Consider the following 273891-nt stretch of genomic DNA (forward strand, 5'->3'; position numbering starts at 1 on the left):
ATTATATGCATCCTTGTCTTCCACTCTCAGACTGCTCTAATGCTCCTCCACTCCACATCATTGCTTGATAAATTTTTATTTGAAATCATTCACACATACAGTGAGTGAGCGAGAGAATTACCTCCAATTTGGACACCAATGCCTCTAAGTTCTTTTACTTTTATTTTTCTGTTATCTCCAGCATATTTGAGTTTTCTACTTCATGTTTTGAGAATTACAACTTGCAGGAACTCTAAGATGAGAGAATATAGTATTTGAATACAAAGGGCAAAAATGGAACAACCAAATTAAGAGCCTTCTCTCTTGCCTTTCTTCGCTAGTGTGAGGAGAAATAAAAAGGTGGTGGGTCCCACTACTTTTAAATCTCTCTTCCATGTTTCTCTTCATTCCAAACTAGAGAAAGTTGCTTTCTCTTCTCACTTTCTCTCTTCTCTCTTTCTCCCTTCCTTATTTCTTTTCAACCAAACAGACTGTAAGAGACAAAACTCCCAAATAATTTGATTTCACCACTTTGAGGTGGCTCCAATATTTCCCTCCATCTAATTTTCAACTATTTCATATGGCTCCAACATTCTCCCCATCTCATTTACACCAAAGCCCCAAATTAAAATTAAAAAAATACTTGATTACTCTATTTTTTTTCCCAAATCTAAAACTATACATTCTCTCATTAGATCATTCTTCTCTCTTTACCCCAAATCAAAATCTGAAATTTTGTCTCTTTCTCTCCTTAGATCCGAAACCTTTTCTCTCTTACTGCACCTTCTCTTGGTTCTGTTTTGTAGATGGGCAGCCTATTTTTGTTTCATCCAACTGTCTTCCAGTTAAGGCGTTGAAATATGACCCAGCATGTCACACTTTTCATGTTGCTGCACTTAAACTTCTTGGTGTTATAAAAGAAGATAGTAACAAAGATGCTGATACTAAGAAAGTGGTTGAAGATATCCCATTTTTTGTTTGAAAGAGAACTTTGCTTTTTTAAATCCGTGTTATCTCAAGAGAACATAATCAAGAACCAAATAAAAAATTTCTTATAATTTCAAGCAATTTTATGATCTTTAAACGATAAAAGTGTGAAATCAAAAGTTTTAATTTCAACAAAAAATAACTAAAATTCGAGAAAAATAGTATGAAAGTAGGTCAATGATGTTCTTAAATACCTTTATCTTGTTCTCTTTGTATCTTCATCTTCAGCCTCAAAAAATATGCGTTTTGAGTTTCTAGCAACACCATCTTTTTATTAATTTTTTATTATTATATTGAATAACCAAAGATATCTAAAATCAACATGCTCAAGGACAATCTGAAATTAAATAACCAAAGATATTTAAAATCAAATCTTCTAATGACAGTTCAATGCAAATAAGGAACATCAAATCAAATCTGGAAACAGAAGATATTTCTCATTTTTAGAAGAACATGAAGAACATGATATTTCTTGTTCAATGCAATTAATGAGTAAAAATTTCTGGAAATATGCAATAGCTATTAACATTGATGGGTCTTTGGCAGTTCATAGATCCAGATCAGAACAATCCAAATAGGCAATAGCTATTATAGTTTTTTTTTTCTCTCTCTTTGATTTTTTTTTTTTTTTTTGAACAAGCTCTTTGATTTTATCTATTTTTGTTTGTTTTAGTTTTGTAGATGATGCTTTTGTTTGTCATCAAGAAAGCGATTACAATTTCGTAAAACTAGAAAAAAACGAATACTGAGATTCAAAATGGGGGTTGATGGTTAGTAAGTTTGAATTGTTACTCTGCATTTTTCAGATTTGGGGGGTGTCTTCAGCAAAAACAATAAAACCAATATTTTCTATTATAATATGTTTCCTTTTATTAATGATTTATTTTTAGCAGGTAATCAACCCCACCAAAACCGCCACCTGTCCAGAAAATTGTGGTGCACAAATCTTTTGCTTGTGCATGCTAAATGCCACCGGATACACATAGGCCATAACTTTAAATATTGTCCATAAACAGCAGCAAAAATATGTATAATACTGACGACAAGGGATTCAAACTCTTGGATTTCAAGTCACTTAGTACCACGTATGAACTGTAAAATAAGGGGAAAACAGAGAATCAATTGCAATTGTGGCAGCGGTAGTCAAATCATCGTTGATAGTGGTGGGATGTTAGTCAGAGTTCTCTTCATCCATGAGAGAGTAAAGATAATACGAAAAACATGGAAAAAAAGAAAAGAGGAAACACGATAAGGAGGAAACATCGGCACAATGTGATTATATATCTTGATTCTTGAACCAATCATTTTGATTTGATGGATGAAAATTGCTCCTCTCACTTTCGTATAAAATATGTTTTCTCATTTAATTTGCCCCCTATATCAGATTAGGGATTATGTAGAGCAAAGTGACTCAACAAATTATTACATCAGACTATTCAACAATCAATCCAAAGATGATAGAATGCACAATTTACCTACAAGCGTTAAAGTTACAACATTGATAATCCGAGACGATAACACAGTTGAAAGAGGTAGAAGAAGCAGACCAACATTAGTTCAGCTCTACAAAAAAGACAATTTGTCGATCTCTCCCCCAAAACTGTCGGGGGTTTGCCGGAAGTGTGCTTCCGATAGTGTATTTTGACCGACTTAAACATATAGGAGTGAATTAAGAAACAGTCTCAAAAAATAGTATTAGGGAACGGAAAGGGCTGATCAAAAGGGATATTGGGCCTTCTAACTTGTCAACGTCTATCCATTACGAAGCCCATGCAAGACCAGGTAATATAGAATATATTGATAAATGTCTGCCACTTTGTACACCCCTCAATTCAACAAAACTCCAAAGGGATTTTTTCTTCGAAATTTATTCATGTCCGGAATTTTACTGTTCAATTTTGTTTAACTGATTTTTCTTCCAAAATTTCCAAGGGGCTTCTTCTTTCAAATTCATTTTGTTTACTTGTTCTTCAAATCTAAATAGTCCATTCCGACTTCACCATATATCACTAAGTTAAAATCTAAATAGTTCATTTCACTTTGTAAAAGTTCTTGTTATGAAAGCTTGGCAATGCATTATGGTATACCACTGCTAAGTCTAGCGCAAGTAATTGGTAGCAAGATGTGAGAGTGTTGTAAACCATAAGGAACCAAATTTCTAATGATCTGAAACACATTATGGGATCGATGATGAGTACCGGGCACCCCAATCCGTTGTTTAGGTTTGGAAGTGGGAAATGCGATAGATGTGTAGCAATTTTTACATAAGACCTATCCGATTATTGATCACGAACATTCAAACTTTCATCCCCAATACACACAAATTGGCATAAATGTAAGTATTGATTTTTATACTAAGTACTAACAGTAAGTTGTACCAAAAAAAAAAAAAAAAGTACTAACAGTAAGAATAATAACATAACTATTGCTTTTTTCATGTATTAAAAATATTTTGATCATGAGCTATATTATCATTCTTTAAAGAAACTACTTCTGCGAGGTTACCAAAATTACACTTGCATTGAAATATACCACTTTAGTTAACATAGAAAGATTACACATAGATGAATTTGAGATTACACATAAAACATATAATTGTATTGGTGTACAATATTTGAAATATCATGAAATTGAAACAGTAGAAAAAGGTAATAAAATTACAATATTTGAGATATCAACGAGAAACAGGAAGAACCTTGTTAACAATATCTTGGCTAAGAGCAGCAATCTGAGAATCAAGAGCTTTAACAGTTTCTTCCTTTTGCTTTTCCAAATTTGCAAGAGCTTCTTGCAATTCAGCATCAACCTTCTTCCTACCTTCCGCAATCTTCGCTTCAACTTCAGCTTGAGTCTCTTTCTTCATCTGATTCAGCGCCACCGCAATTTCAGCACGCGCAGCTCTCAAAACTGCATTGGCTTGTTCTTCCAACTCCTTCACTTCTTCGGATGTGTTGGTGACGCTGTTGAGTTTGCCTCTGATTTCCGCGTCACGATTGTCCATGAAGGTTCCGAGAGGGGTGAAGTAGAGTTTGTCGAGAGCGAACATGAGGAAGAGAAATTCAACGACTATGATTGGGAGAGTGAGGTTGAAATCGAAGAGTGCGGCTTTTTCGAAAGCGAGGGAAGGTGGTGCGAAGGCGAAAGAGAGGGAAGTTGCCGCTAGGGTCATGGATTTGAGTTTTGAGAGTTGGAGTTTGAGGTTTGGGGTGATGGTTGGGAGGGAGATTTGGAGGTTGGGGAGTTTGGGGGTGGAGGAGGGTAGGGAATTTGTGGGGACTCGGATTATGGGTTTTGAAGAAGCCATGATCATTGAGGCCATTGCAATGGTGATTTTTGGAGGATCTCTCCCTCGATCTGCGTGTGTGTGTTTGTGTTGTTTTGGCTTAGTGGTGAGGGGAGTGATTGGAGTAGACGAAAAGAGGATTTGGGAAATGGAGGTCTATCTGAATTCTTTGCCACACGATTTCATGAGGTTGGAGTGATACACTGATAATGGTTGGAGTTGGACGTTCACAAACAATGTTCTCATTGGGCTGGGCCTTTTTCCATTAGATGTCCAAAAATATTTTAATCTTCGATGGTTGCTCAATAGGCATCCCGAATTGCTCGCATTGCTGAAAAAAGTCAAGGGGAAGTAAGACCCCGATTGAATTTTACACACAATAATTGTCGACTAAGAGTAACAATCCGATCGGCTGCAAAATTGAGGTGTCTATTAACAACCATCTTAATCTTGTTCAATTCCAAAGCCTAGTTGAAACTTCAGTCTACTTTTGATTTCTTTTAGTCTAGCGAATTACTCATGTTTAACAATGAGTGTCATTTAAAGTTTTTACACACATAGTAATCAATAAAAATGCCAAAAGTCATCAATTTGACTAACTAACTTTATTATTGATGTGTTTCTCACCATAAAAAATGCAAGGCGGGGCATAGTCACATAATTCGTGCAATCAAGGGAGAATTGCGAATTGGTACGTGAGTACCGAATTCGGGTACTTCGGCGTATTGGTACGCACAAACCAGCGAACCAAGCGTACCAAAGCATGGTTACCGCGGATTGGTTGAAAAAAAGGTTTAGACTACAAAGTAAATATAAAATGAATCACCATGAGTTGAGGACTGAGTGAGAAGAACATGAACAAAGAGTGGAGAGTGAGAAACTTGGTAGAAGAAATTAGGTAAAAAAAATACTTTTTTTTATAGCTCACTATATTTATTTAGGTATTATTACTACTACGAACCGGAGCGTACCGAAGCTGTTTACCCCTATACGTACCGAATTCTTCTCCTGTCGCGTACCGCGAACCCGTACCGCGTACCGGAACGAACCGCGAATTATGTGACTATGAGGCGGGGTTTAATGTTCTGGGAGTAGTGTTTACAGTACTCATTAGAAGGTAATATGGAGAAAGAAAAAAAATAAGTTTACAAGTAAAAATGACATAATTTTGAAATAAATTTTCTTTTGCCAAAGTAACATTCTTTCTAAAACAAAGGGGGTAGTTTTCACTGGTGCTTACATCAAGTAACATTCTTTCTACTTGTTTTTTTTTAAATAATCGCCGAATTATCAATTCTCATTGGACGTCAATGTAAAACCAATTTACATTGACAATGCATGACCCCTTTTCTATTCTTCCGACGATGCATACAAGTTAAACTTATTTATATTTATATTTTTATTTAAAATTTAATTTTTACACTCAAAGCAAGTTTGGTGTAAAACCAACCAATTTGCAGAAGACAAAACCAATTCTTATTCTTATCTGTACATGAAGAGAAAAAAAAAAGCACAGTAATAATAATATTGACAATGACAATGACAACGCCAATTAGCCACAACAATGCCAATTAGCCACAGTATTTGAGGCAGAATAAAACCCCTTAACAGTGCTGCATTTACAAGAGAATAAAACCATCAACCTGGAGACTCTGTCCATGTGTGTCTTCGATGCGGCTTTCTGCAATGGCCTACGATCCCTTTAACCTTCCTAAAACTGCTGGCTATACCTCTGGAAATCCCACCTTCCAATCTAGCTTTTCTCACAACTGCCATCCGGGCCTCTGAGAACATCCCTCCCAAATATCCAGTTAACCTGCTGCTTACTCCAAGGCGATTTTCTTCTGCATTGCAATCCTGGATATTCCCACTTTCTATGACTATATTATCTAAACCAATGTTGTCTTCATCGCCATTTTCTGTCAGTAGACATCTATTCGCTTGTGACGATGACCTGCACCTTCCAACTAGCTAGCATAAGCACTCAATTGATACAATATAGCAACGTCCATAGACACTTTTCATCGAAGACATATAACATGAATTACACTTAATTAATTCATTTCCTTAAATAATTAATAGTCCCGACGTGTCAATGTGTCCGTGTCCTTGTCAGTGATTCATACGATTGCAACATACACAAAGTCCAACTTAAGTACATTCGCTTATTATCCATCAATATTTCTACAAGCTGGTCCCTTATTTGAATATTTCCACAGCTACGGTATCTTATCATATTTTCAGTGATTTCAAGACGTTACTAATATTGAAGCGATTCAGTATAATTAAAACGAGATAACAATCACAAGGTATTATAACTAGACAATAGCCAATTTTCAACGTGGTAAGCAAAGTACTGCTAAACCTGAATATTATGCATAGTTAGATTGCAACATACACAAAGTACAACTTAAGTACATTCGCATATTATCCATCGATATTTCTACAAGCTGGTCACTTGTTTGAATATTTCTACAGCTGTGGTATCTTATCATATTTTCAGTGATTTCAAGACGTTACTGATATTGAAGCGATTCAGCATAGTTAAAACGAGATAAAAATCACAAGGTATTATAACTAGACTATAGCCAATTTTTAATGTGGTAAGCACAGTACTGCTAAACCTGAATATCATGCATAGTTAGATTGAAAACTTCGTACCTCCCATGTTTCGAATTGACAGTTCGTTTCTTCGGTTTTCTTTGAAAATTACAGACATTGGATACATGACGAATGAATCGAAGCTGCACCACAGCAGGCACAGATCAAAACACATCATAATGATTGATGAGAATCAAAACTATGTCAACCCTGCTTAAGCACTGTTTTCAACAGGGATCTGATTTGTGAATGACTAATTGCTTTAATGATCTCTCAATGAAAAATTCCAATGACAGGAGGAAGCCTCCAGTTAAAAAATTAACCACAAAAATTAACCACAAAACACTATAAGAATTAAACTATAACATTAATCAAAGTAAATAATTGGTGCAGACTTAATTTTCCTTTGTTATATTAGTACTATAGGCACATCAAAATCATACGATTCATGTTATATTAGTGCTATAGCCACATCAAAATCATATGATTCATATAGTCATAATCAACTTTCCATTCTATGATCCCTGACTATAGATTATAAATTAACTATTTATTTGGAAACTTTAGAGAAATAAGGATTACAGGAATGCCAGGAACAGAGAAATTTAAGTGTGATGAATTGACACAATAATCACGAACCTGATCACCGTCCTTGATACCATAATCTCTCAGATAATCCGTTTCTGTAACTAACTTCTGTCCTTCATAGCATAAACAAAATTGCCCCCAAACAAGTGGCCTACACAATCAAACCATGGAAAAAATAAAATTTAGGTAATTAATCAACAGATTATGCTAATTTTGTAATTAGAAACTTAATAATAACAATAATCTTACTAAAAATATAATTATAATTATTAAAATAATAATTAAGAAACATTATTATATACATTGTTCCATGAGATTAAACAAAATCATAATGTAAACACGAATTGAATAAAAAATTGAAGCATAATAAGATACTCTAATTAACATTCTCCATCATGTAGATCTACACAAGATTATCAAAATTAACAACGAAAAAACTTTCTAAAATGAAAATTGGTAAGATTAACAAACGCACCAGGATATTTTCTCCGGTTTGTGTCTAAAAGCAGCTTCCACTGCCTGCTTCAGTACTGCAACAGTTGCGGTTTTCACAACTTCAACCTCTGAAACAATTAAAATCTTGCATATGAATTCAAGATCAAAGAAATGCAACAGTACAGTGTAGGAATTTGAAGAAAAATCGGCGAGTAGAAGCAATTACGGAAGGAAGAAGAATCCAATTTGAGGATGGTGAGAGTGAGATTTTGGGAAGGAAGTTTGTCGTAGGGTAAAGTGGTATCGACGATCATCATGGAAGAAAGTTGAATGGTCAGAGATCGCCGAGGAGATCGCCGAGGACTCTCGTTAGATACTGAAATCAATTCACTCATGATTTCACTCGTAGCGTCCTCAATTGCGCGAAGAAGAAGAAGAAGAAGAGACTCGTTCTGGAAATGCAACTTGGATCTGAATTCTGATTTCTGAAAGACGTTGATGACGGTTACGCGAACGGCTCTAATCTTTATAACGGTTTTCTTTTCACCCGCTTCCCTTCCCTCTGTTTTTCGTATATGAATCTTGGATGACTATTTTTCTACAAATTATAATTATATTTTCGATTGCAAAATTAGTTTATATTTAAAAAATAAATAAATAGCACAAGTATTTTTTTTTTGTTACAAGAGAAAAAGTCAAAGCAAAGCAAAAAAAATAAAATAAAAGAGACTAATGGCCACGAGGATAAGCAACACCCATACTATCTGCCGTAAGCAATAAACGAAGCTCAGCTAGAGGATTAAGCACGATCAATAGATCACTCGTAGACCTTGTTCCAAGCTTGGCTAAGAAGTCAGCACACATATTACCTTCTCTGAGAGTGTGACATAATTGAAAAGTCCAATCTTTAGCCATGTACTTTCTAATAATAGCTATCTCATTTCCATAATAGTGAGCGGAAACATCAGCATACCGCACTAGGTGAATAGTATGCATGGAATCAGTGTAGCAAATAATGTCTCTCAGGCCTTCATCCCAACAAATTTGAATCCCATGCATTAATGCCAAGATTTCGGCATGAAGAATATTTGAGTAGCCAATATTTCCATGAAAGCCACACATAAATTGTCCATCGAAGTCTCTAATTAAGCCACTGAATCCTGCCATCCCCGGGTTGGTTTGAGCACTACCATCCACATTAAGAATATATGAGTTATGATGTCCTTTTTGCCAAGAAATAAGTTGAGGCCGGATGTGAGTAATCTCCTTATGCATATTGTTGAAAGCTTGAGTAACATTATGAGTCATAACCTCGATCTTTGACAGAGTAGCCATTAGAGGCATGTTTATATCATCAAAAACCTTTGCATTTCTAGCACACCAAATACTCCACATGGTAATAGGAATCACAATGCAAAGCTTGTCAACACTATCATGGGACCACATGAATATCGAGCTATCCTCCACAGGTAAACCGAGACTAGGACCCACCATCAAGTTCCATATAGCTTTTGCTCGGTTGCAATTAAACAAACAATGAGTTAAGGTCTCGGGTTCATTATCACAAATAGGACAAATGGAGTCTAATGGGATACCTCGATGATTCAATATAGTTCGTGTTGGGATCGCAAGATGCATCATTTGCCAAAGGAAAATTGAATGTTGGCTGGGATTTTAAGTTTCCATACCCAATTCCAAGAATCTCTAGGTTAGAGAGGAACTGTCTCTTCATCATTCAACCAACTATATGCAGATTTTGCCGAGTAGGCACCAGAGGTACAACTATTCCAAATCCAGTTATTAGTGACATCATCCACTAGGTGAGCCGTCGTTTCCAAAATCTTACTTCTGACATCTTGAGGCAACATGGTATAAACATTTTGTAGGTTACCTCCATCCCTGGTAATAATATCTCGAATTTGAATATCAATATCTTGAATTTGAACAAACGGCATAAGATGACATAAGGGATCTTTTAGCAACCAAGGTTCGTACCACATACTAGTGGTACCATTTCCAATTTTGAAATGAAATCCATCCTCCAATACTTTAAGTGCTTTTACAATGGCATTCCGAATAGAAGAGCCTTTGCTATTTCTTATAAGAAAAATATTAGATCCCTGAAGATACCTTGCTGAAAGAATTTGAGACCACAAATGATTACTAGGTTTAAACATATCCCACACAAGTTTACCAAGTAACGCAATGTTTTGTTTCCTCGCAATTCTCACTCCAAGACCCCCGTTCTTCTTAGATTTAGTAATTTTTTCCCAACCAACCATATGCATACCTTTATTTGTGGATCCTTTCCATATAAAGTTGCGAACCGTTTTGTCAAGATGGTCACACACATACTACGGAAGCCACTGAATTTGCATACTATAAGCGGGGATTGCAGTCAAAACAGAGTTAGCAAGAGTCACACGACCTGGTTTGTTGATAAGCCTCCCTTTACAAGATGCTAGCTTATTGGAGACTCTATCCATAATAGTAGAGAAATCTTCTTTCTTAATTCTTCCATGGTGCATTTGGAAGCCAAGATATTTCCCTAAGTTGGTTGTGAACTGGATGTGAGTAATGCTAGTGATGCTTTCTTTTCTTCTTCTAGTAACGCCCGCCGAAGCAAACACTCGTGACTTATCCAAGCTAACTTTAAGCCCTGAAATAGAACAAAAGTCGTCTAGAATCTTGTTAATTACTCTTGCTAGAGATGGTTTGGATTTGGCAAATAACAACACATCATCTGTAAAAAAGAGATGAGAGACGGTAGGACCATTGGCCGAAACTTGAAGGGGGAGCCATCTACCCGCCCTAACCTCTTCCTGAATCATTTCCCCAAGCCTCTCCATGCAAAGCACAAAAAGATATGGGGAGAGAGGGTCACCCTGCCTAAGGCCACGAGAAGGCTTAAAGCTTTCAGTTTTGCTACCATTCCATAACAGAGAAATCGAAGTGGAAGCAAGACATTGCATAATTAGAGAAATAATGGAAGTAGGAAAACCGACCACGATCAAAGTTTGTTTAAGAAAACCCCAATCCACTCTGTCGTACGCTTTTTCCAAGTCAAGCTTGAACACCATGTCTCCTTTTTTCTTCTTTTTCTTATTCATATGATAGATAATCTCTTGCAAAATGATGGCGTTATCTTTGGTACTCCTTCCCGGAATGAAACTACTTTGGAGAGGTGAGATAATATCATTAAGGAATGGTCTCAATCTAGTGACTAGAACCTTAGAAATAATTTTATATGTGACATTACACAGACTTATGGGTCTGAAGTTCGTAAAGGAGGTTGGGTGGTCCCCTTTAGGAATCAAAACCAATAAAGTGTCAGTTGTGGCAGCATCAAAGGATCCCATCTCAAAAGCATTCTTAACAAAATGCCAAAGATCATCTCCTACATCATTCTAAAACATTTTGAAGAAAATGGGCTGAAATCCATCAAGTCCTGGGGCTTTGTAGGATTTCATGGACTCAAGGGCCTCATAAACCTCAATTTTGGAAACCGGTTTAGTAAGCACCCTACGAGCATCATCAGACAAACGGTTTTGACATTCACCATCAGACCCCACCCTCGCTTCACCATCTCTACTAAGCAATTCTTTAAAGTACTTGACAACTTCATCTTTCAAAATATTATCATCATTGCACCAAATACCAGATGGCAGGTTTAACCCATGAACTTTATTCCTCTTTCTTCGAATAATTGTTTGTGCATGAAAGAAGGAAGTGTTTCTACTACCAAGCTTTATCCACTTCTCTCTAGATTTTTGGAACCAAAATGTTTCTTCTTGGAATAAAATCTGCTCATACTCATGTAAAAGCTTACCATGCAAAACCATTAAACTAGCTGAATCAATATTCTTCAATGTACGTTGGATCCCTTTGAGCCTAGCCTCTAACTCACGCTTACGAGCAAAGATATTTTCGAAGACTTCTTTATTAAATTTTTGTGAATCTTCAGAAACATTATAAAGAGATTTAGCCACATTACCTTTATCACGATCCCATGCTTGCTTTACTAAAGGAGGATAATCAACATAAGTGCACCAAGCTGCTTGAAATCGGAATGGCATGCGTGTGAGAAATATTCACAAGTATGTTACATTTAGTCAATTAAAGTTCAAATATTCGTTGTGAGAGAAATTTATATTAACGTTTAATAATTTCTCGAATAATATTGTATCCAATGAAGAGAATTTGTGAAAAGTTAAAAGTTTGGTTAAAAAATGACAAATGGAATTTTACCGAAACTAAATTTGAAAACCATAATTTATGTTAGACATTTTTTTCTTCTAGTTGAGTGTGTTTAACGATCGAACAATTGGTCAAAGAGTGCAAAGATGAGTTTTGTTTTAAATGTTTTGGGTTGAAATCTCGTCAGTCTTTTTAAACTGAGGTAAATGTAGTTTTCTTTTCAAGTCTCCGTAAATTTAAAGGTATTTTCCACCTTATACAGAAATATCATCCTAAATTTTATACTAATAAAGAAAGGGTCTTACTACAAGTGCACTTAGAGCACTTGTTAAGAAAACAAAAAATAGTAGTTTTACATTTAACAATTTTTTAACTTTCAAAAAGTTGAATTTATCATTTTTCATCACTTCCCAACATGTTGCTTCTATTTTTATTTCTTTAACCAATGCCCCAACGACGCTATTTAGCATTTCCCATAAAAAAGTGTGTTTAAAGACAACTTTTGAAAATGTTTTTTTTTACATAAAAAAAGGTTGAAAAGATGCAATCAATTGCAACTTACTCGTAACTTGGCTATTTTTTTAGATGATATGTTGCATGATGAAGAATATATGTTCCTTTTAAGATGATTAGTTAGATTAGTGAAGGAACACGCCTATACAAATTTTAAATGTCTGTTTGTTTTGAGTATTATAATAGCATATACTTGTGCCCTATTTGTGTTGCACTCTGTTTTAGTTTTATTTGGATATGGATCATGGATGACTATTTTTCTACAAATTAAAATTTCGATTGAAGAATATATTTTAAAAAATAAACAAATAGTACTACAAATTAAGCTTGCTCGAAGAAAGAAAAACAATAGGCTTAGATGGAACATAAGTAGAGATGTAAATGGATATCCATAGATGCAAATTGTATGATATACATGTCCGCTCCAATGGATAAAAATGATAAAAATGATATTTGTACCCACTCATTATCCACATGGATATTCGTTATGCAGGTTATCCATGGATTTTGAAATATACATTGGTATATATAAATATTCATGGATAACATTTTAAAAAAAATGTTTTTTGTAATATGTTTTTATAATTACCTAAAATTTAACAACAAATATTCATCACATTCATTTTCTTCTTTTTACCAAATTATATTTAACAATTAATATTCATCACACTAAATTATATTAGAGGAGGAAAGGTTTGATGCCAAAGGTTAAACACCAGCACTACTAGAAATAAGACCTTTGGCAAGACTTTTTCTCGGCGACAATAAACATGTTGGCAAAAACATTCATGTAGCAACAACTAATTAAAATTGTTGTATTAAATTTTGTTTTTCAACAATATTATTATCGCTGGGAAAAAAGGTTTGTCCCAACAGTAATTATTGTCGTTGAAAATAATACAACTTTTTTATATGCATATAACATCGACTAATCAAAGTTGTTGTAATATGTTATTATTTTTTACCAACAATATCACTATCGTTGGAGAAAGTGACTTGTTCCAACTGCGCTGATTTTGTCGTTGAAAATAATATAACTTTTTGATAAACATATAACAATGACTAATTTAAGTCCTTGTAATATGTCATTATTTTTCTCAACAATATCATTATTCTTGAGAAAAATAATATTTCCCAACAACAACTATTGTCGTTGGAAAAAATAAATTTTTTTTATTCGCAAACTTTAAATATATCTAAAACATGATTATCCCTACGAGGGTGTACATATATACCCAAACTTTGGAAAGAAACCCTTACTCTTTAAATTATATAATAAATTATAAAACCTATCATTATTATTATTTATTTATTTTTGTTTAATTTATCTAACATAATACTTATTATAGTACGGAAGGCGGCGTATCCATATGAAATGTATGAGTTAAGCTGAGCAAAAGTGGAAATATAACAACATGTTTCCGTCTACTAGAGTGAAGACAACGGATATGAGGAGTTTGAGAATGTTAGATATGTTATTTTACTTCTTTTTTTGTTGCCAAAATATGCATTTTGTCATTGTAAATATTGCGATGCATTTTGTCTTTACAAAATCGCTTTGTTAGATTCCTTGTTGATTTGACACATTTTAATCAAGAGCTTATAATTAAGGATATGAGAAGTAATGATAACAATAAAATAATCACTGTTTTTTACAGGGTGATATTAACAATGCAAATGTATGTCACATATTTTTTAAATATCTACTTCAATGTCTAATGGTTCTAGCTTGTTGAAATCATTTCCCATTATTGAATGGTTGAGGATCCATGAACGAAGATCACTGGGTCTTACAAAACTCATGGGATGTTGATTTGAGTGATGAATGTACTTCTTGTTGAGAAAGAACAAAGAAACTACATAGAGACAGTGTAACATTTCAAAAAAAATCTGGTATCCGGTTATCAATTAGGCCACAATAACTAACTAGGTTATTTGCAATCCCATTATCATATATTGCGAATTTATGGTTGCATCTCTAAATGTTTCGAAGACTTAATTTTGGTGATATTTATCCCTTGTTTACTATCCGTAAACAATAAAACTATAATATTGAACTTCTACATACAAATAGTTTTTGTTGCGATCTAAAGCGTTTGAGTTGGACTCTATTTTTTAAATGAGATTTTTAATCTAAATCTAAGTATTATGATACAAAAGTATCATATCTCTAAGCAATTTTTTTTTTTGTCTGGATCATATTTATGATAGACTTTTGGTTCGTATTGTATTATTAATTTTTAATTTTCTCATTTTCTTTCAATTTTTTAAAGAATGTACCACTGTAAGATCGTGCCTTCAGTGGTTTCGTGAGAATGCGGCTCCAAAGTGATGCCATGGTGATGCTGAAAATATACAAATAGAAGGTGAGAGAGAAGAACACCAAATGATTCATATTATTTCTTTCCATTTACACTAGATTTAAAGATCGTGCCTTCAGTGGTGCCTTCAGTGGTTTCGTGAGAATGCGGCTCCAAAGTGATGTCATAGTGATGCTGAAAATATACAAATAGAAGGTAAGAGAGAAGGACACCACATGATTCATATTATTTCTTTCCATTTACACTAGATTTAAACTTTAATTTATGTGTGAATCAATTGATTTTGCAAGACTTGAGACAATTAGAATATTTCCTATGCATGTTAACAACAATTCAAGATTGTTGAGTCGACATACACATTTAAGGACAATTTCCTGGATGTGTGTTTCATGTGGTCTTGAAATTTCTTTTTACTTTTCGCTGTGTGTCCACAAACATGATAGTTATAGTTGTAGTAATTTCTAATGTAGTCACGAAATCTTGAAGCCATACATACAAAGAAATTGCCCATACTTTACTTTGAAATTATGAGACGGCGAAGAAAAATGAAGTTTAATGAAGGTGTATTGAAATTATGAGAACGAGAAGAATATTAAAACACGGAATGAAAATATGAAGAAAAATGAAGTTGCATGAATCATATATATATATATATATATATATATATATATATATATATATATATATATATATATATATATATATATATATATATATACTCACACAAAAGCAGACAGATTCGTGGACCAATACATAAGTAAAATAATTTTTCAAGTTTTTACTCCTATGACTATACACCATCATATAGATATAAAAATAAAATTCATTTTTCTCAGAGAAATTTTTCTTTTTGAATAAAAAATAATCAATTATATTTGAAAAAAAAAGTCTCATCACTAACACCATCTCTTAAATTTTCAGGAATCAACAGTTATACCATCATACAGTTAAAGTTTAATAGTAATAATAAAAAATAAATAAATTAATTATGTTATATTGTTCTACTAAGTTAAATCCAGTAAAGGGTAATATGAAAAAAAGTTGGTGATGTGGATAATCATTATTAGTGTGTTAGTGGAGTGTGTTTAGAGGGTGTAACCCTATAGAAAGAAAAAAAATGTTATATCAAAATTAGTAAAATGTATTGTTGTGTTGATTTATGTATAAAGTTGGAAAGTCACACTTAATTGATGTTAAAAGAATGTTTAAAAAATGTTCAATGGATAAAGAATGTTTGTTCAGGGCGCTTAGAAAGCATGGACCAATTGCAGTGTGTTTGAGTTTGTGCGCAGATTTTACATCAACTAATATTTTATTACAATACGAAAAGTAATAAAATATCAAAAATAATTATTGATTTTGGTTTCAGGGACATTTTTGACAAAATGTTTGTCATGAACTTATAGGAAATGTACCTAGATTAACTAGAAAAAACAATATTTTGTCATGATAACCATTGTGGAATACTTAAAATATGGAGTACGTGGTGAATAATACTTGAAAGGTTATAAACAATATTTGCAACAAAGTTCAAAATAGATAAACAATACTTGCAAAACACCATTAAGTATTTGCACTTCGTCCGTTGTGGATTTTATAGGTTTATATCTACGGAATCAATTTTTTTTTTTATCGATATGAGAAACACTTTAAAATTTATGTATATTTATAAAATATAAACACTATTTGTAGTGTTTCTATTAAATATTTTTTGTTTTATATGTAAAACACTGGTAAAAATTTGATTGTATTCATTGTAATTTTATGTGTTTATATTTGTTTAAGCAAATTTTTATATATCGATAAGAAAAAGTTGGTATGACAAAATTTGGAAACTCATGATATTTGCAAAATATCAAAATTAATGTAATATATTTTTTTACAGAAATTAATGTAATTTTCTATTAAATAGTTTTTCATTTTATATAATATACAAAACACCATTAAATATATGTACTGCATCAATTGTAGATTTTATGTGTTTATATATGCGGAATCAATTTTATTTTATAGATACGAGAAAATTTTCAAAACTCATAAATATTTATAACATATAAGCATTACCGTTGTGTTTTTATTAAATATGTTTTGTTTTATATATAAAACACCGTTAAATATTTGACCATACTCGTTGTGGATTTTCTGTGTTTATATTTGTCGTGAAGGAAAATAAACATATATATATATATATATATATATATATATATATATGAAGGGGTAATATTAAAATACATTAACTCTTATGATCACATCATATTTCTCATAAAAAATTCTTCTTGACGAGTTCTTCAAACACAATAAACAATTTGGATATTCAGGAACGATAAGTCAAATAAAGAGATCAAGAGAAAAAAAATACAAAAGAATGTAAAAAAAAATAACGGTCGTTAGTTTAAGATTTTTACATAGATATAAAAAAAACAATATACTGGAAATTGCAATTTTACTAAATGAACCCTATTTATTAATAAATGCATGATCATAGCTAATTTGTTCAACAAATGTTTCTTGAACAATAGCATGAATATTAACCAAAATTGCTTTATCAAGGCGAGATTTCGTTGCATTTCAGAAATTCTCTTATTATAAATGCTTGTTTGGTCAAGTTATTACTAAACCCTAAATTTTTTACCTCCAAAGCACATAAAACATGGTGATTGGTGCATATTCGGAGATTGTGAAGTGGTAGCTGATCTTGGATCCGCCGTGCTTAGTGAAGATTTATTTTCAGGCCAAGTTATTCAGTTTGGGACTACATAGCTAGCTTGAGCTCGATTTAAGGATCCCTAGGAGAACAACAATGACCAGTACATCAATGTCATCAAAGCAAAGTAAAGCTTTCCCAAGGAACACAAACCATAATGCTTTCTATGATGCATATTGCTTCTTTTTAAGTGGTTCATCCATCAAACTCACGAACAAAACCTTGCCATGCTTTGCTTTGATTTCTTTAATTAGTAGATTCAAAAGTGACATCTTATCTATATGGGCCTTCATCTTGCCTGGCCAAACTTAGATACTTAACCAAGTTAGTTGTAGGGGTGTGGGTGAAGTAATGGATGATAGGTAAATGGCAAGCAATGAATTAGACCCATAATATTTTAGGGGTCCTACTAGTTGAGTTTGTACCCTTCACCGCATGGGAACTATATAGAACAACTGGATTCCAACTTTCAATCCTTTGTTCGTGCGGAGTTTAGTGAATAGTATAATTTGCCATGCACCATCACGTGGGATTCACAAGCAAGGGCGGAGCCAACCCAGTGTGAGAGTGTGCATGTGCACACCCTGGATTTTGAATTTTTCTCTCGGTAATCATAGTTTATATGTATTTTGCATACCCTGACATTTTAATTTTGCACCTGCTTTGCACCCTGTTTCAAGACTCTCTCACATCAAAGTTGTTGCTGACCTGCACCCCTCTAGACTCTTTAGATATTGACACTTGTAATTTTTTAGATGCACATTGTTTTTCAGTTTTAACATTATAAAGACTGATTGTATCTGACTATTGCTTTTTATATTCATCCTTATTTTTTACTTTGTTTAATTGATTTGATTATATCTCTTACTTTTGCTTTTTTTATTTAATGTTTGTGTTTCATTGGTTTTTTTCCCCCCAACTAACGAGCTTATTTCCAAATCCCAACTGATTCAGCCCCTACACCATTAACGTTTCATGTGAAATTCCATCGGAAGTGATATATAATATATTGGACGTGGACAACATCTTTAAGTTTTACTTTTTGCATTTTATGTTGTTTCGTTTTCAATTTCTTTGGTCTACGAGGACTATGATTCTAAAAAAAAAGAAAAAAAAGACTATGACCATGTTAAACATTTAAATTACTTCACCAAAATTTGAATGCTACATAATTTAATAACGTTTTTTTTCCCAAAACAAAACGATATTCATTCATTCAAATCGATAGAGTACATCATTCAACACTGCTAAAAACGTAAAGGATGAATCTGCGAACAAACTCACAACATCTAAGTTAATAGCATATAACGGCATAATGCCTACAAAAATATATGATAAAATTAAAGTGACTGGAATACCCATGTCTCCGGATCTGCAACATTGACGCCAAAATCTTTGATTGAATAATCGATTTTTCAATATGAATCAAATGAACAACGCATCAAGACGGGAAATCAAACAACACCGCACAAGACGACGAACAACACACCCTCACACTCAGATGACGGAATCACGAAGAAAAAACCTAGATCTATGTGAAAAAACACTTATTTAGATTGAAATAGAGAGAGAAAGATGAAGAGGGGTGATTTCAGGTCAAAAATTGATCCAAAACCACCCCTCAATGAAGAAACGGAAAGTGAAAACCTAGAGAGAAAAAATTAGGGCTAATTTAATAACGTTTTTAAAAGTACAAATTTTACTAAATTTATTATAATGAGATTTTACTAAAATAAATACAAATATTTTTTTTACCATTGAATAAAAAAAACACATTATAACCAACCAAAAAAAAAAACACATTATAAGTCATTTAATTTAATTGTGAGATATATTAATACAATGATAGAAACTAACTTGTTTATGGTGCAATAAGAGACGACTCTTTGAAGCGAAAATTGTTTAGGTAAAATAGTCTGCACCCCCTGGTCCAGGGTCCTGGATACGCCACTGTTCACAAGTTTACGTACACTTTGTCAAGCACTATATTGTGCTGTATTGGTAACCCTACACTTGTATTTTGGACCACATACATACCTAATATAGTAATATACGATATGAGTAACTCCTCCATACAATAGTGTATTAAGAAGATTAATTATGTGTGATAACTATATTAAGTATCCATTAATAAAAATAAGTTAAGGTTATCCGTGCTAAATTGACATCAATCAAAATCATTTATTTGCATTCTATTTTTTTTGTTTATTAGTTGTCAACTCAAGGTGAATAACTTTACCAAACTTTTGTTGACGAGTAAATAAGAAATCGCCTTAAATTATGATTGTCATTGCAAACAAATCACCATTAATGATCTTGAAGCAAATGTTTTATATAGTACATAGTGCATAAGTAGATTAAACAGGCAATTTGGGTGAGTTCTAAAATCATGATATATTTGACGGGCATTAGCCGACATATTGGACATATTAACAAACAAATATCAACGTGTTCATGAGCTACCGATTCCTTTCATTTTTCTTATATATCAAATATCAATTTTTCTTTGGAAGTTAGGTCTTTCATAATAATAAAGAACAAAATGTTAGTGCTCCCGCAACACTCATGAATACTCGTAAAATCGTAATCTCCATAGAAACTTCCTTATTTTGATAAGTTTTTCCCCCAAATAATAAATTGAAACGAAATATTAAGGACTTCATTGGCTTAAGAAAATTATTTATGTTCTTATTTTCTATTCTTTTGATTGCAAAAATGTCTCTATTTTTTTTTAATAATTTTTTTTTTGTTTTAAAATATCTGTACAAAAAGAAGTAAAAAAAAATTCTTTTACTAATTCTTATACATTTCTTTGAAATAGAAACAAATTGTAAATTTTACAATTTGAAGTAAAAATAGCGAATGAAAATAAAAAAAACGTTTTTCTCAAACTAAACAGACTCTTGCCAATTTGTGTGGAGTTTTTTTTTTTAATTTTTTTTCACAGCTACATAGGAGCTTGTTTTCTACAAGAAAGTCTTGCATAGTCACAAGCTTTTGAGCACACCACTTAGGCACACACACATAAAAATACATTTTGTTTCATTATTTAAAAAAATAAATATTATTTAATTATTTTCTCTTTCTACCTTTTTTCAATTGTGTATGTATGTCTGAATTTAGTGTCCAAACCCTTATGTCCAAGTAAGTATTTTCCATTTTCTACAGGTTTATGGTCACAGGTAACTGAGGGCAATAAACAATTTTGCCACTAATGTTTTGGTAGGAAAGGGGTAATATTATATTTAAAAAAAAACATAATGTTCAATCATGTCCTGCACAAAATACCCAAGTCATTCGTTCTATGATCAATAGTCAATACCATTAATATCTCTGCATCTGCTTATCTGCCCGTGTCTTGTTTTATATCTATTCATAAATCAACATATTGTTTTAAATATTATATCCTCCTTACAATTAATGAACCAAATCCCAAAAGTCTTTTCAGAGTAATGATCTTCACCAAATTTTGGTGAATATGAATATGACACTTCCTTATAGCATTATACTACTATTAGGTATGGATTTGGATTTGGAATTCGTGCAATCACACCGTAGACGTTGGTGATGGTTGGATCAAAATCTGACCGTGGAGGTTTTAATGCATATTTAAATGTACTTTTTAAAACTGAAATTCCACTCTTACAATTTAAACCGTCCGAATTGGATTAAGTGACTACCAATTGTGTGAATGCGCGAATTGCTGACTATAAGAAATTGAAATTCGAATATGTATATGTGGGGACACATTGAGTGGACAATTGAGACCAATAAAAGAGAGTAAAGTGGTCATAGCACATTGGTGCTCTCATTTCTCAACATGCTTATAATGCTGCTACTCTTTTTGCCGACCTAAATTCCTTGTTGTCTGTAACAATCCTTGTTCTACAAGACAATAGTCCTTTTCATTCCCCTCCTTCACTCACAAACACACACACACACACACACACATATATATATATATATATATATATATATATATATATATACACTCACAAGTCCCATAAGTCAAGTAATCTCAATTACTCTTAGAAAGCTAGCAAGTACCTATCTCTAACCTATTAGCCTAGCTTCTTATGCTTCATGGAACTTCAGTTAGGTCTGGCTCTACCCACTCATAGTTCCATTGAAGGATTTGATCCCTGCAACTCTGATTTAAATAATCACATTCGCTGTTCCAAAAATAAAAAGTATTTCAAAAACAAACGTAGCTTTGAAGAGTCTTTTGGAGATTTTTCAAAACCTTTGCCTCTATTAGTATGGAGTGTGGGCAACCAAATGAGGAAGATGGCCGCAGTGAAAAGAAGAACAGAAACATTCACACATCAAACAAGTAAGTTCATGCATATTTGGATTAACAATGAGTTTGACAAAGTCACATTGTGTCACCATAATTTAGACAAAAAGTTACACTTTGTAGCTTCAACAAAATCACGGTGCTGCCTTGATTTTGTAAAATTTATCGTGATTATGAATATGCACTAAAACTAGCTGGTAATGTGATAATTTCTTTTTATTATGAATATCATCATACTTTTATATTTGATGTACATGTATGAATAGTGAAGGAGAAAACCATTTGGTGGGGTGGCCACCGATTAAATCATGGAGGAAGAAAGAACTTCATGATCACGAACTTCCTGAACATAGAAGGATTGATAGGATTAACCAAGCTAATGAAAATCAAAGTAGAAGATCAAAACCTTTGTATGTTAAGGTTAACATGGAAGGGGTTAGCATTGGAAGACAAATCAATTTGAGGCTTTACAACTCTTATCAAACTCTCAAAGATTCGTTGATTAGCATGTTTGTTAAATGTAAGTGTCTAGTGATATATTCATACTTCATAGTACCACTACTTTTTAGCTTTTGGTATATTTAGTGGATTTGTTTTTTACTATTTTGAACAGGCCAAAATTTTGAGGAAACTGGAGCAAACTATACGCTCACATTTCAGAATAAACTAGCTACAAACCCGTGCTTCGCACGGGGTGGATTGCTTTTTTTTTTCTTCGAATAATTTTGTTGGCAAACACATATTTGTTAATACAGTTAAAAGTAAACTGATTCGAAATTTAGATATTACATGCATATAAATATAAAAAACCGTGATCCATAACATATCAAATCTTAGATAGGTCTACCATAAACGAAACCATTGCAAAAAAATTGTTCCAAAGAAAAAATGAGCAAATGAACGAATATTGCACAAATATTATAAATCTTTATCAAAATATTAATGAAATTTGGTTTTCATTGGAACTATTTGAGAACGGGTTGAATAATGTATTTTTCAAAAAAAAAGTAACATAATAACTATTCAAGGTTGATTACAAAAAAAGGGGGGGTTGGATAATTAAATCCAGACCACATTTCAAACACATTGTCATTAAAATATTATACAAAATATACATTGCCATTATCATTGATGGTTTTTCCTTTTCTTCCTTTATAAGAGATTCATTATTGATGAAGGGTTTATGTGTAGCTGGATCAATCCCTTGTTTCATTAGTTTCTTCTTCAAACTTGAATTCCAAAAGTTTTTTTTCTCATTATTTAATGTTCTCCCTCGTAATTGTGCTGCAATTTGAGCCCACCTGAAACATTTGAAATTATTAATCATTTTTTAAGCATTATGACTTAACATATATATAACCATAACATGCTTGAACATATATATTAAAACTTTGTTCTTCAATGTACATAATATATGTTACCTATTTCCAAGTGCTTCATGAAGATTGATGATAAGATCTTTCTCTCTTCAAATGAGGCCTCAAATAGTTTATCCATCTTAATCTACAACTCTTTCCATACCTTTGCAACCCTGCAATACATAAAAAAGTGAGTTTCTTTTCTCTGTCAATAATTCTGATTAATTGTAAAGTAAAAAAAGATAAGGAATTTTTTCTTTCATAACTTGATATGTATGTTAATATTACCAGCTAGTTTAGGAACTGAACTCCAATACCCAACACCAAACATGGTTATGTAAAGCTTCTCATCTTCTTCAGGGGACCATAAACATTTTCTTAGTTTTTGCTTTAAACAACAAAAATGGCGACCCATGTTTGTAAGGACAATAGAAAAAAGGACACAAAGGATACTGTTTCTTAATTATGGAGAAAGGTTCTGAACAATGAAGTGGTCACTGGCTATATATAGTGAAATTACCCTTGTGGTTTTGTCATTGACACTCTTAATTATGAGTTGAAAATATACTAAAGATTGGGTAAAAAAAGGTATATAATATGCGCTAAAATAAACCATCAATAACAGACCAATCTCCCCCTTTTTCCACATAAAGATTGTCTTGCATTAAATACCTTAATTTTTCTAAAACATGCCCCAAATTTCTTAGATTTCATTGAATGAATCACCCTTATATAAATACCAACCAAGATGTGTACAATGATATGTACTAATTTGCAGCATAGCTATATACTCAGATTAAAAAATGTAAACATTGACCAGAAAATAAATGTGCCATTTATGTGATTGTCTAACTTAAATCTAACAGAAGGGAGTGACGTAGTGTACCTTTGATTGGTGGAAGATGTTTTAGAATTAATTGCCTCCTTTTTCTACATAGAGAAACAAATGGAACAGTTGATGAAATTTAACTCATAATGCCAAATGTCAAATGCTAGCAATGTAACACACTAATTATAGTTGAGAATACTCACCGCCGATCGCTCCATACATTCTGCATGTCTACTAATATCTCGAAGAGGTAATGTTCGATGATCAAGATAATCATCTTCCAGCAGAGCCTTATCCACTATGAAAATGAAAATACTTTCAGAATAAGTATGTAAAATATAATAATCATGGACAACAATTAAAAAATTGTCTGATAAGTTTACCACATCTTTTTCTTCGCCGAGATCAATGCGAAACTTTTATAATTGTGTTCTCCTATTTACACACATACCCTCTAACTAATCCGAATAACTGACTGATAACTACATTAACTACTCTAATTAGCCATTAGACAAATGAATTTTTATAAGCACATTCCCAAAAATACAGTGAAAGTGGATATCAATTGTCTGCAAAACTAAGTGTCATTCTAATTTCAATTGTCTGCTAGCACCGATGAAGGGTATTGTAGAAACAATAGCAACAAATACAGTGCAGGTGATTGAAGATTGCTTATATTTAAGAGTAAAAAAAGTCAAGTAAAACAACAAAAACAAAGCAATTTGCATCGGTCAACAAAATGGTAAAGTAAATAAATTTATTTATCTTGGTTGTTGGCTGGGGTAGAGAACATGCTATTATGAATTCTGATGCAGCTGAGCCACATATTACAGTAAGGACACTGAACTGTATGTAAAATTATAAACAACCTGCAGAAGAGGTAGCTACAGAAAAAGGTTGATATATATTCTAAGACAGCAATGAAGTCAACCACTTTTGAGACAACGGAAAGCAAAGCTGCTGCTTTCAAAAAGTTATATGTGCTTATTATATAGGTGCATGGTCTCAAATATTGGTCATGTTTTTCACAAGAGATATACTATACTATCTGCCAAGATATGATTACTTTATGAATACTAATCATGGTAGTTAGAGATGCTATATTTTTTCTATTGAAATGGAGCCTCGTTCTCATATTCAAATCACAATAACAGTGAAAGAAAAATAACCAACAATAAAAGAAAAACTCCTACAGACAAAAAAAATTAAGCACATTCCCAAACTTTAAGCAACTTTGAAAGTTCACCAGTCAGGATAAATAGGCTTTCGAATGTTACACATATAAGGAGAGGTCTGATGCATAAAATAGAATACTTATTCTGATAGTTACAGAAGCTAACAACTATTAGTTCTTCAATTTATCTTAGAACCTCAATTCGTAAACACATAAACCATACTCAGCGGTAGACACTAAAAGACTACCACTTTACATCACATTTCCATTACAACTAACCTTTCCTGGTTCAGGACATGCTTGTGTGACATTTACTAATTGGTTTAGACACACATATATAATATATAATGAATGAGAAGAAGATAATTTGTTTCACTGAAATAACTTCTACATATGATTTCCTTCATGTCTGTTGCATGTGGGTTTGGAAATAACCATTAGTTTTAAGTAAATTTTAATTATAAAACGGCTTGCATTTTATGAAAAAGTAAACACAAAACAAAAGCATAAGAAAATATTAAGATGAACTTTTCAAATCCTACATTACAGTTAGCCAAACTTTCCACATCCCCTTGAACGCCCAGTCTTTTGATCCCACATAACTCTTGCATCTCTAAAACCATCAAAAAGATGAAGTTAGTGAGCCATGCCAAGTCACCAACAAAGTTGTTTAGTATGCAATGCACCATTATCACATATATGGAAGCACAAGACTAAAGACCTGGGACTACCTATCTTAATTTGCATAAACTAATTAAAACTCAATTTTGGATTTAGGTGAATGGTTCAATGCAGATCCTGAGGCAATCATGGCACAAGCCCTCCAAACTGGTGGAGGACCAAATGTCTCAGATGCATACAAATTAATGGACTTCCATGGCCATTGTATAATTGTTCTGCAAAAGGTATCAAGTTCTAATCAATATATCTTCCGTATAACTGTATGAATGATATAAGTTTCAATTTTCACTGTCATCTAAAGTTTTAGGATCCATCAACCAATGTCATTAAAAATCAAAGTTTTGGATAAAGAATCACAAATCTACGTCTCATCGTAAAAAAATTAGATTCATCAACCAAATTCATTAAAAATCAATCAAACTTTCAAGTCTACACAAAGAAAATTCATTTAAGTATCCAACAAACATTTCTACGCAAAGAAAACTTATCATCAACAAACCCAGCAAATCACTAATTTTAAACCTCACCAACAAACACATAAAACTTATCACCTATTCAACCCACAAAGAAAAAACTTTTCATATCATAAATTGGTAACACAAAGTAAATTTCCATACAAAATTATTTATAGCTGAAAATTTGATTTTTTATATGCTTACATAGAAAAAAGTAATTTACCTTCAATTATGTTTCTGCTAGCAGAAACTTTTACCCTTGCCAATTCCCACTCTAGTGTCCTCTCTCCTCCTGAAAATTTATGCTAAAACCATGTTACTGTATAGATAAACCAGTAGATACAAAAGTCATACAAAAGTTAGTCCAAAATGCAAGTGGTCATAACATTATTAACATATGCCTACTTGCAACTCAGAAATCTGTCACTGGATAACACCTCTTTTCTTTTTCACTGTGCATTTCAGCATTTCTTTATCAAGACAATCTATTAATATAAACAATTACAGCATCAATATTTTTAGCCTACAATTTTTACATTCAATTTAAATATAAATTTACATAGAACATACCTTATGGGATGAAATTATCATAGATTAAAATCTAGAAGTGTCCTGAAAAAAAAAAACAAAACAAAAATCAGTAAACAAATCACATGAGGAAATGATTAAAGACAATCAAATTTCTTATAGGTGTATGATTAAAAGTTGTGTTATCCAAGCATTGGTGCAGACCTGCCGTTTCCTACCATCCAGCTTCACCGAACCGTCAATCCTGGAAACTTCGAAACCCTTTTCACTAAAATAATAATCCATTATATCTAGCACTTTGGTTCACTGACTGTAGATCAGAACCTGATAGCAATTAGCAAAGGCAGGTGCAGATGAGTAGCAGCTTGGCCACAAAAAGGAAGCAGAAAGGCACAAGCGCAGAACTCTAAAGCATACAAAAATCTAAAGCAGGAATCAGTCGAGCAATTGAAATTTTCCACATTTTTCAATTATCTTATTCACAGGAGGATAAAAATCTATACAAAAGCAAAATATAGCTCAGTTTAAGTATAACTGATCATGAAATTAGCTAAAATCATTCAATCCGACATTACTTACATGAACCATCAAAGACTGATTCTAAGAGGTCAGGATGGTTACAGACTTTCCTAAGCTGAATTACCAAATTTGGCACACAGAAGGTGCATTTTGTACGCTCTTTCTGATTTCCGATGAGGAGTGGCCCTGCTGTTGTAAAAAGCCAACATAGTTTTGTGCCTTCAATTTTTATGTCATCAAGCAAACTCGATATTACATGTACATAATCAATTTTATGACCCAATTTGGTATAGAAACTACATAAATGGTGCACCAAATCTCTATAAAAGTTGGTTCAAGACAATCCCGTACAAATGATTCATATTAGCCTATAAGTCTCGTAATGTTTAAACAAAAGTAATTACAGAAGTCACACTTATTAAAGTTACAATCTCAAAGATACTGGGCATGCCATGAGAAAGGTTTACAGAAAAAGTACCAATTACATTTACACTTGTACATAAAAAGAATTTAATCCATAGACACCATCACACCTACTGATACCAATTCTTAACCACGATGTTATACTTTCCCACAGATTATACTTTGAGCAATTCTTGTCATTTCAGTCCAACAGAAAACATATAGAAACATAGAAAATAAAATAATAACAATAAAAAATCAATGCATTCATTTGGGGAAATTTCTAATCATGCAAAACAACCTAATTTTTTTATGTCATCTCACTCAATTTCACAAAATCAAATCCAAGGGCAGTATTACACTAACAGGAACTCACATGTTTTGAGTTGATTCCCTTCAAAAGCTCCAAGCTGCTATCAGACCCCAAGCTTCTACTTTGGTTCATAATTCCTTTTCTTGCATCTAACACCAAAATAGAATCAAAACAGCTCCAACTAACACACATGCAATCAGAGGCTAATCAATTAGCATATGATAAAAACCAAATTTTTTACAACAGGGACATCAATTTTCAGCACTTTCCTGCAGTAAAAAACACAATTAAAAAAGACAGTTTTCTACACAAATTTTCAGTACTTTCCCACAAATTATACTTTGAGCAATTTTGGTCATTCCAGTCCAACAAAAAAAATATAGAAACATAGAAAATCAAGTAATAACAATAAAAAGCTCCAATGAGTGTCCTCTCATTAGCACTTTAATGCCAATGGTGTCCTCTCATTTAAGATGAGTTCTCAATAAGTGAAGGTTATTGCTATGTCACTAATCTTATGATCTTGACTTCAATTAAAATACAATATTTAATATTTGCTTATTCTTCAAAACTACACATCATAGTTGATGAATTTCTTTCTCTCAAAAAAAAAAAAAAGTTGATGAATTTCTTAAAGCTAGTTTGAAGAATAACATTATCAGATTTCAAAAGCCAGTCATTAAAAATTGAAATTGCATAAGGAAAATTCATTCTCATCTTTCAATAAAGAATACGCAATCTTGCAAAAAAAAGATTCAAATTCCCTCAATCATCAACAAATTAATTTTCTGATATATAAAAGAGTAACAAAAAATCCATTAGAGAAGAGAAAAAAAATAGTCAAGTATTTATATCGTCCACCCCTGAGATGATCCTAATGATCTGTAGGACTTTTGTGTGTCATCTGATGCTGAGAAATCAAACAAAGCACAAACAAATCAGCAATAGGGAAAATCAAAAGGAAGAGAAGCAATCACACAGACTGATCAAATATAACTACAAACTCATAAAAATCTTTGCAAATACAATCATAATTTCCTAAAATGAAGTGAAAAATAAAAACTTGGAAAGATAGGAACAAAAAAAACCAGTAACATCCCAAATTGAAACTTACCCATATCTGATCCATGCCAAATTGTATTTTCAAATTCAAGGTCATCATCTCAGAACTGCAATCAACCAAAGACATACCAAAAAACCTAAATCGATTAAAAAGAAAAAATGCCTCAATCAATTAGAAGAACAAAATCGCACCAAAAAATGGGACATGCAAGCAGATCAAAGTTAAAAATCCAACCTTTGATTGATGATAGAGACAAACGGAAGAAGAAGCAAAACGAAGAAGACGTCGCACACTGAGAAAGAAGAAAACGGTGGAGATCGGTGTGTTCAACGGCGAGGTCGACGGCGGAGACGGTGAGGTGGCGGTGTGAGGAAGAAGAGAACCCGTTTTTTTGTTTTCTGTGTGAGGAGAAGAGAACCGGACTGAAGAAGAAGGAAGAGAAAAGAAATTGTACCACAACATATATATATATATGAGGGAGATGATTATTTACCAATTTACGAAAATACCCCCAAAGGGGCAAAATAGTCAAAGAAACGGACATTTATCGTCCTAAATATACTAGTTACAAACCCGTGCTTCGCACGGGGGTTCAGTAACGTATTTGACAAAATATTATATTGAAAGGATAGATTGCGAAATGACAGATAATTATAAACCATAATACAATATTTAGAGTACTCTTGCATTACGGATTACAAAATTAAATCTTCAAAATGGCTTGATCACGAGTAACAAATAAAAACATATTTAGTCAGCGGTAGAAACACTTTTGTAGTAATAATTGATATCTATCTATAAACCAATGAAAACCATATTACCAAAGCTACCTGATTTGTATTATTTTGACTTTCAACTTCAACGTATATAAATCCTTTCACATTATCTACAGCAAAGGCAGATATTAACTGCGATTTAGTATCCAGTTCTTTCAGGTGAACAAATTTCTGCATCAGATAGATAGCTGAAAGCTTCTCTACTTGATTTATATCATTTTGTGTTTTAGCTTCAACGTATATAAATCTTTTCACATGATCTACAGGAAAGGATAGGGATGTCAATGGATAGCCATGGGTACGGATAATATGATACTCGTCCCCGCCCCGTTGGATAAATTTGATACCCCTGCCAGCCCCGTATCCTCGTGGGTGCCCACTATACGGGTACCCGTGGGTATTGAATTACGTATTTTTTTAAAAAATTTAATCTAAAGGATAGATGTTTTAAACCACATTTAAAACATATTGTCATTGAAATATTATACAAAATATACATGCCAGCATACAACAACTTCCAAAAGATTAGAACTTTTCTTCAAGCAAGATTATTTCTACGAACCACCTCAACAAATAACATTGTAGGAGGAACACCCAAATCGAATAGCAGCTTGTCGCCCTCTTGTAGGTGATTGTCCCTAACAAACTGGAACCAACCTTCTCCCAAGGATTTTTCAGCCTTGTTACGCTCAACGGTAATGAGGCGGCAATCGTATTCCTGACCGGTAAGCACATCAATCAACTGCATTGTCTTTCTTGTAGTTGTATTTTTCAAAGAAACAATTGCATTTTTCTCATTCTAGCAAATTAAAGGAAAGAGCAGAATATGAGTGAAAATGCAAACTTCATATTCATATATAAAAAAAGGTAAAAAAATAAAAAAAAATCTAAGTTTGAAAAAAATCTAATCTAATATAACAATAAAAAAAGGGTCCTTAAACGCATGGTTATTTGATTTTTTTAAAAAATAATATAAAGGATGGAAAAAATCAAGAATAAAAGAAAATTGTCAAAGAATGGATAATAGTTACTATAGCCATTTTTTAATATCCAAATTTATTTGAATCTTGAAATAAAGGAAAATGGAGAGAAGTTTCTTTGCAACACTCTTTATAGTTCTCACACAATTTTTTTTTTTTTTTTATGGTTCAAGTTAACGTTATAGTTCAAGTATCAGCTAACAAATACTGTTACAAAGTAAGTATCGGATATCTCATATAATCCATTAGATATTAAGTTGTTAAATAATGTGTGGCCTAGGAAAAACTTCTTTTACTCTAATTAAGATTAAGATTGTGATGATGATAAATGAATACGCTTAACACTAATGCAAAACATGCTGGTAGTGCCTGGCATTATAACTGAACTAAGGAACGAATCTCTGTGTGTGTGTGTGTGTATATATATATATATATGTATATATATATATATATGTATGTATATATATATATGTATGTATATATATATATATATGTATGTATATATATATATATATATATATGTATGTATATATATATATATATATATGTATGTATATATATATATATATATATATGTATATATATATATATATATATATATATATGGGCAATGCTACAACACACCCACCCATTTTTGTGAAGGTGTGTTTTAGCATTGAACACCTTCTTTGTTTGGACAAAACACTCCAACTTTCCTTTATCAAAACAAGTCAAGTTGAAGGGCAAATATGTAAAACACAAATTATAATTAACATAAATTTTTTATTCTAGCTCTCCCAGGTAATCACACCGCACTCTTTCAGTTCTATCCCTCCAACTACCACCATCGGATTCTCCATCGCCAGAATCTTCAACTCAGTCCTTCATCAACCGCTGTCAACAATGAAATTTGCGATGTGTTTTTGTTTCAATTCGATGACCACCGTTCCTTATGTTCTATCTTCAAAACATGACCACCACAATTCGTCGTCCAATTACAATCTCCTATGGTGGTGTTTTGTTTGTACCTGTAAATATGATATTAATTTGGTTTTTAACTGTTCAATATTGTTATATTGTTTCTTATGTTTGGTTGGGGTTTGTTCCATATAAACAAAAAAAAGTTGCTTGTTTAAAGGAAATTGTTTAACGAAATCATAGAGACAATTGAAATTGAAATTGAAGAAGAGAACTTTGTGTTAATTAGAAAAGTGGAAATACATTGCTAAAGGGTATGGGTTAGAAACCCCAATTTTCCTCTCCCAGTACCTGCATAATGTCTTTGATTGGGAAGGAAAGGTTTTTTTGTTCTTACGAGAAGGGAAAGAAGAGCTGAAATAAAAAAATATTAATTATAAATTGTGTTTTACATATTTACCCTTTAGTTTGACTTGTTTTAATAAAAGAAAATTGGAGTTTTTTGTCCAAACAAAGAAGGTGTTCAATGCTAAAACACACCTTCACAAAAATGAGTGGGTGTGTTGTAGCATTGCCCTATATATATATATAAATATTCCATTCAAGAAATTCTTTTTTTGGTATTATTGTTAAAAGTAAGAAAGAGAGAGAAAAAAGTTGCAATTTTAAGTCCTTGTTTTATTTTATGTACCTTATTTGTGAAGACATGCAATGAAACACAAGCACTGAGAAAAAATAACTAACTCTGAACATCTATAAATTCTCGTTCCTTGAATCACACGTTCCCTTTTCTTTTTTCACTCCCATTTCTTTGGATTCTGTTCTTTCATTATTCTTGAAACTCAGAAGAAAAAAAATTGGCACAAGAAAATGCAACTCATCATTATCTAATGACATTACTCTTCATCATTATTTTCTTCTTAAGTATGGCTTCATGTGGTTATGGAGTTGGAGTCAAGTGGGGAACCATGGCCACTCACCAACTTCCTCCAAACAACGTCGTTAAAATGCTTCAAGAAAATGGCTTTGATAAACTCAAACTGTTTGATGCTGATGAATGGGTTATGACAGCTTTGTTAGGGACTGATATTGAGGTTATGTTAGCAATTCCTAATAATATGTTGGAAGAAATAAGCAAGGATCCTAAAGTTGCTGATTCTTGGGTTTATGAAAATGTCACCAGCTACTTGTACCCTGGTGGATTAAACATCAAGTTAAGCATTTTTTTTAATCCTATAACCATATTCAACATTCATTCATCACATTACATGCACATTATATCTTGCATTTTCTTTAATTTTTCCTTTACTCACTGTGCTTTTACCATGTCTTTCATTTTTCTTGGTCTAATTCTTGTTCAAAAAAAAAGACATTGTAGATTACCAGTTTGTAGCAATGGTTTTTTGTACCTTTTCTGCTCATATTTCTGAAGGCTGCAGGAGTTGATATTGTACTTTTTCTAATGCCATATTCTGTCTATAATCTTCATCTATTTAGCTTCTTGAACTGACAGTGTTTAGTTGATTATATCTTAACTCTACATTTATGATACAAATATTGCAGATACATTGCACTTGGCAATGAACCTTTCCTCAAGGAATATAATGGAACATATCTAATGTACACTCTACCAGCTCTTAAGAATATACAAACATCTCTCAACAATGCAGGACTTGGTTCAAGCATCAAAGCCACAGTTCCATTCAATGCTGATGTATATTATTCACCAGACTCAAATCTAGAGCATAATCCTAAATCAAATAATAAGTTTAGGTTAATATTAGAAAATGATTTATTGAATAAGATATCTTATTGATCAAAATTTCAAAATGAAACTTCTTAAAATGTAAAGAAACAATCTCATAGAATTAATTATAAAGTAGAGGTCATAAAGAGCAATAAGTAAAATATACAGAACTTGATTCTCAACACCTACAATCATTCTTTCTTCCCATATCTGTCTCGGACTATATGACTAAACTGACTGTGTGAAAATATGAACTTAGGTGGAGGCCCCTCATGGTAAAAGCTTGGCATAGAGCTTGCTTTAAATTTTAAACTTCTCCTCAACTGTTTGATGGCTTCTTATTTCTCATCCTTAATCGTTGAACAAATTAGAGTGAGAAAACTAACATAAATTTATATCTATAAGAAGAAAAGAAGTAACAGAATGACAATGTAATTCATGGTTTTTTTTGAGATAATAAATAAATCCCTTTTTACCTTGCTTCTTTTTTATTCTTCTCAGCTTCCATTGCTTGATTTTGAATAGAACTATGACACAAATAAAAGGGGATGCTCCGATCAATTTGAGATGAAAACCCTATTGAAACAAAACTAATTAATCAACAAATTTTACCTCCTTTCTTCTTTGTGCACGTTCAGCTGACCAAAAGCTTGGAGCAGAAGCAACAGTCGCCCTGGATTTGAACGACCTCACAGAAATTGCAGTTCTTTACATGGTCACGGAGAAAATTATAAGATAAAGTAAAAAAAATATCATTGCTAGAATAAGGAAAACTTGAGATGAGATTTTGACACCCTTTGACTATAAGGTTTATAAGAGCATTACCCAGAAGCAACTGAACATGAATCGTCCTCGTTAAAATGTTTCTTGTTATCAGGTTTCAATGGTTTCCTTGAAACTGAAGGAGACTTCAACTGCAAGGCACAAACAGTCAAAACAAAAGTTTCGAAACTAACTCTGAGTACATAATAATAAATTAACCATAAACATTTCACTATCTGAATATCCTATGCCCATTGCACTATATAACAAAGAAGTGTCAGAACAAAAGAAATTGAATGGTTAAGTGAATGTACAATCTTTCACAAATAAGTTATAAAGTTAAATTGTTTCACAAAATCTTTCTATAGAAAACCAAAATCAATTATCTTACATAGGTATAGATTCAAGGCTGAAATAGAAATTAAAGAATGCTTCCAAAGGGTTTTACCCAAGTGATTTTATGAAATGGACTATATAGGTTCTATTGTTGAAATAATCTTTCACTTATATCTTGGAACATTACATATCTATTTTAACATAGATATATAAGAATACATATATTTTCCCCTATGTTCCAGTTAGAAAAATATTAAATTTAGAAATATAACAGAGTTCATTTTCAGTGTTTGTATAACTCATCTGAAGTGGAAAATTTCCCATCAAATCTGAGGGTTGAATGAACCTATCTATGAAAAACTCTTTGTTGCAAGAACCTTCCATTTCCATTGCATATGCTTTTGGTGAAATTGAAGATGTTCTTTGCTCATAGCTAGAAGCTGCATCTGATTTTGAACTCTCTGATTTCAAAAGGTTCAATTCATTGGATAATAATATCTCTGGTGCTTTCTCTTGACTCTTATTAGCATTTTCCTCTCCATTATTCTCAACCTCAGACAATGGTTTATGAGTCACAGGATCTATACCTTTTTGCCTCAGTCTCTTCTTCAAACATGAGTTCCATAGATTCATTTCATTGTCTGTCCTTCCCGGCAATTGCGCCGCAATTTGAGACCATCTGATAAGAAGAAAATGAACATAATTTTTTAAAACGGACAATATTAGTATTGTTAGTATTATACCGAGAGTGAGATCGAGCCCTCGACCTCCTTATCACTCTTGCTTAACCATAGGAGAAGATAAAAATAGGGACTAAGTTAGTAGTTGAAATTTACCTATTTCCTAGTACTGCATGAAGTTCAACAATGTGATTTTCTTCCTCTTGTGAGAATGTTCCTCTTTTTAAATCAGGTCTTAAGTAATTGATCCACCTAAGCCTGCAGCTCTTACCACATCTTTGCAAACCTGATAATATTAAACAAAAATTCAAAACTAAAAGATGATTAATAACAATTTTGACATTATATTATTATATGCTAATGGAGATAAAATTGGATAATTAATTTACCTGCTTGCTTAGGTACTGAACTCCAACATCCATGACCATACGTTGTTCTATCAGCAACAATATTTATTCTGCAGGTGGACTTTCATTTCATATCTAATATTCTATGGTATCTACGAATTTTGCTAACATGTATCTAATATTCTATTGTAACTATGAATTTTGCTAACATACCTTGTCTAGAATTGTTTCTATCACATCATCCGCCAACTTCATTTCAAACTCGAAAAGAAGTGCAATTAACATTTGCTTGACCTGTCAGACATCACCAAATAAGGGAAAGAAAAGCAAATTCAAATTAAAATGATATCAATGAGAAGAGGATAAATGTCATAGCAGCAAAGAATAATGTCAAAAACCAAGACCAGAAAAAAAGTTTTCACTTGGGAATAAAATCATAAAATTCAGTGGATTAACAAACGTGTCATTTTCATTGAGGGTATATGAACAAATAATAATCATCTCACCTCTGGACGCTCTATAAAGCCAGTAATGTGCAAATCATAGAGCCTAAATGAGACTGCAGGAAAATCCCAAACATAATATATCAGGACAGACAGATCAAAGTGAGGAATTTAAGGTAAACAACAATAAGTGGAGGATTCAATTTTTAACTCACATTCTATATTGTCTTCTAGCGCTGCGTTCGGGTGGAAGACATTGAGAGATCTAACGAAGTCATCAAAATCAACAACACCCTTTCTCTTGACATCAAATAGATCAAAGATCTGCACGTATAAATTTCTGACATCGTATCAATGGATATCCAGTCAATTGAAAAAGTTATTTCACAAGAATGGCTGAGTTTCATCTTGGTAAATGAAAGAAGAGTCATGAGGGGACATTATTAAAAAGTCATCAAAAAGAATATCACTGATATGAATGAAAGGATATCAATGATGCAAGCACAAATTCGCCAGGTAAACAACAATAAGTAGAGGAGATATTAAATTAGTGCAACATGAAAGATTACCCTTTTAAATTAAATTATCTAAGTGCGAGTATAAGATTTTGACCATTCTTTATAAGACCTTCATTAGGATTGATGTTGACACTGAAAAGGATAAAAAAATTAGGTATCAATAAATACTCAATAGATTAGCATTCCATTTACTCATTGCGTTTAAGAAATTGAAAGATACTTACTCTGTCATGTAACACAAATAATCTGACTTATCCCAAGTCTGACTGAGCTGCTCCAAAAGTCCATTTGTTGTCCAGGAATCACCTTCACCGGAGAAGGCAGGTTGAGATGCAACTATCTTTTCTACAATAACAATACTATCATTCCTTTTTTTTTTTTTGAAGAAGCCAATACTATCATTCCTAATTGTATCTCGTCTAGTATTAGCACTCCTCTAGCACAACATTCCGATCTCCGCTACATTGATTTACCTTCGTGTTGATTTTTATGGCTAACACTTCATCTCATACAACATTGCCAATGATATCAAACAATGCGCATGAAGAAATATAAGTTTCAAAGTAAAAAGAGTGTCTCATATTGCAAAGACGGAATTAAACATATTATTGTCATAATATTGTGTTCCAACAAAATGATGGAAATGCTGATACCTTTTTCAGATTCAAAATGCTTCTGAAGTGCAATAGCCCCGTTTGGGTGAAGAACTACCATCCTTGTAATATCAATTACTGCATACAAAAAGCATACATGAAGTAAGAAAACCATTTTCCTTAAGACCAGAGAAGTTTACTGATTAAGAAGCAGGCATACTATAAAACAAATTTGATCCAATGGTTTTACAGAGATAACAGCACAACACAAGAAATAAAATTCAGAAACTTCAACTGACCAGGAAATATAAATTCTCCCAAATAGTCTCACAAATGTTTATGTTAGTAGATAACCTCAAATAAATCAATCCAAACATGCCTCTAGACAATAAATGCTACAACAATGGACTACCATAACACAACTAAGTTATGACAGAAAGTTATTAACAAATATAATGGACAAACGTTCCATGTTTTTGCAGCAAAGATCGACGAATCGACTGAGTAGGATGAACCTTGACCTGACATCCATTAAGCAATTGAAAGTCATGAAAAATCACAATTATTTAAAACAGATGAATTAAAGGTCCATAACCATGAGTCTCTGAGGCGTAGCTCAAGTGGTTGAACTAAACCACCCAAATGATTTTGAGAAGAAAGTCCAGGTTTTAAACTCTGGCTTCTAGCATATACATCCTCCGACCTTATATTTAACCGAAAAAGGTACATGTATTTGTATCAAATAGATGAACCTTTCTACTTATATTTAAGGTCGGAGGGAGTAATATACTAAAAATTAATATTTGCCTATAAAAAAAGTATATAACCATATGAGACCTTTTCATTTCTAATGTCTTCTACATCCAAACTAACAGGGGTTTCCATTGCAAAGAGGGCTAGTATTTGAAGTAGATGATTCTGCATAATATGTCTAATTATACCATAATTGTCAAAGTACCTACACATGGAACAGATATGAAAATATATGAGAATCACCATTTTAAGATCATAAAAAGTGTAAATGCTGCAAAGGAAGAGAAGTTACCTGCCACGTCCTTCAGTACCAAAATCTTCTGAGAATATCAACTGTACATTTTTTATGTATTTCCTCGACCACAAAGGTTCAAAAATTAGATTTGAGAATCGGAGAACAAAAAGATTTTCCACAAGCTCTTTTCCAAGATAGTGATCGATCCTATATAATATTTTCCATTTTAAATAAAGCACTTTACAATCATTAAAATCTACAGATAATTAGACCATGTTTGGATTGGATTGTTTGAGTTTATCCACTGCCATAAACACTTCTAGGATTGTCTGAAGGAGCTCATGGAAACAATTTATGACATGTTTGTAAGTTGTTTTCAGCTTATTTTCATAAGCTCTCCAATATAGCTTATGAAAATAGATTATAGTTTATATAAAAACAATTTGACTTTTTTTTTATCTTGTTATAGAAATAGCTTATATATAAGCACTTATATGATAAGTGTGAATGGTATAAGCGCTTAATATATCCAAACACAGTCAAAGTGTAGTTAGAAAACCTGAAAATTTGATCCTCAGTCAGATACTGCTTGAATGATCTTGTTAAAGCAGCTGAGGACGCAAATGATTATGCCATCGCTCTCTACACTGCTTGCCAACCCTTCCTTCTAACTTCTCAGCTATTTGAGCCCATTTTCTTTCACCATATTGCTTCACCAACCTTATCAGTTTCCTTTAATCATCATACCAAATAAAACATATTAATAAAATAAAAGTTTAGTACAAATCATATAGTTCTAAATTGCAGCACGCAGTTCGCATAGACATGATCAAAGTGTATCCAAAACCACAATCAAACAACAAAACAAACCAATAACCATCTCCTAACCTCAAACCAACATAAACTGCTACCTTAGTAATCAAGAAAATCATTCTTTTGAGGCAGCAAACTCGATATACTTCCTTGACCCCAACCTTTTTCTACACGCTTCAGAATTTTCAATGCGATATTACTGCCAACATCCCTGTCAAGTAACAGAAAACATTTTGTCAAAATAAAAAAAAAAAGCAACAGGGATCATATCATTAGGAAATATTTAGATATTACATGCATATAATTATAAAATAACATGATCCATAACATATCAAATCTTAGATAAATATTTTAGAACCTTTTTATTCACTATGTTGGCATGCTTCTTATGTTTCCTTTATCAACTGCTGCAATAAAAGAAACTTGCAGTTCTGGAGGAACCTGAACATATAATTCACTCAATTAGTAGAAGCAATATATGTGAAACATAAAAAAAAAAAATGAGTTAATCATCTGTCATTCAAAGCCACAAAGACATATAAATTGAAGTTATAAATTTTTGTAAATTTTTCTATACATGACCAATACTCACATGAAGACAATGAATTTGGTCCCATATCCAAATTCAAAGTAATCAATTTCAGAAAAATCTAACACTAAAACTGATCTGTAGAAACCAATTCCAGCACAGCAGTCCATAAAACCTATGATTGAATCATTCATATGAAATCAAACATTTCTGATTATTTTACTGTATGCAGCCAGCTTATAACTGCAACTTATGCAACTGGTCCCGTCTAAAAATTCAAAATCAATAAATTATTAAAAATCCTGCACTGAAGCTATTTTCTGCAGTAATTTTAAGAAAAACCTAGCTCATTTTTATAATCTCCTTTTTCATATACAATAAGAATCACTTCACCATAAAACCCATTCAATCAAATTATTCCAGTGGCTAAATCAATAAACCTTTCAATCATGCTATCATTCACACAAAATCAATTTAGTAAAAATACACAAACAAATCAACGCAATAACTTCAATTCTTAAAATCAAACATGCATAATGAACAGTTTACTTTTCATCAATCAATTTCATGTCTCATAACCCCTAAATTAGTTGATTTAGATTATGCATGAGGGATGAGGGAAAGGAAAACCCACCTTTAATTCTTTATGGTGATGGCAGCAAGCTCTGGTGCTCTTGTTTCCTTAAGTTCCTAGCTTCCATCTCCAATTACTCAGTCTTGAAGAACCCCTAATTTTTCTTTAGTTACTTCTTCTTTCTCAGAACCCTAATTCCATTTCTTCTACTCTTCTCCCTCTGCCTCACTCTCGACCTCAGACCCCTCTTACCCAAACTTAACATTCTTCTCACAAATCCTTCACAAATTTTCAATCAAACCCACATGCAAGATTAGAATTAGATTCAGCACTCAAACCAGAGAATATTACATTGATGAATTTAAGCATAATCACCTATACAATGAAAAAAGAAGCATAATCATGAATTCATGTTTTGGGACATATATTACTTTACTGTTTATTACTCAATTTCATAAAACCATAAAAATTCCCTTTTCCCCCAAATGAAAATCTAACTCTAAATTCATCAAATTTCTACATGCATGAGGGAAAGGAAACCAAAAACAACAAAAACAAAAACATAATCACACCAAAAACAGAATCAACAACAAAAAAAACCCAGAATCACCAAAACACAAAAGCTAAAACAAAAATAAAACAGATTACACACAAAATTCATTCTATCTGAGACATGCATGGCATTAGATTGCTGAAAAACTAAATAAATTAATCAACCCCAGAAATTAACTTTGATGAAGAAGAAAATGAAAATGAAAAACAAAAGAAGAAGGGTTGTTACTACCTTTGATGAAGCAGAAATGAAAACGGAAGAAGGAAGAAGAAGGAAGAACATGAGTTTTAGGGAGAGAAATCGTTTCTCTCTTTCTCTCATCCCCTTTCTTTCTCTGCTTCCCGACCCTCTCTCTCTTTTCCCTTTTTTCTGTTTTTTTTTCTTTCTCTTTACACATATATATAGGGCAAGCAAGACAAATAATTATTTTACCAAAATACCCCCAATAAGGGTAAAATGGTAATTGGCACAGACATTCATTTTCCTAACTAGTTTAGTAGATAAGTAGACAAGGGAAGTGGATGCTTACATTACAGGACATATAACATGGGAGTATGTGCATGTTTTATATAAGTATTAGAGTCACACCTTTTAACACACTCCTATAAGACCATGTCCAATGGCAAAAAATATTCAATAACCTTCAACACCCACTTTTTCAATTCCCAACACTCCACATCATTTTCTCTCTCTTAATTCAACACCCATTCAATTTTTACCACTCCAATAGTTTTCATTCAACACCCTACCCCACCACTTTTTATTTCTTATTCTTATTTAATTTTTGTTTTTATAATTGCATAAAATTATAATTATCGATTATAATTAAATTAAAATAATACAAATAATTTTTTTAAAAAAACAATATTTTTTTAAATAATTTATTTTTATTTTCTTAACTTAAAATGCAATACAACAAACTAAGCACGCGACACACGATTAGCTTAAAATGCAAGACAACAAACAAGCACACAACACACACGTAATTTATTTAGTACGATACAAATGATCTTCAAACTCAAAACATTCCAAACTTTGTCCATATGTGCTTCACTAGATCTGCCTGCAATGCGTGGTGAACATTTGGATCACGCAACTCGGATCTAGCACGCACATGATTTGCAAAAGTGGGTAACACCTCGGTCGAGTATGGTTGCGGTGTACTAGATCCACTTCCCTCAGATTGCTCAAAATCGCTCCAACGTTGAGCATATGTATCTCGTTCATCCTCAACAATCATATTGTGTAATATGATGCATGACCTCATGATGATACCCAAATCGGCTATGTCCCACAAGCGAGCTGGTTCACGGATGATTTTAAATCGAGCTTGAAGCACTCCAAAAGCACGTTCGATGTCCTTCCTACAGCTCTCCTGTTGTTTTGCAAATAACTTATCGGGTTCACTTTGAGGAAGTCTAATTGATTTGACGAAAGTTGGATAAGAAGGGTAGATACCATCAGCTAGATAGTATGTCATATTATAGGGACGTTGATTCACGAAGAAATTCACCCTTGGAGTCTTTCCCTGTTCCACATCATCAAACACTGGTGACCGGTCTAGAACGTTTATATCGTTCAACGTTCCCGGACATCCAAAAAAGGCATGCCAGATCCATAGATCATGAGATGCAACTGCTTCAAGAATAACTGTGGTGGTTCCCTTATCCCCCCTGGTAAATTGACCTTCCCATGCTTTAGGACAATTTTTCCACTCCTAGTGCATGCAGTCAATACTCCCGATCATCCCTGGGAACCCCCGCATTTCACTAACATGTAGTATTCTTTGCAGGTCATCTTGGGTTGGTGCTCTCAAGTACACTTGCTCATACAGTCGTATGATTCCTTTGCAGAATCTAAGCAAGCACTCCAATGTTGTACTACTTCCTATTTTGATGTATTCATCGACCGCATCTGCTGCCACACCATATGCTAACATTCGCATTGCTGTGGTACATTTTGCTAATGGTGATATACCTTCTTTGTTGGTGGCATCAACTCGCTGGGTGAAGTAGTTATCACTACTTGAAAGGTCTCCAACGATTCGAAGGAAAACGTGTTTTTGCATCCGGAACCGACGACGAAACATTGCATCGTCATATGTAGGCTCATTGGCAAAGTAGTCGTCAATGAGTCTTTGGTTAGCTGCTGCATGATCTCTATTTAAATATTTTTTTTTACGAGATCCACTACCTGATCCATTACCTTCCTCTAGTTTTTTTCGACGCTGAATAAATCGGTTGACCATATACGTGTCTTCAGCATCACGTTTTTCGAAGTAGGTTTTCATATCAAAACCAAAAGGATCCATTGATAGTGTTTGGAAGTAGATATTGGAAGTAGATATTGGAATGCAATTTGAGAAAGGAAATAGTTTAAACAATATTCAAGTTGGAAGTAGATATGAATGTTATTCAAGTCCCTATATATATAAGCAAATAGGTGAAGCACGGGGAGTGAAGCAATACCATGTGTTGTGGCATAGTAAAGCAATACCATGGGCTGTGGCATAGTAAAGCAATACCATGTGTTGTGGCATAGTAAAGCAATACCATGGGCTGTGGCATAGTAAAGTATGCATAATTAAAGCAATACCATGGATGTAACACTGACAAAATAGTGAAAAAAGTTTGTGAAATTAAAGCAATACCATGGGCTAGTGAGGAATACCATGGGCTGTGAAATTAAAGTTTGTGAAAAAAGTCACGGGACAAATATTATGCATAATTATTTAAAGCAACATTGAGGACTAGACAACACTGACAATTATTTAAAGCAACATTGAGGACTACACAACACTGACAATTATTTAAAGTAAACATTGGGGACTAGACAACACTGACAATTATTTAAAGCAACATTGAGGACTACACAACACTGACAATTATTTAAAGTAAACATTGGGGACTAGACAACACTGACAATTTTGACCGAATACAAACAAATATTAGTGAATTAATTTCCAAACAGCTCACGCTCCAAGTTTTCCACCATTTTTTTTTCCTGTCATCGAGATGCTCTTGGGAAGTTAACTTTATGTACATGTCCATTTTCTTCAATTTGTTTTTCTCTTGTTGCACTGCGGTGTACTTTTCCATTTTTTCGGTGTACTCTTTAAAGTGTTCCATCTCTTGCACCTTCATTTCTTTGAATTGAACCCACTCCTGTTCCACCTCCTCGAAGCCAGCGTCTTTGCTTTTCTTTTTTCCTTTTCCTTTTTTTTTTAGCTGCCTCCCTACCCATTGGACGAGCACTAGATCCTACAGAGTCATCGTGAGATCTCTTAGATCCACTACTTCCTGAGCCAACACTTCCTCCCACTTGACTGCCATAACGAGGTTGATCACGGAGAGCACGCCATTCTTCCTTTAAAGTAAATTGAACATTCTTCCCACCTGCATATATTTCTTGGGCTTTTGCCAAAACATCATCTTCCGACCAACCGCTTGCTTGCTGACGCTTAGCGGTATCATAAGCACCAACCCATTTATTTATTAATTTGCTCATATAATTAAAACGGTTTCGGCATGCAATGACATCGCGTGGAGAATCGAATGAGCAATGGTCATTACAATACTCAGCAATTTTACCCCAATATGATTCACTTGTCTGGTTTCTCCCGACAACACTGCATGTTCCATATTTTATCCACCCACTAATTAACACCAAATTTTGTTCAGTGTTCCATGCTGGTTGCTGGTTTTTCTTGCTCTTAGGAGTTGTATCCTCTGGAGTGACTTCATTAGCTATTGTCATTCCATCACGATTTATTTGTGATGAAAATTCAGGATATTCACCAACACTCTGAAAACTTTCATTCATCATTGGCATATAACCGTTAAATGGGGGTGTTTGAGATGAATATCCCATCATAGATCTAGAATATGGATGAAAGTTGTTTGGAACAGAGGATGGGTGATTGAAATTTGAGGCATAACCAAAATTAGGCATGTTTTGAGGATTTTGGTTGGGAAATTGATTTGGGTTTTGAGGATGTTGGTTGGGAAATTGATTTGGGTGTTGATAATTGTTGGGATTTTGGTAGCTAAATGGGTAATTAGAAGAATTTTGGGTGTTGAATTGATTGTTGTTGGGATCCATTTCACTAATCAAAGACTAAAATTTCAAAAGAAAGGCTAATAATAAGATTAAGAGAGTGAAAAACTTGATTTTTTTTCTGTGTCCAAATCAAATGATCCAAGTCTCTATTTATAGAGAAAAAAAAATTACGAATTTTGGTAAAAAAATAAAAAAATTATTTGCAATGAAATAATTGAGTCCAAATTATTAAGAAGATAAAAATCCAGGCAGCCAACCATGTTGCACCACGTGTCACTGTTTTTATCCAAACAATCTTCTCTCTCCGCGTTCATTAGCAACTCACGCGCCCTGTCGGGCCGTGTAGTACACGCGCTCGCCTGGTGCAATAAAACGCTGCCACGTGGCCTGGCCGGTGCAGATTAAACAAGGTTGAATGCTTTCATCACTTCCCTCCTCCATCTCATCTTCAATACCCTCTTCTCCAATCATTCAACAAGTCTAAACACCCATTCAATACCCCCATTGGACTTGGTCTAACACACTCCAATAGTAATTGACCATGTCATCAATTTTTTTTATCTATTAACTTGCTACCGTTTCATTTTAAAAGATTGTAAAAAAAATTATATTTATTTTATTATTTAGATTTTAACTATTCATCTTCCTTGCACAACCTATCTGATATCACGTTCTACCTCTCGTTCATGTTCCACATTTTATAAATAACAACACCTAAATTCTCTTCACATTCTGCACCTTCATCAAATTCCTATTGAAATTTAAATCAATCCACCAAAAGGATGTTAATGTTGATATGGAAAGCCCTTCAAAAAATAACATATATATAGATCTGGAAAAACAAAAACTGCAACAAAAAATGGAACTGAGAAAAACAAAACATAAAATCTAAGTCAATGTGTCATAAAAAACGGAATCCTATCTATCAGTTGCAAACATCGACGGCCACAAGAGCTTCGAACGTCAGACACAGATAAGCCGCCGCCGAAGCTTTCGACAAATACGGCGCCGCCGACTTACAATGAGCGATTCATACAATGAAACTTTCCATAAACATGTTTCACAAATAACCGTAAGAAACTTGAGAATTGAGATAAAGATGTTTCAAAATTCGTTGCCAATCGTGTGCGATATGTGCGAGAAGCTTGAGAACACTGCACTTTCATTCTTTTCTCTTTTTTTTTTGTTTAACAAAATGTTTTTCACAACCTGAACAACCGGTCAACAGGTTATAGGAGTTTGACATGGCAAACTATTATTGGAGTGTGTTATAGGAGAGTGTTAAAATGTGTGACCCTAACATTTCTTATATAATAATGAGGGATGCTAGCGTCAATCTCTCAACCACTCTCCCACAAACACTCTCTCAATTTACGGTTCCACGTGTCCAATTTTTTTAGCTTTTACTTGTTTACCTGTTTGTAGAGTTGAGAGAGTTTTTTAATACTTTTTATTTTTGGCATCAATTAAAAAAAAAAAACACTCAAAGGTCATCATCTCCAAGGTTACACGCTGTCAATCTCACAGTACTAGTAATCTCAATCCTCTCATTCATGACTTCCACTAAATTAAGTTTCTTCCTCTCAATCCTACCTACTAAATTCAACTCCCTTACATCCAATTCCCTTTCAATCAGGTGACCTTCACCATACACTGGTGGCTGGACTGTTTCAGTTGAACATCGCTCCCTCCTCCATCGTTCGTCCATGTATACGAAATCTCGAAACCAGTCTGAAATCAGTAGTCGGTCCCTTATCGGTAAGGTCGATTAGTTCCAGCTTAAACATAAACTCTCTTAAAAAATGCCTCGTCTATTCTTGTGTTTTCAAATATCTCTTCACCGGCGTCGAGATTAACTTCCATAATTTCAGTCCATAACGGCGAGGAGGAGAGAAAACAGATCTTCTTCGTTTCGGTTCGCCAGATGCTCGAAAACACCGACTTCAATTTGTAGTGTATGTCGACGGCAGGAATGAGTTTCTGTGGAGGAGGAGACTGTAGACTTCCGATTGAGTGGTGGTCTTTGTTTTGTTTTGTTTTGATTCCCACCGTTGGTAGAAATAATAGAGAATGTTATGTTAATAATAAAATAAAAAAAACATGTTGAATAATGAAATAGTGAATACATATAAATATAAACCGGTTGAGCAGGTTAATAGGTAACTAATTGAAAAAGAGGCTACGTGGCACCATACATTGCAAGAGTGTTTGAGAGAGAGTGTATGAGCAAGTGTTAGTAGCATCCCTCTTATTATATTAACATTATCAGAGAATTTGCGATTTGGATCCTCTACTGCAATGTCTGCTGCTAAATCTGAGCCATTGAATTAAATAATTAATTAATTAAAATAGATAATAATAAAAAATGAAAACTGGCCAATTACGGCGTGTTCTGCGCGCGTTATTTTGTTTTCGAATGGCAAACAAGAACACACGACTCAGTGAGTGTGAATGACAAAATCTTCAGATACACAGTCTCTTTCAACAATCACCTATCGGAACTACCGTCTCTTTCAACAATCACTCACCTATTGGAACCCCTAAATTTCTTTTGGGTGTGGTCCGTGCGGAGACAAGTTGTGAAACGTGATTTGAAGAACCATGGATCAAAATTGTCATCGTTCAGTGATCAATGGTCCTCTATTCAATTCTCATCATCTCACTTCTCATCTTTCTTGCAATTCAAAATCTGGCATATACATGTTATTGTGGTTCTGTGAATTGGGTTAAACAGGGAGATAAGTTTTTCAGGTTTTAACATTGATAAAACTAAAAGAAATTTTGTTGGAAATCACTGCTTGTATCAGTAAAAAATGAAATCACTGCTTAGTGCTTCTTATAAAATGGATAAGTTATTGAGTGTGGCTCTCTGTGTTTTGGTATGTGCTTTGAGGTGGATGGTGAATTGGTGATTAATTTTACTGCGGATTCACAAGTGATTTTAACTAATATTTCTTCTGCAATTTTCTGGTATTGGTGGCTTAACTTTACAATTGTCTCAGTCTCAAATTCAGACAATTATTAGAATTGTTTTTGGAGGATGATCACGGTTTTCATTGAGTTCGAGCTGCACATCCACATCTCAAGCCATGCTCTTGTCATAGGATTATGTTAGTATTTTGCCATATGAGTTGTTGGGTTGCAATTAGATTTATTGGCTGTACTGGATTTTGTATGGCATTTAGAAGGTTTTTTTTTATCAAAGTTTAGTTCTCCTTAAATAGAGATATGGTCATTGGGTGATGGAGCAAGTTGTGTGGACTTATAAATGCCTTGTGGCTTGGTGGAGTTTGGTTTGGTTTGGTTAGTGCATACTAGTTTGTAAGATTTGAAAGTGCAAAAGATATTGTACAAACAAGAAACTCATTTACCGGTTTGGAATTATTATTTTTTTGAACAAGTACTGGTTTGGATTATTATATCATTTTTTTTAAGGAAATATGTTTATATCATTTCATTAGATATCAAATTGTTAATACATGTTGAAACATAATAAAAAATACGGAAGCTAGACTCGGAAAGGGCTGCCTTTGCTAATTCATGGGCAACCCCATTCGCTTGCCTCTTAGAAAACTCAACACGAGAGTTTGGTAAATAAAGAGAACAATAGTGCCTATTACTATCCATAATGACCCCAAATTCCGTGAAATCACCATTGCCTCGATTGAAGTAATCTGCTACACGCTTTGAATCTACCTCAAAATCAACATTTTGGAGCTGTAGTTCATGAACCCAACAAATGATGTGATGCAGCCCCAATGCTTCTCCAATATCAACCGAACATAACGGTGTGTGCCACATTCATTGTTTTTGCACGAACAAAACATCCATCTTCGTCCCTTATACACATACCTACACCCACTTTGTTAGTGGAAGATGAGAACGAAGCGTCCACGTTACATTTCAGCCGTCCACACATTGGTTTTTTCCACCTATTCCCCTCATTACTTCCTGCCGTGACCTGCTGTGTAGTTGGCAGCATGACAACAGCTGCATTTCCTTGCTGAGATGCCTGCACTTCCTGCTTCTTGTTTGCATTTCTCCAGTCTTCAAGGAGATGTTTGGCTCGCTCAATTATACTTCCATTTGACTCTGTTACTTGCTGCCATAACTTATTATTCCTACTCTTCCAAATGCTCCACATAGTTTTGACAAGTAGCTCGGATTGCACCGCTGTACCGTGTTCCAACAGATAAAAAATAATTTCCGGTGCATCATGAAATCTATGCAGAAGTGGTTCTATTACTTGTTATAGACCTGTACTTCTCCAAATACCAACTGCTGTACAGCAGTGGAAAAACAGATGATAACAGTCCTCGTGACGGTCGTTACAAAATACACACAACGACGGACAGTTTACCCCTCTATTATATCATGTTGCTTGGATTTTAAATTAAAAAACTTATTTTAATGACGGTACAAACTCATTTTAGAGAAGCTAAACACATAACAATATATCATTTGATTATTTAAAACAAGAAAAGCAAATGGATGTTTTACTTGCATTGACATTTGACAGTACCTAATCAAACAGCAAAGAAATAGTACAATAATTGTAAAAGGGGCTCATGTAAAGCAACACCTAATTAAAAATTCATGGTAACACATAAATAACTAATCAAAAATAGCAGCTGATAAAAAAAAAACTCATGTCAACACTGAATTTGTATCATAAGCTCTTCAACATCTCAGCACAACTACAGGCCTCCATTCAAGTCTCTGGTACCATCATCAAGTTGCTCCTATAATTTAAAAAATGCAAGTTAATATTATATATATAGATTTGAAAGTGAATCGTATAATTTGAAATTTACCATCAATAAGCTAGTAAAACTAGCGACACCAAATTGACTAGATGTTCCATCGTCTCCCTACATAAAAACCAAAATAATTTAAACACTAAACATAGTTAAGGTCATTCACAAATTCAAATTGTTATTAGCTAACCATAGATGGTTGATTGTATGCATTATTAAGCCATATAGGTGCACTTGTAATTGGCGATGCATATGGCTGTTGACATTGTAAATCACTAATGTTGGACACAACATATTGCTTTTGACTTTGTGAAGCACTTGTGTTTGACACTTCATCCCGCCTCATTACATTTTTGGAAACCTGCTTAGCTTTGTTCTTCTACACGAAAAAAAAGGAATATAAAGGTGAGCTTATGTAGTCAACAAAAACAAAAAATAAAACTAAATATATTAATAATACCATAGGTTCTTGAATTTGTGAAGCAGTGGACTTTGCGCGTTTCTTTCTCTTGGCCAGTTTCGTTTCTACCCAACCTTTCCAACGTTTTGAACCCTTTGGACCTTCTTTGTTCTTAAACCCCTTTACTTGTGTTGCACCATCATTAGTACTTGATATCTCTTTAATATTGTTAGAGGTTCCATTCACTTGTTCACTACTTATTTGCATATTTTGAAACTTCAACATTTGCTCATCCAATTCATCAGCAACTTCCTTACGAAACTCGACAGCTTCTGGACTTCTACATCCTTCTGTGACGATCCTAATAAAGCGGGGACAAATTTCCTTATAACATTGTGCTGGAGATAAATCCAAGTCTTCTACAACATGACTAACACCAATAGTTTGTTAAGCTCTACTTCTTGCTATCTTTGTCCACCTCTTTAAAATATAAGGCTCAGGCACTGAAGTAACGTCCATATGAATGAAGACTTTTAAGCAATGACAACAAAGTATGCCAAAGCTCTCAAATTTACGACAAGAGCAACAAATTGTATTCTTTTCCAAATCGAAGGTCACTTGCCATTCTCCCATATTCCTTTTCTTGGCAATAACATAAGTAGATGATGATGTTTGTATGTCCATGCTTTTCACAAAGCATGCTTCAAACAACTCATACTCACGTTGGAATAAGTCAAAAATAGTAGGAGTATAAAGCTTGGACACTTGTTGCAAAATATCAGAATACGAGTTCTTCAGTCTTGGAATTTTTTGGCGTGCTTCAAATTCACACTTCAATTCTTTATACCGCTTTTCTTCTACAACATCTTCAAAACGCTTAAAAAATTTAATTAAATCCAAGTCCTTACTCATAAAATTTTTAATATCTGCATTCACGCTTTCACTAAGTTGAGTGCTTCGCATCCCTAATGTCAAAGTCTTCTTCATGTAACAAGATGCCCATTTCTCCTTTATATTGTACATTCTTTGCAACCAATCATTTTTCTGAACACCATACTTTATAAGGAGGGATGTCCAACCATCTTCAAATTGTTCTTCATCTTCATAACCATACATGCATTTCTTAAAGTCAGTAAGAAAATAAGATTCCCCCTTCATTAAATTTCCGAAGTGTTTAATTCCATTTTGCATCAAGTGCCACGTACATAAACCATGGTAAGCTCCGGGCATAACCTCAGCTTACGCTTTTGCCATTGATTTGTCTTGATCAGTAAAAACTGTTTGAGGCATTTTCTGCTTATGTGCTTCTAGAAATGTCTCAAAGAGCCACTCGTATGACTCAGCAGTTTCATCATATAATAATACAGCTCCAAAAATTACAGCTCCTCGATGGTGGTTAAATCCTGAGATGATTGCTAGTGGTCTGTGTGAACTATTTGTGCAATATGTTGAATCAAGAGAAACAACATCACCAAAATAACTGTAATCAATCAACATCCTAGCATCTGCCCAAAACACATTGGTGATCTGATCTTCAATATCTAGCTGATAAGCATGGTAGAAAGTTGGATTTTCTACTGACTTTCTTTGAAAGTATTGCAGTAAATAGCCAGCCTCCCCTTGTACCAAACTTCTTTCTCTTTTTTTTCGAAGATAATTCTTTTGATCATGACAAATAAAACCCAAGTTAGTTCTGCCTCCTACTTCTTTACTCAGTAAATCAAACGATTTCCTTTGTTGTACACCGGCACTATCAGCTAGTTCAATTTGTTGACATTGAATTTCAGAAATCTTTCGTTGAGAAGACAACATATGAGTTGTTTCTGGCAAATGTAACTCGTGGTTGTGGTCTTCCACAAAATCATGCACCATCAATTTTCCATCCACATTCTTAAGTCCTAACCTTGCTTCACAATTTGTTCTGGTCTCTAGTCTTGGATTCTTTGTGCTTGTCTGGCTTTCGTATGCCTTCTTTGCAGCAAACAAACCTACAAGAAGAAACTGAACCATCCATTTTTCTGTGTGTATAATCTTTCCTCACCCCGAATCCAACCTTACCACCGTAAGTTTTCCAGAACTCCCAAGCATCTTCAAAGCTACTGAAAACCATATCAACTTTTGGCTTCCAATCTTCATTCATCTTGTATCAAAAGTCTTAAAAATTCCTAAAAAAAATAAATGTATATCTTATTTGCGGTAGCCAAATGTATACCTTATTTAATTATACATTTTTTTTAAACAATCTAAATTATCGTAAAAGAGTATATATAACTCACAAAAGAAACATATATATAATATTAATGTCTCACATTTTAAAATCAATTCTCAACCCTCTTGGTTAGTTTTTTGTAATCGTGAATGAGGACAAACATGTGAAATAATTTGTTTCTTATATAAGTAATAAGGACAAACATGTGAAAAATATTACAAGTAAAAGAAATGGATCAGCATATGAAATTAGTAATGACCATTGGAGAAAAAACAACAAACATACCTAAGATTTGAGACAATCGAAAAAGTAAATAAGGACAAAGAATATTAGTGTTCTTTGTATCTTGGCACAAGCTAGTTAGTTTTTGCAGCATCAATGAATAACTTCCCTGGTAGAAACAAAATAACGCGCGCACTACATGCAGTAATTGGGCAGTTTTCATATTTTTATTATTATCTATTTTAATTAATTAATTATTTAATCCAATGGCTCAGATTTAGCAGCATACATTGCAGTAGAGGATGCTGCAGTTGTGGATCCAAATCGGAGAATTTGACTCCTCGCTAAGTCAATGTATCAAAGTGAGTTTTAAATACTAGAAAGAATAAACTGCTTTAAATTGGAAGATGGTTTTAACACACAACAATCAAATAATTGTGAATTCAGTTATAAAATTTTGTGTATTGATTCTTCAAAAAATAAAATAAAATTGTTTATTGATGTATGCCACCGAAAACAAAAACCTTTCTGTTCGTGTCTTTGTTTAAGAGTTAGGGTTTTGGAAAACGTGCAGCTTCCAGAATGATTCGCGCTAATGGCGTTAGGCTTCTTTCCTCTCATCTCCTCCGTGACACCTGCAAATCTGTATGCAATCTCTCTCTCACGCTCCTTGATCCATCCATTTTATTTTCTGATTATCTTTTCGTTGGTGAATTTCAGATATATGAAGGAGTGTTCCATAGGACATTGGATTCTGGACTCTGGACTCTTTCCAGAGTTATTGGAGGAAGAGGAGGTAACTTCTTATTCACCCTTTTCATTTTCTAAACAAATACTTATACTATCATCTTAAGATTTATTACCTTGCTAGTCTTTTACAATTGCAGTTGGACATGGCGTTAATCTCAATAACCGGGTGCTACCAAACTCATCAATTCGTGGTTCAGGTACTATAATTATAATTATAAAACACAAATGCATTAGAGTTTACTTTCTTTTAGTAACTAACATTTCCCTTATATGCTTGATTATTGACTTTTATTTTCCCCTTTCAGCATCACTGTCAAGAGACAGCAATTATGCCGCCTTTGAAGATTGGTGCAAGCATAGAGGTACAACATTCTCCTCAGAGGAAGATAAACACTGCATGTTCGAACTAGTTTACCGTTACATTTATATCTACAATGGCCGCCAGTATCCTTTTGGTGGTTATAGCTCTGGAAAGTCTCGCGCTCCGAAGTTTGGAAGACATGGAGACCCTGAAGTGATGTACAAAAAACCAAGGTGCACAACTTTTTCTCTTTTATTCAATGTAGAGGATGCACTTAAAAACTTGCATAACGTTGAAGTTTGCTTTCCTAATTTCTTATAGTGCTGGTGACTTTAAGTTAAAGTTCTGTAGTCAAAGCAGTAATTTCTTTGGTATTAAATCAAACCGAAATAGTGTTGGTATTAGAAATTGAAAATGCAGATTGGATCACACTCCCAATCCACCCCAGAGAGATTACTACCCTGTTTGGTATAGAGTTTAGCAACACAAAAGCACGGCTGGCGTGATTTTCAAAGCAAAATTACCGTGATTTTATTAAGCTAGCAATTGTAGCTTTTGTGCCAACGTGATAAATCACCGTGATTTTCCTTAAAACATGGATGACAAACGCACAAGCAAACAGGCTATACAATTCTCTGCCTGAAAAACCGAAAACAAACTTCTGCAGCATAACTTTCCTGCATTATCGGATCACTCCTTAATAACTAAAATCATAACTTAACCACACCCTCTCACACTGACCCTGCTGCCACTTCAGCAGTGCTACTTCCCATTTCTCCTCACGTAGACTTTTCCACACCTTAGGTCCACTTTGCTGGCCTAATATCACTGCGTTCCTATCAATAACTGTGTTTATAAAGCTTGCCATAATTGCACGCCAAAATACTCTGAGCTATAACTTATCACCATTTTGCCTCTTTTACCTTCTACATATACTTTGTCCCTGTATTAAGGTTAATACTAAATATTTTTGTCCTGACTACTAAAATTAAGGTTGCTTCGACGTGGACCTCGGGCTGCCCGATATTGAACCCGGCGGCAAGTTGTTACCTAACAACAGAGGCCCTATAATAACGTAAGACTGAATAATCATTTACAGGTTTTTCTGTTTTATTTCTTTCTGTCCTATCTTCTTATGGCTTTAAGTTAAAGTTATGTAGTAAGATTAGTAATATATGATCTGTGGGATAAAATCATGATTATGGTATCAAAACTCACCTGAGTTGGTTTGATGGTGTTGGCTTGGGACATCGGAGTGTGCTCCTCTCAAGGTCTCGAGTTCAATTCTCTCTATTACTATTTTGGTGGGCTAGTTTGGCTTATTCAAAATAAAATAAAATCAAACTTAGAGTTTGGAATGGTGAATAGGTAATGAGCTGGAATTCTATGGTCTCCTTTAGTAATGCAGGGTTGTATGTCATTGCCACAATTTGTTATGTCTTATCTATATATTTCGTTTTATTCTATGGTCATATAAAGATAGCCATAGGTTAAGAGATAGATTGTTTTTGCTGTATAGTTTTGTTCTCTGTATAAACTGTGTGTGATGATTTTATATTTGTAGATGTTTATCTTCATTTTGGGAGATATATGTATCAGAACACTTGGTTCATATTGGGTTTCATTGCATATTTTTACCTTTTATATGTACTTGGTCACTTAGGTTTTGACGATGCCTCATCTTTGGGGCACATTTAACATTAACTTTGGTTTGAGGCATGATTTGTTTTAGCATATCTTTGGTGCTTGTTCGAAGTTTGAAGGCTGTGTTATTTTAAAACCATTATTTATATCCTCCCCATTGTAATTTCCTTCTCTCTGACAGTATTTGTTTTTTTTATTTTGTATTGTGACTTTCAGGAAGATATAAACCATCTTAGGCAACGACAACATTGCTATCTTGTCAAGGTTATATAGGTTATGCACATTAGCGGATCGAATGAGCTAGCACTGACTTTTAGTTTACGATTTTTTTTTTAGGGAAGTTTACAAATTTATTTGTGTAATGGTAGTTTGGAGAAATATGTCTATGTTTGGCAACCCAAATAAGCTAGCTTATAGCTCAATGTTATTTATTTCTCCATCCGTTTCAAAATGAGGAATAAGCGAGCAAGGGTTAAAATCAGGACAACTTTGTAATAGATATTACTTTGTAATAGATATTTTTCCTTATATCCTGTGACCTGTGACCGTGAAATTTCATAAAACTTTATGTTATTGCATTAAAATTTATGAATGATTATTATATACTTAACACCATTGCTAAACCCATTGGATCTACAATCACCTCAAGAAAAAATTAACTTATACTTCTCTTACGGATTTGGGTTGTATTTGTTCGTCGGTTCATGATTGAACAGTCCAAATTCATAGCGGGTTTAAATAAAAAGAATAAACTGCCTTAATAATGGTAATGTATCAAATAGAACAACGGAGAAGCAGTCCAAGCGCGAAACAACAATAAAAATGATTAAAAATGGAAGCCAACAACAATCAAATAGTTGTGACAAAAAAATTGTGAATTCTGATGGAAGTTATGAGAATTATGACACCTGTATGTTACTACAAAAGACCTTGTTGGGATTAATTCAGCTCATTGGTGACAAGTTTAAATCCCTCTCTACTCGTTCAAATCCATCCTCATTTGTGACAAGTTTAAGCAGCTCAAGAGAAGCTTGCCCTGCTAAAACCAATCCCTCTCTACTCTTCCCTAAGTCTTCAATGAAAACAAAGTTTGCTACTGGTATTTACAACAGCAACTGAAAGAACAAGATTTGTCTCAAGTACAAGTAAGCCACCATTCACCAGAATAAGCAAAGTTAAAGATTAAAAATTATTAAAGCTAGAGTAACTGAGCAACCACACATCAACTGTTTCCAAATAAAATTTTGATAAATAAATAAACAATTAAAACTTCACCTTTTGTAAAGGTGAAGTTTCTCTTAGTTTCATTGCCAAACCCTCTTAATTTTCTGCATAACTCTGTAAGGCTTGTATGCAAAGCTAGGGCAGCTACTATTGGAAGTTCTTATTTTGCTGAACTCGCGAAGAAAACTGGTCTTTACCTTGAATACTGCAAGTCACGACTCACGAAGAAATTCTTATTTATTGGAATTTAAAGATGATATGAATGGTCAATTTGAAAGGACTGATTTGGGAACACCTCAAAAAATGGGGCTTTTAATAGGTACTTGTGATGGCATATTGTTGCTTTCGAATATTTGTAGAGAAATTGTCGTTGTGAACCCCATCTTGAAGTGTTGGCTTATAACATGTGTTCCTCGCACTGAGAAATTCAAGCTTTTCCTTGTAGACGTCCTTTTGGTTTCAGGTGCTTTCTGGTATGTTTTCTATGTGCTAAGAATTGGAATAGATAACTCATGGAAAGAGAGAGGTAGAAAAGAAGCTCCCTTTAATTGGTGTTTGTTATGGAAACCACTTATAGTGGAGGAAATGATCTTTACTAGATAACAAGAGAGGAAGTGATTGTGATGAATGTTGATAAGGAAATTATTGTACAAGAAAATGCACTTCCCCTCAATGCACTTCCCTCACACTAACAGTCTAGTTTCATTGTCCATAATTTCCTTATCAACATTCATTACAATCACTTCCTCTCTTGTTATCGAGTAAAGATTATTTCCTCCACTATAAAGTTGGTTTCCATAACAAACACCAATTAAGGGGAGCTTCTTTTCTACCTATCTCTTTTCATGAGTTATCTATTCCAATTCTTAGCACATAGAAAACATATCAGAAAGCACCTAGAACTAAACGGACGTCTACAAAAGCTTGAATTTCATAGTGCGAGGAACACGTGTTATAGTGCATTAGCTAACTACTATACAATGCTACGAAATGGGAAAAGGAGGAATTCTAAGCCAACACTTCATTATGGGGTTCACAACGACAATTTCTCTACAAATATTGGAAAGTATCAATATGCCATCACAAGTACCTATTAAATGCACCATTTTTTGAGGTGTTCCCAAAGCATTCCTTTCAAATTGGCCATTCAAATCATTTTGAATTCCAAGAAATAAGAACTTCGTGACTTGCAGTTTTCAAAGTAAAGACCGGTTTTCTTCGTGAGTTCAGCAAAATAAAAGCTTCCCGTAGTAGCAGCCCAGCTTTGCATACAAGCCTTAGAGAGTTATACAAAAAATTAAGAGGAACCAAAGTAAAGATACAAAGCAACAAGTCTTGAGAGAGAAGCAGCTATGAAATCACTTTACAACTCTTAGTACTATTTGAGGTTTGGTTCATATTTTTCTTGGCATGATCATGTGACAAAGAGTCTGAATCAGAGCCACAACAAAAATGTTAGTTAAACCATCAATTATATAAGAGTTAAATATGTTTCAATTGTTTTGTTTTTAGTTGTACCCACTTTTTAGTCTTATAAATTGCAAAGTATACAGTTTTAGAGTTTAGACCCTTGAGAATGACGAAAAGCATTAAGAATGCAGATTGTAATTTATAAGGTCTGAAAAAACAGGTTGTGAGAATAAATTAAAAATTAGAGAAAAGGGATTTCAGATAAAGCAAATTGTTTGGTTTTTTATTGTTACCTGAATTACATGATGGTACTACTAGTGATAAATATTAAGAATGATATATGTGATGATATAACTATGAGAGATGATGAATAACAACATTGAAGGAAAGTGAGTGAGTGATACCTAATGAAGAATCGTGTAATGGGGACGGAAGAAGCTTCCCCACGGCCGCCGTCTTAATCTGCGTTTTTCTATTACTGCTTCTAGCACAAGAGACAAGGGAAATTATCCCCTTTGTATTGTTTTTTATCCTATTTTGTTTTGTCTGTTGCTTTGCGGTTGGGCTCAAACGGTCCCATTATGTTTTAGTATTGTTCTTTAGACACGTATCAATTGCTCACATGCACCTAGTGGACGATAATTAACTACCATTTGTTATAAAACGGTAGTTAATTACTGTTCGACACTTTTTAAATGGACTATTCGCATCTTTGACGATATGATTAGGTCATGAGGACCCGTCTTTTCCAAGTTTCGCCTTTGGAGGTTCCAACTATGTTGAGCCGGGCGATATAATCTTGGGATGGATGGGGTTGTAGCCTGAGTTCTTTCAACGCATTCTTATTAGTGAACCATCCATGAGAAAGAGGGAGAGCAGAATCCGCATGTTCAAAGAAGAAGGTCTTTAAAGCCACATCGATTGTGCAAGGGTGAAGGGGTAACATTCTCGCATATAAGATTAAGAGCCCTAAAGAAAGTATCCTTATGATAGCTTTGGGTTTGGGAAAAAAGAAGCCCTCTTTTGAGAAAAGAGAGAAAGGTTTATATTGAGAGTATTCAAAGAAAATCAAGGAAATATAAGCATGATAGAGGAAGACATCGACTGAAACGATGTTTCCATATTTTGGTAGTCTAAAAAAATAAATATTATATCAAGATTGTATCTATATTTGATGATAAAAGCGATGAATTAAGAGATATTTTTGCATGAACTCTTACCTAAAAGATTATTCTTACACACAACCAATAAAAATATGACACATGTTATTAACTTTAAAAAAAAATTTGATTTTAATTAAGGAAATGGAAACATAAATGGTGGTGGGTGGTTTTTGTTGGTTAAAGAAAGTGAAAAAAGGAAAGAAAAATATTAAAAATAATGAGAAAAAATTATGATATTAATTATTTTTATTATTTTAATGAGATGTTTGATTTTAATTGGTTGGGTGTAAGTAGGGGTGTTCGTGGTTCGGTTTGGATCGGTTTTGAGGGGAAAAGTGAACCGATCCAAAATAAAAATCATGTGCGGTTCGGTTCGGTTTGGATGATTATTCTAAACAAAATCCGATCCGATCCGATCCGATCCAAATATATGCGGTTTATTTTGGATCGGTTTTTGGACATCCAAAGTGCAACATTTAATTTTTTTTATTAATATTAATATTAATATTACACATGCATAGAAAAATAATAGGTTTGATACAAAATACAATACAAATGTATTAACAAAGTTTTTTTTGACAAGAAATGTATTAAAAAATTAACATTACACAATGAAAATGATTGATTATATTTGAAATAGATGAAGTAGTAATAATGTAGATTAAATTAATGCAATATATAATGGTAATAAAATAATAAATAAGAATTAAAATCTACTTTTGCGGTTCGGTTCGGTTTGGTTTTGAAAAGGTGATCCGAAATCCGAACCGATCATAGCGGTTTTTCCAAAACAACATCCAAACACATCCAAAAATATTCGGTTTTTTGCGGTTTTCGGTTTTTTTGGATCGGTTTGCGGTTTTATTTTGGATCGGTTTGGATTTGAACACCCCTAGGTGTAAGAATGATCTCTTAGGTAAGAGTTTATGTAAGAATTTCTCATGAATTAATCTATTCTTTTTGTTTGTCTGTTGAAAAGTTTCTACCATGTGGTGAATATAAAAACCAACTTCATTTGTTCGAAAAAAAAAAAAACAATTTCACCTGATAAAGGATAGTCTACAAACAACTATGAAGCCCGGATACGTAGTATGGATACGGGTACGATACGATACGGGTACACGGTAACACAATTTTTTTAAAATTAGGATACAATACGGCTAAGATACGTTAACAAAATATTTATACTAAAATTTATATGCATGTAAAATACTTAAAAAGAACATTGATTACTCTTCAATACTATATAATCATAAAAGACAATTTACAAAAATTAATACATGTGATCAAAATAAAAAATATAAAGTTTTCGTATTAATCAAATATGTTAGGTTATCTTCTCTCGTTACTTTCATCCACCAAAAACATAATTTTTAATTGGTTATCGAAAAACAATTATAGTGATTCATATCTTAAATTGAATCATATACATCTCCATTGAATTTTCACAACACAGTCTCATTTTTTTTACACTTCAATTTTTTTCCAGGATACGTCTCTGTGAAGTATCTTATAAGTATTTATCGAGTATCTTATAAGTATCCGATAAAATATATATTTTAAATTAAAATAATTAATTTCGATACTCCAGAGATACGTATCCCAAAGTATCCGCGGAGTATCGGTATCCGATACGGATAAGTCTCCATTTTAGAGTATTCGGGGTTCATTGGTCTACAACCATGAAAGGGATAAATCCCTTAACATTTGGAATTGATCCTTTTCGATTTACTAGACCATCGACCCGTGCTCCGCACGGGTCCTACCAGCTTACATATGCGCGTTTGAAGTTACGATTATTAGTCTCTTCCTATATTAATTGGTTATAACTGAATCAATATGTAAGTAATATTTTATAAAATTCCAATTACGATAAATATTAGTCGCATAATGGTGACTTTAGTAATATAATTTGTTGCTACCATTGAAATGCAATAAATCAAAATATCGTACAAAAATCATTGATTTTTAGCACAACTTATCTTACATTACGAAATACTTTTGGATATACTACATTTGAAGTCACATTGGCATCTTGAACATTTTCATCCATTGTAAGCATCTTCAATCCATCTCTGGAGGTAACTCTTGATATTGCAACATATAACTGACCATGTGAAAACACATGACTTGGCAAATATATCTCAACTTTCTTCAGAGATTGTTCTTGACTTTTGTTAATAGTCATTGCGAAAGAAACAACTATCGGAAACTATCTCCGTTGAAATTTGAAAGGTATCATGACATCAGAAGGAGTAAGAGATAATCTTGGTATAAAAAATTTTCTTGCATATATTGCTTCGAAATATGACCTTTCCTTCAGGCACAAATTTACCCATTCTAGTTATGATTAGTCTTGTGCTATTGCATAATCCTGATCTTTGATCTGTATTCCTTAACAACATCACTGGAACACCAACCTTTAACCTGAGTTTGTGATTTGGAAGACCAGGTGTATTAATTGTGTTGAGAAATTCAGGAGTGTGGACAACATCAATTGCATCGCCATTCGGGTTTGTTGCTGACGGCGAATCTTAACTCAGATACATTTTTGCTTCGCCTGGAATCAAATCCAATATATAATCGTTTATTTGTTTGACAATTGAATGCTTTGGAGTTAATATGGACTTGTCTTGAAAATAAGCTATATCAGTCATGCTATCTAATATATTTGGATAGGTGATCTTGACAATAGTCGCAATAGAATTCTTTGTGTTCATTATAACTTATAGTATTATTATTGCTTTCCATTAGTGATATCGGCAAAAGGAGTGCGCGAACTTATATTAAGACTTTTTTACCTCATATGAATACAATGATTCTCTTTAGAGGATTCTTGTGAAACTTGTTGCCCATTTCATGCTCAGTTTGGTTTTTTTTCCTTCTATGCTTTAGATAACAAAGTCAATGGTTCATTTTTTGCAATGCCGATTAGTTGTCCATCAGTTACGTATACACGCACACACGTGTGGAGTCCTCCCATACACATGCGGCTCATATCATAAGTACTGCACAATTATAGATGTAAAACCAGTGCATGCTTGCTGATATATACGTGCTTTGTGTATCTCAATACAATAACAACTCTTCGTTTTATGCATGATTGCATTTTGGATCCACCAAAGTTACATAATGGTACAACTCATAACCAATGTCTTTTGTATGGTGTGTACCCAAAAACATATAATCATGCGACACATATTGCATAACAAAAAAATGCAATGTCAATTAAACTTCTCTAAATAGCGGCAAAAAGAGCATTGTAAACAAAGTGCATCAATAAACAATAAGAGCACAGAAACTAACAACAATATCTTATGACCTTAGTTTGTGAATCGATCCAAATAAATTTATTACTTAAAAAAAACACGTCAATTAAACTTTTCTAAACAACGGCAAAAAAGAGCAATGTAAAGGAAGTGCATCAATAAACAAAAACACCACAGAAACTAATGGAGAGCATTAGCATATGACCTTCATATGTGAATCAATCTAAAAGGCCCTAAGCCCCAAAATTTCTACAAATAAATTTTTTTACCGAAAAAAACTATTTTTAAAAAAAAAAAATATTGGAAAAAAATTACCGGGATTTTTTTTTACTTGAAAAAAATATGAAAAAAATTTTTTACCGGGAATTTTTTTTTTACCGAAACTTTTTTACGAAAAAATATTTACTTGAAATCAACATTAAATGATGGTACCAAAGCTTGCATAACACACCAAGGAGACATTAATGATGACATGTCCACACTTGGGAGGGAAATTCAAATTTGAAAACTTGAAATCAACATTAAATGATGGTACCAAAGCTTGCATAACACACCTAGGAGATGTGTTTGGGAGGGAAAACACAAAAGCAATTAGGGTTAAGCATTTGCTTGACCTAACTGGCTTTTATAATAAGTATGACTAGATTTTCCACCCGTGCTACCGCCCGGGTCATACAATTTTAAAAAATATCTTATTGATCTAAATGTTGTACATTATTTTCTTCATAGGGTAGTTTGATCGAGTTAAATATAATCACGTATCGCGTTTAATCGGTTTAAGATAATATAATACTCATGGTCGAATTATGATATAGTTCTTCAAAAAAAAATGGTCGAATTATGATATCGTTATTTTTAAAAATGCAACTTTCAACCAACCACAAATTGATGATATGTAAAATTGTAAATGCATCAACAATCTATGTTGCAGAACTTAACATCAGATAGGAGTAACAATTTTCCCACAAATATCCATTAGTATGCATACACAGTATTCATGAGAGATACAACAATCAAGCAACAATTGAAATGTAACATCACAATGTATCAAATCAGCAAATGACGGTGATGCAGCAGTGCATGCTCATCAAACAACAAAAAGATATCTGCTCACAAACAACCTGTATACAAAATAAAAAGCATGATTTTTTAAATTTTCTGAGTGATGATTTTAACAGACAAAAACTGGGTTAAACATGCAAAGTTCGGCAGGAAGGATAATAAAATGAACCTTCAAATTGGGAAATGTTAATGTAGATCATCGGCTATATAATTGAGTAGCCAAAATAAGTGATAGGAGGCCCCTGAATTGTTGTCAGTATCGCTAACAACAACACATACAAATCTGAAACAATGTAAAAAAAAACTATAAGTCTGAGAATAACTTAAATACTCAACAATACTTAAAAGCTACCATGTGAAAGTAATGGGCTATATCAGATAAGAACTAACCTGCATGGTTTATGGATAATTATGTAAACAAACCCGCAACATGATCTGTGGTTCAGAATTCATTGGTCACAAATTGCGGAAAACTTCATGATATACGACATTTGATGTAGTTGTGATACAGTTGTTGTCTTCATCTGTCAATAAAATTTTCAATCCGTTCCTGGATGTTACTCTTGAAACTGCAACATATAGCTGACCGTGTGAAAAGACCGGTTGAGGAAGGTATACCCCTACCTTTTGCAGCGACTGTCCTTGGCTTTTATTTACCGTCAATCCTACGATTAAAACAATAATATCAACAAACTAAACAACCAATAATAGTTTCTAAACAAAAAACCTTTTATTTATATAATGTCCATACTTAGTACGATATTCTTTGACAACAGGTAAATCATCATCTAAAATAAGCTTTGTTCCAAAAAAAGCATTTGAGATTCCCATAGCACCATAGTATTTTTTTAGTTTGCAAAGGTTCAATATCACGACAACAGGAGGGCTGGGATCGCGTCGTCAAATAGGCATCCATCCTTAAAGCATATTGATCCCACAATGAACAATGTACTCTATTGCCACTGTAAAAATGCATATAACCAACCATTAAAATTAAGGTAAAGATCTAAGACAAAGATAATGAAATATTCGATACATTGTAACCACTGTTATTGAAAAAAAAAATTGCATATTAAATGAATTGGAAACAATCCAATATATTTTTTGGAACAAAATCTGATATACATATTTTGGACCTAAGTTTTAAAGGTTACCCAAAATCAATTGGCAACCTCATCACATTTCAAACATATTAAGCATATATTTATCAAATTATACTATCCAAAAGTCAATTAATCAAAGAAAAATATACTTTGCTTAGATTAACTATTGCAAGATCATAATTTTCAAACATGTCGTTACATAGAATAAATTAACAATATGAGGCCCAATCACTTTACATTCCCCAAAACTTATTATATGTAAAACATGACACACATATTCAGATACCAAGCAATTAGATACATCATATTGCTTAACAAAAAAAAAATCGAAAAACAATAAGAACAAACAATGGATGATACATATTGAAATTAAATAAAAGAACAACATGGTTGCCACCACTAATATAAGCACTTATAAGCAGAAGTGAACACGAAGATTTGAAGGTAAAAAGTGACACTTACTCACTGTCTTCCAAGGTAAGGTCAATGACTTTGCTCTTCTTACCATTCACAACCTTCTCTTTAAGGACATCTCTTTCAACCACATGGCCTATGACATCTGCATTCATAAACAGTGGTTAAAAGTTATCATGTATTAAAAAAACACAAATAAGTTTGATGTAGCAGAAACTATAGCAACAACCCACCAGTATATCTGTCCTCTTTGGTCGAATCAAGCACCTCTCTGAAAGGGATGAAATCATAATGATATTTTGCTATATCACTGCAGTCAATCTTTGTAAATTTGGTTTGGTCAATTAAATTAAGTCTGAACCTATGTCCAGTATAGCGAAACTTAGGCTCACTATGGGTCACCAGTAAATTTTCGATCTCATAACAACCCCCTTCCTCTACTAATGACCTAATCTTAGGTACCAAAGCCTTCTTCCCAGAGGCCTGTATCTTTCCCATCTGCGAATTATAATATAGCAATTAGATATACATTAAGAATAATATCAATCCTTATACTTAGAAGGAAATAAGAACTAAAAAACTAAACCTTGTCATCAAGAAGCATCAAATGAATGGCAGTGATTTCGTTAGGGTTGTTGAATTCAGAAACAGTCCAAAGGTTGATGACACGCACACGAATTTTGAGCTTAATTTTCCCAGCAACGATTGCAGAGACAGGAGTTAGGATGGAAGCAATTCTGATAATTTTAACTCTTTGTTGAAAACTGATTTGAGGTAGTGTAAAAAGGCAACGTACTGAATACAAAGAAGATGCTATTTATAAATAGTTATCTGCTTCAGTTAGAATGATGAGAAATGTGACCTTTGCAATACTCCAAAGTAATCACAATGCAATTAAGGCGCACAACAAACCAACACTTAGGAAAACACAATTTTCAACCTGCAAAATAAGTTCAGTTGTGATCTTTCAAAATACACAAAAAGGCCTCTTTGTGAATTGGTCTGCATTAAATCAGTGAGATATCCAATTAAACCTTTAAACTCTGCATTGGAAACCAACACGTGAGTTAAACATGAAAATGTTATTTACGTGTATTGGAATAAACCCATTTTATAGTTGTGACTATTGCAGTGCCAAATATTACAAATATAATTGTTTTTTTTAGAGAACAAATAAAATTGTTATTTTCAACTATTATAGTAAATGATATTATTTGGCTGCAATATTATAATAAGCATTAATTACTTATAATTTTTTCACATGTGCATACATTGGTTCAAAACATATGCTTAGAAAAGTGAGTGGTTCAAAAATTGCATTAATTTACAAAAAAATTAGTAAATTGCATTCATAATATTTAAAAGCATAAAATGAACATCAAAATATAACATATACATACTTTTTCTCAATGACACCATCTGTTATCTTAAACCTTTTTGTATAAGCTTAGTCATTACATTACGTGTAAGAAGCCAATAAAACCTTCACTTATATGAGTGAATTATTTAAAAAATAGAGTTTAGAATTATCTTGTAAACCTTTTTGTATAAGCTTAGTCATTACATTACGTGTAAGAAGCCAATAAAACCTTCACTTATATGATTGAATTATTTTAAAAATAGAGTTTAGAATTATCTTGTAAAATGTATAAGTATTATACAATTCCATTATTAGTGGACTACTAAATCTATTAGTGCACTACTAAATTTCATACAATTCACAATTTTAAAACCAGTTAAAAATGCTTCTCATTGATAATATTTCATATTGATAGGAATATTTGATTTTGAATTGCACCACTTCCCAATTACTTCGTAAAAAAGACAATCATACAATTCACAATTTTTAAACCAATTAAAAATGCTTCTCATTGAGAATATATCATATTGATAGGAATATTTGATTTTGAATTGAACCACTGGCAATAAACAAAGTTTTCATAACGCAGACAAAGGTTCCATTGATAATAACTGTTACAAAAGTTGCCAATCTTTGAACCAAAATGAACCATTGTTTCTAGGTGATACCATTTAAAATAAACTAAACATCACAAAGCATTCTCAGACATTACATGTGCATAGCAAAGAACTAATGTATCATTCCCTAATTAGCAAATAAGACTGAAATAAACGGTATCGTTGCTTCCAAATTTGGGTGCACCAAGAATGATATGAGAACCCCTCCCAATTCCTCGCGCATCCACCATTCGTTTCCAAGCACCACCGATTTTGAAGTGTGCGTACTTACGCCTGCCATACACCAACGTGCAATACCAAGCATTTCCAAAATCATCCACCAACTTAACTGAAGTTGATCTTTTGTTCAAAGTTAGACGACAAAACCCTCCAGCAGCAAGAATCTGCATCAACACAAAAGTATAACTATTAGAGTAATACTACGTAGAAAACAAATACAATTTCATATACCTCAAAGTATGTTTATATACTCACCAACCAGCCAGAATCAACCTCACAACCGGTCAATTTCTTCTCATAAGAGAATTGAAAATTCATTGGGTCGTGAACATAGGGCCTTGGCACAGCATCAATCATGAGAAAAGGAAGCATATCTTTGTCGATTTCAAACCTCATGGATGGAGTAAACCTAGGAATGGCCATCTTCCTCCGCCACCTATCCTCAAGGGTTATCTCAAACTTGCTTCCACCAACAAAGACCATGGACACCCAACACCCAAGGCTTATCTTGTAGAAATCACGCAAAGCGAGCCATCACCTTGTTAGATAGATCCCAGTGTTGTTTTTCTCTACCAGCACCTCGAACTGGTTATTGTTACCATCAACTAAAGTTGCGTAGCGCCCAATTTGGTCTCCAAAGTCGTGACCAAACATATGTGGGAGGACAGCAACACCCTGTATCACGAACAAACAATCAGTTTTCACCCTCAAATGCACATATACAAAATAAACTATATTAACCCTACATGTTCTCCGGAGTATGGAACAACATATGTTCGATATTTCTTGCGTAGATCATTGACAATACGGTCTAATTCAGAAACGGGGTTGGGATCCAAAGGACCTGCAACATAAAAAGGCATATAAGCTAAGTTGAGAAATAGAAGTGAATGGAACATCATAATATCAACCTTACAGAATTACCAGTCATTGTATGATAAGAAAGCAAGGCATGGACGTCATCATTGGACATGTTGGATCTGATATTTCTTGGAAAGTTTTTCTTGGATAGAGATTGATGGTTATCAACGTGAATATATATGCAACAATAACCTAGATAGCATACCACTATGTACATTGAAAAAAGACCAAATAATAACATAAGCTGCTTTGTTTCCCTAGGCACGTGGAATCAAATTTCAATGAGTAACAATTGATCAATGGCTGATATGAAAACCTCCATAATTATAATCATCCAACGGTGTAGATAGTTTGGAGCCAAAAAAGTAGGGTTAGGGGTTGGGAATTAGGGTTAGCATGTTTGCTAGGATTAGATATAAAGGATGTGGAAAGTTGACAATTGGTTGTGTTCCTTATTTCATTTTCTGCTACAATTGGAAAATTATTTTATTGATTGAATTCAATTCTTATTTTATTGATTGAATTCAATTCAATTCAATCGAATACTTGGAAAGAATCTGTGTTCTTTTTCTTGTTTAAAATTTAAAATGCAAGAGTGATAAAATCATAAAAAGATAAAAGTGCTTCAGAAAAATCACACCGTAACTTTCAGAAAAAGATAAAACCGTGAATTTATTCAGAAAAAGATAAAACCGTGAATTTATTTAAAAAACGATCACGGTGGGACTCGAACCCACAATCTCCCGCTCCGGAGGCGAGCGCCTTATCCATTAGGCCACGCGACCTTTTCTGCTAGCATCTCGTTATATAAACTTTAAGTACCATATGTTATTTTTAAAGTAAACAATTATATACGATAAATACTTTTTTTTTTTTTGAACAATTATATACGATAATACGATAAATACCATATGCTAAATACGATAAATACTTGATTGGGCACAACCTAAACGTATTTGGACACATAAAACTTAAAAGAAAAATAATTGAGCAAATAGTCACTTTAGTCCCTGACTCTGCACCTCGCTGTCACATAGGTCCCTGACTCAGGATTAAATACAAACAAGTCCCTGACTCTACACTTCCGTTATCACTTTAGTCCCTGCCGTTAAAAAAATCTGTTAAGTGATGATGTGGCACGCTGACAAGGAGTATGACGTGTCACAGAGACTAAAGTGAAAGTAAAAAATGGTCACTTTGGTCCCTGAATCGAAAATCAATATCCTCAATTTATTGTTAGATCCCTGATTGTGTATACTTACCGTCAGTTAGGTCCCTGAATCGAAAATCAATATCTTCAACTTACTGTTAGGTCCTTGACTGTGTATACTTACTGTCAGTTAGGTCCCTGACAGTAAACACAATTTTTTACTAAGATCCTTGGCAAGTTGTTAATTTAACGTGCTACTTACCGACAACACCATGGTATCTGTGCTAAATACCAAAATATTATTATAACACTTGTAAAAATGATTCCATAGTTTAATAGCAAATGTTTCCATAACTTAACTATTAAGTCATTAATGTCAACCATAGAGTAATCAAAAGATTGCATCATATTTGGGCATATAATTCAACAAGTCATTACATAATGATTCAGCAAAATATTAAACAAAATATTGCACCACAGTTGTGCTTATAATTTGACAATTTCGGTACATAATAAACTAACAAACATCACATAGTTGGCATCGACCCCTTGGAGTAAATCTTGGAGTTGGCATGAAAGATGTAAGCATTTGTTGTTCATTCAAACGTGCATTTGAATTTTGACCTAAAACAAATTCAAACAAATTCATCGTTATATGATTTGTAAAGCAGTTAACTTAACAAATTCATCATTGTATGAGTCCCTACTGTTTAATTGTTTTTCACACAAAATATAGGTCCTTACTGTTTTATAGAACTTGCCATTTATGTTTGATATTTTTATGAATGATATGCTAAAAAACAAGAACACCAATCTCTGTGTATATTTTTATTAGACTATGAAAACAAACCATAAAGCTCTTCACAAATCATATTGAAAAACTATTTCTGATCCAAGTCTTTGTCTCAGCAATAAAGCTCTTCACAAATTTCCTCCAATAGAATAACACGTGAAATTATTTCTGATTCAAGTCTTTGACACTAAATATGTGTTTCTCTACTTCTGATTCAAGTCTTTGACGTGAAATTATGGACACTAAATAAAACTATTTTTGATTCAAGTCTTTGACACTAAATATGTGTTTCTCTACTTTATATTTCTACTCTTAACTCTTTTTTCACTAAACCTGCACACAAACTCACCACAAACTCACACCAGTAACCTAGCCCTGTACTAAATCCATAACAGAATAACACATGAAATTATGGACATATATTTTTAAAAGAAATATCTCATATCTCATTAATCATATCTCATATCTCATCAATCTCATGATCATGAATCATATCTCATGTTAAACTAACAACTTGCCAAGGATCTTAGTGAAATTTCGTGTTTACTGTCAGGACCTAACTGACAGTAAGTATACACAGTCAGGGACCTAACAGTAAGTAGAGGACATTGATTTTCGATTCAGGGACCTAACTGACAGTAAGTATACACAGTCAGGGATCTAACAGTAAATTGAGGATATTGATTTTCGATTCAGGGACCAAAGTGACCATTTTTTACTTTCACTTTAGTCCCTGTGACACGTCATACTCCTTGTCAGCGTGCCACATCATCACTTAACAAATTTTTTTAACGGCAGGGACTAAAGTGATAACGGAAGTGTAGAGTCAGGGACTTGTTTGTGTTTAATCCTGAGTCAGGGACCTATATGACAGCGAGGTGCAGATTCAGGGACTAAAGTGACTATTTGCTCAAAAATAAGTAGTCATATCACTTAATATTAATTATCTTTTAAACTTTATCATTCATGTGTGTGTGCCAAAATAAATTTCATTTGAGATTGTGTCTATGCAAGAGTTGATCATTATATACTTAGCTCTCATAAGTATTCCTCCTCTCTACTCTATTTTTTTAAGGGTTCTTAACTCTTTTTTTATTAATCACACATTTCTATTTTTTTTTTTTGTCAAGTAGTCTATTGGCTAGTGGATAAGTGCCAAACAATAACATAATCAAATGTTATAATTAATTGTAGGGTTGAAAAAAAGAAGTCAAGAACCAAAGTAAAATACTCTTCATCACAGTATACATAGTGTGGCTGGCTAGTTCTACGGTACAAGGAATTCTCTAAATAGAGGAGAGAAAAACATGAAAGAACAAAAGGTTTTCCATAATTTATGAACAAAAATTTAGTTCTTTATTACCGACTTAATATGTTGATAAATCAACATACCTAAAAATTCATTTCGGACAAGTAAACCTTCTCAAATTGTTTCTTTTTAAGAACTAAAAAGCTTTGTGCCAAAATAATAGATGCCAAAAAGATCAACAAACCTTTGTACTCGTAACAAATTTTGAATAATGATAAAAATATTCATATTGACATTTTTTTTAAACTCATTAATTTATTGGATGAAATGCATATTGCGTGACCCACGTGTATTTTATTCAATAAAAAATAAAATTTATTTGTAATTGACTCTGTGCTAAATATACTCTTGCTCAATCTTATTATATCATATGTTTGGTTTAAAATATTTATCAATCTCAAATTATTTATCATTTTATAATATTAGTATTTATTACTTTTTCCGATGTTACACTTTTTTTTTCATTTTCCAATGCTACACTTGTTATTGTTAAATAATAAATGAAGTAAAAGATATTTTAGTTTTAAAATATGCAAATGTCAAATGAGACATTAATTAAACAAAGGGTCATGTTAACTTGTGCCCTTAGGGCACATGTTAAGCAACCTAAATAGAGCAATTTTGCATTAGAAAACACAATATAACAACTTTTAAGGAGTTGAATGCACGCCTTTTGATATGTGTATTTCTATAATGAGTAGCTTAACATGTGCCTTGAGGGCACAAATTAACATTAGCCATAAACAAATTACGTTGAGCAAGGCTATTTAAATGGAAAGAAATTGTCCCAATAACACTCACTTTTCAACACTCTCTTTAGCACTCATTCTTTTATTGAATGAAATCAAATGTATGTCAACTAAAATGCTTGTTTTTGCACAATACACAAAGGAGAGAGAAATATCAGCATGATAGAGAAATTGAAAATGCACGTTCGACAAATTCCTGATCCTGCTTCTCGCGAGATCCAGCATTACGCAAATATGTTTTAGCAGAAAACTAATTTTGGACGAAATTTTTCGGAAGTTCCATTTTATAAGGACAAAACTATATTTACTCCACAACTTTTTTTGGGTACAATATTTACCCTATAATTTACTTAGTTAAAAAAAAAAAAAACACTCCTATTTTGGTGTCAATGGAGATTTGTTTGACGCAGCTGAATTTTCTTTTTGACTGAGACGACGAAAGAAAACGGTTGGAACCGGTCAATGAAGCATTCCAGAGCATGCGTTGGATAAATGATTCAACAGCTAGTAAACGATTCTGACTTCATAGTCAATTATTCAATTATTCTAGATGCACCTCTTCTCTTCATAATGAGCTGTTTATATAGGAAAAGAAAGCAAAAATAAAAATGTCCTCCCGTGTTTAGAGCTGGCACTCGCAAGTAGACAATGCTGTATCACAATGTATGCAAGGAAATACAGATAAAGTCATCATCGTGCAAAAAATTAAATTAAAAACCAACTATTTTTTTAAGCAAAGAAAAATATAGTATTAAACTAGAACCATGACCCGTGCTGACGCACAGATCTTATTTTCATGTAGAATAAGTCATAATAAATTTAACAATAAGCCGTAAAACATAAAAAGTACAAAATTTATGATACATTCCAAGCCATGAATCATAGGAATAGTAGAACTTTAATTCTGTTAAATAATAGAAAGTACACAATCTAGGGAAAATTGTCAGGCATAAATAGTTAACAATGAAGAATATTAATTTCGGTCAATCCTTCCAAGTACACAATTTAGGATACATTGCGAAAAACTACATTAGAAGTTACATCAGTGTCTTCACCATCATCATCAGATATTAATATCTTCAAACCTTCTCTTGAAGTAACCCTTGACAAAATAATATGTTAACGGGAGTAACATTAGAATGAAAGAAAGAAATCACAACAATATGGACATTTAAATAATGTGTATATCAGTACCTAATAAGCAACATGTTTTGCAAATAGCTCCAATAATTGCATAAGCATGGTGCTTTAATTGTGTTAAACTTAAGTGATGTATCCTGAATCAGATGTAACTATTGTGTTAGTTTAATCCCTTGAGACATGCCTAGTGAATATATGAGTTGTATACTAATCCAGAATTCATGTGTATCAATTCAATATAGACTACTGAACTAAATAGAATATAAGACCTAAAGCAATTGACACATGAATGACATACATTGATTCATATTATAATTACTTTTTTTTAACAATAAGATACAATAAGATTAAAGTGACTTATAAGCTTAAAAGGGCCATCATTGAAACCAACAACGACACTGTCAAGAACGTATGCACATCCTTCTGTCACCATTTTCTGGAATTTGGACACCAAATCTCTTCGTACAGTTGCCTGCATCCGACCACCCTAGAAAAAACGAAAAAAACAAATTAAAGCACAGTTACCAAAAATGCTTATCGCAACAATTCAGGAGCGGTTTCATAACACTTGTAAGGAGACACAAAACCAACCTTGTCATCAACCAAGAGGATGTTCATGAAAGTGATGTTGTTAGGATCCTTCTTAGATGGTATACACCATACATGAGCGACGCACACTTTCATCTTGAGATCTCTTTTCCCACCAGTTACAGCCAAAAGGTTTGTGTTAGCGTTGGCCATAACTGCAGCAGACAAAAGCAATATACTATTTCTTAATCTATGGAATGTTGCAATTGAGAATTCAGAAACAGAAGTTATTACTTATAGGAAATCAGCCACAACAATCACGTAAAAATGAGGAGCAACCAATAAATACAGGTTTCCTGAATTTGTAATGTTGACTTTGCATAATCAACGAAAATTGAAGGTGGCAGCATCAGTGGCGCATCAGAAGGGGAATGTGGAGTGCGTTATTTCAGGAAACAGATTTCGATGCACACAATGAAAATGTGTTATAGTGGCTTACAAAATATCTCTTATGGTGGGAGAATTATTCCAAACGATAAATTAATGAAAAATTAGGTACGTTGGAAATTTCCTCAAGAATTATGTTAGGATTAAATACGTTGAGTTAAACGGTAATTCCATTTAAATCATGGTCCCATCGAAAAAAAAGAAAATTGAGTTACAGTGCGAAGCCAGTAATTCTTACTGTGGTATATTTATTTTTAACGTTAACCATTATGAAAAATTACTTGCTCTTAAATTTGATTTGAACACGGTGCTTTTTTTTTATTATGCAATCTTGTGGCCTTTTTTTTTTCTAAAGAAATTTTCAACCGTGTGGTTTTAATACTATTTAATGTACAATTGATTGGTTCTAATACTAAAGAAATTGTGTTATAATGCTAATAAATATACAATTGATTGTGTGTTATTTTATTGCCATTATACAATTTTGTGTGTTATTTATTTACATTTCAAATTTGGGATGACAATTAATATGCAATCGTGTGTTATTCTATTTTAAAAATTAAATTAATATGCAATCGTCTTATAAATGGAAGTTTTCATTCGTGTGTTTTTATAGCTAATAAATATACAGTTGATTGTGTGTTATTTTATTTCCATTATACAATTTTGTACGTAATTCACAGGTCTAGTTTTCAAGCTCGAGTTTTTTTTTCGTTTTAATGGTATCGTGTGCTATACTATTTTCAATGTACCTAATTCACATTTCAAATTTGGGATGGCAATTAATATGCAATCGTGTGTTATTTTTATAGACTAAAATTAAAATAATATGCTATCATGTTATAAATGGCAGTTAAAATTTCCTACAATGAAATAAAATAATATGCAATCGTGTTATAATGACGTGTATTAAGGGTGAGGAGGTCAAACCTACACATAAATGTGTTATTATGGCCTCTATTAAGGGTGGGGAGGTCAAACCTACACATAAATGCTTGAGAAAGAGCGGGAAAAATCTAGGTTAGTTTTAGGGTTAGGGTTAGCTTGACCTGACAAGCTTTAGTAAGTAAGATAGAATGGAAGTAAAAAAAGCTACGGAATTAACAACCACATATTCAGCCTAAAAAATTGTCTAATAGAATTGAATATTCCTTCTTCCGTTTCATAATAACTTAGTCTTTTGTTCATTACATAATAAGAAAAATGAGTTTGAATATTGTTTATATTGAAAAGTTGACAACTTTACATAATAAAAAATAAAATTAACAACAAAACCGGCTGACAGAGTATTGTTTATATTGTTCTCGTGAACATAACTCAGTCAGCAGGACATGCATTATCATATACAGAGGCCGGGGTTCAAACCCCGGACACCCCACTTATTCACTTAAAAAAAGTAAATTCTAACCATCAGGTTACTTAAAAAAAACAAAAGAATATTGTTTATATTACAAGCTTAATTGTTTGTTTGGTAACAGAGATAAATTATGATCCGTTCCTTTATCGGCAGTAAATTATGTTACTCAACAAAAAAGACGGCAAGCTATTATCTTGAAAATAATAATATTACGTACTTAATTAACTACTAAGTTGAGATATGTGATGTATTGAGTCCAATAATGAGTATAAAAAAGTCGAATAAAAAAGTCCAACAAGGAAGGAAAATGCAACGAAAAAAGCCAACCATATCAAACAAAATCCTTACATTGATTTTTTACCGTAAATACCGAACACTTCATATTTACCCTCCCACCGACGCCCCCACAGGCGGGACCTACCCAACAACCGGAACATCCGGTTCCCGTGTCCGCATCAAAACAGGAAGAATGAAAATGAGCATCATAAATCAGAAACCGAGTCCACATCACCGTGAACCGTACGCGTCGTATTATATACAAACCCACCCTCCTTCCTTATTCTTTTCTTCAGACACCTATCTCTCCGGTAACTATCTTTATTTGTTTCAGCTTTTTTATTTTCTTTTCTCTCTCCCAATTCCCATAGATCTGAAACACTGTTCGCACCCCACCTTTGACCTTTCAACTCTTTTCTTCATTGGTCCTTCTTTTCTTAAATCTAGATCCGGATCAATCTTACCGGAGCTAGCTAGCTCCATACCCGTGCGTGGATCTAGGAAGTAAGAAAGGTAAGCTTTAAGGATCTATTAATATTTGAATTGAAACGGTTATTAGGGTTTTGAATTTCTACTTTTAGAAAATTCACTTCACTTCATTCAATTCTGTTATAACCGTTTCATTCATAATCATAATCGTAATCGTAGCAGCTCAGTCTTCAAAGATGACTTCGAGCACAATCCGAAAAGCGATTGGAGCGGTGAAGGATCAGACGAGTATTGGAATAGCGAAAGTAGCGAGCAACATGGCGCCGGAATTGGAGGTGGCGATTGTGAAAGCGACGAGTCACGACGAAGATCCGGCGAGTGAGAAGTATATAAGAGAGATCTTGAACTTGATGTCTTACTCGCGTGGTTATGTGAACGCGTGTGTTTCAGCTGTGTCCAAGCGATTGGGGAAGACGCGTGATTGGATTGTTGCGTTGAAAGCTCTTATACTTGTTCATCGACTGATGAATGATGGAACACCGATTTTCCAGGAAGAGATTATGTATGCTACGAGGAGAGGGACTAGGTTGTTGAATATGTCTGATTTTAGAGATGAGGCTCATTCAAGTTCTTGGGATCATTCTGCTTTTGTTAGGACTTATGCTTTGTATCTCGATCAGAGGCTTGAGTTGATGTTGTTTGATAGAAAAGCTGGTAGTGTTGGTGGTGGTGGTGGAGGTGGGGATGAGAGGTTCAGTGGGAGAGAAAATAATTTCAGGTCGCCACCGAATGAGTATGAGTATGGAGGTGGACAATTTAGAGGGGAAGGTGGGATGAGGAAGACGAGGTCGTATGGTGATGTGAATGAAGTGTCGGGGAATGATGATAGAAGGATTGTTACTGTGACTCCTTTGAGGGATATGAAGCCGGAGAGGATTTTCGGGAAGATGAGTCATTTGCAGAGGCTTTTGGATCGTTTCTTGGCTTGTAGGCCAACTGGGTTGGCTAAGAACAATAGGATGATTTTGATTGCATTGTATCCGTTGGTTAAGGAGAGTTTTCAGCTGTATGCTGATATATGCGAGGTTTTGGCAGTGTTGCTTGACAAATTCTTTGACATGGAGTATCCTGATTGTGTGAAGGCCTTTGATGCTTATGCAAGTGCTGCTAAACAGATTGATGAACTTGTGGCGTTTTACAATTGGTGTAAAGAAAGTGGTTTGGCGAGATCCTCCGAGTATCCGGAAGTTCAAAGAATTACTAGTAAGTTGTTGGAGACACTGGAGGAGTTTGTGAGGGATAGGGCTAAGAGGCCAAAGAGTCCAGAGAGGAAAGAGGAAGCTCCTAAGCTGGAAGTACAAGAGGAGGAGCCGGTTCAGGATATGAACGAGATCAAGGCACTGCCTGCACCTGAGAATTATACCCCGCCACCTCCACCAGAGCCTGAGCCTGAGCCAAAACCGCAGTTTACGGAGGACTTGGTGAATCTGAGGGAGGATGCAGTCACTGCAGACGATCAGGGTAATAGATTTGCGTTGGCACTCTTTGCTGGTGCACCGGCTAATAATAATGCAAATGGATCGTGGGAAGCCTTTCCATCAAATGGACAGCCGGAAGTAACTTCAGCTTGGCAAACCCCTGCAGCTGAACCTGGGAAAGCGGATTGGGAACTGGCATTGGTTGAGACAGCCAGCAATTTATCTAGGCAGAAGAATGCTTTAGGTGGTGGGCTTGATCCCTTATTGTTGAATGGCATGTATGATCAAGGAATGGTGAGGCAGCATGTGAGCACTTCCCAACTTAGTGGAGGGAGTGCTAGCAGTGTGGCGTTGCCGGGACCGGGAAAGACCACAACACCTGTTTTAGCTCTCCCAGCCCCAGATGGATCTGTGCAGCCAGTTAATCAGGATCCGTTCGCCGCATCATTGAACATTCCACCTCCCTCCTATGTGCAAATGGCCGAAATGGAGAAGAAGCAACAATTACTTGTGCATGAGCAGCAGCTGTGGCATCAGTATGCAAGGGATGGGATGCAAGGCCAGTCTAGCTTGAACAAAATGAACAATGGTACTGGATACTATGCTGGGGGTCCTATGCCTTATGGAATGCCCCCAGTTCATGGAATGGGACCTCCAAACGGGTATTACCATACTCCTATATGATCCCCCTCACCCTTTCTTTTTGCCACATATCTATAGTTTGTTTCATTTATTTTTTTACTATGACATAGTGGTTTCCTTTGTTTTAAATGGTGTCATCTTATTATTGAGATCTGCATTTAGTACGATGGGATGCAAAGGAGACGGTTCGAGGAGACAATTTCTTGTTTGGTTTTTGATGGTGGGAGATGTGTAACTCAATTGTGATGTCTCTGTGTCTTTGTTGTAATAGTAACATTTTCTTCTTGATTTTGTACTTCAAATGATTCTTGCTCAAAAAAACAATCGTTTAACTACTGTAAATTTTATAAAATGCTTGTGCTGACGTTATTGATTGCTTATGCATATTTTCATTTCATCTTATGGTAACTGTAATTAGCTGCTTATTCGTAAAATTTTACTCACTAGAGTAGTACAATAATAGTGAAGTGTTTCCGTAGCTAGTTCTTGCATGAGACTATTGGTATAATTAATCTAATGTTCAAATAATTTCAAAAGAGTAATGATATTTTGACATCCATTTGATGACAACTTTGTTGACAATCTTGTTTTTCTCACTTCTTATTGGTCAAAAACAATGGAGAGAGAAAAAGGAAGAGAGAGGATAACAACATCATGTGAGTATGAGAGAGAAAGTTGTCCAAAAGTTGTCAAAAAGTGGTTGTCAAAATATCAAAAAATTTGTTTAGTTATATATATTTTTTTGCTCTTATTATTGTTGTTCACAATTGTAAGTTATTGTGTAAGAAAATCTTGTGGTTCGTTTTGGTTGGGGTATTGTTGGGGGATGAGGGTAGTAACAGGGGACCGTGATATTCATAAATACATGTCTTAATTTTATAATGTGCATTATTCACATAGTTTATTTTAAACATATTTTTTAACTAATATATAAATATTAATGATAGCATGTAAGCCAATTTGTCTCAATAAATATTTTTAGAATATCAAATTTTTATGATTTTATATTATAGATAGTTAAAAATATTAATGATGCGACATGGATTTAAAAATGGATGTAGTAGGCTCTTAGGGTACAAAATGATTTGATACAAATTGAGTTCAATCAAAGCAGGTTTCTAAAGTGTGCCTATTTTGAACCTCAATTTTATTTGAATTATGATTCATTATGATGAATCTCGATTACTAAAATAATATCAATTCATTCTAATAATAGTAAATCACTGTCTAAAATCCAGTGTTTATAGTTTGCAACTACGTGAAGACAATCACTTTTCTTTTTCATTTGATTTATGACATGAATTTTGAATTATTTATCAATTTTATTTAAATACGTTTAACTTATTTTTACTTTAAAATGTCATAATTTCACTGTTAATATACATTTCTTAGGAATTATTACAAGATTTCATTAACAATTCAAAAAGCAGTTCATCCATTTCTTGATTGAACAAATCATTAATTTAGTTTCTAAACTATTTCTATCTCTTGAATTTAATCTTCTAACTAGTAGTATTATACAAAGAATATAAAATATGTCAATTTAGTCAATCCTGTTAAAATGTTAAAAAACCCATAAAAAAATTAAAATGTTAAAAAGTAAATTTGAACTGCTATTCCTGTCCCTCTTATTAGTAAGTCATGGGCTATGACTTTGACTTGAAGGAGAACGTTTTCAATTGTCATTTTTCAGTTACTTCTTACCTTTGGTCACCAAAGTCTCAACTACATTATCATCAATCTTTCCTTGGATCCTAATTAGATGGCAAATAACATCACTCGTGGCATTAATCTTTTCAGCGCCCATCATACGCACCTAATCTGGATTGAATATTGAAACTATTGTTTTTCGATATGTTTGGTGAAAACTGTCAAATGGGTGATCTGTCAACATATGAAGTAGTTATTACATGTAGCATATGAAGTAGTTATTACATGTACTTTGTAAAAAAAAGTAGTTATTATAGTAGCTGTGTATGACATTGGGATTAATCTTGATTATTGTAATATCATCTGAGAAGAATTCACAGTTGGGTATTGAGTATAAGGCATATAATTTGATTAAAAATAGTTGTTTAAATACAAAAGGTATATAAGAAAGCCTAAACTAATATTTGTTTGGTTGGTTAAGGAAATTTATAACTATAATTTTTTTTTAGATAGACAAAATGACAAAGTCATTATAAACTCTCACACACCCAAGTGGAGGTGTCGGGGTTCAAACCTTGGCCATGACATCCGACCTAACAATTTTGACAATTTTTGCCAATTGGACTAGGACTCGTGGTTTTGTAAAGACTAAAATCGTATTTAACCCTATATTATTTATTAGCTTTGACTTTATTTACCTTCCGGTCGAACTTTGATCACAATGATCCTATTACCCTAAGAACCGAAGAGTTAACAAAAAAATAAGGGTTAAATATGTTTTTGGTCCCTATAAATATACCAACTTTTCATTTTAGTCCCTATAACATTTTCTTCAACTTTTAGTCCCAATAAAATTTTCAATCACTACTTTTGGTCCATATTATTAAATTTTTGTATTTTTTAATGAAATTATGCAGAAATGTGTAGAATATTGTAAAAATCTCCAAAAAAATAGAATTTTTTAACAAAACATAAATTAAATATGAATTTTTAACCACCAAAAATATAAAAATTCATATTTAATTCATGTTTTGTTGAAAAACTCTAAGAAATTTTGGGAGAGATTCTTATATTATTATAAATTTTTCTGAATTCTTTTATTAAAAAAAAATGAATTCTACATATGAGTTTACTTTAAAAGAGAGACTAAAAGTAAAGATGAAAATTTTTAGGAGGACTAAAAGTTAAAAAATATGAATTCTTCATGGACCTTGCATATTCCTACCAATTGAGCTAAGTTCACGAGGACAGTTCCCAATTAATCTAGTAACATAGTAAAAAAACTTTACATCTTTTTGATAAAAAAAATAAACATTTTAATTAGATTAATTAGGGGGACCATGACCATATATATATATATATATTAATTAAATGTGTAGAATATTGTAAAAATCTCCAAAAAAATAGAATTTTTTAACAAAACATAAATTAAATATGAATTTTTAACCACCAAAAATATAAAAATTCATATTTAATTCATGTTTTGTTGAAAAACTCTAAGAAATTTTGGGAGAGATTCTTATATTATTATAAATTTTTCTGAATTCTTTTATTAAAAAAAAATGAATTCTACATATGAGTTTACTTTAAAAGAGGGACTAAAAGTAAAGATGAAAATTTTTAGGAGGACTAAAAGTTAAAAAATATGAATTCTTCATGGACCTTGCATATTCCTACCAACTGAGCTAAGTTCACGAGGACAGTTCCCAATTAATCTAGTAACATAGTAAAAAAACTTTACATCTTTTTGATAAAAAAATAAACATTTTAATTAGATTAATTAGGGGGACCATGACCATATATATATATATATATATATATATATATATATATATATATATATATATATACATATATATTATTTATTTATTTATTTATTTATTTATTTTTTTTTTGTGTGTGTGTGTGTGTGTTGGTATGGCCTCTAAAGGGCCCCAATCCCTCCGCCCCTGTTAATCACAGTAATAGTTGATATTCGTCCTTTTTGGTGATGATTTAATTGATGTTAGTATCTCCATTGTGCATATAAAAGGAGACTGAATATATAGATAGATTGTGCTATATTGTGATGTCTCTGGTAGCATGATCGGTGACTAGGGGGAAAGAAAATCACTTACTCTTAAAGCTTATTAGGTCATGCTATTAGTTAACCTAATTTTTTCCCTCTAAATCCATGTCATTAATTGCTAATCAACTTAACCCTAAAATATTTCCTCCTTTTACATGTTAAATTTGAATTTCAAACTTTGGCTTGACAATTGTTATTTTCCCCATACTCTGTGTGCCTTCCCCATGCAAGCACCTCATTTTCCCATGAATTTATTTGCCTCTTATTCTCTGTCCCAATAGAAACATTTCCCATACTAGATAATTAATTCCTTTGCCATATGGAAACCATTTTCCATTTCCAATGATCATAATCACTGACCCATCTACACTCTCTCACTGCCAGATTATACTTTCCATAGGTTTTTATTCACTTATTCTCCTATTTTTTCTGTTCATTTTTAGTTTTGATTCTATTTTGAATAGCAATTGATTTTTCATGCAGTCAAAGATGACAGACAATGAAGATCTCACAAGTTGGATAAATTGCACTAGATTTCTGCTCCTTTTTATCAAATTCAATAAGGGTTCTATTATAAGGTTCATGTATTTTTTTTAATCTACTTAGATTTTTTTTCATCTGCTTGCAATTCTATGATCATTACTTTAGTTGTGTGTGATTTATAGGGTTACAAGAGAGCAAGGCTCTTTTCATTGGTTCAAAGGAGTCATGAATGAAGTAGCTGAGCTTGATCAAAGGGTACATTGGTTAAGCAGAAGATTTATTTATGTTATAGATATTTGCTACTTAAGAATTATAAGTATTCCTTTTCCCTTCTGCAATAAGGATTACTTGCTATTGGCTAATATTGATCGTCAAATTATGGACTTCAGGGTGTCATTGAGATGCACAACTACTTAACTAGCGAGGAAGGAGATGCTAGATCTGCCCTTATCACCATAGTTCAAGCACTTAACCATGCCAAAAATGGAGTTGATATTGTTTCTGGAACCAGGGTAAACATTCTATTTTTGTTTTATACGATGCATTTGAGTACACTATCCTTGATGCTCTTTTAATTTCTAAGTCCGGATTGAGTAAATTAAAATAGCTTCTTTTGAATTTCTAATTATCAGGTACGGACACATTTTGCTAGGCCTAATAGGAAAAAGGTTTTCTCTAAAATGTGTTCCAAGCACGATAGTGGACGAATAGGTTAGTCTCCATCAAGTATATGTTGGTACTTCATACATGGTAGTATGGTAGACTTTTTTCTGTTTTCCTTGCTCTGACATTATTGCTGTCTTAATTCGTATCAGGTGTATTTTATTGTGGTGCGCCGGTTTTGGCCGAAGAACTTAATAAACTAGGCTTCGAGTTCAATGAAAAGGGTCCAACAAAATTTGAGTTCCACAAGGAGCATTTCTAACTAATTTGGATTGAGCTGAAACCCGTTATAGCAAATTGATGTGGCATGATTATATGATATTGTTCAATAAGCTCAAACTTTTTTTGTATAGAATGTGAAACATCACTGTACATATCAGACAGCAAACATGCTTGGCACTTCATCATACATATAGCTACAAAGAAGATGTAACGGTAGCTTATGCACCATACAGTACGTTACAAACATTGAAGACATTGACTTAATTGGAAGCTACATTGATTATTGCAGATAGATCTGCAGTGAATTGAAAGGGACAGTTCTGAGGATAAAGAAAGATAAAAGGAGGTAAGGGGACAAGGGATTGGTTATTTTTTAAGAGTAACTTCCTCATTTTTCTTTGAGTATAATTCTAGAAACATAGGGCTGAAAATGGTGACTCACGCTGGAATCGTCATGTAAGGGAGAGCGAGCACTTGCTTTTACGACCCTCTCTCCGTCTCTCAACCGAACCCTGATTTTTGTTTGGCTTTTCTACTGAGGAATTTCCCTCAGAGGAAAGGTCTATATGTAAATGAGGCTAATATAGTTTTTTCTTTTTTCTTCCATCAAGGTTACGACTAGAGCTATCCCTTTACCTTTTGTATCATAACACATTACGGATAGATAGTGAAGAATACAAATTAGACAAATAAGTTTTTTTTTGTGATAAAATTAAACAAATGAGTTGATGGACTATTAATGTGCTTATCTGGTCAAATGTTAACTTCAGTACTGTCTGCACTTAGTTTACAAACAGCATCAAAGTATATATACTCCCTCCGATCACATTTATAAGCAAAAAACAAATTTTTAGGTACATTGAACAACTAATGTATTTGACCTATAATTATGACCGGATACATTAGTTATTCAATGAACCTAAAAAGTAGTTTTTTCCTTATAAATGTGACCAGAGAGAGTACTGCTGAAATGCAGAGATAATTTTTCATAATTTTTCTTTGTTAATGTTTACTTACTTTTCTCAAATGATTGAAATGGTGCTTCTTAGATTGTTTAAGGGTAGTGTTAACTTGTGCCCTTAGGGCACATGTTAAGAAACCTAAAATAATAAACATTTTCTAAAAGTTGGTGCATTTAAATGATTAAAAAGTTAAATATTGAATACAATGCACACATTCCAATAAGTGTTTTCTATATTTGAATCATTAATTATTGGCTCCACACATACTCCCTCCGGTCTCAAATATAAGAAAAGATTCTTTTTTTAGGTTAATTGAATAATTAATGTATTTGTTTTACAATGTAGACCAGATACATTAACTACTCAATGAACCTAAAAAAGGAATCTTTTCTTATATTTGAGACCGGAGGGAGTAGCATATCAACCCCATCATGTCCTAAATTTCTAAAATAGGCTCTCTATTGAGCATCCTACTACCACTCTCTTGATCACAATTCTTCTTGCTAATTCTTCATCGTAAACCTAAATATTTGAGTTGGTTGATTTTATGTTTAAAGATGCCAACAATGGTAGAGGTCATAAAAGTCTTCAAAAAGTTCACGTTGTGTTTAATCCTTTGGAGGATTAAATTATTCCCATGGTGAATGGTTTGGAGGACTATACAGTGGTTGTTCTCAGTGGAATTTAACCAGCCGAATGATAGTTTGTATCCTAAGATTTAACTTGCTAATACTTGATGTTGTCATGATTGTAATCATCTTTTGATTGATGTTATGTTAAAGTTAGTTTATTTTTATGAATGTGTAATGATTTACAAACTTCTTATGAATATGGTCTTTTGGAGTAAGTGGTTTTGATCATTTTAACTAAACCAATGTACAATTTTTAACTAAACATGTATGACTTACATGCTGTCTAAATTCAATTTAGTTATCATGCAATTTAATGTGAAATCGTACAGCTTATCAGACCCGTGCGGCGCACGGGTCGGCATACTAGTTAGATAAAATGTTATAATCCATATGGTCCTGTCTAATTTTTACAATTGTGTCTGATTTATGACGTGGAAATTTATCATCTCAATAAATGAATTTGAAGATCAATCAAGGATTCAATTGTGTCTAATTTTTACAATTGTGCCTTCTACTATCTAAAAAAACTTTTTCTACAAGTTTTTTCTAGCATTACAGATGCTGGAGTTCTCTCAAGTGTAACGACTTCTTCAAACTTCTGCACATTTTTGATATGACAATTTATTTTGGGAAGTTATGCAATTTGAATCTCATATGGCATTAAGAATATTTCTTTTTGGAGTTGAGCATGGTAGTCCTCAAAGATGGTCTTTGTATTCTTGCACATGTAGTAGAAGGACTTTGCTTTGAAGGTTGAATTTCAAGGAAAGCTTTAAATGTCCTTTTAATTCTAAAAATAGTTAAAGTTACCATCTCTATATTAGGTACGTTTCTTTAAAGACATGATCAGTTGACTCAAAAAATTTAATCAAAATTTGCACATTACGGCAATAAATGACAATTACTCACTAAGTGCACATTATGATGATGATCATTATTGTTTGCATGTTCAAATAATTTTGTGATGGACAAAAATTATAGATAGAAATGCAATTCCTTTGTTTTTGTTCCTTAAGCCTAAAGTTTCTTTCAGTAAAACTTACACCATCAACGCGTGAGATTGTGCAAGGTTTAAAAATGTTTAATATCTTTAAACAAGAGCAATGACCGAAGATATGTGCTTACTTTCATTTTTGTTTCCAGAGTTAATGTCAACATAATTTCGTTTAGTTTAAGTTGAAATTCTAACAATAAAAGCCCAATAAAGCGCCTACTCTAGAGCTGGACCACCAAAACTAACATCGGCCATGAAATAGAGGAAAAAAACTCGAAGATTATCTGGACCATTTGATTAAAAGATTATCTAAATTACACATCAAGTAAGACAAAACCGCCTAACAACGCCTTGTTAAGGCGACAACTAACCACATATATAAAGAGTCCTCCATTATAAAATAAATAAATAAAATACACTCATTAAAAAAAAAACCCCTCATACCTCCTTGAGTTCTCTCAAACTTGTGTTAGAGTGTTTTTACATATACACCATCTCACTCCGGTAAAGAACACCCATATTCCTCCACGTAGCACCTACTCTAACCTTCGTCATCAAAACAAATCATAGACGGATCATGATTTTTAAATCCGCATAATAATTATGCATCTGAGATGGTCATCACAATACCTTCATAGATAGGATTTGTGCGTGTTAATGAAAATACTTGCATATTAGCAGGCCTAATTTAGACTGTTAAGTGTCCTGAGACCAATAGGAAGACCAAATCAATCTTCAACTATGTAAAGATAAAACTGCTTTAAAATATAGTAATTAAATAAGATATTTTAGATTAATAAAAGTGCAAAAAGTAGGAGATAAATTTAAGAATTATTTGATCTTGCTAACAAGTGATTTAAAAATATTGTTTAAGGAATTCATAAAGGAAAATTTTGTCTTGAAAATAAAAATAAAAATATATAAAAGTCATAACTATACAATTTCTAATATAAAAGTTAATACTTTTAGATGCTTATACGTAAGAGCACTTAAAAATAATTTTTTTAAGTGAAGATGCAATAATTTTTGAAGTGCCTACGCAACTTCCCGTACAATTTATTTTGTTTTCCGTATGATTTTAATGGAGATGCACTTGAAAATAATTTTTACCTTACTGTCAAATTAAAATGCCATATTAGATGACATACGATATAATAAACAACATCATACATCATCGGTGTTGTCAAGTTAAGACTCGATTGTGAAAATTAACATAACCACTAAAAAAGAGAAGATATTTACACTTTCCATTTACCCTCATCCATAACTTTTTTCCTTAAGATCACCTAATTTCTTTATACAAGACTACGACTACAGACAGCACCATACCATAGGGGTCTAATTCCCTTTATTATTGCCAAACCTCTCCAATGGTCCTCCAACCTAAAACACTAGAAAGCCGCCATTGAGATTGCTACTGCCTAGTCCTTAAATATCACGCCGTCAGCTATCTCTATCAACGGTTGTAAACATTCAGCTGAAAATTTCCTCGCAAACAAAAACGGATCACGCCGTCTCCAACCACCGTTACCATCATCATCACCATATCTAGGCCTATCTCTTCTCAAAGACCAAATTAGTTCAGGACAAACTTCATCTGCCACGTAAGTCCGAGGATGTCCATCGTCTCTCCCATTCCAATCCACGTGTGTGAGTGTAGCATGCACACAACCCTTCGGGTCCCACATGTTAATAAGGGTAGAAAAGTAATTCTCCTCCGGATAACACGTATCCAAACGTATGCATGGTTTGTTGAATTTCGACCAAATCTTTCTATCGCTGACAACTAGTCTTGCATGCTTACGTGTCAGCGCCCAAAACTGTGATCCAATGCGGAAATCCTCGAGTTTTACAGTGGGGAGCATTGCTTGTTCTCCACGCGCCGCCCAGCGGTCGTAAGAACTAGGTTCATTGTTGAGGATTTCGATGAAGCTTTTATTTGAGTTAATAAGAGTTTGGTAAGTGAAATTGAAGGAGTGAAGAGGGATGCAAGAAGAGGATAGAAGGACAAAAATGTAATTTGAACGATCGTCGATGAGAGCCCGTGCGAGTAATCGACGCGCCGCTGAGGTGAGAGTGGGGGAGAATCTGGATGTAGGTTTTGAAGGAATGAGACGGTTTGCGAAAACACCAGAAAAAGGAGGGTCGTAAGAGAATGTTGGGTCAGCATGAATGTAGATATTATACAAATCTTTTGGGATTTGGTTGAAGTAAGATTCCCATAATGAAGCAAATGGAAGAGGAGTTGTTGTTAAGAACATGAATGCTATTTTTCTTGGCCATGTTGCTTTTCGCTTTGTATGGTTAGCTACAATGAACAACGTTTCCTCTTCTTTGGATTCGTCTATTGTTGTTGGTTTGTTTGATTTGTTGTGTTGAGTATTTATACTTAAGAAAGTGGTTGTGAGGTTTGGGTTTGATTTTGTAGGGATTTGTATGGTAGAGGAGGAAGTGGTTGTTGTTGTAGTTGTGATAGTGATTGTAGTTGTGGTGGTGAATAAAATGGCTAGGGGTAAGCATAGAAGTAGTGCACATAAAAGAGAAAGTGGGTTTGGTGATAGCATCGTTGGAGATGAGAGATGCTTTTAGAAGGAAGCTAGGGATGATGCAAAGAAACTACATAATGCTATAAATTGATGTTGAAGGAAGATAATTAAAGATATGATATTATTAGCCAAAGCACTCATAATCTTAATTATTTTGTGATTAATTTCTAGCCATTACATTATATGCTTTCGGGTTTGCATGCTTGATTTTTGTGACCCCTTTAATTTCTAAGATTCAGAGGTATATATCACAAATCCTGGCCTCATTAACTCAAACAACAAAGAGTGAAGTTGGAGCTGAAGTTTAAGCACGTAGTAAATATCATGAGTTAAGCCAATTGGACTGTTTAGACACGTGGCACCCAAGCTAATTTGTCAGTCTGCATGCCCCCTGATAGGTTAACACGTCACTTTGGAAGTCAAACTAAGTAGTTTCTTTGCATCATCCCTAGCTTCCTTCTAAAAGAAATCTTTTTTACGAGATAAACCGAAAAAAGAAATCTTTTTCTCTGTGTTTTTGTCTCACTATTCCGACCATGTTTTAACATTGCGTAACTTTGATCAAATCGATGGAACTTCATTTTAGGTTGTGTTCAATTGATTCAACCATAGTTTAATAGACAATTAATAACTTAAAATGTATTTCTTCAAAAAAAAAAAAAAACTTAAAATGTAGTATAAAAATAGCATAAAAAATGATGGTTGAAACAGCAGCCGTTGAATTTGTCAACGTCCTATTCAACTCTAGTTAATCTAATTCAACCTTCAACTCAACTGTAAACTTACCGATTTTCTGTTCGATTCCAGCTGAATTAGTCAGTCCAATCCAATTTTTAAAATACTGATTAGAGCTAAAGTTGTAAAATGGTGTGATTATTATAGATGTTGCAATTTAATCATTTGAAATATCGCATTTATTTAAAATTGATTGACGTAAAAACACAAAAAAATTGAAGGAAATTCTTGTTTCATCGTTTAAGGAAATAAAAACCCAAATCATGTAACATCATGTTCGTTATAATTTAAGGAAATAAAAACCCAAATCATGTAACATCATGTTCGTTATAAATTTACGAACTTTAGTTACATCTATGTACCACAATTTTGAGCCTGGAGTGGACTGCTCTCGCACTCATCCGAATCTTCAAAAAACTTATGGAATTTGTCTCAGCTAATTTTAGCCTCCATCAACAAAGTTTTATACTCAATTTTTAAACGTCTATAATTTTGATAAGTGTCAATAACATATCAAATAGTCGCGGCTAATGTCTTATGATTTAAAATTTCAATCCAACCGTTAAAAATTGACTCAAAATTTGGATGTTGATGTTCAAAAACGTGGCACGTTTGGATGGTTCAAGTTTAGGCTGCCACCGGAAAAAACGTGGCACGTTTGCAGTGCAACGTGGCACATTCAGATGGATAAGGTATAATACAGTACTGTTACCTGCTCCAACGTGGCACGATGGGAGGAAACGTGGCACGTTGCTGCGTATTCCTGAACATTATTTAAGGCTTCATTCTTCAAGTTTTTGAGTGTGACTTAGAGAGAGAAACCTAGGAATACAAAGGAGGTAACTTTAGGATTGAATGTCTCTGTAGTGAGGTTCTCTTCTATTGGGTTGTGAAACATTGTAAACACCTTGGGTGAGTGAAAATCATTGAGTGTCTTGTTCATTGGTGAGATTGGGAAAATAGGTAGAAACTAGGGTTGTTCTTTGTGAGCTTATTGAAGCTAATTTCTTGTAACCCATTTGTATTTCTTTGTAAGAACTCATTAATAGTGGATTGGAGAGATCAATCTCTCCCCCAGAGTAGGTCAAGTTGGACCGAATTGGGTAAACAATCTTTGGTGTGTTTGTTTCTCTTCTCTCTTTATCTTTTGCTTGTGGTTTTGAGCTTTTCACTTTGATTCATAGATTAGATCTAGGTGTTGTTATTGTTGTTGTTGCATGTGTTTACTTTGATTTTGGTTACCACTTTTCTTTGCTCCACACATCATAGTTTTATTGGTGTGAGTTTTGAGTCCGAATTCACAACACCAACTAATATTTTTTTTTTTGAATAAATCCAACTAATATTTTGTAAAATTTAGATTCTAATTTAAATGTTATTAAGTGATATAACATTACCTAAATATTACACCGGTAAACTTTGGTCCTTCATCACACTAGTTGCATATCAATGCAATCCACGAGCGAGTGCTACTATGAAAGAGCATACGAATATGTATTGTTGTTTTAGTAAATATGAATAAGTATATTAAACCATTCAATAGAACACTACCAAAAAAAAAAAAACCATTCAAAAGAAAAAAAAGTAAGTATATTAAATTAAACCATTCAAAAGATAAAAAGTAAGTATATTAAAGTTAGAAAGGCTATTGAATTTACATATTTACGAAACGTAATTTTTTTATGAGGCGGGATCCGTTGACACCAGGTGTAAGTCTAAAGATTTACACCAAATCTAAACCGTTAAAATCAATACATCTTACGGTCATAATAAAACTAGACAAAATTATAATATTGGGAGTTGTACACAACCTTTTCCGAAAACAAACACAGAACAATCGGAATCCCAAATCAAAGGAATCAAAGAAATTGCAAATTGAAAGGGTTGATGATTTCGATCAACTGGATTTGTGATAAAGAAAACAGATCATGATCATGAAAAGAAATGCAAAAAGGGCATATAAAAGAAAAATCTAAAATTAATTTATAAAACTGATTCAATCTCATGATTTTTCTTCCATACAAGCATGTTATCAAATTGGGAGATTTATGAAGACTAAGGCTTTGTTTGGGAGTTTGGAGGGGAAGGAAGGGGAGGACTTTGGGGGGTTGGAAATATATAGAAAAATGGACAAAAAATTCACATTTTTTGAAAGAACAATTTTTTAGAGAATGATAAACTAATACTTATAATTAATATACTTTTAATTTTAAGAATATTATAACAACATAGATTGAATTTGAAAAATTTATATAAACCCTCCATAACCCCCCAAAACCCTCCCCCAATACAATTTTTGAGTTCCCCCAAATGAGGGGGATTTTTTATTATGAGTAAAAAATTAACCTCCAAAGCCCTCTCCTCTCAATGTCTTCTATTTCTTCCTCTTTCTCCTTCCTTTTTTCCAAAACCCTCCCATCCACTCCCCTCCAAACTCCCAAACAAAGCCTAAGAATATTGAACGAATAAAGATGTGGAGGCAACGACAGTCGGTGGAGCTCCTCCACTAGAAGAGAATTTATTCACATCCTTAGCTGTGATTTTGTTTTCTTCTCCCAAATCTAGAAGAACAATCAAAGGTATGATTCATCATGGGAGATTGAACAAAAGGACAAAGCAGGATTAAAGAACATGGAAAAGGACGGCGGTGTAGGGCAATGTGCATTTTCTACCGACGAGGGTGCAGTGGAATGAAGAGTTCCAGTACATTGAGCTAGCATGTGGATTAATTCAGTATAGTATCAGCCGATGGATTAATTTAATTTAACGGTTTAGATTTGGTGTAAGTCTAAAGACTTACACCTGGTGTCAACGGATCCTGCCTCATGTGTGTGTGTGTGTGTGTGTATATATATATATATATATATATATATATATATATATATATATATATATATATTCCATTAAAAAAAACAACACCAAAACAGAACAGAAAATGAAATCCCTATATAATACTCCTTTGGCTTTTCAGCACCACCAACACCATTTTCTTATATTAGTCACACCACTTTCTTATATTAGTCAGTAATGAACCCAAGACACAGACACCAAGCTGGTTGAAAATCCCTCCAGTTTTAGCAAAATACCTATAAATTATCCCACTCCTTTCCTTACACTCATCAAATGTGAACACCCAAGTTCCTTCTCAATCTGCTCCACAAACAAAACCAATCCTGGCAGGAGCACCAATACAAACAGGTTCCAACTAAATTGTCCTACTTATATCACAGATGACAGAAATCAGATAAAGCTTATCAGTTACCTAGTGATTCATAGAAATATGTAAAGATTAGTATTCAAATCAGCTTTTTCTGATATCTTTGATCATGGTGGGGTTACCAATGGTTCTCCCGTATCACTGCCATAAACTAACTCGATGCCAAGAAATTATTTAAAAAATATCAAGACATTTCATATTTGGAAGCACATATTGAGATTGGATTTAAAGCTGCCAGATGCATCAATATTATTCCTAGCAATTGACGATATCGTCAACGTATATACATGATCATCCCTGTGATGTTTAAGCTAAACCTATTCATGATCATTCTCTAAGTTAGATTTAACTCCGACCCAATTACTAATTTAAGCCAACTCTTTTGAGAAATCAACTACTTGTTTAATAACTTTGTCCATGCTTTTGTGTCAAAGAGGTCATGCATCAAATCAGCACATTTGAAACATTAATGCACAACATTAACTCTTCAGCACTATGGTCATGCCCAACAACAACAACAACAACAACCAAGTCTTATCCCACTAAGTGGGTTCGCTACATGCATCAGAATCAAAAGTTAGCATAAACAACTATCAGAAAAATGGACAAACCTGGATTTAGTTGCAGTTATAAACATGTTAAAAATAATAGGTCTACAAGTTTAAGGATAATTTCGAGGAACTGGTACTCAGATATCCTACTTGCATGTTAAAACAACCATCAAGAATTACAATTCAAATAAGCAAACCTAGCAGTTGCAGCACAAATGTTAATTTGAGGAACTGGTACTCAGATATCCTACTTGCATTTAATATAAGTTCACATGTAGGAGATGGCCTTGGCATAAGGACAATTCTCCTTCTATGTTGAGGCCTTTACCACCACATATTATCATGGTTTGCAAAACTCTTGCATTCTTCAAAATATATCTTGCTGACAAAAGCTTGCCTTCCAAAACTCATCACAGAAGTTAATTAGAGGAACTGGTACTCAGATAGCCTGCTTGCATTTAATATAAGTTCACTTGTAAGTTCACATGTAGGAGATGCCCTTGGGCATAAGGATAATTCTCTTTTTATGTTGAGGCCTTGACCACCACAGATTATCATGGTTTGTAAAACTCTTGCATTCTTCAAAATATATCTTGCTGACATAAGCTCGCCTTGTTGGCCTAAGAAGTTCTGAAATTTGCAAGTTTTAAGGTTGGAAAGGCATTGCGGAACTAATTTTGGGTCCACCCAATTTTTCTGCACATCTTCTCTTATTCCGTCGGTTGTGTCCTATTATTATAGATAACATAAATTAAATCACAAAAGCATGTTAAGAAAAAATCAATAAGATATGATCCCTAAACTTAACAAACCTCGTCAAGCTCAAGATTTTGAAGGTTAGGGCAATGATTGAGCACTTGTACTAACAAATCCCAATTAGAGTTGATAGAGTGAAGCTTCAACTTGGTCAAATTACGAAAGGTAGGAATCTCATCAGAACTTTGATACACCTAAGAACAAATGAACAACATAGAAAGATATACTATAAAAAATAAGGTTAAAATTCTCAAAAACAAGATCAACACACTCTTATCTTCTATTTCATCAACATCATTCTATTCATATAGCAATAATAAATTTCAAACCTGATTTATTTCTATGTGCAGTTCCTTCACATTATGAAGTGCTTTCAATGGAAAATGACAAAAAGTGCAAGGCATACACGCTACGGTCAATTTCCTTAAGTCTAAGCTTTCACAGTCTTGATATGACAGAGTTTCCCCGGGAGTATAGAACTGTAAACGAAATGCATATAACTCTTCAAGATTTGGACATCCAACAAGAAGCCGCAGTACATCTCGAGCATTTAGAAATATACAATCTTCTAAACGAAGGATTTTGAGGGAGGGGGGAGTCCAACGGAAGTAAAACACGTTACAAAGAGCCCATATAAGTTGAGAACAACAAGAGTCTTGCAACTAAAAATGCTAACAGGAAAGTCAACTTCGTGTGTGCGTACAGGAAAGTCAGCTAAATCGATAAGTTCATCAAAGTCAAACACACGCATGTGTGCGCGAATTTCAAGGCGCTCAACTCCGCGTTGTACCACAGCCTTGATCCATTTGATGACATTAGGAAAGCCAAGATGGCCAAAATCGGGCTCATCATACCAAATGTCGAGGATGGAACTCTTGATTGGAATATTAATTATGTGCGAGTAAAACAGAGTTCACTAACTGATTAAAGCGAAAATAGGCTTCTTGGTCATCCAACTCCACGTCAATCAAGTTGAGAGTGGGAACTGAGCGCCAGAGATCCGTCCACCTCTTTGAAAGTACGCTGGTGGCAACGGACTCCGTGGTTGGGAGAAACGAGAGAATATGGCAGAGGATAACATCTGGTAAACTGCTAATCACATCATCATTATCCGCAGTTGATGACATTTCTGACTTGAATTTTCTTCAAAATGCATAAATAACAACCAAAATACAAGTAATTCTATAAGGTTTTGTACATAAACACCACAAGTGAAAGCAAGCAGATTACACAATCAAAAGCAACATGCATATAGAGGTGAAAAAAATGCAGATTATATGTACAAGCACTTAGGTAACTCCAAGCACTATTATTCAGACCTAGATTCATTCAACGAGTCTTTTTCCATTTACAGTGCGAAAGCGACGTTGTGTAATTCAGCGAAGAAAACCAATTATTTTTCTTTACTCGGATTCATCGACTGAGACACAGTAGCAGAAGAAGATAAGATAGGATTCCTGAGCCAAAGGAGAGTGACAAGTGGCAAGAAATTTTACTTTTATATATATATATATATATATTATTAATTTAGAGCTGAAAATTAAGTTCGTTAAATAAATTGAGTTGTATATAGTTTGACTCGGTTGGTTTTAATTAACAATAATTATAATAAAAGAGAGAAAAAAAAGAAAAAAAAGAAGAAGTTAATAACTTGTACATGCCATATAATTATAAAGTTCAACTTTTTTTTCTTCTTAAGTAGTCTTAAGACCAGCATGGTCTGTAGTTTAATTTTATTTAATTCAATTTTTATTTTATTTTTTAAATTAATTAAAAGGTTAAGCTATACATTCTGACCAAAAAAAAATTGTCAAATGAGTTGAACCTAACGAGCTGAACCGAGTGGTTCGTGAAATTTAAACGAGCCGAACTCGAACTAAAAAAAAAGGTTTGTATTGAACTCGAGTCGAGTTTCGAGCCAAGCCAATTCTTATCGAATCGAGCTCAGACGAGTTCGGTTCGACTCGACTCATTTCCAGCCCTATACCTCTACCAATGTGTTTGATTTAGAAGGAAGAGAGAGGAAAAAATTTAGGGAAGAGAAAGAGAGTGGACGATGCTCCTTACCTTTGTTTGTTTAGTCAACTTAAAAAGGTTTAAGGAAGGAAAGTTTTAAGTGGGTCCACTCAATATTCTTTCCTCTCTCAATTGGAATGAAAGTAGAGGTGAAAGCGTTAAATGTTTTTTTTTTGAACAAAAAAAAAGCGTTAAATGTGTTTTTGATTTCTATAAATATGTTAATTTTGTTTATTAGTCCTTTTAAAAAATTTCTTTAATTATTAGTCGTAATTCTTTTTTTATATCCACTTTTGCTCCCTCCTTTAAAGTAAACTCATATGTTGAATTAATATTTTTGAATAAAATTTTGCAAAAAAAAATAAAACTCTTTAACAAAACATGAATTTTTCTATTTTTGACGGTTAAAAATTTATATTTAATTTTTTTGAGATAAAAAATTTATATTTAATTTATATTTTGTTAAAAAATTCTAATTTTTTAAGGGATTTTTACAATATTTTACACATTTTTGCACAATTTCATTAAAAAAAAAATACAAAAATTAACTTAAAAATAGGGACCAAAAATAGTGATGAAAATTTTATAAGGACTAAAAGTTGAAGGAAAATTTTAGAGGGACCAAAACAAAAAGTTTGTATATTTATAGGGATCAAAAACATATTTACCCCTTTTAAGAAAAAGGCACAAAAAATTCACACTTAGGCCATCATTTTAAACTCTATATAATTTCTAACAAATAGACTATTTGACAAAAAAATTGATTATTTTAAAAAATTCAATTTTCAATCCGGTTAAGTAAATAAATTATTTTTTAATTGGTAACTGGTTCTAAACTGGTGGGGGAGAGCTTTCGCGCAACGATAAAGTTGTTGTCATGTAACTAAAAGATCATATGTTCAAGTCCTAGAAACAACATCCAGTATAAAAGCAGGGTAAAAGACTGCGTACGATACACCTAATGGTGGGACCCCTTTATGAACCCTGCATATGCGGAAATTGTGTGTACCGGGCTGCCTAACCGATTTTAAACTGAATCCAAACCAAACCTAAAGTGGTTTTGCATATAAATCAGTTTATATCAAATGGTTTTTATAACCAAACTTAGCCATAAATTTGTTTTGGTTTTTGGTTTGGTGCATAAACCATTCAGACCCTTAGTCAGCAACCATTGATAATGGTACCAAAATCCGAGACACTAATTTTCTTTTCAAAAATAATATCAACAATAGTCTTCTCGAGTCCATCTCAAAATCCATGTCAATCAATTGCAAGTCTCTTTCCTTAGTGCATTAGAAGTCCTACAACTTAGTTGGACGGAAACTAAAGAAGAAAAAAAATGAGAGTTAAAGAAAGTGTTTGCTTTTGAAAAAGGGGACAAAATTCATGATATAAAATAAAATTCATGATATATGATTTTTGGTGTTAAATTAAGCCTATTTGATTGAGTAACCAGCTTTGTGATTGGATAGAAAAACCAGCATTGTGATTGGATAAAAAATATCAAAATATAAAAGTGATATGCATAAAAATATATCAATACCAAAAGATACGAAGCATATCACGGGATCTTTCGGAGGTTAAAACTCCATTTCCTCCATTCCTTATGTATACTTTCACAACATATGGACTCATAAATTGGTAGCTTACTTCTTATATAACAAACATTGCACCACAAAAAAATATGAGGGCATCGTCATTTTAGAGCATATAACAACTATGTCCCAAACCATTCACTTCATACACCCCTACTGAATAATACGAGAGAATAAGAAAAAGAGAATTGCTATGTTTTACGAAAGGATTTTAACACAAGGCAAGAAAGCGTTGAATGTACCGAACAAAGAGGGGTAGGTGTAACTAGCAGTTTTTAACACATTCTTCACTTTTTTTGTCAAAAAAAAAACACATTCTTCACTTTCGTGTTTGCTAAAATTTCGTAAAAACTAGCATTTCTCTAAAACACCACTGAAGCGGCCAGGATGAAATCAACTTCCACCGTGAAATTTACTGCATCTAATACAATTTTCTCATTTCTAATACGATGAAAAAGAAATAGAAGCCAGTAAGAGCCAAGTTTTCTCCATCATTTATATTTTGGGTCATCCTTGAATGTTTGTGCGGTGCTGTCATGAATAATCCCTAAATATATCGAAATTGCAAACACATCTTCAAGTGTGCCTTAAGTTAGATAGTCATTGTAGTCATAGAATATGTGTTTTGGTGCTCAAATGTGCTTTTTGTTAGTCAATACAGTTACAAAGAAAAGAGACTTGAGGATGTATTTACAATTTTGATACATTCAAAGAATATAATGACACCACTTCACATTCAGAGACCAAAATGGCTTTCCATCCTTTTAATTTTTGATATGTATTTTGATATATACATTCAAAATGGCTTCCTACAATTACAGTCATGGAACTCATGACAACCACTGATTTTCCAGTTTACAAAGGAAATTAAATCAAATCACAAGCTATAGCTTGGATGCTGCACAAACAGAAAAAATAATGCTGTGGTATTGGTTCAATGTTGCATTAAACTCTTCTCACAAACATGAATAAAGTATACTTCCTTTTCCACAGGATTTATCAATTATCATTTATACAACCAACGAATGTCAACCGTAAGTCAGTACTCTAGCATCTTGCTTGGGAAAACATAATCCTTCCACCAAAATAAATCAACTTCTCCACCAAAGAATATAAGATGTAAGGAATACATCATATGTGTAAGGATATCATAGGGAACGACCATGGTACCGAAGCCTGATATAGAGAAAAAAGGAAGGAAAAAAATAAGTTATATGCATCAATGATGGAAGATAGTAGTATATTTAAGAAACTAAAAAAAAAAAATAACATGTAGCCATAATTGTAATTCCTTTGAAAAATATAAGTGGCAAATCTGTAACAACTTTAGTATTGTACAAGGATTGAAATCATGAAATCAGAGCAGAAAAATATAGGTTCTTTAAAAATAGCCACAACAAGAAAAGCAATTTCAAATTTTATCCTAGCGAAGAACCTTTTCATAAGCTTCACTTAATCACCCCCTATCCTAGTGGTTCTTACTTCATACACACCCTTAAGGTAAGCCAAATCCAAAGTCGTATACTGCACTTAGTAGAGCACTAGAATTTTGACAGCTTAGTGAACTAGTCCTTATAATTGCTGATTCTTTATAAACAAGCAAAAAGAGGTTGATGAGTTTTAAGGATATTTTTTTTCTTAACATGTGCACAAAGACAAGGTTCAGAGTTCAATCTACCAACGCCAGCAGTTGCATGGTAGAAGATAAGGAAACAGAGGTTAGAGGAACTGCTACTTTAAACTCAAAGGGCAAAAAATAAATTGATGAAAATTGTTTTAGAGATCAACTAGTCGTTCAATTTTTGTCCATGCTTTCAATAGATCCATGGATGTTAGTTAAGTTTTTATGAGCTTGGTGTTTGTGGCTTTTATTTTTTATGAAATAATTTGCTATAGTGCATGAAGTTGTGACATGACATTGCAAATATGAATTGGCGAAATCTTAAGAGCATAAGAAATGTTATCCCTAATGTCTTGAAAGTTGAATCCATCAACCATCTCCTGCATTTAGTTTAAGCTGAAGGTTGAACAATTCAATTGAAAAGCTGAACAAGCTTGCCTAAATGACTCATTAAGACAGTTCAAAAGATCCCTTCTCATTCTCATAGCAGTTCAAAACTTATTAGACTTATTAGAAGTGAGTTCTCAGTTCTCACAGGCATACTGGGTATTGAAGGAGCATTTGATTCCTATGTCCAATGGTTAGTAGTTACATACATTCAGTGTAGCAGTTGATACAAACCTATAATTAGTAATCTGGATAATCACTTTGTTCATGAAGCACCATGGAACGGAAGTCACCGTAAGCACCATCCAAACTGCACTGTAGCAATCAGTATTACTAGATCCACTTTTTGAGTTTCAGTTATGTCTATTCATGATTTTTCCCTAATGTTTGGTAGTCTTTAGAATATAACTCCAACTAATGTACATCAATTCCTTTGGGAAAACAACTACTCTATTAATCTATGGCCATTCTTTTGTATCAAATAGGTCATGCATCAAGATTCAAATCATAATTTACAACATGAAAATTACTAATGTACAACCATCACTCTCTTATCATGGGTTCACGCATCGAATCAGAATTTAGCATACAAGTAACCAAAAAATGGATAACATAGATTTAGTTGAAGTCATGAACAAGTTAAAAAGACAGGTCTACAAGTTTAAGAGATAGCTTTTCCTAAACTTGTGCACCGACATAAATTTCAAGACCATCAAGGTTCGCAATTCAAACCATCAAACGTAACAGTTTCAAAGTAGAAGTTAACAGAAGAACTACTACTTACAGAGATTCTTGCGTGCAATCAATCATAACTGTACATTCAGGAGAGGCCCTTGGGAATAATAATAACTCTCTTTGAATTTTGAGGTCTTCATTGCAATTGATTTTCAAGGTTTGCAAAACTCTTGCATTCTTTAGAATATATCTTGCCAATAGAAGCTCACTTTCTTGGCCTAAGAAGTTCAGAATTCGGCATGTTTTAAGTTGTAATGAAAGGCATTGTGGAACAAATATTGGGTCCACCCATTTTTCTAGGATACCTTTTATTTTTTCATTGTAGGTGCCCTATTAATATAGATAAAATAAAATAAATCACAAAGACATTCTAGGAAATAGTAAATCAGTTATGATCCCTAAACTTAACAAACCTGGCTGAGCTCAAGATTTTGAAGGTTAGGACAGTGCTTGAGCACTTGTGCCAACAAATGCCAATTAGAGTTTATAGAGTAAAGTGCAAGGGTTGTCAAATTGTGAAATGTAGGAATCTCATCGTGAAAAATACACCGTGAAAGATAAGGTCAAAATTCCCAAAACAAAATTGCAAATCAAGCAGCATCATGTTCATAATAAAATTCAAACCTTATTTATTTCTATGAACAAAAGCTCCACATTTTGAAGCGCTTTCAATGGAAAGTGACCATAAGTGCGCCACAATTTTGCTTTCGACAACTTGTTTAAGCTTAAGCTTTGAAGCTCTTGATAGGTAAGAGAATTTTCAGAGTAGAACCCTAGATAAGTTGCACGTAAATTCTCAAGATTTGGACATCCTGCCAGAAGCAATATTAAATCTTGATAGTTTAAAAAGTTAGTTTCTTCAAAATGAAGGATCTTGAGGGAGGGGAGTGTAATGGAAGAAAAATCCTTCACAATGAACTTATAGAAATCTAGATGAACAAGGGTCGTGCAACTGAGGATGTTAATAGGGAATATGAAAGGATCATCATCAAGCATGCTGGTGCAAATATCAAGATGCTCGACTCCGCGTTGCACCACATGATTGACCAATTTGATGATATTGGGATAGACAAGTTGGGAAAGATCATCATCACACAAAATGTAAATGATGCAACTCTTGAACTTGGTGGGATTAAGTGAGAGCAAAACAGACTTGACAAACTCATTAAAGTGAACACAAGCTTCTCGGTCATTCAACTCCACGTCCGAGAAGTTGAGAACTGGAACTGAGTGCCAGAGATCAGTCCACCTCTTTGAAAGGACGCTAGTGGAAACGGCATGTTTGGTTGGGAGAAAAGAGAGAATATGACAGATGACTTCGTCTGGTAAACTGCTGATCACATCACCGTCCCTTCTTTTTTTGGTACAACCAGCTGTCGACATTCCTAGTGTTAGAGATATTGAATTTTCTGCATACCATGCAACCTCGACCAAAAAGCCATGATGTAAATACATTAAATTTATGCTACAAATTGTTTTACATGAACACCACAAGTAAAAGAATATTAGACCACAAAGGAAACTGATAATCGTAGGAGTGATAATTCCAATGAAAGAGACAAGCATAAATACTCACACTATTGTAGTGAAATACACCATTCAATATTCAATATTTAATAAGAGCAAGTTAATTATAGTCACTAGGTAAAATAAGGATTCAGCGCGAACACAGCATTGTATAAAATATACGAAGCTTTCTCGTATTTGTTTGAAATTGATACAGATACGAACCACATGACATGTATCAATATAATTGAATCCTAGGCATAAATTATAATCATTCAATAAGCGAAAATATATTATGAATGAAGAGATGGAAAAAGGAGACATACATACCTTGAATTGAATCGTACGAGAATATACCCGCACGATGGGGTCGTTTTCTATTTATATATATAGGTTGTAGCTTCCCTGCTTGGGCTTGACCCAATGACAATCAACAACTGTCAAAATGGGTCAGGCCTACCGGGTTGGTCCACCGGCTCTCTATTTTTGGAATTATGCTTCATCCAACCAAAATGACCAAAATACACATACGTGGGTTAACTAACGCAAGTGTTAATCCTGTTTTAATTAACTCTCGCAGCGTTCCTTAAGTCACGCATATATGCGTTAGTTAACTCACGCAGCAATTAGCACATGCGTGTGTTAAACTGATTTGATTAATACGCAACTTTATTCAAATTTATTTAAGGCTTAATAGCAGTTTTAGACCCCTAACTTTCCCAAAGTTGCGATTTTGGCCCCTTAAGAAAAAAAACTACAAAACCGCCCCCTAAGTTTTGCACCTGTGGCAGTTTTGGCCCCCAAGGCCAATTTTGACTCTGTCTACGCTGACGTGGCACCCTAAGTGAGGTGCCACGTGTTATTTTTTTTTATTTTCTTTTTGTCTTGGGGGGCCAAAACTGCTACAGTTTCAAAACTTAGGGGCGGTTTTGTAGTTTTTTTCTTAGGGAGCCAAAATCGCAACTTCGTGAAAATTAGGGGGCGAAAACTGCTATTAAACCTTTATTTTATTTAATAGCAATTTTTATTCGAATTCACGCTGAATTTAATTAGTTTTTATTCGAATTTATTTATTCAATACACAATCAAAAAATAAATTCAAAAATTAACAAAAATAAAGGAACAAAAATAATAGATATAAAATCTCATTTTATTAATATAATTCTTATTACATTTACAATGGGGTATAACTAAATATGCGGAAAAAAACCTATAAGAAAACCTACCTTCCTGTGGTAAAACTAAAAGAAATCCACAAGAAAACCAACCTTCATGCGGTAAAACGAAAAAAAAAACCGCAAGAAAATCAACCTTCATGGGGTAAAACTAAATCTGCACATTTAGTTTTACCCTTGGAGTAAAACTAAATCTGCTTCTTTTTACCCCGAGAAGGCTGCTCACCAATCATCTTTTTACCCCAGGATTGGCCTCTTTTTACACCAAAATAAAGACCTAAAAAAGAATGAAAAGAAGGAGATTCGTAGGGGGAGAGAGTGAGAAGGAGAGTGAGAATGTGACATGGTGTGAGGAAATGAGGAAGTTTGGAGGGGTATTTATAGGTGGGAATGATAACATATATTATAACTACAATAAATGTAGTAAAAAAACGTGTAGAATCAAGGTTGAAAACCTGACCACCGTCCAAAAAAACGTGTGTTCTTGAGCTCATACCACCGGCCAACCTGCGTGAGTTAACTCGCGCACAGGCCAGTGGTGCGTGACTTAAGTCACGTTGAGCTCTATTAGGTGCGTGAGTTAAGTCACACTGCGTGACTTAACTCACGCAGGGGTATATTTTGAAATTCAGTTGGGCGCGAGTGAATTTTGTTGGGTAAAGAGCAAAATTCATATTTTTGTGTGGATAGGACACTTAAAAAGGTACGAAAAAATGACCATACCTTTTTGGGTCAGCCTATCGGGTCTGTATTTTACATGGGTCGGTCTGGGTTGGACCACTGGACTTGCGGACCGACCCTTTAAGAATACTAAAAAAAATATAGTTTATAAAATAGTTTTATTATGTAAGATTGAATTATTTTATTATTACGAAAACTGAATTTTATAGTCTTCAAAGTTGCACTTTGTGAGTTGTGATAAATACTCTCTACTTTTGCATTGATGTTTTTGTGTCATTTACCCCTTATGAATGTTGATTTAATAGATGTTTTATACATTATTTGACTAAGTTTACGAACACAATGATTTATTTGACGGATAATAATTTATATAATATGTTTCTATTAAAAAAAATGTGATTGCTAGTTGTATTGTTATTTGCATTTTTTTTACATAAAAAAAAAATAAAATAATACATTTTGAAATACGGTCCGGGCTGACCCATCGGGCCAAGCATCTGCTTTCGAGATTCCTCAGGGGCGTTACGTTACGGAATATCTAAGTATTCTTTATACACTTCTTCCCCTTCAGAAGCCGAGGCTCTAAGCCTTCTTGAAGCTTTAACCTTCGCTGACAATCAAGGCATGGAGTATGTCATCTTTGAGTCTGATTGTAAGCTAGTTGTTGAAGCTATTACTTCCACCTCTACTCCTCTTAATGAGTTTGGAGATATAATGTTTACACCTTATTAGCATCCCACAATAAGTATTTTGTGTTTTATGTTAGGAGGCAAACAAATAGGGTAGCTTATAACATAGTTAGAGCTTCCTTATCTCATCCTAACGCCTACCTTTTTTATGATGTACCTAACTATTTACATCCACTTATTACTAATGAAGTGAATTAATTTTGCCTTTGCTAAAAAAAAGATGCAATGAATAATACAACTACCTATCACATTTTTTTAATAGAAACATATCACATAAATTATTATCCATCAAATAGATCATGGTGTTCCTATACCTATAATTTTAATTAAAATCAAAATAAATTTAATCAAAATTTATAAAAACAACATTTTATAATTTATACGCATTTCCGTAATAAAAATAGTGGACAATGGATTGTAAAAAAAACATTTCATAAAATACAGAGCATTACAAGAGAGATAATCTAAAATTAAAGGGAGTTCCCCAACAAGTTTAAAGAGTAAAATACTAGAGAGATAATCTAATAAATCATGATGTAAATTACAGGGACTCTTAAAGATGATGGCTCAATTAAGTCCATCATCGGGGGAGTAGAAAAAATACACCTTAAGATTTAATTGATGGTCAAAATTTATAGAAATAAAAATGACAATAGAAACACATCTCCACACACAATTCAACCCTATTTTCTATCCAGTTACGAATCATTCTTATGGCTTCATCATACACATTTCGACTATAATTGGTCTCAAGTTTGTTCACTTTGTCGCTCTGGATGAAAACCAGTGGATCAAAGGCAAAGGTATTGAAGTCGGGAGCATCCTTAAAAGAACTGCACACCATGTGTGATTCCTCCTAACATCAAAACTCAGTTGAGATTCACCCTTAAAACAAACTAACCTTAAACACAAATAGGAACAATAAATTGAATTTCTTTATTTTATAATCCTTCTAAGAGGTTCTCTTAAGGCCTGTGCTACAAGGTAAGGTGTGGGAAGTAGAAAACCAACACATATGAGTAGGGTGGGAATAATGGGGAACTTAATTGCAGCATAACATAATGCCTACATGGTAGTGATGATTGGAACTGAAATAAATGTTAGAGAAGAATGAGTTGGAGTTATGCAGGATATTCTGTGAAAACGTTAGCACACTAGGGCAGGGGAGGTTAAAAACTCTAAATGGTCTTCAAATGTTTCTATATTTTCAGTTTCAATAGTGAAGTGAGAATTTTAAGTACTTGTTTGGCCTGAAAAGATCTTGTTTATGTCAAATTTTGCTTGAAGTATTTGGTCTTGTTACTGCATTTTAATAGCTCTGCAGTCCATAGTTCTATGCTTAAACAAAATCATAGGTCAATGGTCTCTATAAATATTCAGTTCAACTTCAGTTGGAAAAGTAAAACGTTAATTTTAGGGTCATAGGTCAACCATGGGACTGAAAAACGTTAATTTTAGGGTTAAATAGGAAAACATTAATTTTACTTGGTCGGAAAAGAAAAAAAAGTAAGGATATCATAGGTCAACCATGGGACTGAATTCTGATATAGCCAAAAAAGGATAAAAGTTAATGCCGAGCCAATCAATGATGGAAAATTAGGGTCATATCTGTAACAACTGGGTATAAGGATGAAATCATTCATGGAATCAAAGCAGGAAAATATAGTTTCTTTAAAGATAGCCACATCAAGAAATGTCAGTTCAAATTTTATCAATACTACAAATGTTTAACCAAGATATAAAGTTTGGCAACAGCCTGTAGGAAGAAAGAAACGTTTAGTTCATATTTTTCGGGCATGATATTAAAGTTCATATTTTGAAGAAAAAAAACAGTGAGTTATTGACTGATAGAAGAACTTTCTACCCTTCCTCTTCTTGAACAGCCTTTTCTTAAGCTTCACTTAATCACTCATTATCCTAGTGGTTCTTCCATACCCTTACAGTATCCCAGAGGGACTATTTTAATCACTAGCATCTACCCAATCCTAAGTCATACATCTTCCTGCATTTCGCGGAGCAGTAGAATTTTGAAAGGGAACTACCTCGTATAATTACCGATTGCTTATGGCTTAACTGCCCAGTGACTCACATTTCTCGATTCCTTTTAGAAATCAAATATTTGTTTCATTTTGTCCATTCTTCTGTGCCAAAGAGAAAAGATAGCACGTGACAAAGATGAGAAAAAACTAATATGCAAAGATTACCCTCAAGTCCTGTGGCTATGCATCAAATCATAAATTAGCATATAACTACAAAAAACATGGATTTAGGTAATTGAAATCATAAGGAAGCAAAAAGAGGTTGACAAGTTTTAAGGATAATTTGTTTTCTTAACAAGTACAAGGAGACAAGGTTAGCAGTTCAATCCACCAAACCCAGCAGCTGCATGGTAGAAGAAGTAAAACAGAGGATAGAGGAACCATTATTTAAACTCAGCTGGCAAAAATCAATTGATGGAAATAGTTTGGGAGATCAACTACTCGTTTAATCTTTGTCCATGTTGTAAATCGAGTCATGGCAGTTAGAAAGGCTTCTGTGACCTTGGTGTTTGTGTGTTTGTGGCTTTTATATTTCATGAAATAATTTGCTCGAGTGCATGAAGTTGTAACGTGATATTGCAAATCTGTAATGGCCGAAATTGTACGAGCATAAAAAATGTTATCCCGAATGTCTTGAAAGTTGAATCTATCAACCATCTCCAACTTTAAGTTTAAAATGAAGGTTGAACAATTGAATTAAAACACTGAACAAGCTTCCCCAAATGGCTTGTTAAGACAGTTCAAAAGCTTGATTCTCATTCCATTATTTTTTGAATTTATTAGACCTATAAGACGTGAATTTCTCGGTTCTCCACAGGCATACTAAGTATTCAAGGAGCAGTTGATACAAACCTGTCATTAGGAACAGAAGTCTCCGTAAGCGCCATCCAAGTTGCACCAAAACCACGAGCCTTGCTAGATTCATCTTTTGATTTGAAGTTAGGTCTATTCATGATGATTCCCTTAGTTTATGATTAGTAGTCTTTAAAATATAATTCCAACTAATTTACATAAATTCCTTTGAGAAGTCAACTACTTGATTTAATCTGTCCATGCTTTTGTGTCAAATATGTCATGCATCAAGATTCAAATCATAATTTAGCACATGAAAACACTGATGTACAACTTTCACTCGCCTACCATACAACTAGCAGCTCGTGGTCATGCATTGAATCAGAATTTCACATACAGCTAACCAAAAAATGGATAACATAGATTAGTTATTAACAAGTTAAACCAACAGCTCTACAAGTTTAAGGATAAGTTTACCTAAGCTTGTGTACCGAGGCGATCATCAAGGTTCACAATTCAAACCATCAAATACGCACATCCATTTTAGAGGGAAAAAAAAAATTCAACCACAAAATAACGAGGCAAAAAGTTGAGTGTTTCTGAAAAAGGGTGCCTATAAAAGTATTATTTCTCTTCACTTTTCACCAATTGTATTTCAAATTTATAAAATGAGTGTTGTGCATATACACGATCCACATAAATCCTCAAAATAGAAAGTTCATTGTGAATGTTCTTAACCCCTGCACACGACTAATGTTAAATATAAATTCTCTGTGTCTAGATCGGTTATTTCACACTGGTGACAATTTTAAAATTAAAACTACCCTTTGAGTTTGCACTTATTCTTTGGATAGTTGGTCCTCTATTTGAGGTTGAAAATAACTAAGGATAACAACATACTTGATTTTTTAAAACTAATTTATTTTGCAGTGGTCCAGTGTTTGATTTGATTTTAAAAAAATATCTATTTGGCTTCTAAAACATGAACATCGTCGTCTTTGCTAGTTTTGCCATGGATACACTGCACCTATTGACATTCTCAAACTCTTGAATGTATCATAACAATCTTCAAATACTTTTTGTTTACGAATAAAAACACACATTACTTTCATCAGATTTGTCTTCAATAAAACTAACCGTCCTGCCAGATTCATTCAGAAATGGGGTTAATGTCATTGACGATACAACCACAAATTTTAATAAAAAGAACAGCCCCAAATATTCTCACTCAGGTGGCCCTCAAACAGTAGTATTGGTTCAGTGTTGCATCAAACCAGTTTTCCACAAACAAAAATGCAATATACTTCCTTGTCTACAGCATCTATCATGAGCAAAATCAACAAATGCCAACCGTAAATCAGTGCTCTATCATCTTGCTCGGGAAACCATAATCCTTCCACCAAAATAAATCAGTTCTTACACCAAAGGATATAAGATGTGAGGAACACATCAAAAAACTCACAAAGTGTACAGGAGTTTTCAACTTCAGTTGGAAAAGAAAAAAAAAGGTAAGGATATCATAGGTCAACCATTTGGCGATGAAACCTGATATAGCCAAAAAAGGAAAATATTAGTGCCAAATCTGTAACAACTTCAGCATGGTACAAGGATCAAATCAGAGCAGGAAAATATAGGTTTTTTGAAAATAGTGGTGAGATGTTGAAAGATGTTAGAACTTTATACTCTCCTCTTGAAGAACCTTTTCCTAAGTTCTTAATTACGCCATTTCCTAGTGGTACTTACTTACATACTTAATAAACCAAATCTTCTGGAAAAAACATTTAGTCTCTAAGTCCTTTTGTTATGGAACAATCAAAACATTAAACAATCAAAATAAAGACAAATACAGATTCCTTTGAGAAATCAAATATTTGTTTAATCTTTGTCCATACTTCTGTGTTAAAGAGAAAAGACAACACATGACGAAGATGAAAACATAAGTTAGCAGAGAACTACAAAAAACATGGATCTGGCTTATTGAGGTCATTTGAGAGTCCAAAAAAAGTCATAAACAAGCAAAAAGAGGTTGATGAGTTTTAAGTATAATATTTTCTTAACATGTGTACAAGATAAGGTTCACAGTTCAATCCACCAAACCCAGCAGTTGCATGTTAGAAAATCAATTGATAAACAACTACTCGAATTCAAAGGGCAAAAAAATCAATTGATGAAAAATGTTTGAGAGATCAACTACTCGTTTAATGGAAGTAAGTTAGGTTTTTATGAGCTTGGTGTTTGTGGCTTTTATGTTTTATGAAATAATTTGCTCGAGTACATGAAGTTGTAACATGACATTGCCAATATGAGTTGGCGAAATCTTAAGAGCGTAAGAAATGCTATCCCTAATGTCTTGAAAGTTGAAACTATGAACCATCTCATACATTTAGTTTAAACCAGAGGTTGAACTATTGAATTGAAAAGCTGAAAAAGTTTCCCCAAATGATTCATTAAGACAGTTCAAAAGCTCCCTTCTCATTCTAATAGCAGTATTTTTCAAAACTTATTAGACATTTTAGAAGTCAGTTCTCAGTTCTCACACATTTTACTCTCCTATCATGTGGTCATTCATTGAATCAGAATTTAGCATACAACTAACAAAAAAATGGATAACATAACATAGATTTTGTTTAAGTAAAGAACAAGTAAAAAAAAAAAAAAACAGGTCTTAAAGGATAATTTTTCTTAAACTTGTGAACTGATACAAAATTCAAGAGCATCAAGGTTCACTATTCAAACCATCAAACCTAACAGTTGCAAAGTAGAAGTGAATAGAAGAACTGCTACTTACATAGAACCTCGCTTGCAATCGATCACAACTTCACATATAGGGGAGGCCCTTGCGCATAATAATAACTCTCTATGTGTTTTGAGCTCTTTACCGCAATTGATTTTCATGGTTTGCAAAACTCTTGCATTCTTTAGAATATATTTTGCCAATAAAAGCTCACTTTCTTGGCCCAAGAATTTCAAAATTGAGCAAGTTTGAAGTTTTAATGAAAGACAATGAGGAACAGATATTGGGTCCTCCCAATTTTCTTCGATTCCTTCTATTATCTCATTGTGGGTTCCCTAATAATATAGAAAAATTAAATAAATCAAAAAGGCATTCTAGGAAATGATAAATCAGATATGATCCCTATACCAAACAAACCTGACTGAGTTCAATATTTTGAAGGTTAGGGCAGTGATTGAGCACTTGCGCCAACAAATGCCAGTTCGAGTTTATAGAGTAAAGTGCAAGGGTTGTCAAATTGTGAAAGGTAGGAATCTCATCACAACCTCGATACACCTAAACAAATAAACAACAGGGAAAGATATACCGTGAAAAATAAGGCCAAAATTCCCAAAACAAAACTGCAAATCAAGTAGCATCATGTTCATAATAAAATTCAAACCTTATTTATTTCTATGAACAAAAGCTTCACATTATGAAGTGCTTTCAGTGGAAAGTGGCAATAAGTGCCCCACATTTTTGCTTTCGTCAACTTGTTTAAGCTTAAGCTTTGTAGCTCTTGATAGGTAAGAGAGTCTTCAGAGTGGAACTCTAGAAAAGTTGCACGTAAATTCTCAAGATTCGGACATCCTGCTAGAAGTAATATTAAATCTTGATAATTTAAGAAGTTAGTTTCTTCAAAATGAAGGATCTTGAGGGAGGGGAGTGTAATGGAAGAAAAATCCTTCACAACGAACTTATAGAAATCTAGATGAACAAGGGTCTTGCAAGTGAGGATGCTAATAGGGAATTTGAAAGGATGATCATCGTGCATGTTAGTGGAAATTTCAAGGTGCTCAACTCCACGTTGCACCACATGATTAATCCATTTGATGAAATTTCGAAAGCCACGACGGGAAAGATAATCATTATGATACCAAATGTCCATAATGCAACTCTTGTACTTGACGGAATCACGTGCGAGCAAAACAGAGTAGACGAACTCATTAAAGCAAAAAAGGGCTTCTCGGTGTTTCAAGTCCACATCCAATCTGAGAGTGGGCACAAAGAGCCAGAGACGCGTCCATCTCTTCGAAAGGACACTAGTGGCAACCGCCTGTTCGGTTGGGAGAAAAGAGATAATATGACAGATGAGACGGTCTGGTAAATCGCTGATCACATCAGGAGGATCATCCCCAGTTGATGACATTTCTTCTAGCGTAAGAGAACTTGAATTTTCTACATAACATACAACATACTAACATTAACATTAGACCACAAAGGAAACTGATTATTGTTGAAGTGATAATTCCAAACCAACGAAAGAGACAAGTACACAAAGCAAAATACATCATCCAATATTTAGATCAATTAACGATGCCGTCTAAATATATGAAGCTTTGTCGTCTTTGTTTGAAGTTGATACAAATACTGACCACATGACAGGTACTAATATAATTTAATCAAAGGTATATATTCATATTCATTGAATAAACGAAAATATGTTACGAATCTGTAAAGAGATGGAAAAGGAGACATACATACCCTGATTTGATTCGTACGAATACCAGCAAGAGGGGATCGTATTCGTATTTATATATACTATATATTATATAGGTTGTAGCTTCCCTACTTGGGCTTCGCCCAATGGCAATCAACTGCTTCCGTACCTGGGCATGATTTGGATTAAAACTAATAATATAAATGTTTGTTGCTTTCAAGTTTCAACTTATAGCAAATCAAGCTAATCATGTTTATGTTATAAAATCATGATTATTTGTTTCAATGACACCAACAATATAACAAAAAAAAAAGATAATCTAAATTCTTTTTCTTAATGACACCAACTATCTTTATTGTAGAAAAAGTTGTTTAAGGGTATAATTGGAATAATGAAAAAGTAAGTATAGATATACTCATCTAGTTTGTTACACTTTTTAAATGATATAGAAAAAATAAACCATATATTTATATATATATATCCATATCATATTTGTTACATTTTTTTAATATTTAAATTTATTCTTATCTATTTGTTATATGTTTGTTACTAGTTTAGAGACCCGGCGTTGCCCGGGTTAGATATTAAATAAGTTTTATAAGTTTGTGTGCACGAATACACGTGTCAGTATATTAGATTGAATTTATTTAAATTTACAATTATAATAATATCATAAAAATAAATATAAATATTTCAAAAAAAATTAAAAATAAATATAAATGATGAGATGAATGTCCAATGCAAGAATAAAAAGTGTAACAAAATCAATAATGAATTAGTCCAAGTGGTAATAGTTTTGGGTCCCTTTAAACATGGACTATTACTTTCCCACCCTATTGCCTTCTCCCGCACCCTGTAAAATTTTCAAAAATGCCCTTATGCATTTCAGATTTTAAAATTCGGATTCATGTTTACTATTTCGGATTTTATAATCCGGACAATTTTTATGTTTAATCAGCCATCAGACTCTCTCACATTTCAACAGTTTTGAGTTTTGCTTTTAAAAACAACAAAAAAACTAAGTAAAAAATGCGAAAAACCTGTCAAATAAAATCATAAAAATAGTACCAAAAAATTCTAAAAAACAAATTAAACTAATGGAAATTTTTTCAGATTTTTCTGAGAATATGAAAAATTAATAAAAATAAAACATGGGTCTAAACGATGGAATTTTGGATTTTGAGGGGCGGAGTCCCGTAGGAAGTCCCTTCTAAGGGAGTGATGGTCCTTGAATTTTTTCTGATTTTCTAGGGAAGTTTCGGAGCAATCCGATCAAGTAGCCCGAAAACCCGATTTTTGACTAAGAACAGGTAACAATGACTCAGAAACAGAAGGATGAGAGTTAGAAAGATTAATATTGTACCTAAAATGACTATCCATGTTACAAACATGTTTAGAATTTGGGCTGATACAGTTCGGATTATATATATTGAGAATGAATGTGGAAGTGACACGTGGCATAAAAAACCTTACTTTATATATATACTATTGATTGATTGACTGATTGATGTGTAGTTTGTTGAGATAAAAAATACTGAGTGCATAAGATCAAAAGTTTGTTGAGATATTTATGTTAAATAAAATATTGGTTTTTAAAAATAGAAAAAATAAAAAAAATATTGAGAATGAATGTGGAAGTGACACGTGGCATAAAAAACCTTACTTTATATTGATTGATTGATTGATTGATTGATTGATGTGCAGTTTGTTGAGATAAAAAATACTGAGTGCATAAGATCAAAAGTTTGTTGAGATATTTATGTTAAATAAAATATTGGTTTTTAAAAATAAAAAAATAATAAAAATATTGAGAATGAATGTGGAAGTGACACGTGGCATAAAAAACCTTTTTTTATATATATACTATTGATTGATTGATTGATTGATGTGTAGTTTGTTGAGATAAAAAATACTGAGTGCATAAGATCAAAAGTTTGTTGAGATATTTATGTTAAATAAAATATTGGTTTTTAAAAATAGAAAAAATAATAAAAATATTGAGAATGAATGTATAAGTGACACGTGACATAAAAAACTTTACTTTATATATATACTATTGATTGATTGATTGATGTGTAGTTTGTTGAGATAAAAAATAGTGAGTGCATAAGATCAAAAGTTTGTTGAGATATTTATGTTAAATAAAATATTTGTTTTTAAAATAGAAAAAATAATAAAAATATTGAGAATGAATGTGGAAGTGACACGTGGCATAAAAAACCTTACTTTATATATATACTATTGATATGTATTTAAAATTGTGGGCATTGTTGGAAAGAAAAAACGAACCCAAAAGAGCTGAAAGAGGTTGTTTTCTTTATATATACTAGCGAAAAGACGGGCACTCACGTGCCCGTCTTTTCGCTCTTTTTACTGCGTTAAAATTTGTAAATTATGAATTATGTTTTTTTTATGAAATTTTGATTTTGAGTAAAACTAAAAGTATAAATTTTTGTTGCTTTCTAGTTATAACAAACCAAATTAAACATGTTTATCTATTTCAATAACATCAACAACAATCTTTATTGTAGAAAAAGTTGTTTAATGGTATAATTGAGATAATAAAAAATTAAGTATAAATATACTCATTTAGTTTGTTACACTTTTTTTTTTTGGTCAAGTAGCCTAGTGGCTAGAGCTCACACAATTTAATTGTGGAGAAGTGGAGTGTCCGGGGTTCGAACCCCGGCCCCTGCATATAAAATGCGATATCCCTACCAACTGAGCTAAGCTCACGGGGATTACACTTTTTAAATGATAAAGAAAAAAAATAGACATATATTAATTCATATCGTGTTTGTTACATTTTTTTAATATTTAAATTTATTCTTTTCAATTTGTTACATGTGTTATTTATATTGAAAATTGAGGGCATTTTTGGAAAGAAAAATCCAACTCAAAAGTGCTGAAAGGGGTAGTTTTCTTTATACATAGTATAAATATATATATATAGATATATATATATATATATACATATATATATACATATATATATATATGTATACATATATATATATATATATAAATTTTCGTATAACAGTGTTATATTGTTTGTGTTATTAAAAAAGATAAGAATTTTTGTGATATTTGTTATATTATTGTTGTCATTAAAAAGGATAAATATTTGTTGAGTTTGTTACATTTGAAGGTCACAAATATCTATACTTTTTGTCTGACTAAAGATATCTATACTTATAATTTTAATTTATATAATTTTTTTATATAAAACTAGCAAAAGACAGACACGTTTTAAACTCTTTTTATTGCGCTAATATTTGAAAATTACGAACAGTATTTTTTATAATAATTTTGATTTTGATTAAAAGTAAAAGTATAAATGAGTTTTGCTTTCAAATTATAACAAATCAAACCGACCACGATTGTTTATTTCAACTAGCGAAAAGACGGGCACTCACGTGCTCGTCTTTCCGCTATTTTTATTGCGCTTACGTTTGAAAATTATGAATTGTGTTTTTTTTTATGAATGTTTTTTTCTGAGCATAAAAATATAATTATTTTTTGCTTTCAAATTATAACAAATCAAACTAACCATGATTATCTATTTCAATTAAACCAATAATATAATAAAAAATATAATCTAAATTCTTATTTTTTTTAATGACACCAACAACAATCTTTATTATAGAAAAAGTTGTTATTTAAGGGTATAATTGGGATAATGAAAAATGTAAGTATAAATACACTCATCTAGTTTGTTACATTTTTTAAATGATAAAGGAAAAAAGTGGACATTTATGTTTGTTACACCTTTATTTTAATATTTCAATTTATTCTTATCTATTTATTACATGTGTTATTTATATTGAAAATTGAGAGCATTTTTTGAAAGAGAAAAAGTCAGCCCAAAAGAGCTGAAATAAGTATTTATTACATGTGTTATTTATATTGAAAATTGATAGCATTCTTTGAAAGAGAAAAAGTCAGCCCAAAAGAGCTGAAATAAGTTTTTTTCTTTATATATAGTATAAATATAAATGACACCAACACTATAACAACAAAATATAATCTAAATTCTATTTTTTTTTAATGACACCAACAATCTTTATTATAGAAATAGTTGTTTAAGGGTATAATTGGAATAATGAAAAAGTAAGTATTTTTTTGGTAGTAAAAAGCAAGTATAAATATACTCATCCAGTTTGTTACACTTTTTAAAGGATAAAGGAAAATAATTGGACTCACACACACACACATTCATATCATGTTTGTTACAGTTTTATTTTAATTTTGAATTTACTTTGTCTATTTGTTATATGTATATGTTGACGAAATGTGCTCACTGTATTTTATGCGTAATAATCCCTCAAAAAAAAGAAAGACGACAATACCATGATGTGTAGAGGTGTCAAAATGAATCAAGTCTGTTTAATCCATTATTTTAGGCGGCTCAACTTAAAATTTTAAGCTCGACCGTTAAAGTTGGCTCAACCAGTAAAGTTGGCATGTCACCTTTTGACGGGTTAGTCGCAAGGCGGTCCGAATGGTGCGGGCTGAGTCGTTTTCAATCCCTAATGAACAAGGTGTCAGAAAGTAATATAAATGTTATTACAAGGGAGTGAAAAACCATAATTTTTATTGTCTCGTAATAAACCAAACATATAATTAGGACAACTTAAAAATCAAATTACAATGCAAAATGATACTACCTACTTCTGAGTGATTAATAAAAGAATGGAATCTTAATCTTATCTTAATCTTAATAATATACAAGCATGGAACAACAAATAGCAAATTTTTTTACATCAATCCAATGTGTCACATCCTCAAGCCTCTTCATGTCACATCATCATTAAAAAATAATTTTATTTTTGCCACTTTAAGCATTCACACAATACAAATAATAAAATATCATTATCACATATTTTCCCTCTTCAATTCAAAATTCAAATTTCAAAATTTTTCAAATCCTTCCATCCCTCCTACTTTTTCTCTTATCCCAACAAACACCACTTTCAAGTCACATTATCTCTCTCATTCATTCCAAACTTTTTTTTTTCTCCCTGTTAAAAGTTTATTTCTCTCTCTTTCTTCACTCATTCACTCTTACGACCCCTTTCTCTCTGTTCCTAGAATCACTCATCCTCCACTCTTCTCTCTCCCACCTTCAATCTCTCTTTCACAATTCATATTCAATTCACTCTCTCTTTCTTCTTCTCTTTCTCAACCTTCAGTCTCTCTGATCCTTTCACACCGTCTTTGTTCAATCTAACCTAAATCTGAGAGTTCATCACATTCATTGCCGCAAACGAGAGCTTGAAAGAAGCAGATTACGAAAACACGGATTTATTAAGCAGATTACAGAAACACAGATTTAGGAAGCAGAAAGTTTCACTAAGGTATAATCTCATGAAAAACTTTTATTGTCTTGGGTTTTTTCTTTGATGTTGAAATCATATGCTATATTTTCATGAACATCTTCTTTCTTTCTCCTAATCAGGCATGATTAGAGGTGATTGATGCATTTGCTGAGTTAGCAGGGATTCTTTTCAAAGGTACAACTTTCTGGTATACATTTTAATTCAAATGTTTTATGTTATTAGCCTTTTGATTTGATTTTGTTCAGAAATTTTGTTTAATGTTTTCTGCTTATGAATCTATTTGGTTGGATGTGTTTTGTTTACAAATGAAAACCCTGTTTTTAATGGTTTACATGTATTTTAATTTTTGGATTTCATATGAATTATTTTTGTGAAATTGAACACTCACCAAGTGTTTAAGAAAATGTCTCAACATTGAAACTGATATGCAATTTTTTATTTGATTTATTTATGAAAAAATTTAGTACTCACCAAGTGTTTGAGGAAATGTCTCAATAAAAAAATTTCAGGAATCTTAACAATTGCAACAATTTGTGTTCCATGTCTCTATTTTCCTTGCATTCACTTTACCAGTAACAATAAAAAAATTTAATTTTGATTTCTATGGAAAGATAACCCTATTTCTTCATTTTATTTTGCAGATTCAATGTCTCTATTTGTACAGGAGAGAAAAAAAAAAGGTATTTGCTTTGTACCCTGTTTCTTCCAAGTATTGGAACTGCAGTAGAATTTTGGATAGCTTTGGAATAGCATTAGACAATTTATAAATAAAACACTAATTTCTTAGATTAGTCATTTGTTGATTGTGTAATTTAGTAATTTTTTTAGATTAGCGGTTTGTGGAATCTATAATTTTATAAATTTGAGGAAAACCATATTTAATGTGTACTTGGAGACATAAATGTTTTAAGGACATGAAGTTTTATATTGTTTTGAATCTTATGTGTCACTAACTTCATATTGTGCTATGTTGTTTTTAGATTTTGAGTTTAGTTTATGTTGTTAAGGTCAGTCTTTATATGTGTGATTTATGGTATTACGTTCTGTAAAAGAGATCCACTTATCTCTTAATATGCTTCTTTGAAGGACATTTGTTTTGTACTGTTAATTGTTGGAGATTATCATTTCTATATTTTTATTAGAAATTATAAGATCTATCATCAGAGAAAGATTCTATAAAAGGGGGGTTTTATTGTTGCCTTTTGTTTTATAACTGACATTACCTTTTGTGTTCTGATTCTTCTTTTTCTTTGTTTTGGCAGATTTTAAAGCATGGTATGAGATATTTGTATTTGAAATAAAGACCATGAGGTAATTTTGTTTCCTATTTTTGACTTATTTTGTTGTTGTTACCGGCTTAATTTTAAAGCATGGTATTAGAAGTCTTTTTTTTTTTTTTTTACAGTTTTTTTATCTAATTTATAGTTGGAAATTGACGTAAAAATTGTATTTGATGTGGCTGTCATATATAAGATTTTAGTCCAAATTTATAATTGAATATGGCCATTTTGATGTGTTTATGTTTCGATTTGCTCATGCCACTATTATTGATTAGAGTGAACTTAAAAGATTTGTTTGTTTGGTTGGTGAATTTTCCATAAATATATTTATTCTTGACTGAATTTGTTTTACCATAATTTTGTTTGTTTCAGGTCTTAAGTTCTTTTGGTAATTGGTTGTTGATTATAATGTATTAGCAAAGAATCAAAAGAAATAATAAATTTCAAAACTCAAAGTTCATGCTCTCTCTTCAAACCACCCTTTTTTCAAACTCTCTCTAACCTTTGATAATTCATATGTTTTTTAACCTCATTGAATTCAAGTTGGATACTTTTAAATTTTATTTCATTAATTTTTTTCTATTAATGTTTGGTAGGTGATTCAGACATGTGCTTGCTGAGTTGAACCAACCTGGTAGCTAACATTAGAAATATTCAATAAGGTAAAATATTTAAGTTTTATAATGATTCTAAATTTCTAAATTTAAAAATCAAAAAGCGATTCCTCACTTACATCACAGTAGAGAAGCCTAATAATATTTGTAATGATTAATCTCAGATTTTGATTAGAAATTTGAATTAATGTCATTCTGTAATTATAAGCCTTCTATTGTTGTAATGACAATTAATCAAAAGGGTTATAGTATGAAGCACGGACACCGGACACACCGACACAACTAATAATTTGAAAAAATCACATAATTCAGTGTAATTACAAGCGTCGGTGTCGTGTCGGTGTCGAACACGACACGTGTTTGACACCGGGATACGCCTAATCCGAGGAGTGTCCGTGCTTAATGATTAAGCTTTCTATTGTTCTTTATTTGTTTGATTTTATTCTGCTACCAATCCCATTGATGCTATGTTGCTTTCTACTTTTTCATGTAGCAGACATCAATTCATGTAGCAGACATCAATCAAACCAAAGGTATTTTTCCTTTAATCAGTTTTATGTTGGAGTTTTATAAATTGGGATTGGTCCTTGAATAAATGTGAATATGCTTGAACGATCTTTTATAATATATGAATTATTTGCCTATATGCTTGAACTCCATGTTTGGAATGATAAATTACATGTAAAACTATCTAATAAAATTTCACTATGATAAAAGGCTCATGTGCTCTAGAATGAAACTCTCATGTCTTGGAGATTCTTACTGTCAAATTACTAGGACAAGGAAAGTAGTTCTACATGTTCGCATTAACCCGTATGGCAATTTTGGCAGGTGTCAATCTAACTTGAAACATGAGCCTTTTATCATAGTGACCACATTTTAGTATATAATTTTATGATAATGAATTTATATAAGATAGTTTTACTTTGCCTCATAAAGTATGGTAAATTGTGTATTGGATGATTAGTCTTCATAATATGAATGGCAACAGTTACTTAACCCAAAAGAAATGGATTAAAAAGGAAAAGATTGTTTACTAAGAGGCTCCGATTGCATTTCAATTACAACCCAAATTATATTATACAAGTTAGACTCAATTTGACTTAATTAGAGATCATCTTTTCCATACATCCTGTATTTGAGCTACTACTACTTTTTCATGAATCTTTCTCCATATACACCTCAAAGCTGTACAACAAAAACAGGTTGTATGATTCCTCAACCTCACCTATTTGTCTGTGAAAGATTCCTCACCTCCACAATTCAAATTGGATCAAGTTACCCCCTCTTTCTACTTTTTTTTTTACTAACCACACTCTTCTGTTGACATTTTACTATTGTTTATTAGTTGATATTTAATAAAGACTAATTGAATTTCAAAGACATCATCAATTTATTTACTCATTACTTAATAAGACACATTTCTCATTACGTATTAGAAGGATAGTTGTATGTGCCATAAATTAGATGTAATATACATTGAAGATTTGTGATAAAAATTTGCTGCTTTTGGCTTGAATTTTTGTTAGCGATAACCATATTAAGATTGTTTGAGCTTGCCTTTTTATTAGAATAGATTTGTTTTGGTGTTTTCATGGCTGTGTATACTTCAATCTCACTGTTTTGCTGATGATAAATTATAGCATATGTGGTTCAGCCTGAGTTACTCTCCTTTACCATAATGAGATGATATGAGATGAGATGTGCATTTTTGCTTGGTTGTGTGGTTTCTTTATTGCGTTTGTTAGGTGTTTGATTATGTTATGTGAACTTTCTGTTTGTATGTAGCCACATGTGCACAACTTTTGCTTGGGGGTGTTTTGTTATTATTTCATGTTTTATTTACCTTTGCAATTTTTTCTTTCAGTGGACAAATCTGAGAAAGATTTCAAGACGTTGGACAAGCACATTGTCATTATGTCAATGGAGAGACCTAAGAGGAAGCATTCACTGTATCTTGTGTGTGACAGTTCCATTTTATTCCATTTATTTTCTTCATTTTTCAACAACATTAGTTGAGAGTAACTCCATTATGATATGCTGATATTATTGACATTATTCTGTAGAGCTTCTATATATTGTTCAAGTGCTTTCTTAAGCTTTCCAAATTTTATTCAATCATTATTTTATTTTTTTGTGACCGGAGACTTTCTACGGATTTTACATGTGGTTAGCTCCTCGACAAATTTGAAGACTTTGAATTGACAAGAAAACATGCAAACTAAATCATATGATCAACTAAATCATATAATGAACTTCACAAATAAAACATATGACGAAATTCATGCGTGCTCACACTAAAAACAATTACGAAACATGAGAAGTTCCTTGACATTTTTTGTTCTAATAAAAGTTTCTTGACATGTTAGTAGCTTTCCTTATAAGACTACTAAAACTTATGTCTAATGTAGCAGGAAGATTAACACATGGCCCAAACTCATTTTTTTATCAGAAATAAAATTGTTTTTTTTTTTGACAAGGAAAGGAAATTGTCCTGCTTCCTTTTATATTACCATTGATAGTAAACTAAGGTTTAATAACAAAAAATATATTAGTTTAGATATGCTATGGAATTTTAATGTAAGTGATGCATTCAAAAACACGGGGGCTATAGGATATATTATATGATATCAAAATCAAATATAATTTTTTTTTGTGTTAATGTCGACATTTTGTTATACATTTCTACTAATTCTTATATGTTATTTAATGTAATTATATTTTATATTAGGTATAACAAACTACGTACATAAAAATAATATGTGTGTTTATATTATTTTTCTCCCCCCGTGCATTGCACGGGTGCAAATACTAGTTTTATATATACTTAGAACATGAATACCTTTTAATCAAAAAAAGAATATGAATACCACAAAGTGATGATGAGTTTCTTTCACAAACCAGTTTCATTAATGTGAAAATTCAATCAAAACGAAATAAATTGGTTTAAAGTTCAAATCAAATTGAGCAGCACAAGATTAAGAGCAAGTTAATTATACTTGGCCTTTCTTCTTTTACTGAATTTTGGCATAACATAATGCCTACATGGTAGTGATAATTGGCACTAAAATAAATGTTAGAGAAGGGTGAGTTGGAATTATGTAGGAAGTTCTGTGAAAACTTTAGCACACTAGGGCAGGGGAGGTTGACAAACTCTCAATGGTCTTCAAATGTTACTATATTTTCTGTTTCAATAGTGAAGTCAGAATTTTATAAGTTAGCAGGAAAACTAATATGCAACGTTTACCCTCAAGGCCTATGGTTATGCATCAAGTCATAAATTAGCATATTGACAAGTTTTAAGGATAAATTTTTTCTTAACAAGTACCAGGAGCTGCAATCGATGAAAATTGTTTGAGAGATCAACTACTCGTTTATTTTTTGTCCATGCTTTAAATGAGTCATGGCAGTTAGATAGGATTCTGCAGCTTCGTGTTTGTGGCTTTTAATTTTTAAGAAATAATTTGCTTGATGCATGAAGTTCCAACATGACATTGCAAATTAGTAATGGCCAAATCTTAAGTAAATACATAAAAAATATTATCCCTGATGTCTTGAAAGTTGAATCAATCAACCATCTCCAGCATTTAGTTTAAAATGGAGTATGAACCATTGAATTAAAACGCTGAACAAGATTCCGAAAATGACTCGTTAAGACAGTTCAAAAACATATTTAAGGATAATTAACTGTGAGAACTGAGAACTAACTAAGTTACACGGTTTAAATATGTTATGAACAAGTTAAAAAAACAGCTCTACAAATTTAAGGATAATTTTTCCTGGACTTGTGCACCGATACAAAGTTCAAGAACATCAAGGTTCACAATTCAAACTGTCGAACTTAACAGTTGCAAAGTAGAAGTGAATAGAAGAACTGCTACTTACATAGAACCTCACTTGCAATCGATAACAACTTCACATATAGGGGAGGCCCTTGGGCATAAGAGTAACTCTCTTAATATTTTGAAGACTTTACCACAATGGATTTTCATGGTTTGCAAAACTCTTGCATTCTTTAGAATATATCTTGCCAATAGAAGCTCACTTTCTTGGCCTGAGAAATTAAGAATTTCGCATGTTTTAAGTTGTAATGAAAAGCACTGCGGGACAAACATTGGCTCCACCCAATTTTCCAGGACACCTTTCATCATCCTAGTGCCAGGGCCCTATTAATATATATAAAATAAAACAAATCACAAAGCCATTCTAGGAAATAATAAATCAGATACGATCCCTATACTTCACAAACCTGATTAAGCTCAACATTTTGAAGGTTAGGGCAGTGCACGAGCACTTGCACTAACAAATCCCAATTATATTCGATACAGTGAAGTTTCAACTTGGGCAAATTATGAAAGGTAGGAATCTCATCAAAACTTTGATACACCTAAAAAAAAAAGTATACACTATCAAAAATAAGGTCAAAATTCTCAAAAACAAAGCAGAAACAAAATCAACATGTTCTATTCTTCTATTCCATCACTGTCAGTGTGTTCATATAGCAATAATAAATTCCAAACCTGATTTATTTCTATCTGCAGTTTCTCCACATTATGAAGTGCTTTCAACGGAAAATGACAATAAGTGAAAGGCATTTGTGCTTTGGTCAATTTGCTTAAGCTTAAGCTTTCACACTAGAGAGTCTTCAGAGAGGAACTCTATACCACTTGTATGTAAATCTTCTAGAATTGGACATCCAGCCAGAAGCAATACTAAATCTCTAGCATTTAGAAACGAACAATGTTCTAAACGAAGGATTTTGAGGGAGGGAAGTCTAACAGAGGAAAAACCCTTCACATTAAATGAAAACAAGTGGAGCACAACAAGGGTCTTGCAGTTCAAAATGCTAACAGGCAATTTCATATCAACGCCAGAGAAAAGAGTAAGAAGAATTCTCTCAACACCGCGTTTTACAACATGGTTGAGCCATTTAACTACTCTAGGAAAGCCAAGGTATGCAAGATCAGAACCATTATATCCAACCTTGAGCCGGAAACTCTTGATGGAATCTAGCTCGAGCAAAACAGAGAACACAAACTCGTTAAAGCAAAAAAGGGTATATTGATCATCCAATTCAATAGCATTGGTTTGCTGTACGTCTTGGTCGTCGGTTAAGTCGATATCAGGAACTGAGAGTGCCAGAGATCCGTCCACCTCTTTGATAGGACGCTAGTTGCAACAACCTGTTTGGTTGGGAGAAAAGAGAGAATATGGCAGAGAATGGCATCTGGTAAACTACTGATGACATCATAATTACTTCTTGGTCTTGATGACATTTAGGGTGTATCAAAGATTGAAATTCTACAGAACAAAAATGCTAAGTTTCAACTTAAAAAAAAAAAAAAAAAGCTGCATAATCATGCAAAGCAAAGCACGCAAAACGCATATAAGAGAGAGAACTCAAAAGAGACAGGTGTATACAAATTATTATTGTAGCAAAATTCGTGAGATGAAAAATTGCATATTATGAAGAATGGAAGAGTGATTAAGAGCAATTATTTGTACTCACAACAAGGTTAATTAAGGATGTTGTAACTTTCTTCTTTAAAGAACCGTATACCTCGTATGTCTTTCGTGAATCGTATGTTTTTCTTTGGAATCGCACAGCACAGACACGAAAACACGAGAGAGAAGAGAGAAAAGAAAAGCAAGCTCCTGCGGCTGTTGATTGCCTTTTTCTTTGAGTTAGGGTTTATTTATTTGTTACAAATATTACAAGTGCCATACTGTTAATACTATTAGCCCATACATATTATTTTGCTTGTTTCCCAAGTAATTGTATTTGAAAATTGCTCTTCTCCCAAACCATTTTGCTCATTCGCACACCGGATTTACATAAATAACCTCAATGTGAGTTAAGTCACGCCGTGTTTTGCCATCCTAATAGGACAACATTTAATGCTTCTAACCAAGCCATAAATGACTTGTAATCTATACACACTCATAATTGATCTAAATTACACCAATGCAACAACATAATTCATTTGTAATATTCATCATAACATAATCACTCATAATTGATCCAAATTATACAAATTCGTCATTATACACACAATCCACGAAGGATTGAATTTGATTAAAAGGGCATCATTACGGATTTTTTCAAACATATTACACGTCAATACATATTACAATTCTAGGGAGGAGACACAAAGATGTAAGATATTGTTTTCAACCATCAACCTAAACGTACATGTAATCTACGTCGTCATCATCATGGATAACTTTTGAAAAATAAACGGTATTCCATGTCTTCATCTTTATCTGCCGCTAGATTCACGCATGACACCTATACAAATACATGAGATGTTCTTTGATTTTCACCAAGATGGACAAAATATCTGTTAAGTTGTGCCTTCAACTTATCCAACTTGTCGATGGGGATTAAAAAAACCTTAATTGTCCTCTTAAAGGCAGAGTATCGAACATGAGCTTCAACTTTAACTTGTGCATCTTTAGACATGTTTCACTTCACAAAAGTTTATGGAATAACAAGTATAAGAATAAATCCAAATGAAAGATAAAATAAATAGTTGAATAATTAGATACATATATTTTTATAAAATGCGAGCAATAATAATAACAAATAAAATTGTTGATGCTTTGTCCATCACAAAAAAGTCATATATTTATATAATCTATATAATTTTAGCTGCATGTTAGCCACGAATATCGACGTTACATAATCGACCACAAAAAAAATTGTTGGTGTAATATCGACAGAAAAAAAAGATGAACACCGACACAAAAATGCCATAGCCTATCTAAATAGCTAGTGATAGGATCGCAACGTAAGTTAACTCACGTTAACTTTCAACGTGAGTTAACTCACGTTCGGTAGAACCAACGTGACTTAACTAACGTTGGAGTTATTTTAAGAAATTTGGGGTGGGAATGAGCAAATTTGTTTGGGAGAGAAGAGCAAATTTCCAACCGGTGTTTACTACAAAAGTATCAAGAAAAAATAAACAATAATTTCTTTTTCCATCCTCCGTTACTCTTACGCACTCTCCGAAATCTTAATTTCACTCCTTATAACATCTATAGTCAGGCGGGTTTTGACTTTTTCAGATTATAAAATCCAAAATCATTCCGAACATGAAAAACATGCCATTAAATCACAAGAGAAATTCTAATGTGAAGTTCTTCAATTAACTTTTCTAATGAAGCGACACTAAAGCCAATAAACATGCACCATGTTGTTAAATGATGCCATGTCATCCTCAAAGATGCATGGTATGTACCCAAGCCTGACAAGTGCACTAACACAGACGGGTTCCAACTAAACTTTCCGACCTATATTGCTAATAACATATACTGGATCGAGCTTATTAGTTACATACTGATTCATATAGAAAGCAAAGGATTAGTATTCTGATAAGCTTTACTTGATATTTTTTTATTATGATGAAGGATTATCTTATGGTTCTCTCGTATCAACGAACAATATAGAGTATATTTTTTTGGACCCATGAGCTAACTCAAGGCCAAAAAACTATTTTAAAACATCAAGATCTTTCAAATGGAAGATCTTATGAGATAGAATTCAAAGTTGCAGTTTATATATGATGCTAAGACTATACATGATCATCCCCATTGTTTTACCTCTAACAAATGGATAAACATGGATTTAATTGAAGTCATACACAATTTATAAACACAGGTCAACAAATGTAATTGAAGTATGATAAATGGATTCAACAAATTTATAAACCAAAAAATGGAAAGTTGTAAACTTAATTTCAGCAATATACAAGTTTACGGGAGATAATTTTCCCTTCACTTGTGCACCAACACAAATTTCATGACAATCAAGGTTCACATTACAAACCAACAAACCTAGCAGCTGCATCATAAAAGCAAATTAAAGTGAACTGTCTGGGGAGAACCTATATGCATTTAGTATAACTTCACATATAGGAGAGGCCCTTGGGCATAAGGATAGTTCTCTTTCAACTTCGAGAGCTTTAACACCACAGATTGACATGGTTTGCAAAACTCTTGCATTCTTCAGAATATATATTGTTGACATAAGCTCACCCTGTTGGCCTAAGAAATTCTGAAATATGCAAGTTTTGAGGTGTAGTGAAAGGCATTGCGGAACCAATTTTGGGTCCTCCCAATTTTTCTGGACATGAAGTCTTCTATCAATCGTCGAGCCCTATTAATTAATATAGATAAAATAAATTAAATCATAAAATCATGTAAGATAGAATAAAATAACATAAGATCCCTAAACTTAACAAACCTCATCCAGCTCAAGGTTTTCAAGCTTAGGGCAATGGTTGAGCACTTGCAATAACAAATTCCAATTAGAGTTGATAGAGTGAAGTTTCAACTTAGTCAAATTATGAAAGGTAGGAATCTCATCAAAACTTCGATACATCTAAAAACAAGTAAACAACATAGAAATATATACCATCAGAAATAAGGTCAAAATATTTTCAAAAGAAAAGCAAAAACAAAATGACAACAAGTGTATTCATATAGCAATAATAAATTTCAAACCTTATTTAGTTCTATGTGCAGTTTCTCCACATTATGAAGTGCTTTCAACGGAAAATGACAATAAGTGTAAGGCATTTCTGCTTTAGTCAACTTGCTTAAGCTTAAGCTTTCACCCTCTTGATGGGTAAAAGAGTCCTTAAGCGAGAACTTTAAATGTTCTGTATGCAAATCTTCAAGAATTGGACATCCAGCCAGAAGCAACACTAAATCTCGATCATTTAGAAATGAACAAAGTTCTAAGCGAAGGATTTTGAGGGAGGGGAGTCTAACAGAAGAAAAATCCTTCGCATTAAATGAAAACAAGTCAAGCACAACAAGGGTTTTGCAGTTCAAAATGCTACCGGGCAATTTCATATCACTGTAAGTGAAAGGAAAGAGACGAAGGCTCTCAACACCACATTGTACAACATGGTCAACCCATTTGACCACACTGGGAAAGCCACGGGATCCAAGAGAAGAACTACCATATCCAACCTTGAGGTGAAAACTCTTGATGGAATCTAGCTCGAACAGAATGGAGTTCACAAACTCGTTAAAGCTATCAAGGGCATATTGAGTATCCAATTTTATTTCCTCGCAATACTCTCCATACTCTTTGCATATGCTGTTGGTTAAGTTGATATAAAAAACTGAGCGCCATTGATGCTTCCATCTCTTGGATAGGACGCTAGTGGCAACAGCCTGTTTGGTTGGGAGAAAAGAGAGAATATGGCAGAGATCGGTATCGGGTAAACTGCTGATTACATCATAATTCCTTGTTCTTTCTGACATTTCTACTGTATCAAAACTTGAAATTCTGCACAACAAAAATAAACCAAATGCCAAGTCTCAACTTCAACAAAAAAAATATTGGTAATACACTAAATGGAAAATGTGTTATGCAAGATATCAAACATAAACAAACACCACAAGTAATAGCATACTCCACATTCATGTTTAAACCAGAAAGAAAACTGATGATCGTAAGTGCTGCAAAATTGTTAACATAAACGCATCAACTAAAAGGAGATTAGACCAAGAATAAAACTCAGATTATTGTATTAAAATAAACCATCGATTTAATAAGATGAAAACTTTGTTGTCAATGCGGGAATACGGGAGCGGCCAACCCAAAAATTGGAGCGGAGCGGAAGCGGGGGAGCGGAATGGACACTATTTCAGCCATGCAGACACTAAAACTAAAAATTATAATATTAATTAAGCACAAGGAAAGTATGACACAAATATTTAATATAAATATAAATGAAAAGTTAAAGATTTATTTTTGACAAAAAATAAAAGGTTAAAGATGATTAATTGTTTTAGTATTAAAAATATAATGCGTTTATTTGTTGGTCAAGTAGCCTCGTGGCTACAAATTCATTTTTTGAAGGCGAATGAGCAAAGTGTTAGGAGTTTGAACCCCAACCCCTGCATATATTATGCGTCCCTGCCAACTGAGTTAAGCTCACGACAAAAATAAAATGTATAATATAAATGAAACATATATTATTAATATAATTGAAAAATAAATATTTTATTAGTATTTGGTACTAATACCATTGATAGTTACTTATTTAAATTAATTGATTTCATATAACAAAACAGTAAAAAAAAATGGTAACAACAAGAAGGCCCAATCTGTTAGCTTAGGTCATAAGGCCTAGCCCAATCCAATCATCCACCCTAGTTTCTTTCTCTCTCCCATCGGCCGTCACAAATTCATAATCCATCTTCATCATTCTTCCTTTTTTCACGATTTGCTTTGCCGATTTCTTTATGAATGATTTGCATGTTAGTGACAGAAATAAATCCACACATTGAATCCACCTTCTTCCTTTTTCACGATTTGCTTTCCCGATTTTTTTGCATAATTTCCTTGTCTACGACAGAAACAAATGCATCTAAATCAAAATCATCTTCATCGTACTTATACAGAGATCTTCACCCATTCTTTCACTTCTTCTTCTTCTTCTTCTTCTTCACTTTGAATGGGAAAAATGATCTACAAGTCACTATGACCTACGCCGCTCCCAACCGATCATGGCAATAGCGGCCACTCCCACCACATCACCTGTTTGTGCCGCACTGACGTGATTGGGAGCGGGGGCTTTATTTTTCCGCATTGCACCGCTATATCATCCGAAGCGGGTGCTTTTGACAACAAAGGTTGAAAATTGCTATTTTTTTTACTACAACACTCAAGAGATCAAAACCTAAGCTAGAATAACCAAGGGAACTCTAGATCTGGCTCGTTAAAAATCTTGTCATAAAACCCAAACCCTGAGGGATAAAATCTATCCAAAAAACAGTACAAAGCAAACAAAAACATAAACAACAATGAAGAGAACCCTTGTAAAGGATGAAAAAGGAAGATTATGCAAGAATGAAAGAGTGATTAAGAACAAGTTATTTATACTCACCTTCCTCTTTAATTAAGGATTCTGAGAAAGTGCTCTGTTCATGGAGGATTCGCTGTAATCCATGGAATAAGATTCGTCAATGATAGAACGAAAGGGGTGTACCTGCAAAAGACACTTCAACGCTCAAGTCAGCATGTTAATGAGACGGGTGAGAGGTTTTGTGTGGATGAATAGACATACCTTTATTGTTAGTGGTGTGTTATTATTTATATATATACATAAGAGAGAATATTGGGCTTGAAGCTTTACGGGTCATTACCTTATAAATGAAGTATTATCTTGTGGATTGGGCCTATAGCCAGTCCAGGACAACAATCGAATGAAACATAAATATAAAAGGCTATTATTTTTCCCACCCTATGCATTATTCATGCACCCTATTTTTCTTTTCAAAATTACCCTTTGCTCAGCAAATATAATTTGAACCATATTTCGGATTATATAAGCTGAAATCTTATATTCAAATAATTGCAGGACATCATAACTGATTGATATCAAATGTCTCTGCTAACCATCGTACAATCTCCACATAAACTGCAAAGCAGTTGCAGGGATTGTATGAATGGGCAGTAGTGACCCTGATATCATAAACCACTCAACTAAAAAAATAGAATAGATGATAAGTGAAGAATGAATGAAAAGGTTAAGAGATACAAAGCTATTTATAGCGATAAAATGTCCAAGACTGTAAATTGGTTCAAAGGAAACATGTTTACCATTTTAAACTCATTTAACACACCATAAATCGTCCAAACCTTTGGTGTAATGTTGTCATCCATATTCATATTATATATGCCAAATATCTCTTAAACATTTCAGTTTGTATAATCTGAAATGTCCAAAACTGTGTTTAACCTTCATCTTTGGAGGCTTTTCAAGGTGAATAACACGGAAGAAGAAAAAAAGTAAACGACATAATGCAACAACGTAAAACAACATAATAAGAGAAGTGGTGATGAAAGGGAAGATAATCTAAGAGGTGTTTTTGAGCTTGATCATGATGTCTAGTCAACTACATATTTCTATTGCTAAGGCAACGAGATCAAGTTTAAAATAACCTCTTGGTGTTCAGATCTGCCGGATGATTTTTCATAGTTCTTTGTTGTGTTTTACAGTCAATGAACCAAACACGTTTATTTATACAAGTTTATGTGCATCGTTGACCACATAAACTAATGGTGCAATGTGGACCACAAAAAATCCTGTTTTAAACTAGTTCATATTATATATTCTCAATACCCCTCACCTTATAATGAACAAATTTAACAAGGTCTTGAAACAATTTGGATTATATAAACCGAACAATTTTGTGAATAGTTTGTTCGGATTATATAATCTGAAATAGTTTAGAGTCTGGACGGTTACTTGCTTAGCAAGAGTTACTCATTAAACACGTTTTTTCTTTGGTATTGACTGGTCAGACAACATTTTACCATGTTTTTTTTACCGTAATTAATGGTTGGTTACACTCTATGCATCATCCTTCACAAATTCCACCCTATAAATAACCACCTATCCTTCACAACTTTATTCCATCATCTCACATTCTCTCCTTCTCTTTTCTTCTACAATATGCTTCCACCATTGACCTTTCATACAAAAAGGTTACTCTAGCATTTTAGGGATTGTATGAATGGGAAAAGGCATGGTGCCACTCTACAAATTTACACCATTTGTCTAGATGTAAGGTTGACCTGTTTGGGTGTAAGGTTGACCATCAAAGTCTCCTTCATCCTAGAAAGTAAACATACCTTACCTCAGCCTCATTCCCCCTTCATCTTCTTCTCATTTCCCCTCCATCTTCTTGCACCACAAGTTTAACATGTGTTTAATAATTTTGTGTAATAAGCTTCAATGTTAATGTAAATGTATTCTGAAATATATAATCTATTAATAAAATGAAAATTTTATTAATTTTTTTATCTCTTTTAATTTTTTGGTTATTTTCAACTATGTGTTTTTAATATTACATGTAATGATGCCCTTCAATTATGGGAATATAAGTTTTCGGCTTATATAATCTGAAATATGGTTCGGATTGTATTTGTCGATCAAAGGGTAATTTGAAAGGAAAAAAAAAAGGTGTGTGAGTAACGCATAGAGTTGCAAAGATTTAGAGAGAATAGAGAAAGTAAACAAAACTAAAAAATGTGGAGGAATGCTATCCACGAGAAAATCTTGTGTGGTCCTGGTCCACACAAGTGGTCTTTGGTCACACAAAGAGAAAAAAGAGAAGAGAGAGAAGAGAGAAGAGAGGTGAGAGAAGGAAAAAACTTGTGTGTGTGACCAAACCAAAATTCTTTGGTCCTGGTCCACACAAGTGTTTCTATGCTATCCATAGTCTCTTAAACACTCTCTATTTGTCACTTTCTTTTTCATTGGTCCACGTCAGTCTCCTTTCAAAACCCATTAACCTGTAACCGGCAAATTAAAAATTCATATTCTATACCATTGTTCTTTGTGCCATCTGTAACGTTTCTTCATCAGCTTCGACGAGATGCGCCCCCAGTTGCACCACCATTAATGTTGTGATTGGCATCCATGGATTTAGATTCTATTTAATTTATGGCGGTTTATATGTGAGAAGAAGACAAAAAGAAACTTTTCAGGACTGTAAAATTGAAGCTTCTACTGGGAATATAATAGACTCCTGCGTTTGTTGTAGAACAAAAAAAATCCTTGTAAAATTTTCTTTTTATTCTGCCATTTCATTTGAGGAAGGCCTTAATATCACTGTGTGGAGTTATGTCTTGATAATTGGGGTCCTCCCACTTTCTTTGTTTCCAAAGAGTTTGGGTGTTTCACTTTCAAGTGATTCTTTGAGTGTGAGAAAAATAAAAAAGTCTTGATTTTAAGGTATCGTTGCGCGTGAGAAATTTTTGTTTAACAAGATTTGGCATGTGTTCATCGTTCCAGATCTGAGAGAAAAAAAAAATTAAAAAGGTGTTAAAATTTTCTAAACAAGCCAAATCGGTTACCAGGTAGAGGATTTAAAAAACATGACGTGGGCAAATAGTTGATCGAGTGGTTAAGGGAGAGTGTATGAGAGACTGCTTTCCTCAAAACACGTGTTTAGGAGAGTAATGAATCTTCTTCTTTGAAAAATAAAACAAAAATTGTTAATAAAACAAAAATGGGTTAATACATTTTTACCCCCTGTAATATAGGCGAGTTCCGGTTTTTCCCCTGTAAAAAAGATTCTTTCGATTCTAACCTTGAAATATGAAGATTCCGTCGAAAACACCCCTGGTCAAATCTGGCACACGCCAGGTGCTGATGTGGCGCGCCACGTCATCTTTTTTGATGACGTGGCACGCTGACTGTATAATTATTTTTATTTTTTATTTTTTTAATAAGGACACGTGGCATTTCCTATTTTTTAATAAAAAAAATATTTTTTTAATAATTAAAAAAATATTTTTTTAATAATTAAAAAAATATTTTTTTAATAATTAAAAAAATATTTTTTTTAAGTTTTTTTTAAAATTTTTTTAAAAAAAATAAAAAAAACGAAAAAAATTCTTAACAAATAAAAAAAATGAAAAAAAATTCTGGAAAAAAATAAAAAAATACCGAAAATTTTTTAAAAAAATTGGAAAAATTAATAAAAATGAAAACAAAAATCTGGAAAACATACAAAAACTAAATTTTCGAAAAAAAAAAGATAAAAAAAAATATGGTATTTGAGTCAAACATAATTCATATTTTTTTCGAAAAACATACAAACTGCTCAAAACATTTTTTATGTTAGTGTCTACTAGTTTCAATGGTATTTGAGTCAAACATAATTTATATTTGTTTTACTATTTGAACTTCTACTATTTAAATATTTTTTTCGAAAATTCATATTTTTTTATCTTTTTTTTTCGAAAATTTATTTTTTGTAAATATGATTAATCTTTTTTCAAAAATTTCAAGATTCATCATTTTCAAAAATTTGAAGATTAATCATATTTATAAAAATCATGTCCGAATAACAAGATACAATGTATATTGATTGACACCGGTATATAAATCATGTTATACGGTTGAATGACAAGTACTTTCCGAAAAAAAATATGATTTTTTTTTCATTTTTCCGGAATTGAAAAAATCTGGAAATATGAATTTTTCAAAATTTATTAATTTTTTCCATAATGTTTTCATTTTTTTAATTTTTCCAGATTTTACTTTTTATTTTTAAAATTTTCCAGATTTTTGTTTTCATTTTTATTAATTTTTCCAATTTTTTCAAAAAAATTTTAAAAAAAACTTAAAAAAAATATTTTCTTAATTATTAAAAAAAATATTTTTTTTTATTAAAAAATAGGAAATTCCACGTCTCCCTATTAAAAAAATAAAAAATAAAAATAATTATACAGTCAGCGTGCCGCGTCATCAAAAAAGGTGACATGGCGCGCCACATCAGCACCTGACGTGTGCCAGATTTGACCAGGGGTGTTTTCGACGGAATCTTCATATTTCAGGGTTGGAATCGAAAGAATCTTTTTTACAAGGGGGAAAACCGGAACTCGCCTATATTACAGGGGGGTAAAAATGTATTAACCCAAACAAAAATTGTTATTTATCATTTCGTCTAGCATTCCTCTGTCTATCTACAATAAATATGTAAATTTTGGTTTCCTCACATGGGCTAATAAACCGTTTTTTCTTCTTCAAAAATATAAATTAATTGACAAATCATTTTGTTTAAAGGTCCCTTTCTTAGAATAAAAAAATATTTTCCCATTTAAAAATATAGAGATTATTTTGTAAGGATTTTATAAAAAAAAAATTTAAGAATATAGAGATTATTTTGTAAAGATTTTATAAAAAAGTTAAAGTAAATTAAATTTGTGTTTTTAAATCGTAAAAAAAAAAAAAAAAAAAGGTGTTGCTGTGCAAAATAGGGTGTTTACACAATTAACTCCATTTTCTTAAACTTATTTTCTCTCTCCTGTGTAAAAATATCTTTTGAAACTCCGCCTTTTTATCTATATATTTACATTGTGTTGCAGTTGGTTCATCGTCTGCACCTTTTTTGCTTAAAAAAAATAAAGAACTATTTTTTTTAGAAGTTACTCTTAACATTTTCTCATTTGAAGTTGTTTTACAATTTTGTAACAAACTGATATTTTTTAAGTTGTAACAAATACTCTTTATAGTGACCAATGTCAAGGGAGACACTAACATGACCATCTTTCTGTTTTTACTGACTAAGAAATGATAAAATTGTAAAAACAATTAAGTAAATGATAAAATTGAAAGAAAAAATGTTACATCAAAACACAATATATTTTAATAAAATGTTGAAATAAAGTTTTTTGTCATAGTATTCAATATTGTTCCAATTATCATGGATTGTTCTTATTATTGTTGTGGATTGTACATATTCTAATGAGATTTAGCTAATTTTTAATTGAAATTTAAATAGTATTATAAAAATAATAAAATAGTTTTTATAAGAGGTAAAAATGAAAGAAAAAATCCAACTAAAAAGGATGCATTCCCTTTATATACTGTTATAATTTATCAATACGCACTTCAACTCAACTCAATCAAGTTCGGATCCAACTCAAACCATTAAAACTCAAAAAAGTGTTTGATTTAGGTATTAAATTTGACCTTTTGAACTTGAGAGTCCATGTGTCCATCCGATTACATGTCTTTTTTCAATCAACCAATTTTATTTGTAAAAAAATTATACCATGTGTCAGGATGTACTAGGGCAAGCAGCAAAATAACACCGTATAAAGCACGGACAGTCTTCGGATTACGTGTGTGTGTCCAACACCGACACGACACCTATGATTACACTGAATTATGACATTTTTTTAAATTATTATCCATATCGGTGTCCGTATCATGTCCGACGTCCGTGTCTACGTTCACGCTTCATAAGATTTACACCAAGTTGTGGACATAACCGAACAACCGAAAACACAGAAAACAACACAACAACGCTAAATGCCCCAACCTGTCGGAACATAAAAACGTCCCACACACAAGTCCCATAAACAATACACTCAACAAAGCCACAAAAGACAAAGTAAAATCCACAAAAGACAAAGTAAAATCCCTGTTCAACAATAACAATAACCGTGATACACACACACACCTCTCAAGGAAGCATAAGATCACAACAACAGCCACCACACCGAATGGAAACACACTTAATAAAGACTCAAACCTAAAAGCTACATTATCTATTCAAACAATCTCTCGGATCCTAACACCATTCGTAAAAAAGACACAAAAACAACTTTAATCTTTTAAGGCTCCACTTCCACGACAATACTTTAACAATTTGATCGGAATCCTTTATAATATTCTTGATGATCTTCTCATTCCTAATCTTCCAAATCACCCAAATGGTTCTATGCCACATAAGCCAATATCCCTTTTTTAATTTCTTATTCCTTGAATTCCAATTAATGCATTCCAACTGAACAACTAGGTTCTAAGGAGTTACAACAGCAACACCAAGCCTCAAATGCTACTTTGCAATGGAGGAAAAGAGGTGAGGACGCTTCCTCACAACCATTTCAAAACACACACAATTGGGAGTCTTCCACTGTAAGAAGATTTCACACCGCTAGATTTTTGCCTTGAAGGAATGCGGTCAAGAAGAAGCTTCCACAAGAAAGCAATAGCTTTTGATGTAGCCGAACTTTTCCACAAAAGATCAAACATCATTTCTTCTTCCATCCCCCCATTATCCTCTATAACCAACAGACCTTGAAGCAACAGATACGTCAACCATACTGAGAAACCTCCTTTATTCTCTGGCCGCCAACCCCATTCATCCTCACCTTCCCCTCCCTGAAAGCCTTCCAACAATCCCACAAGATTCGCCACCAAAATCAACTCCCACTCGAACAAATCTCTACACCGCAAAAACCTCTAATTCCACTCTTCCCCTCCCTTACCTGAAAACAAATCACAGAAGTGTCCTTTTGGTTCGAAATAGAAAACAACCTAAGGAATTGTTGTCTTAATGGACTATTACCCAACCAACGATCCTACCCAAAACTTGTTCCATTCCCGTAACCAATTGGTCCCCGCCGGTTCCTCTAAAGTCGTAATATCCTTCCACCATTTCAAAGAGTATGTTTAGCAAATAAGACCTCCTTCAAAAGTGGTCGATCATTATGAAGCAACCGCCACCCTCATTTAGATAAAAGACTCAAATTAGCCGCTCTAACATCTCTCACCCCAAGACTACCCTTCCTTCTTTATTGACGAACCTTTCTCCATTTCACCCAATTTATCTTATGACCTCCTTTCATTCCTCCTCAAAGAAACTCCCTTTGAATAGCCATAATTTTCTTCCACACCAAACCAACATCTTCATAAAAGAAAGGTAAAAAAATAGCTATTGCATTCAACACAATTTATCAAGACCATCTGGCCTTCAAAACTCACCTACTTATTCCCCCAAAAAATATCAATTTTCTTCTAATTTTCTCTATCAACGCCTCCCAGGTCGCCATCTTTCTTGGGTTAGCTACTGCCGGAAGACCCAAATACTCACAAGGCAACACGCCTTCACTAGCATTTAGAAAGTCACACGCCATTTACATAAAATCTCTCGGGACATTTACACCTGTCAAGCAACTTTTCCAAAAGTTAACCTTCAAACCCGATACCATCTCAAAACCCCTCAAAACCCCTTCAAAAGTAAGATCAAAATTCTCCTAAACAAAGTAAAAACAAAATCAACATGTTCTTCTTTTCTATTCTATCACAATCATTGTATTCATATAGTAAGAGTAAATTCCAAACCTTATTTATTTCTTTGTGCAGTTCCTCCACATTCTGAAGCGCTTTCCACATAAAATGACAAGTTAAAGCCATATGTGCTATGGTCAATTTCCTTAAGTATAAGCTTTCACACACACTTGATAGGTAAAAGACTACTAAGAGTCAAAATCTATATGAGATGTAGATAAATCTTCAAGATTTGAACATCCAGCCAGAAGCAACACTAAATCTAGAGCACTTAGAAAGCTAGTTTCTATGAAATGAAGGATTTTGAGGGAGGGGATTCTAACGGAAGATAAACCCTCCACATAAAATTCAAAAAAGTCGAGAACAACAAGGGTCCTACAGGTGAGAATGCTAACAGGAAATTTGAATTTGAAATCATCACTCATAGTGAAAAGAGTAAGATAAAGGCTCTCAACACCACGTCGTACAACATGGTTGACCAAATTGACAACACTAGGGAAGCCAATGCATTCAAGATCAGAATTACCATATATATACAAGCCCGATATGAAAACTCATGATCCAATCTAGCTTGAGCAAAACTGCAAAACAGAGTACACAAACTTGTTAAAGCGAAAAAGGGTATATTCATCGTACAGTTGAATTGTTTCATGATGGTCTTTGCCTTGGTTTTAGTCATAGGTTAAGTCAATATGGAGAACTGAGCGCCAGAGATGAGTCCATCTCTTCGAAAGGACACAATTGGCAACCAACTCTTCAAAACATGAATTTTCTACACAACAAAAATAAACCAGAATGCCAATAGACATGAATGTTTAGAGCAATCGAGACACGTGTGCATGCAGATATATTAGATGAAAATTGCAGATTACAGAAGAGTGATCAAAAGAGCGAGTTTTTTATACTCACAAGGTTAATTACGGATGCCGTGAATCAAGATTTTTTCCTGCTGATTCTCCTCTCTTTCTTTTTGAGAGACATGCACTATAGTTTAGATAGATACAAGCAAGAAAACGAGAGAACAGAAGAAAAATTGAACAAGATATATAGGTGTATAGAACTAAAAGAAAAGTAGCAGCGGCAATAAACGGCTCTGAAATGCAAAAATATGAACTTTGTTTTTAAATATGTTTTAATCTTTCCGATGATCTTTCTTTTCTTTCAGTTTCTGTAAATTTTCTTTTTATTTCTAGTTGCTATAAATTACAGTTTTTTACTTTTGGCCATCATTTTCTATTTTAGTCCATGTAAAGACTGCATAATGTTAGTGATAAGTTAACTGACAGATGAGGAAACAACAAGAATTCAGTGTGTGGGGAAGTGAAACAAATGTTAGAGAAGGGTAAGCAGGAGTTATGCAGGAAATTCTGTGAAAACATTAGCACACTAGGGCATTGGGAGGTTGCCAAAATCTCAATGATCTAGTTTATGTGAAATTCTGGTTGAAATATTGGATCTTGGGTGCCTCATTTCTGAGGTCAGTATCTAACTTGCAATTGGTAATGGTCTAATAGAAATCATAGTGAAAACTGAATTGATTCATAAATGCAAATTGGTCATATGTATGACCAAAATATGACTACAATTACTGGCACCGTAGCCACTTGATTTTTTAGTCATGGTCTATAGATATGAAAATCGACATTTTCTTCTATATATATGGTCTTTCTATTTTAGGAACTTCTCTATCTGAACATAATAGATGTGTAATTTCCAGACTGGTCGGTTGCCACTGTCGTGTCTTCAAAATTAGTTTGTTCTTAATTAACCATATTTGTTGAGTTAAAAGAATGCTATATAAGAAAAGTAGTGTAAAGGTAATGTGAAAATCAATGAGTTATTCACACTGCTGTTAACATAATCAGCAATGTCATCATGCAGTTTTGTTCTCTCTGATAGGTGGCTGATGTCAGTACTTTATTTACTATTTATATTAAGGATTACTGGATATGATCCTGAAATGCAATTCCAGTTTTGATTGTTTTCATTGTATTTCATGGCCTCCATGCTCTTCAAAAACATAGATCATTTTTCTTATAACCACGAGTCTAGGAAACATTAGATCTGCAATGCATAGTTTCTGAACTTCCTTTAGAGATGAAGTCTGAAATAATTGCTTCTCATATGACAATGAGATTGATACACAAACCATGGACTATAAGCGCACTTTTACATTTTTAAGAAAGTCTTTTATTTGTTTCATGCATTTTAAAACATGAAAGTCATTAATGCCACCTTCTTATATTGGTCTTTTATTGGATCCTCAGCAGCCGATTTCTCTACTGCCCCCTCTGCTGCACCAATCTCATCCGAGAGATTAATCCAACGATAAGAAAAATTGGCTGATGATCATCCAAATCCGTGTACTTTCTAGATTACTCTAATGGATGATTTCTCGCCATCATTACATGTCTCCATTCCACGCCCAAGCAATTTGATCACATAATGAATAATCTAGTGTACTTTCCTAGGCACAAAATATGGAAGCACATACTGAGATATGATTTAGAGCTGCAACATTCATTTCTATTATATTCCCAACAATGACGAGATCATCATCATAAATCACTACCACTATATACCATACTTAGGAAATACATCATCATCCCATTTGATTGTGTTAAGTACCATCATGTGCATGACCGTGCATTTTGCTTTCAAGTTTAGGCCTATTCATGATCCATTCCCTAAGTTAACATTTAGTAGTCTGAAAAATTTAACTCTAACTTCTAAATTGAAAATAATAAATTTAACTCCCAATTAATTAATAATTTACACAAATTCCTTTGAGAAATCAACTACTCATATAATCTTTTCCCATGCTTTTGTGTCAATGAGGTCATGCATCAAATCATAATTTAGCATATACAACGACAACCACAACGACAACCGAAAACTGGACAGTCCTAGATGTAATTTTGGACATAAACAAGTTAAAAAAATGTCTACAAATTTAAAGGATAATTTTCCTTTACTTGTTCACCAAGACAAATTTCATGAAGATCAAGGTTCACTTTTCAAACCAACAAACCTAGTAGTTGCGAACTTTGTCTGGGGAGATCTTATCTGCTGTTAGTATAAGTTCACATGCAGGAGAGGCCCTTGGGCATAAGGATAATTCTCTTTCAATTTTGAGACCTTTAGCACCACAGATTATCATGGTTTGCAAAACTCTAGCATTCTTCAGAATATATACTGTTAACATAAGCTCGCCCTGTTGGCCTAAGAAGTTCTGAAATATGCAAGTTTTGAGGTGTAGTGGAAGACATTGCGGAACCAATTTCGGGTCCACCCAGATTTTCTGGACATATTTTCTTGGATCAGCATATGTCAAGCCCTATTAATATAGATAGAATTAATTAAATCTTAAAAGCATGTAAGATAAAATAAAATAATATATGATCCCTAAACTTAACAAACCTCATCCAGCTCAAGGTTTTGAAGCTTAGGGCAATGATTGAGCACTTGCACTAACAAATTCCAATTAGAGTTGATGGAGTGAAGTTTCAACTTGGTCAAATTATGAAAGGTAGGAATCTCATCAACACTTTGATATATCTAAAAACAAGCAAAACAAACATAGAAATATATACTCTCAGAAATAAGGAAAAAATATTCAAACACAAAGCAAAAACAAAATCAACACGTTCTTGTCTTTTATTCCAGCACCATCAGTGTATTCATATAGCAATAATAAATTTCAAACCTGATTTAGTTCTATGTATAGTTTCTCCGCATTGAGAAGTGCTTTCAACGGAAAATGACGATAAAAGTAAAACATTTGTGCTTTGGTCAACTTGCTTAAGCTTAAGCATAAGCTTTCACCCTCTTGATGGGTAAAAGAGTCCTCGGATTGGAACTCTAAATGTTCTATATGCAAATCTTCAAGAATTGAACATCCAACTAGAAGCAACACTAAATCTAGATCATTTAGAAATGAACAAACTTCTAAATAAAGGATTTTGAGAGGGGGGAGTCTAACAGAAGAAAAACCCGTCACAAACATGGAAAACAAGTTGAGAACAACAAGGGTCCTACAACTAAGAATGCTAACAGGCAATTTCATGTCAATGCTAGTGAAAAGAGTGAGACGAAGGCTCTCAATACCATGTTGCACAACATGGTCAACCCATTTGACCACACTGGGAAAGCCACGGTTTTCAAGAGCAGAATCACCATATCCAACCTTGAGGTGGAAACTCTTGATGGAATCTAGCTTGAGCAAAACGGAGAACGCAAACTCGTTAAAGCTAAAAAGGGTATATTCATCATCCAATTCGATTGGGTAGTAATTCCCTCTGTTGTCTTTGCCGTTGGTTAAGTTGATATCGAGAACTGAGCACCATTGATGCCTCCATCTCTTCGATAGGATGCTAGTGGCAACAACCTCTTTGGTTGGGAGAAAAGAGAGAATATGGCCTAGAACGTATCTGGTAAATGTCATACCTCCTTCTTGTTCTTCTTGATGACATTTCTGGTGTATCAAAACTCGAAATACCGCACAACAAAAATAAACCAAAATGCCAAGTTTCAACTTCACCAAAATCAATATTGCTAATACACCAAATACAAACAACAACAACAACAACGCCTTATCCCACTAAGTGGGGTCGGCTACATGGATCAAATTTGTGAAAAATATCAAACAATAACACCACAAGTAAAAGCAGATTACATATTCATGTTTAGACCAAAAGGAAACTTTTCCTCGTATGTGCTGTAAAATTGTTTACATAACGCAACAACTAGGAGATTAGACCACCAAGGAAACTCAGATCATTGTAGCAAAATAAACCATGGATTTAATGAGTTAAAAATTGCTGATTGTTATTTCTAAACAAATAAGAGTGTGCAATGGCAACAAACGAATCCATTCCAACTATGCTTCTACCCCATAATTGCCACCTATCAACTACAGCTCTCAAAGATTGAGAGATATTATTAAAATAAAAGGAAAGATTCAAAGACGCTTCGGTACCAACACATAAGTCCAAATAACCAATGGAACTCTATGTCTGGCTCATTGAAAATCTTGTCACAAAACTCAAACCCAGAGGGATAAAACCTATCAAGAAAAAAAGAGTACAAAGCAAACAAAAACAGAAACCACAAGGAAGAGAACTCTTGAGTAATTAAGAACAAGTTCTTCCTTTTTAATTAAGGATGGAGAATTCCAATTCTAATCTCTATTCTCACCTTCTTCCCGAGCGAGAGCACTATTTATTCCTCTTCTCTTCTAATTTTCGTATTTGTGTTTTCCTCAAGATATAAAAACGACTTTGAAAACATGTGAATTAGGGTTTTCTCACTTGGACAAATAACCGGTTTTTCTTCTTCAAATATATAAATGAACAAATTTGTTGTTTAAGGATCCGTGTCAACTTAGCTCGTTGGTAGGATATATAAGGTCAAGGTCAGAGTTCGACCAAGAAACCCAACTTATCCTCTTTAGAAAGAGAATTTATTTTATTTTTTTTAGGGATGGAGAAAGAATTTCTAATCACTAAAATACACAAAAAAAAAAAAAAAAAAGAATTGACATTTAAGAATTTAGAGATTATTAACAATTTGATTGCTAATGAAATGTTATATTTTTCTATAAAAAGAAAAAAAAAACACTTAGAGATTTATCAAAAAAAAATCTATTGTGTTTTTAACAGGAAAAAATTAGTTTTGTCAACTAAATAAAATGGGATGTTTGATTACAACTAAATAAAATGGGATGTTTTGTTACAAAATTAACTCCATCTTTTGACACTATTTTTTTTTGACAAATTTGACACTTTATTTTTCCTAAAAAATAAATAAATTTTAAGTAGCAACTAGCTTCTCATTTGAAGGTGTTTTTAGATTTTGATTTTTATAAAATAAAGTTGTATTAAGCGGATGCAATACTAAGTGACTAACGTCAAGATGCACGTGTGTCCGTCTTCCGCTTTTATTGATGAAGAACGATAAAATGTGGTAAAAATAATGAAGTAAATGGTGAAATTGAAAGAAAAAACTGACACTCTAGATGTCTATTTTATAGTGTATGTTGTACATCATTAGTACCGGTATCTAATAATAAAAATGATGTATGCAAAAAAGAGATGGAAAACAAATAGCAAGTTCACTTCAACCTCAAACAAACCAGTTACATGATACATTTAAGATAGAAACATTAATCTACTTCCACACACAAGTAAACCGCTCTCTTTTAAAATCAAACAAATCAATATGCTATAAAATCATTAGCACAAAAGCCACGTGATTGTTGATCATGATGAAAAAAAACTGCACAATCCAAACATGAATTTATCATAACACAGGCTCTTCTGATTTGTAATACTAAAACTGTAATACATTACAACTACATCTTATGAATGTCACCAAAGTTAAGTTTTAGTATAGAGTGCACAACTCTTCTAAAATCTACTCCACAAACAAGAAGTACTCATTCAAATATCTTCCAACCAAAAGAAAATATTTAGCAACCTTCAGCTTCTATAGTCTAATATTGAACAAGCACAAACCATTGATCTTATATTTAAATGCCAAATACACATGCTAAACTAACAAGTCCTTTCAAAGAGATTTTCAAAATAAGTCTTCTTGAATAAAACGAAATCTATATTTAAACACCTTTATCAAGAAGCTATCTTCATCATTCACACAAGACATGGGAGGTAAGGTATAAATAATCCCTACACAATACCATGTTATAACACATTTCTGTTAGCCTTCCTCCATAGCAACCATTGAATCAAGACATTGAAAATCAAAGTGGATTTCTTATCACTAGTAAACTGCTAAATACCTAGACATGCAAAGCAAGGTTTGATTCAAACCCAATTCTTCATTCAAAAAGCAAACATGAATAAAACTGAAGTGTGACAAAAAAAAAAATCTAATAACATTAACAAAGATTGCATGCTGAAAATTACAGAAAACAAAACCAATAAAACAGCTTTTGAATAAGTTCAAGTTTGACTCAATGATTAAAGTCAGATCCAATGTTAAGTTAACTAAGTAGAAATCTTAGATATCAAAGAGATAAAGCTCACCTTTAATGAGAAAGAGATAGCATCGAAGAGAGGTTCACTTTTCGCTTTTTATGATCTTAGCTTCATCTTATTTGACAACTAAATGTGATAATAATCTGTCTATCAAGCATAAAGAGGGGGTACATAGTTTCATAACACATAAAACATAACAAACGAGAGTGCAAAGATATCAACGAGATCTAACTCACCTTTAAGGAAAAAGAGATGGCACCAAAAAGAGATTTCATTTTTTGCCTTTTATGATCTTAGCTTCATCATATTTGACAATTATATATGATAATAATCGTTCTATAAATACATATTATAATCTAAACAATTCAATAAGATAAGAATATATTCGTCCAATAATAAAACATATAGTGCATAGTTCTTCCACCCCAATGGAAGTTCACCATCAAGTTAGACAATCCTATGTTCGTTTGTTTGATGAGACAATCCTTTGTCCTTCAAACTACCAAAATCTAGATGTTGTGTATGTAAAAAACTAATGACGACAATAAATATTAAGAAACTAGGTGAAACTAATTGAAAGTTCGCATTTGGGATAAATCTTTGAACGAGGTTAATTCTTCTAAAGCATCCTGGTTTGACAATTCATCATCAACAATGGTGATCTTCATGACCCCTAAAAGTGGCACATTCTTTAAACATATGTTGCAAATCCAAGTTCATCAGTGAAGCCGTCATAGTCTGCAAAAACATATACCAAAATAAGATTTATGAAACACGTGTGGAGAAAAGAAGGAACCAAAACAAATCCACAAACAAAAGAAACCTTAGAACCTGAAAGAATTTGAAGTATGGGACAATTCTGGAGCAGTTCCACTACATTGTCCCAGTGATGAATGATAGGAAAACCTAATTAAAAAAGGATTAAGTTTCAAAGTACAAGAAAATCTTTGTAATAGGAATTATTGATCTCTGGCTCAGGAATCCTCGCTGACATCTACAATTAAAAGTTCCCAAAACAAACATAAGTGGCATTATAAAAATTAAATTGAATGCCAACATCATAGTAAACAAAAAATCGGCAATCTGAGCAAACTGACCGTAATTGTGGCCTCATCATGCGTATTTGACTGTGATTCTCTATAATTTCAAGAATTGTGAAGCAACGACGACCAGAACATTTAAAACCTTGGTTGTAATAATATATAAGAATTGAAGAAGTCATTCATATCAAATCAAATCAAATCGGTAGCTTAGCTTGCTTACCCTTAGGTTTAAAACTTGGACAGTATAAATTGCTCTAAAGGAACAACAAATTCATTGATTCTCTGATCAAATTGGATAAGGTTTTAAGCTCTCTTCGTCGCGAACTGATCCGTCATCGAAGTTGAGATCTGTGAGTAATTGGAAGAATGGGGAGTAAAGAGAGTACGTGACACAGTATTTTGTCAGGTAAGTTGGCTCTTGAAGATGTTTGTTAAATGATAAGGATCACACTAATAGAGTTAAGTTGGTTTTATATACCATTGCATAAGTTATCAATACAGCCACAAATAAACATCATCTTTTTCACTGAAGGCCTCCAGTTGTCAAAGGAAATGGTTTCCCATGCCTATAGTGTGTACCATTGAGTTGTAAAAGAGAGGGATATGTTCCAAGAGTCCTAGTTGCGTAGCAATTTCGGTGATATAATTCACTTGATGTTTTGTTGTCTCTACATGCAGGCTTCAATTCACAAACTAATGTTCGAATCCTGGCTAGAAAAGATACGCACATTTAGTACACAACACACATCGAATAAGATTACCTACAGTGAAAGAAATTTATGAGGAAAAAAAAATGATCAACTACGTAAACTTTGCTACTAAAAAACTCAATCATGTTCTCTATCCGTTCAGATTTTAGAAGTTACGCGAAACAGCCTTGAAGTCTCTATTTCAACATAAGATCGTATACTGAACTATCGTATGGATAAAATCATGTGTAATTAAAACCACATTGTGACAGAATATCCATTTCATACACCAGGACTTCATAATAAGTGCACCATCTCATTTTAACGTCAACAAGTAGGTAATAGGGTTGTTCGTACTTATACAAGATATAATCTTAGAAGACATGAAGAATGCTACAAAATCTTTCTTGAGTTCACCTGCTCATTATACACACTTTCCATTACATTAGTTGGCAGCTTACTTATCATATAACAATCATTGAACTACTGCACTACATACACAGAACATGGGAGAACATCTTCATTTACTTCCATACACACACAATCCCAAACTATTCTCTCTACTAAAAAATAAACATGATTTACTTCCATACTTCCCTGCTGAGTAATAATACGAGAGAAACAAAAAACAAACACTACTGGAATATGGCCTTCCATCAAAACCAAATGAAATCAACTTCCAGTTTGAAATTTACTGCATCTCACCATCATTTTTCACCCTGTTATCTGAAATCATAGAAAATAATAATAAATAAATAAATAAAAAAGAGGTAAGCAAAAAACCAAGCAGAAAATTTAATGTTATTTTCTTTTTGATGCCAAGAACCATAGTAATTTCAGCCATGGAACTCATGGTAAACGACACGACCTTCCGGTTTATCAAGCAGGAACTTAGTAGTGGTTCGATGTTTCATCAAACCATTTTATCACAAACTAGAATACACTATACTTCTACTTTTACAGCATCTATTATGAACACAACCAACCAATAGCAATATTAACAAAGAAGAAATAGCATTGTCAACAGTGTTGGGGAAAAACAAAATCCTATTGGTACCACTAAAACAAATCAATTCCTTCACCAAAATGCTAATTCAATGGCCTTATCTCTTGGGGTTTTAAATTTCTTTCCTGGTTTATTGGCCTCAACAACTCAGTGGTGGGTCAGAGAGAAGCTCATAACATGATTATACCTTGAACAGTCTCATCATCATGTGACATGGTCTTAACTTATGCTTCAATAAAAAAATTCCTTTATCAAGTGGATCAAAGAGTGCAAACTTTCATTTCAAAAGAGTATAAGTTGCGAAGAATAGTACAATTTTGAAAGATCATGCAACACTAGTGCATTTTGTGGAGCAGTAAAATTTTGACAGCTTATCTGCCTAGTGAGCTACATATTATAAATTACTAATTCCTTATAGCTTAACTGCCTAGTGATCAATGTCAAATAAACTAAATACTTTATAAAAGGATCATTTAGATCTAAGTCATCTTCAAGGGCACAATCAAAACATTAATAAAATAAGAAAAATAAGGACTCCTTAGAGAAATCAACTATCAACTAATTTTTTAATCCTTGTCCATAGTTAAGAGTTAAAGAGAAACATTAATTTGCAATTTTCACGCTCAAGCCATGAGGTTATGCATCAGATCAGAGTTTAACATACAACCACCCAGAAAATGAATAAACATGAATCTAACTAATTGAATCCATAAACAAGTAAAGGAAACAAATTTGGCAAGTCTTAAGATCAACTTTCCTCAACTTATGCACCGAGACAGAGTTCATGGCAATCAAGGTTCACAGTTTAAGCCACAAAGCCCACAGATGCATGGTAAAAGTTAACAATGACAGGCATAATACAGGAATTGCCAGTTTCATAACTTACCTATTCTTTATAAACTGAAAGTTGGCATGTAGCAGAGGCCCTTGGGAATGAGAATAATTCTCTTTCAATATACTCAAAGTTGAAATGTGACACAGACACTTGGGCTAAAATATAATCAACAGGCGAAGGTCCCCTAATTGTCATGGTTTGCAAAACTCTTGCATTCTTCAAAATATACTTTGCCATCAAAAGCTCACCTTGTAAGCCTAAGAATCCAAAAAGAGTGCAAGTTCTAAGGTTTGATGAAAGGCATTGTGGAACACATCCAGGGTCAACCCAATTTTCCTAAATCCACCCATGGAGGCCTGTTAATAACAATAAAATAATAAGTCACAAATGTAAAATAAAAATAATTAATGAAATACAATCCCTAAACTTAACAAACCTCACTAAGGTCAAGTTTTTGAAGCTTTGGACAGTTATTGAGCACTTACTGCCAATTCCACTTGAGAGAATGAAGCTCCAAGTGGGTCAAATTGTTAAAGGTGGGAATCTCATCATTAGGACGATGTATCTAAACAACAACATATAAAGACAAACACTCAGAAAAAAGGGAAACATAAAAAGCACAAATAATCAGGTTTTCTATCTCCTTTCCATGAGTGTTACCATGTAGCAACATACTCATGGATCTATTTCTATTAAGAGAAACTCCACATTATGGAGTGCTGTCAATGGAAAATAAAAATGACAAAAATACATTTCTGCTCTGGTCAACTTGCTTTCCTCAAGAATTGGACATCCATCCAGAAGCAACACGAAATCTCGAACATTTAGAAATAACACATTTTCAAAACGAAGGACTTTGAGTGATGGGAGCCTAATGAAAGAAAAATCCGTCAGAAACCGTCTAATTTTGAGAACAACAAGGGTCTTGCAGCTGAGAATGCAAACAGGCAATTTGGCAAGACCAAAACTATTCACTTTGAGATCACAGCCTTGATCCATTTGATGACATTAGGAAAGCCAAGATGGTGAAGGTCGAGGGTGAAACTCTTGATTGGATAAGGATTATTACATGCGAGCAAAACAGAGTACACAAACTCATTAAAGTAAAAACAAGTTTCCAGGTCATTCAGCTCCAAGTCCACGAAGCTGAGAGTGGGAACTGAGCACCAGAGATCCATCCACCTCTTTGAAAGGACGCTACGCTAGTGCCAACTGAGTCTATGGTCGGGAGAAAAGAGAGAATATGGCAGAGAACAGCGTCTGGTAAACTGCTAATCAAATCATCATCAACATCCGCAGTTGATGACATTTTTTTGTTGAATTTTCTGCAGAATCCAAATCAACCAAAATGGTAGGTTTCAGCACAAGAAACATGACAAGTAAAAAAGTAGATAAAGAGAGAAGTAGATAAAGCATACCAACACCAACACCAGAATGAAATGAATGAAGTGATTAAGAAGAACAAGTAATACTGTTGTATGTTAAGGATGCTGTAATTTTTATACTCCAACTCCAATCTCTATGCTTTCCTTCCTTTTTCAGAAAACCCTTTTCATTCCTCTTCTACTTTTCATTTTACTTTTATGACATCCATTGATTAACTTAAACTATGTTTGGTTGGTGAGTTACAATCTTCTTCCATTTAATACCGAGAAGCTTCTCTAAGAATTAAATGTTTAGAAACTTCTCTAATAAGCTTTCCGTCAAAACAAAAGAAACTTCTCTAAGAAGCAGCAGTCAGCAGTCAACTAGCAGAGCAGGACAAAATACTAATTTTTATATTATTTTGTTTTCATGTGGTTTTATAATATTAATAAATTATTAATACTATTTTATTTTATTTGTGCATCAATCCTAGTTTAATTCACAAAATTGTTATATGAGAGATCTCGTGATCAGAGTTTGAACTTGGATCATGTGAGTTTTATTCTCGAGAGCTATGTGACATATATCCATTGATGATTGTTCTCTTTTTAATTTTAATGGCAAAATTGTTAGACCGATTTAGAACTCTGACTCGTCCACTTATGAGTATGAATTTTCAATTGTTATCGTCATTTTGTCTATTATAAAACAAAATTATATATATTTTATGAAAAATGCTAGCTTGTAGTTGTGCCTTTAAGCACAAATTAAGAGCATCTCAAGTATACAAAACAACCATTGTATAATCGAAAACTTTAAACGCATTTTAACTGGAAAAATTCTTACAAGCTACTCCCTCTATCTCAAATTATAAGTTATTTTGACAATTTTACACAAATTAATTAATTAAAAAGCAAATTATATAAGAAAGATAAATTAAAAAGCCCAAAGAAAAAATAAAAAATAGTTAGGCTTATAATCGGAAAAAAATAGCATTAATGATTTATTTATATTTTAAAGTGACTTATAATTTAAGACAGTTTTGTTTTTTCTTAAAACGATTTATAATTTCGATTGAGCAAGTAATAGTCAGTTAAAATTGAGTAATGACTCCCTAGTCTAAACCACTGAAAAATAGTAAATGGTGGGATACATAGTTAAGGATTCTAATTTCCCAACTGTACTGAATTATTATATTATACTCCCTCCGGTCCTTATTATAAGAAACAATTGATTTTTTTTGTTCATAGAATAATTAATGTATTTTATTATAAATATAGACTAGATACATCACTTACACAATGAACCTAAAAAGTCAACTTTTTCTTATAATAAGGACCGGAGGGAGTATTATTCAATGACGATTGAACAATTAGAATTCATAGATAGGCAAAGGCTACGGTGGGAGACCTCTTTAGGTCTCCTACCGTAGGAGACTTGAGTTTTTTTTTTTTTTTTGTTTGCAAAATGGATATCAACCCTTGGATGTAGTTGAAATTTTTTGAATGGCTAGGATTTACGGGTCATATGATCCACTAAAATTGTATTATTTAAATATCTATATTCATTAAAAAAAGGGTGTTTTTGGCATTGTTGGTAAAATTGAAAGCAAGCTCATAGAAGCAATCATCTTCTCCAAATATCCAGCAACACGCAGAGTAAAAAATCCTCAATCAAACCAGATCAGAGCAAACATAGAATTGTCATCAAGTTTTGCCTCACAACCTACAAAGCAAACACATATACAAGAAAGGGTGTAGAAGTAAAATTAGGTTTAAGTTCTGAATTTCTGTCACAAATCCGAATTTCTGAATCACTACCATGAACACAATACAATCCAACACAGATCTGATTGATTTTCTGTCACAACAAAGAAGAGGGTGAATCAATCTCCGAATCACTAAATCATGCTACTACGCAACAAAGAAGAGAATGAAACCATGTTGTTAAGTGATTGTTGTGTTGTTGTGAATATTGATGTTAAAGAAAGAATACAGGAATAAGCTGAGATAAACGCAGAAGAAGAAGAAGAAGAATAAGAAAAGGAAATTAATATAAAAATAAATAAAACCATTTTTAAATTTATTAATTAATTAATTTTATTGATGATGGTGATTGTGGCTGATGACGGACGGCGGCATGGTGGTGAGAAGCGGAAACACGTGCTATATTTCTGGAGCTAGGGTGGCGATTTCGTGGAGCTAGGTTATGTTAGGACGGCGGCCGGTGGTGACGGAGGAGAACGACGGTCGGTGGTGACAGTGATTGATAAAAACGGCGGCCGGTGGCGGTGGTGAGAGTAAGATCGTGATGGTGAGTTGAGAGCATCCAGATAGAGAAAGAAAATGATGGCGTTCAAGAAGAGCAGTAATGCTGTAATCCAGGAAAATAAAATTTTATTTAAGAGAAAACGTCAAAATTACCCTGCATTTAAATGGATTACTTAAATACAATTTACCTCAAAAAAAAAAAATCAGACTTTTATATAGTCTCCTACCATAGGAGACCTATTCATGTCTCATACCATAAACGACACCATAAATATAGGGTAAAATTGAGAAAATTTCACATTTTTTTGAAAGAGTATTTTTTTTAGAGAGTGATAAATTAATGCTTATGATTAATATATCTTTAATTTTAAGAATATTATAACAACATATATTAAATTTGAAGAATTTATATAAACCCTCCCCAACCTCCAAAACCTTCCTTCAATACAATTTTTTAGTTCCCCAAACCAAAGCACTCATTCCTTTTTTCCAAACCCTCCCCTCCCTCCCCCCTTCAAACTCGCAAACAAAGTCTAATGTCTAGCCTTTTTTCCCTAGCCGCATTTGTAGGTCCATTTGTTAGACTTTTAGATGTTCATTTGTTAAGAAATACAACATAGAAGATAATAGTGAGCTAAAATGAAAATCAATCTGCAGATTTGAAACACCTCCATTTCTGCTCCTCTTTCTTTAGCTGTCTAACTGATATTGCAGTAAGAAATCGTTTGATAAACTCTTTACAACACTTTTGTCCGCGACAAACTACCACAAAATTTACCTCACCTTTGCACCTCCATCCTTGTCAACTTCTTGGCTCATAATCTGCAACCTTTTTTTGAAAGACATAATAATAAGCACATGTATAAGTTCGATTGTGTTATCTTTGCAGAACTACCTAAAGAAGAGTGCGTGGAATGATCTCCTTTGAGGGCTGAATGTGTTATTTTTGAACGATTTTAATGTGTTATCATTTAAATACTATATTATTAAACTTCAAACATGTATAAGTTCGATTGTGTTTTTTTTTTACGAGTAGTTATGTATATCATTAATAATCAAAACTGCAATATAATTCTATAAATATATATACACTATTCACTCCTACTGAAACATGATCAACTACATAAACTTACCTATTAAAAAACTTAATTGTGTTTTCTAATCGTTCAGATTTTAGAAGTTACGTGAAACTGCCTTGAAGTCTCTATTTAAACATAAGATATTAAAAAATTATATGAATAAACTCATGTATAAATAACACCACATCATGACAGCATATCCATTTCCTAATAAGTGCAACATGGTTTTAATTTCAACAAGTCATGGGTTGTTCTTACTTGTACAAGATAAAATCTAAAAAAAAACATCAAGCATGCTGCAAAATCTATCTGGAGTTCACTCTCACTTCATCCCCTCTTCATACATACTTTCATAACATTAGTTGCCAGCTTACTTCTCATATAACAAACAATGCACTACATACACACAGCTTGAGAGGGCGTCGTGGTGCATATACACATATCCCAAACTACTCTCTCAACAAAAAAGAAACATTACTTACTTCCATACTCCCCTAAACTGTTGATACGAGAAAAATAAACACTACTTGAACATAGCACCACTGGAACATAGCATTCCATTAAGCCCAGATGATACACTGCATCTCACAATCATTTTTCTCCCTGTTCTCTGAAATCATTAAAAAAAAAAAAGGCAAGTAAAAATCCAAGTAGAAATTTCATGTCTTCTTTTTTTTGATGCCAAGAACCATAAAAATTTCAGCTGTGGAACTCATGATAAACACCACCGACTTCCTGTTTATCAAGACAGGAAGAAAATTAAACTAAATCACAAGTTATGGCCTGGCTGCTGCGCAGACAGGAAAAATAATACTTTAGTATGGACTTGTTGTTTCATCAAACCATTTTACCACAAACCAGAACATATTATACTTCTATTTTTACAGCATCAATTACAAACACAACCAACCAACCAACCAATAGTAAAGTCAACAATGAAGGGCATAACCATCGTCCTAACAGTACCACAAGAACAAATCAATCCCTTCACCAGGATGCTAATACCATGGCCTTATCTCTTGGGATATTAGACCCCTTAAACAGTCTCATCATGTGGCGTGGCGTGGCCTGGCCTTACCTTATGCCTGAGTATTAAATTTATCTATCAAGTGGATCAAAGATTACAAACTTCCATTGCAAAAAGAGTATAAGATGTGAAGAACGGTATAATTTTAAAAGATCGTGCATCTATTAAATTTTGTGCAGCAGTAGAATTTTGACAGCTTATATGCCTAGTGAACTACCCCTTATAACTATATAATTTCCATAAAGCTTGACAGCTTAGTGAAGTGACCCATGTCAAATAAATTAAATATTTTAAAAACATCATTTAGATATAAGTCTTCTTCAAAGGGACAATCAAAACATTAATAAACAGAGACAAATAAGGATACCTTTGAGAAATCAACTATTTGTTTAGGCTTTGTCCATACTACTGTGTCAAAGAGAAACACTAATTTGCAACTTTCACACTCAAGCCATGAGGTTATGCATCAAATCATAATTTAACATACAACCACCCGAAAAAGGATAAACATGAATCTAGCTAAATGAATTCATAAACAAGTCGAAGAAACAGGCTGCCAGGGCGGCGAATCTTAAGGATCAAATTTCCTAAACTTGTGCACTGACATAAAGTTCATGACCACAACGGTAGAAGTTAACGAACTGACAAACATAAGAGAGGAACTACAAGTTATATTATACCTTAACTATTCTCGAGAAAGCCGACCCCACTTAGTGGGATAAGGCTTGGTTGTTGTTGTAACTATTCTCGAGAAACTCATAGTTGACATTCTCGATTGAAAGTTGACATGTAGCAGAGGCCCTTGGGAACGAGGATAATTCTCTTTCAATATACTGAAAATCGACACGTAGCATGGGCCCAGGAGGAAGAAGATAATCACAAGGCGAAGGTCCACCGAATTGTCATGGTTTGCAAAACTCTTGCATTCTTCAAAATATATTTTGCCATCAGAAGCTCACCTTGCAGGCCTTTGAACCTCAAAAGAGTACAAGTTCTAAGGTTTAATGAAATGCAGTGTGGAACAAACTTTGGGTCAACCCAATTTTCCAGGACATCAGGTATAATACAATCTTCGGTGGCCTATTAATAATGATAAAATTAAATTAAACAAACCACAAAGGCATGTTAGGAAATAATAAATCACATACAATCCCTAAACTAAACAAACCTCACTAAGGTCAAGTTTTTGAAGCTTTGGGCAGTGACTCAACACATGTACTAAGAGCTTCCAGTTATAGTTGAGAGAGAGAAGCGTCAAATGGGTCAAATTATGAAAGGTGGGAATCTCATCATGAGGGCGATACATCTAAACAACAATGTAGAAAGACAAACACTCAGAAATAAGGGGAAATTATCAAAACAAGGCAGAATCGAAAATACACAACAATCAGGTTTTTCATATCCTTTCCATCTGTGTTTTTACATGGCAACATATTCATAATTAAATTCAAACCTCGTCCATTTGTATGCAGAGAAACTCCACATTACGAAGTGCCGTCAACGGAAAATGACAATAAAAGCAAACCATATCTGCTCTGGTCAACTTGCTTAAACTTAAGCTTGAGCTATTACGCTCTTGATATGTAAGAGAATCCTCAGATCTGAAACCTATATGATGTGCTTGTAATTCTTCAAGAATTGGACATCCAACCAAAAGCAACATGAAATCTTGAATATTAAAAAACCCAGATTCGCTGAGATGAAGGATTTTGAGGCAGGGAAGTCTAATGGAAGAAAAGCCCTTCACAGAGAAACGCTGAAATTTGAGAACAACAAGGGTCTTGCAGCTGAGAATGCTAATAGGCAATTTAGGACCACCACCAAACATAGTATCCACAAGGAGATCAATGGTCTCAACACCGCTTTGTACAACATGGTTGACCCATTTGACGACATGGGGAAAGCCAATGATGCCCTCCTCACCATATGTAATCCCAAGGCAAAAACTTTTGATGGAATTACGTGAAAGCAAAACAGAATACACGGACTCGCTGAAGCGAAAACAGGCTTCTTGGTGATATAGCTCTGTGTTGCTGAAGTTGATCGCAAGAACTGAGCACCATAGATGTATCCACCTCTTTGCAAGGACACTAGTGGCAACAGCTTGTTTGGTAGGGAGAAAAGAGAGAATATGACAGATGAGAGTCTCCGGTAAATTGCTGATCCTATCATCATCGTCGTTATCGGCAACTGATGACATTTCTGATGTAAGAAAACTTGAATTTTCTGCAGAATGCAGAACAACCAAAATGTTATGTTTCAGCACAAAACAACATAACAACTGATACATAAAATTTGTGATGGCAGATTTTGCACAGAAGTAAAAGCAGATTAGACATTTATCATTCCAAAAATGAATAGTAAATCTAACAACTAACTAGTAACATTTGTCACTAAAAAAAAAAATTAATCTAACTGGTTTGAGCTAAGTTAGAGGTCTCTGATCCAAACTCATACAAAAGAGAGAATATCAATCTTAATCACTAACATTTTCCATAAATAATAATAATTAAACATGAATGTTGTTTCGACCACAAAGGAAACAGTTGATTCCAATGAAAGAGAGAGAAATGGTGATACACAGAATGTAGTGATTAAGAAGAACAAGTTATGTAACTTAGTGAGTGGGTTGGTTAAGGATGCTGTATTTTTGCTACTTCAAATCCAATCTCTTCCTCTTTCAGAAAACCCTATTACTCTTCTTCGCATTGGCCATGTTTTGTGAGTTGCTATCTATCTCTCCATTTACTGTACTACCCAATTCTCGAGATCTGCGTCAGATATCATTTCTAATGACATGGAAAAAAAATTCTAAATTTGTGTTTTCTTTGTTAACTACCAAAAGAGTGTTTGTCAAAAAAATTAGTAAAAGAGTGAAAATATTGATTTTTATAATAGAATTCTCTTTATTACACTTTTTTTTGGTCAAGCTCTTTGTTACACATTTAATAATTATTATTAATTCTTTTTTTTTTAAGGAGTAATTCTACTAATTTACTCCCTTGGTATCAAACTCGTTTAATGTTTGTGCACGATGATTAAGGAAATGATTAATTGTATTGATTTCAATGATAAAATTAGTACTCCAATGATTTTAGTTAGTGGAGTAGTTAAGTTTGATGAAATTTAATAATTAAGGGTATAATAGTGGAAAAAAATAATAAACTACATTGATATTCTAAAGTTACAATTATTTTCATACAGAGAAAAATGTTAAAGAGACAATTATTATGAGACGGATGGAGTATATGAAAGATGGTAAATTATAGTTTAGACGTTTAGTGTCCATGATGTTTCTACTTAATAAGAATATTAGCAACTTTTTCTTGGATGTAATCCAACATCCAAGTATATCCGACCATTTTACATGGAACCCATTTTTAAAGTACGAGACCCACACAAATTTTACTTTATAAGAGAGTACATGTTAAAGAGAATGTTGAAAAGAAAATGTTGGTATCCCTCTTCGTCTACTTGACTGTAGAAGTTTGATTTTGTAGTTTTAAGTCACTTAATATTGTAGTTTGATTTTGCGGTGTCTCTTTAACGAATTATTCATTTCTCTCTTATTTTAGAAAAATATAAATTAATAATAGTTTAATAAAGTGTACAATATTTTTTAATAAACCATAGCTTATAATATGAGGTAGATGAACCAATTGCGATTAAAACATGTGATTAAACATTTCACTCACACTCAAGTGCCTTGAATTTAACTTCACAGAATTGTACAATTAACATGCTATGCATAAATACTTTTCTGAATCTTTAATAATATTTTTTATTTTTCCTGAACAATAATATTTGGCTTTTGATAAAATTAAAATTAATGCATCTCAATATTTGGCTTTTCATAAACTTCTAGAAATTTGCCTCAGAAAGAAATACACTTCTAAAAACATTTATTAAGTTACAAAAGCTAAGGACCATTATATATAAGTGAAAAATCATAACTTAATTGAGCAGAAAAACTCTTACAAGCTAATAGTAGCTAATCAATGAAGATTGGACAATATTAAAATTCCAAAACATAGTTTAGAGATTATTTATTTATAAAGTCGTAATACAAGTTATTCAATCTTCATCCAACGGTCAAAATTCCTTAAATGTGTGACTATGTTTTTCCTAGTCCCAGTGGTTAGGCCTCTAGATGTTCATTTGTTAAGAAATACAACATAGAAGATGTGGAAGAGGATAAAGGAGAACTAAAATGAAAATCAATCTGCAATTGCCGGTGAAGATAAGGATTTGAAACACTCCATTTCTTCTCCTCTTTCTCAAGTTGTCTAACTGATATTGCAGCAAGAAAACTTTTGATAAACTCTTTACAACACTCTTTTCCACGACAAACTATCTCAAAACTTTCGTCACCTCTTGAACTACTCTTTGCACCCCCATCCTTATTAACTTCTTCATCTTTATTTACTTTCCCATACATCACACATGAATCATCAAACTTCAACACAAATGCCCTTTGACACCCTTCAAAAAGTCTCTCACCCAATGAATCAATGATATAGTAAGCATCAACCTCTACCTTCAAAATAAAGAAATGATCATTCCAACTAACTATGTAAATTCTTGGTTCAAAATCAACCACCTTGTTCTTGTTGTTGTTGTTGTTGTTTATCTCATTCCATATTTCATCAAAAGACATAGCTCCTTCTAAGCAATGAAACTTCTCAGGGGAGAAAAAACCTGTGTATGATTTCTGAGGCAGAACAACTAAAGGTCTCAAATTGGCATCAATGACTGTCTCTAAATCAAAATGTTTATCTGGAAAGTGTTTTGAGTAGTGATCATTTTTGCACAATTTTCTCCATTCAGATGAACCTTGTGTGATGAGGTTGTCAAATTGAGTTCTTGTTGGTATACCTTGATTTGTATGGAGCCAGTGAGATATTAGTGCAACTAACACTGTGCATGCACTCTCACCAGAGGCCTTTTCACTTCGTTGATCAAAGGAAGCAAAAAACACGTTAGTTTTGAGCTTTGATTGGCCATCTCTGCTTAAAATATATTTCATTTCCCATTTACTTGAATTTCCTTGAAGGTTTGATCTTAGAGAAAGTTCATCTGATTTCTGCAAAATGAGAGGACCATCAATTTCTAACATGCACTTCTTTTTTTAAGACCCCCTAAACTAAATCAAGAAAATTTAAAAAAAATAGTAATATTATTAAATTGGTTAGTAATTGATATTTTCTTTTAAAATTTTGCTTATGTCTAACTTAACATTTACAAAATTAACTTTTAAAGTGATAACTATCTTCTTCAAAATAAACTATCCTTACTTATGAACTCATGTCTTACTTATGAACTCATGTTTAGACATTATCTCATCTAATGTAAGACTAGTAACACACTCCCTCAAACCATACAATAATTTGTAGCGCGACTTGAGTAATTCATAATGAATTACCCAATACATCTTTGATAGACTTTGATACAATATTAAAATTGAATTGCTTCCCGCTAATGATAAAGAAATAATTAACAAAGTTAAAAATTTATTTAAAAAATTCAATATTCAAGGACAAATAGTTTTCTTCAAAAAAAGGACAAAAGAAGTACTAATAGCCTTTTTTTGACAAAGGACTAATAGCACTTAGTTAAAACTAGTTGAACAATTACACTTAGTTACAAAGAAACAAAGTAGGGTACAAATGTACAGTACATTAGAGTATATATATATATATATATATAGTGTTGAATTAGAATTGACATACCGTGAAAGGAGTTTGATGGATTGTAGAAGTTTCTAATTGAGCGGTGCTTGTCTTAAAGTCCCACCCCTTGAACCTTCTATTGATATCCAAACTTGTCTTTGTCCCTGAACTTGGAAAAGTAACTCTTGACTCTGTGGGGCTATTGCTACTTGAACTGCCACCGCTTGTTGTGGATTCGTTCGATGACTCATCAGAGTCAAACACAGGGGACCCATCTGACTCATATGGATGTTGTTGATCACCTTCATCAAACTTCACATTGTTTTTCTTTGTCAAGCATGTCAAATACTTCCCTTTTTCTATAGTCCCGTGTTTCTTATCTGACTTTACCGTGTTTTCAAAGGTTATTGCTAAGTCATCATCAGAATTATTCCTGTGCTTCAATAACCTTAGACAAACCTGTAATAAAGTATTACTCACCTTCGTTAAAAATTAATTATTTAATTAATTAACGGGTGTTGGTTTCCACCTTGCTTTTGCAAACAATTGATTTTTGGTGTATAAAAAGAGTCAATATGATTTCATTAATAATTTAAGATATAATCACTAATGCAACTACTCAAATCTCTTAAAACTACACAAATCTTAGTGGTTGTGCTAAGAATTTAAGCTACAATTATTCATGTTATTGTTAAAAAGAAAAACAAAAGACAAGTCTTTCTAACATTGATCTGATAAATATATGGAAAATCTTAAGATTTGTTAGTCATCTGTTATCGGGTTTCCGCTATCAGACCACCTATTATTTATGTTCACAAATCAAACAGAATAATGTTGGTCGTGAAGGGGTGTATTTATAAGTGGAGGTAATTCTTACCTCACAAGTCGTTTTTGTGAGGTAGTGTTAGGCTCAACCATGATTTTTAAGATGGATATGAAGGTGTTTTATGAACCATGTAATTAATCAATTCATTCATATAGCATACAACAACAATATATTTTAGTACGAAACATGGCATGTGTAATAGAGGTATTGCCTTCTATTTTTGGTGCGTGAAGTGAGCTTGTGAAATGGGTTTGACCAATTAATAAATGAGAAAGCAATTAAAATTACATAATTAATTATAGTAATGAAGAAAAGAATGGAGCGTACCAAAAGGGTAGCTTCGATGATTAATCCATTGACCTTCAACCGTATAGGAAGCTTCCTTTGAACATTGGATTCGGTCTTCATCTCCTCCATCGCTAGAGTCATACAAACTTTTCCGACCACCACCATTTTACCTTTTGGTTCTTCCCCACCACCCTGTCCCTATACACACATAGTAACACATCAACTAAATAAACAAAATATTAATGAAAAATGAAGTTAGAAACAGAACAAGATGTTCCTATCTTACATATAAGACATTAAATGTGACGTGGCAGACATGTTTGAGTCCAAGGTTGAAGACACAGAGGTCATGATTGTCCCAAACGTGAGAAGGAGTTTTCCCGGCAGCGACGAATCTACGGCAGGGAGTGATATGACTGCAGGGTGGTTTTAAGGTACGATGAAAGGGAATCATACAAGAAGAAGAAGAAGAAGAATAATTTTCATTGCATTTCTTAATCCATGTTATTTCAATGGCTAATTTGTCGTTTACAGTAGTTGCCACGTTGGCTCCAAAAAGTCCTAACTCAAGCTTTAATTGGTTCACCTTCACTGTGTGCTTGTTGCTTTGCTTTGATGCCAACCACCACTTCTTCATCATCATCGCCATAGCTCTTTCTTCTTCTTCTTCTTCTTAGCTTGTTGCTAGCACAAGCTAGCTAGGGTAATAGTATTTGATTTGATTTGATTTGATTTGATGAACAAGTCATGGATTAATAATATATTTGATGAGTATATATATTGATATGTTGGACAAAAACATATAGGAATGAATTGACAAGCGTTCCAATGAATCTTAATTTGGCTATTCGCTGCTACGATCGTGTTTATAGGTTTCTTTTAACTTGCACCACTAAAACTTTGAGTCCAACTTAGACCCATTGAATATAAGCCATTGATTTATTACACTTAAAGTCCAACGGTTTAGATTATATGTTGGAGACCTTAACAGCAAGTTGATGTCTCTCACATGCCTACATGTTCTTCCATGCAGTGAATTAATTTTTTGCTGTCTTTTTCATTTTTGTTAGGATGCTTATCGTTAATCACTAAAATTTACACAGTGAAGAGAAAAATTCATTGCCCATTAACAATGGTTAATCACTCATATTAACATAAATTAAACCTCAAACTATTTTATAACATTATCCTCAAACAAATCAAAAGGTCAGATTGAAAAACTTGAAATTGAAATATACCTTCGAAATAAAAAAAAAAACAGTGTCATTTCAAGGTTTTCTTTATCTTTTTTGTTACAAGTTATTAAATTGTTATGTCTTTATACACGTTTATTTTAATTTTAATGATAATCAAACCAATCCTTAAAAAAAATAAACCAATCCAAATTGAAGAGATATAGAATATATGGTTGTGTGCTATTAGTATTGAGTAGAAAATCTACAATATGACTGGGGCCTGGGCTATGTAGTCAAGAATCAAATACATCAGATCTGATAAAATTGCTAACAAGAATAAAATGCTTGGACAAAATTGGAAGGAAGAAAGTAAGGAAGAAGGAGTTGTTTTGAGGACCCAAGTTGAAGAGTTAGTTGAGATTTTGAGTTGAGGTTCCAGAAAGGTTGTGGTGATGGTTTATATGAGAGAGTGAAGAAGAAGAAGAAGAAGAAGAAAAGAGGGTGTTTGATGAAACCGGAAAGGGCAAGAACACAGATCTGCTCAAAATCTGCCACTTATGGACAAAAGGTGTGCTGCTAGTCTGCTTTGAACTACCACTGTGCTGGGTATTTTTAACCGGAAGTAAACCTACATTAGGAGGTCATTTCACTGGTCCAAGTTGGACCCAAACTATGACTGGTCCAAACTAAAGGGACCCGTGTTTATAACTTATAGTATATGTTATGTGTTTTTTTCTGCTTGTTTTTCTAACGAGTAAAAATTAAAAAATTGGAGAATGCAATGGTTTGTACACTCACATTCAAATGGAATCAGTCACAGTTTTTCGGTTTTCCATATTTCCGTGTAAGAGGACCGCTACGGCCCACACCCATTACATACATGCACACGCTTACATTCTTTTTTTTTTCTTCTTCTTCTTTCTTATTTAAAAAAAAAAACAATTAAAATATATATATAAAAAATTATTATATAAACATCAATTTTAATTTATTTTTTCAATAAAAAGAATTATTTTAATTTAATTTAAAATCAATCTTAGGAGTTGGAGGTTGAAATCAATCTTACTTCATCTCGTGAAATTTTGTTATATTCTCATTTTTGTAATATTAGTATTTTTTTCGTAGTGTCTGGGGTTCGAACCCCGGACATTGCATATATTTACCAACTGAGTTAAGCTCACATGCACTTTTGTAATATTAGTATATTACAAGCGAGTCATTTGTTTGTTTGGTGTTACGTATTTCCTTGTGTTAATCTTTTTATTTTTAAGAGTTTGCCTTAATCATTTGATCTTTGCTAAATTTTGAACTTAAATATTCATAATTGATTCGATATTCGTAAAAAATTATCAACCGCTTGATTTTTCGTGTTATGTATAATTTTATATCTCCTATTGTATTGAACAAATTTAAAATAATAATTTTGTGTTACGTATAATTTTTTTTTCTTGGATTAATTTCAATTTTTAAATTTTGTTACATATTTAGAGTTTTTGGAAATCACGGAAAAATGCATAGAGAAGCGTGCAAACGTGCTTTTGTGTGTTGCAAACAGGAAATTAAATGCACGCTAAGTCTAGTATGCTAAAAAAATTAAGGTATAGATTTCATATGTAACGATTATAGACTAATTTTTTCAATTTTAGTTTAGTCTTTTGAAAGTATGATCTTACTTTTTAGTCTGTTTAGAATCTTGTCGTATCAACGTATTTAAATAAGTAATCATGTATATGTTAATGAACTTATAATAGAAAATTAGACCAATGGACTAATGGACCAATAAAATTAAACCCGCTTTTAAATAATTAACATGACATTTTAGAGAATTTGACGTACAACATCATATTTCGCATCTATTTTATAGGGACTAAAAGTTGAAGGAAAATTTTAGAGGGACTAAAACGAAAAATTGACATATTTATAGGGACCAAAAACATATTTAACCCTTACTAATATTAATAAAAAAAATATGATTCATATTTACTTAAGTAGGTTGATCAGGTAAGTTTTAAAAGTTTTTCTTATAGCTATATAGGCTTATAAAAAAAATTAGTCTTTAGAAAAAGTATAGCATGGCCGAAGTCTATGAGAGGTTAGTCTGTCAGCCGATCCGACAAATTTCCACCACTACAAGGAGTCATCGATTGCTTCCCCATGCTTCACAAATTCTACAAAATGCAGATGACTCACACTTTAGAACTTTATTTTTTTACGACAAATGTTAGTAATTTTGTAATTTTTATTGTTGAGGTGGAGATCGAACTCTTTAGAACTTTATTTTTTTACGACCGATTGCTTCCCCATGCTTCACAAATTCTACAAAATGCAGATGACTCACACTTTAGAACTTTATTTTTTTACGATAAATGTTAGTAAGAACTTTATTTTTTTACGACAAATGTTAGTAATTTTGTAATTTTTATTGTTGAGGTGGAGATCGAACTCTTTAGAACTTTATTTTTTTACGTGTAAATTTTATTGTTGAGGTGGAGATCGAACTCTTTAGAACTTTATTTTTTTACGACAAATGTTAGTAATTTTGTAATTTTTATTGTTGAGGTGGAGATCGAACCTTTGACCTCTGATCACTCTTCTAATAAACTTCTCCAACCCCTGATTCAAGTCATCCTTGTAACTCTTCTCGGCTTCATTATTCATTATATAGCAAGTTAAGAAAACGGTAAACTAAAATAATGGAAGCCACTTTAATTCCTTAAGATTGAGAGAAAATCTTGTGTGGACCAAGACCAAGAATTTTGGTTTGGTTACACACAAAGAGAGAAGAGAGAAGAGAGAGAAGAGAGAAGAGAGAGCACATGTAGAAGAGAGAAGAGAAGAGAGAGAAGGAGAAAAACTTGTGTTTGTGACCAAACCAAAATTCTTGGTCATGGTCCACACAAGTGTTTCTCTAAGATTGATTTACTTAAGAAAACGGTAAACTAAAATAATGGAAGCCACTTTAATTTCCTAAGATTGATTTACTAATTTTTTTTGTTTTGTTTAACATGCACAAACAAACAAGACAGTCTTGCGACATGCACAAGATAAATAAGTCACATATTCATATATCATTTATTTCAAATGGTGAAATTTATTAATCAAACAATAGAAACTAGTTTGTGCATGATGTAAGTCTTAATTGTTCACCGTAAAATTGAGAGTAAATTATATCTCCATTGTTTGTAAGGGTTTTGTCTAACATGTACAAATAAGATGATCTTGCATCATGCACAAATGTATTTTTTAATCATTGGATCAAAAAACCGCATCTTATTTCATTTAATTTATTGATAAAGTTTATTAATTCAATGGTAAAAACCAACTTGCTTATGATGTAAGATTTGTTTAAGTCCTCCACCATAGAATTGATCTAATGTAAGTTGTTTGAAAAATTTGTGCTTTAATTTCGGGTCTATTTGTGTCGAACTTATGAAACTTCTTTCTTGTCTAAGCCTTGTTTGGTTTGGTTGTGAGCTAAGAATCAATGGATCTAAATGGTTCAGTAATAAGTGGACGATATTAGTAGACAGCAGCGCCGTTCCTATGAAATAGGAGGCCCGGTTATATTTTTAAAATAGGCCCCAGTAAAATCAAAACGCGAATTCTTTTTGTGTAGCTAAACTTCATTAAAAAATCAGAATCAGAAGAACTTTTAAACACGAAACAAAACAAAATAAAATTAAGTGATAGAGAGATAAAATTTACCTAACGGTGTCGTTTGGAATGTCACTCCTACGTCGTAGGAAAGAGGAAAACAAATGGTTTATGCGAAAAAGAAATAATTGTTGTGATTCTTTCAATGGGGGTGAGTATTATAATTTTTTTTGAGCCCATAGTTTTTAGAGGCTCGGTTCGGTAGCGTTTCTTGCACTTTCCAAGGTCCGGCCTTGGTAGACAGAGAGTTCACATCAAGCCAACATCAATGACTGACTTAATGTTAACGATAATCACATTATTTAAAGTAAAAAGGGCACGAGTTTGCTGCACTAATGACCAATAAATATTAAGATTATGATATCTACCAATTTGTTATCGCACACTTGATGAATGGCATATTTTTTACGGCAACAACAGCAAGTAGCTCAGCATTGCATTGAACTTGGTGGGCTGAATCTAGAACATGTTGGATAGGTTTGATATTTGGCAACCTGAAAAGCTAACGAATTTTGCTCTCCACCCAGCACGTTTTGCTCGCACCCTGCAGCCATGCCAATTTTGCCCTTGCGCATGTTAACTAACACAAGTGTAATACTATGCGTTAGTTAAGTAACGTTGCGTGACTTAAGATGCGCAAAAGTAATACTATGCGCATGTTAACTCACGCATAGTCATGTATGTATTAAAGCACTACGTGAGTTAACTCACGCAATGTATTACACTTGCGCGAGTTAACTCACGCACTACTGATATATCAGAACAGCATTAAATGATGTACTGATGTGCATTGAATGCAGTTTGGGTCCAAACCCTAATATGCTCGTAATTGAACCTAATTACGCCAGTTTAACAATATTATTGGATAATACGACACAATCGATCAAAATTACACCAAAACATCGTTTTTTTCACAATCACATAATCACACATAACGATCCTGACGATTTGCAATGATTTGGGATGATGATTTAGACCCAAAAAATCGCACTTTTTGGGTTTTTGAAGGTGAAGGGAAAGAAAATGGTGGTTGGAGTTCGGACTGATGGGTTTTGTTGAAAAACAGGAACATTGCGTGAGTTAACTTGCGCAAGGGTAAATTTGGCATGGCTGCAGGGTGCGAGCAAAATGTGCTGGGTGGAGAGCAATCATCAAGGCTAACGACGTACTAAGTTATTCACAAGAAAGAAGTGGCAGGTCATATTAATATAGCCTGTGCACTTGTGGACCTGTGCAAATGACCTTAAATATATTGTTAATAATTTATTATGCTGTCAAAAAAACATTGTATCGTTAATAATTATACACATCGGTCATTTTATTTTTTTTTAAAAATATCAATGGGTGTATCTAGAGCAATCTTTATGGATCTTGAATGACAATGGGTGTATCTAGGGCAAACATTATATTTCTAATGAACGAGAAAATGGTAAAAAAACAAACTGTCCCGTGATGAATCTTCCACCCCAATCCTTCAATTTATAAGATGTAGCCGGTCATGGTGGTGGTACGATGAGTGACACCAGTCCTCCGCACCACCTTTTAACATCAGATCTGTCGGTGCCGGCGTTTATGCCGTTGTTCTCCGATGATCCTGCATGTTTTGTTGGTTGTTTTTGGTCGTTTTCGAAACGACGGCGGTTTCGTTTTCAACCATTGACCGTTTTTAGTTTGTTTTCGTTCCTTTTTGTTGTTGTATCGATTTGGGTTTCCTCTGGACCTTCTCAATCAGAATCTGGCAGTTTTGCATTTGTGGTGAAAGGAGGTGAATGTGGTGATGTTTTCCACGAGTTGTGGTGGTGGTTAGGGTGGAGGTTTTGTGTCGTGGTGGTAATGTGGTTCGTTTCGGTGGGGGTTTGTTGTGGTGGTGGTGCAGTGGTGGAATTCTAGGTGATGATAGAGTGTCTTCGGTGGTACAGCAGAAATGGTGGTCGTTGGTGCGGCGGTCCGTGGTGGGCTGGTGGTGAAAGATGGTTTTTGGAGTGTTTTCATGGTGGTTGTGTGGTGGCTCTGTAGATGTGTTGGTGGTTCACCAAATGGCTATGTGACGGTGGTGATGGTGGTGAGGTAAGCCTCGGTTTTGGTGGTAAGAGGAGGTGATGGTGGTGGTTTTGGTACTGTAGTTGTGGCGGTTTTGTTTTCTTCCTTGCGGGTGCTGAGTTTGCTTGTTAGAAAAAACGCAGGTTGTCTGGTGTTTTTGTGTGATGGTTGTTTCTTCCGATCCAAATCTATGTGGATGAGGTGTTGGTGGTGATGTAGGCCACGATTTTGGCGGTACCAGGAGGTGTTGGTGGGTCCTCAACGGTTGGGTTCGATAAGAACCTTCTCATCTGGTTCGACTACTCTGTTATATGGTGGTTTGTCGATGTGGATCGATGGTTGCTACTATGAAGGTGGATTTTGTTGTTGCATTGGTTGTTGTTGTTGTTGCAAAGGTGAATTCGTTAAGTGACATCGATTGTTGTTGCGGCGAAGGTGGTTGTTGTTGTTTTAATTGTTATTGTTACCGGTTGTTTTTCAAACATTGTAGGTTGTTGTGTTGGTTCTTGACGTTGTTGTTTGGGGGTTGTGTGCGAGTAGCGGTAGGTGGTTGAATGATGTTGGTTGAGGTTTTTTTTTATGCATGGAGGGTGAGGGTTTTGGTACAACTTTTGTTTTCCTTTGTATGTTGCTACTTTTCGACTCCTAGACTACCATTCATTGTGCTGGTTTGGATTCATTGCGATTTTAATAAATTCCATTTTAATTTCTTAAAAAAAAAATGTCCCGTTTTGAAAAAATCTTAATTTTCCCGGGCTAACGTCACCTGAAATGGACTTTGGAATCCAGAGTTGTCTTCATAATCCCTAATCTAGCTTCTTTCATGCCGCAATATTAGTTCTTTTTGAATGGATGCGTCAATTTAAATTCTTGCAAGTGCAAGTCCGATTATGGTCAATTTGAATTCATATGGTATTGTTGAAAATTATTCGTACTTACATGTACAATTGTACCCATTAAAAAACAAAAGTTACTTGTAATGCCGTGGTAGTTTTTTTTTTTGAACAAGAATGCCGTGGTAGTTATATCATTATATGTCCATAATTCTACCAAACACGAAAGAAAAGTTCTGCATTAATCCACCTTAAATCTTAACAACGTTATAATCCAATATCGTGTGAATCTGTTATAAGGTTATCTTGATTGATTTGCAATTGACAATTATACATAGTATTAGGTGTTTTTCTACCCAAATGGATTATGTTAATAGAGAAATGGTGGAAAGTGAAAAACTTGGACCTATAGTGGGGCATAACCATCTACGAGCATATCCCACTTCACCAATTAATTATTAATCAGGATTTAGTGATACAAAATCAACATCTTTTGCAGACATATCTTATAGTTGCTTTAAAACGTAATTAAATTGATTTTATAAAGAATAATTAAAAAAAAGTTTAAGATTAAGAATGTCCTGTCCTAATCTGCTGGTGCATCTAGCTAAGCATAGCCTTGAATGTGCTCCTTAACAGGTAGTAAATGTTAGAGATGAGATGAGATGAGATTAAACTGGGGAAATGGACCCACATGTGACACACCCATGCAACTTGAGTTGGCTGCATATAAACTTTGATGCTTTCCTCATGTTTGTCCACATCTGCATCATTCTCTGTTAGGAAACTTCCGTGTTTTTTGTTTTTAAGTATCATGCGTTAAAGTTCAGTTTAGATTAACTTATTTGAATTTATAATTTTTGTGATAATGTTTAAAAGAACTTATGAAAAAAGGTTGAGCAAATTTCACATTTTTTGCTTATTTTTAAAGTTTATCCAATATAGTTTATAAAAGTAGTTTATAGCATATACAAAAACAATTTAATATTTTTATAATATCTTTTTATAAAAATAGTTTATGTAAACTTGTGCGTAAGCAATTATGTTATGAATTACAAATAAGTTGTTTATCCAATATGATTCTACGTGCAAGAGAATTTTACCTCATACTCATCAATGGACAATAACTCAATTTCTCCTCCAACGCATTTGAAAAATCACATAACAAAAAAAGTTTCATGCATGGCTCACTTTTCAAATTCAAAAAGTTCCGATACAGAAAATCTTATATATGGTTGTGTAAAAAAATGTAGCATTTTCTGCTCAAGGATATTTTGAGAGTTTACAGTGTTTTGTGTAGGGCTGGAAATGAGTCGAGTCGAATCGAACTTGTCTCGGCTCGACTTGTTAAGAATTGGTTCGGCTCGAAACTCGACTCGAGTTTGAGATGAACTTTTTTTTGAGCTCGAGTTCGGCTCGTTAAGCTCAAATCGTTAGTTAATTCACTCAATTTTTAACTGTTTTATTTTTCAAAAATTTACATTTTTGGCCTTTTAATTTATTTTTTTAAATGACAAAAGTTAAACTAACATAAAACTAGCCAACCTCATTCAGATTAGTACATGATAATTCATAAGCATTTGGTAGAATAATGCGTATCATATAAACATACCAAATAAACAAAAGAATACTAGGTCCCCTCAAAAATAATTTACTAAGGGAGAATGGAAGTAGCCCTGTACATTAAATGTAGCGCTCACCATCACAAGCTTATGGATGTGATGCGCTTTTCTTATATAGGTACTTCTGCTAAAAATGTTTACAAACTCCCCGATGTGGGACTATTTTAATTTGAAAGCGTGAAGTCTTGAACTAGTGAAACTATGCCATAGGGTTAAAATTCGGTGTACACTATTTTTAAAAGGAGTTTACACTATTATTATTAGCTTTTATTTTTTTCGTATATATATATTATCGAGCTAACTCATGAACCAAACGAGTCAAACTATATATAGCTCAAGTTCAGCTCATTTGGTTCATGAACCAAGTTCGGCGAGTTAATTGTCGAGTCGAACTCCGAACTATGTTCGAGTTAGTTCGATTCATTGTCAGCCCTAGTTTTGTGGGATAGAGGTATAATAGTAGGGGTATGATGTAAAATATTCTAAGTGAGGAGAGTATGAGTGTTGCAAGTTTGAATTCGCCATATAACATCAAATTTTTCATGTTTTTCTTTTTAGAAATCTATGAGTCGACATATTTGTAGTTGTCGGATTAAGATTAAACGATCAAGATTTCAATATTGTATTTTTTTATTTAATAAAAATAAAACCATCTTTAGAAAGTTTTTTTTTAAGTAATCTTTAAAAAGTCTTGCCTGTCTGATCTTAGCTTGACGACAATGAATATACTGTTGCATGCAGTTTTGACCGCATGAAGTCCAACTCGTCCGTATTAGATATCTCATTTACATTATTTTATTGTCTCGTATTTGTCATTTTATAATTTAAAATACCTATATGGTTAACTTTCTTTTTTTGAGAGAAAATAGCTTATAGCTTTTCATTATTAATCAATGTCAAAATACAAAGAGGTACATCATTAAAAACTTGGGGACTAGCTAAGAATAAAACCTCTCTAGCAAGAGTATGAGCGACCTCATTCGCTTGTCTCCGATTAAACTCCACCTTAGAGTTTTCGAAATAAACATTGCGGCATCTTTTGCATTCCTCCAATATTGCTCCAAATTTTTGCTGCCTTTGTTAAAATAATCTACAACTAACTTCGCATCCATCTCAAAATCTACATTTGTAAGTTGTAGTTCGTGTACCCATTAAATTGCATAGAGCAAACCCAATGCTTCCCCAATCTCCGGCCTACATATGGGATTAGATATATGGTTAACTTTCTTGTTTTAACTATCATACTCTTATTTTTGAAATTAATCTTCCTAACTCCCCTAAACAAAAATCCTTATTTTAGAATACTCATCAAATATGGTTAACATTTCATTTTATAATTTCCTAATCAATACCCCTAAAGACACCCATTAACGTTCCCCTTTTATACACCTTAAATCACCCAAACAGCCCCACACCAAAAGGCCCAAGATATCAATCTCCCCCTTAAGACACAACAAAAACAGCTCTAAATTTACTTACTTATTTGAATTTATCTACTAACATATAAAAATGACAATTTTCAAAAGTTTTTTTTCAACTTATACTCACAAGTTATAACGGAAAGTGAACTAAAATAAAATAATGTAGCCACCACATTTTTCCACACATAGTACTACATAAAAAGGGCAGCAGTTGGTTCGTGATCCGTCTTTTCGTCAACGCGCACACACAACTAGTAATAAAAAAACAAGTAGTAAAAGATAGTAGACGAATAGGAATAGAAGAAGAAGAATAAAAAGTGAAAAAACACCGTCTTCCATTAATGTGTTTCACGGCCACACAACAACAACAACAACACAACCTTTTAAACGACGGTGATGAAACAACCAAAGTCAAAGTCAGATCTACATGCTTTATGATGTCATAATAGTTCCAACCCAATTCAATTTCTTTACTTTCTCATCTACTTCATTCATTTCCATACTCATCCAGCTATCACTCTTCTCATTCTCAACCCAATTTCATTTTACAAAAAAACTTCAATATTTTCACCTTCCAAACCAAACATGACTATAATAAAACATGATGTTATTATTTCTATGCTCATCTTTATTTTCTTCTTCATGTCAAAACCATGTTTATGTGGTCTTCAATATATTGGTTCAATCTCACCTGGTACAGATGGTTCACAAATGGATTGGATTGACAGAGAAGGAAAATTTCTTCTCTCAAAAACCCAAAATTTCGCTTTAGGTTTCGTCACCACTGCGAACGACACCACCAAGTTTCTATTAGTAATTGTTCATTTAGCTAGCTCCACTGTGATTTGGACTGCTAATAGAGGAAAACCAGTTTCTAATTCTGATAATTTTGTCTTTGATAAAAAGGGTAATGCTTTTTTACAAAAAGACGGAGTTTTGATTTGGTCTACAAATACTATCAATAAAGGGGCTTCTTTAATGGTGTTAAAAGATAGTGGGAATTTGGTTTTGCTTGGGAAGGATAATAGTACGGTAATCTGGCAAAGTTTTGATTTTCCAACTGATACTTTGATGCCTCAACAGGTTTTTAAGGAAGGAATGAAGATTACTAGTGAACCTAGTTCAAATAATTTGACCTATGTTCTTGAGATTAAATCTGGTAATGTTGTTCTTTCTGCTGCTTTTAAAATTCCACAGGTTTATTGGACTATGCAGAAGGATAACAGGAAAACCATTGATAAAGATGGTGATGTTGTGGTTTCGGCGAATCTTAGTGACAATTCTTGGAGATTTTATGATGACAAGAAGTCTTTGTTGTGGCAATTCATTTTCTCTGACGATGTTGGTGTAAATGCAACTTGGATTGCTGTTTTGGGAAGGGATGGTGTTATTACTTTCTCTAATCTCAACAGTGGTGGGTCGAATGGTGATTCTTCGACCAGGATACCGCAGGATCCTTGTGGGACACCGGAGCCATGTGATCCTTATAGCATATGCACAAACAACCGTAGGTGTAGCTGTCCTTCTACTGTTCCTAATTGTAAACCTGGTTTTGTTTCTCCTTGTGATGATAAATCAGAAAAGTCTATCCAGTTTCTGAAAGGTGATGATGGACTTGGTTACTTTGCACTTGATTTTCTTCAGCCCTTTTCGAAAACCGATTTGGCTGGTTGTCAAACGTCGTGCCGTGGTAATTGCTCTTGTCTTGCAATGTTCTTTCATAGAAGTTCAGGAAACTGTTTCCTGTTGGAAAGTGTAGGAAGTTTTAAGAAATCTGATGATGGTGGTGATTCTGGTTATGTTTCTTACATTAAGGTCTCAAGTGATGCAGGCAAAAAAGGAGGTGGAACCAGCAATAAACACATCATTGTTGTTGTTGTTATTGTCATATTAACTTTGTTTGTGATTTCTCTTCTGCTCTTTGTTGGGGTTAGATACTACAGAAAAAAGAAAATGTTACCTGAATCTCCAAAAGAGAATTCAGAAGAGGACAATTTTCTGGAGAATTTAACCGGTATGCCGGTCCGCTACCGCTACAAAGATCTTGAAGTTGCAACGAGTAACTTCTCAACGAAGCTTGGTCAAGGAGGTTTTGGTTCAGTTTATAGAGGAGTTCTACCTGATGGAACTCAATTAGCCGTGAAACAGCTAGAAGGTATTGGTCAAGGAAAGAAAGAGTTCAGAGCCGAAGTTAGCATCATTGGAAGCATTCATCACCTTAATTTGGTAAGACTTAAAGGATTTTGTGCAGATGGAACGCATAGGCTTTTAGTTTATGAGTATATGGCTAATAACTCGTTGGATAAATGGATATTCAAGAAGAAAAAAGGTGATTTTCTTTTGGATTGGGATACAAGGTACAATATAGCAGTAGGAACGGCAAAAGGGCTAGCTTATCTACATGAAGATTGTGATTCAAAGATTGTTCATTGCGACATCAAACCTGAAAATGTGCTTCTAGATGATCATTTCATGGCCAAAGTTTCAGATTTTGGTTTAGCCAAGCTCATGAATAGAGAACAAAGTCATGTTTTTACAACAATGCGAGGAACACGTGGATACCTTGCACCTGAATGGATAACAAGCTATGCTATATCAGAGAAAAGTGATGTATACAGCTATGGGATGGTATTGCTAGAGATAATTGGTGGAAGGAAGAACTATGATACTAATGAGAGTTCAGAGAAAAGCTATTTCCCTAGTTTTGCCTTTAAGATGATGGAAGAAGGGAAAGTGAGAGATATACTTGATTCTGAGCTGAAAATTGATGAGCATGATGATAGGGTTCAGTGTGCTATAAGGGTTGCATTATGGTGCATACAAGAAGACATGTCTATGAGACCTTCAATGACCAAAGTTGTTCAAATGTTGGAGGGTCTCTGCACTGTTCCTAAACCACCAACTAGTTCTTATTTGAGTACTCGTCTTTATTCTACTATGTTCAAATCATCTACTAGTGAAGGAGGAACCTCTTCTGGTCCATCAGATTGTAATAGTGATGCTTATTTATCAGCAGTTCGTCTTTCTGGCCCAAGATAACACAGCAACAATAGCTCTATGTATTTTTTTTTTTTTTTTGTGTTGTAATGTAATGTAATATTGAGAGAATTAGTTGATATGTAATTAATCTTGGTTCAGGACTTTTACTCTTGTAAATTTTGTTTTTTAAGTTTCTCAAATCTTGTACTATCGGCCTATTTCCTACAAATATGAAATTGAATTTTGCAGTCACCACCGGATTTTTTTTCAACATTGCACTCTAATACTCCCTCCGGTTCTATTTACAAGAGAAAGTTGACTTTTTAGATACATTGAATAATGTATGTATCTAGTCAAGAATCTAAACCAAATACATAAATTATTTAATGTATCTTAAAAGTAAATTGTTTCTTGTAAATAGGACCGGAGGGAGTATACTATTTTATTGATTGAAAATCAAATAAAATAAAGTCTCACATAATGTGGAATTCCAATGAATTTCAACTAATAAAACTTGTTAGCATAACTGTTTTTTTTATAAAAAGTGAAATGGAAAGTGCGGAAAACTTAACTCAATTTACAATGTCGATATTATTAGATTAGACACCTTCATTCATTGTGTATCAAGTATGGGTTGAATTTTAGATGGTATTCACCGCTTCTCTACTGAAGTGAAATAAAAATTAGAGAAATGATATTTGAACAATCATTTTTTGACAACTTTCTCTTTCGCACTCACGTAATTTCAGAAAAAAAATTCTCTCTAAGAAAAAAGAAATTACTTATTTAGTGGCAACAAGTAGAGATAATATATATCCATCCTAAACAAGATATCTATCCTAAAAGGAAAAGGAAAAGGAAAAGGAAAAGAGAGAGAGAGAGATAATGTGTTCAAGAGTGAGTAACCGTATTGTGCAGTGCGCATCAGGTGGCGAAAGCAGTTATCCCGCCAAATTACAACCGTCATGTGTGTCAACTGTTAAGTTTCGCTCCGACCATGCTTCTTCAGGTGAGTGAGGCAACCTTGTACCTCCAAATCTGCTGGGTAGTGTTTTTTTGTTTTAATAATTAATTAATTTACACTAATGATGTAGAGGTTTCAAGTAGTAGCAGTAGGAGAGCGGTAATATTCAGCAGCATAGCTACGTTGCCATGTCTTCTTCCCCTCACTCATATCTTTGCTTCTCTTCAAGCCAACGCCATGCCGTAAGCACCCAATCCCATTCCTGTATTAATTCATTAAATCTATATTAAGGCCTATTTGGATTGACTTATTTGAGTTTATTTACTACCATAAAAACAGCTTATGACATGTTCATTAGGTGTTTTAAGCTTATTTTCGTAAGTTCTCCAAGATAACTTATGAAAACAACATTTTCTCATGATAAGTGCTTATGCTATAAACTACAAATTAAGTTATTTATCAAAATAGTGCCTTAAATTGTTTTATTTGAGCTTATCCATTAGCATAAACACTTGCTATAAGCGCTTATAGAAACAACTTATGACTTGTCCATCAACTATTTTCAGCTTATTTCCATAAACTCTTTAGGATAGATTAAGGATGCAATTTTTTATTTTATTTTATTTTATGATAAGCACTTTTGCTATAAGCGCTTCATTCTAAAGAAATGGTTTTCTAAAATTCGTTCTTTTTTTTACTTTCTTTTATTGGGGCATTGTGTGTATTACTATTGGATTGGATTAGAGGGAGTGAGGAGGAAATAGTTCAGTTCAATTTTGCTATAATTGACATGCTCGTTGGTGTACTATTTGTGCCTTGCTTTTACGCATTATGAAGACCAGGTACAAAAGAATATCTTCTAATTAAACAAGAGTTGAGGAAGGTATTGACAAAGGGAAAGGCTGCAGGTGTGCTTCGTTTGGTTTTCCATGATGCTGGAACTTTTGAAATTGATGACAATACAGGTATACATCTAGCTCAGGGGATTCATTTCTAAAATAAGAATACTGTTAGTTTTCACACAGTTTCCAGCAAAGTCAACCGATGAAGAAATCTGAATCTTGTATAAAGGATAAAATAAAATACCCGTGTTGAAAGGACTGATATTATGAATGTTGAATATTATTCAGTTTTAGGCATCAATTAAATCTCTAGATACTCCACATACTGCCAGTACCGTTTTGATTTTTTTTACTGAAATAATTAAGCTTGCATCGTATAGTCCGCTTAATTTCTTGATCACCTAATTTGGCATCAAGCACATGGCCCTGTTGTACTATGTAAAACTCCACGGTAAACCTGATTTTATATTGCCAAGTTGTATGTAATGTCTATGTCTATTATCAATGTGGAAAAGTTCAGCTCAGTCTGCATGCTATGTAATTCAAGCGTTTGCTCGGCAATTGCATCTGTATGGGTAAATTTGCACAAGGTCTGAGCAAAAAAAATAAATTGGAAACATTGTGATATTTTTTTATGTTTTCTTGGTAATAGTTTCATCACAAGTAACAGGTGTATTTCTATAATTCTTTTCAGAGATTTAATTAATGAATTCAATTCTCTCTTTTTGTTTTCAAATTTTAAAAAATTGTCTGTTTATGTTGTTGTAGGTGGTATGAATGGCTCTGTAGTCTATGAACTTGAAAGACCTGAAAATGCTGGTCTGAAAAAATCAGTAAAGGCATGCTCTGTCTCACTATTTTCTCTGACCCCTTCTTCTCCTTTACGTTTATTACTTGAATAATTCTGCATGATGTATGCACCAGACTTTTTGAATTTCTTGATCAAGTTAGACATCTTATATTTTAATCGCCAGGCTCAGCTAACGTCTCAGTGGATTTATCACATGTTGTTTAGGTTCTACAAAAAGCAAAGACTCAGATAGATGCTATCCATCCAGGTCCTTGTTTTCTCTGGTAATTTGTGCTAGTAGTAAGTGTCGATTTGATCTAGACCAATAAAATTTACTTTACCTTTGTTAGTATCCTGGGCGGACGTTATTGCTGTGGCTGGAGCTGAAGCAGTTGAAGTATGTGGAGGTCCTACTATCACAGTTTCGCTCGGCAGACAAGACTCACCGTAAGTTGATGATTGTCTGGTACTCTAGTCCGTATATAGGATATGACAAGCAACCGCTATCTTTTCTCCTAAGGATGACAAACAACAAGTTATTATATGTTATTTCAAGAATCATCTAACCTACTTTTGAGTTATGTCCATGCTGTTGTATAAAGAACAATTGACCATTTTAGAAAGAAACAGCTTCATGTAGATTTAATTCATGGGTTGTTACATAAGAAAAAAACAGTTTTTGCCTTTGCCTATAATATTTTCATTCATATTAATGGTATAGGGGGCCTGATCCTGAAGGGAAACTTCCCGAGGAAACTCTTGATGCTTCTGGTTTGAAGAGATGCTTCCAGAAAAAAGGTTTTTCGTGAGTATGAGAAAAAATCCCATTTACTTTGCATTTGTGTTATGCATGGATGATTTTGGCCTCTTAAAAAAAAAAGTTATGATTTGTTTAATACTTCATTTTTTTTTCTTTCCGCGAATATTCTTTCTATAAAAGTTGTCCAATTGCTGATCATCCATAACTTAACATGAGAGTCGTAACATTATATAGACATACTGAATCTGACATCTTATTTAAGTCCTAAGTTAAAACCAGAGCAACAAAGGAGGAAAATAGTGATTTACTGAACAAAATTATTGACCATGTGCTAATATTTGTCATTGGGATAAAATCTTCAGCATATTGCACCAGAATAATTTTGCTCATGCATTGTTATCCATTTGAAACTTTTCTTTCACAGAACACAAGAACTAGTAGCTTTGTCTGGAGCTCACACTCTTGGAAGTAAAGGTTTTGGAAGCCCTACTTCTTTTGACAATTCATATTATAAGGTTCTTTTGGAGAAGCCATGGACGCCTTCTGGTAAAGTAACAACTCATCTCATTTAAAAGTTTGATTTGCCTATCATATTTATTAGCTTGTTCTTGTCACACTTTTAATTAGTAAAGTTTTTTTCACTCTCACCCACTGGTTCTCTTTTATACAGGTGGTATGTCGACTATGATCGGTCTTCCTTCAGATCACGCACTTGTTGAGGATGATGAATGCTTAAGGTTTTTTATCGTTTAACAAGCTCTTATGTTACTCATGATATAACATTGTCCCCACTGCATTTATTTTTTGTGAAGCAGTCAAGCACTAGGATCTCAATTCAAAAAGGAATCCTTTAAATAATATTTAGATTAAATTACAAGATTCTAGAAATAGCAGTTAATGCAGATACTCTAACAATTGAAAACAATACTTTGGATATGAACTGTACGTCAATTAGTTTACTGATTCGTCTGACACTACAAGTTAATTAGTGATTAATTACTTCTTGGCTCTTGCTCATGTTAGTAAGTTCCTTGTGTCTGGAGTATCTGTTTACACTGTTACACATAGTACTATTTAACTGAATTTTCCCGTTCTAGTTGAAATTTAAAATGTCAGTTTTCAAATAGTAAGGCCATAAAAATTTCCTTAACCTCCTTCAAAAAAAAAAATTCCTTAACCAAATAGTGATGGAACCAGAAACTTGCGTCAGGGGTCAAACACATACAATATGGGGAAAACATTACTGTATGAAAAATTTACTTTTATTAGAATTATTAAGTAAATATATAAAAGGAGCATACAGGGAAAATTACAGAGTTGGGTATGCATATGCCATACCCAATACCAATGTTCACCTTTGCATTTGCATTTCCCTTGAAAATGCATACCCTGGTTAAAGGCGGCAAATTTCCCCACCTCTACATTTCTAAAATACCATACACGTTTTCAGAAGTAAATTTCTAGATGCCATAGTTTGTCTGGAAGTGTGCTTTGAGACGACACAGGTTCACATTTATTCACATGTATACACATCTGAAAAAATGTTGAGGGGCATGGAAAGTTTTAAAATGCTCACAGGTGTTTGTTGGGCTTAGCCTTAGGATTCATTTTTTTATGTTTTTATCCATATAAGCAAACAACGAGGTGCCTAAAAGAACCTCTTATGTAGTAAATGACTAAAAAATTCACTCTGCATGTGACAATTAATATCCCGGTGCACGGCATGTGTATGCATCTGCTTATTTCTTATTACCTCAATTTGCATTACTTACGAGAACTTTATTTATTGAACAGATGGATTAAAAAATACGCAGAGAATGAGAATATGTTCTTTGAAGACTTCAAAAACGTGTATGTCAAGCTGGTGAATTCTGGTGTGAAGTGGAATAGCTTATAAATCAGGAGTTGAAAGTTCCAACTCAAGGGACATCTTGTTTTTTATTTGAGAGCTGTACTAAGATTTTGAACATCAAGATTTACTACCCCAAAAAGTTAACCAAAGTATTTACATTAAGGGTGATTAACTTTGTGTATTAAAGTGTTTATATTAATTTGTTGGTCTGATGGACATACTTCGATCTTCTAATACTCTGGTTCAAAACAAGCACACAACGGAGCAAGAAAAATTGATCATCATCACATCCCCATCTTTAGACTAGGATTAGCTTGGATTTACTATGAACTCTTTTACTTTTAACTGCGCTTGCTTTGAAATTAATACCTAGCATCTAACTATGTATAACTTTTGCATAATCATTTAAAGAAAACAACTGCAAAAATCATTAATTCATGATCGGGGATCAGAAGTGGTGTGTGTATCTGAACAGGAGGTAGAAAGCAGAAAGTTTGTCTGGCACAATAACTAAATTAATCTATGCGGTGTGGTTATACAACTTGGCATTGAGATGTGTCTAGAGTGACTCGTGATTTGGAGAAAAGATACAAGGATCGAAGTGATGAAGAGATTAAGAATTTAGCTCCTTTACTAATAAAAATAACGACTAATAACACTAATATTTTGCACGTCTTGTCATGCTTGGTATTACTACGATTTTTTTTTTCTTCTGACCCTCAGTCCAAAAAAAATGATACATATGCCCTTTGTTGAAAATTATTGATAAAACTACCCTTGTTAGCCAAATGAATTGGCGAACATAGATTTTTTCAATTTTTTTATATACATGTTATACTGTGTGTTTAAGAACATGTAGGTGTGCAGGAAAATTGCAGGCTTTGGCATGTTTGGCGAACATGTATCCTCCTTTTTTTTTATAAATAAATTATACACAAAGCCTTTTAATTTGTTTAATTGTAACAAGTAAATTATTTAAGTATTTTTTCGTAACGCTTAGGTCTTTTAAGTTAATTAATTGTAACTTTTAGACCTCGAATAACTTACACTTCTAAGATCAATGGCCATATCGGAAGTAGGGCGAGGAGGACGACCGTCTTAGGAACCAAAAAATAAGTATAAAATCCGGGTCCCATAAAAAAAATTAAAGGTTTATTTTAGGCAAGAAAAAAATTTAAATTCTAAAAGGACATTTGAATTGTTTTATAGATGTAAACACAATTATTAGTGACATTTGAATTGTTTTATAGACAATTTTTTAACGTAGTAAAAACTATCATCCTCAAGCAAATTATTTGCACACTTTGGAAATTTAAATTTTTTATATACCCACTATCTAGGACCCAAATTGTAGGTATGCTCTAGGCCACCAAAATCTCATAAACGGGTTTACTATTTTGTACTTTTATATTGTAAGAAACTATACTTATCTTTTTCATTGATACCAACAATATAACAAATATAATATCTTTAAAAAAAATATTACAAATATAATATAAATTCTTATTTAATTAAAAAAAACAACAAAATACATGTTCGCCATAAAAAACAAATTAAAAAACTGCATGTTCGCCAAATAAAAGAAGAAACATGAAAAAAGCCTGCAACTACTGCATGTTTGCCAACCTGACCATATAACCTGCAGAAAATAATAGAAAAAAATCTATGTTCGCCAATTCAATTGGCTAACAAGGGTAGTTTTATCAATAATTTTCAACAAACGGCACATGTATCATTTTTTTTGGACTGGGGGTCAGAAGAAAAAAAAATTCTATTACTACCCGTTTGGTGTTAAATTGTTAATATATGTTTGAAAATGTGGTGGAAGTGAAAAGCTGTCATTTCAAACACACGCTCAACTTAACCAAAGCTCAGTCTAGTTGTGCTATTTCCGTGGTTTTACTATACAACTAAGTGTATGTTTGACATCACGGTGAATATGTCAGAATCATGGTGATCCACCATGATTTTGGCATACCACTGTGATGTCAAACATGAAAACGTTGTTGTGGTTTTGAGCTAATGCAGAAAACTTGTCGAAAAAATCAAATTGATGCTACACTTATGTGGTTTCATTAACCATGACTTAGGGTGCATTTCGTCCAACTTTTTCGATACATAGAAGCTACTTTAAACTTAAATTAAAAATTTGAGCTTTAAAAATTGTTCGGTTAATGTTGCTTTTTATTTCAAATTTTTATGTTAAAGTGTTTGATACACAAGCTAAGTGTAATTAAGTAATATGGTACAGAGGTTTTAAAATTATATATTATAATTTTTTGACTAACTATATTTTATAACTTACTTCTCTCAAAAATATTTTATAACTTACTAGTGGAAAGACATATACTTATTTACTGCGTGTCTTAATCATATGTAAAAAGATATATTAATTAAATATTTTTAGAAAATACAATTTTTAGATGTAATATTTTTAGAAAATAAGATTAAAATAAGTTTTTTTTTTTTTTTATATTGTGTTCCATTTTCATACCATTTAGTTCATGTTTGGTTACCCGGCGAGAGTCCTCCAACGCACGTTCAACATCATCAAAAACGATTTTGACTTGTTTGGCTCTCCACCAAAACTCCACCGCCATCGTGCTTTTCACCTTTAGAATTGATTTTTCATGAAGCTGCTCTTCCTAGCTTTTGGAAAGCGAGTCTCCCTACCGCAGAATTTCATAACATTAATTTGTCTCTTTTGCCCTTTGATCTGATCACTTTCTTTCACATACCTTTTTATATTTGAAAAACCCCTTCACCTTTATGAGAAATTCATTGCTCAATATTTCTATTGATTGAAGTCTCTATGATTCTTCTTGTTGTTTGTTGCTGTGATTTTTTTGTTGTTACAGAAATCGGAAGGTTGAAGAAGACGACACTGTTTTGTAGAAAGTCTGTTTTTTTTTTTTTTTTGAAAGTCTGTTTTCTTGTTTGCTTTCTCTACATAGGCCTGTATGATCCTCATAGAGCCCATTATTTTATTGTTTTGAAGAAAAAAAATTAATTTTTATGAATTTTAGTTACTAAATGTTTTTTTAATAAGGTTTGCACAATTATATTGTTTTATAAAATAATTATATATTCCTTCAAAAAATAAAATAGTTATATGAATTTTTGTTACCAAATTTTTTTTTAATAATTTTTACACAATTGTATTAAATTTAGTATGGTACATAAAATTAAATAAATAAAAATGGAAATGAAATTTGTAAAAAATAAATAAATGAAATCTAGTTTAAATACATACAAGAAAACCCATTTTGGTCATTTACACATCCAAAAACAATTTTAACACAAAAAATCCAAACAGCACTTTTCATACAAATCACTTTTATTATGTAGGTAACCAAACATAAATCACTTTACCTTCAATTCACTTTTAGCTAAAATCAATTCTATAAAAATCAATTTAATCAAAATCAATTCTCGTCACCGCAGAACCAAACACACGCTTAGCTTAGCGTGAAGGGCGTGTTAGTACCGATTTGAATTCTTTCAAAGAAATAATGTTTCTCAATTGGTATCAAATTTTCATTGAAATAAAAAAAAAAAAAATGAAATGAGTTACTATTAAAATTGAGAGTAAAAAAAAAAAATAGAGAAACATAGGAGGATAAAAAAAGAGAGAGAGAGAGAGAATTGATTGCATACATAGCCATCATCACCCACCCCGTAGAAAGAATGTGACTCTGTGCGACTATTAGTGGAAAGCGACATGATCTGATCTGGACAATTAAATTTCAACTTCAAGGAAAGAAGGAAGGAACCCCGTTTTCTCCTGTACTCTACTGTACTGTACTGTTTCTTTAATTATACTCACTCAGTCACTCACTCCTCTCACTGTTAAGTTTCTTCTCTCTTTCATTTCATTTCATTTTATTTTCTTCCCCTGATTTTTTATTTATTTAAATAAAAATAGAGAAGAAGATAAATCAAAACAACAGTTTGAATCTTTCGGATCTTGTTGGTCGGTCGGTCTCTCAGATCTCTCACCACTATGTTGCTGCTGCTGCTGCTATTCCTCTTTTCATAGATACATACATAACCTCAGGTTTGTTTTCTTCTGCTCATCACTAACATAACATTCTAATCTACTTCTTTTCTATTCGTTTCATATCCTCTTTCAAAATGTTACGTTACATTCTTATAAATCATACCGTATACTATACTATCCCCTGATTTGATTTTGATTTTGATTTTGATTTGTTTACTTCATTCATACCCTAAATGAAGTTGAGGTTCATTGGTTCTATATAACTTGCAGCGTTGGTGTAAACGATGGATTCAGTTAACACTTCACTGGAAGATGATGGACTTGAACAAACACTACACCAAAATGGTGTTCATCAACAACAACTGTTTAATTCAGAACAGGATGGCGTTGATTCAAATGTAGACTCTGTTATTACTCAAATTAAACAAACTGCACTGTCTAATGGAAATATCAATGATAATTTGTCTATGGAAGAACAAGGATTAAATGGCAAAATAGAGGGAAACAATGTTAATGTTTTCAAGGTACTAGAATCCTCTCCACACTGACTTGCTTCTATCGATTTATCTTTTTGTTATTTGAGTGCCTCATGTATTTTGAAATTATTATAGGATGAGGAAGTTGAAATCGTTGATGAAATGGAGAAATCTAGGACAAAAAAGGATCTTGTCAAGAATAAGAATTCAAAATTGCCAAGTCCTAGAAGTCTTCATATGACTTCGGTGAGAAAGAACAAAGACGGAAAAGGTGAAGAGGCTGCGGTAGCATCTTCTGTTTCAAATGGTACTTCCACTTTAGACTCTCATCCTCGACAGCCGGTTAAGAACAGGGCAGTCAATGACAAGCAGACTCGACTGTCCAAGGTAAAACTTTGTTGTTTACACAGGTAGTCAGTCAGACATTGATATAAATTATAATTATGCTTCCTCAGTTTCTTCTTTAATCTTTTTGGTTCTGTAATGAAAATTATAGTGTTGGCATTCCTTTATTTTTTTTTTTTACATTTTCTTTCAGCACTCTGGAAAGACTGATGCTGCATCTACTGAAGCACCAATGTATGAAACAATTTGCATTTATTTTGAATATGTTGTAATGATTTGTTCCTCTTCACTATTTGATGTGTGGATTGCAACTTATTGAATACAGGGAGAAGACTAGACCACGCTTAATAAAGAAAGAACCCCTTGATAATCTTCCAGGAAAAGCTGAATCATCTTCGTATCCTTTTTTTATTGTTTTTATTCTTCTTACTTGTGAGTGGAAACCAGGACAGGGCGATTTCTTTATATCACAATAGTAAGTTTATGGGTAAATTACATTTCCCTTAGATGCTTGAATGATATTTTCTGTGGAGATGAAAATGAAATGTGCTAAATTTTAGACAATTTTTAACTCAATAAGCTTCTTAGGGACATCATCGATGCCTCATGCCTCATTTTGAACCCTTCTGCTAATTGTAGGTCATCTATAAAATGACAAGGAAGAAGATAACATCCCTAACAATGTTTGTTCAAATTAAAATAGAATAAAGTGTTGCAGATATTCATCTCTCAAGAGAGAGTGTAATTTTTAAAATTAGAGAGAAGGGTAGTGTGATTTATGCATATCTTATGGGAGGGGAGTGTAACTTATTGTAAATTTATTATTGAGTGTAAATTAGTTTACAATTATGGTTTAATGGTTTATCCTTAATCCATTTATAAGTCCTACATCAGAAGATGCCAAACCTCGTAGAGTTGGGACAATGCCAACTTATGGATTCAGTTTCAAATGTAATGAGCGAGCTGAGAGAAGAAAAGAGGTAAATAATTATTACTTGCTTCTCCCTTGGATTACCATGAGGGTTTCCTTTGAATAAGCTTGTAGGTCTAAAAAAGTTCATATTTTGGTGGCCAGTTTTACTCTAAGCTTGAGGAAAGGATTCATGCGAAGGAAGTGGAGGAGAGCAACATTCAAGCAAAAACCAAGGTGATAATCATAATATATGATAGCTAGGCTGAAAACTTGCAGCTAATGCCTTTTTTAACCACATCTCGACCTTTGATTTCTTTTTATAGGAAAGCCAGGAAGCTGAGATTAAGAGGCTTAGGAAAAAACTAGCATTTAAAGCAACTCCAATGCCAAGCTTCTACCAGGAGCCTACTCCTTCTAGGGTGGAGTTGAAGAAGGTTGGTTTCTGTTTACGTACATATAGGGATGCCTGTCTGCCTGATTGCATACAAAGCCCGCTGTGTGTAATCTGTCTAATTATTTTCGGTTTTTTTAACTATAGGCAATGTATTTTCTGTTGGCATGTCGATGCCCAAGTGCACAGATGTGCATGCACGCACCTACATGCTTGACTTGGGCAATCTTCTGAATTGTTTTTGAAAAGATCAATATCTGCTGATTGAAGCTTTCTTCTCACTGTTTCCACTTCACTCTATCAATTGGTGTTTGTCTAATCAAATGTCTTGCTTGTTCTGAAATATTCCATGGTTAAGAATGATAGGTCTCCACTCATTATATAAACTCATTCACGTTATAAAACTTGAGTGAGTTATTATTTATTAACATTATAAAACTTGTATTTTCAAAATACTGCTATATATATTGAATATTCAATAACTATGATTTCAATTTGAATGGATGAATCTGATTATTTTATAAGATTAGAGACTTTCTTTTAGAGTGTTGAAACTTCTTTTCAGTTACCCGCTTTCATTGATATCCATCTGGAACCTTTAAATTTGGTTTGTGTTTTAGTGACTTGTACACGTCGTGTCGGTTCTGAAATTTAGGTAGTTATGATAATTCTAAACTGATTTTGATATTATATCTGATTCTAAAAATGAATGGTTCATAATTGTTATTCTTGATGATTTTCCACTTATCTAGACATAGGTGTGTGGTAAAGTGCATTTAATCTGGTTTTACTCTGGTTATCAGATGATTTATCATCTCCTCATCCAAATGCCACGTCAACTTCACAACAGAATTGCTTAGCTCCAGTTAGAGGAGATATTTAAAGTTAGCTAGTTGGTTAAACTCTATTGACAGTGTTAATTAATTGAGCAGAACTAGCAAGAAGCTTTACAGATTTACCCCAGTTGTATTTATGCAGCAATCCTATGCAGATCTAATCAAAATGATTTTATTCACACAAATTGTAATTGCTCAAGAACTTGGGCCTGAACAAATTTTGAAATCTAATATTTACAAAGTTACACCAGTTGATATTTTTATGGGAGCCTTCATATTATATTATTGATCTTCTAAATCTAACTAGAAAGTGATTCTAAAACCTGGTTTTCTTTCAACAAAGTTTTTTTGTTTTTGTTTTGCTGTTTAAACTTGTCATTAGGCATGTAGTTTTAACAAACTGATGATATGCTCCATGAACTTTTTTGAGTTAGCAAGTTTGTCTATGATTTAGAAATTGAAATCCTTGAGCATTTGGACTTGTGAATTTAGATACCAACTACAAGAGCAAAATCTCCCAAGCTTGGTCGTAAGAAGAGTTCAACAACGTCTTCAGAGCTAGATGTAAACACTAACAGCAGTGCTCAACAATGCCGTTTAAGTCTTGATGAGAAAGTGTCTCAGAATAACCCCACTAAAGGAATTAGCCCTGTTCAGCCAAAGAAACCACAAAGAAGATCTCTCCCTCCTCGACTGACTCCTGAAAGGATCAGTTCATCCAATTCAGCAACTGCACGGACTTCATCTAAGGCGGTGAATGACGAGAAAACCTCCTTATCTAGTGTAACAACTGAAGTTACCACCTTGTCCATTGCAACAAGGGAAGAGAAAGTTGAAGCAGCTGCAGCTATTGAGGAGAGCAATGCCTTGTCTGATGAGACAAGTGGAACTCCATCTCAGAACATAGAGCCAGATGTAGCAGAATCTCAATTGAATGGTGATTTAGTGATTGAAGACAAACCACAACTCATTTTGGTACAAGAACCCATAGCAGGATAGCATTAAGCAAACAGCAGGAACATAATCTGGTGTCAGCTATCAGAGCAATTGATTCATCTCGTGAATATTATAAAAGCATATGACTGAGATTATTTGACAATGAAGGCCTGCATATTTGCATTATGTTTTGTGATGTAAGTTTGTCCAAGCAGCATTGTATCTTTTGTGTTTACTCCCAAAGCTTGCTGGTTTTTGTCCTTATGATTCTCCTCCTTGCAGCAATTATATGTAATAATAATAATATAAATATTTGTCAGGTTGTTCCAGTTGAGGTATGCAACACTTATCTATTTGGTTGACATGTTACCAAAATTCTTGAGAATGTTTGGCATCAGCGGTTCCATTACATTTTGTTTAGGCATTGCTCTGTTAAACAGTTGGCATTGTCACATTAAATTAGCTGTTTGTGTTGTGGACACCATTCTGATTAGTCGTATTACAGCTATGCTTTGTTATACAACAAAATGTATTGTCACTATCTCAATTAATTTTCAACTCCTACTGTATCCTATAGCAACATATCCACATGTTCCACACAGGCAATCAAATAAGTAAAGTACATTAACTTTCTCTATCCCGCTTTAACTCAAGTTTTTTTTTTTTTTTTTTAATTTCTTCATCTTATTTGGTACTGTGAGACAAGGAAACTGATATCAAATTTCTCTTGAATCCTCTTTCAATTTGAGTTATGAAAGGATTGCTTACGGTTTTATTTAGTAATTCGCAGAACAGATACCAAAATTTTATTCTACCTTTTTTGGCTTGGATTCTTGCCAAATACCTATAATACGTCTCAGTAAGTGTTAGTGTGTTGCCATACAAACATAAATGCTCCCTCTGTTTCTTTTTAATTTTTGTTTTTTACACATAAACTATTACCTTAATACCATTACTTTTTTTTTTTTCCTATAATAACTTTAATCATTTAATATTTCATATATTTCTCCCTTTCTAATAAATAATAATTAGGGAAAAGATTGAAAAAACAATAAAAAATGTTGCATTGAATTTTGAAAGCTACAAATATAGTAACAGTTTTCTCTCTCTTTCAGATGCAACAATGGAAAAAGACGAGGGAGTAAATATGAAGGAACAATGACATGTTTTAAATCATACACATTTCATCTATGAAAGAGAAACGTCTTTGATACTTGCATGGTAGTTGGTTAATACGTGTGCTGGGAACGATTGAGGAATTTTCATGAAGAATGAATTTATTGTATGCTCAGTTGCCCAAACAAATGTGAATAATCCGGGAAACTCTGCATTTCACAATTGGCATGTTGGGGTATAACAGTGTTGTATGTGAAGTTGGTGAAGGTTTCTTTGTGGTGAAGAAACAGAAAATTACAGAAACTGTTTTTTTAGGGTTAGGGTTTGAGAGAGAAGAATAGAAAAGATAATAGAATTGTGAAAAAACTAGTGTTATTCAAAGAGGGTTACAATGTTTATATACAAGAGTAACCTTGTGTTACTTGCGTATCAAGTAACTACTTAAACTGTTACTAAATCTAGCTAAACGTAAGGAAAACTGTTATTACTTAAACACCAAGTAACAAAACCCTAACATGTAGTAAAACATACAATAGTTTTGAATTACACACCAATACTCCTCCTTAATTCAAACCATCAAAGCAAAACACACCCAGCTCTCTTCTAAGCTTCAGAAACTGGGCCCTTTTCACAGGTTTAGTGAAGATGTCAGCAACTTGATTAAGTGTTGAGCAGTATTCAACATTGATCTTGCATCTGTTCACTTGGTCCCTCAAGTAGTGGAACCTGGTTTCTATGTGTTTGCTTTTACCATGTGCAATAGGGTTTTTAGCTAGATTTATTGCAGACTTGTTGTCAATCAGAAGCTTGATAGGTTGTTGAATGTTGATCATCAGATCCTCCAAAACATTCCTCAACCAGTTTGCTTGACAAGCTGCTGCAGAGCCTGCAACATATTCTGCCTCACAGCTAGAGAGAGCCACAATTGACTGCTTCTTTGAGGTCCATGATACAGGTGCTCCCTGCAACATGAATACAAAACATGTAGTGCTCCTCCTATCTATCTTATCCCCACACCAGTCGGCATCAGAGTAGCCTGTCATGCTGAGCTGCTTAGTTTCTAGTGCATTAGGGAATAAGATTCCATACTGCAAAGTACCATTTATGTATCTTAGAATCTTCTTAGCTGCTGAGAAATGAGTTTTACTAGGGTTACTCATAAACCTACTGACAATTCCAACTGAGTAGCTTATGTCTGGCCTGCTTTGACATAAGTATCTCAGTGAACCAATAAGACTCCTGAACATAGTTGGATCAACATATTCATCTTCTTCTATGACTTCATTTCTAATGTTAGAATCTGCAGGAGTGATTGATGAATTGCAGTCTAACATATTGAATTTCTTCAATATCTCTGTAGCATACTTTGCTTGATGAAGTATCAATCCTTTTGAAGTTCTCAGAAACTCCATTCCCAGAAAGTAAGCAAGCTTTCCCAAATCTGTCATTTCAAACTCAGACTTCATGACAGATTTGAACTCTTCAATGTCTTTCATGTTGCTTCCAGTTACCAAAAGGTCATCCACATATAGACATATGATCAGTAACCTTGTTTCTGATCTTCCTTTTACATAAACTCCATGTTCAGCTATGCATTTCTTAAAGCCTTGATCAACAAAAAACTTGTCAATTCTTTTGTTCCGGACTCTGGGTGCCTGCTTCAAACCATATAAAGCCTTGTTTAGTTTGAACACCCTATCTTCTTTCCCTTTGATAATGAATCCTGGAGGTTGTGTAACATACACAGTCTCTTCTAATGTACCATTTAGAAAAGCTGATTTCACATCCAGGTGATATAGAGGCCAAGATTTACTAGTTGCTACTGCTATCACTAACCTGATAGTTTCATGCCTAGCAACTGGTGAAAACACTTCAGTGTAATCAAAACCCTCTTTCTGCAGAAAACCTCTAGCTACAAGTCTGGCCTTGTGCTTTGCCACTTTGCCTTCATGGTTCAATTTCAGCTTGAAAACCCATTTAACATCCATTGCCTTATTTCCATCAGGTAACTTGACCAAATCCCATGTTTGATTCTTCTCAATAGAATTCAGTTCATCCTGCATAGCTTCTTTCCAGTTTTCATCACTCAAAGCAGCTTTATAATCTACAGGTTCAATGTCTGCAAACATTGCAAAGTGTACCAGTTCACCATCTGGATTCACTTCATCATCACCAGTTACTTCACAGTCCTGTAGTCTTCTTGGGATTTGTCTGTTTCTCTGTGGTCTAGCTGTAGTGGTTGGCTCCTCATCAGGTACTTCTTCAATTACAACTTCTTCATCTGTAATGAGTTCAACAGGCTCCTTGTTACCTTCAATGATAACTTGCTTCTCAGATACACTGCATTTGTTTGAATTCCAATCCCAGAATTCATCTTCAAGCACTTTCACATCTCTACTTATTACAATTTTCTTAGAGTGTGGCTCAAGTAACCTGTATGCTTCAGTGTTATGATATCCAACCAATATCATTGCTTCACTTTTATCCTCTAACTTCTTCCTTCTAGAGTCAGGAACATGCTTATAGCAGATTGAACCAAAAACCTTCAAGTGACTGATTGATGGTTTTCTTCCTGACCAAATCTCTTCAGGTACCTTATCCTTCATCTTCTTAGTAGGACACTTGTTAAGAATATAAGCTGCAGTATTGACTGCTTCACCCCAGAACTCATGAGGAAGCTTCTTCTCCTTCAGCATACTTCTGGCCATATCAAGCAAACTTCTGCTTCTCCTCTCAGCAAGTCCATTATGTTGAGGAACGTAGGGAGCTGTGATTTCATGGATGATGCCCTGATTTGAGCAATAAGATTCAAAATCTCTAGAGGTATACTCACCCCCTCCATCAGTTCTTAGAATCTTCAGCTTCATGCCACTCTGATTTTCAACTAACACCTGGAACTTCTTAAAAACTTCTAGAGCTTCACTCTTAAGTTTTATCAGATATAACCACAGCATCCTTGAATACTCATCTACAAATGTGATAAAGTATCTGTTTCCACTGTATGTAGGAGTTTCTATAGGTCCACATATATCTGAATGCACCACATTCAGTACATGCATTGCTCTCATCTTCAAATCAGACTTGAAAGCTGACCTAGAATGCTTTCCTACTAAACATATGCTGCATGACTTTTCAGGGATCTTCACATTTAACTCCCCAATAACCATATTCTTAGTTTTCAGTAAACATAGACTCCTATAGTTCAAGTGTCCATACCTTCTATGCCAGAGTTCAGATTCTTCATTTTTCACTGAAGCTTTATAACAGATCTGCTCCTTATTCACTATGTTGGTTTTGAAGGTTCTGTTCTTTGTAAGCTTTGACTGCAGTATGAGCTTCTTCAATGGATTGTACAGCTTTAAGGTTTCATCCTCCATAGTTACTGAATAACCTTTCTCTATGAGCTGGCCTACACTCATGAGATTGCACTTCATTCCAGGAACATAGAGTACCTCTTCTATCACTGCTCTTTTTCCATCACTTCCTTGTATGATCACATTTCCCATACCTTCTGCTTTCATACTTCTGCAATCTGCCAATCTCACACAAGTTTTCTTGCTATCATCAAATTCACCCAGCCATTCCTTCTTACCAGTCATGTGATTTGAGCACCCAGTATCAAGATACCAAGTATCTGATACTGCTTCTGACTCTTTATCACTTGTAGTAGCCATTAACATGACTGTATCAGCATCAGAATGTGAATCTTCTTGGGCCACATTAGCTTCTTGCTCTTTGTTTTTTCCCTTTCTATCTTTATTGAACCAGCATTCAGAAGCATAATGTCCATATTTTTCACAACAATAACATTTTACCTTTCTTTTATCTTTCTTCCCTTGATTCTTTGAGGAAGATTCAGCTCCATTCTTAGAAGATTCAGGTTTATCACCTTGTTTCTGATTGTTCTTTCCCTTTCTCTTCTTCCACAAATCTTTCTTGGATTCTTGCTGCTTGAATCTTGCAAGCAGTGCCTGTTCCTCATCTTTCTCCACCTTTCTACCAGTTATCTTCATCTCATGAGCTTCTAATGCTCCCTGAAGTTCTTCAATCTTCACTTCATTCAGATCCTTGGTTTCCTCATACGTTATCACCAAGTGATCAAATTGAGATGGGAGAGTCCTCAGAATCTTCTCCATAACGAATCTATCAGAAAGGGTTTCACCACAAAGCTTCATTTGATTTGTGATTGTTAGAACAGATGAGAAATAATCCTCAATCTTTTCTTCATCCTTCATTTGAAGCAACTCATACTGTCTTCTCAAAGCCTGTAACTTTATCTTCTTCACTTTATCATCTCCACTGAAATACTTCACCAATGTATCCCATGCCTCCTTTGAACTTTCTGCATCAGCAATTTTCTCAAACACCTTGTTGTCAACGCATTGATGAATGTAGAACAGAGCCTTGCAATCTTTCTTCTTGGCTTCTCTGTGTGTGTTCCTCTGAACATCAGTGGGATTTTCTGGAAGTGGCTCGAAACCATTGCTAACAATTTCAAGAACATCTTGAAACCCAAAAATCACTTTCATCTGCTTAACCCATCTATCCCAATTCTTCTTTCCATCAAGAACTGGCAAGTGCGCAGCAATATTCCCGTTGGAATTCATGGTTGATCTTCTTCTTGGATCGAACTATGCTCTAGATACCAATTGTTGGGGTATAACAGTGTTGTATGTGAAGTTGGTGAAGGTTTCTTTGTGGTGAAGAAACAGAAAATAACAGAAACTGTTATTTTAGGGTTAGGGTTTAAGAGAGAAGAATAGAAAAGATAATAGAATTGTGAAAAAACTAGTGTTATTCAAAGAGGGTTACAATGTTTATATACAAGAGTAACCTTGTGTTACTTGCGTATCAAGTAACTACTTAAACTGTAACTAAATCTAGCTAAACGTAAGGAAAACTGTTATTACTTAAACACCAAGTAACAAAACCCTAACATGTAGTAAAACATACAATAGTTTTGAATTACACACCAATATGGCATTGAATTATAATCACAAATAAACAAGCTATTAGTCAATGGCATTGCTGGCCCTTTTGAATGTTGGGTGATGCCAGGGGGCTCAACCAAATATTTTAGAATTTGTGTCTTGTTGATCGGGAAGATCCCTTGGTACTCAAAGCATTTTATTTAAACAATCAATAACAATATGATTTTTTTTAATTGATAAAAAAAGGGTGATCTCATTTAATATTCGTGCAAAACTCAAATAAGACATGTAATATAAATTTTACTTACTTGATCTCATTTAACACTTTGATAGTTTCTTCGTTAAGGTAACCATGACGACAACCAGTGGCGGAGCTACGTTGCCAACTTTGCAGGCAGGTGCCCCCACTTTCATTTTGCTTTTCTCTATACCACATGTATATATGTGTGTTTCTTCTCACTAATTGTTACGGTTCCTAGTTCTTTTTTGGCATAAAGTATTATAACTTTGTAAAGTATAATAATACAATATAACAACATATATTTACCCATTAATTTCATTCACTAAAAAAAAAATCATTTTTCTATGTTGTTTTTGTGTTATTTTACTTTTACAGAAAAACACACCATAAAAATATTATATATTTTTTTTGACGTAAACCCTCTGGTTTCCAAAAGAAATATAAACTCTTATAATTTGTTCATTCCAAAAGAAACAAAAAGAAATATAAACTCTTATAATTTGTTCAAGAATTGTTCCACCAAAGAATCGAACTCGAGCTCTCTGAACGATTTTTCTTTGATAAAACTCATTTAACACTTGAGCTCAATTGCTTGGTTTATTATATGTTTTCTTAGTTAATATAAAATTATAGGTAATCCTTCAAAAAATCTAGCTAAAGTATTTTTTGAAACACTTACTTTGTTTTCTTAATTTTGGGACGTCCGCTAAAAAAGTACCCAAAGAATAATAATAACATTTTTTTATAATAATAATTTTAACATTTACATAATACATTCAAAAAATAATTTATAATTTACATGTAAATATTGCCTCCACTACTTCAATTTTCTGCCTCCGCCACTGTCGACAACCTCACAACCTTAACACCAATGGCTTCTATTAGGTACTGATTCTTTAGAAAAAGAGGTTATGGTAATCTAAAATCCAGTCATAATGTAAGTAAAGTCTAACTCATGATTGTTCGTTCTATAACCAAAATTTGAACACAAGTTCTTCTAAATATTTCAACACTAATAAAAGTTCTTTAACCACTTGAGTTCAATTACTTAAATAGTAACTAGTAAGGGCCTGTTTGTCACGGATTAAAATAAAAGTGATTTTGACATAAAATAATTTAGAGATTAAATTTTATAGATTTTATAAAAAATCAGAATCTATTTTGCGTTTGTTTACCATGATAAAAATCGCTTTTTTTAAACAAATAATTTAGTTTTGTTTGAATACAACTATAAAAAAGGGATTTTTTGTTACAAAATTAGTTCAATCTTTTAAATAATATTTTCTCTCACCTCTAAAAAAATTCTATTTTTTGATAAGCTGCTCTTAACAGCTTCTCATTTGAAGCTGTTTTTAGATTTTTTTTAGATTCTGATTTTTTTAAAAAATTGTAACAAACGGATGCAAAACTCTTAAAAGTGATTATTTTGTTTAAAAAAGTGATTTTTTTCTTAAAAAAGCTATAACAAACGGGCTCTAAGTCTCTCGCTTTAAGTATACAATATTCTTCGTTAAATAACTAATAATCAATATCTCTAAAAAACTAACAAATAGTTTCTTCCATGGAGAAACTAGTTTACAGAAAATACTAGCTCGACATTTTCGAACACATTTTTATCATGCATTCATTATTATTTGACGAGACTCGTGAAATCTCATTTTATACTCCCTTCGTCTCGGATTAACTGAGTCATTTACTAAAAAAAAGTGTCCCAAAATAACTGAGCCATTTCAATTTTCAATACTACTTTCATCATTCCCAATTCAATATATTCCACTTTTTCCCCTTTATAACTCTAATTAATACTACTTTCATCATTCTCAATTCAATATATTCCACTTTCCCCTTTATTTATACATTTTTCTTAATAAGTGTGAAATGAGCCAAGGACTCAATTAATTCGGGACGGAGGGAGTACCAAATACGAAACGAGACCAACATTACTTAATAATTAATAGTCTCATACATTTCACTCAATAACAAATATACTGTTTTTTTTTTTAACAAGCCAAAATGGAATTATATACCAACACAAGTAGTAGTTCCCAAGCACAAGGTGTGCCTAGTAACCCACTACAAAAATACAATGATTTTCAGTAGCACAAAGTAAAACAAACCGGTGATTAGCCAATGCCTAAACAAGTCATAGGGCTTGACCACCACCTCTGAGTACCAAAAACAAACACAACTTTTTTAGCCATAAGCCACTCTAAAGACAAATATTTAATCTTATCTAGCAGTTTGGGAACATCTGTTATAACATTCTTAAACAGGCGGTTATTGCGTTCGTTCCACAAAACCCAAGTACAAAGAAGCCAGATGAATTGCAGAAACGAACGCTTAGCTTTACCAACACCTGTCATATGGGTAAACTGCACCAAATGATCAGCAATATTAATAGTATCCGCCCCCACAAAGCCTATCCAAAGACGCACCTGCTGCCATAAAGAAACACATAAGGGGCATGAAATGAACAAATGCTCAGCCGTTTCTATCTGATCGCAACCTGCAACACAAAGGGCCGCCTCTGTCTGAATGACACCTCTAGCCGCCAAATTTGCTCTCGTCGGTAAGCGATTCCTCAAAAGCCGCCAAGCAAAGATCGAAACCTTCAACGGAACCTGGTGATGCCAAACAAAATCCAAAGCGCTACCCTGATGATTAGTGTCAGCAGAGGTTAACAAATCATAAGCTCCGCGAACAGAGTAACCCCCCACCGGGTCCGAAAGCCACACCCAAACATCTGCAACATTTGGAAACAGAGAAACATCAAGCAGTAAAGCCCTACACTCCGCTAGTAAATCCTCCTCCCACACCCACAACCTACGCCTCCACTTCCAACCCTCACCACCCTGGCCCAACCCACGAGAAAACATATTAGCCACTGATTCCTCTTTGTTCTCAGCTAAATCAAACAATCTAGGAAAGCGCACATTCAACGCCACACCACCTAACCATCTATGAGACCAAAACAGTGTGTCATTCCCATTTCCCACCTTCCTCACCACATTATCTTCAAACCACCTACCCCCAACACCACCACTACCCTGTCGAATCCGCCCAACCTCCCTCCACCAAGAAGAACAACTCCGGCCCCCATCCTCCAACCTCCCACCAACGTCGCCATAACGGGCAACTAAAACATGATACCACAATCCCTCTCTATCCAACAACAACCTCCAGCACCATTTACCTAACAATGCTACATTAAACTCCTTCAGCTTCCTAACCCCCAGACCTCCAGTCTCCTTAGATGAACACACAGTATTCCAACCAATCCAAGTAATTTTCCTACGATCCTCACTCCCTCCCCAAAAAAAATTATTTAACAAAGATTCAATGGAAGAGATTATACCTGATGGAGCTTTAAAAAAGGAAAGGGCATAGACAGGCAGAGAAGTCAGGACTGATTTTAGAAGGATCAAACGGCCACCAAATGAGAGAAACCGGCTATTCCACCTCGACAGTCTGGATTTAATGTGATTCACAACAGGTTCCCAAAACGAAAGTCTCCGCGGATTACCCCCAATAGGCAAACCAAGATACAGAAAAGGAATACTCCCCACTCTACAGCCCAAAACCGCCGCTGCCTCACCCAACCAAGATTTAGAAATATTGATTCCCACCAACAGGCTTTTATGAAAATTCACCTTCAATCCGAACATCGACTCAAAAATAAAAAGAGATGCCCGCAAAGCACGCACATTAGCCCAACTTTTTTGACCCAACAACAACGTATCATCAGCAAATTGGAGATGAGACACCACCACCGGGTTTGTTACCCCTACCGAGTACCCCGTGAACAGCTAATTGTCAACCAAAGCTTTCATCAATATGTGAAGCCCCTCAGCCGCAATAAGAAACAAGAACGGTGAGAGGGGATCCCCCTGACGAAGTCCCCTTTGGAGAGGGAATTCATCCGTTGGACTACCATTGACAAGAACAGAGGCTGTAGCGGTACCAATACATTCTTTAATCCATTTCCTCCACAAGACCGGAAAAGACATACGATCCATAACTGAGTCCAGATAACCCCAATCAACGGAATCATAGGCCTTCTCAAAATCAACCTTAAACAATAACAAATCCTTCTTCATCTTACTAGCTTCATTTACCACCTCATTGGCTATGAGGATACCATCTAGGATTTGGCGATTCTTTATAAAAGCTGACTGGGTTTCGGAAATAACACTGTTAATCACTGTCCTCAATCGATTCGCCAACACTTTTGCAAGGATTTTATACATACTCCCAACCAAGGATATAGGTCTAAAATCATTAAGTCTTTGTGGGTTATCAATCTTCGGAATAAGAACAATGAAAGTAGTGTTGATACCTTTAGCTAATTTACCGTTGCGATGAAATTCAGACACAAACCTCATAACGTCATCTTTCAGGTCGATCCAAAAATCCTTTATGAAACCAAAATGAACCCCATCCGGTCCCGGACTTTTAAAACTATCACAATCCCACACCGCCGCCTTTACCTCCTCCACCAAAAAAGGTTTTATCAGACCCCCTCCCTCAGACAAGGAAAGAGAATGAAACTGCAGATTGGACACACTTGGACGAGCCACACTTTGCGCCTTGAAATGATGAGCAAAGTGATTGAACACAGCGCTCCTAACCGGCTCTACTCCCTCAGTCAACACGCCATTTACCCAAATCGAACAGATAGCATTATGACGACGGCGAGACGACATCACGGTGTGGAAAAATTTCGAGTTTGCATCACCTTCACGAAGCCACTTATTCCGAGATTGTTGCCAACAAATACTAGCATTGAGTCTGGATAGAGAATGAATATTTACTGACACACCTCAGATCTCCTCACAATCTTCCGCAGACAACTCCTCCAACTCCCCTTTACCATCTAACTCAGCCTGACGGTCTTTTAGATTAGCAATTTTCACATTTAAATTACGTAAATGGGACGCATGCCACTCTCTCAAAGCAATTTTAATCAATTTGAATTTTTCTTTTAGCACATAACCTCCCCACCCCTCCAGTCGCATCGATTTCCATCTTTCAGAAACAAATTGTCTGTAGCCTGGCAAGTCCGCCCAACATTTCAAGAATCGAGTAGGCCGAGGCCCCCAATTATCCTCATCAACCGATAAAATCAACGGACAGTGATCTGATAATCCTCTCAGCTGAGCTACCTAAATACAATTGGGCCATGTCAAACTCCACTCCTCCGAAACCAGAAATCTATCAAGACGACTCATCGACTTGCCATCCCCTTTGAACCAAGTGAATCTACGCCCCCACAGTGGTAAATCAATCAACACATTGTCATCAATGAAACTATTAAAAGGCCCAAAATCCGTCACCACAGAATCCGACACAGACTTTCTTTCCTCTCTACTTCGAACAGCATTGAAATCACCGCAAACACAAACCTTCTTGCCTCTCAACGCCTGAATGTGCAACGTTAAAGAGGCCCAAAGAACCTGACGAGCATGACAATCACACGGGGCATACACATTAAACAAATGGAACTCCTCATTAGTCTGGATAAACCTTCCATGGATACTCAACACATGATCAAAACTACTCGATGACCATACCTCCACCTCTGAAGTATCCCAAATCGACAACAAACCCCCTGACGCCCCTACCGACGGTCGAAAAGAGAATGCACACTGTTGCCCTTCCCATACCGCCGAACTCAACCTGGTATCACACACTTGCAACTTTGTTTCTTGCAAACACATAATTAACGGACGTTTTTCCTTCACAATAGACCGAACTTCCTTCCTCTTCTCAGGGCCACCCAACCCCCGCACATTCCAAGAAAGCAACTTCATTACACACACCCTCACCCACCCCTCACCACCACCACCCTCACCTCCTACTCAACTCCCTCAACCGACCCCCTTACCACTCCCTCACCAACATCTGTCCCCTTCTTTTTCCCTTTCCCCTTCTTTGCCAACACCCCAAACATATTACTACATCCGCTAAGCTGAACACCAATAGTATCCCCTAAATTCACAACATCCTCCCTCACCACTTTCTCACTTCCGTGTAAAACCACCCAATGCTTCAAATCATTATTAACTGAGCTAGAAGAAGAGGAACCATCAGATAAATCTTTGGAAATTCTTGTGACCGCCTTTTTCAGATTAGTTGAACCTTGATGCTTGCATCCATTCTTCTTCTTTAAATATTTCATAACCGCTGCCCGGTCTTTATTAGGTAGCCTTGCCACTTTCTTCAAGCTATGAACATTATGACGCATCACACCGTCAACCTTCTTCCGTCGTTGAGCTTGATACCGGCCACTTTTAAACCGGTCTCTTTGTTGAACATCCTTCGCCGATGAAGAAACAGCCCGCACATCACTATAATGTTTGGCGTGCAACCATTTCAGGCTCCACGGACCCGAGACCAAAGAACGGTCTGACCGCGGTGGACAAGATTTTGAGCGGCGCTGCTGAAACTTAGAACACGTATTTACCTCAGCAGAAGACTCAATATTTATTTTCATACCATTGTGTTGTTGAACAGCTACAGGATCCTCTTGTGACTCAGCTGCAAGCGGATTAGATAGAGCAGGTTGCACATTTGTCGCGGCTGACTCTACATATTCCCTGCTATCGTGAGTTTTCTGCGATGGATTGCTGTCCAGCTTCCTTGAGTTGAAGTTAGAACCGGCCTGTAGCTCAATATCATCAATTAATTTGTGGTTACCCTCTGATTCCACCAACTCTTGCACAATTTTATCCACAAGCGCATCGGCATTAACATCAACATCTTGTTCCACTCGACAGTCCTCCTGCTGTGCTTGCTCACCATCAGACCTTTCCCCTTCTTCATACAAACATGCATCATCACCAATATTAAAGCCCCACTCCTCTACAATTTTTATAGTCACCATTACACCATCTACCAAAACAGATTCTGAACTATTTATTATCTCCAAATTGGATGTAGCAATTAAGATCCGAGCATAATCAAATCTATCTCTTTCCACCGAACACGAGTCAGATCGAAGAAATCTACCACAATCCAGAGTGCAAAGTTTGAAGAATGATTCATTCCATGCATGTAGGGGGACCCCGTATAACCTCAACCAAGCACCCCGTTGGAACGGAACAACATTCTTCTCCCACCGCACAATATTAGTAAAAAAATGATCAAAGAACTCCTTAGCATCATGCAAAATAGTAGTTACATTAACCTCTGAATTGCTGCGAATAAAGACTTGGTCAGCCCCCAATGGAATTATATCAATATCTTCGACACCCGCGTCCGCAATTCTATTTTGAACAACCGGAATTGACTCACCGTTAATCACTGTAGCAATAACTCCACATCGTGCCCACAAAAAGTCTTCCTCACAAGATCTATACTTTCTCATCAATTTTTGGATTGAAGGTTGCCCCTCTGATTGTGCCTTACCAGCCCCAATAGTTCCAATCACCTTCTTCGAACCACCTAGCCCACTTCCTTTACCTCGATCCTTCTCCAACCTCACTGTCACATCTCCAACCTTAACACCCACCACCGGTTCCAATCTATTCAAGACTACCGAACCCCCTTTCACCAAACCCACTGTCTCACTTTTATCTCCCTCACCCTCAACCATACTACCACCCTTCACAATCCCCTTGCTCACTTTTATAACTCCCTCATCCGTCTCCTTAGCACCAACATCCTGCAAAGGCACCTTAGACACCACCTCCCCTCCACCAACACCCTCGGCTCCCTTCTCAACCTCCGCCACCGCTGCTTTATCAAAATTAGCAACCTTTGCTTTAATTTGAAAGTGACCAAAACAGACAGCATTCACAGCTTTCAACAACGTACAAACATCACGGACATTGGAATAACGGACAAACCCATAGTGTTCCCCATACACATTAACCCGTCTCGGAACCACCACCTCTTCCAGCATCCCACAAACTTCGAAGCCTTTTCTTAAATAAAAATTTGACAATTGCGGCGGAAAATTCGTAAAGTAAAAGGTAACAAACCGTCGCAATTGAGGGCCATTCGCAGGAGCCTTGTTCTTGGCATTGATAAGTTTCGCATCAGTTCTACCTCCACCATCATCAGCTTGCCTCTTCTCCTTATTCCTCCCACGCACATGGACTGAACTCCACTGTCGCGAGAAGCCTGCACGTTTCCTTACATTTCCACGAACCCATTCATCCTCTGATTCCCCTCCGTATCGATCAGAAAACCTGTCTTGATGGTACCCCGCTTCGCTTTCATAGTAACCCAGACGTGAATCCTTGAATCTAGACTGTCGGTCGCCTTCTTCATCCCAATCCCTGAACCGATTTGCCTCCAGCTTCCAATCCTGTCCTCGATCACCCTGTCGCCGCGCTTTCCTTCTTCTCGGTCTCACATCAAGCCAATCCTCCCCATCCCCCCCTTTTGGTGGCACCCTGCTTGGCCCCCTTCCCCCCCAATTTGTCCTCACGTCCGGCGAAAAGGAGCGCCGGTAAGCCTGCCTGCGATGGTATTGCAGGCGAGCTTCACTCTCAAGTTCTCTGTCTCTCGCTCTCATCTCTCTAACAACAAATATACTGTGTTAAATCATGTATTACAAACATCTATATTTTATACGGTAACTATTCTAACAATAATCTTTAAGTACATTATTGAATCCAATGACTTTAAAAATATTTTTTCTCTTCTTAAATACACAACTTTGAATATTAATATATTTAATTAGCTACGACAGAAGACTATAAAAAATTGATATTTTAAATGTATTCATTGAAACAAATCGAACAACATTTTATATTCTAATATTTGTATTATATATCAGTTAAAAAATTCAACATGTATTTAGAAAAATGGAAATGGCACGTTGTGGCCATCTATGATTCCACCATAGCAGCCACCTTATTTTAAAAAAAAATCTATTAAATTGAAAGTTTAAGTACTGTTGTGATATACATTTCACTTTTATATTTTATTTTTTTTGGTCAACATTTCACTTTTATTTTATCTACTTGGAAAAAGAAATTGGTTGCGTGCATCGAGCCCTCAATCAGATCCTACAAAAGGGAGAGTAACCTCCATTTTATTAACAAAAAAGTAGTACGAAAATGGTCAATTTCATTTTATTGCGTTGTTAAAAAACCTTTTGGGGTGCCTGTGGGTCTGGATGTTGTTCCGTGTTTTTAAACAAATCAAGTTCTCTGTCGAAAAATCCAATTCATGCATCTTCTTGTTTATTTGATTTGATGTTGGTGGTACTGGAACCATTATACATTCATTTGAATGGGTGGGTGCAAGTAGACCAAAAATTTGTTTTCACAACCCAAAAATTGTCCGACGCAGTATCTTTATAAGTAGGGGTGGAAATGGGTTAGGCCGGGCCGGGCTTTGTAAGACTTAAGCCTGGCCTACTTCAAAAATTATAGGCCTGGGCCTGGCCTATTACCCGTCATAGGCTCATTTTCGAGGCCTGGCCTGACCTTTTTAAAGGCCTGATGAAGCCTGAAAGCCTATTTAAAAGCCTATTTTATGCTAAGGCCCGGTAACACATGTAAGCCTATTCCTAAATAGGTTAAAATTTATTAAGGCCTAAAGCACACAAATATGATTGCTACTAAATAATGAATTCTTACGAAGGTCTAATCACACCAATATATCAGCTACTAAATAACCAATCATATAAAGGCTTGTGTTTATGAAGAAAAAAACTTCAAAAATATCAATAATGGAAGATATATTATATATGAAAAGCTTAATAGGCCGGCCTGATGGGCTTAATAGGCTTTTTTGCAAGCCTTAGCCTGGCCTGTTTAATTAAATAGGCCTTATAAAAAGCTTGAGTCTAGCCTTGTTAATAAACGAGCTGGGCCGAGCTAGGCTTTAAATAGGCTAGGCCGTAGGCCCCTGTCGGACGGCCTGGCCTGTTCCCACCCCTATTTATAAGGTTATTTCAAAAGTTGTCATATTTTAACTGTTCAAATATCATTATTTAAAATAGATTACTTCCGTTTGGTTTCACATTAGAAACCATTAGACACAGGTTTACATTGCCAAACTCAATTTTGGTAGTAAACCCACATGTTTGGATATCCATGTTTTTTGACATGATTTTTGTAAGAGTTCCACATCGGATATGAGATGGTCTGACAATGTGTTTATAAGGGGATGCAATCCTCACCTCACAAGCCAGTTTTGTGGAATTGAGTTAAGCCCAACCACGATTTCTAAGATGGTATCAGAGCCTCTTCAAGATCAATTGGACCACCTGCTATCAGACCACCCACCATTTATGTCCACGAACCAAACCCAATAACGCTGGTCATGAGGGGATGTGTTAAGAGTACCACATTTGTGAAAACGTGAAGATTCACTCTGATTTTATAGAAACCACTGCTAAAAAAAGAGCACCAAGTGCATGTTTGGTTCCACTGTAAGAAAAATTGATAAAATAGATTTATTAGGTAAAATTGATTCAAACTAAAATTGAGTTGAAAGTAAGTTTGAATACATTTATGTTAAAGTGATTTGAACAATAAATGAAAAAAAATCAAAAACTACAGTTTACGTCTTTAAATATAATCAATTCTACCATAGAAAAATCAAACACGTCAAAATCAATTTTATATCCCTAAATCAATTTTAGATCCTAAAAAAATGAAACGAAACATACACTAAAATTGTATTCAAGTTCTAGTTAAGGGCTTAAAGCCGGTAGGAGTAGCTTCTGCGCGTTCATAAGAATCTATTCTCAAATTTCGTCTTCTCTTGTTAGTGTGACATAGAATAAACGTCACTTTTTTTTGACATAATTATTTAAATTGACTATAGGTTTATCATTAAATTAATTTGGACATAAAATACCATAGATCTTCAATGTAGACTACTGATAAGCAAAGGTGGAAACTTCACACAAATATCAATAACATATAAAAAAATTGTATATTCAAGTCATTATGCTTAAATAATTTCGTGAACAAACTTACATATTTAGAAACCTAAACTACTAAATATGCTCCACACAAAACACTACAAAATTACTTAAATTTATTTAAATAGATCGTCTTTTTTATAAAGATTATATTTATATGAATAGACCGTCTATTAGGTTTACCAACTAAATTTTTTAGATGGTATTTATCTTGATCCATTTAGTTAAATATAAATAGACTTTTTAAAATGGTCTTTTTTTAAGGGTTTTCAAAATGGTCATCCCTAAAAAAAATACTTTCAAAATGGTCTTTATCATTTAAAGAAAAGTGGGGTCTGGCCAGAACATGAACAAAGACCCTGTCACACAATTTGAACTATTTCTATCCTAAGCCCCACCTGACCATACAATCCCAACCATATGGAAAATTCAATAAGTAAAAATAAAACTTCTGTACCATAAAAAAAGAATTCTATGAAAAAGAAAAGAGGCAAACAAAAATAAAGAACTACTACTATTATTTTCTCTAACAATATATCAAAGGTCAGAAGGGACTAATTTTTGGCGATATTCCTTCCTTCTGAACTTTTGAAAAGAATCTCTTTATGATGCACATAAATCTCTTGATGGAGTCGTGGGTTAAAAGCTTGATCATAAGAGAACAAACATCAAAGAAGCATTGACAAAAAGAGAACCTTTAGATTCATTGGATTTGCACATCCATCTCAACCACTACAGATTTTCCACTAAAAGCTCATCAATCGAGTTGTTGAACAAATTAAAAGTGCTTTTATAATTAAAGACCTTGAGATAGTTTGTCTCTGATCAATCTACTATATTATACTATATCACAAAGTTACAAAAGAAATTGCAGCTAAAATAGATCTTGATGAAAGCCTGTAATGAGTCTATAAATACCAAGTTTGTTTAACTATCATAAAAAGGATCAAGCCTGTACCTTAGGTATGTCCCTTGTTTTGTAACTCTCTTTCAGTACATATAATTTATGATTTAAGATCTGAAAGTGTAAGAGAGACTTGAAATAAAATTAACATTTTTTTCTATTAAAATTTGGAATTTAATTTAGTTCTAAAGAAATTATGTTATGGTTGGACCAGTTGTGTGCTTCAAAGAATAAAGAGTGCAAGTGTAAAAATCAACGATTAATTTAAACCGCTATTTTTTCTTGTAATAATTAATAGTTAAACAACTTTACCATTCACTACTACTACCATACTGGATGTGCTTCATTACAACTATTATCATTAAAGTTTATCTTTAAAATGCATTATTTATTTATTAATTTTAGAGAATCAAATCCATGCCTATTCAGAGTATACAACCATCTCAGGCTGCTGGTAATATAAAAAGGAAACTTCGGGCCTGTTTGGTTTGGCTTCTGAGAAGCAATTCTAGCCCAAAATCAATTCTCTACAGTGCCAAAAGCAATTCTAGCCAAAAACAACGTGTTTGGTTCAGCTTTTCAGAATTGTTTTTATCCTCCAAAAGCAATTCTCCATGAAGCTACAAATCCTAGCTTCTAGCTTTTCTAGAATCAATTCTCCTTGAACAACGTGTATAGATTTGTATATTTTATTATTACAACATGTTATTTTACTTTATTGCCCTTTATCAATTCTCATTCTTTATCAATTCTCCCTTAACTATGTCTATTTTAGTAATTATACATTCAAAAGCAATTCTACATAATTGCATCCAAACATAAATCATTTTGTTTAATCAATTCTACATAATTGTATCCAAACATAAATCAATTCTCTCAGAATCAATTCTGTCAGAATCAATTCTATCAGAATCAATTCTCTCAGAATCAATTATATTCAAAGCTGAACCAAACGGGTCATTTGGGGATGATCATGATAATTAATTAATTAACTAACAAACAAACAAAAGATTGAGAAAATAATAAAATAAAAAGTCTTAGAACCGTGGTAGTACTATTCATATGGAAACTTCGCCAAAACTTGAAAAAGGAGGAAAAAACGTGTGGTGGCTTGAGAAATAATGCATCAATAATTGCTTTACGTTATGAGGAACAGTGCACTTATGCACATGTGAAGTACATACATTACATGTGCCATGCCATCATAAAGTATCGTACTAATCTTCTGCGAACCAACCTAACAATTTTGTCAAATTTTTTTTTTATTTTACGCAAGGTTTGTTCTCTTCTCAATTCCACATCTCAGGAATACCATACACGCTTAAATAATAAAAGAAATTGATGAAGAAAAGGTTAGTAACTAATTGTTATTTTAATATATAATATTTACTCTTTTGTCTAAGTTTGAATCAAGATTTACAACAACTTTTACAACTTCTTTAACCCTTAACTTAAATTTGAATTACGAACTTCTTTATCTTTTAGTTCAAACTAGTTGCCTGGCTCCGTTTACCGTGCGCCAGCTGCTTAGGTCTCGCACGGTACGAGAGATGATTTGCTACTTTTTTTTTTTTGAACAATATTGTAATTGTAAGTTTCGAACCATTCTTTACCTATTATTTATTAAAATTAATTTTTCACATATTTTCTTGGTTTAAATAATTAAGGGTCAATTTTGGAACTTAATAAAACTATAACACCGATATTCAAGATTTTCATTTTCGATCTGGTAAATAGTATCTTCACTGCAATCAACAATGTCCATATTCAAGATTTCCATTATTCATGTTTCTTTAATTTACTCCCTCGCTGGCTATGATGAACTGAAACAAGGGATAATAGTGGTTTTAAGTTTAATTAATGATGTTTTAAATTTCTGTTTGTTGTATCTATTATTCCATAATTTCTCCACTAAAAACAAACCCAGAAATAGATAATGATTAAGAGGTTGAGAGAGAGAAAGAAACAATTAGTAAAAACCATCAATTCACTTCCAGAAAACAACAAACCCTTTTGGTATCTGAACCAAAAAACCTCCATCTACCTTCCTCTCCACCATCTACAACCTCAACCTGTTTCTATCTTTACTCTCACTGCCGAACTCGCCTTCACCAAACAACGGCGGTCGGAAATGTATCGGAGTTCAGATCTGATGGCTATTGATTGAAGTTTTTAGAGAGAAGGGAGATAAGAGAAGTGAGAGAAGGGCAACAAAACACAAAAACATGTGAGTGTTCCTTGGGATGAAGATGGTGATGTGGGTGTTATCCTAAGGTTGATGATGGTCTGGGCGAGATGTTCTTGTTGTTATCATAAACATTAAATAATTAAATGTTCAACAATATTTTGGTTCAATGACTAAACCACACTTTGCAAATATAAATTTAATCAGCGACCTCTGCTGTAAATCACTGCCATTCAATTAAATAAAATATATCCAATGGTCAATATTCATTTTACAAAAAACAAAAAAAACAAAAGAAGGTCTCCTACGATAAGAGACCTATTCAAGTCTCTCACCGTAGCCTAAGCCCTAGTTGCCTACCGAATTCCGCTCAAATAATAATAATAATAATAATAATAATCCCCTAAAGGTTGTTACTTCAAAGAATAATAAAATGGCTAATTTAGTTAGCTTAGTATCTGATAAAATCAAAGTTAGGTCAGGTCAAGGTCAACTATTAGTATTATAGTGTCAAGAAAATTTAGAAAAATAAAATAAACTAGCAGAGAAAGACCATTTCAGCATTTTAGTTTATGTTATGTTATGAATTAAATCCCAATTTATCGTATAGTTCAGTATGCAATAAAATATATGGAATGAAACACCAAAAGTACAAACCATTATTCATTAATTTTCATAATATAACTAGTACAAAGGGCAAATATCAGTATCATTACATAACATAAGATAGAGGTTAGAATGACAAGTTCAGAAAAAAAGAAGCCTAAAAAAACTAGGGCTTGGTAGAAAAAAACAATCCTTCCCAAGGGAAAAAGATTGTTGCGACAGACTTGCTGTCATAGCCAAAACCCTAGAGAAGACTAAAGGCCCCATACAACTCTGAACTGTCAATAGTAACCAAGATAACAAAATCACATAAGCTGGAACTTCAAACGCCCCTTGACTAAAACTGCGACCACAAACATCGCGTACAGAACATAGTTCAAATACGCGAAAAATTGGGTTAACACCAACCACTCTGGACAAACTTTGGTACAGACTGCTGTGAAAACACGGGAACAACGAAACATGGTGGCAAAACCGATGCAAAATGGCGCGAAAAAACATCAGGTGCCAACACCAGAAAGAAACCTAAATTCAGGACCCAGTAACTATGTTCTCAGAGATAATCAGTCATTCTAAAAGCAGCATCCCGTCAACAGGATGCCAAAAAAAACTTTCAACAGATTTCCTTTCAATTATAAGGAAACCTGCAAAAATAAAGATTGAACAACTGTATGCTCTGGAAAAAGAGAACTGGGTACTGCGACAACCAAGACCCACCGATAACTGATGGACCCAAAAACACTACCTCGCCAACACTGATAATAAAATCTGGAGAGCAGGCTACCCAGATTCTGCGGTATAGATATCAAGGCTACCTGCTCAGAAGAGGATGTCACACATCCAGAGATGTTCCACAAGCTTGTTAACTGTGCGGCTGCTGATCGAATTGCAATTTTTTATATTTAATCCCTCGAGGGAATCACCCAATTTTTTCAAAGCAGACAAGCTCTTGTTTGAAACCAATGAGCAACCTGCCAAAGAAAGTACATCCAGATTGAACAGGACTCCACGAGTAAGGGCAGAAATCCCTGCATCGGTGATTGCACACTCGGAAACATCAAGATCACTCAAGACAATGCAATTGTCTGCAATTGCTGTCATGGAAGCATCCCCGACCTTTTTACAACCATTAAGGTTTAGCACTCCAAGAGTCGAACAATGCAACTTGACCATGGACAAAACTCCTACATCTGTCAGATTGATGCAACCACTTAGATTAACATTACCCAAACTGGCCTTAGACCTCTGAAGCAGTGAAATAAACCCTGGGTCTGTTATTCCCTCAAGTCCAATCAATTCAAGACACTGAAGCATAGGACAGAGCTTCCCAAGGACGTTGAGAGTAAAATTACCAACTCCAGGGCAGTTACGGATTGATAATGACGAAATTGTCTGACATGGAGATACTGCTGGCAAATTGAGATTCAGATCTTTGATCCCGTAGCAGCTTACCAGAGTAAGAGCCTTCAATTTTGCACCACGGTTTAAAATGACACCGGCAACCCCAAATTGGGTAATCCTATGGCACTCTTCCAATTGTAGGCTCACAATTGATGGAGCAGCCTTGGTGAACGATACCAGCCCATTGTCTGACAGAAATGCACACCTACGAAGCTGAAAGTTTTTCACATTTGGACAACCCTTTCCTACAGCTTCAAGCCCAATATCTGTTACTCCAGGGCACAGCCCAATTGTGAGCGACGTTAGTTGCTGCAGTGCATGGCCATTACCCATCACCCAGAATCCTTTCTCGGTGACATTTGGAAGGGAATTTAAGACAAGATCAGTAACCACAAAGCCATATTGTCCAATAACTGCTAGTGAGTAATCAGAAACAGCTAGCGATTCAAGTGTCAGCTTTTTTAGAATAATGGATGCTGAACATAATAGGCCAGCAATTCCCTGATCACGAACTCCAGGACAGTTTTTAATTGATACGGACCTTAGATTTGGACACAACTTTCCAATAGCATGTAGACCTTCATTACCGATGCTAGGACATGACTCTATCGATAACTCAGTCAGATTCGGACAGTGCTTTGCAACTGCAATCAAAGCCTTGTCAGAAATTGTTGGCAACTTGCATAGGTCAAGCTCCTCTATCTGATGACAACCATTAGCAATCTCGATCAAGCCTTTGTCACTAATGGTAGCAACATCCCAAAGAGTGAAAGACTTCAGAGAAGGGCAGCCATGAGCAACTGCCTTGAGACCTACATCAGTCAAGGCACGATCTGGATTGCTTCCATGAATTGAAAGCTTCCCTAATCCTCCTCGAGATTGTGTGCCAACAGCAATGGCAGCTAGTTTGACATCTGTTGCCTTTTTCCCCTCCAAGCTTCGAGAAAGATAGCCTTCATCACCAAATTCTTGATTGTCACCGTCCTTGTTTCCAGAACTTGCGTTGCTGCAGATTTCATTCTTGGAAATACTGCTTAGAAGCGTGAGCCAGCGCTTGGATACAGAAGCACATAAGCTCCTATCTTGTCCTTCAGGCAACCTTCTAAGGATCTCAAAGAGGCATTCATCAGGCAATGTTTCAATAGATGTCTCTAGCTTCTGCTCAAACCATTTTTCTCCACTGAAGTCAAATGGGACATTGAAGCGAGATCTCTTTTGAAGAGGTCTGTAAGCATATTCTTGACGGCCAAGAGACAAGAAGAGACCCGCCTCCTTCGGGTTAAGGTACATCGACCTTCCAGTACAAAAATCATCACCTCCTGAGAAATCAAACACACACAAGGTAAATAAAAAAAATAAAATTAGAGAAACATAAAAACTCTACCAGTAAAACCACATGAATGAGTATTATATAATCTGAGTAAAAGATTTGAACACAACCAAACAAAAAAATTAAATTGACCAAAACACATAACTAGACATATTAAAGAAATCCAACACAAATGAATTTTGAGCAAAATTACTGATCAAATCAATTTTGAGCAAAATTATTGATCTCATATGCATACAAAACTATCTATCATATATGTGAACATGATTCATTTCCCACAAAATACATATAACAACTACCAACAAAATTATCTTTTATCGTCACTAAAAGCAAATTATTAAAACAATTTCATGCCAAATTATATACTATCTCAAAATAAATAAAATTAAATTGTCTATATCACTAATCAGATCCACCAAAAAAGTAGATTTAATTACCAAAACTAAAATAGAAATCATAACAAATCAATATAGAACACAGAAAACTAAAATCAAAACATCAAATTCATATCTATGATAACAAACATTATAAAATAACAGAATCAAAACTCGACAGCTAAAACCAATAATCAGATGAAACATGAACCAAATCAAAAGCTTACCGGTAAAGCTGAGAACTTTAGACATGAGTATAGATCAAAGAACAACACAAGGTAAAATCTGAAGAGTTGTTAACAGAAGAAACCTCAAAGAAGAGGGAAAAAGAAGAACTCTTGAGAGCAAAAAAGAGAGAGAGAGAGAGAGAACCCTATGAGATAGGGCAAAAAAAAAGGGAGAGAGAAAAAAATGAAAGTGAAGGTTAAGGATTGTCAAAGGTGTGGTTTTTATTGGGAGTGAAAAAAGAAGAGATTGTTGGGTACATTGAGTGTGACAGGATCAAATTCAATGTATCAGAACATGAAAGTGGGGTTTTCTTTCTTTCTTTGTAGTATTATTCTTCCCACCAAATCAATACCAGAAACCAGACCCTGGTTTTATTATTTCTTAATTATTTTTTCTAACATTTTTTTTTTCATTATTATTTTTTTTTCATTTTTTACTTTAATTGATTGTTTATTTGTTTGACAGCTGGTTCATCAGGAGTTTTTTTTGTAGATACAATGAATCTTGCAAGAATGTTAATCTGCCCTTGTATAGGAAAAGGAAAACTATGTGACTGTTAAATTAGATGTACAGCCAGTACATATGTGACTGTTTCTTATTTATTTTATTTTTTTATAAAATAGTTATTTTTTTTAAGGAATAAAATAATTATTTTTGTATTTTCAGAATATCACATTAGAAGAAAAATACAGCTGTACATTTAATATATATATATATATATATATATATATTTTATTTTGAAGAATTAAGAATAGGAAAAATATTTAAAAAACTATATGAAAATAAATAGTAATTAAAATATTCAATTATTCAATTTTTTACTAGCAATAAATTATTCAACGTTAATAAGATTAATTGGTAATATTTTGGGTGTTATTTAATTTATTTATTCAAAATCCTTCAAAAAAAAAATTAATTTATTCAACGTTAATGTGTAGAATATTTTAAATATCTCTCCAAAAAGAAATGAATCTTTTCACAAAACATAAATTAAATATGAATATTTAACCGTCAAAAATATAAAAATTTATATTTAATTCATGTTTTGTTAAAAAAAATCTAATTTTTTTGGAGAGATTTTTATAATATTATACTTTTTGTGTCCTCATGAGCTTAGCTCAGTTGGTACGGATAATGCATAATATATGCAAGGTCTGAGGTTCAAACCCCGGTCACCACAAAAAAAAAATACTTTTTTTGTAAAATTTTAATAAAAAATATGAATTCTACATACAAGTCTACTTAAAAGGAGATACCAAAAGTGAAGATAAAAAATTTTTGGAGGACTAAAAGTCGAAGAAATTTTTTAGAGGGACTAAAACGAAAAATTGATATATTTATAGAGACAAAAAACATATTTAACCCTAATAATTTTTATCAATAAGCATTGATAATATAATTAAAAATAAAATGAGTGAATCACCCAAAAAATCCTACTCAACATTTGACCAATATAATGAACTGTTTTTTTTTTTTATAAGGACCAAAACAATGAGTTTTTCTTCTCATTTTAATTAAGTGATTTGTTCAAGTGTTTGAACTATAAGTTGAACAAAATTTAAATTCTTTGGACAGTTCATATAATCATCACTATAAAGTGAGATATATATACACTATGACACTTTTTTCAAATAAATTGAGCTTTTCGAACACAAAAAACGATCTAAAAAAACATAAAAAGACATTCTTAATTCATAATAAAATATTGTCTAACCTGTTTGGGTCTGGTGTTTGAGTCGGCTTGAAGTTGTTTGGGTTTCGTCTGACGTTTGGTTTCTCGTTGTTCCCCTACTGCTGCATATCTCCACTGCTTGTTTCATGGTTGAAGTTTGTTTTGTTGGATGCATCCCATGATCTGCATTCAACATGACTTGTTGCACTGTGTTTGTGTATCTGATTGGTGATTGAGTTTCCGATCTTTGATTCTCTAATTGTTTCGAGATTTGCTGAGATCTGCATGTTCCAAAGTTTGCCTCCATCGCGTCAGTGTCGTCTTAATATTTGTATTTGTCCTCGTGATTGTTATTACTTTTTGTTGTTTTTTATAGGGTGGAGAAACCAGGACTTGGATTTCATGTTGTTACAGATCATAAAGCTAATGTGTAATATGGACCGTCTGATATCATATCAACGGCTGTGATTGATTACCTTGTGAAACTGTGTGCTTTTTTACAGCATTAAATCCGGATTCGGAGAATCCTATATGCCTAATATATATTCCGTCGCTAAATATATAAACCTTTAGATTTTTTTCTCTAGTTTCTTTTTAAATTTTCAATTTCATTAATTAGTTATATTACCATTTTTTTTTTTTTTGCAATTTGTAATAATTACTTTATGAAAATTGTATTTACTAATTCTCTCACTTGAAAGATAAACCCGTAAACATACGGATTTCACTTGTGTACCATTAAAGTATGAGAAATGATATCTTGACAACCACTTTTTGACAACTTTGAACAACTTTATCTCTCATACTCACATGATGTTGTTATCCTCTCTCTTTCTTTTTCTCTCTCCATTGTTTTTGACAAATAAGAAGTGAGAAAAACAAGGTTGTCAACAAAGTTGTCATCAAATGGATGTCAAAATATCATTACTCTTAAAGTATCAATGATATATATTATTGGCCAATTAAAATGTGTAATCTACCAATGTTACTTTATAAATGTTTTATTTGATATATTTTTTAAAGAGTGTGCCACGTGGCACATTCTAATTGGGCAATGGTATATACCATTATGATACACAAGTGCTATCCGTAAACATATACCAATTGCCAACAATTTTTTTGGACATTTTCGTAAAAAAAAAATTGGACAAATGTAGTAGCTTTAGAGTTTGAATGGCTTCCTTATAAAAAAGCTTGTTTGATTGGTTAAATAATTTTTGCATCGAGACAGTGATTAAAAAATAGCCGGACAAAAATAGTACACGATCATGAGTTATTCTCCTCTTGACAACCTTATTATCTTTATAAGAACCCCGTAAATCGACAAACATGGATTACCGTTGTCTTCTCAATGGACACAATAGTGAGTCAAGAGAACAAATACAAGAAAGACAGAAGAAGAAAAAAAATAAAAAGACTAGTGGGTTGTATATGTTTATGGAAAACGTTAATAACATGAGTCGGTTAATCAGCATCTTGGTCCAATTTGGAGGCTACATGCATAGTATTATTTTTCAATGCTCGCTTTCACTCGTTTTTCTTGACTTACTCACCTGTTGTTTGTTTTGACTCGAACGTTCTTCTCCCCTTTGCTGCCTTTGAACCAACATCATCAGCAAAGCATCCTTAATTTGACACAACGTGCCACTCCATTCTCATTTCATGCAACGTCATACGACATTAAGTCACCATCACTACTCGCTTAAATTCTTCGTTTCATACCTGCTATTACGGTTAACAATTACTACATCCGTCCCTAATTATAAGACCCTTTTGAGAATTTTTTTTGTCCCTTTTTATAAGATCCCTTTGTTATTTCCAACTACATTAATTATTTCTTTACATACATACACCTATTTATTATACATCTTTTTCTTCAATTAGAAATAAATAACATGTTGAAAACATAAACCAACCCTCTCTCTTAAATGATAAAATTGTAAAAACAATAGTGATTACAAACAACTTTAATACAAATATCCACTATCTTAATTCTCGTGTTTTTGACAAAAGGGTCTTATATACAGGGACGGAGGTAGTATTTTTTAGGAGTATTAACAAGACTGAACTTTTCATTACATATTCTTTTATCGGTTGAGAATCAATGCTCACGACAACAAGATAGACACCACATCTTCGTTTATAATCTTAAAGCATTAGTTTAAGTAGTTTAGGTAAATGAGTTGCCCTTTTCGTATATCCAACATTTTATCCCATCATAATCGATGTGAGATTAACACAATTTTTCTTTTTCCGTTGAGAAAGGTATTTGCGTAATAAGAATGCATATCAAACTATGACAAGTTTCACCTTAAAACCGTCATTTAAAATTATCTCAGATGTTAAGGACTCATTCATATCTCGATTCGTAGACCCGTATGAGTCTATGAAAACTTAAAAAACATGTAAGTGAAGTGACACATGAATGCCATATATATTTATAATAGAACACCAATTAACATAAAAATTAAAATTTCAAGCTCCAAAATAATATTGATAACAAAATATAAACCAATATTAGAGCATGCAAATTAGAAAAGTAAGTAGATAAAGTCTTAGTTCCTTCCTAATTGGCTACTATATATACCAAAAAAATCATAAAACATATATGCTAATTGATGACTTCAAACATCCAAAGTTCCTGTGAAATCTTGTTCATCATCAAAATCACCACAATCGTCATCATCACCATCTTCATCATCATCCTGATCATCATCATCATCAAACTCAACCCCAAATAAAACACCTTATTCATCATTAACTGTAACCTAACTTGAATTATTTTAACCTCCACCTAATTCAACATTGCTTCCACCACCACTTTGCAAATCATTATTAGCAACACCAGTTTCCACAATATTTTGATACACAACAATAGAACATCGTCAATGAAGGAAGAAAAAAATATCGTCGACAAGGTGAATGTGACCTAAAAAAAAAATCAATTTCCACAATTCTTCTATCTTTAGTGATAGTGAGAGTTTTGTTTCTAAATAGACAATGAGATCGAAAAAGAAAAAAGGATTCTAGGTTTTTTTTTCCTTTCAAATTTTGTTTAGTTAGAGCTTTTTGGGGTTTTTTTTTCTTCAAAAAAACTTATGGGTTCATAAACTCGTCATAGGCTATGTGAGTCTGTACGAGTCTACCACAAAATGATTTTATACGCGATCCCACTCATCTTTGCCTTCTAGACTCGTAAACTCATATGAGTCCACTCGCGAATTTGACAATCATCACGTCATCATTATTAAGGACGTTAAGGGTGTGTTTGGATCCATTGAAAGATAAAGGAAAGAAAGGATAGGGAAAGAAAGTGAGTGGACACATTTGTTTTCCACCCTTTGGCAGCACCTCAAAGTGAAGAGGAAAGAAAGTTTTGAGGTGGGACCCACGCTCAAAAACTTTCTGCACATCCAAGGACGGAAAGATGGAAAAGGCACCAATTTCATGCGAAAATGTCTAAGGCTATGTTTGGATTGGCGGTGTGGGGTGGGATGGAATGGAATGTGATTAAATAATATACCATTCCATTGTTTGGGTTTGAAAAATAATGATGGAATGGAATGGTACATGGTCAGGGGCGGACCTGAGCAGGGCAGGGTGTGGCAATAGCCACACCAGCTCAGGTCCAATTGTTTTTAATTTTTTTTAGAACCCAGCTCAGCCCAGCCCATCACTTTCCTTTTCTGATTTCTATCAGGCCCACATTTCCTTTCCTTCTTCTTTTCTAACCGCACCACCTGTTTTCCTTCTGATTTCTCACATCAACACCACCAAACAACCATGAACCGTTACTCTCTCTCTCTCTCTCCCTCTCTCTCTCTCTCTCTCTCTCTCTCTCTCTCCCCTCTCCTCTCCTCTCCTCTCCTCTCCTCTCCCAGCCCATTTCATCTCCTCTCCTCTTTCAGGTCAGTTTTGAAATTACTATATTGAAATTGATAGTAGTAGTGACAGTAATTGAATTAGAAAATTGAAATTGAATCAAGATAATGAGAGTGATAGCAGTACTGAAATTGAAATTGATTTTAGTTTTAGGTTGGTTACTAAAATTTATTAAATTTAATATAATTGAATTATTCGACGGAATTTTTTTTTGCCACAATGATATTGCAAGTCCAGGTCTGCCCCTGCACATGGTGGTATGTATTCCATCTTATTCCATTACTTTCCTCAATTTTTATTCCCCCCAATCGGGAGGTATGGGATGGAACCACTCCTTCAAAATGACTTATTTACCCTCTTCTTTCAATATCACTCATCACCATTAGCTAACTAGTTGTCTTTTATGTCCTTTCTTGTCTATGTCGTCTTCTCTTCCCCACAATCTCATGCATAGGCAACATAACTTTATTTCTCCTTGCATAACATATTCCTATTATGTTAATCTGAAGTTTTGGATGTTCTCACTGTGTAAATAATATATTCTCTTTGCAATTTTTCGCTGCACATAATTTGTACCACAGTTGTTATACCGATTTGAACTGATGAATTGAGCATGGCAAGAAAGATTTTATGAACACTTGACTTTAGAGCCCTTAACTTTACACTCAAAATATGATATATAATTCAATCAAAATCTTCTTTTTCTAATTCCTCGATGAAATTGCTTGTTTTTTTTTATTACAATGACACTTTTCAAAACAATATTCATTGTCAATTAATAATCACTCCTTCAAAAATTAACTAATAATCACTTTCAATAACGGTGTTAGGATATAAGTTAGAATATGCTTCAATTATCATACTGATGTTTTTACAATTTAAGGGTAATAAAGGAATTAAATGTTATAATTTACTCCGTTCCGTTCAATTTCCAAACAATGGAAGGGGAACTTCGTTCCATTCCATCATAAAACATCCAAACGATGGAATGGGAAATTAACTCCATTCTGTTCCATTCCGTCCCACTCCATTCCGTTCCGCTCCACCGACTTCATTCTATCCAAACAGAGCCTAAAATAGTCCTGATGAAATATATTATTTGCATTGTGCCATCAATTTAGCATTAACGTGGTGCAATACAAACATACTAGGCAAGTTATGATTTTAACACATTAACCCATACTTTACAAATTTCTTCTCCCACTGTTAAAAAATATTATTAAATTGTTATATCTAAATTAAAATATATTTAAATGTGTAGGTAAAATATTTAATTTAAAATGAGAAATATAACCAAAACTTTTTAAGGATGTAATTGTCCTTTTACAAATATACACATCATTCTTTCCTTCCACTTTCTATTCACCTTCTCTTATACTAAACAACTAAAAAGACCTTCTCCCTTTCTACTATCATTCTTTCCTTATACTTTCATTCCTTTCACTTTCTTTCGTCAAACTTTCTTCTGCAAACCAAACATACCCTAAGTAATAGATCCAGAATTTCGTTAAACTTTCTTCTGCAAACCAAACATACCCTAAGTAATAGACCCAGAAAGATAGAATGTAGAAACGTTTTACATAGTCAATGATCAAATTAAAATATTCATAGTATTATTGACCAAGTTAATAGCACCTTAGACGATCAAAGACCATTATGGTAGTTTACTTAAATTTCAATATATACATTTCTATTTTATCTTTCTTTTGTCAAACTAAAATCAGTTAAGTGAGTGTATTAAAAATTGCAACAACAAAAAGGCAGTGATGTTGAGAATTGCTTTATGTGTCACGTGGATCGCTCAACCTCCGAAATAAACCGATCTTAAGTTACTATCCGATCTAAAAAACACCCAAAAGATCATAACAAGTTTTACACAATGAAGAATTACATTCCAATAAATTCAAGAGGCTTTTGAGCAATCCATGGGACACACAGAGCAATTCACAATGATATTTTATATAAAAAAGACAACTATTTAGATGATTTTTAGGTACGGTCCACAGTGGACCTAGAACTTGTCTCAAGGATAAAATTAAAAAATGGTTTTATACATATTTATCGACTTCCTTTGCATATCCTCCGTAGGATGCTTCTTTTAAATAACATATATGTTCAAAAATACTTTTCTTGGATACAAAAATGTTTTTGGAATCTCTAAGGGGTGACCATATGCAATGAAAGAATATATAGACGATAATATTCTTAATTTTTTTAGATTGAAGCATCGTACAATGACTCAAAGTTTATTATTTTTTTTTATCATATTATCAAATATTACAAAAAATCGTCATTACATGTTTGCCTTTATGACAAAAATTGAAACTCAATAATAATATTAATAATCAAATCATACTGTCTTTTTTATATGTTCCATTTAGTGGCAGAGCCAGGAGTATTTTTATGAAGGGGCCATTTTTTAATATATATATATATATATATATATATATATATATATTATTTCTCAGAATAAATGAACATGATATACAGCAGACAGAGGTTCAAAAATTTGGATTTTGCTTCTAAAATCAAGGTTCAAAACTTGGGTTTTGCATTTTTTATAAGGCATTTTCAGTTTAAAAAAACACTTAAAAAGCTAAAATGGACCTACAACTAGAATGATGTTCCTTAACCGCTAGGCTGCACCAAACACATGTGATGATGGTTGCACATACAGATATATATCATATACTATTTAGCTAAAATAAATAAATATTCCTAATAATACTGAATTTTTTGGGATTTTGGGGAGGCCATGGGCTTCCCATGTCCCTATGTAGCTCCCGCCCCATTCCAACTTGGAGATCACCACTAAGGTAGAAAACAAAGAATTGATCCTCTATAGTCCTGGATTGCAGACTATTTGATCAAAATAAGACGGCTAACAATTCAAATAGTGTATTTTGACTGAAATCAGAGACTTGAAACGTAAGTCATTCGAATATGATCAGACAAACTATGATCCGCAACTGCCTTAGTTGTGGAAAAAAAACACAGTTGCGTTGAAATAGCACCTGCACCTGAAAACAGAACAACTTTGTGAAATTCCTTCATCAAAGCCTCACCAATGTCACAGTATGAGATGATTCCTACGGCAGCACTGGAAGGAAATGTTAATCTTGGAGACATTGATCCAAGATCATAAATACAAGTGTCCATCCAGTGAAAACATAACACCTATTGGGTCAGTTATTAATAACATCATTTTTTAAATAGCAGCGCTTAGGAGTGAAGCTTGACTAAGCTGAGGGATTAGTCTCCGCAGAGGATATCCGATTTACACACAAAAAGACTTAGTACTTACTTTGGTGCAGATGGTTTGTTCATAAACCAACTTAATAGAAAATCAGGAAGCATCACACAATTAATGTAATAATCTTACTAAATGTAGAACGCCTCCACACAGAAAAAATAAAAACAACTAGTCATAGTTAACTCATTTACAACTATCCAATAAACATTAAGAGGATGAATACCACACCTTTCCTCTCCTGCAAAATCTAGAGGGGAATAAAAACCTGTTTTGCCAGTTCAATCATACATGCCCTCTAATTCCCATATATCAACAAGAAAGTCAATCATTTCCTGTCACGAATGATATTACCATCAGTTACGGTTAGGGAGCATGTATACCAGAAAATGAGTAGATAAAGAAACAAGTTTGAATGAAAGAACTTACTCTAAGAGGAATGCGCTCAGGAAAAGGCTTGTTAGTCCCAAGTAGACTCTCGTAGGTGGCGTTCCAACTAGGAACATAAATCCGAAAATTAGAACTTGACAAAACATCTTAAAAAGTACGCCTTCTGGTCCCAATTATAATCAGAAAAAAAAACATCAAAACTATGAACTTATTTATTACAATAACTTTTTGAATGATTTTCCAAAGATAGAATCATGGGAAATTAGGAGACGTTAATTAGGATAGGAGGCAGGGAGTAACTTCGAAATTTGAACTGAATGCTATTGCTAAGCTATAAACCAAGTTTAACTCCCTCCACCTCTCAATTAATTTCTCTACTTGTTATGAGAATGTTGTTGCACCTTATCACTCATACATTTTTTAACTTGAAGCAAAAGATTTTTATGGTCTAAACAATGAATAAAAGGAGAAATGTTTTGTTCGATAATTGTACAATATATAATGCAGAAACCTAGTCAAAGAGAATAAGCACGGGCAGTAAGGAAAAAAATGTACAAACAAGGGCATAAATGATACAACAACAACCAAGCCTTATCCCACTAAGTGGGGTCGGCTACATGGATCAAATTACGCCATAATGTTATATCCGAAACCATATTTGGACCCAACTCATTAACCTCTAAATCTTTCCTAATAGTTTCTAGGTCTTACTCTACCTCTTCATATCAGACTCTCCTCCATCTTATCTACTCTTTGTATTACAACATCTATCGGTCTTCTCTCTACATGCCCAAACCACCTAAGCCTATTTTCTACCATCCTTTCTACTATAGGTGCTACCCCAACTCTCTCTCTAATTGTGTCATTCCTAATCCTATCTAGTCTAGTCTTACCAATCATCCAACGCAACATCCTCATCTCCGCTACACTTACTTGATTTCCGTGTTGATTTTTAACCGCCCAACACTCCGTACCATACAACATGCAAGGGCAAAAATGATCAAATGGAAAAATCATGCAATACTGTACTTGCCCTGGTAATGACCAAACCACCTAAGCCTCTTCATGCAGAAACCTTATATTTATTTACCTTATTTTGGGTTCCCCAACTTGTTTCGGACGCCCGGACCTTTTATTTCCAACCCATTGTTGCCTTGTTTGGTTCCACAGAAGAAGACCTGCATACATCAAAACTTACCATTATTACAAGCAATTGATAAGGATGGAACAAAATATAATAAAAAGACAAGGATATCCTATAAAATCGATAGAAGAAAGAAAAAAAAAAAGATCAAAGAATAGCTTAGAAACTATTTTTTAACTTTAAGAACCATGAACGGAAAGCAACCACATATATTTAAAGCGATTCCATCAAGATAAAAGAAACAAAATTTAAAAGAAAATATACAAATATAGGGGTGATAATAGATAAACTGGAATAAAACAGCAAACTTGCCATGATTGACAAATTCTGGAGAATCAGTCTGAATGCCATCACTACTTTGAGGATCAGAAGGATGGTTTGACACGGAAATGGATGACATGCTTCTCTGGGACTGAATAGCACCATGATCCAATTCAATAGCACTGCTGCTCCAAAAAAAATCTTCAGATCTGTTGTCGTTGTTCATTGTTTGGGCTTGAGTTTTTAGTCCCTTAGATGCATCGGCCTCGCCCATTAATAAAACAAGAGGTTTTGAGAAACATCCAAGACAACCTCTGCTCTGTTGCAAAGCAGGTTTAACCAGAAGCATGATTAACACAACCATTAACTAATAACTATAAATAATAATCAGTCTACCAGATTGGTCTAAAAGAAGATGACATTGATGATAAAAAACTTGATGTGATCATAAACACAGAGATTTAATAGCCTGATCTGTAGGTATCTTCGTATGTTGAATATTTTGGTATGATAGTTTGTTGGAGATTTCTCAGACCAATTAACACAATGAAAATATGAAATTCCTCCTAGTCTTTCTCGTTTGCACGATAAAAGAACAGGTCAAAGTTCTGAATTTTGATTTTGGTTTTTCTGTTACAAACTACAGTCAATTACAACAAATGTTCGACTTGCGTGATAAGTTATCAGAGACAAAAATTAGCTATGAAGCATGGATGTTCCTTGGATTAGATGTGTCCCACGTGTCTGACACCGACACATATAATTACACTGAATTATGTAATTTTCTGGAATTATTACATCAGTGTTCGTGTTGTGTCAGGTGTCCGTTTGGATATCAGTGCTTCAATGAAAATTAACCAAAGTTGTACCCAAGCTTAAGAGAAGTGAAAATTAGTAATTGTCACCTCTTTATAATCTCTTATCAAGAGTCTTATTTATCCCATCTCATGTGGGATTTGGGTTTTTCCCAATAAAACCAACCATAAGAGATGCCTCCTTTGAATTTAATTAAATTTTTTAGCAGAAGATGAGAAAAGTAAAAGGAGTGACGTACCCCATGCAGTCGAGAATGTGATAGAGCCACGATGGAACATATCTACCGATCATATGCATTTACAGATCTACCGTCACCTGAAACTTAACATAAACAATCAAATATCAATGAATGAAGAGAATAAAACGAAAGAATAAACTAACTATTTCTTCAGTAAATAATAAATGAACAAAACTGTAGAGCAAAGAAACCTGAAAGATGACATGTTTGGATGAATTGCAGAGGTGTGTTTGTGTTTGGGTTTTGGTTTTCAAATCAAAATGAAAAGGGTTTGTTGTGCCTTGTTTGTTTGTATTGGACTCTCATATCATATCATAATTTGGATTGGATAAGATCAATGGACTTTTTGTTTGTGCCAATTGCGTGCTTTTACTTTCACTCACTTCCTTGTCATTTTCACTCATTTCAGAGAGATTTTGATTCTCTTGGCGAGTCATCATCGGATTTAGTATTACTTTACTTTATCCAATTAATATATGACAACTCATCCCAAGCATCTCTGTTCAGTGGGGTCCCTGAAACATAAGCAACCACGATCAAATGGACTTTGATCCACTATCATCCTAGACCTAGAGGTCCAACCAACTACATAAAACAGTTTCTCTTTTCAACACTAACTAAATATAATTAGGGTTGTTAACTAATGTCTCCGATGCATTCGTTAAGCATTTCAAAATAAGCATTTTTTTTTTAAAAAAATCAAATATTTTAATTTCTAATGCTTTGATTACACGTTTTTTTATAAATACTTATTGCCTATGGTTCTTAAGGAGTGTTTCGAAGGCACTCGTTAACATTTTTCATATAATTAAACTTAAATCAAATTAATAATTTATAAACTTTTAAATTTTAAAAGTTTAAGATAAATGATTCTAGTTTTATTAAGTTTGCATATTTAAATATATTTTTATTAATAATTTTTAGACAATTGCTTTTAAAATTTTTATTAATACTATTTTTTTTTTCAAAATGAAGTTGAGATGTTGACCCCTTCAAAAAAAAATTGAGATGCTGATAATGGGTGAACACAAAGTACAATGAGTTAGTCCGATCCAAATCAGTTGTTATATGGGTTAAATGGATTGGGAAAAAAAACAACTGATTATTTTTTGATGATTTAGTCCCTCAAGTTGCTCAATCCTTTAAAATAAGTTGATCGATGTAACGCTGCGATCCAAAAAATAACAATTGTGTCATAAATCTCAATAAATATTGTGCAATCAAAAGTACGGTTCAACCTATGAAATGACATGAGCTAATGGGTTGACCTAAAAATTTAAGGATGTTGATATCATGACTCCCACTTGACCAAAAATTCTCAAAAGAGTAAAAATTATATCCTGATTTGTGATATATATTCTTTTTTAGTATTGCAAACGAAATGATCTAAATGATTTTTGACTAACAAGTACTTAAATGCATGGAGAATGATGGGTAGCTCAATTTGTTGAGTTAAGAGATTAAAAAGTTAAAAGTTCGAATCATGGCTAAGGAGTAAATAACATAAAAATTTACATTTGCCATTAAAAAAAACTTAAATCCATTATTCTTAGAGGGTTACGAAGTTATCACAATAATATGTATAAGTCTCAAAGGTGCAATAAGTCTCTATTAATGTTATAGTGCGATCTATCTATGTACATGTTGGTTTGGTTGTAATGTTCATATTGTATGACACTTGTGAGTTCATTTAAAATTATGATACCAATCGTTAACAAAATTTAAGGATCATGTATGTAATTTAAATTTTTTTGAACTTCAAATTTTATAGAGGTAGGATTTGTGATAAATACATCAAAGATTCCTGCTTAAAACAAGGTGTTACTTGATAGAATTAATCAGCAATGGTAATTATTTACGTGAATGCACATTCAGTTTCTCTCCACATGGCTAGGTGGTGAGAATTGGAGGAAGGTACTCAGATTTGGAACCTAGAATCTTAGCCTTAGTATCAGGAAAACATTCAAATCCTGGAAGAGCAGTTATGGTTCCATTATTGGTTACTTGTATTGGATAATGCATGAGGTGATGAAATGATCTGTATTCATCAAATGCATCCTTTGAGTATATGTCCCAATTGGTCTCAGCAAAACGATTTACAAGCTTAATGCAATTCAAACTTTCTGGATTTTCAAAGAAGCTTGTATCACCAATATCTCCAAGGTGCTCATACCATAGTGCACGTCTAAATCCATATATTTGTCCTTTTGGTGGTCTATTACTGGTGGCTATATGGTTTGGTTGAAATGCACCTATTGCAATCTCACTGTCTCTAGCACCATCCATTGATCTTTGATTTATGTTGGCAGAACCAATGATTATGTATTCATCATCAACTGAATGAAGAAGCAAAAAAAAAAAAAAAAGTCACAAGAATGTGTTAATAAATTTTCTTTTGCAAAGGTGTATGTGCTAATTAATTGGAAAGTGTCAATTTAATGGTAAGAATTTGATCATGTAACCTCAAAGAACGCAGTTCAAATATCTTCGGGAACAGTTGTAAAATAGTTAGCAGTGTCACTAATAAATGTAAAATAGAAACAGGTAATATATATGTTGGATCCCTTACCTATCATCATTTTGGCATGAACATATATCATGAATCTTCTAGAATTTTGTGCTCTAATATAATCACTGTCAGGTTCTGGTGCCTCTGTAGGAGTATATTCATTCATTTTCTTACCCTCTCGGTTTCCAAGGCAATAAAATGACAAGTAATCTCTTGGGTTGGCTCTGATTCCTTTTCTTTGAAGGGCTTCAACTATGTCAGAATACATCATCTCCATAGTCCTTCTTTGCCAATCTAATATTGCTTGAACTGAAGCACTTTCAGGTATACCTTCTGGCCACATTGGAATGACAATGTACACAGAGAATCTCTCTCCAGCTTCAATCTTGCTAACAATCTTCAGTGACAACTCCTTTGGTATGAGGTGCAAAGCACCAATATCCTCAACTTTAATATCCGATGATTTCCAACCATATGAACTACCTAGAAAATACTGATTTTCAATGTAGACGAAGTTCTTAGCTCGTCGAATAGCGTTTATGTAGGCATCTTGAATGCTTCTATCAATGATGTTATCTTTTCCAGTAACAAGACCTTTTTCAGCGGCTTCTGTTGGATCTTGAGGGAAGCCAGAAGCAGCACCAGCATCGATCGATCTAAACAATTGAACATTCCATGTGTTGTTTTGATTTGCCGTGGCAACATTCGATACACGAGCAATATCATATTCACGAAACATGCTTGAAGGTAGTGGAATTAATTGCTTTCCAACTTGCTTTTCCCATCTTTGCTCAAAATTGCACAACACATCCCATGCAACAGGTCCTTCTAGTTTACAATGAATATCATGCCATGGCTCTCTAGGACCACCTTTGTTAATAGAAGCACCTGTTGGAATATTTTATATTTTATTTAATTATATTTGATAAACCAACATTTCATAATTAAGTCCTAAGATTGTAAATATGCATGCTCATATGTTTATTTGACTTCTACACTAATATATGATTGTAATATTATATCTATGTATCAAACATGTCTTTTAAGTGATTAATTATAAAACTAGTTCCAAAATCACCTGGGAAATTTGGTTGATGAAAATCATCATGATGAATTGTATTCAAAGTTGAAAACAAAGGATGTTCCATGGTATCATATCTCCCATCACAAAGATCAATCCCACCAACAAAACTTGTGATTGTTCTCTTCTTCCATTGTGCAGAACTAGCAACTTTGCTGTCAACAATTATAGTCTTCTGGTGATGAGTAAACATAGTTGAAATTTCAAAACCTTGAACTATACTTCTTCCATCACCAGGGTTACGTGGGCACAAAACACAATGCACATTTGTGTTTCTAAAATACTCTGCTATTTCTTGATCATGAGTTGCCATCAAGCCATCTTTCTTAAAGTCAGGAACAGAAGTTCTGTCATCCCAAACAAGCATAAGAACATTAACACCTTCATTGGCTTTCTTCTTAAGAAGCTCCCCAAGAGTGATGGTTGTTCTTGTTGACTTGTTTGGATCTCTAATCAAGGTTATTTCCGTGTAAACAGACCAACCAGTTATGCAAATAAAATGCTTAGCATCATTAATTGCATTGTAAGTATCTTCCCAACATTTTCCCGGCACATACCGTTCTACTCCATCCAATGGAATATACGGAACAGAACCATCTAGAACATGTGCATCTTGGTAAAGAGTAATTTGGCAACCATTATTTTGTTTAAAGAATGTGTGAGGAACTCCTTGAAATCCTGGACTCTTTAGTCCTTGTGACCAGTTTGGATCATTTTTAACATGTGAGAATTGTATTTGAACATGGATTTTGGAACCGCCTTGTATTGGACGATGATCCACATCTAATATATTAACCCATGTATTCACTATGTTGCCCTTTATGACTTGTTCAACTGGAACATAAGCTCTTCCAATTAGAGTTGCTCCAATGGGGTTATCTTGTTTGACAGTGAATATAATGTTGGAGATTGAATGTGCAGAGTAAATGTGAAAGGTTTCGTTCCATTTGGGGCTACCTATCATTCTAGTTCTTCCAACTCTTGCTTTGTCTAAATCAACTGTTGCATATAGACCCATCCCAATAATCTGTGAAATGTTTTTACATGTCGTTAGGTGTTAGAATGTATAAAGGGAACTTTATGTGATTAGAAAAATAATGAAGTATGTTACATAATTACATTACAGATTATATAGTCAACAAGGAAATAAATTAATATGTGAAGATATACCTCTGGCTTGCATTGGCATTGACATAGAAAACAACTCTTGACTTGTGACAGAATTTTCTTCCCCACGCTTGTGCATGTTCCCTTGTTTACGAAATTTGAAAGCCGAAATCAGCAAATACACAGAGGCTATACTATAATGCAATTTAAATTTGACATGTACAAAAATATAAGTACATTTTATGTGATGACAAATTCATTAGAAAAAAGGATTTTAATAAATATGATACAATTTTTAAATTGAGAAGCTTTAGTCAATCTACTTAAAATGAAATTGGAAAGATTAACATAGAGACAGTATTGTGATTAAGAGCACCTTGTTGCAGAGATCGAAATTGCATCCGGCAAGAGTTTGTAGTGTATCGACCTCATATATAGTCACATCAAGCTTCCCGTGTAGTAAGTGCAACATGACGTTATAGATAGTTTATGTTTCTTTCTCCCTTGCTGTGTGCAATAAAAACAAGTGTCATACATACATGAAATAATGCAAAAGTGAAATTTTCATGTAGATGTAATAAGTAAGAGTACAATTACATGGAAATGGAGGTTAAGGAGGGAAAATGTTGATGATGATACTGTCTTTATCCTTATGATGAATGCCTTGGTTTGGTTTGAATTGGTAGATTTATAGGCAGAGACTTAAAGATGGGCAAAGAGAGGGGAGAATCTGATCCATCTATTGTCTTAAACTTTAAAGTCAAGGAAGAGATGTTTAAAGAGTGATTCCTTTAATTTATATTTTCTCAAGTATGTTGGAATCAGTTCCCACCTTAACTTTCAAGGAAGAGGTATTCTGCAAGAAAGAACCAGATTACCGTTTAACTAATATTTCAATATCACTTTGTTCATGCCTTGTGTGGGAATTAGGAACAGCATCTTCCCTCTCATGCTATGAGTACTGACTGGGGTTGACTCATGGGAATTGGTCCTTTGGTAAAATAACCAATAATCATACCAAATTTGATATAAACATATTGTCATATCGAAATTGCTTACGCTTTTCTATACAATAATACTCCCTCCGTCTCTTTTACCAAAAAAAAAAAAAAATACTCCCTCCGTCTCTAAATTATAGTCGTTTAAGGTTTGTGCACGGTTATTAATGAAATGATTAGTTGGGTTGATTTTGATAATAAAATTAGTGTCATTTACTAAAACATCTTTATTAATTGTACTTAGTAGAGTAGTTAAGTTGGATGAAATTCAATAAATAAGAGTATATTAATGGAAAAAAATAATAAATGCTGCATTGGTATTCTAAAGTAACAATTATTTTGAGAAAAAGAAAAAAAATGGTAAAGTGACAATTATTGTGAGACGGAGGGAGTAACAATAAAATAACTCATAATTACTATCTTGACTGAGGGTGTAATTAGGAGTCAAAAACAATAAAATTGGAGTTTTTTTTTAGCAAAAGACATGCTAAAAACTTACGCCCATATCAAACTAATTACCCCCTCCGTCCCGGAATATCTGACCCATTTTCTAAAAAAAAATGTCCCTAAATAACTGAGTCATTTCAATTTTCAATACAACTTTCATCATTCCCAATACAATATAACTCTAATTAATACTACTTTCATCATTCCCAATACAATATATTCCATTTTCCCCTTTATTTATATATTTTTCTTAATCTGTGTGAAAAACCAAACTGACTCAGATAAAACGGGACGGAGGGAGTACAAGTTTACAACACTCAACATTGAACTTCTTATTGGTGCAATATTATTCATACGTATCAAATATACACAATGCAGTCACCTTCACCTTCATTTTGAAAAACTTGTCTATTTTTCATTCTCCATATCGCACAAGCAAATCACGCTATCAATTACGTTTTGCACCAATTCTCACCGGGATCGCCTGCTGTCGAAAACGTGCTATTTTCAATCTCGTTTGTCAATTGGAGATCAGACGGTTGAAATTAATACAATTAAGAATTGATATAAACAATCTCGGTCGCTGACTTGAGATCGAACAGCGTATAACTCTTAAAGCGTCTTGGTGTAACATCAAATCAAAAAATCAAAATCCAAGTAAGTTAACCTACTTCTAAATTTAGTGGGCCTGACATTACAGCAAGTTAAGCCCATTGTTGACTCGATTTTTTCTTATATATAGGACCGAAATTAGGGTTAGGTTAACCTATGACGCACCTTCTTTTTGTGCTTTTTAACCTTTTGGTAAGATAATTCGAGAGGTAAATAAAGTCTGTAAAAAATTGCTGGAGGTGAAACTCGGATTAGTTACAACACATATTTGGTATGAAATCGTGGGTGTTGTTTTCAATGAAAGAAAAACAACGCAAGAAGAGGAAGAAGCTTATCAGTGATCCTCGTTTTGTAGGAGTGCACACAGACCCTCGTTTTCGAGAGGCTCTAAAGAATGAAACAAAGGTGGCAGTTGACTCTCGCTTCAAGCGCATGTTTGATGACAATACTTTTTTCTCTTGTTCTGCACCAATCGACAAGAGAGGCAGGCCCATAGAAAACAACCTCACTTTGAAATCTGATTTTCTTTGCCATTACTACAAAGTAGAAGAAGAAGAAGAAGAAGAAGGAGAACAGGGATTGATGGAGGAGAATGATAAAGAAGCAGAGAATGAATCAAATTCTTCTACAGACGAAGAAGAAGATACATACACAGATGAAGATACTGACACGCTTGATATGCAGGTACTGTTATGCACAAAATTCAAGATGTCTAGTCTCGTCTGGTATATTTGCAAATTTATCACTTTTTTTTAATCAATATAGTTTTGTTGTTGTTATAAATTAGGAACTCGAAGAGGTATCAGTGATTGAGAAAGATACTCATAGGCTGGCTGTTGTCAACATGGACTGGAACTATGTGAAGGTGTGTATGTTAAGAGTTGGAACTTTTGGTTTTGTCAAAATGTTGTCAGTGTAATCATTTTGTTTTTTGTTATAGGCCGTTGACTTGTATGCAGTGTTCAATTCATTTGTCCCAACGAATGGAATGATCAAATCGGTAGCTGTCTATCCAACTGAGTTTGGGCTTCAACGTATGAAAGAGGAGAATAGCCGTGGATTTGTTCCATTTGACTATGAAAGTGAAAAAAGTGATGAAGATGTCAATGAGAAGATGCGTGCCTATCAGAAGAGCAGGATGCGGTATATATAATAACCATGAAATTGACTCGTGCCGTGACACACTGGCCTGAATGGCATACAGCTAAAGTTGTTAAATTTGATTTCAGCTTGAATCAAGCATAAATTTATAATAATTTTATCAGTTCATAGTGCTTCTTATCAACATTTAGAATTGAATATTGTTAAACTTCCCTTTAAGCATTCATTATATCAAGCTGTAAGCATTGCATGATGTTCCAAACATACTTTAACACTGAAGAGTAATGTGTAAACATGGTGAGTAAGACAATATCATTCTTTTAGTAGGATTACACTCCCAAAAATACATGGTAAGCAGTGAAGGCAAACATGATTCACTTTCAGATGTCATAAGTCAAGACCTATGTCTCACTTGTAATTCATATTATTTATTTTCTTCCACAGCATAGATTTGTTATCTGTAATGATGATAAGTATACTCGTATCCGCAATGTATATCTTAGAAAATACAACTTTTTCTGTATTCCTGGTTCAATATTGTACTATTTATGTTTACTATGCCATATGTGCACCTCTCTGCTTTCCTCTTTTATAATCCCGTAACTTAATTCCTTATCTGCCTCTGCAGGTTCTATCATGCTGTGGTGGAATGTGACTCTAGTACCACAGCAGCTCACATTTACAAAGAATGTAATGGTCTTGAGTTTTTATCTAGTCCACTTGATTTAAGGTTTATTCCTGACATTTGGGAATTCAAACAGGAGCCTAGGGATGTTGTGACAAAGGTATATAACATTTGTAAATGCTTGTTTATGTTGTATGATAATAATTGGTTGATTTTAACTCCTTTCAATGCTCAGGTACCTGCGAACTACGTAGTCAAAGATTTTGGTCCTCGAGTACTTCAGCACAGTAAAGTTGATTTTGATTGGGAGGATGATGATCCCTTTCGCAAAAGGATCTTGAGAAGAAAATTTACTGATGAGCAGGTCAGCACTGCCCTAGCCTATGTTAAACTTGATGGATAACATAAAAAAAAAATGGAGTAAAATATAGTATTGTAATTCACTATATTTATTGTGGAAATCCAGGCTTGCATCACCATGATATCAGGTCTTTGTTTCTGAAGACAATAGGAAATGCAGAAGCAAGGAAAAACATGGTCTGGGAAATTTGAGAGTCTCTCCGGAAAGTCTCAATTATTTCTATCCTAACTCCGCAGTTTCCACTCACTCACTCACCAGATACCCCCTAGCAACTGAATCACACACCAACTAGGCTCTGATACTAGTTGATGGGAACCATTGACTAGACATAAGAAAGCTGGTAAAACTATATTGGAATGAATAAACTCCCACGGTAGGTATTCGAGAGACTTTGGACTCTCCTAATGCCAAAAAGGCCCCAAGTCTATACAAATGATAAAATAGATTTCTCTCCAATCACTACTCTCTATTTATAGGCTATAAGTCTCATCTATTTATTCTAACAAACTCCCTATTTTAGCCACAACTAACTAACTAACTTAACTGCAGTAACAGTTCTATCAAAACCTTTTCATTTTCTCTCTATCAGCTATTACTTATAATTCCATCCATCACGTCACATCTTTCTCCTTAATAGCTATTCATGGGTTTTTATCAATACTTTGCTTCCTAATGAGACACTTTGTCCTCAAGCTTGTAGTAAGGAAAATGCTACTCGGCCCATGTAGGTAGCTCGGTTGGTGAGCTAAGGGACATCTAAGAGTTTGAGTAGGTCCAGGGTTCTATCCATGTAAACTAACATTTCCCCTTCCCCGCTAGCATTTTCCTTTTTTTTTTTTTAAAAAAAAAAGTGCTACTCATGTACAGATAAATAATAAAATGCAGGCACCCCCTCCCATACAATAATTTTGGTAGAATCAAAGAATAAAATCCTAATATTTATTATTAGGATTAGACACATCAAATGTGGACCTTATTAGGTTGAACATAATTTGGTGGTGGATGCTGGATGCAACAACATAATTCATATGGGCAACAAGTATAATATAATGACCATTGAACAGACCCACAACTTGCAGAAGATTTTATCCCAAAGTTAAGTATACTATTCACACAAGGATCCATTCAAAGCTTAGTCTGTGTTAATTGCTTTTCCATTGAGGAGGAAATCTACTTGGTTGAGGGTTGATAAGTCATTCAGATGTCTTAATGATATCAATTTGTGCCAACAGTAAACAATTTTTCTATTATCTGATTGATCATAATTATTTTGTGATGATGAAGTCGACAACAGAAGCTCCATATTCAGGCTTGGCTTCGATTGACACAATTATTGGACCCTAATTCATATTTGGATAGAAACTTTCTGTTATAGTTGATACCATTGCAGAATAACAAGTACTAGGTCTGTTACTTATCACGTTTCTGAGGGTACAATAGATCTTTCCTATCTCACGAGTAATAGTTAAAAGTTCTTTTGACTCTAATTTGTTAAGGAACCATCCAAATTTACATGCATTCTTGACGGATATCATTAAAACCATCACACTTGCTAATTCATCACTTTCTTTGATAATGCATATTCTTCGACAACATAGGTAGTTGTTCAATATCTTCTGGCGGAGTTTCAATATTGGCAAGTGCATAATCAATCCCTCAGGAGACAGGGAGAGCCATAGCTTAAAAAATTTGAAAATTCGATTTTATACTTGGGTTGAAGGTGCCTAGCCAAACGCTCCACAACCTTGGTGATTCTATAATAGTTGATGACCTGCATCCCAGTCGGATTTACATTTCCCTTCAACGCACCTTCTCTATGCAGTGCCATAAACCGCTATAGAATCCAACACTTCGGGTGCTTTGAAGGGAAGTGTAAGCCCAAAGTGGAATCGGGTTATCACCTTTTATAGGATAACCAAATTTGTGGAGCGTTTGACTTGACACCTTTAATCTGACTACCAAATCAACTCTGTCGATTTTTTATGCTCTGCCTTTCCCTCTCTCGAGGGATTGATTTTGAACTTGCCAATGTTGAAACTTTGTCAAAAGATATTGAACATCTATCTTTGTTGTTGAAGCAGATGTATATCAAAGAAAGTGGGATGATGAACTATCAGGTTGCTATGATTTTAATGATGTCTTTCAAGAATGCCTTTAAATTGGACGGTTCCTTATCAAATTAGAGTCAAAAGTACTTTTAACTATTGTCATGAAATAGGAAAGATCCACTACACCCTTGGAAATGTGATGTTACAGACCTAGTTCTTACTATTCTGCAATAGTATCAACTATAATCGAAAGGTTCTATCCAAATATGAAAATGTCCAATAATTTTGTCAATCATTATGGAGCTTCTGTTGTGACTTCATTATCACAAAGAATAATTATGCTCAATCAGATAATAAAAAAATTTGTTTATTAGTGGCACAAACTGATAACATTGAGACATTTGAATGCATCAGCAAGTAGATTATTTCCTCATGAATGGAAAAACAATTGACACAAGGACTAAGCTTTGAATGGATCATGGACCACAGATGACCACTTGTGTGAATAGTATGCTTAAACTTGGGGTAAATCTTCTTCAAGATGGGGTCAGTTCAATGGTCATTATATTATACTTGTTACCTATATGAATTATGTTGTTGCATCCATGCTGGAGCAGCATCCACCACTATATTATGTTAAACATAACAAGGCCCACAATTGTGAAAAGTAACTACAAGAATGTTGGATTAAACAAAAGTCATTGTTCATTCCATTCCACTAGCAGCTTCTTGTATTCTAAATAATACCTCTTTCCTTAATCTTTCAAGGCCTTCCCTTAGTCATGGTTCACAAAAAAGCTTGTGCTTTACTAGGGGAAGCCCTCAGAAACATCTTACGCCCTCGTTTCTCCAATTTAATGGATAAATTTCAAAATTAGGCTCAATATCCCCGGAACCAGCTTACAAATCTTTTCCTAAGACTACCAATGTTCCACCATTAAGAAATTCAACTTAGACTCCATTCCTTGTGTGCCATATACCTTTTGTCGTTGTTTTATCATTCAATGCAATTTCTTTTTGCGTTGGAAATATAATCAGTCCTCCAGTGATCTATATCTGTAAATATCCATGTCATGCACATACATATAAGCTGACTAGTTGCAAACTCTCTTTATACCATGCTTTAGTGCGCGAATAACTTGCAGTATTGATGTATCTTGTACATGTGTCTATTTTGTTAATTGTTGCATATATTTGAATGACAGAAGAAACCGGGAAGCATTCATATACTCATGTATTGTTTTTTATATTTATGTTTTGAAATTTGTTTCATACTGAAATGTACATTTTTCTTCTTTTCCCTTCTGCTTTAATAGCTTGCTCAGTTGGAATGGAAAGAATACTTGGCTTCTGATGCGAGTGAAAGTGATGATAACAGTGAGACTGATGATCAGGTTGATGAGAAGGCTAGAAAACAAGATATGTATCTTAGTTTGGTCTATTCAGGCAATGGTTCAGATGAAGATGCTGAACATGACGTTGGCCAAGAGATGGAGGTGACCTTCCATTCAGGATTGGAATGTCTAAATAAAAAATTAATGGAAAAGAAGGATAAAAGATCAGAAACAGTTTGGGAAGCATTTCGGAGGAAAAGGCGTGAGAAAAAGAAGTCCAACAAAAATAAATTGAAGTATTCATCAGATGATGATAGTGATCAACAAGCTATTGAAGAAGCAGATGAATTCTTCATTGAGGAACCTTGTGCTAAGAAGAGGAAGAAAGCACAAAGGAGTAAAAATGACAAAGAACATAATAACCTCCAACGTATGGACATGGTTGCTGTTGACAAAGCAAGCAAAGAAGAGCTTGAACTATTGCTTGCTGATGACAAGAGGATAGAAACTGGTCTCAAGGGATATAATCTAAAATTTAAAAAAAGGAAGGACAAAATGGGGAAGGAGAATGTTATTATTGATGAGGGTAAAATACCAAACAGTACATATAGTGATGATCCACGTTTTGTTGCGCTTCTTTTCTCTCCTGACTATGCTATTGATCCTACCAATCCACAATTTAAAAGGTATTTTCTGTGTTCTATAAACAGTGTATTGTTTCTACTATTAAATTTATTACAAACATCTGCCAACCAAACTTTTAATTGATTATTAATTAAATAGATATAATTTGTCAGTTACCATGTTTTTACTTTTTATCGCTTCACACCTATTTGGTTTGGCTTTTCTATAGCGAGTAACTCACTTAATATCCACCCACCATTGATGAAAACATCAATGGTTTATCTTGTATGCACATTTATAACAAATCATGTGTTTTAGGGACTCAAATCCATTCATAACTGGCTGTTATGGTACTATTATATATATCTTGTTTAACTTAAAAGGTGACTTTGAAATGGTCTCTACAATGTATTTTCTGCAGTTCAAGATGCTTGTATATGTTGTTTTTCAATTCATATAGAAAACTAACTTTTAATTGTGGATGTTATCAGAAGTGCTGCATATGTCAGGCAGCAGCTAGCACACAAGCAGAAGGGTCAAATGGAACTATCAGTTCCCAAAGTAATGCAAATGTCTTTTGATGGCATGATGCAGAAGGATAAGAAAGAAGGATTGGTTGTTAAATCAAAAAAGAAAGATAAAGATGAGCTCTCATTTCTTGTTAAATCAGTCAAGATGAAATCAAAGCAGATCCAATCAAGATGGTCAGACAAGGAAAGATGGAAATCAAAATTTGAAGGTGTAGAGAAAAAGAGGCAGCACTATTTCACCACTCCAATCAACACGATAGATAGTTAAATGAATGACTTATATAGCACCATGCTATTATGCCCCAGCCATATCTACGATGTGGACTCCTTCCTTATTTAGCACCATGCTAAATATGCACACTAATTGCACCACTAAAAAAAATGGATGCTAATAAAAATAAGTGCTTTTATAGATGCTCTCTCCTGTTATCTTTGATATTGCAAAAATAATTATATTTCTTTAGTTCTTATACTTTTTTTTGGGGATAGTTCTTATACTATTTAAATATTGAAAATGAAATGGGTGGATGCAAGTGTTTGTTATGGACAAATTTTTTTATATTTATATTTAATTTTTTTTATTAAGTATGTTCATTTTAATTTTTTTTATAGACATATGGTCATTTTTCTCTACTCCAATATATGGTTCATCGTTGCCTAATTATTGCTTATAGCCGGAGACAATTTATAAAAAAATTACTATAATTTTTTTTATAAAAAATGGAATTATTAAAAAATTGTGGAAAAGAGTACAATTTTTTACAATTCATAATTTAATTAATAGTGAATAGTCACTTTTGCAAAGATGGAGTGGAAGAAGAATGAAAAAGAGGGAAGTGAAAGAGTGAAGGATCAGACTGAGAGGAGAGGAATGGAAGAAGAGTGAAAAAGAAGGAAGTGAAAGAGCGAGGATCAGACTGAGAGCAGAGAGACGCGAAAAAAACAATTAAGAAAAAAGCATTAATGATCAGATGTGAACTACAATTGTATCCTTGAGTTTTGATATTTTCAAAAAAATAAAATTGGGTTAAATGAAAAGTGTTGGTTACTAGAATAGATCTTCAAATCTAATGTAGCAAACCCCACATATATAATATATATTTATTTTAAAGAATAAGAAACATAATAACAAAACTTTTTTTTTTGACACGACATAACAACAGAATTTACACAACAAAGCACTGGTATAGTAAACACAACAAGTTCCTGATTTTATTTTGTTTCTTTTCTTTTCATTTTTTCTTTTCCCAAATTTTTTTCATTTTTTTTTACATTTTTTGTTTTTCTTTGAATTCCAACGATGATTATTTGTTGCCATCTTCACAATGTTATCTTCATTATATTCATAGTTAGTTGTTAGCGAGTTTAAACCGGACATCATCTTAATTTCTGCTGAGTTTGACGCATGTTTTTTTATTTATTTTAGTAGATGAAATTTGCGGAGGGGAGGATTGTGTTGATTTTTGAAGAGGGTTACAGCAATGTCAGTACCTCAAACTTCTTTTATTACCTCAAACCTTTGAGTTTCTATCAGGGCAGGCAATAAACCGTTAATTTTGTTGCATCTGAATAACATATCAAAACGATTTTATCTTTTCGTAAAAAATTATATGAATGGTCTATATGATATAAAATTACAATGCAATGATCAAAAAATATATCGAGTGAAACGATATTGAACAATATACATTGATGTAACATTATATTCTCAATTCTAATTGTGGAGATTTGTTGTTGTTGTTGTCGTCGTATGTACTAATTTTGGCGTGTTTTTGTATTTTTTATTGTTTGTATATGCATATTTAAACACTTTGTGTTTGCAAAAACTTTTATTTTAATTTAATTCAATATTTGCAAAGATATACATAGTCGATACGCTATTTAGATTTGTTGTACATTTAAATATAATAATTAGTACTATGTGAATGAAAAAACTAGTTAAAAATAAGTAAGATAGATGATGAATAGCCATCTCAACTTCACTACAATGTAGGGTTTCTTGATTAAAAAATAACAATAGATGGTTCTCCAACTTTTATTTTATTTTTTTGAATTTTTCATCCACGAATTAAATATGTTTTGTAATACATACATAGAGTATGTACAATTTTTTAGAGGGGTACTAAATTTTTTATAATAATTTGTGTTAATTGTTAAAGGGATAACAATTTGTTATCCCTTTCCGTCCTCGTGAGCTTAGCTCAGTTGGTTGGGACAATGCATAAAATATGCAAAGTTCGGGGTTCAAACCCCGGCCACTACCAAAAAAAAATTGTTATCCCTTTCAAAAAAAAAACAATTTGTTATACTCGTGCTTTCGTAAAAAATTATCTTATTTAAATTATTTGTACAAACAAAAGAAAGAAAGAAAGAGAGAAAGAAAAAGAAGAAAACACAAAAAGAATAGATTAAAATGAACTATTCAACTAACATTGTTGATATTCCTCGTCTAATTTCAAAGTAGTATATAATGTAATATATAATTTATCATAAAATATTAAAACATTACAAAATTTTATGTGATATTTTATTAAAAAAAATCAGTTTATAATGGATAATAGATACATAATACATAGATATAATAAGATTTTTTTGAAGGGATTACTTAAATATAATAAGAATTAAAATTTGCAATCACTCTATTTTTAACATATATAATATTTATTCTCAAATGACATTCATAACTCAAAAAGTCATATTTAATACATGAAGAATGAAGGTGATGTGTATTATTTTAAATATATGTTAATGATCCGTGCATGTAATTGAAGGTGTTCTATGTGATTGAAATGGATGACTCTAAGAATCATGTTTAATACATGAAGAATGAAGGAGATATGTATTCTTTGTAAATAAATTGATGGTTCATACATGTTTTTGAGGGATATGGTGGTTCATACATGTTGATATCGTTGTTTGTTATTGAAATGCATGACTCTAAATGTCATGTTTAATTTATGAGAATGAGATAAAATCAATTGTGTGTGATTTTTATAATATTCTAAACTGATTTTTTTTAATTTAAAATTGTTTCATTTGATGACGGATCCAATGGTGAGCCCACAAACCAACGCTAGGAGAAAACAAGTGGCGAAGCACGCCGAATCAACATGTGTTGTCACATCCAGTGAGATTTAGTATGGGAAAGACTAGTTTTTTCCCACCATGGGAAAGTAAGTTTTAACCATTAGATCTCATGAAGAATACACCCTTATCATACTCCCTCAACACTCAATTTTTCTCCCTCTCTTCAACCACACAAACATCAACGATTTCTCACCTTCTCTCTCTATGATTATCAAGTTACAATCAATGCTCGGTTCTTCTTCTCTTCATCTTTCTTGTTGTTCTTCTTCTCTATTTCCTCCATATTTTATACAAGTTCAACGACGGCAAAATCTTTGTCTTGCTCCGTGTTCAGTTGTCTGTCACGTGAATCCAACTGCAAATGTTGAGAAACCAGCAAAAAGAACTCTTATTGGCGGTTCCACATGTAGGCTTGTGGCCGTCGGCCGCCACAAGATGCAAACCCAGTGGTGGCCTATAACTGATCAGAGTTCGGATCTGGTGGTCGTAGTTTGTGGCAAGTAAAATAAAAATTGGGATTCTGATTTTTTGGACACAAATTGATTTTGATAAAATCAATAAGAATGATGAGAAACAAGACATTAAATGTGTTAATTTATTTAAAGTGAATTCAAAATAAATGATAAAATCGTTAAAAAAAAATACAAAGTGTAGCTGTCAATTCTTTCCAAAAACAAAGGTGTTGCTGTTAATTATTTTTTTATTTTTTGATTGGGTTGTTAATGAAAATGAATAGTAGAGAAAAATAAATTGAGAGATGTAATTTTTACGGGTGAAGATAATAAACTGTGTTGTTAAAGGTTAGAGATGATGTGAAAAATATATAGTGTGGTTAGACTAATAATAACAATGGTGGTACTACTCAATCTAATGGTTAAAATAAAACTTTCACATGGTGGGAAAAAAGTATCCTTTCCCATACTAAATCCCACCCCACAAGATTGATGATGACGTCGAATCATCCATTTCAACAATGGTTGGGAAACTCATGGGTGTGTCGCATGCATGACCCTCAAGGTGTTTTTTTATAGGCATAAACAACCGGAAAAGTGGTCTTGATGTCAATTTTTTTTCATTATTTTGTGTTGGAATGTTAGGACATTATAATTATAATAACGCCTTATGGAAAAAGTTTTAATTTTTCAACAGAGGGCGAGTTAATTACGAATTTTAAGGCGTTGGGAGCTCAAGAAACTCAAACATCAAAAACCTTGACCCATAAATCAAATTTTGAGCTAACTTTTATTAGAGACTTATATAAAAACTGCAAAGTTTAATAGCATTCCAATGATGCCTCTATTTAGTTTTATTTTTCAACTAACTCGTTTGAAGTTGAAATTTTGTTATGAGTAAGAAACTGCTCACGAGTCGAAGAAAAACATGTAAACAATTATAAATATCCACTTTAATTTTCACTCACATTGCTAATTTACACCCATTTTGATCATAATTTACAAAATTATCCTTAATTTCATAGTGACTTCAAATAGTGAAAAATTATTTTTTGTCCAAATGAAAATGTGAACACTTGTTAATTTAGGTGAGTGTAAATTAGTAGTATAACAGATATATCTTAATAATATACAAACATGAAGCATGTTTTAGACCTCCAATCCAATGTGGCGAGCTCTCAACCCCTTAATGCAACATCATCATTAAAAACTAATTTTATTTTTACCATTTTAAGCTTTCACACAATACAAACAATAAAATATCATTTCCTCTCATTTTCCCTCTTCAATTCAAATTTCAAAATTCAAATTCTTTCAAACCCTTTTTTCCTTCCTACTTTTTCTCTCTTATTCCTAACCAACAATAATTTCCCTCATTCTATTTTTTACTTTCTCTCTCATCCCAAATTGAAATACGGTTTCCTCTCATCTCTCTCTTCAAACTCAATACCATCATTTCTTTCTTTCTCTCCACCATTTTCGTTCTCTCTCTCTCTCTCTCTCTCTCTCTCTCTCTCTCAAACTCACCATTTCTTCTTTCGTCTCTCTGTCTGCCAACAAAATCAATCACCAGCGCCAATCTCCATCGACAAAAAAAGATGAAAACGAGGAAGAAGAAGAAGTAAGGTGAAATTTTGATTTCAAATTCCTAATCTTTTATTTTCAAAGGTTAAGTGTTAAATTCAGATTATGTATTATCTTTTCTGATACCGAATCATTGATTGTTATTTATTTTGATTTTGATTTTGTGTGGTTTTTATTTTTATTCCTTTACAAGTCACAGAAGAAGAAGAAGCTGAGGAAGAAGTCCTGAAAGAATCAAGGTGAAACTGGAATTTCGAATGAAAGACTGAGACAGCAACACACCCTTCTACGGCTGAGGTATGCATCCCATTTTCATTTTCGGATTTACAGCTCTTTTATGTTTTGAAATCTAAGTAATTTTTTTGATAGAACACTATGGCGTCATTTGATCCATGTAGCCAACCCCACTTAGTGGGATAAGGTTTGGTTGTTGTTGTTGTTGTATTCTTACCTTTCTAGAAAACTACTCACATCAGATCCAATTTTTATTTTCAATTGCAAAAGTTTAATTAATTATTGTTTGTGTTTTGTAGACTATAATGGGTTTTATTTAGCTATGTTAGCTTCAAATATGATATCTTAGTTTCAAGAATAGGAGAAGAAGATATGGTTTCGTTTCAGACCCTACGGTGATGTGTATTATGATTCACCCTTTTTTTAGCTTGATTTTGAGCTATAAATGTTTCATATTTTTTTTTGTGTTTTGATTTGTTGCTTTTTTATTTGCAGGTGTAAGGAAAAACAAAGAAAGGCTACCCGGATTCAGAGTATGTAATAAACCAATATCCATATTCAATTTTAAAAATCTTTGTTGTTTTTGTTAATTTGTAACTAGAGGTCGAGTTTTGAGGATCTATGTTGTTTGTTAATTTGAAGGGAAAAAAAACTGGGTGGTTTTTTGAATTTTTGATTCAGTTTGTTTGTAGTAATTGATTGATTGAACTTAGTCTTATTTTTTGTCATTTTCATCAATTCGATTTTTTTTTTCTATCATGTTTTCTGATTGAGCTGCTGTAAATATGTTGTTAATGACTTAGCAAAAAACCAATTTCTGAAATGTGAATCGACTGAGATTAAGTTTATGCAAATAAATATTACATAAATAGATGAATAAGGTGTTTGTTTTGCTGCTATTTTTTCCCTCTCCCAAGTAAAAATTTGTTTTCTGCACACTTTATAACAAGAATGGATGCATAAGGTGTTTTGGTGATAATTGAATTTGATAAGTGAAAGATGAATATAAATTGCAGGGGCGTTTGGGGTTGAATCATTCACCATAGGAGGCTTTTAGCAGAAAAAGCAACATAAATTACACAACATAAATGTTTGAAACTCTTGATTAGTGACACTTTAGGGTTTCTACCTAAATAAGTCAGTTATACATTTGTTCAAGTAGGGATGAAGTTCAATTTGAAGAAAAATATCCAAAGGTAATAAGTTGGATTCAGATTTTTTTTATGTTTGCTTTCATTACTACTCATCTGTAAGGTTTGTAATTTTAATTTTGATATTTTCCTTTTTAATCTTTGCATATACTTATATGAAATTGCTTTTTGTGGTCTAATTCTTCTTTTTCTTTGTTTTGGCAGATTTTGAAGCGTTATATGAGTGATCAACATTTGTATTTGAGATAAAGACCTTGAGGTAACTTTATTTCCTATCTTAGATTTAACTCTTGATCAGCTAAATTGCTTAGAAATTACTATTACAAAACAATTGTTACTACTATCACACATTCCATCAAACTTAGTACTTATAGTTTCTTCAATTTTCTTTCACATTATAGCTCTACCTTACAAATATGGAACCACAAATAGATTAAAAATCTTATGTGTCAAGCTCTAAACAACTCCTTGCCAAATCATCATTCATAAGTACAATTCAAAATATTATATAATAGTTATAGAACCTTGACACATAAGCAATGTTATATTGTTATTTGAGCTATCAATTCTCTGTACCTTTGAAGGCAATGTTATACTGTGATTTCATTCTAATCATACCTTGAGATCCTTTATATTGCGATTCTCTATAGTTTTAGTGTTATGCAAATCTGCTATCAATTCTCTTTTACCTTCAGTCTTTTTGGATTGCAACTACACAAACCTGATTGCCTATGCTTCATCTGATTACACAAACTTTGTATAAGGTAAATGTATGAATTCTTGACTTCTCAAATCTCTGGGTTTATTACTTGAAAATGGTGTTGTACTACTGGGATAATAAATGTAATGTTTAGCAGACTGAAATTTTCTGTTCTGTGATTTAGCTCCTCTTTTCTATTGTTGCAGTTAGCTCCTCTAATTTTGTTTGCAGGTACTAACTATTGAAACGAATCATGGGATGTTATTATTGATGGGAAACAAACACTGAATCCACAACAATCCAAAGAAGAAGCTTTCTATTTTCACTAAGCACACATTTTTCTCATAAAATGATCGTGGTTCACATTTTGTGATTGAGGTATGTAACTTTCTATCTTAATCTTTTATTCACTTTGAGGCAGGTAACTTTATATGAACCTGTTGGTAAAGGAAAAGACTATCCTTTCTAAGGTCAATATTATTTGCTCTTGGACTTAGAATTTTGAAGCATATGGATTTAATTTTCTTTGAAATTCTTTTGTTCTTAGCTCTCAAATGCTAATTTTGTTGTTGATCAAATAGAAGTTCACACAGTTTATGCTACTTGAGATTATTTTCATAGGTCAATTCATTGGAGGTCTTTTTTTTTTTTTTATAGAAGTCTACTTGGATCATTTTTTTTAGAGGTCTTTTTTCTATTGCTCAAAAACACGGGAGGTTTTTTTTGACAAGAAAAACACGGGAGGTTATAAGGTTTTATATTAATTTTTTTATATTTGGTTTAAATAGTTGTTTACTCATTCTTTAGGATAATTTCTCAATTTGCCCCCAAAAACACGGCAGGTTTACTTGAGTCGTTAACTGAGTTTTTCTCTTTCACATATTGATAATTAATATTCATATTCATGCAAATATTTATTCATCTAATTATATATTCTAACGACTTTCTTCATTTTTTTTTTAGTTACATATGGAGACATGAAGTAGATTTTCAAGTTATTAGTGATAATGATATTTTTTGCCAAGTTTTTGGGAGTGCATAAGTTTTTGTGAGCACAATTTGTAATATTTTTTAAATTTTTGTTCTTATTTGCATACAATTTTGAGGATATGTAATATTTATCATTTGTAACGCTTTGAAGATAATTAAAATTTTTACTATGATTGTTTACTGTATAAAATTATAACCATGTATTTTATAAAATTGTTAACTATGAAGTACATGTAAGTACTAGCCTCATATTTAAATTCATAAATATTTAGTTTTTCCATTTTAGAATTCATATTTAAATTCATCATGAAAATGGAGATGTTAGTGATCCCATAAAAGGCCGGCACTAAGAGCATATGACACGTCAGATAGTATACAAAGTTGATTATTGGAAATGATTTTTAATTTCAAGATTTATATCATTATTCCTTACTTAGTTTCTTTGTAACATTAAATTATATGGGAACACTAATTTAACTTGGTATGCTAAGTTTATGAAAGACAATCTTGGTAAGACATACCGTGTATCACAAAAATGTCATGTCTTAAATGTTGAAATATTAAGTCTTTTATTTTTTGGAAAGACGATAAGTCTTTTTTTGAAAGATACCAAGTCTCTTTTTAAAATGTGATTTTATTTTTTATATTGATCATTTGCTGGAAAAAAAATAATATACAGTTTCTCCTAAGAAAAATTAGTATCACTATTATTTTTAATGCATAATTTACTTAATATTTTTTAATAATATCTTCCAATAAGTTGTTAATAATAGAGAAACAACAATTATGGAGACAAATTAGAGTGGCCCCAATTTGAGTAAACATTAACTTCATTTGTTTTAATTTATCTTTGTAATCATAGACAAAATTATTTTATTTTAATTTATCTTTGGAAACATAGACAAAATCTTAAGACTCACTTTTTTGTTTACCCATTTGTTAGTATTGTTTCAAAAATATGTCCCCAAAGAACACATGCTTAAGGAATCATCTTCTTCATAATTGATTTTGTTTTTCATATTACTATAAATCTTCATAATTGATTTTGTTTTTCATATTACTATAAATCTATAAGTATATTCTTCAGTTATATGATTGAATTAACTAAATAATGAAGAAAATATGCAATTTCATGACCCTATAAAAAAAAAATAGGTGTAAAACATTATATGGGAGACTTACAAAATCTTCCTCTGGATAGTGTATTTTCAGTTTTCCACTCTCTCAAATAAGATACAAACACTCTCTATTCCGTTAGTCCATTACTCCATTAATCCAACAAGATAGTGGTTGTAAACATGTCTTTTGTTCATAATTCAATTAAATTACATAACAAACTTCGCCCACAATTAAAACTCAAATTCAAATATCCACACTTTCAATCTCTCACTGCATATGACATAAATCATATATATATATATATATATATATATATATATATATATATATATATATTTCAATGCTAACCTCAAACAAATCAATATTTCTTATACATGGGGGGCTATAAGTATTTGATTTAAGTCTAAATTTTCATATTCTTCAAACATGGGGATATAGGTATTTAATTTATGTTTTTTCTTTTAATCATTTTCTCTCTCATCTTACCATGTTCATTGTCCACAAGGGCATATTTTGATTTTTATTTGAGATTATCTTTTGATTGTTATCTTTGCTAAGGATAATGCCTTTTACTACGAAGGAAAAAGTAACGAAATTCAAGAAATACACTACCCACCGTGTATTCCGCCAATCACCCAGATTTTTGTTTATTATTTTACAATATAAAAAAAATACTACTTGCGCTGGGTATTAAGCAAAATCGTGGTTTTCGTGGATTTTCCTTCGTAGGAAATAGCACTGCTGCTTTGCTAATATGCTATTTAATTGTTTTGAGACTTTTTTTTGGTCATTTAATGATTAAAATACAACATTGTAGGACCCAGTAACTACATAATTTAATTAATATAAACGACAACTTAGCTTATTTACGTTATTTTCTTTTTTTTTTGACAAAAATTTACGTTATTTTCTTAAGAATCCATAATTCAATTTACTACATTAATCGCTTTTTGCCCGTGCGTTGCACGGGGCAAATATTAGGATGGTTGACATATATTTCTTTTAGGATGGTTGACAACATTGATCCATCACCATATGCACTTACTCAAATCCCTGCTCAACCAACTGTTGCTCCTTTAGAGGAATTTCTCTATAACACTCAAAGGAGACATCAAGGCTACCATCTTTAGCCACAAGTCTTTAGTAGCATGAGAAATTCTATTTGTTTTTATCCATCATTATATACAGCATAGGCCGAGTACTCCTTTAAAATCATGCAATTTGGTTTTAGATGACTGAGGGAGGAAATTGGAAGTTAGGGAAATTATATGGCTTTCTTTCATGAATGCTAAATAATATATGAATAATAGATGGTCTCTATTAGTTAATTAATTCTTTACTTCTACAACTTTCTAATTCCTCTACTAACATGAGTCTACCGTCATATCTTACGTTATTGTATAAGGTTAACCAACTAAATATTTTGCCACTTTTTACTTATCAATTTATGCATCACGGGAGGCTATAAAATATTTGATTTAAATTTCTATTAAATGTCCAAAGTTTCATATTCCTTTAAAACATCGAGTTACATGTGTTTCATTTAAGTTTCTATTTAATTAAGTCTACAATTTCATATTCCTCAAAAAGCATGAGAGGCTATAAGTATTTGATTTAAGCCACAATATATCTTTTCTAGCCCGTGCGTTGCACGGGTGGAAATGCTAGTAATCAACCATGCACCTTTTATATATCTGATTGAAAAATCTATGAAACAAGTGAGGTCATAGTGTATGAACGAGCAAGTGGCGATGAACATTATGTATTCCTTGTACCACATGATTTCATCAAAGTGTAAGGTTTTTAATTTTAATGTTTGTTATCTCTTGAATGAACATACGCGTAACATTTCTATGATAACAACCTTGTCTTGGCCGTCAAGCACTGTGCTAGCTAGCTAGGACTAGGTGGTAAGTATGGGAGGAAGGTAATCAGATTTTGAACCAAGAATCAAAGCCATTGTATCAGGAAAATATTGCATCCCTGAAAGTGATGTCACACTTCCATCTTCACCCACTTCAACAGGATACCGTAAAAGGTGAGTATTTACACTTTCATCTAATGCATCATCACAGTATAATTTCCAATTCCTCTCAGCAACACGGTTCAAAAGTTTTACGCATTCCACACTTTCAGGCTCGTCAAAATCATCACTGTTGTCTCCAATATGTTCATACCATAATGCTCTCCTGAAGCCATATACTTGACCTTGTGGTCTTTGTGAGCCATTGGATGTGGATGCTAGATGATGAGGTTGAAATGCACCCATTGCAATCTCTGTGTCTCTTCCACCATCCATTGATCTTTGGTTTATGTTGGCTGAACCAATCACTATGTATTCATCATCCACTACAGGAACAAAATAAAGTAAACAATCAATGTTGGTCTCTATGCACAATTTGACGCTATAGCAGCTCAAAAATGTAAATTATGCCAAATATATATTTTCTAGGTTTTGAATATAGGCAGAAAATGAAAAATCATGATAGTTAGGTAGGTAATCATATGAAACATTTAGTCCAATCTTCTTACGGGAAATGCCATTGATAGTTGTTAGAGTTTCGAACAATTTTCAAGCATTTAGTCCAATAAAAACCATATGAAACACTCCCCCACCTTAGAAACCACCTAAAAAGATTTATTTGAATGTTTGGACTTTGTAAAGGAACATATAAGCTATTATATTATAGGATTATTTAGCATCTTACCTATCATCATCTTGGAATGAACATAGATCATGAATCTTCTAGACTTTTGTGCTCTATGATAATCACTGTCAGGCTCTGGTTGCTCTGGAGGAGTGTACTCTCCATCTTTCTTACTCTCCCTTTTACCAAGACAATAAAATGTCAAATAATCACGAGGGTGTGCTTCAACATTCTTCTTTTTTATGGCATCAGCAATCTCAGTATACATCATCTCCATGGTCCTTCTTTGCCAATCTAATATTGCCTGAACTGATGCACTCTCAGGTATACCTTCTGGCCACATTGGAATCACCACATACACAACAAACCTCTCTCCAGCTTCAATTTTGCTAACAATCTTCAATGACAACTCCTTTGGTATGAGATGCAATGCACCAATATCCTCAACTTTAATATCAGTTGAATGCCAACCATAGGAACTCCCTAGGAAATACTGATTTTCAATGTAGATGAAGTTTTTTGCTCTTCGTATAGCATTTATGTAGGCATCTTGAATGCTTCTATCAATGATGTTGTCTTTTCCACTAACAAGGCCTAATTCAATAACTTCATTTGGTGCTTGAGGGAAGTTAGAAACAGCACCACCATCAATGGATCTAAACAACTGAACGCTCCAAGTTTCGCCATCTTCTTCTGATAACATTGCATCAGAAGGATGGATTAGAATTCTATCAAGCTCTTGAATTGGGAACAGGAATTGTTGGAATTGCTTCCCGACTTGCTTTTCCCACCTCTGCTCAAAATTGTACAACACATCCCATGCAATAGGTCCTTCTAGCTTGCAGTGAATATCATGCCACGGTTCTCTAGGACCACCTTTCTTAATAGAAGCACCTGGGAAATTTGGTTGATGAAAATCATCATGATGGATTGTGTTCAAAGTTGAAAACAAAGGATGTTCCATTGTATCATATCTTCCATCACACAGATCAATACCACCTATGAAACTGATAACTGTTCGCTTTTGCGATCCTTCAACATGATGGCCATCAACAACTATAGTCTTTTGGTGATGAGTGAACATAGTTGAAGTTTCAAAACCTTGAACTATGCTTTTTCCACCATCAGGGTTACGCGGACATAAAACACAACGTACCTTTGTGTTTTTAAAATACTCTGCAGTTTCTTGGTCATGTGTTCCCATCAAACCGTCTTTCTTAAAAGCCGGAACAGAGGTTCTGTCGTCCCAAACAAGCACAAGAACATTAACACCTTCATTGGCTTTTTTCTTGAGTATTTCTCCTAGGGTGATACTACTTTCTGTTGGCTTGTTTGGGTCCCTAATCAAGGTTATTTCTGTATGAACAGACCAACCAGTTATGTAAATAAAGACTTTAGCATTCATAATGGCATTGTAAATATCTTCCCAACATCTTCCAGGTACATAATATTTTGTTCCAGATATTGGTATCCATGGATGAACACTGTCAGGGACATGAGCGTCTTGGTATAAAGTAACACCACAACCTTGTCTCTGATCGAAAAATGTACGCTGAACTCCCAAAAATGGCATGTGTATTCCTTGAGACCATAGACATTTTCTATCCTCAATGACACTAGAGAATTGCATGCTGACACGAATTTTAGAACCGCCTGGTACAGGACGATGATCTTCTTCGTCTAATATCTCAACCCATCTGTCAATTATAGGTCCTTTGAGAATTTTCTCGGAAGGGATATAAGCTCTTCCGATTAGAGTTGCACCAATTGGATTATCATCTTTGACAGTGAATACAATATTTGATATGTAATGAGCACAATAGATTTCAAAGGTCTCATTCCATTTCGGGTTTGAGGGTTGATTCCCTATCATTCTGGTTCGTCCAACCCTTGCTTTATCTAAATCAACTGTTGCATAGAGTCTTGTCCCAACAATCTTCATCACAAGTGGTTTTGCATGTTAAGATTTGAAGAAATTATTTTGCATTAACGTGAAAAGCATATACAAATGGTAGAAAGTTTGGTTAAATTGTGTACCTCAGGCCGGCACAAGATACAACCCTTGACTTGGGCTAGAAATCTCTTCCCCTTGTGTGTTGTTCCCTTTATTCCACAATATTTGACAGAAGAAAAAAATATAGTGCCACGGATTAAATTAAATGAGCTTAAATTATTTATTCTCTAAAAACGTCAAGTATTATAATTTCCAATTCATTGAATACACAAATTTTCATAACAATTATTATTTAAAGTCTTTAAAAAGTGTCACAGGAGTATTAGTTAGCATTTTCCAATACCGCATAATATATTTTGCCATTTATGAATTTAAACTTCAACTTTTCTTCTCTTATTTTTCACTTTAATTATTAAAACACTGGAGAGATTTTTTAAGAACATACCTTTCGACAGAAATCCAAATTACATCCAGCTTGCAACCTATCAACTTCACTTATGGTTACCTTAAGTGTCCCATGTAGCAGCTGAGGCATTTTGTGTCACACTTTCTATTCTATTCTTCCCTGCTATGCTATGATCTATATCCTAAATTAAAATTCAATTTTTTACAAAATGTAGGGGTCGGGAGAGGAAATAATGGCTGAACAAACGGGAACTATTTCTTTGGTAAATGTATGTAATGAAATAAAGGTATCTTTAAGTTGTTATTCACATATTTATATGTGGACAAAGACATGAAGAAAGAATCTAGGGAATATTTTGTTTCAAGAAAGAGAAGTCTCTTTGGAGGACAAAAACCATAATCATTTACCTTCTTGACTTGTAAGAAGCACTTGCTTACTTGGAATGGACTAGAAGCCCGTTTTGACAAGCCAGCTTAGTTGTCCACGACCCAAGTTACCGTTTGAACTTTGAATTAGTTTTTGTATGTTTGTTTGTTGAGGAAGTCATTTGAATTAATTAATTTGTGAAAGTGTATCATATTATTATTATTTTATTATTGTTATGCAGTTATATACAATTATCTGAGTTTTGATTCAATAATAATGTATATTCTTTACTTCAAAATTAGTATTACTTCATATTGTGCAGTCAAATCACACTTTTATTAAAGAAACTTTTTTACCAACTTAAAGAAACTGAGTTAAAGAAATAAAAATTATTTCATTTTCCATTACATACAGTAGTACAACATATCACACAGTCCTTATATATTTATCAGCGCTTTGGGAGATTTTTTTTACAGAAAGAAAAAGTGATTGATTTCATTAATAGTCAAATAACAAGCAAAGGATAATAATATCACAGATTAATTCGGCTTGTTAAAAAAGATAAAACATCCAGATTTGAAATATATATTAATAAATATAGTCATTTTTATCAAAATGTGATTCTATGAAAAACGTATGTAGTCACTTTTCCTTCGTACACTTGAGGTCAGACTGACCTAAGATCCTAGTTACTTAAACAAGAGTTTAGAAATTGTTCTTAAAGCACCTAACATTTGTTCACAAACATCTCAAACTTTCAAAAATACAATCACCATAGTTGACTATTGTTAGTCTAGTTAGAAACCGTTCGCTACTTTTTAGAGTGGTTAAACGTGTTATCCTTGTAACAGATTGTTGTTTCAAATAGTGAATTATGACTTTTTAGCGCGGTTATATGTGGAACCGATCTAAAAAGTCGTCGAGATTGCTTTTTAATTGTTAATTCGCTGCTGATATTTTCAAAAGTTTGAGGCTTTTTAATTGTTAATTCGCTGCTGATATTTTCAAAAGTTTGAGGTGCTTGCGAACAATTACTAGGTGTTTAAAGAGCAACCTTTCAAAAGTTTTAGACCTCTCAAAAAAACTGTTTTTTTATGTATTAAAAGTCATATCTCACGAGCTTAAACCCTCTTTGTTTAAAAAAAAAAATTCCTCTCTCACAAAAAATGTATTAAAAATCCTAAAAACAACTAAATCATTTAACTACAACAAGTAAAAGGCTTCACAAACATCAAATGTATTAAAAATCCTAAAAACAACTAAATCATTTAACTACAACAACTAAAAGACCTCTATTTTTTGTCAATGACTTTCTTTGGAGTTTATTTTAAGTCTCAATAAGAGTTTCGTCGGCTCTCCTTTGAGTATGTCTTAAGTTGGATTTTGGAGATTAAAGTTTTTGAGGGTTAATTCCATATTTTAAATTATATACTTCCTCCATTTTAAAATGAGTGTCGTTTTAGCCAAAAAAATTGTTTTAAAATAAATGTCACTTTCAGTTTCCAATGCAATAATAACTTTTTTTTTCAATTGTACCCTTCAATTAATACTATATACACTAGTTCCAAAGTATTATTTTTTTTCTTTAATGAAAAACAAACCAATAGTTGATTAGGATAATTTGGTAAAATAACATCTCTCTTTCTTTTAATTAATGTATTTCTTAAGATGTGTAAAAACCTTAAACAACATTCATTTTAAAACGGAGGGAGTATGTGATTTAAAAAAAATAAGAATGAAATGATGAGTTACCGTATAACATTTCAATCAAGGTTAATTTATATTTAGACCTTTTAAAACCCGCATTTCAAACGTATCATTGGAGTGTGAGAAAGCATCAATAAGATTTAGCTTTTTTTTTTTTAATTAACAGTCGGTTCTTAGAATAGGGAAACTAGTATCCGGAGTTTGACCAAAAGGCAAGTAAAATCTCAATAAAATTTTGTTCGATCTCATATTCTCGCAAACGATTTGTTATTTGATAAATCTCATTATCCGTTTGAAGTCGATTACTTTATCAACTTTGAAAAATTATCTTATCACGCAAAACAGCTCATTTTATCAAAAGAAGCATCAATATTGATAAATCATCCCCAAACCAATTCATGGAAATATCGTATAACGTCTGATGGCTTTGATGGAAGACATATCGGTCCCATATCTAAAGAAGGTGGAGCATCCATGGAGTTTGTAGACAAATGCACAGGGACTTTGCTGCAACACTATGGTGGTGTGGTGCAACATCCTTATTTATTAATTTTGTTAAGTCTGCAACAATTTAATCTAATTTTTTTCGGCTCATTTGCTTTATTAGGTTTGCAATTATTTAACCTAACAAATTCCATCTAAAAAAATGCATTGCACACCAATTTCATTCCTATCCGCTTGCCTTATTTTTTTGAAGAAAATATTTTCTACCATATCAATGATCACGTATGATCCTTCTATTTTATACTTTTTTTTTGTCAAGAATTTTACACTTTTTTTTTGGATTTTTTTTTTAATTTCATGCCTTTTTTTTTGACAAGCTTATTTATTAATTTTGTTACGTCTGCAGCAACTTAACCTAATTTTTTCCCGCTCATTTGCTTTATTAGGTTTGCAATTATTTAACCTAACAAGTTCCATCTAAAAAAAATGCATTGCACACCAATTTCATTCTTATCCGCTTGCCTTTTTTTTAAGAAAATATTTTCTACCATATCAATGATCTTACGGGTTAAAGATTATTTATTGGTCTCTATTATAGTCGAGAAAACTCGTGCGACACACAGGTCAAAAGTCTAGTAATGGATTAAAGAAGTTAAGAAATTAAACGTTGAAAATTTGAATTCAGACAAGAAAGATTGTGGGTCATACTAACAAGTAGGTCTCACCATCATTTATTATTTTCATGTTTTATTTTATCTTTATTTTTCCAAATGAAAAAAAATAAAGAAGATCTAAAATGGAGAGGATTAGGCATCAACAATATGAACTATATCAACTTAAATTTTTTGTAACTATATGAATGAAAATGGATCTTTATGGAAAAGTAAATTTCTAATTTCTGTAACGATAATTTTAGTTTGGTTTGGATACACATAAATTGCACCAAACTTTTATAATGGTTGGGTTTTCTTCCCAAATTGAACCATGGACAGTCTGTCCTTACCTCCTCATGTCGCTAGCCTCACCTTGAATGTGTCATGCTTTAATTTTTATGAATAATGACGAGATAAAGTTTTGAAGTTTTTGTCTCTTTTTTTTTTTTTTTTTTGAAGGGAAAGTTTTTGTCTCTTCTCGTTTAATAATTTAAAATGTTAGAGAAAATACAAGTTTATTTGAAAGATTTATGAATATTAAACAAAAAAACCTAAAAAAAAGTTTTAGGGGAAAAAACTCAATATTGTACGATTCTATTTTTTTAAGGGAATAATATACGGTTCTATTTGCAGGTTGATAGAATTGATAGGACGCTGTGGAGGTTGGAAACATTTTCGGTTTACACAGTTCGAAGTGCATATAATTTTTTGAATGATAACTCTTCTGTTGATCTTGCGGTGCCCGTGTCTTCTTTGTGGCATAAGGACGTTCCTTTGAAGGTGGTGTTATTTGTCTGGCGTCTGTTTCATGATAGACTTCATACCAAGGATAACCTTTTCTGCAGACAGGTTATTGACGTTGCTGCTCAGGCTTGCGTGGGGGAATGTGGGGAAATGGAAACATCTTCTCACTTGTTATTACATTGTCATTTTTTTGGGGCAGTTTGGTACTTTATTCTCAGGTGGCTTGGTATTTATTCTGTTATGCCTTATGATATATCAGGCCATTTTAACCAGTTCAGTTTTATTGGTGGTGCTGCCAAGTCAAAGAGATCTATTTTACAGGTTATTTGGTTTGCAACAGTGTGGGAAATTTGGAAAGAAAGAAATAACAGAGTCTTCAATGATAAAAAAATGCTCAATTCAGCAGGTGGTTGACAAGATTAAGTCGTTAACTTTCATGTGGTTGAAAGGGAAATATGCCAATCTTCCCCTCAATTACCATGGTTGGTGGCTTAGTCCGTTTACCATTTTAGGCATTGGTTAATTGTTAGTTTCTTTCGTTTTAGTCCGCTTTTGCGGTCTGGCTTTGCCTTGTATATATAGTCGTGACATTGTCTGGATTTTGGTGTTTCTTCCTTAGCACATCTTGTGCTAGGATGGCCTTTTTGATGTGGTAATACAATTTCATTTTAGCCTCTTCAAAAAAAAATACGGTTCTATTAAAAATTACAACAATGATATGTATACATTTAGTATTCTTCAACACTAATTTAATTAACATCTCATTTTATTTTTATCTCTTTATTTCTATCCTATCACCAACATATCACTTCTATGATATGTTTATCATGTAAAATATTAAATATGCAATATAAATTAATTATGTGTGTGTGGATATATATACATATATTAGTATTATAGTTAGTATTTTTTATGGGAGTTAGTATTATATTATTAATTATATACATGTGTGTTTGTGTGTGTGTGATTATTAGTATTTTTCCACTGTTATTGATAGTTATAGGAAAGGAGTTACTTTGGTGTGTTATATTTAAAGTTGTAAAAAGTTTAAACTTTCTCTTCTTTTTTAAGAGACTTTATCCCTTTTCAGATTGAGATAATTGTTACTATTCTAAACAATATTCTATCAATCACATCATTCATTTTATCTATTTTTCTTTCAAGGTGCATACCTTATGGGGTGTTCAATTATTTTCATAAAGATTAACAGATAATAAAAAGATTTGTTAAAATAATACCATTGCCCTACTTCATTACTGAGGTCCCAATTATGTATTTTTCGATGTCTCTCATGTCCCAAATTACTACGTTCAACAACAGTATATGGAATGGACATGCACATGTATAATATCGTACGGGGTGTGATGTGTCACGATATTTCCAAAACAACATTTGGCCTACCAATAAATTGACGTGCCAAAACCTCAAATGACAAAGTGACATGTGGTTTTTATTTTCTAAATAATTAGTTAATTAGTTAAATAGTTAACGAGCCCAACAACCTTCAACCCATTTCTTTCAAAAGACACACCATTACAGCCATAAAACGATCGAAGACGACGAAGTCAATTAGTTGTGTCCATAAATAGTTTCATTTTGCCTTAAACCACACGCATAAAAGAGGACAAAACAAAAAAAAAGCCTTATTTGTACAATTTTATGATTATTACGATTACGACTTAAAAAGAAATTGAAATAAAAGGCATAAAAATGGGGTATGGTCTTGTTTTTTTTATTTTTTTTTCTCATTTATATTGGTGCTCATACAATACAATAATTGCTAAAGTATGTGATTGGCTATCTTAATCCCATGACAAATTAATATCGGCTATGAAGTTTAGCTTTCAAGGACTTGATTTGTTTGCAACAAGCTAGAAGTCCTATATTAAATTATTCATGTTCTTGCAATATTGAATGGCAAATTTGTTTTCTTCACTTCTAAAATTAAAATAGAATAAAATAAAACACACATAGGGGTGTTCAGAACCGAACCGATCCAAAAAAAAACCGCCAACCGATCCAAAAAAACCGAAAACCGCAAAAAACCGATTTTTTTCGGATGTGTTTGGGCCATATAGATTAAAAACCGACTGATTCGGTTCGGTTTTCGGTTTATAACTTAAGAACCGGACCGAACCGAACCGAACCGCACTTATTTTAATTTTACTAGACTCTTCTACTACTCTAGACTGGTCCATTACCATTTGTTAACTTAAACTCTTCAATAACTTACCAATCACCAATGAATTTTGCTGTTTAATTAATTCACACATGTTTAAGAATTAGATAGTCCATTTCTTAATCCGCCAACACTCCAAACGCTAATCAAAAGTTTCTTTATTAGTTGGCATTGATTTTTATTGCTACAGGTTACAAAAGTTTTTTTTATAATTGCATGATATTTGCTTAATAAATTGCTATAGGCTATATAATTATATGAAAGAAAAAGTTGTTGCATATGTATAAGGAATGTTTGCAGCAACTTATATGTACACAGTGTGTAATCTATGAAAAAAGAAATTATAATAAATCTTACTTATACTTTATATGTGTACAACAAAGGAAAAAGCTTCTATCAAAATTATTTTTAATAAGAGCATTACTATCACTTGTTTACAATTTGGATAACCGAAAACCGATCCAAATTAAACCGCGTTAAATTGGATCGGATCGGTTCGGATTTATTTTTTAGCACAAACCGAACCGAGCCGAACCGCACATATTTTATTTTTTGGATCGGTTCGCTTTTTGCCTCATAACCGAGCCGAACCGCACCGCGAACACCCTAATGATCGAGGGAGGATATTAATGACAATGGCCAGAGCTAATCGATTGTGGTGGTGAACGGCGTTGCGGCCCCACAAGAGTGGTGTATCTGCAAGAATTTCAATCCCAATTGAGTGAGGGTTTTAGAGAGTCGAAGATTTATTAGAATGAGATAATTATATTTTATCGAGAGTTAGATATCTTTAATACGTTAGGTGTAAAGTGAGTGATGCTCAAATGTAGTTAGATAGTTGTGTGGATCTAGTATGATTTATAAATCACCGTATAGTGATAAGAGAATGGTGATTTGATCACATAATATCTTTTCGTGTCCCTTGGAAATACGATAGCACTTAGCCTTTTGGACCAAGGATTCAATTAGAATGGGCAATGAACCGGTATGAAACACATAATATATTTAAGCTAAAGTATAAGTGTTTGGTTGAAAATAATAGACATTAGCTATCACATAGTTAATTTAAAGGATAATTATTTGGATCACTACATTAGCTATCTAGTCTTACCTAAAAGCGAGACTTATAAATAACAGACTAATCGTTTATGTTGAGCTCTCCTTTTAGATTTATGCTCTTAACGATAATAGACATTAACTAAAAAAAAGTGATAAATACACACAAAAATATGAATGTTAGAGACTAGTAGTACTACTATATCATAGAAAAAATGTACTTTACACTACAGAAAGGTGTAATTGTGTTGGTGTAGTTTAGAATTCACGTGATAATAAGAAAAAACTTTTTAACATTTTCACGTAAATGGACCCATGGTGTCCATTCTCAACATAAAAATGGAAGCAATCCGTACAAAATTTTAGTTGATATTTCTAGTTGAGCTGGAAATACATTCTACATAGTAAACAAAGTTGTCAATAAATAACATGTGGATATGCCAACTCTATAGTCAAGCCTAGAGAGTGGATCACAACTTTGCAACATTGCATATGCATACATTATATCTCTATAGCCAAAAAAGATAACCCTACCTGCTACACCTCATTTATTTCAGTAGTTAATTAATAAGTTAGCTATGGATTTTATCAAACTTGTGCTGGTGAAACTTTTATTGCATATGTACTGTTTCAATCCCACTTTTCGTCCTATGCTCATATTTCCACACCGACAACCCAATATAAATAAATTTAGCAATATCACCACTTACTCACATCAACATACACATTTCACATTATATTATTATATGTTTTATGTATACCTCAGAAATATAAGCTTTATTAATTCCCAACCAAGGAAAGGAAATATGGTACAACAAACAAAGAAGTTCAGAGGAGTCAGGCAGCGCCAGTGGGGCTCTTGGGTGTCAGAAATTCGCCACCCTTTGTTGTAATTCCCTCATTTAACTCTATATCAATGAAATCCACACAATGCACCTACATCTTATATTATATTATGTACATGTTATTTATTTATATATAGTTGCTTTTTTTGTGTTTGATAAATTAATGTTGCAGAAAGAGAAGGGTGTGGTTAGGAACATTTGAGACAGCAGAGGCAGCAGCAAGAGCATATGATCAAGCTGCAATTTTGATGAATGGTCAAAGTGCAAAGACTAATTTTCCTGTGTCAAAGAATCAAGGTGAAGAAGTTGCTAGTGACACCCCTTATAATGGTGGTAGTGGTAGTGGTGATGATTCTTTCTTGTCTCCCAAGGCACTCTCTGAGCTACTCAGCACAAAGCTTAGAAAGTATTGCAAAGACCCTTCTCCATCACTTACTTGTTTGAGGCTAGATAATGATAATTCTCACATTGGAGTGTGGCAAAAAAGAGCTGGACCACATTCTGATTCTAATTGGGTCATGAGGGTTGAACTTGGTGGGAAGAAAAAGACTATAGAGTCAGAAGAGATAGGATCAAAACAACACACTATTGATGGTGGTAATAATGGTAATGCTGATAATGAAAATAGGTTGGTAGTAGAAGAAGAGGAGAGAGTTGCTTTGCAGATGATTGAAGAGTTACTTAATTGGAACTATCCATGTGGATCAACTTCAAGTAATTAACTCTCATCAGCAGGAAGAAAATAGGAATATTTCATGTCATGGACATGGTTCTTAAAAATGTAGCAACTCCATGCATGCCATTTTCTGCTATCTTTTTCATGTACTTTTGTGTTTTTTCTGTAAAATATATGTATATGCTTTCAAAGTGCTGATAAATAGATAATAGCCACTTTGATAGTTACTTAATACAGTATGCAATATATTGTGGTTGGGAAACATGAGAATTAGGATCAAATTAAGAAGAAGGATTGTTGGAATTATTGAAAAGTTATATATAAAGCAATTTATTAATTCCGTCAATTTCAATTGTTGTTTTTAATTAACAAACAATGTTTGGAGAAAAACTAGTCTTTGCCATAGCAATCAGAACATGACCTTGATAGGTAAAGGAACATTTGGGGCCTAATTAAAGACTTACCCCATCAAATGGACTCTCTTATTCATAATTGAAGCAATAATTGTAATTGACTAAGCTGCTAAGTATACTATTTTATTTTCCTCTTCTATATATTTGCATCTGAATTCTAATAGTCGTTGAAAAAACTGCAATACATCTATCTCCTCACCCTGATTTTTTTGCTAAAAAAGTATTTTCATGAGAATTCCTTGCCTGTTTTCCAAATCCAAGTTACTATAAATTGTATTATACCGATACAAAAATGACAAAAAATCAGAGCTAAGGCGGCGGTCGAGGTGTCGGCCAAATAGAAGATGGCAGCAGCCAAAGTAGATTTCACAAAAACATGAGAGTAACAAGGGAGGGGCAACGGAGAGCAGTCTTGAAGGGTACCGGAATGGCGCCGTAATTAACGACGGACGGCAATCAACTATTTGTGTATGAATACATTATCTTTTTTGTTTATTATGTACCATATACCCTACAATCTTACAAATATCTATAGTCTTCAATATTTTGGCCTTACAAATGTGTCACTCGCAGTAATGGCTTGCCTAATATAGGCCATTCATTTTTATTAATTGATGTTCACCTTTGGACCATTTCCTCTTAGCTATGGACCTCTGCTGGAATAATTATCAAGATTATCTTTTTAATAATTTTCCTCTGAGAATTGTTAATTAGAAAAGAATATCTATGAATAATAATATTATTTCAATAGATATGTCCAGCCATTTAAATCACTCACCAACAGGATTATATGCATACTAAGATATTTCATTCTCAATCTCCAATTCTTCATGCCTAAAAGCAATTAAAACTTGGTTTCTCTCTGTCTAGCCCATTAGAATATCAGGTGATTGTTCGGCTTGACGGCGATATTGACATAGTCACGGTGAACCTTCCCAATTTTGACAAAAGCTACATTTTGGAGAATCAACAAAATCATGTTATAGCCGTGATTTTTCCAAACTCACTGTCCATCTAAACATGCACTAAATCTCTTTTGATAATCTATAATCTATATGCTTTATACAATGTTATGATCTTTTTCTCCCAAAAATATCCTTAATTTACAAGATTCAAAAAAGAAAGAGAAAAAAAAAAAGTAATATCACTAACCACTTTTTCTGCAATCACATGTTTAGGCCGTACAAGTTTAGAAATGAATATTTACAACCAAAATAAGTTAGACTGAAAAGTGAAAACTACATGCCATTGGCCGTTTTTTTCCTAAAGTCTCTGACACAATTGTACTGATGTATCATAATTTTCAAGATGAGTTAAAAGCAAATGGTTGCAAAGCTTTAGAAGTACTAGCAAAATGAATGAAATAACGGTTTCAGAGCATAAAAAGTATATGGTCTACATTTACTTATCAAAGTTAAACAAGCATAGGTGCCACGAAGTCTACAATATCATAAATAAGAAATTGACATAAAGGAGGAGATGAAACAGGTAGCTGGCTTAACAATAAATACTCCCATGCATCATGGAGAAAAGTAATACATACTGGTGTTGCCATCAATGAGATTAGACTTTTTATCAGTACATTGTCCCTAAATATAGGAGTTCGTCGACTAAATCAAGAGAATTACAAAGGTTGATAATAGTATTAAATTTTTTTGACAATTTGTATTGTTTTAGTTTACTCTTTAAAAGATAATGTTTCCATCAAAATATTTATTACAAGTTGCAGAAAAATATATGTTGTTTTTGATAATTCTAATACTAAGCCATAGATCATTAGACACAAATTATAGCATATAATATTAATAGAATAGATGTGTACCTGATGTAATTAGTTGGTGATTGACCATTAAGATCCTGTTAAAGAAGCCATTAGAGAAAGGTTAGGGTTGAGAGTCTTCTGCCCCCTTATTGATGGTACGTTTTCTTCCTATGTATCTAACCTAATGGGATAATTAGATTATATACTCATCAGTGGAGGTAGGGACCACTCATTCGGGCTGACTAATAAGAACGGTCCAACCCATCACGGTCCGTTCACAATAAACCCAATATAAATAACAAGTACAATAACATTGAATATTTAACACTACATAATTCATTTATATTTTAATAATTAATAAAAGTAAATCCAAAATATTCAACAATCTCCCACTTGGATTACTTAAATTAATTATTAAATAAAGGTAATACAAGAATGGTAGTAGAAGTATGTCAAATATTTATAATAGTACTTGTCATCAAAATAGTATAAGAAACACAAGATTCAACAATGCAGAAATTGAATCCGATAGGGCAAACAAAATCATACATGTTAAACCTTACATTTCACATAGAATAAAGAATATGGATTGACATTATAAATCGAGAATTTGTAATCCAATAATGGTCCATGCATATAAAATGCTATAACAAACTCCCACTACCCCAAAATATCATAGACTTAATCAAATCATCATGAGTTACAATACTCATATATGTAAGACTGTTGGTTAGTGGTTCTGCCAATGAGTTTTCAATTTTATAAAAGTCATATATCCACATAGGTATAAGAATAGTAATTACTTATAGGGATAGCCTATTAAGAATGTAATTACATTTAGTCAAAATCAATAAATGTTCTACGACATTCAATTAATCCAAGTTTTTAGCAAAAAAATGTGATTATGAAAATCCATAAAGAAATAGGAAATTCAAGAATCTCCAAAAATGGATTAACATAGACACTTTGTTTAAAGAAAATAAAATGTGGATTAATGTGGCCACTAGAATGTCAATAATGAACGAACATTTATGATTATTTCAGTTTATAAGTACTTCAAGAAACACAATATCATACTCGATAGGAGTATTGATATTATACATTGCACTTATTATTTATGACCTTATAAAATGTGGAATGTTGGTAAAAGAGAAACACAATATATATTTGCATGCTAAGAGGTTATTGTGCATATTCCAACAAACTTGACTTAAGCATCTAATTATGATGCTTATTGAGATTAAAAGAATTTTAATATATATCTCAATACAATAGAATGAGACTAAAATTTAAAGTCTCTTAAACTATGCCATATTTTATAGTGTGCACAAGAGTGTATGGCAATGACGAGAATTTTAAATTGTATGTATATAATGTTGTGTACACATTTCTCTTGATCTCACATATATATAAACAAGAGTGAGATTTCTCATTTGAGTTGATAGTATATAGTGTTGTGTACACACTCCCACTGATCCCACATATATAAATAAGAGTAAGTGGGATTCTCATTAGTGATCACTGATATATAGAAATATTTTAATAATATAATATTCAACAGTGGGATACTTGATTACTAGTGCAAGATTATTAACATAAGTGGTTATATAATTTTAACTAATAGAGTTTCATGAACTCAACCACATATTTTACACATGAGTATAGCAGAATTATTAAGACAAGTGGTAACTCAATGATAATATAAAACTCAATGAATACATAATCTATTAATGGCAGATATTATCAAGAATTGAGTTTTTGTAGTTAACCACATATTCTGCTTTTAGAATTAAGGAGAATGTAAATTTTCATTTAAGAATTTTATAACTCAAAATCTCCTTTTCACAATTAAAATTTCAAAGAATTTTATAAATATAGTAACCTTTATATTATAGAGTATGATGATTATATAAAAGGTTTATCATCATATAAGTGAGATTAAATATATGGTCTTATAAAATAGGATGTGAGAATATATGGTTAAGTCTCCAATATTAAATCATAGGATGTGAGACTCTATATACAATTTTAGTAACTCGCTCAAAAATCAAATGCTACAATTATACTTCCACACATTTGAGAAAAATTCAGGTTACACGCAGCGGAAATACACGAGACTTATACTTTATTATTATTGAGGATATAAGAGAAAATAGTCATAAACTTCCATAAGTATTAAAGAATAGCAATAATATAAGATATGTCTAAATATAGTAAAATGGTAAAATAAAATATTCCAAATATACCATTTATAATTATTTAGAATAGTGGTATAAATACATTTTTCTCAGCAGAGTTGTTAAGAATTTTAGGATTTTGACATATTGCTTTTACAAAATAAGTTTACAATAATATAAAAGGATATGGAAGTGTAAATAATTTATGAGAATAATAATTTATGAGAAAAGACTATAATTAATATCTTCAATATAAGTTTCTACAATAATTTTTGTTTAGAGTTATGAAACAAATAATATATTTGTTTATAAGATATAGTTAATTGACATATAGAATTTATCCTTGCTTATTAAAGAATGATATTTTCTCCATTTGGTGGAGAATGATAGTTGAACTAATAAGGTATTTTTCTTACCCATAAAAGGATGATTATGTTAAGTAATGTCATACCGATAGGGTATGTCCATCACGTTACACAATACATAGCAAGGATTCTCCCACTTGATAGAGAATAGATAATGATAGTTGAATTAAAAAGTTTGAAATATATTTTAGATAAAATATTCAACTATTTCTCTATCACAGAATGATATGGTAAGTAACGTCACGCCGATAGGGTATGTCCTTCACTCACATATCAAAGAGATAGTAGCAATCCAAAATATTTATATATACAAAAAAAAATCAAGTAAAAATTTAATTCAATTTGACTAATATTGGATTGCAAAATTTATATAGTTTGCTACATGTCTTTTAATAGAGTAACTTACTTATTGTAATCTTATTCGAGGATCTTAAGGATAATAAGTAATAACTATATCATCACAACGTACAGTTCTTATGTCTCAGAAATTGAAATATTGATAGGGTGCTCTGCTTATATTTGACATAAGTATAACAAAATTAAGGTACATTGATTAATAGCAAAATTATATTAATAACAACACACCGATAGGGTATAATTGTCATCAATATAATGCAAATTTATTTAACAAAATTTGCATAATTGTATCCACGATAGGTGAGATTACAATTATACAAATCAATAATGTTTATGTAACAAAAAAAAATCAATAATGTTTATGCTTAAGAGAATATGATAAAATAATATCATGCATAAACAATTGGATTTAATTTACTCAACTTCGGTCATATTCAAATTCATATAATAGAAAGACATGCTTAACAATATTTTAAATTAGCACATCATAAATATGACTTTAGAATTTATTTATATGAAATAGTATAATAACAAGAGTTATTATTTAGAATACAAGTGTGTCAATTAGTTTTCTATTTTATCCAGAGTAGAACTCTTAGAATTTTTTTTTATTTTTTTTTTTTAATACTCCCACTATAAATTAGAATTAGAATATAAATACAAATGGAGTGTTATAGTACAAATATATAAGAATTATAGAGTTCTATTTAGAATATTTTGGAAAAAGGATTTCACTTCTATATAGGATATCATAAGTGCACAACAAAAGAGAAGAATGAACAAATGTTTTCATATGTGCAATAATACACGATAAGTCACAAGAGGATAAAAATAATTAAATCACGACTTACCTCGCAGTGTGTGACATTCATCCTTATGCTTAGAGCCAATGACTTTTGATGACTTATGCTTAGAGCCAATGACTTTTGATGACTTAATGAGAATATCTTATAATATAGTCATCTCAAAATATTCATGAATACAGAATAAGCAATTATAAATAAACGTATGTGAGACTCTAATTATAAATCAATATGATTTATATAAGAATTCAGATGTAAGGATGACAAATATTTTAAAATTGCCTCAATTATTAATATGTTGTTTTGACAATATTTAACGGATAAACAACAAAGTGGCGTGCAAATATAATTCATAGTTAGAATTTTAGCATAAAAAATGCAACTATGCATCATTCAATATATATAAAATATTCAATATAATATTATTGTGATCCAAGTACTTAATTGCGACAAGACATGTTAATAGTATTTGTCACAAAATTTAGAGTAGTAAATTATGGGTCTAGATTAGAGAGTATAGTAGAAAGTATAATGTATATTAAAGAGAAATATGTCAATTTCAGATTTATAAAATGAATGGCATATATAATATACAATTCACTATACTCATTTTAAAAAATAAATTGTTATTAGGACCCTTTAGATCAATTTGTGGCAAGAATCAGAGACCATGTCAAGATTTGTATGTGTCGCAGAAGATTGTTCAACTAAAACAACTTGAATTTTTATGCTAAGATAATATGCAAGAAAGAATATATTAAATTCAATATATTTGGCATTAGAATTAATAAAATTGAACTTTCTAGAAATTCACAATAGTAACATTTTAATTGATTAAATAGTTAGTGTTACTAATATAAGAGAAAATTTTCAAAATAGTTTAGGCTCAAATATTGAGAATATATGATTTTAAAAGAAATTATTCTCAACTATCCTTTTAAGGTTTGACAAAATTTTGAAGTTCACGCATCAAGAATACTATATCAACAATTCTCAAAATATATTAGTTTATACAAGATATTTGAGACAAGAATATAAGACTGGATCTAAAGATTCTTTACAATACTAACACTTTAAAAGAATAATTTACATAAGTGTTATATTTTAGACTCAAATCTAAAGAATGCATGATTTAAAAGAACATATGATTCTCATATTAGTATACATCAAATATTTAGAGATCTCATAAATTAATTTAAATCCGAATTTTTAAGGGTATAGAATAAATCAAATGTTGTTAAGAAGATTATGTTAAAGTTTATTCCAAAATAATATTTACTGGTTAATAGTTAATTAGGTGATAAACCATTCCTCATTGACTCATCAATTGGAAGAGAGTGAGATTTTCTAAAGCGTCGCAAAAGAATAAGGAATCTTTAACTATAAAAAATTGAGAATATGATACGTTAGAAATACAATTTATCCCCGAACAATAATTAAATAGGTTATGAAATTTGTATAAGAAAAGGATTGGACCCGGATCATTATAGAGGAGTTGGGTCGAGTAAAAGAAAATCAGGGCGGTTATGAAAAAAACCGACCCAGTGAGTTTTGTCCAGAACTATCTGAAACGGATCAAAAACCCAACTCAATCTCTCAGCACAGGCTTCGAAACACGACGATCGTACTTTGGTTTGGTTAGGAATCGATCGATTAAAAGAAGCCCTCATTCAATTTCATCAATAAAAAATAAATAAATCTCAGATCAAAAGTATAAGGTTTGAGAATCCGAAAATGTAAACACAGGTTTCTCATTAGTTGTAGATCTTTTAGTATATCAATCGCATTGCATAACATCAAGGAATAAAAGCCCTCAAGAAATTTTTGAAACCGTTTCTCAAACAAGATGGTTTCCATGATCGAAAGAGGGAAAGAGATGAACATACGGTTCTGCTAATTTTGTTATTATAATTTAATCGATCAAGCCAAGGCAGAACTAAATTCATGATTATTATTATGATGCCAATTGACGAGTCAATTCACTCGAAATAGTGAGCAAAGAAAATAAGCATGGCTCTGTGTATACGATTAAGAATTTAAATCAAAGTCAATAATACAAAATACTCCATAGGAAATATTTCAACAATATGCACAAATTCGATTGCTGTAATATACCGATCACATATTAAAGCAGCCATAAAATGTATCTATTTGGCTCTGATACCAATTGATAATTCTAATACTAAGCCATAGATCATTAGACACAAATTATAGCATATAATATTAATAGAATAGATGTGTACCTGATGTAATTAGTTGGTGATTGACCATTAAGATCCTGTTAAAGAAGCCATTAGAGAAAGGTTAGGGTTGAGAGAGTCTTCTGCCCCCTTACTGATGGTACGTTTTCTTCCTATGTATCTAACCTAATGGGATAATTAGATTATATACTCATCAGTGGAGGTAGGGACCACTCATTCGGGCTGACTAATAAGAACGGTCCAACCCATCACGGTCCGTTCACAATAAACCCAATATAAATAACAAGTACAATAACATTGAATATTTAACACTACATAATTCATTTATATTTTAATAATTAATAAAAGTAAATCCAAAATATTCAACAGTTTTTGGATTTCCAAACTATTGTATTTGGATTTCCAAATTCTATTATCTACCGAAGTTGTTACTAGGTTGAGTCACGACCAGGTCGCTCTCTTTAAGACGTTTCGTGGCACTACCCAAAGTTGTGCAAGGTAAACTATCAACCACGCCGCCTCCAGGATAAAACAAGTCCATCTACAACTGTGCGATTAACTACTGCACTGTAGAAAACCGTTCGAGAATTACACCTTCAAATATGGTACTAAGACCACTCTTTAATACTGAAACCACTTTAATATGGTATTATTACCATTCTATTATGGTGCTAAGACCACTCAAATATGGTGTTTCCACCATACTCCAAACTATCAATATGGTACTATGACCACTCAAATATGATGTTACCACCATTTCTCCTCAAATAGAAAAATATTGTTATAATATTTATATATCGTTAAGATCATTCTTGATTCCGACGGGACATTATTATTCCAAATAGGGACTATGATCTTAAAAGTACTCTTTATTCCGAAGGGACATATATTACCGAAGGGACTATGAACTTAAGACCATTCTTAATTTTGAAGGGACATTAAACCGAAAAGGGACTATGGTCTTAAGAACACTCTTAATTCCGAAGGGACGGAAAGGAGTAGAAAAAGGAGAATGACTTGTTAAACAAGTCGAAGGAGGGAGAAGAGAGGAAAGACTCGTCAACACAAGTCAAGAAAGGGAGAAGAGAGAAAGAGTTCCCGACAACTCAATGAAACTCTTTTGTGTGTGGAATGCACTATGTGAGTTCTCTATTTATAGGGAAAATTCACAACTAATAAGTGAGAAACTTTGGGAACAAGTAATATGAGAAACTTTGGGAACAAGTAACATATTACTTTGCGATTAAGTAATTCACATATTAGATCTAGTACAAAAATATCTTAATTGAGTACTAAAATATATTAAATTTAGTACAAAAATATATTATATTATGTACCAAAATATTTTAGCAAAACTTGGGGACTAAGAAAGCACTTTCTAATAATGATTAAATTAATTATTTAATTTATCATTTCCAAATAATAAAATATATATCAATATATATTTTTTCTCTAGTGCTTATGTACCCCCATTAATTAGAGGTACACCCCCACTATATAAACAATACTAATGTGTGTGTTCCATCCGATGTGGGACTTCCACTTTTTCAATTCACACAACACCAGTTCTACCCAACATGGGAATTTGTGTTTAGTCTTTTTACTCAATTTCCACACATGTTCCAACAATCCCCCACTTGAATTAAAAAAATGGTTTCAGAAGTAACGTCAAAAACGTCTCCATAAGATTTGCTAGTAAACAAAGGTGTCGCCTACAACTTGAACCTTTGCATAGCGAGTAAAATTCTGATTAACAAGAGTTGCTTACAGCATTGAACTCTATCTCAGACATAGAACCCACACACAAACCTTTTCATAAGGTGTATTCTAAAAGCCAGTGCGTTTATGGCCATGCACGTCTATCCCAGTTTTAACGAACGCTCTAGGTATTCTGCCCCGAATCCCATAGGAACCGGCCCTTAGTTCCACATTCATATAGGTGAGTCTATCAAGAGCACTCCTGTAGCTATGTACTCCACTCCAAATAGAGTATAGATCTCATTAAGAGTTTCTATTATCTCATCCTTCTATCGCTGCAGGAATCATGCTTTCTTACTTTTATCATAGCATGTTCTATCACTTGTGACTTGTTATTACCCATTGAACCTATTTCTTGGGATCTCCAGTCATGTAGGTCGGGTTACCATCACTTGTGACCTTTGGGCATTAGTCCCATCCTATTGGATGTGTTTAGGACTTTCTTTTTAGTAATTCCTTTCGTCAAAGGATTAACTAATTCTTTATCAGTACGTACATGATCTACTTTAACCGTTCCTTTTGAGAGTAGCTAGCTCTCTAATCCTTTATGTGTTCATGCCTTAATTATCGTCTCTAACGATTCTCAATTTTTGTAATAGCTGCAGACTATCACAATGAATTAACACTTCTGGAAACGGTTTTATCCACTATGGGATCTCAACTAGCAAGCATCTTATCAACTTGCTTCTTCACTAGTTTTCTCTAGTGTTCTCATCTCAGATTCATTCCATAGTGAACTGAGTCAATATTATTTGTTTTAACAAACAACTCCTCCAGTGATGCTCAATGTGCAAACACTAGTCGCTAAATATTCATCTGAAAGATGTTCTATTTTATATCTTGTACCATTTAATATGTTACTCCTCATAATTTAATCTTAGAGTCATAGTCTTCTTAAGGCACCTCATGACTCTTTCAATAGCATGGCAATGCTTCTCATCCGTCTACTAGTAAACTTGCACAAGAGTTTTACGACATCGGCAATGTCGGGTCTAATACATTTAGTGGCTTACCTAAGGACTGCCAATGATGCTCGCATATTTTATTTGTTTAACTCCATCTCAAGTGTTCTTACACTTGGATCATAATATATGATTGCAAGTTTACGGTGAAATAATAATATTTTCTTAAGAACTTCAACTTTGTCTAGGTCTTTCTTATCAATGTTATTGATAAACAATGATTTCACATAATTCATAACATGAATCTTTAAATAAAATATGAGCAAGTCGTCTTTATAGAGACTTATGATCGTGCAAATATTATTTGTCACTTTCATTCACTTTATACTCATTCGATAGCATTAGAATGTCAAATTTTTCATGTCATTCCTTAAGAGTTTATTTTAGACCATACAAATAATTATCTAACTTACATACCTTGTTTTCTTGTCCATGAATCACAAAATTTTTCAGGTTGTTCTATATAGATTTCTTCTTCTAGTTCACCATAAAAAGAGGCAACTTTCACATCCATTTGAAGTACTATCGAGTTATGAACGGCGGCTAAAGGGACTAGTACTCTTATGGATATGATTTTCTCGACTGGTGAATGAATGTCAAAGAAGTCTATATTTTTCTCTGTCTAAAACCTTTGACTACAAGGAGAGCCTTGTATTCATCAACCGTACCATCAGGTTTTAGTTCCTTCTTCCAAAATCCAAATACAACTGATTGATTTTGCAACTATGAGACAAGTCAACCAAGTGTCATGTTTTGTTAGACTCTAGAAGATTCATTTCATCGTTTATTGCTTTTTGCCATAATTCAGCATCCAATGAGGATATAACTTCTTTAAGGCTTAATGAATCTTCTTCCAATGTATAAACCAAGTTCATACTCTTTAGCATTTTTAGCTTTCTTACCTCCTTGAGGTTCTATAACATCTCGTATGATGTTTTCATAACTATTTCTAATTACATAAATGTGATTAGATATAGTGCCCCCACTAGTTCTTAATTTTTAGAAGGGAATTTAGTTTATCCCCACTAGTGCCCCCACTATTCTTTAATTTACAGGGGTACTTACTTCATAGAAATCAGCATCTTTTAATTCTATGATCACTTTAACATTTAGGTCATAAAACCTATATGTTTCGTTATTTGTAACATACCCAATGAATACATATTCATAGGCTCTACTAGTGAGTTCAACTCTCTTGGGGTCCAGAATCCAAATATAGTCTAGACAATCCCAAGTTCAAAAATAAGACAAGTTGGATTGTCTTTTTTTCAAAAATTTCTTAATTAGAATTTTTGTTCTTAGACTTGGGTACTCTATAAATTTCAATTTTCGTTATAAAAATTGAACATTCAAGCATATCAATTTTATTTTCCAAAATTCACAGTCATCAATAAATATGATAAAAACATCATTTTATCATTTCTAATTTATGTGTCATCAAATTCACACATATCATAATTTATTATGTTTAGAGATTCATATTCTCTAAATTCTGATTTATATGAACTTTTGGTTCATATATCTTGACTGCAATAAATAAAATTGTCTAATTATAACGTTGGAATTAAATCCAAGTACTCAAATTTAAAATTAAAAGCTTGTTCACACAATAAATTTTGATATGTCAAATATTAAAATCACACAGCTAATAAAATAGAAGGAGAATTTAATTTTTAACATACCATCAAAGTGCAGTCTTTTCCCACAAGAATGCATGGTACACAAGTATATCTTTAAGTCTGAGTCAACTCAGTCTTATTCAGTAGAAATCTGAAATTCAGATTCTTTCTTATTTTTAGAACATGCAACATGTCTATATACCCAATATGCCATAAAGTTTATGGCAATTCTTGTTATTGTTTTAAACAATAACTCACGTAAGTACCAGCCAATAAAAAAAAACTTTATCAATTCTTGTTACTGTTTAGTAACAAACGGAACCAAACATTTTCTTTTCAGCTCACATCGCTTGTTACGTGTCAGCTTGCATTTTTTTTTATTTTCAGCTCCAAACATTTTTTTTTGGCTCGTTTCTTTTGTTTTGTAACAAAATAAACTCGTTTGGTTCTGTAACAAATAATTTGTTTTGTAACAAATTATTGTTTCACTATATGGCTTTGATTTCGAAACCATATTTCAAACAAATTCAACGTATTTGAATTTTTTAGTGTTGTTATTTAAAACAACAATCACTTCATCATTTCAGTCAAAAGATGTATTTCTATAGCATGATTTATCCTTAATATATTTAGGGACAACTTAACCTTAATAAGTAACTTCTTCGGTAAACATAGTAGATCGAAACGTCTTAAAATTGTTGTTTTTGGATTTCCAAACTATTGTATTTGGATTTCCAAATTCTATTATCTACCGAAGTTGTTACTAGGTTGAGTCACGACCAGGTCGCTCTCTTTAAGACGTTTCGTGGCACTACCCAAAGTTGTGCAAGGTAGACTATCAACCACGCCGCCTCCAGGATAAAACAAGCCCAGCTACAATTGTGCGGTTAACTACTGCACTGTAGAAAACCGTTCGAGAATTACACCTTCAAATATGGTACTAAGACCACTCTTTAATACTGAAACCACTTTAATATGGTATTATTACCATTCTATTATGGTGCTAAGACCACTCAAATATGGTGTTTCCACCATTCTAACCCTTAAGTTCTCCAAACTATCAATATGGTACTATGACCACTCAAATATGGTGTTACCACCATTTCTCCTCAAATAGAAAAATATTGTTATAATATTTATATACCGTTAAGATCATTCTTGATTCCGACGGGACATTATTATTCCAAATAGGGACTATGATCTTAAAAGTACTCTTTATTCCGAAGGGACATATATTACCGAAGGGACTATGAACTTAAGACCATTCTTAATTCCGAAGGGACATTAAACCGAAAAGGGACTATGGTCTTAAGAACACTCTTAATTCCGAAGGGACGGAAAGGAGTAGAAAAAGGAGAATGACTTGTTAAACAAGTCGAAGGAGGGAGAAGAGAGGAAAGACTCGTCAACACAAGTCAAGAAAGGGAGAAGAGAGAAAGAGTTCCCGACAACTCAATGAAACTCTTTTGTGTGTGGAATGCACTATGTGAGATCTCTATTTATAGGGAAAATTCACAACTAATAAGTGAGAAACTTTGGGAACAAGTAATATGAGAAACTTTGGGAACAAGTAACATATTACTTTGCGATTAAGTAATTCACATATTAGATCTAGTACAAAAATATCTTAATTGAGTAATAAAATATATTAAATTTAGTACAAAAATATATTATATTATGTACCAAAATATTTTAGCAAAACTTGGGGACTAAGAAAGCACTTTCTAATGGGACTAAGAAAGCACTTTCTAATAATGATTAAATTAATTATTTAATTTATCATTTCCAAATAATAAAATATATATCAAAATGATTAAATTAATTATTTAATTTATCATTTCCAAATAATAAAATATATATCAATATATTTTTTTTCTCTAGTGCTTATGTACCCCCATTAATTAGAGGTACACCCCCACTATATAAACACTACTAATGTGTGTGTTCCATCCGATGTGGGACTTCCACTTTTTCAATTCACACAACACTAGTTCTACCCAACATGGGAATTTGTGTTTAGTCTTTTTACTTAATTTCCACACATGTTCCAACAATATCTAACATAATCAAAAGTATGTTTGTAAAGAAATGATTAAACAGTTGAAGAGTTGAAAGTGGTTATATAAAAAGGGTTAAGTAAAAATTTCGATAGAGTCTTATATTTAGGACGGATGTAGTATAATTTGAGGTGAAGAGCCTTTTTTTGTGTGTGTAT

General features: G+C 33.2%; 26 protein-coding genes, 7 long non-coding RNA genes, 1 other non-coding gene and 10 pseudogenes across 82 annotated transcripts; 11 read left to right on the plus strand and 33 right to left on the minus strand.

The window, feature by feature from the left end:
• Positions 1 to 3467: 3467 nt before the first annotated feature.
• Positions 3468 to 4459, minus strand: PDE334 (ATPase, F0 complex, subunit B/B', bacterial/chloroplast). Its single transcript, XM_085756433.1, has one exon. The coding sequence runs from the start codon at positions 4283 to 4285 to the stop codon at positions 3641 to 3643; it is 645 nt and encodes a 214-aa protein (XP_085612559.1). The 5' UTR covers positions 4286 to 4459; the 3' UTR covers positions 3468 to 3640.
• A 1159-nt stretch (positions 4460 to 5618) lies between these two features.
• Positions 5619 to 8456, minus strand: LOC146942452 (uncharacterized). Its single transcript, XM_085756416.1, has 5 exons — positions 8100 to 8456; positions 7914 to 8001; positions 7490 to 7589; positions 6911 to 6993; positions 5619 to 6203 (listed from the first exon to the last, which is right to left on the minus strand). The coding sequence occupies exons 1-5, from the start codon at positions 8266 to 8268 to the stop codon at positions 5888 to 5890; spliced, it is 756 nt and encodes a 251-aa protein (XP_085612542.1). The 5' UTR covers positions 8269 to 8456; the 3' UTR covers positions 5619 to 5887.
• Positions 8457 to 11280: 2824 nt separating this feature from the next.
• On the minus strand, positions 11281 to 11949 carry LOC146942453 (uncharacterized). Its single transcript, XM_085750034.1, has one exon. The coding sequence runs from the start codon at positions 11947 to 11949 to the stop codon at positions 11281 to 11283; it is 669 nt and encodes a 222-aa protein (XP_085606160.1).
• Positions 11950 to 21595: 9646 nt separating this feature from the next.
• IAA29 (indole-3-acetic acid inducible 29) lies at positions 21596 to 41492 on the plus strand. Its single transcript, XM_085756417.1, is given in 5 exon segments — positions 21596 to 21874; positions 21877 to 21941; positions 22172 to 22425; positions 22519 to 22570; positions 41272 to 41492. Coding segments are annotated over 5 exon segments (591 nt in total). The 5' UTR covers positions 21596 to 21691; the 3' UTR covers positions 41309 to 41492.
• LOC146942455 (uncharacterized) lies at positions 22874 to 29670 on the minus strand. 9 transcript variants are annotated; one of them, XM_085756426.1, is made up of 13 exons: positions 29462 to 29670; positions 29279 to 29333; positions 28228 to 29074; positions 27135 to 27254; positions 26973 to 27014; positions 26808 to 26887; positions 26626 to 26694; positions 25998 to 26162; positions 25809 to 25879; positions 24296 to 24390; positions 24150 to 24193; positions 23327 to 23436; positions 22874 to 23206 (listed from the first exon to the last, which is right to left on the minus strand). In XM_085756426.1, the coding sequence occupies exons 8-12, from the start codon at positions 26011 to 26013 to the stop codon at positions 23342 to 23344; spliced, it is 321 nt and encodes a 106-aa protein (XP_085612552.1). In that variant the 5' UTR covers positions 26014 to 26162; positions 26626 to 26694; positions 26808 to 26887; positions 26973 to 27014; positions 27135 to 27254; positions 28228 to 29074; positions 29279 to 29333; positions 29462 to 29670; the 3' UTR covers positions 22874 to 23206; positions 23327 to 23341. The 9 variants fall into 9 exon arrangements, 1 of the variants encoding a protein (XP_085612552.1); XR_015032699.1 differs by lacking the exon at positions 25998 to 26162; XR_015032698.1 differs by lacking the exons at positions 25809 to 25879; positions 25998 to 26162 and adding an exon at positions 27510 to 27638.
• LOC146942456 (uncharacterized) lies at positions 33351 to 36945 on the minus strand. Its single transcript, XM_085757389.1, has 12 exons — positions 36938 to 36945; positions 36791 to 36845; positions 36411 to 36519; positions 36259 to 36311; positions 35966 to 36046; positions 35795 to 35873; positions 35562 to 35691; positions 34453 to 35404; positions 34240 to 34333; positions 34104 to 34154; positions 33817 to 33977; positions 33351 to 33631 (listed from the first exon to the last, which is right to left on the minus strand). The coding sequence occupies exons 1-8, from the start codon at positions 36943 to 36945 to the stop codon at positions 34957 to 34959; spliced, it is 963 nt and encodes a 320-aa protein (XP_085613515.1). The 3' UTR covers positions 33351 to 33631; positions 33817 to 33977; positions 34104 to 34154; positions 34240 to 34333; positions 34453 to 34956.
• Positions 37109 to 41272, minus strand: LOC146942457 (uncharacterized). Of its 3 annotated transcripts, XR_015032705.1 has the most exons (9): positions 40995 to 41272; positions 40271 to 40489; positions 39466 to 39548; positions 39206 to 39318; positions 38854 to 39026; positions 38352 to 38501; positions 38144 to 38264; positions 37367 to 37444; positions 37109 to 37212 (listed from the first exon to the last, which is right to left on the minus strand). It is a non-coding gene; the product is annotated as an uncharacterized LOC146942457 (long non-coding RNA). The 3 variants fall into 3 exon arrangements; XR_015032707.1 differs by lacking the exon at positions 38144 to 38264 and having other exon boundaries at positions 37110 to 37212; XR_015032706.1 differs by lacking the exon at positions 37109 to 37212 and having other exon boundaries at positions 37367 to 37827.
• On the plus strand, positions 41290 to 55633 carry LOC146942458 (uncharacterized). Of its 7 annotated transcripts, XM_085756419.1 has the most exons (8): positions 41290 to 41315; positions 52686 to 52772; positions 52985 to 53055; positions 53131 to 53206; positions 53298 to 53357; positions 53466 to 53694; positions 54455 to 54536; positions 55322 to 55633. In XM_085756419.1, the coding sequence occupies exons 2-7, from the start codon at positions 52763 to 52765 to the stop codon at positions 54489 to 54491; spliced, it is 483 nt and encodes a 160-aa protein (XP_085612545.1). In that variant the 5' UTR covers positions 41290 to 41315; positions 52686 to 52762; the 3' UTR covers positions 54492 to 54536; positions 55322 to 55633. The 7 variants fall into 7 exon arrangements, with proteins under 7 accessions (XP_085612545.1, XP_085612548.1, XP_085612544.1 ...); XM_085756422.1 differs by lacking the exon at positions 41290 to 41315 and having other exon boundaries at positions 52236 to 52772; positions 52960 to 53055; positions 53282 to 53357; XM_085756418.1 differs by lacking the exon at positions 41290 to 41315 and having other exon boundaries at positions 52371 to 52772.
• LOC146942459 (glutathione S-transferase T3-like) lies at positions 43878 to 44633 on the minus strand. The gene has a single exon (XM_085750035.1). It carries the CDS (start codon positions 44631 to 44633, stop codon positions 43878 to 43880), a length of 756 nt encoding a protein of 251 aa, XP_085606161.1.
• Positions 45635 to 49250, minus strand: LOC146942460 (uncharacterized; annotated as a pseudogene).
• Positions 49315 to 52126, minus strand: LOC146942461 (protein FAR1-RELATED SEQUENCE 5-like; annotated as a pseudogene). Its single transcript, XR_015032696.1, has 4 exons — positions 50040 to 52126; positions 49770 to 49958; positions 49637 to 49693; positions 49315 to 49564 (listed from the first exon to the last, which is right to left on the minus strand). The product of XR_015032696.1 is annotated as a protein FAR1-RELATED SEQUENCE 5-like (transcript).
• Positions 55634 to 55898: 265 nt separating the features above from the next.
• LOC146942463 (uncharacterized) lies at positions 55899 to 57919 on the minus strand (annotated as a pseudogene).
• On the minus strand, positions 55899 to 58268 carry LOC146942462 (uncharacterized). The gene is made up of 2 exons (XR_015032708.1): positions 58144 to 58268; positions 55899 to 56220 (listed from the first exon to the last, which is right to left on the minus strand). It is a non-coding gene; the product is annotated as an uncharacterized LOC146942462 (long non-coding RNA).
• Positions 58269 to 60802: 2534 nt separating this feature from the next.
• On the minus strand, positions 60803 to 61675 carry LOC146942464 (uncharacterized; annotated as a pseudogene).
• A 3035-nt stretch (positions 61676 to 64710) lies between these two features.
• Positions 64711 to 65799, minus strand: LOC146942465 (uncharacterized; annotated as a pseudogene). Its single transcript, XR_015030044.1, has 4 exons — positions 65785 to 65799; positions 65337 to 65487; positions 64984 to 65248; positions 64711 to 64895 (listed from the first exon to the last, which is right to left on the minus strand). The product of XR_015030044.1 is annotated as an uncharacterized LOC146942465 (transcript).
• A 942-nt stretch (positions 65800 to 66741) lies between these two features.
• LOC146942466 (uncharacterized) lies at positions 66742 to 67429 on the minus strand. The gene is made up of 2 exons (XM_085756428.1): positions 67202 to 67429; positions 66742 to 67110 (listed from the first exon to the last, which is right to left on the minus strand). The coding sequence occupies exons 1-2, from the start codon at positions 67427 to 67429 to the stop codon at positions 66859 to 66861; spliced, it is 480 nt and encodes a 159-aa protein (XP_085612554.1). The 3' UTR covers positions 66742 to 66858.
• Positions 67430 to 68519: 1090 nt separating this feature from the next.
• TRNAR-CCG (transfer RNA arginine (anticodon CCG)) lies at positions 68520 to 68592 on the minus strand. Its single transcript has one exon. It is a non-coding gene; the product is annotated as a tRNA-Arg (tRNA).
• Positions 68593 to 73226: 4634 nt separating this feature from the next.
• Positions 73227 to 73675, minus strand: LOC146942468 (uncharacterized). Its single transcript, XR_015033555.1, has 2 exons — positions 73540 to 73675; positions 73227 to 73435 (listed from the first exon to the last, which is right to left on the minus strand). It is a non-coding gene; the product is annotated as an uncharacterized LOC146942468 (long non-coding RNA).
• Positions 73676 to 75850: 2175 nt separating this feature from the next.
• On the plus strand, positions 75851 to 78485 carry LOC146942469 (putative clathrin assembly protein At2g25430). 2 transcript variants are annotated; one of them, XM_085756435.1, is made up of 2 exons: positions 75851 to 76069; positions 76205 to 78485. In XM_085756435.1, exon 2 carries the CDS (start codon positions 76222 to 76224, stop codon positions 78145 to 78147), a length of 1926 nt encoding a protein of 641 aa, XP_085612561.1. In that variant the 5' UTR covers positions 75851 to 76069; positions 76205 to 76221; the 3' UTR covers positions 78148 to 78485. The 2 variants fall into 2 exon arrangements, with proteins under 2 accessions (XP_085612561.1, XP_085612560.1); XM_085756434.1 differs by having other exon boundaries at positions 76208 to 78485.
• A 3605-nt stretch (positions 78486 to 82090) lies between these two features.
• LOC146942470 (respiratory burst oxidase homolog protein A-like) lies at positions 82091 to 83884 on the plus strand. Its single transcript, XM_085758045.1, has 4 exons — positions 82091 to 82561; positions 82696 to 82818; positions 82939 to 83017; positions 83122 to 83884. The coding sequence occupies exons 1-4, from the start codon at positions 82532 to 82534 to the stop codon at positions 83229 to 83231; spliced, it is 342 nt and encodes a 113-aa protein (XP_085614171.1). The 5' UTR covers positions 82091 to 82531; the 3' UTR covers positions 83232 to 83884.
• Positions 83885 to 86959: 3075 nt separating this feature from the next.
• On the minus strand, positions 86960 to 88625 carry LOC146942471 (Core-2/I-branching beta-1,6-N-acetylglucosaminyltransferase family protein). Its single transcript, XM_085758046.1, has one exon. The coding sequence runs from the start codon at positions 88341 to 88343 to the stop codon at positions 87201 to 87203; it is 1143 nt and encodes a 380-aa protein (XP_085614172.1). The 5' UTR covers positions 88344 to 88625; the 3' UTR covers positions 86960 to 87200.
• A 4243-nt stretch (positions 88626 to 92868) lies between these two features.
• On the minus strand, positions 92869 to 95064 carry LOC146942472 (F-box/FBD/LRR-repeat protein At4g00160-like; annotated as a pseudogene). The gene is made up of 4 exons (XR_015032709.1): positions 94874 to 95064; positions 93914 to 94727; positions 93641 to 93778; positions 92869 to 93557 (listed from the first exon to the last, which is right to left on the minus strand). The product of XR_015032709.1 is annotated as an F-box/FBD/LRR-repeat protein At4g00160-like (transcript).
• A 2998-nt stretch (positions 95065 to 98062) lies between these two features.
• On the minus strand, positions 98063 to 101321 carry LOC146942473 (F-box/FBD/LRR-repeat protein At1g16930-like). Its single transcript, XM_085750036.1, has 4 exons — positions 100563 to 101321; positions 100352 to 100468; positions 99988 to 100268; positions 98063 to 98371 (listed from the first exon to the last, which is right to left on the minus strand). Exons 1-4 carry the CDS (start codon positions 101319 to 101321, stop codon positions 98344 to 98346), a joined length of 1185 nt encoding a protein of 394 aa, XP_085606162.1. The 3' UTR covers positions 98063 to 98343.
• A 6535-nt stretch (positions 101322 to 107856) lies between these two features.
• LOC146942474 (F-box/FBD/LRR-repeat protein At4g26340-like) lies at positions 107857 to 111334 on the minus strand. The gene is made up of 4 exons (XM_085758047.1): positions 110216 to 111334; positions 109972 to 110109; positions 109609 to 109889; positions 107857 to 108365 (listed from the first exon to the last, which is right to left on the minus strand). Exons 1-4 carry the CDS (start codon positions 110960 to 110962, stop codon positions 108338 to 108340), a joined length of 1194 nt encoding a protein of 397 aa, XP_085614173.1. The 5' UTR covers positions 110963 to 111334; the 3' UTR covers positions 107857 to 108337.
• Positions 111335 to 115966: 4632 nt separating this feature from the next.
• LOC146942475 (uncharacterized) lies at positions 115967 to 120594 on the plus strand. The gene is made up of 7 exons (XR_015032718.1): positions 115967 to 116610; positions 116712 to 116766; positions 117234 to 117272; positions 117855 to 117903; positions 118469 to 118534; positions 118983 to 119019; positions 120354 to 120594. It is a non-coding gene; the product is annotated as an uncharacterized LOC146942475 (long non-coding RNA).
• A 1654-nt stretch (positions 120595 to 122248) lies between these two features.
• On the minus strand, positions 122249 to 123825 carry LOC146942476 (FBD-associated F-box protein At5g22730-like; annotated as a pseudogene).
• A 2373-nt stretch (positions 123826 to 126198) lies between these two features.
• Positions 126199 to 127780, minus strand: LOC146942477 (FBD-associated F-box protein At5g56370-like). The gene is made up of 3 exons (XM_085758048.1): positions 126995 to 127780; positions 126735 to 126872; positions 126199 to 126647 (listed from the first exon to the last, which is right to left on the minus strand). Exons 1-3 carry the CDS (start codon positions 127763 to 127765, stop codon positions 126351 to 126353), a joined length of 1206 nt encoding a protein of 401 aa, XP_085614174.1. The 5' UTR covers positions 127766 to 127780; the 3' UTR covers positions 126199 to 126350.
• An 11996-nt stretch (positions 127781 to 139776) lies between these two features.
• On the minus strand, positions 139777 to 142437 carry LOC146942478 (uncharacterized). Its single transcript, XR_015032721.1, has 3 exons — positions 142303 to 142437; positions 140527 to 140664; positions 139777 to 140443 (listed from the first exon to the last, which is right to left on the minus strand). It is a non-coding gene; the product is annotated as an uncharacterized LOC146942478 (long non-coding RNA).
• LOC146942479 (F-box/LRR-repeat protein At4g14103-like) lies at positions 140678 to 141668 on the minus strand. Its single transcript, XM_085756438.1, has one exon. It carries the CDS (start codon positions 141548 to 141550, stop codon positions 140807 to 140809), a length of 744 nt encoding a protein of 247 aa, XP_085612564.1. The 5' UTR covers positions 141551 to 141668; the 3' UTR covers positions 140678 to 140806.
• A 2522-nt stretch (positions 142438 to 144959) lies between the features above and the next one.
• LOC146942480 (uncharacterized) lies at positions 144960 to 145496 on the minus strand. The gene is made up of 3 exons (XR_015032722.1): positions 145368 to 145496; positions 145202 to 145289; positions 144960 to 145098 (listed from the first exon to the last, which is right to left on the minus strand). It is a non-coding gene; the product is annotated as an uncharacterized LOC146942480 (long non-coding RNA).
• A 929-nt stretch (positions 145497 to 146425) lies between these two features.
• On the minus strand, positions 146426 to 148997 carry LOC146942481 (F-box/FBD/LRR-repeat protein At4g00160-like; annotated as a pseudogene). Its single transcript, XR_015032720.1, has 4 exons — positions 148353 to 148997; positions 148110 to 148242; positions 147729 to 148033; positions 146426 to 146562 (listed from the first exon to the last, which is right to left on the minus strand). The product of XR_015032720.1 is annotated as an F-box/FBD/LRR-repeat protein At4g00160-like (transcript).
• Positions 148998 to 152739: 3742 nt separating this feature from the next.
• LOC146942482 (FBD-associated F-box protein At5g56370-like) lies at positions 152740 to 156134 on the minus strand (annotated as a pseudogene). Its single transcript, XR_015032719.1, has 5 exons — positions 155907 to 156134; positions 154872 to 155644; positions 154587 to 154724; positions 154099 to 154498; positions 152740 to 153001 (listed from the first exon to the last, which is right to left on the minus strand). The product of XR_015032719.1 is annotated as an FBD-associated F-box protein At5g56370-like (transcript).
• A 1299-nt stretch (positions 156135 to 157433) lies between these two features.
• Positions 157434 to 160950, minus strand: LOC146942483 (uncharacterized). Of its 2 annotated transcripts, none has more exons than XM_085756437.1 (4): positions 160488 to 160950; positions 160241 to 160393; positions 159148 to 159546; positions 157434 to 158501 (listed from the first exon to the last, which is right to left on the minus strand). In XM_085756437.1, exons 1-4 carry the CDS (start codon positions 160848 to 160850, stop codon positions 157557 to 157559), a joined length of 1860 nt encoding a protein of 619 aa, XP_085612563.1. In that variant the 5' UTR covers positions 160851 to 160950; the 3' UTR covers positions 157434 to 157556. The 2 variants fall into 2 exon arrangements, with proteins under 2 accessions (XP_085612563.1, XP_085612562.1); XM_085756436.1 differs by having other exon boundaries at positions 160241 to 160399.
• A 10336-nt stretch (positions 160951 to 171286) lies between these two features.
• LOC146942484 (G-type lectin S-receptor-like serine/threonine-protein kinase SD2-5 pseudogene) lies at positions 171287 to 174177 on the plus strand (annotated as a pseudogene). The gene has a single exon (XR_015032723.1). The product of XR_015032723.1 is annotated as a G-type lectin S-receptor-like serine/threonine-protein kinase SD2-5 pseudogene (transcript).
• Positions 174178 to 174761: 584 nt separating this feature from the next.
• APX6 (ascorbate peroxidase 6) lies at positions 174762 to 179367 on the plus strand. 2 transcript variants are annotated; one of them, XM_085756440.1, is made up of 10 exons: positions 174762 to 174934; positions 175020 to 175131; positions 175727 to 175854; positions 176500 to 176570; positions 176747 to 176789; positions 176872 to 176968; positions 177243 to 177326; positions 177706 to 177827; positions 177952 to 178018; positions 179076 to 179367. In XM_085756440.1, exons 1-10 carry the CDS (start codon positions 174811 to 174813, stop codon positions 179176 to 179178), a joined length of 951 nt encoding a protein of 316 aa, XP_085612566.1. In that variant the 5' UTR covers positions 174762 to 174810; the 3' UTR covers positions 179179 to 179367. The 2 variants fall into 2 exon arrangements, with proteins under 2 accessions (XP_085612566.1, XP_085612567.1); XM_085756441.1 differs by lacking the exon at positions 177243 to 177326.
• A 3453-nt stretch (positions 179368 to 182820) lies between these two features.
• Positions 182821 to 187405, plus strand: LOC146942486 (protein WVD2-like 5). 3 transcript variants are annotated; one of them, XM_085756443.1, is made up of 10 exons: positions 182821 to 182934; positions 183059 to 183190; positions 183404 to 183657; positions 183745 to 183996; positions 184148 to 184188; positions 184280 to 184351; positions 184838 to 184934; positions 185030 to 185101; positions 185191 to 185301; positions 186587 to 187405. In XM_085756443.1, the coding sequence occupies exons 3-10, from the start codon at positions 183418 to 183420 to the stop codon at positions 187091 to 187093; spliced, it is 1392 nt and encodes a 463-aa protein (XP_085612569.1). In that variant the 5' UTR covers positions 182821 to 182934; positions 183059 to 183190; positions 183404 to 183417; the 3' UTR covers positions 187094 to 187405. The 3 variants fall into 3 exon arrangements, with proteins under 3 accessions (XP_085612569.1, XP_085612571.1, XP_085612568.1); XM_085756445.1 differs by having other exon boundaries at positions 182821 to 182919; positions 183061 to 183190; XM_085756442.1 differs by having other exon boundaries at positions 182900 to 182981.
• An 11767-nt stretch (positions 187406 to 199172) lies between these two features.
• LOC146942487 (uncharacterized) lies at positions 199173 to 201839 on the minus strand. Its single transcript, XM_085750038.1, has one exon. The coding sequence runs from the start codon at positions 201837 to 201839 to the stop codon at positions 199173 to 199175; it is 2667 nt and encodes an 888-aa protein (XP_085606164.1).
• A 6106-nt stretch (positions 201840 to 207945) lies between these two features.
• Positions 207946 to 211425, minus strand: LOC146942488 (EIN3-binding F-box protein 1-like). The gene is made up of 2 exons (XM_085756446.1): positions 211234 to 211425; positions 207946 to 210621 (listed from the first exon to the last, which is right to left on the minus strand). Exons 1-2 carry the CDS (start codon positions 211256 to 211258, stop codon positions 208721 to 208723), a joined length of 1926 nt encoding a protein of 641 aa, XP_085612572.1. The 5' UTR covers positions 211259 to 211425; the 3' UTR covers positions 207946 to 208720.
• A 6171-nt stretch (positions 211426 to 217596) lies between these two features.
• On the minus strand, positions 217597 to 223165 carry LOC146942489 (uncharacterized). 12 transcript variants are annotated; one of them, XR_015032727.1, is made up of 7 exons: positions 223079 to 223165; positions 222888 to 222964; positions 221885 to 222147; positions 221519 to 221606; positions 220468 to 220534; positions 220270 to 220373; positions 217597 to 218271 (listed from the first exon to the last, which is right to left on the minus strand). XR_015032727.1 is itself a non-coding variant. In XM_085756447.1 (6 exons), the coding sequence occupies exons 2-6, from the start codon at positions 222944 to 222946 to the stop codon at positions 220320 to 220322; spliced, it is 531 nt and encodes a 176-aa protein (XP_085612573.1). In that variant the 5' UTR covers positions 222947 to 222964; positions 223079 to 223165; the 3' UTR covers positions 220065 to 220319. The 12 variants fall into 12 exon arrangements, 4 of the variants coding, with proteins under 4 accessions (XP_085612573.1, XP_085612575.1, XP_085612574.1 ...); XR_015032724.1 differs by having other exon boundaries at positions 218070 to 218307; XR_015032725.1 differs by lacking the exon at positions 217597 to 218271 and adding an exon at positions 219289 to 219808.
• A 1543-nt stretch (positions 223166 to 224708) lies between these two features.
• LOC146942490 (phospholipase D alpha 1-like) lies at positions 224709 to 228245 on the minus strand. Its single transcript, XM_085756451.1, has 6 exons — positions 228182 to 228245; positions 227961 to 228091; positions 227648 to 227728; positions 226475 to 227504; positions 225457 to 226284; positions 224709 to 225223 (listed from the first exon to the last, which is right to left on the minus strand). The coding sequence occupies exons 2-6, from the start codon at positions 228054 to 228056 to the stop codon at positions 224778 to 224780; spliced, it is 2481 nt and encodes an 826-aa protein (XP_085612577.1). The 5' UTR covers positions 228057 to 228091; positions 228182 to 228245; the 3' UTR covers positions 224709 to 224777.
• Positions 228246 to 229797: 1552 nt separating this feature from the next.
• Positions 229798 to 236815, plus strand: LOC146942491 (pre-rRNA-processing protein esf1-like). The gene is made up of 7 exons (XM_085756452.1): positions 229798 to 230325; positions 230429 to 230506; positions 230582 to 230784; positions 231371 to 231527; positions 231603 to 231731; positions 235093 to 235796; positions 236226 to 236815. Exons 1-7 carry the CDS (start codon positions 229915 to 229917, stop codon positions 236530 to 236532), a joined length of 1989 nt encoding a protein of 662 aa, XP_085612578.1. The 5' UTR covers positions 229798 to 229914; the 3' UTR covers positions 236533 to 236815.
• A 4363-nt stretch (positions 236816 to 241178) lies between these two features.
• On the plus strand, positions 241179 to 244699 carry LOC146942492 (uncharacterized). 11 transcript variants are annotated; one of them, XR_015032735.1, is made up of 9 exons: positions 241179 to 241429; positions 241581 to 241684; positions 241921 to 242016; positions 242117 to 242154; positions 242638 to 242817; positions 242977 to 243031; positions 243468 to 243536; positions 243704 to 243850; positions 244436 to 244699. It is a non-coding gene; the product is annotated as an uncharacterized LOC146942492 (long non-coding RNA). The 11 variants fall into 11 exon arrangements; XR_015032734.1 differs by having other exon boundaries at positions 241587 to 241684; XR_015032741.1 differs by lacking the exon at positions 243468 to 243536 and having other exon boundaries at positions 241921 to 242023.
• A 2417-nt stretch (positions 244700 to 247116) lies between these two features.
• LOC146942493 (phospholipase D alpha 1-like) lies at positions 247117 to 251079 on the minus strand. The gene is made up of 4 exons (XM_085756454.1): positions 250629 to 251079; positions 250267 to 250332; positions 248290 to 250165; positions 247117 to 247930 (listed from the first exon to the last, which is right to left on the minus strand). Exons 1-4 carry the CDS (start codon positions 250716 to 250718, stop codon positions 247485 to 247487), a joined length of 2478 nt encoding a protein of 825 aa, XP_085612580.1. The 5' UTR covers positions 250719 to 251079; the 3' UTR covers positions 247117 to 247484.
• Positions 251080 to 258450: 7371 nt separating this feature from the next.
• Positions 258451 to 259605, plus strand: LOC146942494 (ethylene-responsive transcription factor SHINE 2-like). Its single transcript, XM_085756455.1, has 2 exons — positions 258451 to 258627; positions 258756 to 259605. The coding sequence occupies exons 1-2, from the start codon at positions 258485 to 258487 to the stop codon at positions 259303 to 259305; spliced, it is 693 nt and encodes a 230-aa protein (XP_085612581.1). The 5' UTR covers positions 258451 to 258484; the 3' UTR covers positions 259306 to 259605.
• The last annotated feature ends 14286 nt before the right edge of the window (positions 259606 to 273891 follow it).

The sequence above is a fragment of the Medicago sativa genome, chromosome 3 (genome assembly GCF_051527215.1).
Source record: "Medicago sativa cultivar Bolivia chromosome 3, Bolivia_mono, whole genome shotgun sequence".
Classification (NCBI taxonomy): domain Eukaryota; kingdom Viridiplantae; phylum Streptophyta; class Magnoliopsida; order Fabales; family Fabaceae; genus Medicago; species Medicago sativa.

Bases quoted from the DNA above. Each gene is read 5' to 3' on its own strand.
- APX6 (XM_085756440.1), top strand. From the start codon at position 174,811: ATGTGTTCAAGAGTGAGTAACCGTATTGTGCAGTGCGCATCAGGTGGC. The intron at 175,132-175,726 runs GTAAGCACCCAA...CGCATTATGAAG, and splicing joins CTTCAAGCCAACGCCATGCC to ACCAGGTACAAAAGAATATC. The intron at 177,327-177,705 runs GTGAGTATGAGA...TTTCTTTCACAG, and splicing joins TTCCAGAAAAAAGGTTTTTC to AACACAAGAACTAGTAGCTT.
- LOC146942489 (XM_085756447.1), bottom strand. From the start codon at position 222,946: ATGCATATGATCGGTAGATATGTTCCATCGTGGCTCTATCACATTCTC. The intron at 221,607-221,884 runs GCAAGTTTGCTG...TGATGTATGCAG, and splicing joins TCCAGAATTTGTCAATCATG to GTCTTCTTCTGTGGAACCAA. The intron at 220,374-220,467 runs GTAAGTTCTTTC...CATTCGTGACAG, and splicing joins CTGAGCGCATTCCTCTTAGA to GAAATGATTGACTTTCTTGT.
- LOC146942491 (XM_085756452.1), top strand. From the start codon at position 229,915: ATGAAATCGTGGGTGTTGTTTTCAATGAAAGAAAAACAACGCAAGAAG. The intron at 230,507-230,581 runs GTGTGTATGTTA...TTTTTGTTATAG, and splicing joins TGGACTGGAACTATGTGAAG to GCCGTTGACTTGTATGCAGT. The intron at 231,528-231,602 runs GTATATAACATT...TTCAATGCTCAG, and splicing joins CTAGGGATGTTGTGACAAAG to GTACCTGCGAACTACGTAGT.
- LOC146942456 (XM_085757389.1), bottom strand. The intron at 36,520-36,790 runs GCACTTAGATAA...TTATACGTGCAG, and splicing joins ATGGTCAAAATCTTATACTC to ATCTTTGATCTATTTGATGT. The intron at 36,312-36,410 runs GTGAGTTAAAAA...ATTTTCCTGCAG, and splicing joins GCTAGAAGACAATATAGAAT to TCTCATTTAGGCTCTATGAT.
- LOC146942458 (XM_085756419.1), top strand. The intron at 53,358-53,465 runs GTACTATAATTA...TTCCCCTTTCAG, and splicing joins CTCATCAATTCGTGGTTCAG to CATCACTGTCAAGAGACAGC. The intron at 53,695-54,454 runs GTGCACAACTTT...ACTAAAATTAAG, and splicing joins GTGATGTACAAAAAACCAAG to GTTGCTTCGACGTGGACCTC.
- LOC146942486 (XM_085756443.1), top strand. From the start codon at position 183,418: ATGGATTCAGTTAACACTTCACTGGAAGATGATGGACTTGAACAAACA. The intron at 183,997-184,147 runs GTAAAACTTTGT...ATTTTCTTTCAG, and splicing joins AGCAGACTCGACTGTCCAAG to CACTCTGGAAAGACTGATGC. The intron at 184,189-184,279 runs GTATGAAACAAT...TATTGAATACAG, and splicing joins GCATCTACTGAAGCACCAAT to GGAGAAGACTAGACCACGCT.
- LOC146942477 (XM_085758048.1), bottom strand. From the start codon at position 127,765: ATGTCAGAAAGAACAAGGAATTATGATGTAATCAGCAGTTTACCCGAT. The intron at 126,873-126,994 runs GTTTGAAATTTA...ACTTGTTTTTAG, and splicing joins TGCACATAGAACTAAATAAG to ATGTATCGAAGTTTTGATGA. The intron at 126,648-126,734 runs GTTTGTTAAGTT...ATTAATTAATAG, and splicing joins AAAACCTTGAGCTGGATGAG to GGCTCGACGATTGATAGAAG.
- LOC146942479 (XM_085756438.1), bottom strand. From the start codon at position 141,550: ATGACATTTACCAGATACGTTCTAGGCCATATTCTCTCTTTTCTCCCA.
- LOC146942453 (XM_085750034.1), bottom strand. From the start codon at position 11,949: ATGCCATTCCGATTTCAAGCAGCTTGGTGCACTTATGTTGATTATCCT.
- LOC146942487 (XM_085750038.1), bottom strand. From the start codon at position 201,839: ATGAGAGCGAGAGACAGAGAACTTGAGAGTGAAGCTCGCCTGCAATAC.
- LOC146942474 (XM_085758047.1), bottom strand. From the start codon at position 110,962: ATGTCATCAACTGGGGATGATCCTCCTGATGTGATCAGCGATTTACCA. The intron at 110,110-110,215 runs GTTTGAATTTTA...TTATTTGTTTAG, and splicing joins TGTTCATAGAAATAAATAAG to GTGTATCGAGGTTGTGATGA. The intron at 108,366-109,608 runs GTAAGTAGCAGT...TGGCTATATCAG, and splicing joins GATTGCAAGCGAGGTTCTAT to GTTTCATCGCCAAATGGTTG.
- LOC146942494 (XM_085756455.1), top strand. From the start codon at position 258,485: ATGTTTTATGTATACCTCAGAAATATAAGCTTTATTAATTCCCAACCA. The intron at 258,628-258,755 runs GTAATTCCCTCA...TTAATGTTGCAG, and splicing joins GAAATTCGCCACCCTTTGTT to AAAGAGAAGGGTGTGGTTAG.
- LOC146942470 (XM_085758045.1), top strand. From the start codon at position 82,532: ATGAATGAAGTAGCTGAGCTTGATCAAAGG. The intron at 82,562-82,695 runs GTACATTGGTTA...TATGGACTTCAG, and splicing joins TAGCTGAGCTTGATCAAAGG to GGTGTCATTGAGATGCACAA. The intron at 82,819-82,938 runs GTAAACATTCTA...TCTAATTATCAG, and splicing joins ATATTGTTTCTGGAACCAGG to GTACGGACACATTTTGCTAG.
- PDE334 (XM_085756433.1), bottom strand. From the start codon at position 4,285: ATGGCCTCAATGATCATGGCTTCTTCAAAACCCATAATCCGAGTCCCC.
- LOC146942466 (XM_085756428.1), bottom strand. From the start codon at position 67,429: ATGGTCTTTGTTGGTGGAAGCAAGTTTGAGATAACCCTTGAGGATAGG. The intron at 67,111-67,201 runs GTGAGTATATAA...GTGTTGATGCAG, and splicing joins AGGTTGATTCTGGCTGGTTG to ATTCTTGCTGCTGGAGGGTT.
- LOC146942490 (XM_085756451.1), bottom strand. From the start codon at position 228,056: ATGTTGCACTTACTACACGGGAAGCTTGATGTGACTATATATGAGGTC. The intron at 227,505-227,647 runs GTATATCTTCAC...AACATTTCACAG, and splicing joins AATGCCAATGCAAGCCAGAG to ATTATTGGGATGGGTCTATA. The intron at 226,285-226,474 runs GTGATTTTGGAA...ATATTCCAACAG, and splicing joins TCATCAACCAAATTTCCCAG to GTGCTTCTATTAACAAAGGT.
- LOC146942469 (XM_085756435.1), top strand. From the start codon at position 76,222: ATGACTTCGAGCACAATCCGAAAAGCGATTGGAGCGGTGAAGGATCAG.
- LOC146942455 (XM_085756426.1), bottom strand. The intron at 24,194-24,295 runs GTGAGTATTCTC...TTCTCTATGTAG, and splicing joins AATGTATGGAGCGATCGGCG to AAAAAGGAGGCAATTAATTC. The intron at 23,437-24,149 runs GTACACTACGTC...TATGTATTGCAG, and splicing joins ACATCTTCCACCAATCAAAG to GGTTGCAAAGGTATGGAAAG.
- LOC146942471 (XM_085758046.1), bottom strand. From the start codon at position 88,343: ATGCTATCACCAAACCCACTTTCTCTTTTATGTGCACTACTTCTATGC.
- LOC146942459 (XM_085750035.1), bottom strand. From the start codon at position 44,633: ATGGGATATTCATCTCAAACACCCCCATTTAACGGTTATATGCCAATG.
- LOC146942473 (XM_085750036.1), bottom strand. From the start codon at position 101,321: ATGTCGACAGCTGGTTGTACCAAAAAAAGAAGGGACGGTGATGTGATC. The intron at 100,469-100,562 runs GTTTGAATTTTA...TTTCACGATGAG, and splicing joins TGTTCATAGAAATAAATAAG to ATTCCTACATTTCACAATTT. The intron at 98,372-99,987 runs GTAAGTAGTAGT...TCTCTATATCAG, and splicing joins GATTGCACGCAAGAATCTCT to GCTTCGGTACCATGGTCGTT.
- LOC146942483 (XM_085756436.1), bottom strand. From the start codon at position 160,850: ATGGCGATGATGATGAAGAAGTGGTGGTTGGCATCAAAGCAAAGCAAC. The intron at 160,400-160,487 runs GTAAGATAGGAA...ATGTGTGTATAG, and splicing joins TCACATTTAATGTCTTATAT to GGACAGGGTGGTGGGGAAGA. The intron at 158,502-159,147 runs GTATGTCAATTC...CTCATTTTGCAG, and splicing joins TCCATCAAACTCCTTTCACG to AAATCAGATGAACTTTCTCT.
- LOC146942452 (XM_085756416.1), bottom strand. From the start codon at position 8,268: ATGAGTGAATTGATTTCAGTATCTAACGAGAGTCCTCGGCGATCTCCT. The intron at 6,994-7,489 runs GTTCGTGATTAT...GCTGTGGTGCAG, and splicing joins GTATCAAGGACGGTGATCAG to CTTCGATTCATTCGTCATGT. The intron at 6,204-6,910 runs GTACGAAGTTTT...TGGAAGGTGCAG, and splicing joins GTCAATTCGAAACATGGGAG to GTCATCGTCACAAGCGAATA.
- LOC146942493 (XM_085756454.1), bottom strand. From the start codon at position 250,718: ATGCCTCAGCTGCTACATGGGACACTTAAGGTAACCATAAGTGAAGTT. The intron at 250,166-250,266 runs GTACACAATTTA...CTTGTGATGAAG, and splicing joins GTATCTTGTGCCGGCCTGAG to ATTGTTGGGACAAGACTCTA. The intron at 247,931-248,289 runs GTAAGATGCTAA...TTGTTCCTGTAG, and splicing joins TCATTCCAAGATGATGATAG to TGGATGATGAATACATAGTG.
- LOC146942488 (XM_085756446.1), bottom strand. From the start codon at position 211,258: ATGTCTAAAGTTCTCAGCTTTACCG. The intron at 210,622-211,233 runs GTAAGCTTTTGA...TTGATTTCTCAG, and splicing joins TAAAGTTCTCAGCTTTACCG to GAGGTGATGATTTTTGTACT.